This window comes from Pseudophryne corroboree, chromosome 6 (genome assembly GCF_028390025.1).
Source record: "Pseudophryne corroboree isolate aPseCor3 chromosome 6, aPseCor3.hap2, whole genome shotgun sequence".
Taxonomy (NCBI): domain Eukaryota; kingdom Metazoa; phylum Chordata; class Amphibia; order Anura; family Myobatrachidae; genus Pseudophryne; species Pseudophryne corroboree.
In genome coordinates, this window is record NC_086449.1 from 73,860,168 (window position 1) to 74,148,525 (window position 288,358).

The following is a 288,358-nucleotide window of genomic DNA, read 5'->3' on the forward strand; positions in this document are numbered from 1 at the left end:
TTGTTGATGCCGGAGGGGGCAGGCGGACTGGCAGCAGGACATAGGACGCTGCCGTAAAGGATTTTTCTCTAACGTCCTAGTGGATGCTGGGGACTCCGTCAGGACCATGGGGAATAGCGGCTCCGCAGGAGACAGGGCACAAAAGCAAGCTTTTAGGATCACATGGTGTGTACTGGCTCCTCCCCCTATGACCCTCCTCCAAGCCTCAGTTAGGTTTTTGTGCCCGGCCGAGAAGGGTGCAATCTAGGTGGCTCTCTTAAAGGGTTACTTAGAAAAAGTTTTTAGGTTCTTTATTTTCAGTGAGTCCTGCTGGCAACAGGCTCACTGCATCGAGGGACTTAGGGGAGAGATTTTCAACTCACCTGCGTGCAGGATGGATTGGATTCTTAGGCTACTGGACATAGCTCCAGAGGGAGTCGGAACACAGGGCTCGCCCTGGGGTTCGTCCCGGAGCCGCGCCGCCGACCCCCCTTGCAGACGCTGAAGATGAAGAGGTCCGGAACCAGGCGGCAGAAGACTCTCAGTCTTCATCAGGTAGCGCACAGCACTGCAGCTGTGCGCCATTGTTGTCAGCACACTTCACACAGCGGTCACGGAGGGTGCAGGGCGCTGGGGGGGGCGCCCTGGGCAGCAATGTATAATACCTGTATGGCGAAAAATACATCACATATAGCCCTTGAGGCTATATGGATGTATTTAACCCCTGCCAGATATCTAAAACTCCGGAGAAGAAGCCCGCCGAAAAGGGGGCGGGGCCTATTCTCCTCAGCACACAGCGCCATTTTCCCTCACAGAAAGGCTGGTGGGAAGGCTCCCATGCTCTCCCCTGCACTGCACTACAGAAACAGGGTTAAAACAGAGAGGGGGGGCACTGATTTGGCGATATGTGTATATATATTAAAATGCTATAAGGGAGGAACACTTATATAAAGGTTGTCCCTGGATAATTATAGCGTTTTGGTGTGTGCTGGCAAACTCTCCCTCTGTCTCCCCAAAGGGCTAGTGGGTCCTGTCCTCTATCAGAGCATTCCCTATGTGTGTGCTGTATGTCGGTACGTGTGTGTCGACATGTATGAGGAAAATATTGGGGAGGAGGCGGAGCAAATTGCCTGTAATGGTGATGTCACTCTCTAGGGAGTCGACACCGGAATGGATGGCTTATTTATGGAAATTACGTGACAATGTCAACACGCTGCAAGCCGGTTGACGACATGAGAGGGCCGGCGAACAAATTAGTATCTGTCCAGGCGTCTCAAACACCGTCAGGGGCTGTAAAATGCCCATTTACCTCAGTCGGTCGACACAGACCCAGACACGGACACTGATTTCAGTGTCGACGGTGAAGAAACAAACGTATTTTCTTTTAGGGCCACACGTTAAGGGCAATGAAGGAGGTGTTACATATTTCTGATACTCCAAGTACCACAAAAAAGGGTATTATGTGTGAGGTGAAAAAACTACCTGTAGTTTTTCCTGAATCAGATAAATTAAATGAAGTGTGTGATGATGCGTGGGTTTCCCCCGATAGAAAATTATTGGCGGTATACCCTTTCCCGCCAGAAGTTAAGGCGCGGTGGGAAACACCCCTCAGGGTGGATAAGGCGCTCACACGCTTATCAGAACAAGTGGCGGTACCATCTACGGATAGGGCCGTACTTAAGGAGCCAGCTGATAGGAGGCTGAAAAATATCCTAAAAAGTATACACACACATGCTGGTGTTATACTGCGACCAGCGATCGCCTCAGCCTGGATGTGCAGAGCTGAGGTGGCTTGGTCGGATTCCCTGACTAAAAATATTGATACCTTTGACAGGGACAGTATTTTATTGACTATAGAGCATTTAAAGGATGCATTTCTATATATGCGAGATGCGCAGAGGGATATTTGCACTCTGGCATCAAGAGTAAATGCGATGTCCATATCTGCAAGAAGATGTTTATGGACACGACAGTGGTCAGGTGATGCAGATTCCAAACGGCACAAAGATGTATTGCCGTATAAAGGGGAGGAGTTATTTGGGGTCGGTCCATGGGACCTGGTGGCCAGGGCAACTGCTGGAAAATCCACCGTTTTTTACCCTAAGTCACATCTCTGCAGAAAAAGACACCGTCTTTTCAGCCTCAGTCCTTTCGTCCCTATAAGAGTCATATCTGCCCAGGGATAGAGGAAAGGGAAGAAGACTGCAGCAGGCAGCCCATTCCCAGGAACAGAAGCCCTCCACCGCTTCTACCAAGTTCTCAGCATGACGCTGGGACCGTACAGGACCCCTGGATCCTACAAGTAGTATCCAAGGGGTACAGATTGGAATGTCGAGAGGTTTCCCCCCTCGCAGGTTCCTGTAGTCTGCTGTACCAATGTCTCCCTCCGACAGGGAGGCAGTATTGAAAACAATTCACAAGCTGTATTCCCAGCAGGTGATAATAAATGTACCCCTCCGACAACAAGGAAAGGGGTATTACTCCACACTATATGGTGGTACTGAAGGCTAGGTGAGACCTATTCTAAATCTGAAAAATTTGAACACTTACAAGGGTTCAAATCCAGATGGAGTCACTCAGAGCAGTGATAGCAAAGAACAAGGGGACTATATGGTGTCCCGGGACATCAGGGATGCTTACCTCCATGTCCCAAAATTTGCCTTTTCTCACCAAGGGTACCTCAGGTTCGTGGTACAGAACTGTCACTATCAGTTTCAAGACGATGCCGTTGGATTGTCCAAGGCACCCCGGGTCCTTACCAAGGTAATGACCGAAAGGAGGATTCGTCTTCAAAGAAAATGGACGACCTCCTGATAAGAACAAGATCCAGAGAACAGTTGGAGGTCGGAGTAGCACTATCTCAAGTAGTTCTACGACAGCACGGGTGGATTCTAAATATTCCAAAACCGCAGTTGTTCCGACGACACGTCTGCTGGTCCTAGGGATGATTCTGGACACAGTCCAGGAAAAGGTGTTTCTCCCAGAGGAGAAAGCCAGGGAGTTATCCGAGCTAATCGGGATCCTCCTAAAACCAGGAAAAGTGTCAGTGCATCATTGCACAAGAGTCCTGGTAAAAATGGTGGCTTATTACGAAGCGCTTCCATTTGGCAGATTTCACGCAAGAACTCTTCAGTGGGATCTGCTGGACAAATGGTCCGGATCGCATCTTCAGATGCATCAGCGGATAACCCTATATCCAAGGACAAGGGTGTCTCTCCTGTGGTGATTAGAGTGCTCATCTTCTAGAGGGCCGCAGATTCGGCATTCAGGATTGGATGCTCGTGACCACGGAGGCCAGCCTGAGAGGCTGGGGAGCAGTCACACAAGGAGTGTGATCAAGTCTGGAGAATTCTCTCCACATAAATATACTGGAGCTAAGAGCAAATTTATAATGCTCTAAGCTTAGCAAGACCTCTGCTTCAAGGTCAGCCGGTATTGATCCAGTGGGATAACATCACGGCAGTCGCCCACGTAAACAGAAAGGGCGGCACAAGAAGCAGGAGGGCAGTGGCAAAACTGCAAGGATTTTTCGCTAGGCGGAAAATCATGTGATAGCACTGTCGGCAGTGTTCATTCCGGGAGTGGACGACTGGGAAGCAGACTTCCTCAGCAGGCACGACCTCCACCCGGGAGAGTGGGAACTTCATCGGGAAGTTTTCCGCATGATTGTGAACCGTTGGGAAAGACCAAAGGTGGACATGATGGCGTCCCGCCCGAACAAAAAAATGGGACAGGTATTGCGCCAGGTCACGAGACCTTCAGGCGATAGCTGTGGACGTCGTGGTAACACCGTAGGTGTAACAGTCGGTGTATGTGTTCCCTTCTCTGCTTCTCATAACCAAGGTATTGAGAATTATAAGACATAGAGGAGTAAGAACTATACTCGTGGCTCCGGATTGGCCAAGAGGGACTTGGTAACCGGAACTTCAAGAGATGCTCACAGAGGACTAATGGCCTCGGGAGCTAAGAAGGGATTTGCTTTCAGCAAGTACCATGTCTGTTCCAAGAGGAACCGTGGCATCGGCCTTTAAGAAAGGACCTGCTCCAGCAGGGACCTTGTCTGTTCCAAGACTTACCGCGACTGCGTTTGACGGCATGGCGGTTTGAACGCCGGATCCTAAGGGAAAAGGCATTCCGGAAGAGGTCATACCTACCCTGGTCAAAGCCAGGAAGGAGGTGACCGCACAACGTTATCACCACATGTGGTAAAAATATGTTGCGTGGGTGAGGCCAGGAGGGCCCCACGAAAAAATTTCAACTAGGTCGATTTCTGCACTTCCTGCAAACAGGAGTGTCTATGAGCCTCAAATTGGGGTCCATTAAGGTTCAAGTTTCGGCCCTATAGATTTTCTTCCAGAAAGAATTGGCTTCAGTTCCTGAAGTCCAGACGTTTGTCAAGGGAGTATTGCATATACAGCCCTTGTGTGCCTCCAGTGGCACCGTGGGATCTCAACGTAGTGTTGGGATTCCTCAAATCATATTGGTTTGAACCACTCAAATCTGTGGATTTGAAATATCTCACATGGAAAGTGACCATGCTGTTGGCCCTGGCCTCGGCCAGGCGATTGTCAAAATTGGCGGCTTTGTCTTACAAAAGCCCATATTTGATTTTCCATTCGGACAGGGCAGAACTGCGGACTCGTCCCCAGTTTCTTCCTAAGGTGGTGTCAGCGTTTCACCTGAAACAACCTATTGTGGTGCCTGCGGCTACTAGGGACTTGGAGGACTCCAAGTTGCTAGACGTTGTCAGGGCCCTGAAAATATATATATATATATAATTCCAGGACGGCTGGAGTCAGAAAGTCTGACTTGCTGTTTATATTGTAGGCACCCAAAAAGCTGGGTGCTCCTGCTTCTAAGCAGACTATTGCTCGTTGGATTTGTAGTACAATTCAGCTTGCACATTCTGTGGCAGGCCTGCCACAGCCAAAATCTGTAAATGCCCATTCCACAAGGAAGGTGGGCTCATCTTGGGCGGCTGCCCGAGGGGTCTCGGCTTTACAACTTTGCCGAGCAGCTACTTGGTCAGGGGCAAACACGTTTGCTAAATTCTACAAATTTGATACCCTGGCTGAGGAGGACCTGGAGTTCTCTCATTCGGTGCTGCAGAGTCATCCGCACTCTCCCGCCCGTTTGGGAGCTTTGGTATAATCCCCATGGTCCTGACGGAGTCCCCAGCATCCACTAGGACGTTAGAGAAAATAAGATTTTACTTACCGATAAATCTATTTCTCATAGTCCGTAGTGGATGCTGGGCGCCCATCCCAAGTGCGGATTGTCTGCATTACTTGTACATAGTTATTGTTACAAAAAAATCGGGTTATTATTGTTGTGAGCCATCTTTTTTAGAGGCTACTTCATTGTTATCATACTGTTAACTGGGTTCAAATCACAAGTTGTACGGTGTGATTGGTGTGGCTGGTATGAGTCTTACCCAGGATTCAAGATCCTTCCTTATTGTGTACGCTCGTCCGGGCACAGTACCTAACTGAGGCTTGGAGGAGGGTCATAGGGGGAGGAGCCAGTACACACCATGTGATCCTAAAAGCTTGCTTTTGTGCCCTGTCTCCTGCGGAGCCGCTATTCCCCATGGTCCTGACGGAGTCCCCAGCATCCACTACGGACTATGAGAAATAGATTTATCGGTAAGTAAAATCTTATTTTTTTCCCCCTAACTACAGCGCAGAGACTTGCTGCAGATGCAGTGGCATACCCTCCAGCTGTACCTTTTTGGCAGGTACAGTACCTTTTTTTTATGGTGTCTACCGATTTTTGGCTCTCCAAACTTCCATTGAAAGTACTGTGAAAGGGGCGTGGCCACGCCACTGTACCCGTGGCCCCGCCCCTTTTTGAATTTGTAGCGATTTTTATGTGTAAAGTGTTGGAGGGTATGTTGCTGCAGATGCAGTGGGTCTATTTTGGGGTGTGGACCTGGAGCTGCAGCTCCATCAGCCCCATTGTTAATCCTGCTCTGGGAACACACAGCAGCCAAAGGGCAGAGCCTCCCATTGGATGTAACCTGTGTGGGAGGGGGTTTCTCGCCCAATCAGCTGTGGACTGGGTGTGATAGACCTGCTGCTAACCCAATGAGAGCTCCTAGCCACGCCCAGCATTATCCAGCGTTATCCACACAGTCAGTGTGACAGATCTGGGCTATTATATAGGAGATTACACAGGGCCGTGTGGTCATTATATGTGTATTATACAGAGCGGTGTGGTCATTATATGTGTATTATACAGAGCGGTGTGGTCATTATATGTGTATTATACAGAGCGGTGTGAACATTCTGTGTATTACGTTATCTGTGTATTATTCAGGGCGGAGTGACCATTATCTGCGTACTATACAGGGTGGGGTAACCATTTTCTCATACGTCCTAGAGGATGCTGGGGACTCAAAGGACCATGGGGTATAGACGGATCCGCGGGAGCCTGGGCACACTATAAAGACTTAAACTGGGTGTGAACTGGCTCCTCCCTCTATGCCCCTCCTCCAGGCCTCAGTTAGACTTTGTGCCCAGGAGTGATGGGTCACACACTAGGGGAGCTCTCCTGAGTTTCTCTAAAAGACTTTGTTAGGTTTGTTATTTTCAGGGAGACCTGCTGGCTACAGGCTCCCTGCAGCGTGGGAGTGAGGGGGGAGAAGCAGGACCTACGTCTTCTTAGTTCAAGGGCTCTGCTTCTCGGCCACTGGACACCATTAGCTCCAGAGGGTTCGATCACTTGGTGCGCCTAGCTGCTTGTTCCCGGAGCCATGCCGTCAACCCCCTCACAGAGGCCAGAAGACAGAAGCCGGGTGAGTATGAGAAGAACCGAAGACTTCAGTGACGGCAGAAGACTTCAGTAACGGAGGTACAGCGGTCGTGCTGCACTCCATGCTCCCACACAACGGCACTCACAGGGTGCAGGGCGCTGGGGGGGGAGCGCCCTGGGCGGCAGGTTACTGTTGTTTTCCTTAGACTGGCTTTGAAAGTGTGTTCGGTGCCGGGGCACCGTGTCTCATTCCCCCGCCAGCATGGTAGAGCGTACTATGCGCCATTGACCCCCCGCCGCCGGCGTCCACGGGTGCAGGGCGCTGGGGGGGGGGGGGGGAGCGCCCTGAGCAGCAAATTACAAAATTTTATTTTTGTGGGCAAAAGTGTTTTGTGAGGGCGCTGCCGGGGCTCTGTGTCCCGGACCCCCGCCAGCACGTGTTAGCGCACTGCGCGCCTTTTCTCCCCCGCTGCTGCCCTCCACGGGTGCAGGGCGCTGGGGGGGAAGCGCCCTGAGCAGCACATTACACTTTCTTTTGTTGCGAACAAATGTGTTGGGTTGGCGCTGCCGGGGCTCCGTGTCCCGGACCGCCGCCAGCGCCTTTTCTCACCCGCCGCTGGCTTCCGTGGGTGCAGGGGGGGGGCGCCCTGGGCAGCGTATATAATATGTTGACGTAAGCTCCCGGTGCCGCGCGTGATACCGCCAGTCATAACGCGGTCGCGCGCCGCGCCGGTGCTCCCACACACCAACGTTTTACTTGGGTGCAGGGCGCAGGGGGGGCGCCCTGAATGGCAGTTTTTTGATAGTATATAGTGTATCTACACTATATACGGGTCCAGATAGTATATTTATGAGAAGGGGCTGGAGCGTGCCGGGAAGGGGCGGAGCTTAGCCCTCACAGAGGAGTCAGCGCCATTTTCCTCAAGATCCCCGCCAGGACTTGCTGTATAGTAAGATGGAGGGGGGGCACAGTGGTTTTAATGCTATAAGGGTGTCCTATAGCATATGTCGGCAGGTGTGAGGGCTTTGTCATGAGCTGCTGTGGGGATAACTGTCGGCTTCGCTGGCGCTTGGCGATACTTGATTCGGAAAATTAAGTATTAGCAGATTAGTGTTTGTGTGCTTAAAACAGTAAACACGTTAGGGAAAACACAGTTGTTTGTGGATGCCCTGTCGGCATCAACTGTATTTCCTGGGTAAAAAAATTATCAGGCGGTTATTGCCTTGTACCTGTATATATATGTATATGTGGGGAGAGTGTTATCAAAATTGTATTTGTATGCGTCCCTCAGACCCCTCGGGGTTCCAAGATTGTTATTATTTTTTTGCCCGCTTATTATTCCTTGCTGTCGACATTTACTAAGTTTCTGTCGACCATAGCGTTCCTGGTAGATCCACATCGGGGGCGTGTCAGTACATGATCATACACATTCACAACACATTACTGTCACTAGGGACCTAACAGGTCGGGACAATCCACTTGCATATAGGTTATATCTATATGTTTATATATGTAGATATAGGTTTATAAATGCAGGGTTGGGATATATGTGTTTTATTGTGTATTACAGGATGTATATCAATGAATGCTGAAATAATGGTATTCTTATCATGTGCTGGTTGCTCTGTTGGTTAAGCTCTAGATTGGCCGTGACGAGTTGGTTTTCGACCCTCTCAAGGAGTCCGAATATTATTCTCCTCCTGACGCGGAGAGAACTTTATGACAATCAACTCCTGGTCGACACAGATCCCGGTTGAGAAGGATCATACACAGGCAGCTAAGTGAAACTTTATTTCTATACTTTGACCTTATTTGCACTGTATGCACATGAGGGAGGGTTGTATTCGGGTAGGCATCCGATAGAATTACCCTATCCACAGTGGGTAAGCTTGCCGATGTTGATTCTACCTTATAACATTACAGCAGGCTACCACGTGGCGGCAGGAGGTGTGACCGGAAAAATGCTGAGAATGTCTCCGAGTGATACTGGAGGGAGGTATACACCTGTTGGGTGTGCCCTCTGTTCAGTCGATCTCGGCGGATACCACTGGTAAGTCTAACTTCGTGAGTAAGCCTCCTTCGCAACGGTTGGTGACGCATTCTTTTGTGGGATGCAGTCGTTTTATCCGTTTCGATACCGTTCTGGTTTCCTTTTCTGTGCAGACAGGGGAAGGTGAAAAGGTAAGTGTTCTGCAGCCTTGTAAGGTTCGCAGAAGTGGATGTCGTTTCTGTTTCCACTTCATCCACCACTTGTCGCTGAGTCTATCTGGCTGGTCCCGACTCTGGTGACCACTTGTCTACTAATTTTCAGTTAGTCCAGGATTAGACTAGGACCTGTGACTTATTGATAGAATCCAAAGCGGGGACATTCTGAGTTACGGTTGTTTCCCCTTACTGTTTTTTGCCATTCCCCTCTGGAAAGGGAAGGTAGTACGCGACGCCATACAGAGGTGCGTCAGGTTCAGGACATTGTCTGGTTGTCCCTGTATAAAGGTGCAAATCGTTGTTTCTCTCTGACTGTTCTTCGACATAGGGATTGGCTGTTCCCAACGACGCAGAGGTCGAAAGTGGGTTTCAGAGTAGATACTGACCGGTTAAGGTTCGGCGTTTTTCCTGTGGAAAGAGGTCTGAGGATCTAGAGTTGGATCGGCTTTGCTGTGACACCTCATCAATATGTTCCGTTAGTAAAACAGATGGGTGCGGCCTAAGAGGCCTTTTTCGGTGAGCAGGTCTATTACCAGAGTGGTTTTCAAGGGACCAGTTGGAAATGGGGTCCGGGTCTCACCTGCGTATGCACCGGAATATAATCCTAACGGCCAGGACATCGCTCCTGTGATGTCTACTCGGTTCTCTCCTTCTAGAGGAATGGAGGTTCGGGATCCAGGTTTAGATTCTGGTGTCCGTGCATACAGATCTCCGAAGCTGGGGAGCAGTCCTTTGCAAGGGACGTATTTCCAGAGGATAAGGTCAAGTTGGGAAACTTGTCTGCTATAAGCTTTCTTGAATTAAGAGCTATTTTCGACGAACGTGTTCTTTGTGTTCTGCCCGTGTTAGTTCTGCCAGACGACTTGTCAGCAGGGGCGTAAGTGAGCCGCTAGGACGAAACAAGGAGCAAAGTGGCAATGGCAGAAGATGCACAGTTTGCAGTTCAGTGGGAAGTCTGGTAAACGCTATATTAGCAGTCTTCGTTCTGGAGGTAAACAATGGAGAAATAGATTTCCTCTGCTGACGCGATATCCAGCCGGGAAAAATTCAGTCATCATCGAGATGCTTTTCCAGACGTGACAAGTCTTTGAGGAGTGTCGTAATTGGACAGGTTGGCGTCTCGCCTCAACGAGAGGCCTCAGGGAGATTGTTCCAGGTCAAGGGACACTCAAGATATAGCAGTGGACATCCTCGTGACACCGTGGGTGTTTTTAGTCTGTCTATGTGGCCTCTCCGTTTACACTTTTCTGGCGGTGGTAAGCATAAGATGATCAAAGGTTCTGGTGATCCTCTTGAATCCGGTCTAGCCGGCGAGGGTTGGCTATCCAGTTTTTCATGGTTTACTCATAGAAGTTTACTAGCCTCTTCCTCTAAGTGAGGTAATGTTACAACAAGATCAGGGCGTGGGCGTGTATCATGACTTACCGAGGCTGCGTCTGACGGCGGAGCGGTAGATTGCCATATCCTAAGCTGAACGGGTGTTCCCAGTGAAGTCGTTTCCTCAATTCTGCAGGCTGGGAAAGGACTAACGGCAAAGCGTTCCACCGTAGTTGGAGTACTTATGTGTCTCGGTGTGTATCCAGGAAGGCTCCTATGGAAGATTTTCAGCTAGGTCGTGCTTATCCATACTTTACAAGCCGGTGTGGATGGAAGCCTAATAAGTTTCTTTACAAAATTTCTCTCTTGGAAAGTGGTCATGCTATTGGCTTTGACGTCCGCAAGGCGGGTGTCGGACGTGGTGGTTTTGTCTCACAAGAGCCTTGTTTGATCTTTCAGGTGGATAGAGAGGAATTGAGTACTAGGTTGGTGGTTCTACCAAGAGTGGTTTCTGGGTTTCGCAGAAATCGGCCTAGTTTGATACCGGTGGTTACTTAGGCATTAGCTGATTCAAATTCCCTCGATCTAGCCAGGGTTTTGAGTATGTAGGTTGCCAATTTGGGCTCAGTTTGGAGAAACAGAGGCTATGTTCGTCTGGTATGTTCCCAGCATGGTTTGGGAGACTGCGTTATGCAGTCTGTTACACGCTGAATCTGTGATACGGTTTGGCATGTTCGTTCTACGGCTGGATTGACGTCACCGAAGTCGGTGGAGATCCATTCTTTTGGGAAGATGGGCTTTTCTTGGGCGGATGCCCGAGGAGTCTCGGCGGCTCAACTGTGCCGAGCGGATTCTTGATCAGGATCAAACGCTTGGCTATGCTCTACAAGTTTGATACCTGATTTTTGGGGACCTTTTGTTTGCTCAGTCGGTGCTGCAGAGTCGTCTGCACTCTCCCGCCCGTTTTGGAGCTTTGGTATAAACCCCATGGTCCTTTTGGAGTCAAAGGGAAAAGGGCCCTAATTTGTACACCTTAATTAGGTAGTGAGGTGCTACTCTGCTTGAGACTTAGTAAAGTGTACAGAGGGAAAAGGTAGCAGGTGCACTATCTCATACTAGCTCAACCTGTAGTAACCAGAGGCACTTAGCATATTCCTGGCCAGGGCTATGAGCTTACCCACCGCATCAAGGTAGCCTCTCATTGGGTAAGTCCCTAACACTAACTATAGGGGTTCAGGTCCGGGGGGCAGGACACCCCAGAGCCACCCAGCCAGACAACCCCAGGGCATCGCAGGAGTGATAAAAATATAAGGTTAAAGAGGTAGGAGCAGCTGTTGCTGCATGTGTGAATAATGTGAGGAGTAAAAGAAAATTATGTGAAGGTGTTACATATATATATAAAACAAACGATAAGGGACATGGAGTGATGAAATAGTGTTAAATTGCGATGCCCCAGGGACACCCAGCCACGGCAGGCACAGGGAGCCCCGCACCCCAGAGAATTCCCCCCATTATGGACTGTCATATTAAACAAAATGTAGGAGTCTTACCTCAGTGTGCTCATTCCAAATGTAAAGGCTAGAGTGTTGGACTATTTAAAATCAGAGGGGTGGGTGGGGCAGGGTGGTAAATTAGGGTCACTCCTGCGATGCCCTGGGGTTGTCTGGCTGGGTGGCTCTGGGGTGTCCTGCCCCCCGGACCTGAACCCCTATAGTTAGTGTTAGGGACTTACCCAATGAGAGGCTACCTTGATGCGGTGGGTAAGCTCATAGCCCTGGCCAGGAATATGCTAAGTGCCTCTGGTTACTACAGGTTGAGCTAGTGTGAGATAGTGCACCTGCTACCTTTTCCCTCTGTACACTTTACTAAGTCTCAAGCAGAGTAGCACCTCACTACCTAATTAAGGTGTCCTTTTGGAGTCCCCAGCATCCTCTAGGACGTATGAGAAAATAGGATTTTGGTACCTACCGGTAAATCCTTTTCTTTTAGTCCGTAGAGGATGCTGGGCGCCCGTCCCTGTGCGTACTGTGTCTGCAGTATTACTTTGGTTACACCCTGGTGGTGTGTCTTCTCTGTCAGGCGGTTGATACCGTTGTTCATGCCATGGCATGCGGGGTCTTATTTTTGCTTATGTGGACACACGGTTTGTGTTACATATTCTCTCAGCATGTGGCTGTGTTTTGTTCATGCCGTTGGCTGGTATTCTACTGAATGCCACGTTCTACGGTGTGAGCTGGTATGACACTCACCGTGTTTATAACAATAAATTCTTTCCTCGAAATGTCCATCTCTCCTGGGCACAGTTTTCTAACTGAGGTCTGGAGGAGGGGCATAGAGGGAGGAGCCAGTTCACACCCAGTTTAAGTATAGTGTGCCCAGGCTCCTGCGGATCCGTCAATACCCCATGGTCCTTTTGGAGTCCCCAGCATCCTCTACGGACTAAGAGAAAAGGATTTACCAGTAGGTACCAAAATCCTATTATCTGTATGTTATACAGGGTGGTGTGACCATTACCTGTGTATTATACAGGGCGGGGTGACCATTAGCTGTGTATTATACAGGGCGGTGTGACCATTATCTGCATATTATACAGGGCGGTGTGACCATTATCTGCATATTATACAGGGCAGGGTGACCATTATCTGCATATTATACAGGGCGGTGTGACCATTATCTGTGTATTATACAGGGCGGTGTGACCATTACCTGTGTATTATACAGGGTGGTGTGATCATTATCTGTGTATTATACAGGGTGGCGTGACCATTACCTGTGTATTATACAGGGTGGCGTGACCATTATCTGTGTATTATATAGGGCGGGGTGACCATTACCTGTGTATTATACAGGGCGGGGTGACCATTACCTGTGTATTATACAGGGCGGGGTGACCATTAGCTGTGTATTATACAGGGCGGGGTGACCATTAGCTGTGTATTATACAGGGCGGGGTGACCATTAGCTGTGTATTATACAGGGCGGGGTGACCATTAGCTGTGTATTATACAGGGCAATTCGACCATTATCTGTGTATTATACAGGGCAATTCGACCATTATCTGCATATTATACAGGGCGGTGTGACCATTATCTGCATATTATACAGGGTGGTGTGATCATTATCTGTGTATTATACAGGACGGTGTGACCATTATCTGCATATTGGGGGTAATTCCAAGTTGATTGCAGCAGGAAATTTTTTAGCAGTTGAGCAAAACCATGTGCACTGCAGGGGAGGCAGATATAACATTTGCAGAGAGAGCTAGATTTGGGTGGGTTATTTTGTTTCTGTGCAGGGTAAATACTGGCTGCTTTATTTTTACACTGCAATTTAGATTGCAGATTGAACTCACCCCACCCAAATCTAACTCTCTCTGCACATGTTACATCTGCCCCCCCCTGCTCGCCACAGGTTCTATTCCCAATCTATAGGGGTCGTGGACACCGAGTGGAAATAGCGCAGCTATCACTATTCTCGGCATCGGTATTCTGACCTCCGGGATCACGCCGCCATGTATAATACACAGATGTCATGATACAATGATAATGAACACATCATCCCATATAATACACAGATAATGGTGACACCACCCTGTATAATACACAGATAACGTAATAGGATAATGGTCGGCCCGCCCTGTATAATACGCAGATAACATAATACACAGCTAATGGTCACATTGCCCTGTATAATACGCAGATAATGGTCACATTGCCCTGTATAATACGCAGATAATGGTCACATTGCCCTGTATAATACGCAGATAATGGTCACATTGCCCTGTATAATACGCAGATAATGGTCACATTGCCCTGTATAATACGCAGATAATGGTCACATTGCCCTGTATAATACGCAGATAATGGTCACATCGCCCTGTATAATACGCAGATAATGGTCACATCGCCCTGTATAATACGCAGATAATGGTCACATCGCCCTGTATAATACGCAGATAATGGTCACATCGCCCTGTATAATACACAGATGACTTGTATCAACAGCTTAGTGTGATAGGCAGGATACAGACTTTAATTGTATAAAGAGAAAGTAACATTATCCTATTCTCACATTATCACTGAGCCCCTGTTTGTAAACTTAACCACCAGAATTTCATATTGATTCACCCTGCTGGACGCATAATAAACACAGTTACTCCAATACTGTGAATAAGTATAACTGCAGATGACGTTTTATATCACAGCAGCGTAAAGATACATAGAGCACATAGCTTACTCGCTACAATTGTCACGAGGACCTGGCTTACTATTCCCTGACAGGGGATAGTTTGGTTCGTTACAATACACAGTCCTTTTGTAACAGTGTTGGAGGGAGACATAGTATCCTATTTCACTAGTCTAGGATTTTTCAATACAAGATTATCCATCCCTATTTTCTGAATCACTTCCAAATCTAAGGTTAACACAGACTCAATATATGAGGAGTGCTCCTCGCTGTTGCCCTTACTGGTGACAATTGCACAATATATACAGTGGGGACAATTTACACATCACGACACAATATTGCCATCGATATTTGGATCGCTTATTGAGTAATAAGTAGAGATGAGCGGGTTCGGTTTCTCTGAATCCGAACCCGCCAGAACTTCATGTTTTTTTTCACGGGTCCGAGCGACTCGGATCTTCCCGCCTTGCTCGGTTAACCCGAGCGCGCCCGAACGTCATCATGACGCTGTCGGATCCTCGCGAGGCTCGGATTCTATCGCGAGACTCGGATTCTATATAAGGAGCCGCGCGTCGCCGCCATTTTCACACGTGCATTGAGATTGATAGGGAGAGGACGTGGCTGGCGTCCTCTCCGTTTAGACACTTGATTTACTAATTTTGGGGAGCATTAGGAGTACTCAGTAGTGTACAGTGCAGAGTTTTGCTGATAGTGACCAGTGACCACCACTTTTATTTATAATCCGTTCTCTGCCTGAAAAAAGCGATACACAGCACACAGTGACTCAGTCACATACCATATCTGTGTGCACTGCTCAGGCTCAGGCCAGTGTGCTGCATCATCTATATATATTATATATCTGTCTGACTGCTCAGCTCACACAGCTTATAATTGTGGGGGAGACTGGGGAGCACTACTGCAGTGCCAGTTATAGGTTATAGCAGGAGCCAGGAGTACATAATATATTATATAGTGAGTGACCACCAGACACACAGTGCAGTTTATTTAATATATCCGTTCTCTGCCTGAAAAAAGCGATACACACAGTGACTCAGTCAGTCACATACCTTATCTGTGTGCACTGCTCAGGCTCAGGCCAGTGTGCTGCATCATCTATATATATTATATATCTGTCTGACTGCTCAGCTCACACAGCTTATAATTGTGGGGGAGACTGGGGAGCACTACTGCAGTGCCAGTTATAGGTTATAGCAGGAGCCAGGAGTACATAATATTATATTAAAATTAAACAGTGCACACTTTTGCTGCAGGAGTGCCACTGCCAGTGTGACTAGTGACCAGTGACCTGACCACCAGTATATAATATTAGTAGTATACTATCTCTTTATCAACCAGTCTATATTAGCAGCAGACACAGTACAGTGCGGTAGTTCACGGCTGTGGCTACCTCTGTGTCGGCACTCGGCAGCCCGTCCATAATTGTATATACCAGTGACCTAACCGTGGTTTTTTTTTCTTTCTTTATACATACATACTAGTTACGAGTATACTATCTCTTTATCAACCAGTCTATATATTAGCAGCAGACACAGTACAGTGCGGTAGTTCACGGCTGTGGCTACCTCTGTGTCGGCACTCGGCAGCCCGTCCATAATTGTATATACCACCTAACCGTGGTTTTTTTTTTCTTTCTTTATACATACATACTAGTTACGAGTATACTATCTCTTTATCAACCAGTCTATATATTAGCAGCAGACACAGTACAGTGCGGTAGTTCACGGCTGTGGCTACCTCTGTGTCGGCACTCGGCAGCCCGTCCATAATTGTATATACCAGTGACCTAACCGTGGTTTTTTTTTCTTTCTTTATACATACATACTAGTTACGAGTATACTATCTCTTTATCAACCAGTCTATATATTAGCAGCAGACACAGTACAGTGCGGTAGTTCACGGCTGTGGCTACCTCTGTGTCGGCACTCGGCAGCCCGTCCATAATTGTATATACCAGTGACCTAACCGTGGTTTTTTTTTCTTTCTTTATACATACATACTAGTTACGAGTATACTATCTCTTTATCAACCAGTCTATATATTAGCAGCAGACACAGTACAGTGCGGTAGTTCACGGCTGTGGCTACCTCTGTGTCGGCACTCGGCAGCCCGTCCATAATTGTATATACCACCTAACCGTGGTTTTTTTTTCTTTCTTTATACATACATACTAGTTACGAGTATACTATCTCTTTATCAACCAGTCTATATATTAGCAGCAGACACAGTACAGTGCGGTAGTTCACGGCTGTGGCTACCTCTGTGTCGGCACTCGGCAGCCCGTCCATAATTGTATACTAGTATCCAATCCATCCATCTCCATTGTTTACCTGAGGTGCCTTTTAGTTGTGCCTATTAAAATATGGAGAACAAAAATGTTGAGGTTCCAAAATTAGGGAAAGATCAAGATCCACTTCCACCTCGTGCTGAAGCTGCTGCCACTAGTCATGGCCGAGACGATGAAATGCCAGCAACGTCGTCTGCCAAGGCCGATGCCCAATGGCATAGTACAGAGCATGTCAAAACCAAAACACCAAATATCAGTAAAAAAAGGACTCCAAAACCTAAAATAAAATTGTCGGAGGAGAAGCGTAAACTTGCCAATATGCCATTTACCACACGGAGTGGCAAGGAACGGCTGAGGCCCTGGCCTATGTTCATGGCTAGTGGTTCAGCTTCACATGAGGATGGAAGCACTCAGCCTCTCGCTAGAAACCTGAAAAGACTCAAGCTGGCAAAAGCACCGCAAAGAACTGTGCGTTCTTTGAAATCCCAAATCCACAAGGAGAGTCCAATTGTGTCGGTTGCGATGCCTGACCTTCCCAACACTGGACGTGAAGAGCATGCGCCTTCCACCATTTGCACGCCCCCTGCAAGTGCTGGAAGGAGCACCCGCAGTCCAGTTCCTGATAGTCAGATTGAAGATGTCAGTGTTGAAGTACACCAGGATGAGCAGGATATGGGTGTTGCTGGCGCTGGGGAGGAAATTGACCAGGAGGATTCTGATGGTGAGGTGGTTTGTTTAAGTCAGGCACCCGGGGAGACACCTGTTGTCCGTGGGAGGAATATGGCCGTTGACATGCAAGGTGAAAATACCAAAAAAATCAGCTCTTCGGTGTGGAGGTATTTCACCAGAAATGCGGACAACAGGTGTCAAGCCGTGTGTTCCCTTTGTCAAGCTGTAATAAGTAGGGGTAAGGACGTTAACCACCTCGGAACATCCTCCCTTATACGTCACCTGCAGCGCATTCATAATAAGTCAGTGACAAGTTCAAAAACTTTGGGTGACAGCGGAAGCAGTCCACTGACCAGTAAATCCCTTCCTCTTGTAACCAAGCTCACGCAAACCACCCCACCAACTCCCTCAGTGTCAATTTCCTCCTTCCCCAGGAATGCCAATAGTCCTGCAGGCCATGTCACTGGCAAGTCTGACGAGTCCTCTCCTGCCTGGGATTCCTCCGATGCATCCTTGCGTGTAACGCCTACTGCTGCTGGCGCTGCTGTTGTTGCCGCTGGGAGTCGATGGTCATCCCAGAGGGGAAGTCGTAAGCCCACTTGTACTACTTCCAGTAAGCAATTGACTGTTCAACAGTCCTTTGCGAGGAAGATGAAATATCACAGCAGTCATCCTACTGCAAAGCGGATAACTGAGTCCTTGACAACTATGTTGGTGTTAGACGTGCGTCCGGTATCCGCCGTTAGTTCACAGGGAACTAGACAATTTATTGAGGCAGTGTGCCCCCGTTACCAAATACCATCTAGGTTCCACTTCTCTAGGCAGGCGATACCGAGAATGTACACGGACGTCAGAAAAAGACTCACCAGTCTCCTAAAAAATGCAGTTGTACCCAATGTCCACTTAACCACGGACATGTGGACAAGTGGAGCAGGGCAGGGTCAGGACTATATGACTGTGACAGCCCACTGGGTAGATGTATGGACTCCCGCCGCAAGAACAGCAGCGGCGGCACCAGTAGCAGCATCTCGCAAACGCCAACTCTTTCCTAGGCAGGCTACGCTTTGTATCACCGCTTTCCAGAATACGCACACAGCTGAAAACCTCTTACGGCAACTGAGGAAGATCATCGCGGAATGGCTTACCCCAATTGGACTCTCCTGTGGATTTGTGGCATCGGACAACGCCAGCAATATTGTGTGTGCATTAAATATGGGCAAATTCCAGCACGTCCCATGTTTTGCACATACCTTGAATTTGGTGGTGCAGAATTTTTTAAAAAACGACAGGGGCGTGCAAGAGATGCTGTCGGTGGCCAGAAAAATTGCGGGACACTTTCGGCGTACAGGCACCACGTACAGAAGACTGGAGCACCACCAAAAACTACTGAACCTGCCCTGCCATCATCTGAAGCAAGAAGTGGTAACGAGGTGGAATTCAACCCTCTATATGCTTCAGAGGTTGGAGGAGCAGCAAAAGGCCATTCAAGCCTATACAATTGAGCACGATATAGGAGATGGAATGCACCTGTCTCAAGTGCAGTGGAGAATGATTTCAACGTTGTGCAAGGTTCTGATGCCCTTTGAACTTGCCACACGTGAAGTCAGTTCAGACACTGCCAGCCTGAGTCAGGTCATTCCCCTCATCAGGCTTTTGCAGAAGAAGCTGGAGGCATTGAAGAAGGAGCTAAAAGGGAGCGATTCCGCTAGGCATGTGGGACTTGTGGGTGCAGCCCTTAATTCGCTTAACAAGGATTCACGGGTGGTCAATCTGTTGAAATCAGAGCACTACATTTTGGCCACCGTGCTCGATCCTAGATTTAAAGCCTACCTTGGATCTCTCTTTCCGGCAGACACAGGTCTGCTGGGGTTGAAAGACCTGCTGGTGACAAAATTGTCAAGTCAAGCGGAACGCGACCTGTCAACATCTCCTCCTTCACATTCTCCCGCAACTGGGGGTGCGAGGAAAAGGCTCAGAATTCCGAGCCCACCCGCTGGCGGTGATGCAGGGCAGTCTGGAGCGACTGCTGATGCTGACATCTGGTCCGGACTGAAGGACCTGACAACGATTACGGACATGTCGTCTACTGTCACTGCATATGATTCTCTCAACATTGATAGAATGGTGGAGGATTATATGAGTGACCGCATCCAAGTAGGCACGTCACACAGTCCGTACTTATACTGGCAGGAAAAAGAGGCAATTTGGAGGCCCTTGCACAAACTGGCTTTATTCTACCTAAGTTGCCCTCCCACAAGTGTGTACTCCGAAAGAGTGTTTAGTGCCGCCGCTCACCTTGTCAGCAATCGGCGTACGAGGTTACATCCAGAAAATGTGGAGAAGATGATGTTCATTAAAATGAATTATAATCAATTCCTCCGCGGAGACATTGACCAGCAGCAATTGCCTCCACAAAGTACACAGGGAGCTGAGATGGTGGATTCCAGTGGGGACGAATTGATAATCTGTGAGGAGGGGGATGTACACGGTGATATATCGGAGGGTGAAGATGAGGTGGACATCTTGCCTCTGTAGAGCCAGTTTGTGCAAGGAGAGATTAATAGCTTCTTTTTTGGGGGGGGTCCAAACCAACCCGTCATATCAGTCACAGTCGTGTGGCAGACCCTGTCACTGAAATGATGGGTTGGTTAAAGTGTGCATGTCCTGTTTTGTTTATACAACATAAGGGTGGGTGGGAGGGCCCAAGGACAATTCCATCTTGCACCTCTTTTTTCTTTTCTTTTTCTTTGCATCATGTGCTGATTGGGGAGGGTTTTTTGGAAGGGACATCCTGCGTGACACTGCAGTGCCACTCCTAGATGGGCCCGGTGTTTGTGTCGGCCACTAGGGTCGCTAATCTTACTCACACAGTCAGCTACCTCATTGCGCCTCTTTTTTTCTTTGCGTCATGTGCTGTTTGGGGAGGGTTTTTTGGAAGGGACATCCTGCGTGACACTGCAGTGCCACTCCTAGATGGGCCCGGTGTTTGTGTCGGCCACTAGGGTCGCTAATCTTACTCACACAGCTACCTCATTGCGCCTCTTTTTTTCTTTGCGTCATGTGCTGTTTGGGGAGGGTTTTTTGGAAGGGACATCCTGCGTGACACTGCAGTGCCACTCCTAGATGTGCCCGGTGTTTGTGTCGGCCACTAGGGTCGCTAATCTTACTCACACAGCTACCTCATTGCGCCTCTTTTTTTCTTTGCGTCATGTGCTGTTTGGGGAGGGTTTTTTGGAAGGGACATCCTGCGTGACACTGCAGTGCCACTCCTAGATGGGCCCGGTGTTTGTGTCGGCCACTAGGGTCGCTAATCTTACTCACACAGCTACCTCATTGCGCCTCTTTTTTTCTTTGCGTCATGTGCTGTTTGGGGAGGGTTTTTTGGAAGGGACATCCTGCGTGACACTGCAGTGCCACTCCTAGATGGGCCCGGTGTTTGTGTCGGCCACTAGGGTCGCTAATCTTACTCACACAGTCAGCTACCTCATTGCGCCTCTTTTTTTCTTTGCGTCATGTGCTGTTTGGGGAGGGTTTTTTGGAAGGGACATCCTGCGTGACACTGCAGTGCCACTCCTAGATGGGCCCGGTGTTTGTGTCGGCCACTAGGGTCGCTAATCTTACTCACACAGCTACCTCATTGCGCCTCTTTTTTTCTTTGCGTCATGTGCTGTTTGGGGAGGGTTTTTTGGAAGGGACATCCTGCGTGACACTGCAGTGCCACTCCTAGATGTGCCCGGTGTTTGTGTCGGCCACTAGGGTCGCTAATCTTACTCACACAGCTACCTCATTGCGCCTCTTTTTTTCTTTGCGTCATGTGCTGTTTGGGGAGGGTTTTTTGGAAGGGACATCCTGCGTGACACTGCAGTGCCACTCCTAGATGGGCCCGGTGTTTGTGTCGGCCACTAGGGTCGCTAATCTTACTCACACAGCTACCTCATTGCGCCTCTTTTTTTCTTTGCGTCATGTGCTGTTTGGGGAGGGTTTTTTGGAAGGGACATCCTGCGTGACACTGCAGTGCCACTCCTAGATGGGCCCGGTGTTTGTGTCGGCCACTAGGGTCGCTAATCTTACTCACACAGTCAGCTACCTCATTGCGCCTCTTTTTTTCTTTGCGTCATGTGCTGTTTGGGGAGGGTTTTTTGGAAGGGCCATCCTGCGTGACACTGCAGTGCCACTCCTAGATGGGCCCGGTGTTTGTGTCGGCCACTAGGGTCGCTAATCTTACTCACACAGCTACCTCATTGCGCCTCTTTTTTTCTTTGCGTCATGTGCTGTTTGGGGAGGGTTTTTTGGAAGGGACATCCTGCGTGACACTGCAGTGCCACTCCTAGATGGGCCCGGTGTTTGTGTCGGCCACTAGGGTCGCTTATCTTACTCACACAGCGACCTCGGTGCAAATTTTAGGACTAAAAATAATATTGTGAGGTGTGAGGTATTCAGAATAGACTGAAAATGAGTGTAAATTATGGTTTTTGAGGTTAATAATACTTTGGGATCAAAATGACCCCCAAATTCTATGATTTAAGCTGTTTTTTAGTGTTTTTGGAAAAAAACACCCGAATCCAAAACACACCCGAATCCGACAAAAATAATTCGGTGAGGTTTTGCCAAAACGCGTTCGAACCCAAAACACGGCCGCGGAACCCGAAAAATTTCAGGCGCTCATCTCTAGTAATAAGGGGAGTTATATTAGGTGCCTCAGCGCTAAATTTTAATATCTTATTTCCTACTATTTTCTTTATTTTTAAAATATTTCGCTTTTTAGATAGGTGGGGAGTTTATTTCAAATTACCTAATAAAAGTTACGTTTTAATTCATGACTTAATAATTTGTCATAATCAAGTGACCATGTGCACCATAATGCTACCTCTTTCTCTTTTTCTTTTTTGATATTAATATAGGTATCTTAGGTAGCAGGTAGCACATCCCCGATATATATATATACACGATTTATAGCTAATATGTTATATGGGGATTAGGTCTCATACCGGTGCGGAAACACTTGTTTTTGTTTGTATAACGTTGGGAAATACCCCCTAGGGTAGATAAAGCGCTGACACGCTTATTAAAAAAGGTGGCACTACCGTCTCCGGATACGGCCACCCTAAAGGAACCTGCTGATAGAAAGCAGGAAACTACCCTTAAAGCTATATACACACACACGGGCATTATATTGAGACCAGCTATTGCCTCGGCATGGAGGTGCAGTGCGGCAGCTGCGTGGTCAGATTCCCTGTAGGAACTATGGATAGGGACAATATTTTGCTGACAATAGAGCATATAAAAGACGCTGTCTTATACATGCGTGATGCACAGAGGGATATTTGCCGGCTGGCATCACAAATAAGCGCTATGTAAAAGCGATGCCGATTCAAAACGGCACATGGAAGTTTTGCCCTATAAGGGGGTGGAACTGTTTGGGGATGGTCTTTCAGACCTCGTTTCCACAGCTACTGCTGGGAAATCAAACTGGTTGCCACAAGCTACCCCACAGCAAAAGAAAGCACTGTATTATCAGGTACAGTCCTTTCGGCCCCAGAAAAGCAAGAGGGCTGGAGGCTCATCTTTTCTGCCAAGAGGAAAAGGTAGAGGGAAAAAGCTGCAGCACACAGCTAGTTCCCAAGAGCAGAAGTCCTCCCCTGCGTCCGGTAAGTCCACAGCATGACGCTGGGACTGCTCAGGCGGACCCGGGTACGGTGGGGGCCCCTCTCAGAAATGTCAGCGCACAGTGGGCTCTCTCACAGGCGGATCCCGGGGTTCTTCAAACAGTATCTCAGGGGTACAGGCTGGAATTCGAGACGTCTCCCCCCCCGCCGTTTCCTAAAATCTGCCTTACCGGCAACTCCCTCTGCCAGGGAGGCAGTGTGGTGGTTATCTAAAAACTGTATTCACTGCAAGTGATTGTCAAGGTACCCCTCCTTCAACAAGGAAAGGGATACTATTCCACAATGTTTGTGGTACCGAAACCGGACGGTTCGGTGAGACCCATATTAAATTTAAAATCCTTGAACACATATACCAAAAGATTCAAGTTCAAGATGGAATCGCTCAGGGCGGTTATTGCGATCCTGGACGAGGGGGATTACAGGGTCTCTCTGGACATCAAGGATGCTTACCTGCATGTCCCCATTTACTCTCCTCACCAGGAGTACCTCAGGTTTGTGGTACAGGACTGTCACTATCCGTTCCAGACGCTGCCGTTTGGGTTATCCACGGCACCGAGGGTCTTTACCAAGGTAATGGCCGACATGATGATACTCCTTCGCAAGAAGGGAGTTTTTAATTATCCCGTACTTGGACGATCTCCTGATAAAGGCGAGGTCCAAGGAACAGTTGGTAGTGGGGGTAGCACTTTCTCGGGAAGTGCTGCAACAGCACGGCTGGATTCTCAATATTCCAAAGTCACAGCTGGTCCCAACGACACGTCTTCTGTTCCTGGGAATGATTCTGGACACAGACCAGAAAAAAGTTTCTTCCAGTGGAAAAAGCCGAGGAGTTGTCATCTCTAGTCAGAGACCTCCTAAAACCGGGACAGGTGTCGGTACATCAATGCACACGAGTCCTGGGAAAAATGGTAGCTTTGTACGAAGCAATTCCATTCGGAAGGTTCCACGCAAGGACTTTCCAGTGGGACCTGTTGGAAAAATGGTCCGGGTCCCATCTCCAGATGCAACAGCGGATAACCCTGTCGGCAGGGACCAGGGTGTCGCTGCTGTGGTGGCTGCAGAGGGCTCATCTACTAGAGGGCCGCAGATTCGGAATACAGGACTGGGTCCTGGTGACCACGGATGCCAGCCTTCGGGGCTGGGGTGCAGTCACACAGGGAAGAAATTTCCAAGGACTGTGGTCAAATCAGGAGATTTCGCTTCACATAAATATTCTGGAGCTAAGGGCCATTTACAATGCCCTAAGCCAAGCAAGGCCCCTGCTTCAGAATCAGCCGGTACTGATCCAATCAGACAACATCACGGCGGTCGCCCATGTTAACAGACAGGGCGGCACAAGAAGCAGGAGGGCAATGGCAGAAGCCACAAGGATTCTCCGATGGGCGGAAAATCATGTGTTAGCACTGACAGCAGTGTTCATTCCGGGAGTGGACAACTGGGAGCAGACTTCCTCAGCAGGCACAACCTCCACCCGGGAGAATGGGGACTTCATCCAGAAGTCTTCCAAATTCTGGTAAACCGTTGGGAAAGACCACAGGTGGACATGATGGCGTCCCGCCTCAACAAAAAGCTAAAAAGATATTGCGCTAGGTCAAGGGACCCTCAGGCGATCGCTGTGGACGCTCTAGTAACACCGTGGGTGTACCAGTCGGTTTATGTGTTTCCTCCTCTGCCTCTCATTCCCAAGGTACTGAGAATATTACGAAGGCGAGGAGTGAAAACTATACTCGTGGTTCCGGATTGGCCAAGAAGAGCTTGGTACCCGGAACTTCAAGAGATGCTTTCAGAGGACCCTTGGCCTCTGCCGCTCAGACAAGACCTGCTGTAGCAGGGGCCCTGTCTGTTCCAAGACTTACCGCGGCTACGTTTGACGGCATGGCGGTTGAACACCGGATCCTGAAGGAAAAGGGCATTCCGGAGGAAGTCATCCCTACCCTGATCAAAGCCAGGAAGGATGTCACCGCAAAACATTATCACCGCATTTGGCGGAAATATGTTGCTTGGTGTGAGGCCAGGAAGGCCCCAACGGAGGAATTTCAACTGGGTCGATTCCTGCATTTCCTGCAAGCAGGGGTGACGTTGGGCCTCAAATTGGGGTCCATTAAGGTCCAGATTTCGGCCCTGTCGATTTTCTTCCAGAAAGAACTGGCTTCACTGCCTGAAGTTCAGACTTTTGTCAAAGGAGTTCTGCATATTCAGCCTCCTTTTGTGCCCCCAGTGGCACCTTGGGATCTCAATGTGGTTTTGGAGTTCCTGAAATCACATTGGTTTGAACCACTTAAGACTGTGGATTTGAAATATCTCACGTGGAAAGTGGTCATGCTGTTGGCCCTGGCTTCGGCCAGGCGTGTATCAGAATTGGCGGCTTTGTCCTATAAAAGCCCTTATCTGATTTTCCATATGGATAGGGCAGAGTTGAGGACTCGTCCTCAGTTTCTCCCGAAGGTGGTATCAGCGTTTCACTTGAACCAGCCTATTGTGGTGCCTGCGGCTACTAGGGACTTGGAGGATTCCAAGTTACTGGACATAGTCAGGGCCCTGAAAATTTATGTTTCCAGGACGGCTGGAGTCAGGAAAACTGACTCGCTGTTTATCCTGTATGCACCCAACAAACTGGGTGCTCCTGCTTCTAAGCAGACTATCGCGCGCTGGATTTGTAGCACTATTCAGCTTGCGCATTCTGCAATGGGACTACCGCAGCCTAAATCTGTAAAAGCCCATTCCACAAGGAAGGTGGGCTCATCTTGGGCGGCTGCCCGAGGGGTCTCGGCTTTACAACTTTGCCGAGCTGCTACTTGGTCAGGGGCAAACATGTTTGCAAAATTCTATAAATTTGATACCCTGGCTGAGGAGGACCTGGAGTTCTCTCATTCGGTGCTGCAGAGTCATCCGCACTCTCCCGCCCGTTTGGGAGCTTTGGTATAATCCCCATGGTCCTTACGGAGTTCCCAGCATCCACTAGGACGTCAGAGAAAATAAGAATTTACTCACCGGTAATTCTATTTCTCGTAGTCCGTAGTGGATGCTGGGCGCCCATCCCAAGTGCGGATTGTCTGCAATACTTGTAAATAGTTATTGTTACACAAATCGGGTTGTTATTGCGAGCCATCTGTTCAGAGGCTCCTTTTGTTATCATACTGTTAACCGGGGTTCCTATCACGAGTTATACGGTGTGATTGGTGTGGCTGGTATGAGTCTTACCCGGGATTCAAAATCCTTCCTTATTGTGTCAGCTCTTCCGGGCACAGTGTCCTAACTGAGGCTTGGAGGAGGGTCATAGGGGGAGGAGCCAGTGCACACCAGATAGTCCTAAATCTTTCTTTAGATGTGCCCAGTCTCCTGCGGAGCCGTCTATTCCCCATGGTCCTTACGGAGTTCCCAGCATCCACTACGGACTACGAGAAATAGAATTACCGGTGAGTAGATTCTTATTTTTACACGGAACTGAGCGATTATCAGCAGACTGCACATACGCTGCATTCGCATTGCACATGTGTCAAGGTGCCGCTGTGAACCCGCTCACAATGATTCCTTTGCAAAGTGATTGACAGGAAGTGACCACTTGGGGGTGTTACCATGGGGTTAGTGGGGAGTGGTTGTTTAAACACAGGCGTGTCATGGCTGTTTTCTGGGTGTATATGGCGTCAGCTGCGAGCCCTAACTTTAAAAAAAAAATGGTTCCTGTCTGACTGCGGCTGCGTCCAGTCTGCTTATCCATAGGACTACCCTTAAGTTCGATGCTCCCTGTTCGTGCGTATGTGTGCGCAGTTGCGAATGAGTTGCTGTAGCTTCTGGGCAGCAGCTGATATCTGCACTTGCGTTGCGTATAAGATCGCACTTGCAGCTGCATTAGCATACTTCTCTGAATAAGGCCCATAATGCAGTGTGGTTATTACTGGGGTATACATACTCTGCATCATTATATAGTGCGGTGTGATCATTACCAGGGTATACATACTCTGCATCATTATATAGTACAGTGTGATTACATCCTACACAGAGAGTGGCAGCGGCTGGATTACCATGAGCTCACGTCCTATAGCAGATGATCCTATGGTGCCTGATTTATCGCAGAAGGAGCTGATCCGCCATCACGCTCTCTCGCCCAGCTCTGCCCTCCGCCCTTTCCTGTTTTCATTTTTCTGCTTAATTAGCGTTAAACAAAGCCCCCAGGGGAGCCTGAGCGAGACGGGACGTTCTAGGAGCAGCAGAGGGGATGTCTGAGCCCCTTACATAACTTCCCAAAACATCTACACCTGATCCTTATTACAGCAACCAGCTCCTACACTACAACATTACTGTAATAGTGTTTTATTATTAATGGTTGTGTGCAGCCAGACGAGATTGCTCGCACATTACAGCAAAGTCTGTTTCCTACAACGTCTCATGAGGATTTGGCAGGTAGAGTCGCTGTACAAAAAATATGGGGTGGTCCACAAGCGCTGCAGATAATAAATGGATGGTTCTCAGTTTCTCAGAACCATATACGACTTCATGGAACACATGGATTCTTCCAATACGTATCACTTCGCAACTTCTCAAAGGTTCGCACCTTACGACTAACCTCCTCAATACGGGATATATACGTCAAAAGGTTTCTTTAGACAGTCTTCTCATCTATACTTATTTCTCCAAGGTAACAATGATTCCACAACCCGTCCCTTAGAGGGGGCACTCACCTTATTGATGTGCCCTATATTCCTTGAAAGGTATCTTTATTGGCAGCAGGCCTCAAAGTTTCCACTGGTAACCAACGATTTTGTAGCAGATATGTGGACAAATCACAAAAGGGTATCCAAAAAAATGCACAGATTTATTGCACCATATACAGATATACCCATAAAAACATTAGGACTGAATAAAAACCATGAAACAGACAAAAATAAAAATTTACAATCTCCTGGTTAATGGGAAACCGTTTTTTCCACCATATGCCCTATGGTACCCACCACTCCAAAAACATGCATAGAGACTATTAGCTCAAAAACTGAGTGGGGATCCTATTAGGCAGTAGTATCAGGTGAAAAATCCATACAACCTGAGATGTAAGCATGTAACTCCGACGCGTTTCGGATTCAAGATCCTTCCTCAAGGTGTCTTATGGGGTCAGGAAGTCGGTCCTTTATACTTCCTGAACCTCCCTTAAAATTCTCTGGCCAATCACCAGACTTCAATACAAAAAACCTTATTATTTATCTTATTTTACAAAACTTTCTCCACATATCATCCTCAGATACCTCCTAATATCTTCATAAAACCTATTTCACATAAATCCTGTCACGATCCGGGTATCTGGACGCCATTTCTTACCCATCAGATGCCTCCTAAGGCTGGCTCAGCGCTCCAGGACCGAATGTGTACATTCCTGTATCCTCTCCTGTCACTCTGGGACGCTGTCACAGTAAACGCCATATTACACCTGGCATGGCGTCTCCCGCGGCCGCCGTCCCTGAACTTCTGCATGCAGAGTGTCTGAGTGGCGATTACGTCAGCCGCGGCCTCTGCTGTGTCCGCGTGGTTGGATGTGCATCTGTCAGCCTGGCGCCTCCTGTCTCCGGTGGCCGGCGCCGCCATTACTGTTTTCATTACCACATGGATTACAAACCAAACTTCCCTCCAAGTGTCTGCATGGGCGCAGCCATCTTGGATTCTGTCAGCTGATCATTTCCACCAATCTGTTCTCAGTATTGATAATCTGCATAATTGCCTAGCCAATCCCTTCCTTGCTGCAGGTATAAATACACTGTGCCTGAGCAAGGAAGGCGTCAGTGCTTTGGTTGTCAAACCTAGTTCCTGTTTGTCTCTCTCCTGTGATTGTCTTCCAGGTTCCAGCTCCTGTCTCAAGACTTCCACCATAGAGACCCGCACCAGCATTCCACCTGCGGTGTAGCCTGACTCTCCAATCCATTGTGGATTCATCTGTTTCCAGCTACAACTTTACCTGCTTCCAGCTCAGCTTCCAGCAGAGTACAGCTTCCCTTAAAGGGCCGGTGTCCTTTCTACACTTTACCACTCTCCACCGGTATTATTATTTCTCCGCTCTCAAGTTCTACATTTCAGTTCATATTTCATCGCTCCCAAGTTCATTTATTATTTAACTGGTTCCAGCCAGTATCCACTCCGTGCTAACAACAGTCTGGTTCCAGCCAGTATCCACAGCAGCTGTTTTATCTTCAGCAACCCAGCTTTTCCTGGAACACCAGCTGGCACAATCCTGGGTTATCTCCATTGCTACAGTCGGGCCTGGTAAGGACTTTCCATCTAGAAGATCATAAGAACTATCTCACACTACCAGTGCCCTGTGGCTCCTGCCATCCTGTAGTACCCAGGAACTGTATTTATTCGTTGCTGACTTTTACGTTTTCTTTTACTGCTGCTGTGTTGCGGAGTTGTCATAATAAACATCATTGACTTTTATCCAAGTTGTCGTGGTCACGCCTTCGGGCAGTTATTATTCATGTTACTTACATGTCCAGGGGTCTGATACAACCTCCCAGGTTCCGGTACATCTCAGCCCCTACAACTGAGGCTGCCTCCCGTCAGCTCAGGCCCTCAGTTGTGACAAATCCCATCGACAAAAATAACATACAAAGTTAATTGGTGAAAACCAAACGCAGCACTGGATCACAAACACCCTCATAATTCATATAGTGTCCTTTAGCCAATTCCGGATTTGTCCTCCCGTTCTTGGTAGTTTCTGTCCTCCATTTAGATAACCCATAAGTCCTTTCGTGATATCAATAACTTTATTGGCTCTTCTTGCGGTCCACAAACAGACATCTCCTCCACGTGCGGATGTTCTACTTCCTGTCCGGGAGGCGCGACCACGTGACATCCGCTTTAACCGGAAGTGCGGGTCACCAGGTCCGTCGCGTGGAACGCAAACTCGAGAGGATCATTTCCTTCTTTGTGATCCAATTGCTTTCACTCCATAACGCCACAACCAATTCATAAAAAGATCAAAACAGAGAATGGGTTAGTAATCCAGTAAACATGGTTCGAAATTATATGTATGTGGATATATTATAGTTGTTTTTCTCACAAATCCACCCCTATAAAAACCACTTCATCTCGAAATCCACGTTCAGACCTTTTGGATCAAGAGTCTGCATTTCATAAATGGTACGCATTTCAAGCTTAGCCAATCTTATCTCCCCATCATTAGTTCTCCAACCCGGACTTACAGCCTAATAGGATCCCCACTCAGTTTTTGAGCTAATAGTCTCTATGCATGTTTTTGGAGTGGTGGGTACCATAGGGCATATGGTGGAAAAAACGGTTTCCCATTAACCAGGAGATTGTAAATTTTTAAATTTTTATTTTTGTCTGTTTCATGTTTTTATTCAGTCCTAATGTTTTTATGGGTATATCTGTATATGGTGCAATAAATCTGTGCATTTTTTTGGATACCCTTTTGTGATTTATCCACATATCTGCTACAAAATCGTTGGTTACCAGTGGAAACTTTGAGGCCTGCTGCCAATAAAGATACCTTTCAAGGAATATAGGGCACATCAATAAGGTGAGTGCCCCCTCTAAGGGACGGGTTGTGGAATCATTGTTACCTTGGAGAAATAAGTATAGATGAGAAGACTGTCTAAAGAAACCTTTTGACGTATATATCCCGTATTGAGGAGATTAGTCGTAAGGTGCGAACCTTTGAGAAGTTGCGAAGTGATACGCATTGGAAGAATCCATGTGTTCCATGAAGTCGTATATGGTTCTGAGAAACTGAGAACCATCCATTTATTATCTGCAGCGCTTGTGGACCACCCCATATTTTTTGTATAGATTGTCTCAAGGAGTTGTGCTCTTGGGGGTCGGTACTGAGCCGCAGCAGGGGCGCGAGCGACCATTTTCTGTTTGTTGTATAGGTAGAGTCGCTGGTCTAGTGTCACACATGGTGGAGGCAGCCATTTTGTTTACTGAACCAATGTTTGCAGACTCTTTGTTCACAAGGAGCTGGTGACCTCACTGAAGGTGGAGGTTGGGTATGAAAACGCTGACAAGCCTGTGACCATGGGGGAAGCATTTTTCTTGCACACCAAGTGTTCCTGTATATAAGCACTGACTAACACTACAGGCAGTAGAACAAGCCCTAAATGGAGAAATACATGGTAAATATGTGCAGGTTTCATAGCTACACAAGTCTCCCACCAATATAATAATAATTGTATACGGAGCTGTTTCTCCAATAAGACTCAAGATCGTACATTATGAACACGTTGGGAATGGGATGCCGGCAGACAGGGTTCCGGCAATCAGCATACCGGCGCCGGGATCCCGGTTGCTAGAATGCCAGCAGGGGGTGACCGCAACTAAGCCCCTTGCGGGCCTGGTGCGCTCACCACAGGTTCTGTTCCCACTCTGTGGGTGTCGTGGACACCCATGAGTGGGAATAGTCCCTGTCAGCTGGGATGCCGGCTGTCTGTATTGTCAGTGGTCGGGATTCCGGCATCTGTATCCTGACCACCAGTATCCCGACTGCTGGCAATGTAACTACATCCAATATAAACATAGGGCCTAATTCAGACCTGATCGCAGCAGCAAAATGTTTTACTAATGGGCAAAACCATGTGCACTGCAGGGGGAGGGCAGATATAACATGTGCAGAGAGAGTTAGATTTGGGTGAGGTGTATTCAAACTGAAATCTAAATTGCAGTGTAAAAATACAGCAGCCAGTATGTACCCGGCACAGAAACAATATAACCCACCCAAATCTAACTCTCTCTGCACATGTTACATCTGCTCCACCTGCAGTGCACATGGTTTTGCCCATTTGAGAAAGATTTTGCTTTTGCGATCAGGGCTGAATTAGGCCCTTAGCACAGAACAGAAACTGTCTAGATTTGCATGAAATACTGAGACCATGGAGATAATACAAAAGGAGTGGCAGCCATTTTGGGTCTTTTGTTGCAAAGATTATTCGTCCTACCCACGGAGGATCCAGGTGAGGCAGCCATTTTAGGCTCACTACAGGGAATTACACTGGGCAGGATACGCAATGCTTGCAACTGGTGACAGAACCATGCATTTTTCATTCTATGCAGAGCACCAGACGCGGCAGCCATATTGGGCGCTCTGCATTGGTTACTATGTGGAGATAAGACATACAAGGATTAAAGGAACCGTAAACTAACGGGATACCAAATGCATAAATAATTCAATGGGTTGCTCATCTTGCCCAGGTGAGGCAGCCTTCTTTCCATCTTCCCTTCCCACACAGATTGTTAGCTCTTTGGGTCAGCATCCTGTAACAGTTTGTTTTATGCATTTATCTTTTGTTACATGGTTGGTGGTGACACACACATGATTATTTGCAGTGATTATAATGCCCCAGCAGCAATGTAGTACATAGAACAGGTGTCACAAGCCCAGTTTATTTCCCCTTTCATCTACGTACCACCCAGTGTCGGACTGGGGAATGAAGGGCCCATGTTTAGGGGTGTGGCCAGCCGCCACAGAGGCTTGGGTAACCATTAGAGAGTACATCGTCTGGGACCCTTTATATATAATATATGTATATATATATTATATTAAATACTGCTAGTGCATCATGATAATGTACCAGATTAACATCAGCAATGCTCTGTAGAGAATACACCATAGTCCTGTGCAGCACAAGGTAACATATGTATAATGTATAATTCAAGTGCACAGTCTGGAACCTGATTCTTATAGAAGGTGGGACCCACCGGAGGTTTACCCTGTGGGCCAGTCCAACCCTGGTACTACCCATCTAATGTTTATTGTTCCCACTTAAAATAAATGGATTTTGTAATGAGTTTTGTGCCAGTAGTCCTCATTAACAACACACATGGGGTGTAAGGAGAGGTGACAGACCAGGACAATGGGTGGAAGCCATCCCTGCGCTCCTCAACCCAAAACAATTAATCTGTTTATCCGCAATACAATTAAACTGAATATTGATCCAGCTTATCCAGCAAAACAGGACCTTGTGCCCACACCACAGACAACCAGATCTGTACAATCTGGCCATCCACTTGTGGTAAAATAAAATACAGATTGCAGCATAAAGTATGTGATAATGTCAAATATTACCTTTAAACATAAGCTATTTACTATTACGGACTAAGTACGCTATTTGCGTACTGAGTACCGTAGGGGTACGCACTTAGCGTAACAGACGCTAAGCCGTGGGCGCGACGCACGAGCGATGCGTACGCTCACGGTTTCACGCTTCGTACCAAGCACGCTATAGGCGTACCGAGTACCGTACTGCTACGCTATTGGCGTAGCGGACGCTGCGCCGTGAGAGTGAGACATGAGCGGCGCAGACGCTCACAGAATGATACGCAGTAAACCTTATTAATAACACAGTAAGAATATGCTTATACTCTAAACCTTAGTAATCTAAAGGGGGGTACACACGGAGAGATCCGTACTTAAAATCTAAGCAATCTTGCTAGATTGCTTCGATTTTAAGCACGGATCTGCCGTGTGTATGCCCTCCAGCGATAGCGATGCGCGGCCCCGCGCATCGCTATCGCCGATGCTAGATTGAGCTGCATGCAGGCTCAATCTAGCGGGTCGCTCACTTCACCGTTGTGTGAAGTGAGCGGCCCCCCGTCGGCTTTCCCCCTCGCTCAGCACATCGCGCTGTGCTGAGCGGGGTGAGAGATGTGTGCTGAGCGGTCTGTGTTAAGATCGCTCAGCACACATCTCTCCCGTGAGTACCCCCCTTAATACTACAATGATGTAACGCTGAAAACCCTTAACAATGTGTATGCTGTTTGAGCGATTGTGACGCTAAGAAAACCCTTAGTAAGGAGTGAAAACACAAGACCTGGTTTTGATTTAAAAACCACAGCGGTTCTAACATCGCCGTGGATGGTTTAGAGAAAAGGGGAAAAACACAATACAAGTTACACACTACAAACTAACATCAAAATCTAACACAATAACAGATAATAATATGAACAATAACAAACAAGAGTGAACAAATTGAAACGAATGGCGAACAGAATGGATAACAAAATGGCTACAGAGAAAAATACATACGTGGGGATGATTCGCAAGCGCGTCCTGGATCCAGCCCTCAGCATTCAGAGAGAAAGCCTTCAGAGAGAGTGAGTGTCTGGCCAGGCAATGGTGGTCTTTATATACACAACATACATTCACAATACAATGGTCCCTATAATCTCATTGTTCATTGGACACAGGAATGTGTCTCCACATTATAGCAAAGGTCATAGGTGGATTTGAACAGGTGGGCTGTGTCTTTCTCCAACTGCTTTGGTGGGAGGTATCCTCAGGATTCCCGCCGCATGTGTAATTTACAGCAAATACAATATATGTTCATAAACTACTTTTGCACATAACTATACACAGGAGCGAGCGATCCTTTCCTAACCAACACCGAAATGTTACCCTTAAAATATCCTACAGCTGGATACTAGACACCACCTTTCAACCTTTATCTGACCCTTCCTATCATGCAAAGAGGAATCTCTCTGTCCAGGAACCGTTTAAACTAAACATACTCGCTGACATTGTCTAGGGGAATATTAGCTATAAAACACACTATATGGGTTAAATATGCTACGATCGAGTCGCACGCTAGACGCTCACAAACTCCGCCGTAAATACACATCTCATGCGCACGAGATGCTTTAGCGTCACCTACGCAACTTGCGGGTATGTGCACGTACGGGGGAGTGGGTGCACGAGCAGCGCGCATGTGCATGAGGGGTTAGTACAAGGCATATGCATCATGATATTTTTTGACTTTGACATATGTGACTACACTAAGTGTTTGGACAACCACCCCTGCGCAAGCAAAATGGTGTGCTGCTGCAGACACGTTCATGGAGATATAAAACGGGTAGAGGGGCACTGATTAGATTATCTGCTAACGAAATGGCTTGCCGGAAGGAGCTAACCGAGTTCAAAGAGGGGATCATTGTAGGCTGTGTGATGTCATGTTTCCAGGGCGACGCTGGACTGGTATACAGAAAATTTGGTAACCCGGATGGACAGGCCAGCTCAGAGTCCAGATCTTAACCCCATTGAGAACCTCTGGGACAAATTAGAGTAATGGGTGCGTTCTACAATGACTCGGCCTTCTTCAGTGTCGCAGTTGGTCACTGCAGTTAAGGTGGAATGGCAAAACATATCGCCGCCATTGTCCAGGAACTTGTGGACAGTTTGCCAAGAAGGGTCTCTGCAGTAATTACTGCACATGGTGGACCTACAAAGTACTGACATCAATAAAACCTTGATCTATTTGCTCTTAGTGTCCAATCACTTTTGTCTACGTAGAGTAGCTTCAGGCATTCTGCAGCTCGCTAGTTGTTGAACTACAAAAGCCAGCAAGCCCTGGACAGCCACTGACTAATCTAAAATGTAGTCTACCATTGGGGAGAAGTAGAAACACCAGATCTCTGGGTAACAAAGGGGACTGTAGAATGTGATTACACATCTCACACCAGCTGCTTCTCCCAGAGACACTTCTGTATCTGGCTGCAGGTGGCACAGACGCCTGGCACATCTGTACTGTGAAACAAAGATGGCTGCCGTCACTGTTCCTTCAAGGGGTTGGAAAGGACATTGAATTGAAGAAGTCCTAACGTATTACGCTGATGTCATTATTGGAGCTTTCCTTGCTTGTGAAAAATAAACTGGTTTATGTCTAGCTTTTTTTAACCACTCAGTGCTCACTAGTAAACCCAATGTCAGCCTAATGTTCTGGCTGAGGGTACCTGGTACCACTGAGAGTTTATGGTCACTCAGGCAAAAATGTGTACTTTATTTCATACATGTTAGAAAAACCAGAGGAGAGGACCCCTTTAAACCAGTTTCCAGTTCTCACGCTGATGTGGCTTCAGTAGTGTTGGGTTTAGATACTATATCCTGGCTAGATGGGGTTGTCTGCTGACCCAGAGACTGCTAGATGGACTCCCACTATGGTTCACTGCAGCAGGCCACTCTGGGGTGTTTGGCTTCAGGCAGGCTAAGAGTGTAGAACAAAGGGCAGTCAATCACAGAAGGAGCTCACATCCTGGACCCTGCCCCAAGTCACCTTTAGTAGTGGTGTCTGGGGAGAAGGTTCCATGAGGTGACTGGTGCCACTTCTCGGCGAGTCTCCTGCTGTCCAGGTGCGCTGGTGGTTCCATGTGATTGTAGCATCTAGCTGTGCCCAAGGATCTCACCTGGTGGCATTTCATAGCAGTGTAACACACCTACAATGTGAAAAGGTAAATGCAATGTGAAATGTATCAAGTTTGGTCCACAGCAGTGTGTATGTTCATCTACACCTGATGGGGGCATTGGCGTTTCTATAATGGGCGCAGTGGGTGCACGCGGGCGCCTGAGTCCTGGGGGGGGCGAGGGGGGCCACACCGCACCGCACCCATTTCTCCTATACTGACCTTTCCGGAGTCCATTGCTGACCGTGTGTGGGCCCTCTCCTCTCCCGTAGCCGTCGCGCCACTGCTAGTGCACTGACCACTAGAGACTCTGGCACAGTGCCAGAGTCTACAGCGCATGCATAGGACTCAGAAAAAATGGTGCGGAAGCCATTTTTCAGAGTCCTGCACATGCGCTGTAGACTCTGGCACTGTGCCAGAGTCTACAGCGCTCAGATCGCTAGCAGTGGCGTGACGGCTACGGGAGAGGAGGGGGCCCACACATGGAGTCTGCACATGGGTCCCCTCCTCTCTAGAGACGCCCCTGGATGGGGGAGAACCAGCTGGTCAGTATGGCAGATGGCGGGATACAATGAACACATCTGAGTGACAGCTAGCAGAACTTCTCTTTGTGACATTCCCAGGAATCGGTGGCGTAACTAGAAATTTTTCTCCCCCCAAGCCAAAAAACTATTCGGCCGGCAGCAGCGCAGATCATCGGACAGCAGGGATCGTCTGCCACTGTGACAAACAGGTAAACCCCCTGTCCAGCTAGCCCCTGGATCACTGCTTAAGCTGCCATATAGGTTTAGGGGTGGGGAGGGAGGGGAGTTAAAAACTGCAATATGGGTTTAGGGGAGGGGGGGGGAGGGAAAGGGGGGTAGGGACTGTCTGCCGTAATGTGTAAAAACGGGGGTGCTGTCTGCCGTAATGTGTAAAAACGGGGGCGCTGTCTGCCGTAATGTATAAAAACGGGGGCACTGTCTGCCGTAATGTGTAAAAAGGGGACGCTGTCTGCCGTAATGTGTAAAAAAGGGGACGCTGTCTGCCGTAATGTGTAAAAACGGGGGCGCTGTCTGCTGTAATGTGTAAAAAGGGGACGCTGTCTGTCGTTATGTGTAAAAAGGGGGACGCTGTTTGCCGTAATGTGTAAAAAGGGGACGCTGTCTGCCGTAATGTGTAAAAACGGGGGCGCTGTCTGCCGTAATGTGTAAAAACGGGGGCGCTGTCTGCCGTAATGTGTAAAAACGGGGGCGCTGTCTGCTGTAATGTGTAAAAAGGGGACGCTGTCTGTCGTAATGTGTAAAAAGGGAGACGCTGTCTGCTGTAATGTGTAAAAAGGGCACGCTGTCTGCCGTAATGTGTAAAAAGGGATCTCTTTTTGAGTATTTTGTGTGTGGCCCTCGAATATTCGCTGGAAGTGTTAAGCGGCCCCCCAGCTGAAATAATTGCCCACCCCTGCCATACACCGTAATGCCTGTGACACATACCGCAATGCCCGTTATACCCTATGCCACACACCGCAATGCCCGTTATACATTATGCCACACTGTAATGACCCTGAGACATTATACCACATACCACAATGCCCGTGATATAGTATGCCACACACCGTAATGCCTGTGACACATTATGACACACACCGCAATGTCCGTGATACATTATGCCACACACTGCAATGCCCATTTCACATTAAGTCCTACAGTAACGCTTCTAATTACTTTTAAATGACCTGCTCGTTGCCAGGGGTTTCACGCTCTTGGTTCCATGCACGGTGCCAGGGGTTTTCATGCTCAGGGTGTCATGCTCGTTGCCAGGGGTTTCATGCACTGGGCGTCATGCTCGTTGCTAGGGGGTAGTGCTTGTTGCTAGGGCTGTGCTCCCAGTGCCACATATGTCCCCAGTGCCAGATATTTCCCCACGGTGCCAGGTACTCACATGCCCCCAGTGCCAAATATAGCCCCCCCACCCCATGTGCCAGGTACACATATACCCCCCCAGTGCCACATATGCCCCCAGTGCCAGATATTCCCTCACAGTGCCAGGTACTCACATGCCCCCAGTGCCAAATATAGCCCCCCCATGTGCCAGGTATACATATACCCCTCCAGTGCCATATATGCCCCCAGTGCCAGGTACTCACGTACCCCCAGTGCCAAATATAGCCCCCCCCATGTGCCAGGTACACATACACCCCCCCCAGTGCCATATTTGCCCCCTCAGTGCCACATATGCTCCCCCATTGCCCCCCCCCCTGCTGTTTTGTGTTGGAGGGACATGGAGGGCACAGCGCGCGCCTCTCCTGTGTCCCTCCTGGGTCTCCGGCGGGTCTGTTAAAGGAAGTGCCGGTTCGTGAGCCAATCAGAGCTCACGAACGGCACTTCCTTTATTAGACCCACGAGGGACACAGGAGAGGCGCGCGCTGTGCCCTCCGCTCCGTGTCCCTCCTTACAGCGGCGACGGGTTAGTGAGGAGACCGCAGATTGACATGCGGACGCTCATCCACATGTCAATCTGCTCTAAATCAGTGGCGGTGCCCTCGCGGGGGCAGTAGTTACGCCACTGCCAGGAACAGTGGAGTCTGAGAGGGCCCGTCCTAGGATGGAGGCTGGGAGCAATGAAAAGTGAGAAGGCACACCGGATTATAAATTCATTTTGCTAATAATGTCATTTTGCTGAAGCTGAGCTGTGTATGCCGTCAGGTGTTTATTGAAGGGGGAGGGGGGACTGCTGTGTGGTGATTAATGAAGTGGGGGTTCTGTGAGGTGATTAATGAAGTGGGGGGGAGTGCTGTAAGAGCAGGGTCGGATTAAGGTCTGTGGGGGCCACTGGACAACAAACTTGTGGGGGCCCCTATCAATAAAAGTGGTATAAAGGTGGTGGTGTTATTAATATACAAAATATGAGCAAGGCAGTGTGCCCTAGTTGCTGCCAGTACAGTCACCAGCGATCTGCCTCTGACTCAACGCTGCTGCACGACAGGGGGTAGGGTAGGATGGTCTGGCCTGGGAACCCCATGAAGACAAAGCCACATACCACAATCAGATAGCCGATGCAGGTAAGGACATAGCTGAGGGTAAAATGGTGCCGCTTCACTCTCAGCTCCTGTACATAATCATATTCCTGGCGAATCCAGAACAAAATGACTGGGGGGGGGGGGCACCATGATGAGGGGGGCTCTTTTGCACATGCGCGCTCCTGGAAAAGTGGGTGTGGCCTCGCAACAAAGGGACATGCAAGTCCTGCAAGACTTCCAGGTTGCAATTACCTAGACATCTCGCTGTGTATTCCTGTACAGCAAGAAATATACACACATATAACAGAGAGCACACCTTCAATAAAATGTAATAACAAAAATCAATTTACACAGTTAATGTCGGTGTACTACACAAAAAGAGCTCCTCTATTGCCACAGACCAATCCATACATTCAATGGAAGTAAAGGTGCTTTTAAAGATAAGACTGGAGGCGGCAATTGGTTGTGCATGGGGACTGCACGCTGAGTCCGGAGAGTCACAGCCGGTAGTCTGCAATAGCTGTTAGCATAAGGCTAACTGTGTCTGTCAGTGCAAATGCGGTCTCAAATGAGAGAGCTGCGGCGTATACGGGGAATGACGGAGACACAGCTGAATGCCAATTTCAGTGTCGGCTGTGTCCGATTTTTTGGGGGAGAGTGTGTGGGGGCCTCTAAAGTGTAGGGGCCCCCGAGACGACAGCCCCTGTCACCCCTACTTCAATCTGGTCATGTGTGAGAGGTAGACATTAAAAAGGCCAGGGGGCTTGTGGGAAGGGGCGCACCGTATGACCCATTTTCAAGGACTCCACCCCATCTCAGCCATTTGGTCCTTGAGGTCCTTACAAGGGCAGCAAGGCTCTCTTGACCTTGTTGGATGTTGCACTATTGTTGCCGGTTGGAAGGGTTCCTCATAACAATTCAAGCTTCAGGGCCTCAACAATGTAGGTCCACCATTGCATACTTGTGCAGACATGGTATAATCAAACTGAATGAGGTACTAATTAAGTCACCTGTGCTTCAGGATGGACACCCTTAAACTCTGGTCTGTTGGGCCACCTTGAGGACCGAGTTTGGGAATGACTGCTATAGAGCGTCAGCATGTGAGCAGCGCCCGTCACCTCTTTGCTACTAGCTGGACGAGTGTGGATCATTAGATTGACAGTGTCTAGGTCGACCACTATAGGTCAACAGGGTTGGAAGATCGACAGGGTTTCTAGGTCGACATGTGCTAGGTCGACAGGTCAAAAGGTCGACATGAGGTTTTGGGGGATTTTATTTGCCGTTGTTTTCTTCGTACAGGGACCGGGAACCCCGAATAGTGCACCGTGTCCCTTCGCTCAGCACAGATTAACGTTCCAATCGTAGTCCACGTGGATCGTTAAATATGAAAAAGTTCATAAAAAGAAAAAAATGTGAAAAACTCATGTCGACCTTTTGATCTGTCGACCCAGCACGTCAACCTATAAACCCTGTCGACCTTCCAACCTAGTGAATGTCGACCTATAGTGGTTGACTTAAACATGGTCGACCTTCAGACCGGGTCCCAGCTGGACCTGCTTTACCACATTGCACTATAACCATGCGGACGCCATATAAATAAATGCTAATAAATATACCTTGGTGCAATTACCTGGAGTTACAGAGACAGGTTACTCACTGTACCCAACAGCTGACAATATTATTATTATTATTATTATTATTATTATTACTAGGAGAAATACTACAAACATAAGTTTTCAAAAGTCAGGAAGCCTTGTCCAAAGAGCTGACAATTATTTATGGGGTCATCATGTGGAGGGCATGCCTGATGCGGGTATTCCAGGCAGTTGTGTATTGGGGCTGCCGGTGAGTCACACTCAGTGTCATTCCCTATACACTGCGGGGGTTTCGGTGTGACTCTCCCCCTCCCCCATCACCTGGACAATCGGACGCGGGGTGAGAGCGGGGAAGGGTCTGGGGGGAGGGGGCTGCTGCATATGGGTAGAGGAGAGGAGAGCCGGGCAGACTTCCTCCGGAGATGCGGGACCTGGGACGGTGATAATATCCGCAGGTGTGAGTCAGGTAACTGCGGCGGGGGGACATTATATTATGGGGCAGATGGGGGGTCGCCCTATGATTTAGGATCACGTGATACTTGTTACTGGCTGTACATGTTGGGGGGGTATTTATTTCCCACACTCATTGCTCCGTAGTTATACGGGATGTTTTATTATTGTCTGTCGCAGGTGTTGTGCTCCTGATTGTGCATTGCCTCTGTTACTGCTCATCTATAGCTTAGTGTAGTTATTACACCAAATATAAGTCGCTCCTCTTTCCTGTCTGCCCCATTAGCCCCATCACTCATCCCCCTCTCTGTCTGCTGAGTTTTACCCACATCTCTGCTCCCCTTTCTGCTCAGTTTTACCCCGGTCTCTGCACCCCTTTCCGCGTCTGCTCAGTTTTACCCCGGTCTCTGCACCCCTTTCCGCGTCTGCTCAGTTTTACCCCGGTCTCTGCACCCCTTTCCGCGTCTGCTCAGTTTTACCCCGGTCTCTGCACCCCTTTCCGCGTCTGCTCGGTTTTACCCCCGTCTCTGCTCTCCTTTCCCCTTCTGCAGGTTTTACCACTGTCTCTACTCCCCTTACCCCATCTACCCAGTTTAGCCCCATGATCCCCTGCCCTGGGATAAGAAGATTCCTGCCGGCCCCCATGCTGTCTTCATGCTACTATGGATAATAACCAGTGGCCTTTGCTGTAATGTAATAGCTACTGGGTTCCTACAGTAAGTGCCCACTACCACATTACTTCTTATAGAACACTTTTTTTTTGCCCCAAGGACGGGAAATATATTACCCAGCTGCATAATAACCTGAAACTAAATGGTATAACGACCACCTCCTACATGTGACGTCAGCAGCGTGTAGCCCATGAAGTACGTCACATGACATGCTCTGGCTTGGTGGGTATATAAGGTGCGCGATAGGCCGTCTGCACACATCACTCGTTGCTGTCATGGGTAAAAGGGGCGATTTATCCAAGTTTCAAAAAGGGATGATGATCGGCTCTCGGGCCAAGGGTGGCAGTATTTGTGGAACAGCGCAGTGTGTGAACTGTTCGCGTGCTGCTGTGGTGAAGGTGTATCGTGACTGGACAGATGGCAGCATTGCGAATAACCGATGTGGAAACTGCGCCACACCACGTGCCATTGATGTGAGAGATGAACGTCGGCTACGAAGGTGCAGGAGGGCCGACCGACACGCTGCAGTGGAGCAGCTCATCGTCAAAATGTACCTGTGCCAACCTACCAGCACCTTACTGAGTCACTCCCAGCCCGTCTAGCTGCTGTCCGTGCTGCACACGGCGGTTACTCTGGCTGTTAGCTGGAGGTCATAATAATGTGACTCAGCCGTGTGTGTGTGTGTGTGTGTGTGTGTGTGTATATCTATATCTGTGAAGTGTCATGGGTGGTTCCGGTATGAATGGTCGACAATGTTAAGGTCGACACTCATTAGGTCGACACATGAAAGGTCGAAGTGAGTTTTTTTTTTTACTTTTTTTGGTGTCGTTTTCTTCGTAAAGTGACAGAGAACCCCAATTAGTGCACCTCTTCCCCTCGCATGGCTCGCTTCGCTCGCCATGCTTCGGGCAAGGTGCCTCGCTGCGCTCGGCAGAGGTTACCGTTCCCAGTCGTAGTCCACGTGGATCGTAAAGTATGAAGAAGTTCCACAAAAGAAAAAAAAAAGTGAAAAACTCATGTCGACCTTCCACGTGTTGACCATTAGTCAATCTCGACCTAATGAGTGTCGACCTTAACATTGTCGACCATCTGACCGGATACCGTCATGGGTGCGTAGTTAAAAGATCTTTGTAACAGATTAACAATATGTTAATCTGTGACAAAAAAAATCTGTATATGTTTTCCTCACAGCTCACCATCCTAAGCAACATACACATAGGGGACCGTGACAATGATTTGGGTTAAAGTTTTTTTTATTTGTGCCTAATAATTCCCCCCTCTGTCTTACTTTGATAGTTGTAGAATTGCATAAATAATGTGTCCGTCAGTAAATGTGAGTAGCGTTGTCAGTAGAAAGCTATGTGCTCCAGTCTGGGATGCCTCTGTGCTGTTATCTCTGGCCTGATAAACCCGTAAGACCCTGTTATCTTACAGGTGAAATTCCCCTGTCTGCACCTCTGTGACTTTATCCTATGTACATACCTTGCACTTCTTATAGGATTTCCTGCGCTTCCTATTGTTCTCAGGAACGTGTGCTCAGTAATGGTGTGTACACGTGAGGTAACGAGTCTGACTGCCTCTGTATACGCTGTGGGAACTGCTTAATTAACATCAAATATATCCGTCATTATTCATCTGTTCTCAGCGGAGACCTTTATGCCTCAATAATTTTCATCTCCCTCACTAATTGCACTGCACTCTATGGGGCAAGATGTTCAGTCATCATTAAACACGCAAATGTATTTATTTATGATTATTATTACGTTATGCCAGCTGTCAGCTTACCGGCGCCGGAATCCTGACTGCCGGCAGCAGGGTGAGCGCAAAAGAGCCCCTTGTGGGCTCTTGCGAGTATACCGGCTGTCAGGATCTCGGCGCCGGTGTGCAGAGCGCCGGGATCCCCGACAGCCGGCATATCAAATGCCTTCCGTTTTGAGTGCAGTGCAATTCACTCCAGTATACCAGACAGCGAGCAATGGTTTAACATTGTGTCCTAATACCCCGGTAATATATTACAGTAACCCAGCTCCTGAGTGTCCTATTACCCCTGTAACATCTTATCACAGTAACCCAGCTCCTTAGTGTCTTATTACCCCTGTCACACCTTATTACAGTAACCCAGCTCCTGAGTGTCTTATTACCCCTGTAACATCGTATTACAGTACTCAGCTCCTGAGTGTCTTATTACCCCTGTAACATCTTATTACAGTAACCCAGCTCCTGAGTGTCCTATTACCCCTGTAACATCTTATTACAGTAACCCAGCTCCTGTGTCTTATTACCCCTGTAACATATTATTACAGTAACCCAGCTCCTGAGTGTCTTATTACCCCTGTAACATCTTATTACAGTAACCCAGCTCCTGAGTGTCTTATTACCCCTGTAATATCTTATCACAGTAACCCAGCTCCTGAGTGTCTTATTACCCCTGTAACATTTTATTACAGTAACCCAGCTCCTGAGTGTCTTATTACCCCTGTAACATCTTATTACAGTAACCCAGCTCCTGAGTGTCTTATTACATCTGTAACATCTTATTACAGTAACCCAGCTCCTGAGTGTCTTATTACCCCTGTAACATCTTATTACAGTAACACAGCTCCTGAGTGTCTTATTACATCTGTAACATCTTATTACAATAACCCAGCTCCTGAGTGTCTTATTACCCCTGTAACATCTTATTACAGTAACCCAGCTCCTGAGTGTCTTATTACATCTGTAACATCTTATTACAGTAACCCAGCTCCTGAGTGTCTTATTATCCCTGTAACATCTTATTACAATAACCCAGCTCCTGAGTGTCTTATTACCCCTGTAACATCTTATTACAGTAACCCAGCTCCTGAGTGTCTTATTACCCCTGTAACACCTTATTACAGTAACCCAGCTCCTGAGTGTCTTATTACCCCTGTAACATCTTAATACAGTACCCCAGCTCCTGAGTGTCTTATTACCCCTGTAACATCTTATTACAGTAACCCAGCTCCTGAGTGTCTTATTACCCCTGTAACATCTTATTACAGTAACCCAGCTCCTGAGTGTCTTATTACCCCTGTAACATGTTATTACAATAACTCAGCTCCTGAGTGCCTTATTACCCCTGTAACATCTTATTACAGTAACCCAGCTCCTGAGTGTCTTATTACCCCTGTAACATCTTATTACAGTAACCCGGCTCCTGAGTGTCTTATTACCCCTGTAACATGTTATTACAATAACTCAGCTCCTGAGTGTCTTATTACCCCTGTAACATATTATTACAGTAACCCAGCTCCTGAGTGTCTTATTACCCCTGTAACATCTTATTACAGTAACCCAGCTCCTGAGTGTCTTATTACACCTGTAACATCTTATTACAGTAACACAGCTCCTCAGTCTTATTACCCCTGTAACATCTTATTACAGTAACCCAGCTCCTGAGTGTCTTATTACCCCTGTAACATCTTATTACAGTAACCCAGCTCCTGAGTGTCTTATTACCCTTGTAACATCTTATTACAGTACCCAGCTCCTGAGTGTCTAATTACCCCTGTAACATCTTATTACAGTATCCCAGCTCCTGAGTGTCTTATTACCCCTGTAACACCTTATTACAGTAACCCAGCTCCTGAGTGTCTTATTACCCCTGTAACATCTTAATACAGTACCCCAGCTCCTGAGTGTCTTATTACCCCTGTAACATCTTATTACAGTAACCCAGCTCCTGAGTGTCTTATTACCCCTGTAACATCTTATTACAGTAACCCAGCTCCTGAGTGTCTTATTACCCCTGTAACATGTTATTACAATAACTCAGCTCCTGAGTGCCTTATTACCCCTGTAACATCTTATTACAGTAACCCAGCTCCTGAGTGTCTTATTACCCCTGTAACATCTTATTACAGTAACCCGGCTCCTGAGTGTCTTATTACCCCTGTAACATGTTATTACAATAACTCAGCTCCTGAGTGTCTTATTACCCCTGTAACATATTATTACAGTAACCCAGCTCCTGAGTGTCTTATTACCCCTGTAACATCTTATTACAGTAACCCAGCTCCTGAGTGTCTTATTACACCTGTAACATCTTATTACAGTAACACAGCTCCTCAGTCTTATTACCCCTGTAACATCTTATTACAGTAACCCAGCTCCTGAGTGTCTTATTACCCCTGTAACATCTTATTACAGTAACCCAGCTCCTGAGTGTCTTATTACCCCTGTAACATCTTATTACAGTAACCCAGCTCCTGAGTGTCTTATTACCCTTGTAACATCTTATTACAGTACCCAGCTCCTGAGTGTCTAATTACCCCTGTAACATCTTATTACAGTATCCCAGCTCCTGAGTGTCTTATTACCCCTGTAACACCTTATTACAGTAACCCAGCTCCTGAGTGTCTTATTACCCCTGTAACATCTTAATACAGTACCCCAGCTCCTGAGTGTCTTATTACCCCTGTAACATCTTATTACAGTAACCCAGCTCCTGAGTGTCTTATTACCCCTGTAACATCTTATTACAGTAACCCAGCTCCTGAGTGTCTTATTACCCCTGTAACATCTTATTACAGTAACCCAGCTCCTGAGTGTCTTATTACCCCTGTAACATCTTATTACAGTAACCCAGCTCCTGAGTGTCTTATTACCCCTGTAACATCTTATTACAGTACCCATCTCCTGAGTGTCTTATTACTCCTGTAACATCTTATTACAGTAACCCAGCTCCTGAGTGTCTTATTACCCCTGTAACATCTTATTACAGTAACCCAGCTCCTGAGTGTCTTATTACCCCTGTAACATCTTATTACAGTAACCAGCTCCTCAGTGTCTTATTACCCCTGTAACATCGTATTACAGTAACCCAGCTCCTGAGTGTCTTATTACCCATGTAACATCTTATTACAGTAACCTAGCTCCTGAGCATCTTATTACCCCTGTAACATCTTATTACAGTAACCCAGCTCCTGAGTGTCTTATTACCCCTGTAACATCGTATTACAGTAACCCAGCTCCTGAGTGTCTTATTACCCCTGTAACATCTTATTACAGTAACCCAGCTCCTGAGTGTCTTATTACCCCTGTAACATCTTATTACAGTAACCCAGCTCCTGAGTGCCTTATTACCCCTGTAACATCTTATTACAGTAACCCAGCTCCTGAGTGCCTTATTACCCCTGTAACCTCTTATTACAGTAACCCAGCTCCTAAGTGTCTTAGTACCCCTGTAACATCTTATTACAGTAACACAGCTCCTGAGTGTCTTATTACCCCTGTAACATCGTGTTACAGTAACCCAGCTCCTGAGTGTCTTATTACCCCTGTAACATCTTATTACAGTAACCCAGCTCCTGAGTGTCTTATTACCCCTGTAACATCTTATTACAGTAACCCAGCTCCTGAGTGCCTTATTGCCCCTGTAACATCTTATTACAGTAACCCAGCTCCTGAGTGCCTTATTACCCCTGTAACATCTTATTACAGTAACCCAGCTCCTGAGTGTCTTATTACCCCTGTAACATCTTATTACAGTAACCCAGCTCCTGAGTGTCTTATTACCCCTGTAACATCTTATTACAGTAACCCAGCTCCTGAGTGTCTTATTACCCCTGTAACATCTTATTACAGTAACCCAGCTCCTGAGTGTCTTAGTACCCCTGTAACATCTTATTACAGTAACACAGCTCCTGAGTGTCTTATTACCCCTGTAACATCTTATTACAGTAACCCAGCTCCTGAGTGTCTTATTACCCCTGTAACATCTTATTACAGTAACCCAGCTCCTGAGTGCCTTATTACCCCTGTAACCTCTTATTACAGTAACCCAGCTCCTGAGTGTCTTATTACCCCTGTAACATCTTATTACAGTAACCCAGCTCCTGAGTGTCTTATTACCCCTGTAACACCTTATTACAGTAACCCAGCTCCTGAGTGTCTTATTACCCCTGTAACACCTTATTACAGTAACCCAGCTCCTGAGTGTCTTATTACCTCTGTAACACCTTATTACAGTAACCCAGCTCCTGAGTGTCTTATTACCCATGTAACATCTTATTACAGTAACCCAGCTCCTGAGTGTCTTATTACCCCTGTAACATCTTATTACAGTAACCAGCTCCTCAGTGTCTTATTACCCGTGTAACATCGTATTACAGTAACCCAGCTCCTGAGTGTCTTATTACACCTGTAACATCTTATTACAGTAACCTAGCTCCTGAGTGTCTTATTACCCCTGTATCATCTTATTACAGTAACCCAGCTCCTGAGTGTCTTATTACCCCTGTAACACCTTATTACAGTAACCCAGCTCCTAAGTATCTTATTACCCCTGTAACATCTTATTACAGTACCCCAGCTCCTGAGTCTCTTATTACCCCTGTAACATCTTATTACAGTAACCCAGCTCCTGAGTCTCTTATTACCCCTGTAACATCTTATTACAGTAACCCAGCTCCTGAGTGTCTTATTACCGCTGTAGTATCTTATTACTGTATCCGCGCTCCTGAGTGTCTTATTACCCCTGTAACATCTTATTACAGTAACCCAGCTCCTGAGTGTCTTATTACCCATGTAACATCTTATTACAGTAACCCAGCTCCTGAGTGTCTTATTACCCCTGTAACATCTTATTACAGTAACCCAGCTCCTGAGTGTCTTATTCCCCCTGTAACACCTTATTACAGTAACACAGCTCCTCAGTTTTATTACCCCTGTAACATATTATTATAGTAACCCAGCTCCTGAGTGTCTTATTACCCCTGTAACATCTTATTACAGTAACCAGCTCCTGAGTGTCTTATTACCCCTGTAACATTTTATTACAGTACCCCAGCTCCTGAGTGTCTTATTACTCCTGTAACATCTTATTACAGTAACCCAGCTCCTGAGTGTCTTATTACCCCTGTAACATCTTATTACAGTAACCAGCTCCTCAGTGTCTTATTACCCCTGTAACATCTTATTACAGTAACCCAGCTCCTGAGTGTCTTATTACCCCTGTAACACCTTATTACAGTAACCCAGCTCCTGAGTGTCTTATTACCCCTGTAACATCTTATTACAGTAACCCAGCTCCTGAGTGTCTTATTACCCCTGTAACATCTTATTACAGTAACCCAGCTCCTGAGTGTCTTATTACCCCTGTAACATCTTATTACAGTAACCCAGCTCCTGAGTGTCTTATTACCCCTGTAACATCTTATTACAGTAACCCAGCTCCTGAGTGCCTTATTACCCCTGTAACACCTTATTACAGTAACCCAGCTCCTAAGTATCTTATTACCCCTGTAACATCTTATTACAGTAACCCAGCTCCTGAGTGTCTTATTACCCCTGTAACATCTTATTACAGTAACCCAGCTCCTGAGTGTCTTATTACCCCTGTAACATCTTATTACAGTAACCAGCTCCTCAGTGTCTTATTACCCCTGTAACATCTTATTACAGTAACCCAGCTCCTGAGTGTCTTATTACCCCTGTAACACCTTATTACAGTAACCCAGCTCCTGAGTGTCTTATTACCCCTGTAACATCTTATTACAGTAACCCAGCTCCTGAGTGTCTTATTACCCCTGTAACACCTTATTACAGTAACCCAGCTCCTGAGTGTCTTATTACCCCTGTAACATCTTATTACAGTAACCCAGCTCCTGAGTGTCTTATTACCCCTGTAACATCTTATTACAGTAACCCAGCTCCTGAGTGTCTTATTACCCCTGTAACACCTTATTACAGTAACCCAGCTCCTAAGTATCTTATTACCCCTGTAACATCTTATTACAGTAACCCAGCTCCTGAGTGTCTTATTACCGCTGTAGTATCTTATTACTGTATCCGCGCTCCTGAGTGTCTTATTACCCCTGTAACATCTTATTACAGTAACCCAGCTCCTGAGTGTCTTATTACCCCTGTAACATCTTATTACAGTACCCCAGCTCCTGAGTCTCTTATTACCCCTGTAACACCTTATTACAGTAACCCAGTTCCTGAATGTCTTATTACCCCTGTAACATCTTATTACAGTAACCCAGCTCCACATCTTATTTATTTTGCAGGCTTCTGTGTCCCCTGTTGCGGTGCTTATTTGCCCAGTATGACTGTCACATACACGGCTCATGTGGCAAATGCCCGTTTTGGAGGGTTCTATAAGCTGCTGTTGCTTTGGAGAGGGAGCATCTACAAACTGTTGTACAAGGAGTTCCTGGTATTCTTCATCATGTACCTGGCCCTCAGTATTACATACAGGTAAAATATCTGAGGGATGAATTGGGTGTGTGGGCTCGTTATTGCAGGAGGGCAGTTGTTGACCTGCTTAGTATTGATAGAAGCAGGACAATGCTACATACTGCGTGCACAGGGGTAAGGTTAGATGACGATGTTTGAGCCGCTGAGAGTGACGCTGTTTTTTTTTTGTTTGTTTTTTGGGGACAGCAGGTGCAGGTTTCTCAGAAAGGCTAGCTATGGCGCATTGCAGCAATGCATGCTTTTATTGGCCGCTTGTTAACTCCATAAAACTGGCCCACTGTCGGCATTGTTTTAATCCAGACTCTTTTATCACTTAGGTTCTTTCTTACCGAGGATCAGAGAAGCTGCTTTGAGAAAGTGTCACTGTACTGTAACAACTACGCTAATCTCATTCCTGTGTCCTTCGTGCTTGGTGAGGAACAGTGCCCGCCTCCCACCCACTGCCGCCCTCCCTGACCCTACTCCCCACTGTCCCCTCTATCCACACTCACTGCTGCCTTCCATGACCCCACCATCACCACTGCTGTTGTCCCTGACCCCACCCATCAACCGCCTCCCCCTCTGACCCCACCCACTGCCGACCTTCCTGATCCTAGTCACTGCTGCCCCCTCTAACTCACCTCTCTGCTTCACAATGACTTCTTTTCATAAAGGTGGAATATAAATTCAAAATGCGTATTAGGTTAATGTTTGCTATTCATGACCGTGACAGCCAAATTGTTGAACGTTCAGCCTCTCCATTCACCAGAATTTCCCTGAGGCATGAGGCACGTGGTGTCACTAGTGGGTTAGTGAATCGGTAGGCTGCCCCCTGGTGTGTTGGTCTCTATTGTGTCTGGCCCATTGAATCATTTCTCCCCCTCATTAGTCCTGTATCCACCCTCTGACCCGCTGCCTTCTCCTACATCACAGGTTTCTACGTAACCCTGGTGGTGAACCGGTGGTGGAACCAGTACCTCTGCATGCCCTTTCCTGACAGGGTCATGTGTGCCATCAATGCCACTGTGCACGGATCGGATGAGCGGGGGAGGATGTACCGGCGGACACTCATGCGCTATTGCAGCCTCTCAGGGCTGCTCATCCTGAGGTCTGTCAGCACCGCAGCCTTCAAGAGGTTTCCAACTATAGATCACGTGGTGGAGGCTGGTGAGTGACCATCTTCTGTCGTCCCCCTTCCCCATCACCACCACAGGGTGACACAGACAGGAGGGAGCTATTTGACATGGGGTCTGTCCTTCCCACTACAGGGTAACACAGACAGGAGGGAGCTATGTGACGTGGAGTCTGTCCCTCCCACCACAGGGTGACAGACAGGAGGGAGCTATGTGACGTGGGGTCTGTCCCTCCCACCACAGGATGACACAGACAGGAGGGAGCTATGTGACATGGGGTCTGTCCCTCCCACCACAGGATGACACAGACAGGAGGGAGCTATGTGACATGGGGTCTGTCCCTCCCACCACAGGGTGACACAGACAGGAGGGAGCTATGTGACATGTCGTCTGTCCCTCCCACCACAGGGTGTCACAGACAGGAGGGAGCTATGTGACATGGGGTCTATCCCTCCCACCACAGGGTGATAACGACAGGAGGGAGCTATGTGACATATTAGGCAGATGTACTAAGCCTTGCAGAGTGATAATTGACTGGAGATAATACCAGCCAATCACCTTCAATCTGCCATGTTACATGTTGTGTTTGAAGAATGACAGGAGCTGGTTGGCTGGCACTTTATCTCTCTTCACATTATCACTTTTCAGGGCTTAGTACATCTGTCAGGGTATGATGAGGACAGGCTGGTGCCCGGGGTCCCAGTTACATATATGTGATATGTTTTTGCCGGCAGGGTTCATGACTCGCCATGAGAGGAAGAAGTTTGAGAATCTCCACTCCTCCTATAATAAGTACTGGGTTCCCTGTGTCTGGTTCTGCAGTCTGGCAGCTCAGGCCCGGAAAGAAGGGCGAGTGCATGATGACCCCGCATATAAAATGCTCATAGAGGTGAGTGGGTGTGACATGATCTAGTGGCACCTGGTCAGTCATTAATGAACAAAACGTCTTCTGCTTTGTGTTGGGAAAATTCCTTTTATTTCCTATGTAGCTTGGTGGCAGCAGGACCCTTGTTGTGTTCCTAGTGTAGTATACCCAGGGCTGCTAGGGCTTGATTCCTAATTTGGAAATCCTCTCATTCATCACTTCTGATCTGCCTGCAGAGAATGTGTGTGAGCGGGACGGCCAATCAGATGCCACAGTCTCCACGATTGAAGCTTCTGATTGGTCCTCCTGCTCAACCACATTGGGCTTCCCTAGTTTTCGCTCAGGGATCTGGTAAATAGCACTTTGGGTAGGGTGGATTGCTCTGTAATACATAATATAGGACATTCTGAGAACATGACCTGTTAGTGGTACTTGATGATTAGGGTTGAGAACCCCTGTATTAGAGCATTTCTCCTTTATGTTCAACAAGCCCCTCACTGCTCGTGAGAACCTGGCTATACCGGGTAACTTTGCACTAACATGTCGTGTAAGCAGCGCTTCACTATGGCGCCATCTTGTGGTTGATCAACCATAGCACAGTCTGATTAAAAATGTAAAACCGTTTATAAAAATGTAAATTTCAGCACAACTTCTATCTGTTCTCTGTTACAACAAACATGAATTTGAATGTTGGGACGTTCAATTGTCATTTTCTGTAAGTGGTAGGCAGGCAAGTGTTTGTTTTCCTGGATATTCTTGCTGAACAAAGCCATAAAATAATTATGCAGCTTTGCTGCTGTTCACTTGGTAATATACGATGTTTCATTATTATTTGTCCACAGGGGGGCACTGCTTCATTGCAGTCTACGAAAGATCATTTTTCTCCCTAGCAACGTATTTCTGACCCTTTATAGAGACCTAAAGAGAACTGTAATTCTAAGTGTGTTATATTTCCATTCCCCTCTCTCTGTCTAGGAACTGAATACGTTCCGGGGGAACTGCGGCATGCTCTTCCACTATGATTGGATCAGCATCCCACTGGTCTACACTCAGGTAAGGAAGACCACACCAATGTATAGCATGTGGCTGGCTACTGGCCCTTTTAAAGGGACAAGCTATTAATCTGCTTATTTAGAAATCTTATACCCAGATTATTGACTGACTGTGGACAATATTTTTTTTTACTGACGCCATCCAGATAATCTCCATTTATCCGGGAATGTTCGGATAGTGGGGGTAATTCCAAGTTGATCGCAGCAGGAATTCTGTTAGCAACTGGGCAAAACCATGTGCACTGCAGGGGGAGGCAGATCTAACATTTGCAGAGAGAGTTAGATTTGGGTGGGTTATTTTGTTTCTGTGCAGGGTAAATACTGGCTGCTTTTTTTTTACACTGCAAATTAGATTGCAGATTGAACTCACCCCACCCAAATCTAACTCTCTCTGCACATGTTATATCTGCCCCCCCTGCAGTGCACATGGTTTTGCCCAGTTGCTAACAGAATTCCTGCTGCGATCAACTTGGAATTACCCCCAGTGTTGGATGAGATGTGTTTGGAGGTGCTTCCTTAGGAGGTGGTTAGTGGCCAGAGATGTTCTGGTTAGACTTCTGTCCCCCTGTGTCTCAGGTGGTGTTCTGGTTGTACAGACAGTTTGTCAGATGTGTTCCCAGCATACAGTGCGCCTTCCCTGGGGATTCCGGTCATGTTTGTGTAAAGGTTCCTTTAGCTCAGGGATGGGCAATAAGTGGCCCTCCAGCTGTTGTGGAACTACACATCCAGGCCGGCCATACTAAAACGGTTGCAGGGCATGTTGGGATATATAGTTCCACAACAGGTGGCGAGCCTCAATTGCTCACCCCTCCTTTATTTCCATCTTATCTCACACTAAGGGGAACTGTCTCTTTATAAATCTCTTGTTTGTCTCTGTAATTAGTACTTTACTTAATCTCTCTGATACAATCATGGTCCTCTTAGGCAACAATAGCCTGGGCTTGAGGCCTAAAGACGAGGGAAGTGTGGTGTCATAGGGGAGGTGGCAGTGCCCAGAAACCTCTAAAGATAAAATGGGATACACAAACCTGGAGTAACCTGGCGTCAGGCAGTGAGGCTCCGTCATACAGAGAGTCACAGTCTCATTGTCCTCTCTTCTCTCCCCACCAGGTGGTGACCATCGCAGTCTACAGCTATTTTCTCACCTGTCTGATTGGACGGCAGTTCCTAGACCCATCCAAGGGGTATATAGGCCAGGACCTGGACCTCTACGTCCCCGTATTCACTCTGCTGCAGTTCTTCTTCTATGTCGGCTGGCTCAAGGTGTGTGCTAGGAAGTCCTTTAAACACCTTTATGGGCTGTGATTTAAATGTTCAGCCTAAAGCTCCAAAGTAATCCACAATCTATTCTCTGCTGTAGACGACTGTGCTGTGCGTACCGGATAAAGACATGTCTGGGACAACCAAAATGTTTGCCTTTATTATGTTTCCAAGTAAGAAATATGAAAGTAGTTACTACAATGTTATGTAGTACTTTATATAAGGAAAGCGAAGAGAGACAGGAGTATGGGGGGCATGGCCTCTTAGGGGGTGTGGCCTCGTAGGTTTTATTTTTACATTTATGTACATGGGAAGATTCATGTGCATTTTGGGAATGACTGAACGTAACTTGGGAGCAGGTGTAATTCCAGACTAGTACAGGAAACCTATTGGCCCTCATTTAATCGTCTGCAAGTTACAGGCACGTTTCCGGCAATTAAGCCCCTACTATTAAAGCGTAAATCATTTAAAAGGCAAAACCAACCTAGATTTGCATTTTAAATGATTGCCTCTTTAAAAATACTGGGTACATAATCAGGATCGCTCTCGTGACTGCAAAAGGCTATTGCATAAGGACTGCTGTGTGCATATGTGCACCATGTCTATATCCTATTAAAAGTTCTCCATTCTCCCCTTCCAGGTGGCAGAGCAGCTGATCAATCCCTTTGGCGAGGATGACGATGATTTTGAAACCAATTTCTTGATTGACCGGAATTTCCAGGTAACAAGAACTTTGCCCACTAACACTGCATAACTAGAAGGCACCACAGGAGGCCTCGCGGGTCTCTAGTGCTTACAGTGGTGGCAGAAATATTCATGTCTATGGAATTCTGTCATCCTAAGCCAACCCATCTCCTCATGTAGCTCGTCGTAATCAACCACCATCCTTTAATTTCATCCTACCCAAGTTTCTTTGCTCTATAGTCATTAATAGCGGGAGGATGAGCAATGCGAAATGCGCACACCTATCACCTGCACTCACTCCTGCTCCCATTATAATAGAAGAATGACTGATGGGATAAGTGCAGCAGAGGATACATCCCTGTACTATCCAATACCTGTATCCATGCTCCGTCACTGCGCTGCTAATATAATGACTTCAGGAGAAAACTTGGGTGATACCTAAGGTGCCAAAGCGTGGCAACTGGTGGAGGGACTGGAATATGGAGAGCAGGCTGGAGGCTTGTCGATCACCTCAGTAATTGGTGGTGACCAGACCTTGCCTTAGGCCGCAGTATAGCATAGATCACCAGCTACGGCAAGGACTGTGCTCCTTCTCTTATTTCTTAGTGATGACATTATATTTTTAGCACTATTATAGCCCAACGTATCGTGTACCAGAGAGCGATGTGGATATAGCAGTTATACTCATGAGCACCCGTAACGCCGGCTTCCCGCTTCTGCTAGGTGTCCATGATGGCTGTGGACGAGATGTATGGGGATGTCCCTCTCTTGGTCAAGGATCGATACTGGAATGATTCAGACCCCCGTCCTCCCTACACTGCCGCCACTTTATTCCAGAAACGTCAACCTTCCTTCCAGGGATCCACATTTGACATGGGGTGAGTACCACCGCTCCTTCTCTCCTAAATGCATCATTGCACCCTTTGTCATCCTTCCCTTTCTTGTCAAACCTATGACACAAAGACTAAGCTGAAGGGTGTGCGAAATGGGAGATGGATTTTGGCATTGGTGCAGACTCTTCCTAAAGCAGCACAGCCACCTGGGAAATTATTTTAACGTCCCCTCCAGGCAAAGCCCCAGGTGCTGTTCTGTGTAGACTTTTTTTGTGGTTCTCCTTACAGTTAGAGATGGAAATTATGAGTGGAGGGCCACGATTGGTTCTGCTCACCGTCCCTCACCATTTACACTTTAATTATATGTAATTTGCCGGTTATGAATAACGGGACTAGCAGAGCCCCAGGACTCCGCTTAGGGGATGACATACCTGTAGAAAACTATGGTGCAACTTTCAAAGAAAATGTCCAATCTCCATGCAACTTTACAGCACATACTAGAATATATGCAGTAATCAGACAACTGGGGAGATGTACTAATCCTTGGAGAGAGAGCGCAAGTGGACGGAGATAAAGTACCAGCCCTAACGGCCAAATTACAGGCTGTGTTTGAAAAATGACAGGAGCTGATTGGTTGACACTTTATCTCTCTTCAAGGCTTAGTACATCGGCACCCATGTGACATCCAGAACCTGAATTGTTTGCTATGGGCAACACCACAGTAAATCTACACACCTCCCCAATGTATATATTCCACAAATACCTTCCCTTCTATGTCTTCAGCTCACTCTGCCCCTACAAGCATTTTTAGATTGCTAGTTTCCCAAGGAGCAGTAGTGCCTATTGTACACGTCATTTGTATGTACATAGAACTCCTGCCTGCTATCTCCATTGACACCAAAAGCCACCACATGCATGAAATTACGGTGGACCCTTCAGCTTCATCATTTACTTATTGCTCAATCTGAATTTAAGGATTTTGTGAGCGTGTTCTTCTTTTACCTAATAACCTAAGTGGTCTCCTTTTGTTTCCAGGCTCGCTAAGGAAGACATGCAGTTCCAGCCCCTCTCCGACATTGAGGAGATGAATGAAGAATCGATCACCCATCCATTTCCTCTGCTGAGCCGCCTGCTTCCAGGCGTGGGGGCCTCTCCACACTCCTCATCCGCAGCTCTGGCCTCCCCATTTGCTGCCCCTGGGAGCTGTGTGATGCTGCTGAGACGATCTACCAGCTCTGCCTCAGAGACTTCTGACATTCTGGAGCGGGAGAGTTCTCAGGACCCGACGTGCACAGAGACTCTACCGCATCCAGAGACCAGACCAAATGACGTTCCAGTTCAAACTATATTCAACGTCGAGACGGACAGTCCCTTTAACTCCCCAACTGAGCCCACAACACCCGTGTTGGATACTACCCTTGCCTCTCAAGAAAATGAATCCAGTGCTTCATGTGAGACCTCTCCAAATATAACCTGAATGGACAAAGACTCGCCTTACGTGGTCGCTAGGGGCAGATCTCTGTAGGTACAGGAACGCACCGCAGCCGTTGTGTTACTCGTGTAAAACCTCTGTCGCACAAGACTTTTCTCTCTGCGCAATGTGACATTCGCCAACCCTCACACCGTGCCAAAGCCGCTTCTAGGCCTACATTACCTGGTTATAGTATTAGGTATTTTTGCACTGTTTATGCTCATTGAACATTTCAAGCTAGTCTTCAGTTCAGGCTAGAATTTTTTTATTTTTACATTTTCTTATAATTAAAGCTATTTTTCTACTGTTGTGTAAAACTGTGCTTTGCCTTGTTCAATCCAGAAGGGGGGTAAAACATGAAAGCAAGTCATTTTTTTGAATTTGTATGCAAATTGAGGGGAGGGGGGGGGGGGGGGGGGAGGGAGACACACAACCACAATGGTGGTGACGTACCAAGCGGAAAACGCCGCACATTGGGAGCACTGAAGTGCATTAAGGGCCACTCTGTGTGGTTAAGAGGTCCACTCGTATTTCAGAATCCGGATCTAGATCAGGCATTCCTAATCTCAGTCCTCAAGGCACACTATAGGTGGGTACACACGGATAGGTATATCTGCAGATCAATTGATGCTGTGCATACACACTGCCCGATCCATCGGGGACTGATGTCATAAACTGGGCGGGCGTGTACACACGCCCGCCCAGTTCAGCTGTCAATCACAGCCAGTCGCCGCAGCATGTGTACGGGCGGCCGGCTGGACACCCGTACACACACACAGCCGTTCAGACCCAGCTGTTGGCTGTGCTGCGGGGCCGACGCGATATGTCTGAACGACTGAGTTCACAGACGTATTGCCCATACACACCGGCCAACAGTCCCGCGATATATCGGCCAGTGTGTACCCACCTTAACAGTCCGAGGTTTTAGTGACATCCCTGCTTGAGCGCAGGTGACTTAATTAGTAACTCAGTTATTTTGATTTAACCATCTGTGCAGAGTCCTGGATATCACTAAAACCTGCACTGTTAAGGGGGGTACACATGTAGCGATTTTGCTTAATTTCTAAGCAATCTGACTAGATTGCTTAGAAATGAAGCACACATCGCTCCGTGTGTATACCCCATAGCGATGCACAGCCCTGAGCGTCGCTATCGCCGGCTCTAGAGTGGCCTGCATGCAGGCAAAGTCTAGTCACATTGCATAAAACGTGAAATCGCTCATCTGTACAGGAATGAGCGATAGCGATTGACGTCACCCACCACTTCCTTGCCTCTGTCTGATCCCTTTTTTTTGCTTAGCACAGATCGCTATGTGTATATGAGCGATCTAGACACCGGGATGTTCAAGGGACGTCGCCTATGCTAAATCGCTCAGCACACATCTGTTCAGACATCACTCGGTGTGTACCCCCCTTTAAGGACTAGATTGTTTTGAAATGAAGCACATATCTCTCCGTGTGTATGCCCCATAGCGATAGCGATGTGCGTCGATATCGTTAACTCTAGAATGGCCTGCATGCAGACCAAATCTAGTTAGATCGCTCACTTCACTGCTCGGTGAAGGCAGTCTCCCCCCCCCCCCCCCTCCCCATCAGCACACATCGCTCTGTGTGCTAAGCAGGGGGAACGATGTGTGCTGAGCGTTCTGTGCTAGATCGCTCCGCACACATCGACACGTCTGTACCCCCCATAAGTGTGCAGTGAGGTCCGAGGTTGGGAATGCCTGCTCTACAGTAATGGGAGATTTAAGATATCACTAGAATTATGGAGCAGTTGTATCAAACCTTGGAGAGAGAGATAAAGTTCCAGCCAACCAGCTCCTAGCTGTCATTTTCCAAACACAACCTGTAACACGGCAGTTAGGAGCTGATTTGCCGGAACTTTCTCTCTCTCCACTTTATCTCTCCCCAAGGTTTAGGCCCCATAGTCTGGTCAAAGATTTTTCTTCCCTGGAGAAGATTCAAGAGATTCCTTCCCCGACGTAGTCACCGACAGGTAAATGTATTATAACGGCATGGATCGTGCCGCTATAACAATTTCTCTGCATGCTACAGCTGCCTTCCTGCAGTGCCACATAGTTTTGCCCAGTTGCTTGCTTTTTTGGTTTACAAACGAACCTGAATAATCCGGTGTGTGCAGTATAAGATTATTAAACAACCAGATGCTTTCTCTCCTCCTCTGCAATTGAAACCCACGTTTTTCAGTTCACTACGTGTATATTTCTATCTGCCAATATAAACACCTTTCTTTCTTTCTCCTTCATCCACTAGGGGCCACTGGAGCGTAGTTACAATGGGGAAATAGTAGGCAGTAGTTGGGAGCTGGCACTTTAAAATTCTCACTCTGTGGCTAGCTCCTCCCCTACTATCTCCCCTCCAAGCCAGTCTTAGTTTAGTGCCCGATGTGAGCTGGTTCACTTGGGTTTAGCTGAAGAATTTTCTATTTTTTCTTTATTATTTTCTTTTTCTTTCACACACGCACAGACTGGCAGCTCTGCGACTGCCAGTCTGCACCGCGGGAGCTGCCGGCGGGGTCCCATCGCAGCTGCGTGCGGCTCGGGATGGGCCCCGGCTGAGGGAGACACTGAGCTCTCCTGAGTTGGCGGACACCGCTGCGTGCGGCGTGTGTCGGGACCACTCCATCCAGCAGAAGATTCCGGCAGCATGGCAGCGGTGAGTATCAGTGGCCGGACACCGCTGCGTGCGGCGCGTGTCAGGGTCACTCCGTCGGCAGAAGATTCCGACAGCACAGTATACGTGGCCGGACACCGCTGCGTGCGGCGCGTGTCGGGGCCACTACATCGGGACAGTGGTGAGTACAATTTATCCCCCTCCACTGTTGTATAATTTTACATTTACAGTGTGCCCACTGTTTATTTACTCAATTTAACTGTGCAGTGTGCTCTGAGTGATAGAGGGCATTTGTGGCGGCACTCACCCAGAGAGATCCCGGCTCCCCTCTAATAAAAGCCTTTGCTTAAAATTTAAAATGGGCGCCATTGAGGTGGGGGCGGAGCTTTAGCCCGCTCTGCACAGCGCCCGCTCTGTGCAGAGGGCTCAGCGCTTCCCGGCCGCGGCATACATTGCCGGCGGGGGATACAGGACGCTCACCGCTTCAGCTACACTGAAGCGGGTTAGTTTTAAATTTGGCGCCGAAACGGGGGGGGGGGGGGGGGGGCGGAGCTAACTCCCACTCTGTACAGCGGGCTCAGCGCTTCCGCTCCCCGGCCGCTGCAGCATGCCGCTCACTGCTTCAATCACGGCCGCTGAAAGCTCCTTCCCCTACACTGACATAGTATCATGCCTGGCTGTACTGTGCATGATACATAAGGAGGGGAAGGACCTTAATCCCGCTCTCCTCAGCGGGCTCCCCGGCCACGGCTCACAACGCTCTATAGCCCAGAGGGATCTCTCCCTGCAGGGGAGACCTTTACCGGGCATTTCATAGAGGAAGCCTGCTCTGTAACAGGAGCTGTGTCTCAGCTCAATAAGGTTCAGGGCTAGTTGCATAACACTAGTATAGCATATTAAGCAGAACCCAGGTTTTCTCTACCCTATTGGCTAGGAGTGTATATTTATTGGGTTCACTATTATATCACCCTGGAATATGTATTTCTCTACCCTATTGGCTAGGAGTGTATATTTATTGGGTTCACTATTATATCACCCTGGAATATGTATTTCTCTACCCTATTGGGTTCACTATGTGTATAGATATATATGTAATGTATTTATATCACCCGGGCATATGTATTTCTCTACCCTATTGAGTTCAATAGGGGTGTGTATAGGAGATACAGATATTTATATATATATATATATATATATATATATATATATATATATATATATATATATATACATACACTGTATATACCATATATAGTGGATACAACAAAACCCTTCCACAATGTTTATTAATAACACAGACCTGGGTTCACATTTCCACATAGCTCTTGCCACATAACAAAATTTTCCCCTGGCTTTTCTCGCAGGCGGGCCGCCATTTTGAGAAACCAGCGGAACCTCCGAGAAACAGGTGTTGCACCAGTTCTTCTTAATTTAGCGGTACAAATAATGCTATTTGTAATTTGGGGGACTGTGTGTGGCATCAGAAGAATAGCCACTGTGGCTCAGTACGCTGGTAGCAGGGACATTTATATTAAAAAAAAAAAAAAAAAACTTAAGAGGAGCTCTCATAGCCTAGTGGCTAAGACTCCTAACCCGCAGCACAGCGTTACCAGTTCAGGTCTCTGCTGCTCCAGACATAAGTTTATTTGAAACACATCTGTCACTGCCCGTTATAGTGCAGCCATTACATAGGGCTACGCTTCTTTTACCCACCTTTTCTCTTTTCGTTCGTATCACCTGGTACAGTCAGAGAAATCCCTGTTAGGTGTGGATTGTGCGGTGAAGCCATCTGTTCAGCCCTCAGCGCAGCTACAGCACGCTACTTTTTGAACACAGATTATGCAGGTAATGTCACTATTAACCAGAGACCCTGTACGTCATTTCTCCTCTCCAGGTTTCTAAAAGAACCTTGCTAACCTTCCATGTTACACTGCAGATGAGAGGCCTCTCTTTAAGGAGGCGATACATGTCCAGGATACTGATTATGTTTCGTGGAGTCTGAACCAGTATCTCAGGATATTGAGGCGTATTGAACAGCAGTTCGTCTGGTGCTGCAGGTAAAGGAGTCGGACTCTTCAGGTCCCCCGGGGTTTGACGCCAAGGAGGAAATGACAGCGACTTGTTCAGTTTCGGATGAGCTGGATATGCTCCGGTAGGCGGCCGGGAGACATCCGAATTCACAATTTCAGGTATCGAACAATGTTTGTTTGCCTAGCCTATCCTTTTCCCGCAGATAGCAGGAAACGATATCCGACCTCTCCAGGGTATACCCCTCAATGTCTCACCGGTCCAACAGGCTGCCGTTTTCCTGGGGCAACCTTGCTGAAGGATCCATCTGAGAGACATATGCCGCAGCAGAGGTTCGACCTTGTCCGGAGCAGGTAGGTTGTGGAACAATTGTACTCTAGGTTACATCAACTGATGCTTTGGGACAGATCAGAGTCACGATTCTGCTTTATATTCTTTTGAGGTCTCCACGTCTGTATACTCGGAACCTGCATTTTCGCTTCGGCTGTCTTAACCCGACGACCTCTGAGGCTGCGACAGTGGCAGGCGAACAGGGAATCCCAATGGGCAGATGGTTCACGGGAAGGAACTTCCTGCATGATTTCTCGAACCATTGGGGTAAGTCTACTTTTCTTTCTTTTACGGCTGCCCCAGCTCCAAGACGGACATTTACAGGTCCTTCCTTTAGATCTCTCCGTGCCCTTTCAGGGTTTCGACTCCATGTCAGGGGCGGTATCTCCGTCACCAAGGGATCTCATGGTAACGGGCTGAAGCAAAGGTTCAGCATCCTCGGTCCAGTCTGATTTTAGGTCCTCCAACACACCCACAGGTCAGACCTTCCTACCACCTGGGAGGTCCCAGGGTAGGCGCAGGTCTGTGGTCTTTCTGGGAGGACTGGGAAGGCTTGGGCGGTTACAGACTCGATTTTGGAGTCCAACCGTCTCAGGGGTCCCTCGGCAAGGGTCGGCCGGTTTACGATGACAAGAGAGTCATAGTGCAGGCGGCGCTCCATATGCTTCTAACCGCATAGGGTGTGGATCCCTGTTGTCACATATCATTTGAATCAGAACGGTTCTCAGACCTTTGTTTTCTTTTTACGTGCCGAAGCCAGATGGCTCGACCAGGCCTATTCTAGCCTTAGAATCCTTTCAGTCTGTGATTGCTAGTTTTGAACAAGAAAGTGGGTTTTACGCGTCCCTTGTCTTCAGGGATGCCGGTTTACTGAACTCCGTTGGGTTTCCTCATCGGGCTTTTCTCGTATTCGCATTACAGGATACTCATTTTCACGGTCAGTCCTTTCCATTCGATCTCTCTTCCGCTCCCACGGGTTCAGGAAGATCACAGAATAACTCTTTTTTTAAGGGCAGGAAGTGATGTTGGTTCCCTAATTGGACAATCTACTGCTAGTATCCCACTATGCAGATTAGGTGGCTTCTGAATATCCAAAAGATCCAGGAGTTTCGGGTTCGACACGGATCCAATTTATGCTCCTAGTAGACGTTTCTCAACCCGGTCCGTCAGAGGATTTTTTTCCTTCCTTGGCACCAGGTACTCTCTCTCTTCAGTCAAGTTGCGACGCAATGAGTGGTCGCCTACATTCCCCTCTGAGCGGAGGACAACAATCTTTTTTCCAGGTCAAGCCGCCAGGTCAGACTCCCGAGTGAGAATACATTCCCGGGAGTTTTGTCAGCTGGTCCGCTGTTAGCGGAGATTTCGGATCGACCTCAGGGCGTTCTAACTGACTCTTTAACCCTTTACTACTCTCGGACGTGAGCTCTGGCGGCAGTAGCCGAGGATGCCCTTAGGGCTCCTTGGAGTTTCTGGTTAGTCTATCCTGCCTCCTTGTCTATTTCTACCTCACTTTCGGTAACACAGGAGGGGAGAATGCGCGCTAATCCTCTCGGTGGCTCCGGTTGGGCCACGCATGACTTAAAGATCCAGCCTGCACCTGTTGTCAGTAGAAGAGCCTTGGCTCCTACCTCGACTGGACTGTCTACTTCAACAGGGTCCTTTTCTTTGTTCAATCTTACACTGAGGTCGTTTAACCACGTGACTGTTCATGAGACCTCAGAAGGGAGGAGTTCCCTAGTTCGGTTATGCCTACTGGGCCCCGATTTCAGAAGTCTGTTACCTCTTCTCGCTTTTGCCACTTTTGGAAAACTTTATAGGGCATAGTGAGGCTAATAGGGGTTTTTCCCCTTCTTTCAGTTAAGATGACGGCTGAATGGTGAGTTTCTCTGGGAGATTTTTGCTCGGCTGCGCTTCAAAATATATTAACCTGAATTTTAAGTCTCTGTCCTTTCGGTTTTCTTCCAAAAGAGAGGAGCCTGGCGGCTGTAAGTTCGGGCTCTCTTTCAGGGAGTGCTCTATTGGCAACTCCCCCGGCTGAGTTTCTGACTCAGCGGTCGTTTCTTCCAGAAGGGGATGTCCGTTTTTCATATAAATCTGACACTAGTGTTTTCGGCCCTTTTTGAATGTTGTCAGGGCTCACCGACTTTCTCGACAGAGAAATTAGGCTATTCGACGAAGTGTTTTCTTCTTTGTTCTGTACGATGCTCACGTACTAAATAGCCGGGGTTCCAGCATACGCTGGGCTGTTGGATACATCTGACCATCAGACAGTCCTCTTGGCGGTTGCTCGGGAGCCTCCGCTTCCTTTTTCATCGCACTCTACGAGTGTTGTGGGACCTTTGTGGGCGGCTGCCCATGGAGTCTCCATGAATACTTTGTCGAGCGGCTACTTGGTCGGACCGACATTCGTTTTGTCAAATTCTACAAGTTTGACACTTTTGCGGCCTCTGCATCACAGTTTGGCCGAGCGGTTTTACAGGACTCTCAGCGCTCTCCCACCCATTTTGGGAGCTCTGGGACGTCCCCATTGTAACTACGCTCCAGTGGCCCCTAGTGGATGAAGGAGAAATCAGGATTTTGGCACTTACCGATAAATCCCTTTCTCCGATTCCACAGGGGCCACTGGACGCCCGCCCAGCGCTGTTCCTCCTTGTTTTTTGCTTAACGGTTTGCAGATCACTATATGACTGCTTGTTGAGTTCAGGCTAGCCTGGTTTTTGTTAAATTCTGTTCCAGGTTTGGTTTGTGTTCTCCTGGTTTACAGGGCGTCATTAACCTCCTCTACCTTAGGGTTTGTTTATTACAGCTCTCCTCGGGCACAGTTTTACGTAGACTGGCTTGGAGGGGAGATAGTAGGGGAGGAGCTAGCCTCAGTGTTGAAATTTTAAAGTGCCAGCTCCCAACTACTGCCTACTATTTCCCCATTGTAACTACGCTCCAGTGGCCCCTGTGGAATCGTAGAAAGGGATTTATCGGTAAGTACCAAAATCCTGATTTTCTAAAAATGATCTCCAGAAAAAGCTTCTCCTGATATCCGCACAAGTCAGTAATTTACATTTCTGTTCCCCAGTAACACCATGCCCATATGGTAACAGGTGTAATCCGAGAAGGAATGCAGGTGCCAGGGTGTAGGGAATTGGACAGAAGTGGCGTCATTGTGTAACCTCCCATAGCCGCAGTAGAGAAGGGCATGTAACCAAAGAAGGAGTAACAGAGCGTATAAACCACAACTGTACAGGGAAAGCAGGAAACGGTTGGGTTACCATAGCGACCACTGCTGCTTCTGATTGGCCACGGACTAGGAACAGATGTATTTATGAGGGTAACCTAGTACTGGGTCCTGTCATATTCTCTATTGATAAAGCGACTGTGAGACCAGTCGCTTTATCAATAATCTATGACAGTACCTGAAAGACAAGTACGGATTTCAGAATCTTCTTGGTCTCTTTGCCCACCTACAAGCCTTGCACACGAGGGCACAGTGAGCCCAGACCACTACAGCTGACATGATGGGGCTAATTCTGTGATGAACGCTATGCTAATATTTATGCAAACATTCTGGCGGGGAGCCTGCACCTAGCACAGGGTGGTGCACATTTCCATGCTGCGACAAATGGTTGTATGTAAAGATGCACTAAGCGGTATTTGGGTCCTTGCACATTCAGATACACGGATGTACACCACAAAAGGGCCTGAAGAGTTGTAGCAGACACCCCCTGTGGCAAAGGACAATCACATGGGCACCGCTATAGACAACACCGCTCCAACTTCACGCTGATCCAGAACAGTGTCCATTAGATATTCAGATGACTCCTGGATGTGTTATTTTTGACGTAGGCCGCCCTGACAGCAAGCCTTCTATGAGCTGTTGTGACCACAGACTTGTTGACACAGTGTGAGGCTAAAATGTTTCTCCACAAAGTAGCAGGTGCTACAAAAATGGATTTAAGGATATTCTCCAATTTGAGATCTGTATTATCCTTAAAAAACATGGCATGAGGATATTGGAATAGCAATAGAGTAATGGGCCCTACACATCTCGCGATGTGCCGCCGAGGTACCAGACGGCCGACGGGCAACCCGGCGGCGGGGGGGGGGAGCGAAGTTTCGTCACTCCCCCCATCACCCGGCTCCATAGACGTGCAGGCAAATATGGACGATCTCGTCCATATTGGCCTGCATGCACAGTCGACATGTCACCAGCGATGAACGAGCGCAGGGCCGCGCATCGTTCATCGCTAGTGACTCCACACTGCACGATATGAACGTTATCTCGTTCATTAATGAACGAGATCGTTCATATCGTGCAGTGAAGTCAGCCAGTGTGTATGGCCCATTAGACAACTGCATTCTCTCTGGGGGAGATGTACTAAGGGATCTATTCATGAAGAAGTGGAAAAGTGAGCCAGTTTCGAAGTTGCAACATTTATAAAGTGCATTGTATAAAATTATACATAGCAGCTCATTGGTTGCCATGGACAACTTCTCCACTGGCTCACTGCACACATGTAATATGGGTCCTGCGTCGTGTTGGATGCGCTATAGTTACAGACTAAGGGGTAGAATCTGCTCTATATCTGCAGGGTCCACAGTCCTCCTAGTGGGGTGACAGAGAAACAGATGTAATGGCCTGACTTTATCCTCCATAAAAAATAAGGCTGCAGATCTGTATCCTCCTTCAAGTCATCTTTAAGAACGTTTAACTCTAGTTTAAAAACTAAAAACAAAAAAATTACATACACACATACTGTATGTGCAAACAAAAGATTTTGCAGCTCCAGGGACAATCCCTGAGATATTTGGGGAAGGAGCTGATCTGCATTTTTAACCACTGACATCACAAGACAGAGGAAGCAGCCTAACAATTTCCGTAAGTGTGAGACCCTACACAAGGGGCATGAAAGGATAACACAGGACAAACAGTCCATAACTGTGAGACCCTACACAAGGGGCATGAGAGGACATCACCGAGCAAACAGTCCATAACTGTGAGACCCCACACAAGGGGCATGAGAGGATAGCACCGGGCAAACAGTCCATAACTGTGAGACCCTACACAAGGGGCATGAGAGGATATCACAGGACAAACAGTCCATAACTGTGAGACCCCACACAAGGGGCATGAGAGGATAGCACCGGGCAAACAGTCCATAACTGTGAGACCCTACACAAGGGGCATGAGAGGATAGCACCGAGCAAACAGTCCATAACTGTGAGACCCTACACAAGAAGCATAAGAGGATAGCACCGGGCAAACAGTCCATAACTGTGAGACCCTACACAAGGGGCATGAGAGGATAGCACCGAGCAAACAGTCCATAACTGTGAGACCCTACACAAGGGGCATGAGAGGATAGCACCGGGCAAACAGTCCATAACTGTGAGACCCTACACAAGGGGCATGAGAGGATAGCACCGAGCAAACAGTCCATAACTGTGAGACCCTACACAAGGGGCATGAGAGGATAGCACCGGGCAAACAGTCCATAACTGTGAGACCCCACACAAGGGGCATGAGAGGATATCACCGAGCAAACAGTCCATAACTGTGAGACCCTACACAAGAAGCATAAGAGGATAACACAGGACAAACAGTCCATAACTGTGAGACCCTACACAGGGGCAATAAGAGGATATCACCGGGCAAACAGTCCATAACTGTGAGACCCTACACAGGGGCAATAAGAGGATATCACCGGGCAAACAGTCCATAACTGTGAGACCCTACACAGGGGCAATAAGAGGATATCACAGGACAAACAGTCCATAACTGAGACCCTACACAGGGGCAATAAGAGGATATCACAGGACAAACAGTCCATAACTGTGAGACCCTACACAAGGTGCATAAGAGGATATCACCGGGCAAACAGTCCATAACTGTGAGACCCTACACAAGGGGCATGAGAGGATAGCACCGGGCAAACAGTCCATAACTGTGAGACCCTACATAAGGGGCATGAGAGGATATCACCGAGCAAACAGTCCATAACTGTGAGACCCCACACAAGGGGCATGAGAGGATAGCACCGGGCAAACAGTCCATAACTGTGAGACCCTACACAAGAAGCATAAGAGGATAACACAGGGCAAACAGTCCATAACTGTGAGACCCTACACAAGAAGCATAAGAGGATATCACAGGACAAACAGTCCATAACTGTGAGACCCTACACAAGGGGCAATAAGAGGATATCACCGGGCAAACAGTCCATAACTGTGAGACCCTACACAAGGGGCAATAAGAGGATATCACAGGACAAACAGTCCATAACTGTGAGACCCTACACAAGAAGCATAAGAGGATAACACCGGGCAAAAAGTCCATAACTGTGAGACCCTACACAAGAAGCATAAGAGGATAACACCGGGCAAACAGTCCATAACCCCTACACAAGGGGCATAAGAGAATATCACAGGAGAAACAGTCCATAACTGTGAGACCCTATAAAATGCTCAGAGAATATCACAGGGCAAACAGTGAAGGTGGAAAATGTGAAAACCCTCCTCTTCCATTCCAATCAAGGAGGAACTGAGACTCATACACCAAAGACAGCAGGAAATGAGGTTGAGATGAAAAACAGATGGTTTAGCAGTGACTGGGCTAAATTGACAAGTCCGGCGGGGCAGCGGTTCATAGCTGAACCATCATGTTTAGATTATCCTAAGTGATGATTTGGACCTGGACAGGATGTGGTTGTCCCTTCCATACTTCCATGTCTCCAGAAACAGAATCAATCACCGCCGTAATAGAAATCGTGAATGAACTTTTGTTTTAATTTTTTTTTTTTATTATTGGCAACAAGAACTGGTGATGAATCATGGAAAGCTTATTTTTATCTTCAGGAAATGTAGAGACTGAATCATATTGTTATGCAAATTCCTGATGGGTTTCTCTCCTGCCATCTGCTGTAAATGCTACCCCTTCGGAAATGCCTAGGGCAATTTGTTACATGGTGATCAGGCTTCACCCACACTACATACTGTAAATCTTCGGAGCGTCAACTCCCAGGGCCATAGCTAGGGGTGGGCGAGTGGTGCAGTCGCACAGAGTGCAGGGACCAGGGGGCAAGGCCCCACTGCTGCTCTATGGCAAACGCATGTGGTTACTACTACAAATGCTCCAAGGCAGGCACCCTGCAACTTGCGGAGCTGCCCGGGCAGGCATGACATCACAGGTTTAGGTGGCATGACCGCATCATGGCACACTTCTAATACCTACTTAATGGGAAATGTTTTTTCTTTTTACCTGGTACGGCGCTGCACAGTTCTGTTGCGTCTTATCAATAAAAATTTATAGCAATAATATTTGTTACAAATAAAAAGTGACGATATTGGTTTGCGCTGGCCAGGAAACAGCAGCGTCTACTGCCCATCAGTAGTTTCCATATTGGCGTCAGCCATGATCAAAAAAGTAATTACATCAATTAAACCACATTTCCTAATTTTGGGTTGTCCAATTCCAAATAAAAAAACACATTAAAAAATTGGACGGCCAAGGCACAGCCTCGGCTGTCTGTAACACAGCCATCCAATCCAATCTGTCCTCCCCTGCAGTAGGTCTGTAGAGACTGTAGTTATAAACGTAATCTGCACTGGTTTAAGAATCCATTGACTGGTCTCTGCTGCAGAGTGGAGGATAGGCAGGGAGGACACACAATTATTTTATAGGTTGTTGTAAATCAGCGATTTTGGCTACATATTTGCAGACCTGAACCTTATTCTGGAGAACCTGTATAATCTAGGCCTGAGTGTGCAGACTTTAGGACCAGCGAACAGTGACTGGGTCATTTATAGTCCCTCTATTTGGCACATTATCCCTTTTTGTTGGTCATTTGGTACAAGAGTACGGTATCACTCTGATGTAGATCACTGGTAAGGCATACAGCCGCTATTCTGACACTTACGCACAAACAGTCTGATTACATGCGTCTAAACTGCAAATATATCCATAATACGGGATGTAGTTAAAAAAATACCGTCACCCGGAATCCCGAACGGCCACATAATGCCAGAGACAAAATCCCGACAGAGCTCGGGATCCTGGCGTCATCATACTGACGTCCGGAATCCCGAACCTTCGTCCAGGGGGGAAGTTAGGTTTAGGCATTAGAAAGGGGGTTAGGCTTAGGGTGCAGGGACGGGAAAGGTATGGTTAGGTATCGGGGAGGGGGGTTAGGCACTTGGAAGGGGAGGTTAGGGTTATGCATCAGGGAAGGGAGGGTTAGGCACCACCGGGGAGGGGAAGGTTAGGCACCCACAAGGGAGGGTTTGGGTAGGGGGCGTGTTGGGGGGGGGACGAGGACGAGGTAAGGTACTTTTGGAGTGGCTGTCATGATTGATGATGGCCTGGATGCCGCTGTCGGGATTCTGACCTCCAGCATCCCGCCCAACGGAATCTGATACTGGACCCCATAATACATGCTGAAAAGATTCAGGTTTTCTATAATATGGAGATAAAAAAGCCTGTACTGTAATAATCTGATAAACTGCGAGGAAACTCCTTATATACTTTATTATCCAGCTATGAAGCCAATTACGCTCTGAAGAAACCATTTCCACAATTTTACAATCAAGGGAATCATGGAGCAGTTACTTCCCTATTTATAACCCTATTGAAAGGGCCATCAGCATCACTGCTCTGAAAAAGGGAAGTTGTCGCGAAAAGCGTTGGTTTGTAGTTATTTATTCCAAATTATGGCGCCATGTCCACATAAGGTCACCACAGATTCTGACACATCATGCTGTTGAAGAATAGGCTTATTTGGGGTTTGCCAGAACATTCATATCAGTAGATGAGGTTCTCCAATGCACTGTATATATAAAGGGGAATGCTTTGAGGCACCACAAGTAAGTGGTGACATTTCTGTGTATCCACTCAGGCTGGGAAGTGAGTTTTTCACCCAAACACATCTGACCGGAGGCTTTTTAAATTAATTGATAACCCTGAAGATTTTCTTTATTCGCCTATATTTACATATCAATGAACGAAACACGGCAGCAGAAGTACTATATTATTCTACAGGAAATAGGCAATCTGCCTACGCTATACTGGCACCAACCTACTGTTTGTACCAATATGTGCTATAACTAAACTAATTATCATATGCAACATTACTATTAATCTGTTAGTGGTACCACCATGTGTTCTGTTTATCACACCTGTATCACCGGTTCAGTGCCGTAACTAAGCATTTTAGCGCTGTGTGCAAGAAACGGCATTGGCACCCCCCCATGCAAGATAGGGGCAGTGTGCGCCGCAGGTGCGTGAAAAAAAATAAGATTTTACTCACCGGTAAATCTATTTCTCGTAGTCCGTAGTGGATGCTGGGGACTCCGTAAGGACCATGGGGATTAGCGGCTCCGCAGGAGACTGGGCACAACTAAAGAAAGCTTTAGGACTACCTGGTGTGCACTGGCTCCTCCCACTAAGACCCTCCTCCAGACCTCAGTTAGGATACTGGGCACGGAAGAGCTGACACAATAAGGAAGGATTTTGAATCCCGGGTAAGACTTACCAGCCACACCGTATAACTCGTGATACTATACCCAGTTAACAGTATGATAACAACTGAGCCTCTCAACAGATGGCTCAACAATAACCCTTTAGTTAGGCAATAACTATATACAAGTATTGCAGACAATCCGCACTTGGGATGGGCGCCCAGCATCCACTACGGACTACGAGAAATAGATTTACCGGTGAGTAAAATCTTATTTTCTCTAACGTCCTAAGTGGATGCTGGGGACTCCGTAAGGACCATGGGGATTATACCAAAGCTCCCAAACGGGCGGGAGAGTGCGGATGACTCTGCAGCACCGAATGAGCAAACTCTAGGTCCTCCTCAGCCAGGGTATCAAACTTGTAGACTCTTGCAAGAGTGTTTGAACCCGACCAAGTAACAGCTCGGCAAATTTGTAAAGCCGAGACCCCTCGGGCAACCGCCCAAGAAGAGCCCACTTTCCTCGTGGAATGGGCTTTCACAGATTTAGGGTGCGGCAGTCCAGCCGCAGAATGTGCAAGTTGAATCGTGCTACAGATCCAGCGAGCAATAGTCTGCTTAGAAGCAGGAGCACCCAGCTTGTTGGGTGCATACAGGATAAATAGCGAGTCAGTTTTCCTGACTCCAGCCGTCCTGGAAACATATACTTTTCAGGGCCCTGACTACGTCCAGAAACTTGGAATCCTCCAAGTCCCAAGTAGCCGCAGGCACCACAATAGGTTGGTTCACATGAAAAACTGCTACCACCTTAGGAAGGAATTGGGAACGAGTCCTCAATTCCGCCTTATCCATATAAAATACAGATAAGGGCTTTTGACAAAGCTGCCAATTCTGTAACACGCCTGGCCGACGCCAAGGCCCACAGCATGACCACTTTCCACGTGAGGTAGTGTAGCTCCACGGATTTAAGTGGCTCAACTCAATGCGACTTCAGGAAATCCAACACTACGTTGAGATCCCACGGTGCCACTGGAGGCACAAACGGGGGCTGACTATGCAGCACTCCCTTAACAAAAGTCTGAACTTCAGGCAGTGAAGCCAGTTCTATTTTGGAAGAAAATCGATAGAGCCGAAATCTGGACCTTAATGGAACCCAATTTTAGGCCCATAGTCACCTCTGACTTGTAGGAAGTGCAGAAATCGACCTAGCTGAAATTCCTCCTTTGGGGCCTTCCTGGCCTCACAGCACGCAACATATTTCCGCCATATGCGGTGATAATGGTTTGCGTTCACTTCTTTCCTCGCTTTAAATAGCGTAGGGATAACTTCCTCCGGAATGCCCTTTTCCTTCAGGATCCGGCGTTCAACCGCCATGCCGTCAAACGCAGCCGCGGTACGTCTTGGAACAGACAAGCCCCATGCTGCAGCAGGTCCTGTCTGAGCGGCAGAGGCCATGGGTCCTCTAAGATCATTTCTTGGAGTTCTGGGTACCAAGCTCTTCTTGGCCACCCGGAACAATGAGTATAGTTCTTACTCCTCTCCTTCTTATTATTCTTATTACCCTGGGTATGAGAGGCAGAGAAGGGAACACATACACCGACTGGTACACCCACGGTGTTACCAGAGCGTCCACAGCTATCGCCTGAGGGTCCCTTGACCTGGCGCAATATCTTTGTAGCTTTTTGTTGAGGCGGGACGCCATCCTGTCCACCTGTGGCCTTTCCCCATGGTGTACAATCATTTGGAAGACTTCTGGATGAAGTCCCCACTCTCCCGGGTGGAGGTCGTGTCTGCTGAGAAAGTCTGCTTCTCAGTTGTCCACTCCGGGAATAAACACTGCTGACAGTGCTAACACATGATTTTCCGCTTATCGGAGAATCCTTGTGGCTTCTGCCATCGCCATCCTGCTTCTTGTGCCGCCCTGTCGGTTTACATGAGCGACCGCCGTGATGTTGTCTGACTGGATCAGCACCGGCCGGTGTTGAAGCAGGGGTCTAGCCTGACTTAGGGCATTGTAAATGGCCCATAGTTCCAGAACATTTATGTGTAGGGAAGTCTCCTGACTTTTCCATAGGCCTTGGAAGTTTCTTCCCTGTGTGACTGCCCCCCAGCCTTGAAGGCTGGCATCCGTGGTCACCAGGACCCAGTCCTGTATGCCGAATCTGCGGCCCCCTAGAAGATGAGCACTCTGCAGTCACCACTGCAGCGACACCCTGGCCCTTGGAGACAGGGTTATCCGCCGATGCATCTGAGGATGCGACCCGGACCACTTGTCCAACAGATCCCACTGGAAGATCTTTGCATGGGACTTGGCGAATGGAAATTCTTCGTAAGAAGCTACCATCTTTCCCAAGGCTCGCGTGCATTGATGCACCGATACCTGTATTTGTATTAGGAGGTCCCCGTCTAGAGACCAACTCCTTGGACTTCTCCTCCGGGAGAAACCCTTTTTATCCTGTTCTGTGTCCAGAACCATACCCAGGAACAGTAGACGCGTCGTAGGAACCAGCTGCGACTTTGGAATATTCAGAATCCAGCCGTGCTGTTGTAGCACTTCCCGAGATAGTGCTACTCCGACGAACAACTGCTCCCTGGACCTCGCCTTTATAAGGAGATCGTCCAAGTACGGGATAAGTACTTCGGCCATTACCTTGGTAAATACCCTCGGTGCCGGGGACAGACCAACGGCAACGTCTGGAATTGGTAAGGACAATCCTGTACCACAATTTTGAGGTACACCTGGTGAAGAGGGTAAATAGGGACATGCAGGTAAGTATCCTTGATGTCCAGTGATACCCTGAAATTTTCCAGGCTTGCAATAATCGCCCTGAGCGATTCCATCTTGAACTTGAACCTTCGTATATAAGTGTTCAAGGATTTAAATTTTTGAATGGGTCTCACCGAACCGTCTGGTTTCGGTACCACAACATTTTGGAATAGTAACCCCGGCCTTGTTGAAGGAGGGGTACCTTGATTTCACCTGCTGGAAGTACAGCTTGTGAATTGCCGCCAGTACTACCTTTCTCCGAGGGCAGCAGGCAAGGCTGATGTGAGGCAACGGCGAGGGGGAGTCGTCTAGAACTCCAGCCTGTATCCCTGTGATACTACTTGCAGAACCTAGGGATCCACCTGTGGGCAAGCCCACTGGTCCCTGCAGTTCCCGAGACGCGCCCCCACCGCACCTGTCTCCACCTGTGGAGCCCCAGCGTCATGCGGTGGACTCAGAGGAAGCGAGGGAAGATATTTGATCCTGGGAACTGGCTGACTGGTGCAGCTTTTTCCTTCTTCCCTTGTCTCTGTGCAGAAAGGAAGCGCCTTTTACCCGCTTGCTTTTCTGAAGCCGAAAGGACTGTACCTGAAAATACGGTGCTTTCTTAGGCTTTTGTGAGGAAACCTGAGGTAAAAAATTTTCTTCCCAGCTGTTGCTGTGGATACGAGGTCCCAGAGACCATCCCCAAACAATTCCTCACCCTTATAAGGCAGAATCCATGTGCCTTTTAAATGCAGCATCACCTGTCCACTGCCGGGTTTCTAATACCCTCCTGGCAGAATGGACATTGCATTAATTCTGGATGCCAGACGGCAAATATCCCTCTGTGCATCCTTTATATATAAGACAACGTCTTTAATATGCTCAATGTTAGCAAAATATTATCCCTGTCTTAGCGTATTAATATTATCTGACAGGGTATCAGACCACGCTGCAGCAGCACTATTTATGCTGAGGCAATTGCAGGTTTCAGTATATAACCTGAGTGTGTAAATACAGACTTCAGGATCGCCTCCTGCTTTTTATCAGCAGGTTCCTTCAAGGTGGCCGTATCCTAAGACGGCAGTGCCACCTTTTGACAAACGTGTGAGCGCCTTATCCACCCTAAGGAATATCTCTCAACGTGACCTATCCTCTGGCGGGAAAGGGTACGCCATCAGTAACTTTTTAGAAATTACCAGTTTCTTATAGGGGGATACCACGCTTCTTTACACACTTCATTCATTCATCTGATGGGGGAACAAAACACTGGCTGCTTTTTCTCCCCCAAAAATAAAACCCCTTTTATGTGGTACTTGGGTTCATGTCAAAAAATGCGTAACACATTTTTCATTGCCGAGATCATGTAACGGATGTTCCTAGTGGATTGTGTATCTGTCTCAACCTCGTCGACACTGGAGTCAGACTCCGTGTCGACATCTGTGTCTGCCATCTGAGGTAACGGCGTTGTTTGAGCCCCTGATGGCCTTTGAGACGCCTGGGCAGGCGCGGGCTGAGAAGCCGGCTGTCCCACAGCTGTTACGTCATCCAGCCTTTTATGTAAGGAGTTGACACTGTCGGTTAATACCTTCCACCTATCCATCCACTCTGGTGTCGGCCCCACAGGGGGCGACATCCCATTTATCGGCCTCTGCTCCGCCTCCACGTAACCTTCCTCATCCAACATGTCGACACAGCCGTACCGACACACCGCACACACACAGGGAATGCTCTGACTGAGGACAGGACCCCACAAAGTCCTTTGAGGAGACCGAGAGAGAGTATGCCAGCACACACCAGAGCGCTATATAATGCAGGGATTAACACTATAACTTAGTGATTTTTCCCCAAATAGCTGCTTGTATACATATATTGCGCCTAAATTTAGTGCCCCCCCTCTCTTTTTAACCCTTTGAGCCTGAAAACTACAGGGGAGAGCCTGGGGAGCTGTCTTCCAGCTGCACTGTGAAGAGAAAATGGCGCCAGTGTGCTGAGGGAGAAGCCCCGCCCCTTTTTCGGCAGACTTTCTCCCGCTTTTTCTGGAATACTGGCAGGGGTAATTTTACATCTATATAGCCTCTAGGACTATATATGATGTAGATTTGCCAGCCAAGGTGTCATATATTGCCCTCAGGGCGCCCCCCCCAGCGCCCTGCACCCATCAGTGACCGGAGTGTGAGGTGTACATGAGGAGCAATGGCGCACAGCTGCAGTGCTGTGCGCTACCTTGGTGAAGACCGAAGTCTTCTGCCGCCGATTTTCCGGACTCTTCATGCTTCTGGCTCTGTAAGGGGGACGGCGGCGCGGCTCCGGGAACGAACACCAAGGTCGGGTCCTGCGGTCGATCCCTCTGGAGCTAATGGTGTCCAGTAGCCTAAGAAGCCCAAACTACCACCTGTTAGGTAGGTTCGCTTCTTCTCCCCTTAGTCCCTCGCTGCAGGGAGTCTGTTGCCAGCAGATCTCGCTGTAAAATAAAAAACCTAAATATACTTTCTTTCTAGGAGCTCAGGAGAGCCCCTAGTGTGCATCCAGCTCAGCGGGGCACAAGAATCTAACTGAGGTCTGGAGGAGGGTCTTAGTGGGAGGAGCCAGTGCACACCAGGTAGTCCTAAAGCTTTCTTTAGTTGTGCCCAGTCTCCTGCGGAGCCGCTAATCCCCATGGTCCTTACGGAGTCCCCAGCATCCACTTAGGACGTTAGAGAAATATATAGGGGCGTGGCCACAAAATAATACCAATTCCTACTACGGTGCACAGTAGTCTCCATTATTCAAATTACGCTACACAGTAGCACCACTACACCAGGTAGAGTCCCTTTTTACACATTACGGCAGGCAGCGTCCCCCTTTTTACACATTACGGCAGGCAGCGTCCCCCTTTTTACACATTACGGCAGACAGCGTCCACTACTTACACATTACGGCAGGCAGCGTCCCCCTTTTTACACATTACGGCAGACAGCGTCCCCCTTATTATACTTTACGGCAGCCAGTCCCCCTTATTACACATTCTGGCAGACAGGAGAGAGAGAGAGATACTTACCATCTCCCCCCACTGGCAGTCAGGCTCCTCGTGCAGGCAGATCCATTCCTGGGCAGCAGGGAAGGAGGAGGAGGAAGGGGGACTGGAGCCGCAGCAGCGCTATGTCATTGGTAGTATCACTGCTGCAGCAGCCCCCTCTCCTTCCGGATTGGCTGCCCGCCGCTGTGAATGCTGGGATGAGGGAACCGCATCCCAGCATTCACAGCAGCTCCGGGCAGCCAATGCGGAAGGAGAGGGGGCTGCTGCAGCAGTGATACTACCAATGACATAGCGCTGCTGCGGCTCCAGTCCCCCTTCCCTGCTGCTCTCCTCCAGCGCGGCGCACGGCACAGAACAGGCGGCTTGTAATGAGTCAATTTGACTCATTACAAGCCGCTGGCCGTGCGCCCTCAGGGCAACAGCGCTGTGTGCCAGACACACCTGGCACACAGGTAGTTACGGCGCTGCACCGGTTACATCCTAGCTGGTACTGGCTCTGTTATTACAACTCAGATTATCTTCAAATTTTACCACAGCAGATGTCTTTGGTTGGGCGTGAAGATGGTTTCCTTTATCATTACCATTTCCTACATCGATTGCACCTTCAACCAAAACGCATAAAACATTTTAACATTCCATACTGTTCCCTGATGTTATTTTCCTGGCGGCTGTTGTTCTCGGTTACGGTGAGATTAGGGGGTATATTTACTTATGTTCCATTTTGGGCTTTTGCAATGTAGAGATTTACTCAAGGCAAAATTGAATGTAAAACTGAATATAAAACCAAATCCCATTCGAAAACGGATATCGGCAAAACATCTGTACTTAGACCAATATAGAATCCTGATTTACTAAGATTCGATTTCCAGTTCCCCAAAATAGTAGACTAATAGCAGGCAGGTGCTGTTAGCTTCTAGACAACATTCTATTCCCTAAACCATGGGTCTTCAACCTGTGGCCCTCCAGCTGCTGTGGAACTACACATCCCAGCATGCCCTGCCTCAGTTTTAGCAGTTATTAATAGCAAAACTGTGACAATGCATGCTGGGATGTGTAGTTCCACAGCAGCTGGAGGGCCACAGGTTGAAGACCCATGTCCTAAACTTTCTTTATGATGCCTATCATAGTACAGATGACAGACACTCTGCTGGTTTTTTGCAATTGAGCGGTAAACTGCACAGGCATGTGCTTCAGACTGCGCATGCGATAAAGTCTGATTGCGTAAATGTTAAGTGCTGCGAGCGGCATCACTGAGTGACTGACAGTCAGGCACTGTGTGTGAATGAGTGTGTGTGTGTGTGAGTGGATGGGGGGGTGGTGGCAAACATGCATGAGCTTCACGGCCGTTTTTGGGGCATGCTGCTGGGTGCCCCTGCAAATCCGTACTCAAGCCGCGCGCCTCTGTTCAAGCCGCCCTGCTGCATGGCCGGTGATTTAATCGAGTGGATGATTGTGGAAGGAAGTGCATGTGGCGGGAATGTTTACGCAGTTTGTCCTTTGCCATTGCTCTACTGGGCGTCTCTGTACGTTTCAGGGCTGCTGGGTTTTTTTGCATCATTTTGCACATCCTCATCGTAGCAGCAATCGCCATAGCGTCCGCCAATGAATCAGGACAGATAATACTGTACAGGCTTTGTGTGACGGGTCCAAATTACATGATTTTAGATGTTTTTATCAATTTTAAAAATATATCGAAAACTCTTGAGGATTTCCACACATCTCTTAATGAAAAAAGGGGCCCGAACGTGGGTTCACTGTGGCCGTAGGAATTATGACAGGCTAAGGCTTAGGGGGAACTGTGTGCGATAATGCAGGCCCCATACTGCACATGCACAGAACAGGTCGTGTGCATGCGCAGACGCCCCGCCAGCTGAGGTGTACGCAAACTAGAGCAGGCGCCCCGCCATCGGAGGTGTACGCAAACTAGAGCAGGCGCCCCGCCATCGGAGGTGTACGCAAACTAGAGCAGGCGCCCAGTCAACGGAGGTGTACGCAAACTAGAGCAGGCGCCCCGCCATCGGAGGTGTACGCAAACTAGAGCAGGCGCCCAGCCAACGGAGGTGTACGCAAACTAGAGCAGGCGCCCCGCCATCGGAGGTGTACGCAAACTAGAGCAGGCGCCCTGCCATCGGAGGTGTACGCAAACTAGCGCAGGTGCCCCACCATCGGAGGTGTACGCAAACCAGAATTGGAGGAATACCAGCAGATTCTTGCATGTGATATGTTTTACCCAATAGGAGTACATAAGGAAGTGTTTGTTCTATTTCTCCTTCATCCACTAGGGGCCACTGGAGTTTTTAGGTTTGATTTGTGAAACGGACATCTAAAACCGAACAAGAAACCACTAGTCAATATCGGACATACATTGAATTCAATTTTGAAATGAACGATTTGGACAGAGAAAAAGAATGATGATTTGATTTAAATCAACCATAAAAAGGATTACAAAATCGAACATTAGTAAATAGGAGCTTACCAGAATCATGCGGAACCTCTTCGATGGTGGGTTTAGCTAGCTACAACTTGGTAATAACCCATGTTTTCAATGTCCCCCCCCCCCCCTTCCCAATCCATCCATCCAGATAGGAGTACTTTATTGGCATTAAAATCTAAAATCAATTACTCAGACAATATAAACAGAATTTCTGGCTTCTCAAATGTAATTAAAATCATAGGCTGATTTATGTCCTATGTTCGTAAACAAACATTTATAAGAGGCATAGTTTACAAAGACACATATAAAAAAACAAAGAAGAAATGTAATTATTATTACTACCAGTTATTTATAAAGCGCCCACATATTCCGCAGCACTTTACAGAGAATATTAGGCCATTCACATCAGTCCCTGCCCCAGGGCAGTTTACAATCTATTCCCTACCACATGTACACACAGACACGCAAACATTCACGCTAGGGTTAATTTTTTTATTTTTTTGTTGGGAGCCAATTAACCTACCAGTATATTTTTGAACTGTGGGAGCAACCGGAGGAAACACACGTAAGTATGGGGAGAATATACAAACTCCACACAGTTAGGACCTAGGACCATGGTGGGAATCAAACCCATGACCTCACTACTGTGAGGTAATAATGCTAACCATCACACCATCCGTGCTGTAATCTATAAATGATTGGGTACTCCCGAGTCTGGAGCATGAGGCCAGCACAGGACATCCGAAGTAGCATTAATCAATTACCCCCCAACCCCTCATTTACATCTGCCCTGCCCCTGAGTAGGATAATGAGGTCACAGACTTAACAAGATAAAAAGAGCATTAAAACTTTATTTGTAGCGTATAAAAGTAGACAAATTGTTTAAAACATTAGGACTGGTGGAGAAGGATTAGCAGCTAAAGAAGGAGTCAGCAGTGTGGAAATCCCTCCGATGGACACTTACTTTCCAAGCTAATTCATAATGCACTAGTCAAGCAATACTGACGAAAACAAAGATAACACCTTATTATATGCTAGTGTCCGAACTCATGGACTGCAAAGCACACAGTGCCATCTAAAGGCCACATGAAGGTACTGCACCTCTTACAATTACCCAATCTAAAATCTGTTACGTTTGAAAAGGTGTCAAACAAATTGGTGAACAGTAAAGAACAATAAAAAAAAAGGTGATATTTCTCCTATGACACATTTTATAACAGTTACAGAGAGACTGCCACACCACTGCGTACCTAAAATGGAAAAAGTGGGTGTAAGACAATATACATATAAATAAGTAGATAGAAAATAAAATACATTGTGGGGAAGAAAAGAATTAAATTGTCGGCACGTCACAGTTTAAATTATATATAAATAGAGAGGAAAGTAAACAGCTGTGTTGAAAATAAAAAACAACAACTCTGTTATGACGAAACGCGTTAACTCACTTACACAAACTAAAATACAGCAAGCCGGCAGTTGTGAAAAGTTTGCTACTGAGAGCTGAGCTGGAAAAGAAAGTAGAAGCCGTCATGCTTGTGAAACAATTGTGTTATTATTTTAGGTCTAAGAGGCTCAAGATCAGACATGTCCCAACAAATAGCCCCAAATGTCAGCACCAAGCAAAGTTTCCTATCTCCAAAACTGCCACTAATGGGTAACCGTGACCTTAAGGATAATGAAAGAAAAAAAAAAATCACGTAGACAAAAACTATTTTGGGGTTTCTGGCTCTCGTCAGAGTATGACGTCCAAGGCCTGTGACCTGACTTCCTTCTGAGACCACATTACGACATTATTATAGAGTAAAGTTTAAAAAAATCCTGGAACCATCTGCAGGCTACAAACGAGGGTTTGTAAAGCAGAAGCAGATGGTCATTTGTCAGATGCTAAGTTTCCTGCTGTAATAGCTCCGTGCATTGCGTGGCTGACCTCAGACTGCAGTCAGAGAGGTGTACATTGCCCCATGTGTGGATCCTTAGGACAACAAACTGCTCTGCATCCATACAATCGTTCTAAAGACATTTACTACAGTGACCATGCAGTTGTCGCTTATAAAACAAGTAGGAGGATATGTGGTCTAAAGAGAGGTCTTTGGTTTGTGCTTCACTACAATATTATTAAAGTGCAGTAGTCTCACAGAGGAAAAAAAATGCAAAGTCATTAAAAAGTCCTCCAAACTCTGTGCAGTAACGCTCATCTGCCACAAGGTGGTGCCGCATCACTATGAAAGTACCATTCGCAATAAACTATGGCAAGTTTGGGGTCATTTAAGTGACTGATGTTTTTTCTCTGACGACAGACATTTATAAATAGACCGAACAATTCTGCTACACCGTCCATTGTGTCAATACAGAAATTACTTATCGGCGGATACTCGACTACGTGTCTACAGTTTTTCTTCGTGTTTTAAAAATATACATTTACCCTATGTTATCCCCCATCCCTACATAATAGCATTGTCTAACGGCTGGCCTAGCCTCATGGGATATGTAGTTCCTCACACGTGGAGTTTCAGTGTGGGCATTGGTAGCTCCTGAAGGCGGATTATAACAGAGAAAGCCATGTAGTGAGGAAATATTCCCTGTAGGATCGGGGGATGGCAGGATGTGTAGGGGACATGCTAAATTTCCACTGAGGGTAAAAATGAGGCAGAAATAGTTAAAAAGATGAATTCCCAACAGAACAGGGTTTGGACTTTTAAAAAACAAAGATCAGGCCCACTAGGCAGTAGTGTTACCCACTATCAGTGACAGGTTAGTCCCCGTCACCGGGTCACCTGTCTCCCCACGCAAAGACTGGCAGCTTGTAAGACACCTTGCACCAGATTCTAACCCCTGACTGTGTAGGGAGGGGGTCAAGACAGGCTCTGACGCTTCTCTGCGTTTGCATATCTGGGGAGGAGAGAGTGGGAGCGGGAGAGCTGGCCGCGGCGGGCGTTGGTGGCCAGTCTCTGCTGGGCCAGGAAGGACTGTGCGCCACTGGGGTTCTGTGTCCGCTCATCCGTGACCTTCTGATGCAGAGACATTCCCTGGGGAGAGAGAGGAGAAAAGGACCAGAGTCAGTACCAGCGCTCCCACCGGTCACACCTAGCAGCGGGAGAAAGACGATTACCCACCATGTTATACCAGGCACTTATAATAAGCTTCTCCTCTTGTTCCCGCTGAGATTTCGTCTTCTCAAAGTCGTTCTGGAAAAAGGTGGAAGGTTAACGATTACTGCACCAATTTATAGAGGAGAGCATATAGCAGAGAATGACAAGCTTTTATGTGTTACTTTCATTTCAACGTAAAAACTTTTTCCTTTGCTCAGAAAACATTTAGGCGTTGCTCACCGCTTACTGCCATATTCCAGTGCAAAACCAACCTGCAACCCAATTAAATGACTTCAACCATTTTGTAAATTGTATAGTTTGCAGCAATGTTTGACACAGCTGAAACGTCTGTCCCCTCCCCACCCCTCTTGTACTATAATAAAGATTATTTAAAAAAATATCAAGGGATTAAATGTGCAAAATAGACCAGAGAGGTTGAGCTTTCATTTTAAAATAGACCCCAACTATAAAGGCTACAGAAACTATGTAGTAGTGTGCGTATATAGTAGCATTTCCTAGTGCTGCCATCTACAGGAAACCACACATACAGCATCCTCTGCCTATCCTGCTGATGTCTCACTTTACATAGAGTAGACTGATACCGGATCATGGCTGGGTCATAACAGAGGTGGGCAACTATATACAGGTATATACAGTGAGCAGTGACAATAGCTGTTACGTTTGCAACATCAGACTATGGGGGACATTTACTAAGCAGTGATAAGAGCGGAGAAGTGAGCCAGTGGAGAAGTTGCCCATAGCAACCAATCAGCACTGAAGTAACATCTATAATTTGCATACTATAAAATGATACAGAGCTGCTGATTGGTTGATGGGGCCACTTCTCCACTGGCTCAATTCTCCGCTCTTATCACTGCTTAGTAAATGTCCCCCTGTGTTTAACATCTTAAAAAACAGAGTTCACGAATCAGAGATGCTCCTTTAAAAACAAGACAATAAGATCAGTGCATTCCCCATTACCACCCACTAGATGGCAGTCACCAGTCTTTATAACATTCACACAACTACAATCTCTCGCCTGGTCTCACAGACCTGGCAGTCAGGTGGGATGAGGAGACTCTGGGGCTGGTGTAGAGTTTTTGGCAAAAAGAGTGTAAATTGCTTTTATTAAAGCCCCAAGGTAAAAATGTGCATTTCTGCCCACAGACAAAGCTGTTCACTCCTCCAGATGCGCCCCTATCTGCATTGCCAGCTTGTGTGCCCAATAGAGGTGTGCGCGTGTATCTGCAGGCCTGCATCTGGTCACAATGACTGTACTCGCCCTTACGCCATATCGCTCCTATCCTCCCCCCGTCACGTCTCTCCAAGCGAAGTAGAGGTGTAAGTGCCAGAATAGCGCTATTCTACATGCTGGAAATGTGCAGAGTGACTGTGTAATACCTTCCACTGTGCATCAGCCCCTAGATGCCCGCTCTCTCGCTCACCTCCAAGTGCCGGATCCTCGTGTCCTTCTCCTGCAGTTGGTTCTTTAAGGCCTGGATTTCAGGGGGGATGTAATTCTGCTGTTTGGGGTCCAAGGTTTTAATAACCTGAGGACACAGAGTCAGGAAGAATTAAGACATGGTGCTCAGTGTATCTGGGTGGTTGGCTCAGTCAAGTACCCCCTGGCTAACCGCCCAATGACTGGCACGATTACCCCTCTTCATGCCCAGATCAAGCTCTTTTAGTAGCAGATTTTAATACATCACTTTTCATTTTTATTATACGAGATAAGATAGAAAATCTTTTTTGTGCACTTAATTTAAGATCAGAGACTGGCTAAGATTCCAATGACTAATTCTCTTTCTCTGACCATGATGTGAAACCCAGAAATGCCCCTGAAATTCCTCTAGTTGAGATTTTATTTCCTTATTGGAAATATGTTATATTGGGCACATGGAACAGCCTGGATACAATGCAGGAATCCCCCAGCATCCCATAGCCACACCAATATTTCCTATGCAGAGGGAGGCACTGGAGTGCTAAAGCATAACACAGAAAAATAGGATTTTAATTACCTACCGGTAAATCCTTTTCTCGTAGACCATAAAGGATATTGGGGAGACTTAGTACGATGGGGTATAGACGGGGTCCAAAGGAGCCAGTGCACTTTAAATTTTCTTCACTGGGTGTGCTGGCTCCTCCCCTCTATGCCCCCTCCCACAGGCAGTTATAGGTAAAACAGTGCCCGAAGGAGAAAGGACATATATGAGAGAACGAAATATGACTATAAAAAGAGTGGTGAGATTTATACACCAGCACACCACTAACATAAAAAAACCAGTAACAGCTGAACATATAACAACCAGCAATGGCTGGCAACAACAACAGCTGAACAGGTAACCACATAAACGAGAACCTGCAGAAATGGATTTACCTGTAGGTAATTAATAAGGAGATTTATGGTAGACTTACCATTGCTAAATCTCTTTCTGAGAGGTACACTGGGTTCCAAAGGGAATACATTGGGGTGTAGAGATGGATCTTGATCCAGGCACCAACAGGTTAGAGCTTTAGATGTCCCAAGATGCACTGGGGCCTCCTTTTTAACCCTGCCTCCAGGCACTGAGAGCTCAGTTTTGTTAACCAGTCCAAAGCAGGAGCAGGTAAAAGAGAAGGCAGATGTTAATCACATAGAACCACATTCTCACGACAGGAGAAGGACCAGTGACTAATGCCATACATACCCATAGAAGCTAGGTGCGTCAGGACGGGCGCCCTGTGGAACCCAGTGTACCTCGCAGAAAGAGATTTAACAATTGTAAGTCTACCATAAATCTTTTCTGCAGCGGGGTACACTGTGTTCCACAGGGAATACATTGGGGATGTCCCAAAGCAGTTCCTCAAGGGAGGGGATGCACCTTAGCGGGTATGAGAACCCGGCGTCCAAAGGAAGCATTCTGGGAGATGGAAGCATCAAAGGCATAGAACCTAATGAATGTGTTCACTTGAGGACCACGTAGCCACCTTGCACAAATGTTCTGCGGACGTGCCACGGTGGGCCGCCCAAGCGGGTCCAATAGACAGAGTAGAATGGGCTTTAATAGCAGCAAGAGCTGGAGGTCCAGCTTGTGCAATCACAATTCTAATCCATCTGGCCAAGGTTTACTTAGTCGCAGGCCTGGTATGTTTGTGAAAACCAAAAAGTACAAAAAGGGAATCGGACCTCCTGATAGAGACCGTCCTCTCCACGTATATACCACATCTAAAGACAGCTCTTTATAGGACAAACCAGAAGAGATGAAGGCCGTAACCACAATCTCTTGGTTAAGGTGAAAAGAGGACACCACCTTAGGCAAATAACCAGGGCGAGTTCTAAGAACTGCCCGGTCACGGTGAACTATCAGAAAGGGTGGACGACAGGACAAAGCGCCTAGGTCAGACACCCTCCTAGCAGAGGCAACAGTAGGAACAGGACCTTGACCGTGAGCCATATAAGGTTTACTGACTCAAGAGGTTCAAATGGAGACTCTTGCAGGGCATTTAGAACATACAGATCCCCTGGAGCCACAGGAGGGACATAGGGAAGCTGAATCCGTAAAACACCCTGAAAGTATGAACGTCAGGAATAGACGTAATTTTTCTCTGAAACCGTACCAACAAGGCAGGGATATGAACCTTGAGGGAGGCCAGATGAAGGCCTAAATCCAGGCCTTGTTGCAGAAAAGCCAGAAGTCTGGAAGTACTGAATTTGTAAGCCTCATAATTCTTAGCAGCACACCAGGTGAAGTAAGAATTCCAGACCCTATAATAAATCCGCGTAGATGCCGGTTTGCGGGCCTTCAGCATAGTTTGGATGAACGCCTTGGAGAATCCTTTGGCCCTCAGGAGTGAAGCTTCAAGAGCCACGCCGTCAAAAACAGTCTGGGTAGGTCTGGAGAGACACAAGGGCCCTGAACAAGCAGGTCTGGGCGTCGAGGAAGTAGAAGAGTACGTTCTATCGATAGACCCTGCAGGTCTGAGAACCAATGCCGTCTGGGCCATGCTGGGGCGACTAGAAGTAGTATTCCTCCTTCTTACCTGAACATCTATGGTACCCTGGGCAGAAGTGACACTGGAGGGAACTCGTAGGGCAGCCAAAAATTCAATGGAATTGCCAGTGCATCCACGAATGCTGCTTGAGGATCCCTGGTTCTTGATCCGAAGACCGGAACTTTGTGATTGTGTCGAGACGCCATCAGATCCACATCTGGTAGGCCCAACTTATTCACTAGGAGTTGAAAGACTTCCTGATGAAGATTCCACTCTCCGGCGTGCACGTCCTGACGACTGAGAAAATCACCTTCCCAGTTGAGGACTCCCGGAATGAACACTGCCGATATTGCCGGCAGAAGGCGTTCCGCCCAACAAAGGATTTTTGACACTTGCATCATGGCCATGCGGCTTCGAGTGCTGCCTTGATAGTTTATGTACGCCACTGTGGTGGTGTTGTCTGACCGTACTTGAACAGGCCTGTTCTGTATCAGAGGCAGGGCGAGAGACAAAGCATTGAACACTGCCCGCAATTGCAGAATGTTTATCGTGAGGAGTGATTCCTCGATGGTCCACCGACCCAGGAAAGAGCGTTACTCCAACACCGCGCCCCAATCCCTCAGACTGTTGTCCGTAGTCAGTAGGATCCAGTTGGGGATCCAGAAGGGACAGCCCCTGCTCAACTGCTAGTCCCATAGCCACCAGTTCAGCGACAGACGAACCTCCGGAGTCAAGGAGATTATGCGAGACCTGATCCGATGAGGCAGGCCATCCCACTTGGAAAGGATTAACCTCTGTAGAGGGCGGGAATGGAATGGAGCGTACGCTACCATGTCGAAAGCAGACACCATGAGGCCTAGTACTTGCATCGCCGAGCGTATCGACACTCTTGGGCGAGAAGTATCTGATTCTGTCCTGAAGTTTCAGGACCCTCTTTGGAGACAGAAACAGCAGTTGACTGTATGTGTCCGGTAGTGCCCCCAGGTGCACCATGCTCCGAGAAGGGACAAGCAAGGACTTCTTCCAGTTGATGAGTCACCCGTGGGCTTGTAGGAAGTTTACCGATAGTTGTAGATGACTGAGGAGGACATCGTGGGAGTTTGCCAGAATCAGCAAATCGTCCAGATACGGCAGGATCCTGACTCTCTGGCGACGGAGATAAGCCGTCATCACGGCCATAACCTTGGTGAAGATCCGAGGGACCGCGGCCTGTCCAAACAGCAGAGCCTGGAATTGATAGTGAAGGTTGCCAATAGCAAACGCAGATATTGCTGATGCGATATGGCAATAGGCATATGCAGGCAAGCATCTTGTATATCCAGGGATACCATATAGCCTCCGGGTTCCATGGCCAGAACAACTGAGCGCAGTGTTTCCATACGGAACTTGGGACACTCTCACAAACTTGTTCAGTGATTAGAGGTTGAGAATAAGCCGGAAAGACCCATCAGGTTTCTGGACTAGAAACAGGGTCGAGTAGTATCCTCTGCCACTCTGGGACAGAGGTACCAGCACTACCACTCCTGTATCCAGGAGGGAATACACAACCATCTATAGAGCTTGCGCCTTTAACAGATCCGAAGGGATAACCATTGCGCAGAACTGGCGAGGGGAACGTCTCTTGAAAGAGACCGTGTACCCGTGAGAGACAACTTCTCGCACCCATGTGTCTGAAGTGGTCATTAACCAGACCTGGATGAATCGTAGAAGTCGGCCCCCACCCTGGGATCCCTCAGGGGGAGGCCTGTCCTATCATGCAGCAGGCTTGTCATGAGAAGCAGGCTGGCGAGCAGCCCAGGATAGTTAGGCCTTGGGCTTAGTGGTTGTTGGGAGCACGAGACAATCTCGGGTATGCCTGACCTTCGCTTTCCCTTAAGGCGGAAAGCAGGGAAAAGCCGTACCTTATGCCTTCTGTGCAGAAGGAGTAGCATTTGGGAGAAAGGCAGTCATAGTAGCCGCCGATTCAGACCCAATTTTTAATTAATTAGGTCTTCCCCAAATAAGATGTACCCAGTAAATGGGATACCTCCAAGGACTTTTGGAGTCCAGATCCACCTTCCATGACCTCAACCACAGAATACGGCAAGCCAGGACAGACATATTTGACGCCTTGGCAGCCAACACACCCGCCTCAGGGACGCCAAAAAGGTGGCGGTGGTATTGTGAGACAGGGAATGTCTGGCATGGTCAGATATATCCTCGGGCAGCTCTTCCTCTAATGCCTGATCCAGTCATCAATCTATTTTGCAGCCCCAAGGGGACGCAATCGTGATCTAGGTACAATACCCGTAAGGGAGTAATAGACTTCAGGCATCCCTACACACGCTTATCTGTCAGTTCCTACACTGAGAGGACAGTGGTGAGAGGCAGAGTGGACGACACCCGATGGGTGACACATTAGTTCACTAGCAGTGAATTACCTACTTGTTATATAACTCTGCTGGGGGAGGATCTCGAGCTAATGCCCGTTGTAGAATGGGGAATGTCTTCCCTGGCTTAGACCAGGGGTCTTGACTGATGTACACTTAATGGTCAGATTGTGGTAACAGAGTTTTATTTACCCTCTGATGTGTGAATGTATCAGTTTGTTTAACCACAGTAGGGGATCCTCTTATCAGTGATTTGTAGGATTTGTTTCCCAGTAACCACAAGGGCAGAGGTATCATTTAGCAATGAAAAATCCTTGCCAGAAACACCTAATATAGGTGGGAGGGAGCAACCCGCTTAGATGACCCAGAGACACAAAAGTGACCTGGAATAGGGTTTTGCCTGACCAAGGAATTTAGTCATACGCTACAACCCGTGAGGTAAATTTTCCCGCCCAAAGCGGAGTAACCACTAATGTTACAGGTGGTCCCATAGAGGGTATAAAGCGTTCAACTAGAGTACCCAATAGGTTTGAGAACGCAGCCCAGGTTGGCTCCAGATTGATTACAGGAGCTGCGGACTGACTGGGAGATGTACGATACATAGTACACAGACCATCACACAAAATTCCCCCCTCAGGTAAATCCGTTGCACATGCTCTGCAGGAGCGTCCCCAGATTTACTGCCCTACATGCTAAACATTATACACAAATGCAACAGAGAACGGTTTAGTATGATGAAGCCAGACAGAGTACAATACCTGCGAATAAATCCGTTAGCATGTGACTGCATACCCAGTACACAACACCTGCGAATAAATCCGGTATTATTTGACCGAGTACACAGTAGAATACACATAATAAGTAAATACTATGACGCACTATATATTGACCCAGACGCACCTAGGGGGTCATTCCGAGTCGTTCGCTCGTAATTTTTTTCTCGCTACGGAGCGATTAGTCGCTAATGCGCATGCGCAATGTCCGCAGTGCGACTGCGCCAAGTAAATTTGCTATGCAGTTAGGTATTTTACTCACGGCATTACGAGTTTTTTTCTTCGTTCTGGTGATCGTAATGTGATTGATAGGAAGTGGGTGTTTCTGGGCGGAAACTGGCCGTTTTATGGGTGTGTGCGAAAAAACGCTACAGTTTCTGGGAAAACGCGGGAGTGGCTGGAGAAACGGAGGAGTGTCTGGGCGAACGCTGGTTGTGTTTGTGACATCAAACCAGGAACGAAACTGACTGAACTGATCGCAGATGCCGAGTAAGTCTGGAGCTACTCAGAAACTGCTAAGAAGTGTCTATTCGCAATTCTGCTAATCTTTCGTTCGCAATTTTGATAAGCTAAGATTCACTCCCAGTAGGCGGCGGCTTAGCGTGTGCAAAGCTGCTAAAAGCAGCTTGCGAGCGAACAACTCAAAATGAGGGCCCTAGTCCCCTATTGTACAGTATAGAGCGATAGATATACCTGGAATACACCGCAGTGAAATCACATAGCAGATACAGGCACACAATTATATATATACACGTACGTACTGTCAAAGTCGGAAAAATATCATGCTACACGTTGCCATATATTCACCTCATGCGCTTGCCCGCTGCACGTGCACATTCTCTCCCGTGCGTGCGGATACTCGCAGCTGCGTGATGGCGCCTCCTCGGCCATGCGCTCGAGCGCGTGGTATGTGCATTTACGGTAGAGTTTGTGTGCGTCTAGCGGGCGACTCAAACGTTAAATAATAAAACCAAATAGTATGTTTTATAGATAATGTTCCCCTTAATAATGACTGTAAGTTTGTTTAATGTAACTGGTCGCTGGACAGAGGAATTCCTCTTTGCATGGTACGAAGGGTCAGACAGGGTTTGAGCAGTGGTGTTTGGTACCTAACTAAAGAACATTTTATTAGAAACAATCCGGTGCTGGTTAGGTAAAGATTAATCGCTCCTGCGTATAGTTATGTCTATTAGTAGTTTCTGGACATTTACTATATTTGCGGTTCATTATCCATGCGGCGGGAATTCTCAGATTCCCTCCCACCTGAGCAGTTTGATATAGTCACAGCCCACCTGTTCAAACTAACCTATGACCTTTTGTTATGATGCGAGGAGACATTCCTGTGTCCAATGAACAATGAGATTGTAGGTCCCTTTGTAGTATACTGTACGCAGTGTATATAAGGACAGTCAGCCTGGCCAGCTCAGTCTTCTCTCCACAAACGGTTTTCATCTTGACTAACTCGGAGCTGGTACCAGGACTGCGCAGCGATCATTCCCCAGTGTGTGTAAGTTATTCTCTGTGACCATTCTAAATCTCTGACTGTATTTGCCATACTCTCTCTCTCTGTTATTGTTAAACTGTTGTATATTGTATATGTGTAGTTATTATGTTTAGATATTGATGTTAGCCTGTAGTGTATGAACTGTTAACTGTTTTCCCTTTTTTTACATAGCTAGATATTGTTAGTAAAGGTGTTGGAACCTTAGCAAGGTATTGTGTGTTTATTACATTACTGAGGGTATTGGGAGCGTCTCAATCGCTCAAACAGCTTTTGTATTAACAAGGTTAAGCAGCGTTATATCGCTACAGTATTTCAATACAAGGTTTACAGTATAAGCGTATCCTTTCTGTGTGTTGCATACAAGGTTTACTGAGTGTCATCCCGTGAGCGTCTGCGCCGCTCGTGTTCCCCTCGTGGTCACGAGCGTCCGCTACGCTGGTAGCGTAGCATTACGGTAGTCGGCCGCCTATAGCGTGCTTGACACCAAGCGTTAAGCTGTGAGCGAGCGTGCCGCATGTGAGTCTCCACCACGGCTAAGCGTCTGCTACGCTAAGTGTGTACCCTTACGGTACCCCATACGCCAATTGCGTACTGAGTCTCTTACCCACACATAGTGAATGTTATAAGATAAATAATTAGCTTTATCAGTACATACATACACACACACTAGATATATATATATATATATATATATATAAATATAAAATAAAATAAGATTTTAAACCTACCGGTAAATCTATTTCTCCTAGTCCGTAGAGGATGCTGGGGACTCCGTAAGGACCATGGGGTATAGATGGGCTCCGCAGGAGATAGGGCACCTAAAAAGAACTTTGACTATGGGTGTGCACTGGCTCCTACCTCTATGCCCCTCCTCCAGATGTCAGAGAACTGTGCCCAGAGGAGATGGACAATACAAGGCAGGATTTAGCAATCCAAGGGCAAGATTCATACCAGCCCACACCAATCATACCATGTAACCTGGAACATACATAACCAGTTAACAGTATGAACAAAAAACAACAGTAACGGTCCAAGACCGATGTCAACTGTAACATAACCCTTATGTAAGCAACAACTATATACAAGTCTTGCAGAGTTTCCGCACTGGGACGGGCGCCCAGCATCCTCTACGGACTAGGAGAAATAGATTTACCGGTAGGTTTAAAATCTTATTTTCTCTTACGTCCTAGAGGATGCTGGGGACTCCGTAAGGACCATGGGGTTTATACCAAAGCATCCAATCGGGCGGGAGAGTGCGGACGACTCTGCAGCACCGACTGAGCAAACGCTAGGTCCTCATCAGCCAGGGTATCAAACTTGTAGAATTTAGCAAAAGTGTTTGACCCCGACCACGTCGCCGCTCGGCAAAGTTGTAAAGCCGAGACGCCTCGGGCAGCCGCCCAAGAAGAGCCCACCTTCCTAGTGGAATGGGCCTTAACCGAATTTGGTACCGGCAATCCAGCCGTAGAGTGAGCCTGCTGAATCGTATTACAGATCCAGCGAGCAATAGTCTGCTTTGTAGCAGGAGCGCCAATCTTATTGGCCGCATACAGGACAAACAGAGCCTCTGTTTTCCTAATTCTAGCCGTCCTGGCAACATAAATTTTTAAGGCCCTGACTACGTCCAGGGATCTGGAATCCTCCAGGTCACTTGTAGCCACAGGCACCACTATAGGTTGATTCATATGGAACGACGAAACCACTTTAGGCAAAAATTGCGGACTCAATTCAGCTCGATCCACATGAAAAATCAAGTAGGGGCTCTTGTGTGATAGAGCCGCCAATTCTGACACTCGCCTTGCCGATGCTAAGGCCAACAACATTACCACCTTCCAGGTAAGAAATTTCAACTCAACCTTGTTAAGCGGTTCAAACCAGTGTGATTTTAGGAACTGCAACACCACGTTCAGGTCCCATGGTGCCACTGGAGGCACAAAAGGGGGCTGGATGTGCAGCACTCCCTTTACGAACGTCTGGACTTCTGGAAGAGAAGCCAATTCCTTCTGAAAGAAAATCGAGAAGGCCGAAATCTGTACCTTAACCGAGCCTAATTTCAGGCCCATATCCACTCCTGTCTGTAGGAAATGGAGAAGACGACCCAAATGAAAATCTTCCGTAGGTGCATTCTTGGTCTCACACCAAGACACATACTTTCGCCAGATACGGTGATAATGTTTTATCGTCACCTCCTTCCTAGCCTTTATTAAAATAGGGATGACCTCTTCCGGAATCCCCTTTTTTGCTAGGATTCAGCGTTCAACCGCCATGCCGTCAAACGTAACCGCGGTAAGTCTTGAAATACACAGGGCCCCTGCTGCAACAGGTCTTCCCTCAGAGGAAGAGGCCAGGGGTCTCCTGTGAGCATCTCTTGTAGTTCAGAGTACCAAGCCCTTCGAGGCCAGTCTGGGACAACGAGTATCGTCTGTACTCTTCTTCGTCTTATGATCCTCAATACTTTCGTGATGAGAGGAAGAGGAGGGAACACGTAGACCGATTCGAACACCCACGGTGTTACCAGTGCGTCTACTGCTACTGCTTGAGGGTCCCGAGACCTGGCGCAATACCTTCGAAGTTTTTTGTTGAGGCGTGACGCCATCATGTGTATTTGAGGAGTTCCCCAAAGACGTGTTACGTCTGCAAAGACTTCTTGATGAGGTCCCCACTCTCCTGGATGGAGATCGTGTCTGCTGAGGAAGTCTGCTTCCCAGTTGTCCACTCCCGGAATGAAGACAGCCGACAGAGCGCTTACATGATTTTCCGCCCAGCGAAGGATCCTTGTGGCTTCCGCCATCGCGACTCTGCTTCTTGTCCCGCCTTGGCGGTTCACATGAGCCACTGCTGTGACATTGTCTGATTGAATCAGAACCGGAAGGTTTCAAAGAAAACTCTCCGCTTGTCGAAGGCCGTTGTAAATGGCCCTGAGTTCCAACACATTGATGTGTAGACAGGACTCCTGGTCTGACCAAAGACCCTGAAAAGTCTTTCCCTGTGTGACCGCTCCCCATCCTCGGAGGCTCGCGTCCGTGGTAACCAGGATCCAGTCCTGAATCCCGAACCGGCGACCCTCCAACAGGTGAGCACTTTGCAACCACCACAGGAGGGACACTCTGGTTCCTGGGGAGAGTTATTTTCCGATGTAAATGCAGATGGGACCCGGACCACTTGTCCAGAAGGTCCCATTGAAAAGTCCTTGCATGGAACCTTCCGAAGGGAATGGCCTCGTAGGCCGCCACCATTTTACCCAGAACTCGAGTGCATTGGTGAATGGACACCCTTTTCGGTTTTAGCAGGTCTCTGACCATGTTCTGGATGTCTTGGGCTTTCTCTATTTGGAGGAAGGCCTTAATTTTTTTCCGTATCCAGTATCATACCTAGGAACGGTAGTCGAGTTGTCGGGATCAACTGTGACTTCGGTAAATTTAGAATCCAACCGTGTTGCTGGAGCACTCTCAGAGAGAGCGCCACACTGCTCAGCAATTTCTCTCTTGACCTCGCTTTTATCAGGAGATCGTCCAAGTATGGGATAATTGTGACTCCATGCTTGCGCGGGACCACCATCATTTCCGCCATTATCTTGGTGAAAATCCTCGGTGCCGTGGAAAGTCCAAACGACAACGTCTGAAATTGGTAATGACAATCCTGTACAGCGAATCTCAGGTATTCCTGATGGGGGGCATATATGGGGACATGAAGGTACGCATCCTTTATGTCCAGAGACACCATAAACTCCCGCTCCTCCAAGTTGGCTATTATTGCTCTGAGAGATTCCATTTTGAATTTGAATCTTTTTATGTACAGGTTTAGGGATTTCAGATTCAAAATCGGTCTGACCGTACTGTCCGGTTTCGGGACCACAAATAGGGTTGAATAGTAACCTCTTCCCTGCTGGCACAGGGGAACCTTTATTATCACTTGCTGTATACACAGCGTTTGAATTGCTGCTAACACTACATCCCTTTCCGATGTGGAAGCTGGTAGGGCCGATTTGAAAAATCGACGCGGGGGCACCTCCTCGAATTCCAATTTGTAACCCTGGGAAACTATTTCCAACACCCAGGGATTCAGGTCCGAACTGACCCAGGCCTGACTGAAAAGTCGAAGACGTGCCCCCACCGGTGCGGACTCCCTCATGGGAGTCCCAGCGTCATGCTGTGGGTTTTGGAGCAGCTGGGGAGGACTTTTGTTCCTGGGCACCTGACGAAGCAGGTGCTCTCTTGCCTCTACCCTTACCTCTGGCGAGGAAAGAGGATCCCCGATCTCTTTTGGACTTGTGCGACCGAAAGGACTGCATCTAATAGGGTGTTGCTTTCTTTTGCTGTTGGGGAATATATGGTAATAAATATGATTTACCTGCTGTAGCTGTGGAAACCAGGTCAGTCAGCCCATCCCCAAACAATACATCACCCTTATAGGGTAGTACTTCCATATGTTTTTTGGAATCCGCATCACCCGTCCATTGGCGAGTCCATAAGGATCTTCTCGCCGAGATAGACATGGCATTGGCCCTAGACGCTAGCAAACCAATGTCCCTTTGAGCATCCCTCATAAATAAGACTGCGTCTTTTATATGGGCTAGAGTTAGGAATATAGTATCCTTATCCATAGTATCAAATTGATCTGTCAGCTCATCTGTCCAAGCTGCAATTGCGCTACACACCCATGCCGACGCAATCGTCGGTCCTAACACAGCACCCGTATGAGAATAAATACCCGTTAAGGTAGTTTCTTGCCTGCGATCTGCAGGGTCCTTAAGGGCTGCTGTGTCAGGAGACGGTAGCGCCACTTTCTTGGACAAGCGCGTCAGGGCCTTGTCCACAGTGGGGGGTGATTCCCAAATCTCCCTGTCCTGCTTAGGGAAAGGGTATGCCATAAAAATTATTTTGGGGATCTGCTGTCTCTTATCCGGAGTCTCCCAAGCTTTTTCAAAGAACTCATTTAATTCATGAGATATGGGAAAATTAATAATCTGTTTCTTTTCCTTAAACATGTGTACCCTTGTGTCGGGGACCGAGGGTTCATCCACAATATGCAACACATCCCTTATTGCCACAATCATACACTGAATGGTTTTAGTCACCCTAGGGTGCAATTTTACTTCGTCATAGTCGACACTGGAATCAGAATCCGTGTCGGTAGTAGTGTCTTGTGTTAAGGGACGCTTTTGAGACCCCGACGGGCCCTGTGAGTCGGTCCAATCTGAGGATTGACCGCCTGATGTCCCCCCTAAACCAGCCTTATCAAGCCTTTTATGTAAAGATGCCACACTTGCATGCAACGTATGCCACATGTCCATCCAATCTGGAGTCGGCACAACCGACGGGGACACATCACTCATTTGCTCCACCTCCGCCTTGGAGAAGCCTTCCGCCTCAGACATGTCGACACACACGTACCGACACCCCACACACACAGGGAGTTACCTATAAGGGGACAAAACCCCAACCAGGCCCTTAGGAGAGACAGAGAGACAGAGAGAGAGAGAGAGAGAGAGAGAATGCCAGCACACACCCAGCGCTTAAAAACACTGGAATATATTACCAGATAGCGCTGTTATATGTATATAATTGTAATCTCCACTCACTGCGTCGCCAAAGTGCCCCCCTCCTCTTTTTTCCAGCCTGTGAAGCTCAGCAGGGGAGAGAACAGGGAGCCAGCGTTTCCTCATGCAGTCTCTGTGGAGAAAATGGAGCTGGTTAGTGCTGAGGATCAAGCCCCGCCCACCCGACGGCGGGCTTCGGTCCCATCAACTTTCTATAGAAAAATGGCGGGGGTTACCGGATTTACTGTGCCACAGCCTAATCCATGCTTATCAATGCCAAATATGAGGAATATTGCTGCCCAGGGCGCCCCCCCCTGCGCCCTGCACCCTTCAGTGCCTGCTTGTGTGTGTGTGACTGGGAGCAATGGCGCGCCCTTACCTCATGAAGATCTGATGTCTTCTGCCGCCTGATGTCTTCTTTGCCTTCTCATACTCACCCGGCTTCTATCTTCGGCATCTGTGAGGAGGACGGCGGCGCGGCTCCAGGACGAACCCCAGGTGAGACCTGTGTTCCGACTCCCTCTGGAGCTAATGGTGTCCAGTAGCCTTAGAAGCAGTGCCCAACTTAACAAGTCAGCTCTGCTTCTCTCTCCTCGGCCCCACGATGCAGGGAGCCTGTTGCCAACAGGACTCCCTGAAAATAAAAAACCTAACAAAATTCTTTTTCCACAGAAAACTCTGGAGAGCTCTCTGCAGTGCACCCATTCTCCTCTGGGCACAAGATCTAACGGAGGTCTGTAGGAGGGAGGAGCCAGTGCTCCAGTTCTTTTTAGGTGCCCTATCTCCTGCGGAGCCCGTCTATACCCCATGGTCCTTACGGAGTCCCCAGCATCCTCTAGGACGTAAGAGAAATATATCTATATACATACACATATATACACACACACACACACACACACACACACACACACAGTGAGCAGTCTGAGACCGGATGTATATATCAGAATACTCGTACAATATATTCTGGTAGAGGTACACTTGTTCTTAACGAACGATGTCTTAATATCGACATGTAGAATACTTAAGTGTTTGTAAAACCACGGCGCTGATGTACAGGCGGGTTTACAAATGGTTCCCAGCGTCTCAATCAGGGAGTGAGGGAGAGTGTGAGGCAGCTCCAGGGCGGGAACACCAGCAATAGATGGCGCCCTGGGCCAGGGGATGGGCTACAGGTCAAGCGCCGGCTCCCCTATGCTGGACTTCACCACCTGGTACTGTGGAGTCTTATTAAAAGTGGACATTAGTTTAGTATATCCGACCTGTACTCCTATGCCCTGGTGGATATAGTGGGGTCCCTGCTCGGTCACAGTGTCCATGCCAGCGTCGCAGTCCGTCGATTTAATGGTGGGTCCCGCCTGGGGGACCCTCTTACCTCCTCCCCGTAGCAGACACGCGGACCAAGAGAGCGTCTGCGACTGTGTACCTAAGCCGGAGAGTCTCCGCCGCAAGAACCTGAGCACTGAGCCAGCGGGAGTATGCAACGCCGCTTGGGAGGTGATGGAGCTGCAGTGCTGAAGTGTCACCCTGACATACAGCGCTGACAGCCCAGTTCTGTCAGAAAAAGCTTTTTCAGGGCTGCCCAGTGCAGCCCACCTGTTAAGTGACCTGCTTCTGCAGACACCAACTGAAATCGGAGCTCTCAGTGCCTGGAGTCGGGGTGATAGAGGAGGCCCCAATGCATCTTGGGACAGCTAAAGCTTTAACCTGTTGGTGCCTGGATCAAGATCCATCTCTACACCCCAATGTATTCCCTGTGGAACACAGTGTACCCGTTGCAGAAACCCTATTTTCTCTAGCATCCATAAGGGATATTGGGGAGACTTAGTACGATGGGGACATCCCAAAGCTTCCAGAACGGACGGGAACGTGCGGAGACTGCTGCAGCACCGCCTGCCCAAACTAGGTATCCTCTTTGGCCAGGGCATCAAACTCTTAAAACTTAACAAAAAAAAAAAGTGTTCTTCCCCGAGCAGGTAGCAGTTTGGCATAGTTGCAAGGCAGACTCTCCACGGGCAGCCGCCCAGGAAGAGCCCACTGATCGTGTAGAGTGGGCCGTGAGAGACTTAGGAACAGGTAAGGCTGCCGACACATAGGCCTGTTGGATAGTAAGCCTAAGCCAACAAGCTATGGACTGCTTTGAAGCAGGACAACCCTTTTTCTGCGCATCACGGAGCACGAACAAGGAATCCGTTTTTTTCTGATCCGCCCGCTTGACATATCTTCAAGGCTCGCACAGCATCCTGTGCCATCCAGAGGAGCAGAGGAGTCAGAACTTGATGGAACCACAATAGGTTGATTCAAATGGAACGCAGAGACAAACTTCGGCAGAAACTGCTGCCGAGTCCGGAGCTCTGCTCTGTCCTTGTAAAAGACCAAGTATGGACTTTTACACAATAAGGCCCCCAATTCTGAGACACGCCTAGCAGAAGCCAGGGCCAGTAACATCACAGTCTTCCATGTGTGGTACTTGTCTTCCACCGTCATCAAAGGTTCAAACCAAGAGGACTGTAGAAATTCGAACACTACATGCAAACCCCAGGGTGCCGTAGGTGGCACAAAAGGAGGTTGTATGTGGAGTACCCCTTGCAAGAAGGTCTGAACTTCTGGCAATAGTGCCAATTTCTTCTGGAAGAAAATGGAGTGCACTGAAATCTGGACCTTAATGGAACCCAGATGTAAACCCTTATCCACACCAGCTTGCAGGAAACATAAGAAACGAACCAAGTTGAACTCTGCAGGTGTATACGCGAGCTAGGATGTCCCGCTCAACTGCCATGCCGTCAAACGAAGCCCCCGTAAGTCCAGGTAGACGAACGTTCCTTGTTGAAGATCTCTTCACAGTGGTAGAGGCCAAGGATCTTTGACGGACATGTACAGAAGATTTGCGTATCACGCCGTCAGAGGCCAATCCAGGGAAATCAGAATTGCCTGGACTCCCAGATTTCTGATTCGCTTGAGCACCCTTGGGAGCAACGGAATCGGAGGAAATGGTAGACGAGCCGGTAAGCCATGGCGACGTCAGTGCAACCACTGCCGATGCCTGAGGGTCCCTGGTTCGTGAGCAATACCAGTGAAGCTTCTTGTTGAGTCGAGAAGCCATCATGTCCATTTCTGGGCAGCCCCACCGGTGGATCATTTGCTGGAACACCTCCTGGTGGAGACCCCACTCCCCCGAGTAGAGATAATGACGACTCAGGAAGTCCGCTTCCCAGTTGTCTACTCCCGGAATGAAGAATGCGGACATTGCTCTTGCATTTCTTTCTGCCCAGAGGGGTATCCTAGACACCTCTCGCATGCAGGCTCTGCTTTTTGTCCCTCCTTGCCAATTGATGTACGCCACTGCTGTGGTGTTGTCAGACTGTACTTGGATTGCGTGATCTTTGAGCAGAAGAGATGCCTGAAGCAGAGCATTGCAGATCGCCCGAAGATCCAGAATGTTGATCAGAAGGAGGCTTTCTTGGGCGACCACCCTGCCCTGGAACTGCACCTCTTGGATGACAGCTCCCCATCCTCTTAATCTTGCATCTGTTGTGAGGAGGGTCCAATCCTGAATCCCGAAACTCCTGCCTACTAGGAGATAGGAGGATTGCAGCCACCACAGGAGGGAAATCCTGGCCTGACCAAATCATCCAGTGCATCTGCAGATGTGATCCGGACCTTTTGCGCAGGAGAACCAACTGAAATGTTCTGGCACGGAACCTCCCATATTGGATCGCTTCGTATGAGGCGACCATCTTTCCCAACAATCTTATGCAAAGATGGATGGACACTCGAGTAGGTCGGAGCACCATGCGGACCATTTCCTGAAGTGTTCTCGCCTTGACCCCCAGAAGGAACACTTTCTGGGTCACACTATCCAGCAACATCCCCAGGAACAGGAGCCGCTGAGTTGGCTCCAGGTGGGACTTCTGTAAGTTGAGGATCCACCCATGGCGTGACAGAAGAAGTTGGATAGTGTAGTTGATCTGGAACAATAAAAGCTACTTGGATCTTGCCTTTATCAGAAGATCGTCCAGGTAAGGGAGCACATTCACCCCCTGGACCCGGAACATCATCTCCGCCATCACCTTCATGAATACCCTCGGAGCTGTGGGCAGGCCGAAGGGTAGTGCCTGGAACTGGTAGTGATCGCCCAGTAGGGCAAACCTCAGGTACGCTTGAGGTGGTGGCCATATCGGAATATGAAGGTAGGCATCCTTGTTATCCAAGTAAACCATAAATTCCTGTTCCTCCAGGCCCGCAATCACTACTCGCAAGGATTCCATTTTGAACTTGAAAACCTTTAGGTAGGGGTTCAAGGACTTAAGATTCAAAATGGGTCTTACCAAACCGCCCGGTTTCGGTACCACAAACAGGTCAGAGTAATAACCCTTGCCTTGTTGTGGTACAGGTACTGGAACAATGACGTGGGACTGGACCAACTTTAGGATAGCCTGTTGCAATGTAATCTACCAGACACGGCTTAAGTGACGCAGTCGTGGTCCCACTTTGAGATCTCCTCGGGGTGGGTGGGCACCGTCATGCTGAGGCCTTAGTGGAAGCAGAACTGGTGCTCTGTTACTGAGAGCCGGAGCTTGCAGGCCTTCTTGACTAATTCGCATTCGAAGCACCTCTGGCCTTAGATCGAAATCTGTTTGACCAAAAGGACTGTACAGACGGCCCTGGGTAGGAGCGTCTCGCCGGCGGGGCCCCAGAGGGGAGAACTGTGGATTTTCCAGCTGTGACTTTGGAAATCCACATATTCAACTCGACCCCAAAGAGCCAGACCCCGGAAAAGGGGAGGGATTCCACACTGCGCTTTGATTCTGCGTCCGCAATCCACTGACACAATCACAAAGCCCTGTGCGCCGACACTGCCATGGCAGAAGTCCTAGCATTAATATTTGCCATTTCCTTGAGTGAGTCACACAGGACGCGCGGAGTGTCCTGAATGTGACAAGGGGCATAGTCCCGGAGAGGCCTTCCTGAATTTGAGTAGCCCACAAGTGAATGGCATGGGTCATCCAGCAACCTGCTATGACCGGCCTTTGCAATACACCTGCTGCCATGCAAATAGATTTGAGTGTAGCTTCTATTTTTCTGTCCCCAGGATCCTTTATGGTAAAGGAGCTCAGGGAAAGCAGCACTGCCTTTTTAGACAGTCGAGAGACTGAAACATCAACCCCTGGGGGTTCCTCCCAAAACTTCCTACCTTCAGGATTAAATGGGTGCAAAAACTTTTTTGACACTTTACATTTTTTGTCTAGATTTTTCCAGGCTAACTTGAATAGGTTAAATATATATATCTCTGGTAAACTAGAAGCAAAGATAAGGAGCGCTGGTTTAAAATTCAATTAGTAGATTTAATATCAGTTTATACACACATATAACATAATAAAAACTCAATTGAGTATCTATATAAGCTGACACTTCAATACGCTTATAAAAGTGCACATAACTATTTAAAAGTTCAAGGGCAGATTCCAATTGTAATCTACAACAACAGATATCAGATGGTTATTGCCGGCCAAAGCTTAATTAGCAATCCAGGATTCCTCTTAACTGCCTTTAGGCTGTAATTATGTCCTCCAGGTGCGCTCGTAATTAGTAAACAGAGTGGTTTCATGATAATTCAGATTAGAGCTCTAACTTGAATAGGTCATCTAACTCTGCAGAATTAGGGAAAGTGACATTAGGCTTGTTCTGTGTAAAGAAAAACGACTGCTGTGAAGCAGCGTCCTCTAGAGGGAGCTTTAACACGTCACGTATAGCCAGAATGAGGGGTTCAATACCCTGAGCAGAATCGGAATCCCCACTAACTGGATCCAAGTCCTCCCCATCCTCCTGTATATCCCTCATCCGTATCAGAGAGTAGGGCAGGAAAACCACCCTTTTGTAGACCAGCATGATAGAAGGGGGGCTGTGTAACATCTGCCCTAGCAGCTAAGACTGCAACAGCCTGCTGTAGTGGCTGAGTTTTCTGTACATTAGCAGTGAGCTGGGATGACATATCAGACATCATAGTTTTTAAAGACCCTAGCCAGGAGGGCTCTGGACCCTCTCCCACAGCCCCTTCACTGATCTGAGAAGATAGGCTACATTGTTCACATGAAACAGAATCAGACAATAATGGAGAGAATCTGGTGTGACATACACTGCACAGCTTGTATTTATCCAGGTTTCACAGTAAGCACAATGACACACACATACACACAGACAGTTATACTTTGCAAGCCTGCCCTTACTGTATGTGAGAGGAGACACACAGAGAGAAGGACACCAGCACACCTCTAGCTGCGCAGCCCCAGTGAGGCTAACAGCTAATTATATCACAGTAACACTAATAATTTCTGTCCTGTAGAGGACACAGATAGTGTACAATAGCGGTTCTTCCCCTTTGCTACACCCTGGACCAGATTTCCAGCGTGTCTTGTGAGGCAGGAAGCGCTGTGAGCGCCGTATGTGGCTGCATTAAGCAAAGGAAGGCGCCAAAATGCCGCTGGTCCCGCTCTGAGGTAGCTCCGCCTCCTCTAATGGCACCGGAGCTACAGTGATAATTTACACTGGCAATGTTTCCTGTTTGCTTAAAGACATCACACAAGTGCTAGTTCAAGTGATTGTTAGCCAGTCTACACGGGGGGGGGGGGGGGGGGGCCCTCAGGAGGGTCCTGTATGCCGCGCCCACGTTTTGCCACACTTTGAACCGGTGGACCTCCCTAGCGGGGCCCCCGGTTTGTACTCACTACAGATGTCACCTTCAGGCAGTGTTAGGGGCGTACAGCGTGCTGCGGTACTGACAGTCAAGACGCAGTGCCCCGCTGAACAACAACCCCTCAGGACGGGGGTCCTGCAGCGGGGAAGCGGCTCTGCACCTCGCAAGGCCGGTGACCGCTCCCCCCCAACTCCCACGGTGCAGGTATGCTGTTGCCCAAACAGCATACTGAAAATAAACATTGAAAAGAAATTTTCAAGAAAACACTCTGGAGCTGCAGAGATGTGCATCCTCTCCTGAGGGCACTTTTTTTTCTAAAACTACCTGTGGGAGGGGGCATGGAGGGGAGGAGCCAGCACACCCAGTGAAGAAAATTTAAAGTGCACTGGTCCCTTTGGACCCCGTCTATACCCCATCGTACTAAGTCACCCCAATATCCCTTATGGATGCTAGAGAGAGAAAAAAGTGACCTCATTCATCTGGGTCCCTAACATTCCTAAGGTTCAGTTACAGAAATGCCTTAAAGCGGATGGGCTGTGCTGGCTCGGGGGTCCCGTGTTCTAAACCTGAACCTTAGGAATGTTAGGGACTCACCTGATGAGGTCACCTGGACGTGGTAGGTGGTGGGAGCATAATTTTTGGCCAAAAATTATGCTAAGAACCTCAATTTTAATCCATTTTTTTTATTTTCAAATAGAATATAAAGACTACATAACAGTTTAAATTCTTAACACCAATGCAATTATGTAATAACATTTTATTACGCCATAAACACACTAACTTTTTCTTGTTTAAAACAACCGATCAACTAATAATAGGATTTTACTTACCGGTAAATCTATTTCTCGTAGTCCGTAGAGGATGCTGGGGACTCCTTAAGGACCATGGGGAATAGACGGGCCTCGCAGGAGATAGGGCACTTTAAGAAAGCTTTGGATTCTGGGTGTGCACTGGCTCCTCCCTCTATGTCCCTCCTCCAGACCTCAGTTAGAGAAACTGTGCCCAGAGGATATGAACAGTACGAGGAAAGGATTTATGTAACCTAAGGGCGAGATTCATACCAGCCACACCAATCACATCGTATAACTTGTGATAAACTACCCAGTTAACAGTATGAACAAGTAACATAGCCTCGGTTCAAGACCGACCAACTATAACATAACCCTTATGTAAGCAATAACTATATACAAGTCTTGCAGAAGAAGTCCGCACTTGGGATGGGCGCCCAGCATCCTCTACAGACTACGAGAAATAGATTTACCGGTAAGTAAAATCCTATTTTCTCTAACGTCCTAGAGGATATGCTGGGGACTCCGTAAGGACCATGGGGATTATACCAAAGCTCCCAAACGGGCGGGAGAGTGCGGATGACTCTGCAGCACCGATTGAGCAAACAGGAGGTCCTCCTCAGCCAGGGTATCAAACTTCTAGAACTTTGCAAAGGTGTTTGACCCCGACCAAGTAGCAGCTCGGCACAGTTGTAGTGCCGAGACCCCTCGGGCAGCCGCCCAAGAAGAGCCCACCTTCCTAGTGGAATGGGCCTTAACCGATTTAGGCAATGGCAATCCTGCCGTAGAATTCGCCTGCTGAATCGTGTTACAGATCCAGCGAGCAATTGTCTGCTTTGAAGCAGGAGCGCCAACCTTGTTGGCCGCATACAGAACAAACAGTTTCAGTCTTCCTGATCCTAGCTGTTCTGGTCACATAAATCTTCAAAGCCCTGACCACATCCAGGGACTCGGAGTCCTCCAAGTCCCGTGTAGCCACAGGCACGACAATAGGTTGGTTCATATGAAAAGATGAGACCACCTTGGGCAGAAATTGAGGACGAGTCTTCAACTCTGCCCTATCCACGTGAAAAATCAGGTATGGGCTTTTATATGATAAAGCCGCTAATTCCGAAACACGCCTTGCAGAAGCTAAGGCCAACAACATGACCACTTTCCAAGTGAGGTATTTCAACTCCACTGTTTTGAGTGGTTCAAACCAAGGTGACTTGAGGAAACTTAATACCACGTTAAGATCCCAAGGCGCCACCGGAGGTACAAAGGGGGGCTGAATATGCAGCACTCCCTTCACAAAAGTCTGTACTTCAGGAAGAGAAGCCAATTCTTTTTGAAAGAAAATGGATAAGGCCGAAATTTGGACCTTTATGGACCCTAATTTTACGCCCAAATTCACTCCTGTTTGAAGGAAGTGAAGCAGACGGCCCAAATGGAACTCCTCCGTAGGAGCAGCTCTGGCCTCACACCAAGAAACATATTTCCGCCGTATACGGTGATAATGTTTCGATGTCACATCCTTCCTAGCCTTGATCAGGGTAGGAATGACCTCCTCCGGAATCCCTTTTTCAGCTAGGATCCAGGGTTCAACCGCCATGCCGTCAAACGCAGCCGCGGTAAGTCTTGGAACAGACAGGGCCCCTGCTGCAGCAGGTCCTGCCTTAGAGGAAGAGGCCACGGATCTTCTGTGAGCAACTCTTACAGATCCGGATACCAAGTCCTCCTTGGCCAATCTGGAACAATGAGAATTGTTCTGACCCTTCTTAGTCTTATTAATCTCAACACCTTGGGTATGAGAGGCAGAGGAGGAAACACATAGACCGATCTGAACACCCATGGTGTCACCAGAGAGTCTACCGCTACCGCCTGAGGGTGTCTTGACCTGGCGCAATACCTCTTTAGCTTTTTGTTGAGACGGGACGCCATCATGTCTATTTGAGGCAGTCCCCACCGATCCACGATCTGTGTGAAGACTTCTTGATGAAGTCCCCACTCTCCCGGATGCAGGTCGTGCCTGCTGAGGAAGTCCACCTCCCAGTTGTCCACCCCCGGGATGAACACTGCTGATAGTGCGCTTACATGGCCTTCCGCCCAGCGCAGAATCCTGGTCGCCTCTGCCATGGCTACTCTGCTCCTTGTGCCGCCTTGGCGGTTTACATGAGCCACTGCCGTGATATTGTCCGACTGAATCAGAACCGGTTTGTTCTGAAGCCACTCCTCCGCCTGGCGTAGGGCGTTGTAAATGGCCCTTAACTCCAGGACATTGATGTGGAGACAAGGAAATTTCTTCCCAGTGCGACAGCCCCCCAACCTCGGAGGTTCGCGGCCGTCGTCACCAGGATCCAGTCCTGAATGCCGAACCTGCGACCCTCTAGGAGGTGAGCACTGTGCAGCCACCACAGGAGAGATACCCTGGCCCTGGGAGACAGGGTGATCCGTTTCTGCATCTGTAGATGGGACCCGGTCCATTTGTCCAATAGGTCCCATTGGAAAGTCCTCGCATGGAACCTGCCGAAGGGGATGGCCTCGTATGATGCCACCATCTTCCCCAGAACCTTTGTGCAATGATGCACCGAAACCTTTTTTGGCTTTAAAAGGTTCCTGACCAGGGCTATGAGCTCCTGAGCCTTCTCCACCGGAAGAAAAACTATTTTTTTGGTCTGTGTCTAGAATCAGGCCCAAAAAGGTCAGACGCGTTGCAGGTACTAGCTGGGATTTCGGTAAATTGAGAATCCAGCCGTGCATCTGCAACGTCTTCATGGACAGAGACACACTGTCCAGCATTTTCTCCCGAGAACTCGCCTTTTAAGGAGATCGTCCAAGTACGGGATAATTGTGACTCCCTGCTTGCGCAGGAGTACCATCATTTCCGCCATTACCTTGGTGAAAATTCTCGGGGCCGTGGAAAGACCAAACGGCAACGTCTGAAATTGGTAGTGACAATCCTGTACTGCAAATCTCAAACGCCTGGTGAGGGGGGAAAATCGGAACATGAAGGTACGCTTCCTTTATGTCCAGGGACACCATCCAATCCCCTCCCTCCAGGCTGGCGATGATCATTCTGAGCGATTCCATTTTGAACTTGAACCTCTTCAAGTACAGGTTCAGGGATTTTAGATTTAGAATGGGTCTGACCGAACCGTCCGGTTTCGGTACCACAAACAGGGATGAATAATAACTCTCTCCTTGCTGGAGATGAGGAACCTTGATTATCACCTGTTGAATGTACAATTTGTGAATTGCCGCTAACACTAGCTCCCTCTCTGACGGGGAAGCCGGCAGAGCAGATTTGAAAAACCGGCGAGGGGGCATGTCTTCGAATTCCAGTCTGTATCCCTGGGAAACAATCTCTATTGTCCAGGGATCCACCTGTGATTGAACCCAGACGTGGCTGAAAAGACTAAGACGTGCCCCCACTTGATCTGACCCCCCCCCCCCCCCCCCCAGAAAGCCCCAGCGTCATGCTGTGGACTTTGCGGAAGTAGGGGAGGACTTCTGCTCCTGGGAACTAGCTGAGTGCAGCTTTTTTCTCTTGCCTTTACCTCTGGCAACGAAGGACGTTCCTCGTACCTTCTTGTTTTTATTGGAACGAAAAGGACTGCATTTGATAATGTGGTACCTTCTTAGAATGCTGCGGGGGAACATAAGGTAAAAAATTTGATTTACCGGCTGTAGCGACTAGGTCCGAGAGGCCTTCTCCAAACAACTCCTCCCCCTTGTAAGGCAATGACTCCATATGCTGCTTTGAGTCGGCATCTCCGTCCACTGTCGGGTCCACAAGAGCCGCCTAGCAGAAATAGACATAGCATTTATTCTAGAGCTTAGTAAACAAATGTCTCTCTGAGTATCTCTCATATACAAGGCAGCATTCTCTGATATGCTCCATGGTCATTAGAATGGTATCCCTATCTAAGGTATCCAACTCCGTAGATAAGGAGTCTGCCCATGCCACGACAGCACTACAAACCTATGCCGACGCCATGGTCGGCCTAACTATAGTTCCTGAATGTGTGTAAATGTGCTTCATGGTAATTTCCTGCTTGCGATCAGCAGGATCCTTGAGGGAAGCAGTATCCGGAGAAGGCAGTGCCACCTTCTTGGATAAGCGTGTCAGCGCCTTGTCTACTTTAGGCGCAGATTCCCATCGTATCCGATCCTTCTGTGGAAAAGAATACGCCATGAGAATCCTTTTGGGAACATGGAGTCTCCTATCCGGAGATTTCCAAGCCTTTTCGCATAATTCGCTTAGCTCAAATGAGGACAGAAACGTGACCTCAGGCTTTTTCCCTTTATACATGTGAACCCTCGTGTCAGGGACAGGGGGTTCCTCCGTGATATGCAAAACCTCTTTTATGGCAATAATCATGTACCCAATACCTTTTGCCACCTTCGGCTGTAATTTTGCATCCTCTTAGTCGACACTAGAGTCAGTATCTGTGTCGGTATCTGTGTCAGCGACCTGGGATATGGGGCGCTTTTGAGACCCTAAAGGTCCTGGCACCACAGGGACAGGCACGGACTGGCTACCTGACTGATCCCTAGCTTCAGCTTTGTCTAATCTTTTATGCAGGAGATTTACATTTGCATTCAAGACATTCAGCATATCCACCCAGTCCGGTGTCGGCGTTGCCGACGGCGACCTGACAGTCAAGCACTCCCCCTCCACATTAAGCGAGCCTTCCTCATCAAACATGTCGACACACACGTACCGACATACTGCACACACCCAGGGTAACTTTTTCTGAAGACAGTATCCCCTGAAAGGCCCTTTGGAGAGACAGAGAGAGAGTATGCCAGCACACACCCCAGCGCAACAACCTGGAGACCAACACAGAATGCTTTTCCCCAGCAGCGCTGTATTATACTTTATCCGCCAATTATGTGCCCCCCCCCTCTCTTTTTATACTCCCTTCACCGTGTGTAAGCAGGGGAGAGTCCGAGGAGCTTCCTCTCAGCGTTCTGTGGAGAGAGAAATGGCGCTGGTGAGAGCTGAGGGAGAAGCCCCGCCCCCTTGGCGGCGGGCTTCTGTCCCGCTCAAAATCGTGTACAATGGCGGGGGCTCAATTGTATACATGTACAGTGCCCAGCTGTACATGTATATACCTATTTGCCATCTAAGAGGTGTTATTATTGCTGCCCAGGGCGCCCCCCCCTGCGCCCTGCACCCATACAGTGACCGGAGTGTGTGAGGTGATGTGGAGCAATGACGCACAGCTGCAGTGCTGTGCGTTACCTCTGTGAAGCTGAAGGCTTCTGCCGCCTGAGACGTCTTCTTGCTTCTGTTCTTCTGGCTCTGTGAGGAGAACGGCGGCGTGGCTCCGGGGGTGGACGCCCAGGACGAACCTGTGTTCACCCCCTCTGAAGCTAATGGTGTCCAGTAGCCGAGGAAGCAAATCCTGTCAGTTAAGTAGGTCTGCCCCTCTCTCCTCAGTCCCTCGATGCAGGGAGCCTGTTGCCAGCAGTGCTCCCTGTGAAAAAAGTAAAAATCCAAACAAAAATGCTTTCTGTAGCAAAGAACTCAAGAGAGCTCCCTGCAGTGCGCCCTTCATCCTCTGGGCACAGTGTAAAACTGAGGTCTGGAGGAGGGACATAGAGGGAGGAGCCAGTGCACACCCAGAATCCAAAGCTTTCTTAATGTGCCCTATCTCCTGCGGAGCCCGTCTATTCCCCATGGTCCTTACGGAGTCCCCAGCATCCTCTAGGACGTTATAGAAAACCAAATGATTAATTTATAATCCTGACCTATGTAACTACTACACTGAATAACACAACAACCCCACCAATCTCTTATAACAGTGTTATTAGAACAACAAATAACTGTGTAGATGTTGCGGCTCACCGTCCTGGCTTTATCCACGTAGCGCTTGTACCTCTCCTCCATCGCTTGCATGTCCGCCTCCTTCTGCCGTAAGATCTGCTGCAACTCATCCACTTTCCGGGACACTAGGAAAACGGACACCTCTTAAACCAGAGATTATTTTACACACACACACAATGTCATGTGTGCACTGTCACACGGATGGGGTGTACATTGTGCTGTATAGTACTGTTATCTATGGCAGTGGTTCCCAAACTGTGTGCCAAGGCACCCTTGGTTGCCACAAGGCTCTTGCAGTGGTGCCTCGCGTTGGTGGTTCAAGAAAAACTTGTTCTTGGGGTTCCATGAAAAAAAGTGCCGATACTCTAGGGCAGGGGTGGGGAACCTTTTTTCTACCAAGGGCCATTTGGATATTTATAAAATCCTTCGAGTGCCATACAAAAATTATCAACTTAAAAATTAACCTGCCCCCGGTCAGTTGTTATGCCCCCAGTCAGTTGTTATGCCCCATTAGATATGTCCCCAGTCACTTGTTATGCCCCAGTACATATGCCCCCAGTCACTTGTTATGCCCCATTAGATATGCCCCCAGTCACTTGTTATGCCCCATTAGATATGCCCCCAGTCACTTGTTATGCCCCATTAGATATGCCTCCAGTCAGTTGGTACGCCCAAGTAGATATACCCCTAGTCAGTTGTTATGCCCCAGTAGATATTCCCCCAGTCAGTTTTTATGCCCCATTAGATATGCCCCCCAGTAGCACCGCTTATACACACACACACACACACACACACACACACACACACACACACACACACACACTAAAAGAAAAAAACAACAACACACTACTCACCAGCCAAGCTCCTGCTTCCGGACCTCTGCCCTCTACCTGGCCACCCGCTCCACGGAACTATGGGAGAGACGTCATGATGTCTCTCCCATAGCGCCGCACATGTACGCTGCCTGAGCCGGAGCTCAGGAGTGGTAACAAAATCTCAGCGGCCGCCCGGCATCTCCCTTGGTTAGGCGAGCCTGGCCGGGCCGGATCAAGTGGCTTTGCGGGCCTTATACGGCCCACGGGCCTGAGGTTCCCCATCCCTGCTCTAGGGCATCGTGATTCAAGAAAGTTTTGGAACCACTGGCCTATGGACAAGTACTGGTAACCTCTATGAGTTTAGGGCTATATTGTGCCGCCTACAGGCTGAGAGAAGTCATATCTACATATACATACATACAAACAAACAAACAAACAAACAAACAAACAAACCAACCAACCGAGAACTCTTTACTTGTACCGTTTCCCTGCCCTGTAAATAGTCCAATGTCTCCTGTAACACAAGTGGCACTTGTCATGTGTGTATATGAATGACCATTTAAGATTCTTACTATTCAGCTCCGCTTTGGGTTCCAGGGTCTCAATGTATTCCCTCTTTTTCTGTAGTTCGGAGTGAGCATCATGCAGCATGTCCCTGAGAAAGACAAATGTGTCACCACCCTTCTTTCACTGACCAATCTATATTAGAGCGTAAGCTCCGCAGGACAGGAATCCCTACTCCCAATGTTTCCTTCTCTCCTGCTAATGAGTGCTCTGTATATAAGAGTGTAAGTTCTGTAGGGCAGGAATACCTACTCCCAATGCTTCCTTTCAGCCTGCTAATGTATATTCTGTATATCAGAATGTAAGCTCTGCAGGACAGGAGCTACCCCTACTCCCGGGTATTTCTCCTCCTGCCGTGCATCCGGTGTGTGTAACGGTGATCCCTGTAGCAGGCAGAGCCCCTGAGCGTGTATCTTGCCTCCCAGCAGCCTCCTATTACTTACAGGTGTTCTTCCAGTTTCCTCTTCAGCTGCGAGGACTGGAATAGAGAGACGGCACATTAGAGTCAAGCGGGTGCTGATGCATTAACACACTGATAGAACACGCAGGTGAGACTCACATCTTCTGCCCGGCTGCCCTGTTCTCGAAGCTGCCTCTGCAGATCCTCAACTTGGGCCCGGAGCTCATGGATCTGCTGCTGGTTCACCCTGAAAGCAGAGATGGACGCGGGCTCAGGAGGGCGCACACAGCGGATCTGCACCAGAGTCACTTCATAACAGACACTTATCCTAAACGGCTGATTGCTTTACATGGTGCAGCTTGAATAACATCTGTGTATTGCAGAAACGCGTTAGAATCCAGATATTAGAGCGAAGGGCGAGTGTAATTAGGGAAGGGTTTTTCTCTACGCACGCCATACTTCCTGTCTGCAGGTATGCAGAAAGCGGGAGGATGGAGAAGATAATTAACTGGTAATAGAGAAAATAGGAATTTAATACCTACCGGTAATTCCTTTTCTCCTCGTCCGTAGTGGATACCAGGGAACTGTACTTTAGTACCATGGGGTATAGATCGGGTCCACTGGAGCCTGGCACTTTAAAACCTTTAGTGAGTATGTGTGTGCTGGCTCCTCCTCTCTATGCCCCTCCTACCAAACTCAGTCTAGGAAACTGTGCCCGAGGAGACGGACATACCATGAGAGAAGAAAACAGGTACAACAGCGGTGAGGCACTAAGCCAACACACAACCACAACCGAAAAGGAGGGCGCTAATCAGAACAGAGGATAGCAACACCAACCGAACAAGGAGAGCGAAGCTATCCCAGCAACATAAGGGGACCGCAACGGCGGGCCAACCAAACACTTACTCAGGTAAGCAGGAATCGAAGCACTGAGGCGGGCGCCAAGTATCCACTATGGACTAGGAGAAAAGGAATTACCAGTAGGTACTAAATTCCTATTTTCTCTTACGTCCTAGTGGATACTGGGGTCTTGTACTTTAGTACCATGGGGAAGTCCCAAAGATCCCAAACGGGGCGGGAGAGTGCAGAGACCCCTGTAAAACCGTTTATTCGACACCTTGGCCAAGGATGACTTTCAGTTTGGTCAGACAGAACTTAACAAAAGTGTTTGAACCAGACCAAGTAGCAGCTCGGCACAACTGTAAGACCGTGACACCCCGGACAGCCGCCCAGGAAGAGCCCACAGATCTTGTTGAGTGGGCTTGAAAAGACGTCGGCAAAGGCAGAGCCGCCGAAGTATAGGCTTGTTGAATGGTCAACCTGAGCCAACGAACAATTGATTGCTTCGAAGCCGGACGACCAATCATCGAGGCATCATAAAGGACAAACAGCGAATCAGATTTCCGATGACGACCAGTCCGTTTGTCAAACCTTCAGAGCCCTCACCACATCCAAGGACTCTGGACCAACAGAAGCGTCAGACAACACCGGAACCACAATGGGTTGATTGACATGAAGAGCGGACACCACTTTCGGCAAAAACGGAGGTCGTGTCTAGAGTTCCGCCCTGTCTTCATGAAAAATCAAATAAGGGCTCTTACAGGATAAGGCCCCCAATTCAGAGACACATGTTGCAGACGCCAATGCTAGTAACATCACAGTCTTGCAGGTAAGAAATTTCCATTCCACCCTATGTAAGGGTTCAAACCAGTCTGATTGAAGAAAGGACAAAACCACATTGAGATCTCACGGTACGAAGGGTGGTTGCATATGAAGGACTCCTTTTAGGAAAGTCTGTACTTCCGGCAACATTGCCAGTTGTTTCTGGAATAAAATAAATAGCGTCAAAATCCACACTTTGATGGAGCCAAAACGTAAGCCCATATCCACTCCCACTTGCAGGAAAAGTAGAAAGCGACCAATTCTAAATTCCACGGGAGAAACCTTTCTACTTTCACACTACGAAACATACTTTTTCCAGATACCATGATAACGTTTTGACGTAACCATCTTCCTGGCCTGGTGGAAATAACCCTGGAGGGGAGACCTTTTCTGGCTAGAATCTTCCTCTCAACTTCCAAGCCGTCAAACGTAACTGCGGTAAGTCTGGATAGACGAACGGACCGTGCTGAAGAAGATCCTTTTGAAGCGGCAGAGGCCAGGGATCCCTCAGAGCCATGGTTAGGAGGTCAGAGTACCACACGCGTTGAGGCCAATCTGGGGCAATTAGAATTGCTTGAACGCTTTCCCTTCTTAGTCTTTTTAGAACACTTGGGATTAGCGGTAGAGGAGGGAATGGGTACACAAACTGGTACGTCCATGGTGTCGTCAGCACGTACACTGCTACAGCCTGCGGATCCCTCGTTCTGGAACAGTAACGGCATAGCTTCTTGTTGAGACGAGAAGCCATCAGATCTATCTGCGGACAGCCCCACCGGTGAATTAACTGTTGAAACACCTGGGGATGTAGGCTCCATTCCCCAGGATGGAGGTCGTGTCTGCTGAGGAAGTCTGCTTCACAGTTGTCCACTCCTGGAATTAATATGGCTGAGATGGTCTTAGCGTTGGCCTCCGCCCAGAAGAGTATTTTTTGACACCTATCGCATTGCCGCTCTGCTTCTTGTTCCTCCTTGTCGATTTAAGTACGCCACTGCCGTGGCGTTGTCCGATTGAACCTGGATAGCCTGATCCTTCAGGAGATGGGAAGCTTGCAGAAGGGCATTGTAAATTGCCCTGAGTTTCATGATGTTATCGGCAGAGCATATTCCTGATTTGACCCCGTACCCTGGAACCGGGCCCCCTGGGTCACAGCCCCCCAACCCTGGAGGCTGGCATCCGTTGTCAGTAGAATCCACGAGTGGATATTGAAATTCCTGCCTTCTACCAGGTGAGGAACTTGTAGCCACTATAACAGAGAAATCCGGGGTTTCGGATATAAGGTCACTTCCTGATGCATGTGAAGGTGAGACCCTCACCATTTGTCCAGCAGATCCAGCTGAAATGATCGGGCATGAAACCTGCCGTATTGGATAGCCTCGTAAGCAGCTACCATCCTGCCCAGCAAGCTTATGCAAAGATGTATGGATACCCCGCGAGGACGGAGCACTGATCGGACCATAGCTTGGATAGCCAAGGCCTTGTCCATCGGAAGAAACACCTTGTGAGACACTGTATCCAGTATCATTCCCAGGAACTGAAGCCGGTTCCAGGTGAGATTTCTGAAAATTTATGATCCAATCATGATTCATAAGCAGGCGAGTTGTCAGATCGATGCTGTGCAGTAGATGCTCCCTGGACATAGCCTCTATCAGAAGATCGTCCAAGTAGGGGACAATGTTGACTCCCATCATGCGCAGTTGCAGCATCATCTACGCCATGACCTTGGTGAAGACCCTCGGAGCTGTGGATAGGCCAAAGGGCAAGGCCTGAAACTGTAAATGGTCGTCCAATATGGCGAACCTGAGGTAAGCCTGATGAGGGGCCACATGGGAATATGTAGGTAAGCACCCTTGACATCTAGAGATACCAGGAATTCCCCCTCCTCCAGACCAGACACCACTGCCCGCAGGGATTCCATCTTGAATTTGAACACCCGCAGATACGGGTTTAGAGACTTCAGGTTCAAGATGGGTCGCACCGAACTGTCTGGTTTCGGAACGACAAAAAGACTGGAGTAAAAACCCCTGTTGCGTAACGGAGGTGGTACTGGAACCACTACTCCTGTCTGCAAAAGTTTCTGAATAGCCTCTTGCCAGGTAACTTTTGCTGCGGGTAAAACTGGTAAGCCCGACTTGAAAAATCTGTGAGGAGGAAGCGCTTGAAATTCCAGCCGGTATCCCTGGGAAATGAGGTCCCTCACCCAAGGATCCCGGCAGGACGTCGCCCACACGTGGATGTAGCGTTGAAGGCGAGCACCTAACTGAAAGTCGCCCTGCTGTTCGAACCAACTGTCACGTGGGAAGGCTTAGTGGCAGGGGACCCGGTGGTTTGGTCCAGGGATGCAGCAGTTGCAGGTTTAAGGGACTTACCACTAGATCCTCTGGGAGTAGTGGAGACCCCTCGGCTCCTGCCTCTGAACCTTGCCACATGAAAGGACTGCAAGGAGGGTCCTGGGTAAGTCTGTCGAGCAGGTGGCGCAGCCGACGGCAGATAGGTAGACTTACCCGCCGTTGCCCGAGAGATCCATTTATTTAACTCGTCTACAAACAAGGAATCACCAGTAAATGGAAGATTTTCTACACCCTTTTGGAATCGGCGTCTGCTGACCACTGACGTAACCACAGAGCTCTACATGCCGAAACTGCCATAGCAGTAGTGCGGCCATTTATCTTACACAATTACTTTATCGCTTCGCTCAAAATTTGCAGCATCCTGTATGTGTTGCAGTAGAGTAATGACCTCATCCTGGCAGAGTGTCTAATCCATTTATAATATTATCAGACCACTTGACTACTGCCCTAGAAATCCAACCACAAACTATTGTGGGGCGCTGCGCTCTTGAGAGTGGTCACAATTTTACGGTCAGCAGGGTCTTTTAGGGATATACTGTAGCCCCTGGCGTCGGCAGTACCAATTTCTTAGAAAGTCTGGACACAGACGTATTGACTGACGGGAGGTTTTCCCATACCTTCCTGTCATCAGCTGGGAGGGGAAATGTAGTTAAAAATCTCTGAGGAGTTTTGAATTTCTTGTCAGGGTTCACCCATGCCTCCCTGGCCAGGGAGTTTAACTCCTTAGACACAGGAAACGTGGCTGAGGTCTTAGGTCTAACATTAAAGTACAACTCCTCATCTGGTTCTGCGTCCTGATCGGGTATGTGAAGAACCTCTCCTAAAGCATAAATAAGTGCCTCCACCCCGGGGGACTGAGAGCTGTCCTCATCTATTTCATCATAATCTAATCAGGCCGGTCAGAATCAGACTGGAGTACCTGTGGCAGCGAGCGTTTAAGTACAACCAACAGAGGGGGCTGAGAAGCCTTTCTGGTATCTGCTGCTTTAGTCATACAATCAATAGACTGTTTTAACACCTGTCTCTCCTTAGCTGCAGCTAGTTCTGAATTAACATTGTGAATCATGTTCTTAAAAGTATCTAGCCAGTCAGGTGCCTGTGAACTGTTTCCCTGTGGAGATAAGGAGCACTGTTCACACATGAGGGACCCCTTGCAGAAGAAGGGGTAGAGTTACAAGCGGTACACATAACCATGTCAACAGACATATTGTACACAATGATAATGCAACAGAAACCCACTGAAAACACCTCCACACAGACCCTAGAGAAACCCTGGAGTGACACAGAGAAACGGAGACCAGCACACAAAAATACAGCAGCGCAGTGTGTGCAAATATGTGTATAACCTTACTTATGTGCAGCGGCACTACCGCTGATGTGCTCCCCACTGCTATGACCCCCTGGTACCAGTACAGAGTCTGCAACAGTGTGGGTCCATGGAAGAGCAGCGTGCATGCAGTCTTAATGATTCGCAGCAGCAGGAAAAAGCGCCTTCCCGCCTCTGGTCCCGCTCTTCGGGAAGCCCCACCCCCGTAATGGCGCGCGGTCCCAATAGATGTTTATACTGGCTGAAAGTGATAATACACAGTCCCCACAATACCTAATTACAGTGTGGAGCACAAAGCCTTGTTGAGCCAGTGTAGTCCGCGGCGGGCACCGCAGCTCGTGGCCCGTGACCGCCACATGACATGCCGCCAAACCGCACCGGGAACCCGCTAACCGGGACCCCAGTGTTAACACTCACCGCACCTGCGACTCTTCGGCATCTGTTAGAGGGTGGCGGCTAGCTGTTGGCATGGGCACACGCCGTGTGGTATGTGAAACAGCACCTCAGGAGCTCAGTGTCCTTTCAGCTGGGATTACGAACCATTGACCCTCAGGAGGTTGGTTTGGGCCCCCCTCTAAGTCCCACCAAGCAGGTAGACTGGTTGCCAACCAGGGCTACCTGAAAATAAAGAACTAAAATAAAAAATAAAGGAAACTCTCTGGAGCTCCAGAGAAATGCACCCGGCTCCTTGGGCACATTTTTCTAAACTGGTAGGAGGGGCATAGAGGGGAGGAGCCAGCACAGACATACTAAAGGTTTTAAAGTGCCAGGCTCCAGTGGACCCGATCTATACCCCATGGAACTAAAGTACAGTTCCCCAGTATCACTAGGACGTAAGAGAAAGTACTCTGACCGATAGCAACAGCGTATACATTGTAGCCTCATGCTGGAGATTACATATGTCACGATATGAGTCTGACATACACAATAAAAGAAAGATTCACCAGCCACAGAAAAAGGCCTCATCCCAGCACTTCTGTGGCATTTCTGTTTCATAGATAACATTTTAATTCATTCGTCCCCATTGGGAGTGTAGGATCTCTTTACCATTCAGCTGTCCTGCCTAATGCTCTGCAACGTGCTATAGGCGAATTATAGGAGAGCTGCAAGGTAAAACACGTGGGGTTAATGGATTTTCCGGTCAGTAGGGGAGAACTGTAGCTGAAGAGCCCCTTTATGCTCTGCTATGCTCCTGAATTATATGATCTAATCCAGCTTCAGAGTGGGGCGGTCGTTAAATAAAAGTTGTTAGGAGGGAACTACTGCTGCAGCGGTGGCCAACCCGTGGCTCTGGTGCGGCTCCTGACAGTCTGCACACTTTGACCAGCCTCCCAGCTTGCAAGGCTGCCGGGAGCGCGACGCCGGCATTACATCACGGCCACGCTCCCTGAAATGTCTGACTCCTGCCATTGCCATGAAGAAGCGTTGCCTGTCTGGCCCCTCTATTCTCCGGCTCACTCTTATACAGGTGTGTGGGGGGGAATATCAGTGACCGGAGAGGGAAGAGACTGAAGGGGGGAGCAGGCAGAGAGGCACAGAGTAAAGGGGGAGCAGGCAGAGAGGCACAGAGTTAAGGGGGAGCAGGCAGAGAGGCACAGAGTTAAGGGTGAGCAGGCAGAGAGGCACAGAGTAAAGGGTGAGCAGGCAGAGAGGCACAGAGTAAAGGGGGAGCAGGCAGAGAGGCACAGAGTAAAGGGGGAGCAGGCAGAGAGGCACAGAGTAAAGGGGGAGCAGGCAGAGAGGCACAGAGTAAAGGGGGAGCAGGCACAGAGTAAAGGGGGAGCAGGCAGAGAGGCACAGAGTAAAGGGGGAGCAGGCAGAGAGGCACAGAGTAAAGGGGGAGCAGGCAGAGAGGCACAGAGTAAAGGGGGAGCAGGCAGAGAGGCACAGAGTGAAGGGGTGAGGCACAGAGTGAAGGGGTGAGGCACAGAGTGAAGGGGTGAGGCACAGAGTGAAGGGGTGAGGCACAGAGTGAAGGGGTGAGGGTTGGCTTGTTTCAGAGTATGTTATGTGGATCTGGATTGTTTCAGTGTTTCTCACCCCCAGTATGACAAAAAAAATAAAACAACAACGGGGGATGGGTGACAGGCGTCATACCGAAGGAAGATGCACAAAAAATAAGATTTTACTTACCGGTAAATCTATTTCTCGTAGTCCGTCGAGGATGCTGGGGCTCCGTAAGGACCATGGGGAATAGACAGGCTCCGCAGGAGATAGGGCACTTTAAGAAAGCTTTGGACTCTGGGTGTGCACTGGCTCTTCCCTCTATGCCCCTCCTCCAGACCTCAGTTAGGGAAACTGTGCCCAGAGGAGATGGACAGTAAGAGGAAGGATTTTTGTAAATCTAAGGGCGAGATCCATACCAGCCACACCGTATAACTTGTGATAAACTACCCAGTTAACAGTATGAACAACAACATAGCCACGGTTCAACCGATAAACTATAACATAACCCTTATGTAAGCAATAACTATATACAAGTCTTGCAGAAGAAGTCCGCACTTGGGACGGGCGCCCAGCATCCTCTACGGACTACGAGAAATAGATTTACCGGTAAGTAAAATCTTATTTTCTCTAACGTCCTTGAGGATGCTGGGACTCCGTAAGGACCATGGGGATTATACCAAAGCTCCCAAACGGGCGGGAGAGTGCAGATGACTCTGCAGCACCGATTGAGCAAACAGGAGGTCCTCCTCAGCCAGGGTATCAAACTTATAGAATTTTGCAAAGGTGTTAGACCCCGACCAAGTAGCTGCTCGGCACAACTGTAATGCCGAGACCCCTCGGGCAGCCGCCCAAGAAGAGCCCACTTTCCTAGTGGAATGGGCCTTAACCGATTTCGGTAACGGCAATCCTGCCATAGAATGCGCCTGCTGAATCGTGTTACAGATCCAGCGAGCAATAGTCTGCTTTGAAGCAGGAGCGCCAACCTTGTTGGCCGCATACAGAACAAACAGAGCTTCAGTCTTCCTGATTCTAGCCGTTCTGGTCACATAAATCTTCAAAGCCCTGACCACATCCAGGGACTCTGAATCCTCCAAGTCTCGTGTAGCCAAAGGCACGACAATAGGTTGGTTCATATGAAAAGATGAGACCACCTTTGGCAGAAATTGAGGACGAGTCCTCAACTCTGCCCTATCCACGTGAAAAACCAAGTATGGGCTTTTATGTGATAAAGCCGCCAATTCTGAAACACGTCTAGCCGAAGCTAATGCCAACAACATGACCACTTTCCACGTGAGGTATTTCAACTCCACAGTTTTGAGTGGTTCAAACCAAGGTGACTTGAGGAAACGTAACACCACGTTAAGATCCCAAGGCGCCACCGGAGGCACAAAGGGAGGCTGAATATGCAGCACCCCCTTCACAAAAGTCTGTACTTCAGGAAGAGAGGCTAATTCTCTTTGAAAGAAAATGGATAAGGCCGAAATTTGGACCTTTATGGACCCTAATTTTAGGCCCAAAGTCACTCCTGTTTGAAGGAAGTGAAGCAGACGGCCCAAATGGAACTCCTCCGTAGGAGCAGCTCTGGCCTCACACCAAGAAACATATTTCCGCCATATACAGTGATAAAGTTTTAACGTCACGTCTTTCCTAGCCTTGATCAGGGTAGGAATGACTTCCTCCGGAATTCCTTTTTCCGCTAGGATCTGGCGTTCAACCGCCATGCCGTCAAACGGAGCCGCGGTAAGTCTTGGAACAGACAGGGCCCCTGCCGCAGAGGTCCTGCCTTAGAGGAAGAGGCCACGGATCTTCTGTGAGCAACTCTTGCAGCTCCGGATACCAAGTCCTCCGTGGCCAATCTGGAACAATGAGGATTGTTCTGACCCTGCTCATTCTTATTATTCTCAACACTTTGGGTATGAGAGGAAGAGGAGGAAACACATAGACCGATCTGAACACCCAAGGAGTCACCAGAGCGTCTACCGCTACCGCCTGAGGGTCCCTTGACCTGGCGCAATACCGCTTTAGCTTTTTGTTGAGACGGGATGGCATCATGTCGATTTGAGGCAGTCCCCATCGATCCGTGATCTGTGCGAAGACTTCTTGATGAAGTCCCCACTCTCCCGGATGCAGGTTGTGCCTGCTGAGGAAGTCCGCCTCCCAGTTGTCCACCCCCGGGATGAACACTGCTGATAGTGCGCTTACATGGACTTCCGCCCAGCGTAGAATCCTGGTCGCTTCTGCCATGGCCACTCTGCTCCTTGTTCCGCCTTGCCGGTTTATATGAGCCACTGCCGTGACGTTGTCCGACTGAATCAGAACCGGTTTTCTCCGAAGCAATTCCTCCGCTTGACACAGGGCGTTGTATATGGCCCTCAACTCCAGGGCGTTGATGTGGAGACAAGTCTCTAGGTTTGACCAGAGACCTTGGAAATTTCTTCCCAGTGTTACTGCTCCCCAGCCTCGGAGGCTTGCGTCCGTGGTCACCAGGACCCAGTCCTGAATGCCGAACCTGCGACCCTCTAGCAGGTGAGCACTGTTCAGCCACCACAGGAGAGATACCCTGGGTCCTGGGAGACAGGGTGATCCTTTGATGCATTCGTAAATGGGACCCGGACCACTTGTCCAAGAGGTCCCATTGAAAGGTCCTCGCATGGAACCTGCCGAAAGGGATGGCCTCGTATGAAGCCACCATCTTCCCCAGGACCCGCGTGCAATGATGCACTGAAACCTTTTTTGGTTTTAATAGGTTCCTGACCATGGCTATGAGCTCCTGAACCTTTTCAATCGGAAGAAAAACCTTTTTCTGGTCTGTGTCTAGAATCAGGCCCAAAAAGGTCACACGCGTTGTAGGGACTAGCTGGGACTTCGGTATATTGAGAATCCAGCCGTGTATCTGCAACGTCTTCATGGACAGAGACACGCTGTCCAGCAACTTCTCCCGAGATCTCGCCTTTATGAGGAGATCATCCAAGTATGGGATAATTGTGACCCCCTGCCTGCGCAGGAGCACCATCATTTCCGCCATTACCTTGGTGAAAATCCTCAGGGCCGTTGAAAGCCCAAACGGCAACGTCTGAAATTGGTAGTGACAGTCCTGTACTGCAAATCTCAGGAACGCCTGATGAGGGGGGAATATCGGAACATGAAGGTATGCATCCTTTATGTCCAGGGACACCATCCATTCCCCCCCCTCCAGGCTGGCGATGACCGCCCTGAGTGATTCCATCTTGAACTTGAACCTCTTCAAGTACAGGTTCAGAGATTTTAAGTTTAAAATGGGTCTGACCGAACCGTCCGGTTTCGGAACCACAAACAGGGTCGAGTAATATCCCTCTCCTTGCTGGAGATTAGGAACTGTGACAATCACCTGTTGAATATACAATTTTTGGATTGCCGCCAACACTAGCTCCCTCTCTGACGGGGAAGCCGGCAGAGCCGTTTGAAAAACCGGCGAGGAGGCAAGTCTTCGAATTCCAGCCTGTATCCCTGAGAAACAATCTCTAATGCCCAGGGATCCACCTGCGAGTGAACCCAGACATGGCTGAAAAACCGAAGACGAGCCCCCACTAGATCTGCCTCCCCCCGGGAAGCCCCAGCGTCATGTGGTGGACTTTGCAGAGGCAGGGGAGGACTTTTGCTCTTGGGAACTAGCGGTGTGCAGCTTTTTTCCCCTGCCTTTTCCTCTGGCAACAAAGGACGATCCCCGTACCTTTTTGTTTTTATTGGAACGAAAGGACTGCATTTGATAATGAGGTGCCTTTTTTGTATGCTGCGGGGGGACATAAGGTAAGAAATTCGACTTACCAGCCGTAGCGACAAGGTCCGAGAGGCCGTCTCCAAACAACTCCTCCCATTTGTAAGGCAAGGACTCCATATGCCGCTTTGAATCGGCATCTCCCGTCCACTGTCGGGTCTACAAGAGCCGCCTAGCAGAAATAGACATAGCATTTATTCTGGAGCTTAATAAACAAATGTCTCTCTGAGCATCTCTCATATACAAGGCAGCATCTCTGATATGCTCTATGGTCATTTAAATAGCATACCTATCTAAGGTGTCAATCTCCGTAGATAAGGAATCTGCCCATGCCACAGCCGCACTACAAACCCAGGCCGACGCCATAGCCGGTCTAGCAATAGTACCTGAATGAGTGTAAATGTGCTTCAAGGTAATTTCCTGCCTGCGGTCAGCAGGTTCCTTGAGGGAAGCCGTATCCTGAGAATGCAGTGCCACCTTTTTGGACAAGCGTGTCAGCGCCTTGTCTACTTTAGGCGAAGATTCCCAGCGTATCCTATCAGTTTGTGGAAAAGGATACGCCATAAGAATCCTTTTTGGAACTTGTAGTCTCCTATCCGGAGATTCCCAAGCCTTTTCGCACAATTCACTTAGTTCAAATGAGGATGGAAAGGTGACTTCAGGCTTTTTCCCTTTATACATGGTACCCTCGTGTCAGGGACCGGGGGTTCTTCAGTAATATGCAAAACCTCTTTAATGGCAATAATCATGTACCGAATACCTTTTGCCACCTTCGGCTGTAATTTTGCATCTTCATAGTCGACACTAGAGTCAGTATCTGTGTCGGTATCTGTGTCATCGATCTGGGATATGGTGCGCTTCTGAGACCCCGAAGGGCCTGGCGCCACAGGGACAGGCATGGACTGGCTACCTGACTGATCCCTAGCTTCTGCCTTGTCTAACCTTTTATGCAATAGATTAACATTTGCATTCAAGACATTCAGCATATCCACCCATTCCGGTGTCGGCGTTGCCGACAGCGACATGACATTCAAGCACTCCCCCTCCACATTAAGCGAGCCTTCCTCGTCAAACATGTCGACACACGCGTACCGACACACTTCACACACACAGGGAACCCCTTTCAGAAGACAGTATCCCTGTCAAGGCCCTTTGGAGAGACAGAGAGAGAGAGTATGCCAGCACACACCCCAGCGCAATGATCCTGGAGACCAAAACAAAATGTTTTTCCCCAGCAGCGCTGTATAATAAGAATTTACTTACCGATAATTCTATTTCTCGTAGTCCGTAGTGGATGCTGGGGACTCCGTAAGGACCATGGGGGGTATAGCGGCTCCGCAAGAGACTGGGCACAAAAGTAAAGCTTTAGAACTACCTGGTGTGCACTGGCTCCTCCCCCTATGACCCTCCTCCAAGCCTCAGTTAGGATACTGTGCCCGGACGAGCGTACACAATAAGGAAGGATTTTGAATCCCGGGTAAGACTCATACCAGCCACACCAATCACACCATATAACTTGTGATCTAAACCCAGTTAACAGCATGATAACAGAGGAGCCTCTAGAAAAGATGGCTCACTACAGCAATAACCCGATTTTTTTTTTTTTTTTTTGGTAACAATAACTATGTACCAGTATTGCAGACAATCCGCACTTGGGATGGGCGCCCAGCATCCACTACGGACTACGAGAAATGGAATTATCGGTAAGTAAATTCTTATTTTCTCTGACGTCCTAGTGGATGCTGGGGACTCCGTAAGGACCATGGGGATTATACCAAAGCTCCCAAACGGGCGGGAGAGTGCGGATGACTCTGCAGCACCGAATGAGAGAACTCCAGGTCCTCCTCAGCCAGGGTATCAATTTTGTAGAATTTTACAAACGTATTTGCTCCTGACCAAGTAGCTGCTCGGCAAAGTTGTAAAGCCGAGACCCCTCGGGCAGCCGCCCAAGATGAGCCCACCTTCCTTGTGGAATGGGCTTTTACAGATTTTGTCTGTGGCAGGCCTGCCACAGAATGTGCAAGCTGAATTGTACTACAAATCCAACGAGCAATAGTCTGCTTAGAAGCAGGAGCACCCAGCTTGTTGGGTGCATACAGAATAAACAACGAGTCAGATTTTCTGACTCCAGCCGTCCTGGAAACCTATATTTCCAGGGCCCTGACAACGTCTAGCAACCTGGAGTCCTCCAAGTCCCTAGTAGCCGCAGGCACCACAATAGGTTGATTCAGGTGAAACGCTGAAAACCACCTTAGGGAGAAACTGAGGACAAGTCCTCAATTCCGCCCTGTCCGAATGGAAAATCAGATGAGGGCTTTTACAGGATAAAGCCGCCAATTCTGACACGCACCTGGCCCAGGCCAGGGCCAACAGCATGACCACTTTCCATGTGAGATATTTTAACTCCACATATTTAAGTGGTTCAAACAAATGTGACTTTTGGAACCCAAAAACTACATTTAGATCCCAAGGTGCCACTGGAGGCACAAAAGGAGGCTGTATATACAGTACCCCTTTCACAAACGTCTGAACTTCAGGGACTGAAGCTAGTTCTTTTTGGAAGAAAATTGACAGGGCCGAAATTTGAACCTTACTGGACCCCCATTTCAGGCCCATAGACACTCCTGTTTGCAGGAAATGTAGGAATCGACCTAGTTGAAAATTCCTCCGTCGGGGCCTTACTGGCCTCGCACCACGCAACATATTTTCGCCAAATGCGGTGATAATGTTTTGCGGTTATATCTTTCCTGGCTTTGATCAGGATAGGAATGACTTCATCCGGAATGCCTTTCTCCTTCAGGATCCGGCGTTCAACCGCCATGCCGTCAAACGCAGTCGCGGTAAGTCTTGGAACAGACAGGGTCCTTGCTGGAGCAGGTCCCTTCTTAGAGGTAGAGGCCACGGATCCTCCGTGAGCATCTCTTGAAGTTCCGGTTACCAAGTCCTTCTTGGCCAATCCGGAGCCCGAATATAGTGCTTACTCCTCTCCATCTTATAATTCTCAGTACCTTGGGTATGAGAGGCAGAGGAGGGAACGCATACACTGACTGGTACACCCACTGTGTTACCAGAGCGTCTACAGCTATTGCCGGAGGGTCCCTTGACCCGGCGCAATACTTGTCGAGTTTTATAAACATGTGGAAGACTTCTGGGTGAAGTCCCCACTTGCTGACAGTGCTATCACATGATTTTCCGCCCAGCGAAGAATCCTTGCAGCTTCTGCCATTGCCCTCCTGCTTCTTGTGTCACCCTGTCTGTTTACGTGGGTGACTGCCGTGATGTTGTCCGAATGGATCAACTCCGGGTGACCTTGAAGCAGAGGTCTTGCTGAGCTTAGAGCATTGTAAATGGCCCTTAGCTTCAGGATATTTATGTGAAGTGATGTCTCCAGGCTTGACCATAAGCTCTGGAAATTCCTTCCCTGTGTGACTGCTCCCCAGCCTCGCAGGCTGGCATCCGTGGTCACCAGGACCCAGTCCTGAATGTCGAATCTGCGACCCTCTAGAAGATGAGCACTCTGCAACCACCACAGGAGAGACACCCTTGTGCTTGGTGACAGGGTTATCCGCTGATGCATCTGAAGATGCGACCCGGACCATTTGTCCAGCAGGTCCCACTGGAAAGTTCTTGCGTGGAATCTGCCGAATGGGATTGCTTCGTAGGAAGCCACCATTTTTCCCAGAACCCTTTCATTGATGTACTGAGACTTGGCTCGGTTATAGGAGGTTCCCGACTAGCTCGGATAACTCCCTGACTTTCTCCTCCGGGAGAAACACCTTTTTCTGGACTGTGTCCAGGATCATCCCTAGGAACAGACGACGAGTCGTCGGAATCAGCTGCGATTTTGGAATATTGAGAATCCAATCGTGCTGCCGCAACACTACCTGAGATAGTGCTACACCGACCTCCAACTGTTCCCTGGATCTTACCCTTATCAGGGAATCGTCCAAGTAAGGGATAACTAAAAATCCCTTCCTTCGAAGGAGTATCATCATTTCGGCTATTACCTTGGTAAAGACCCGGGGTGCCGTGGACCATCCATACGGCAGCGTCTGAAACTGATAGTGACAGTTCTGTACCATAAACCTGAGGTACCCTTGGTGAGAAGGGTAAATTGGGACATGAAGGTAAGCATCCTTGATGTCCCGAGACATCATGTAGTCCCCTTCTTCCAGGTTCGCAATCACTGCTCTGAGTGACTCAATCTTGAATTTGAACCTCCGTATGCAAGTGTTCAAGATTTTAGATTTAGAATCGGTCTCACCGAGCCGTCCGGCTTCGGTACCACAACAGTGTGGAATAATACCCCGTTTCCTGTTGCAGGAGGGGTACCTTGATCATCACCTGCTGGGAATACAGCTTGTGAATGGCTTCCAAAACTGCCTCCCTGTCAGAAGGAGACATCGGTAAAGCCGACTTTAGGAAACGGCGAGGGGGAGACGTCTCAAATTCCAATTTGTACCCCTGAGATATCACCTGAAGGATCCAGGGGTCTACTTGCGAGTGAGCCCACTGCGCGCTGAAATTCATTGAGACGGGCCCCCACCGTGCCTGATTCTGCTTGTAAAGCCCCAGCGTCATACTGAGGGCTTGGCAGAGGCGGGAGAGGGCTTCTGTTCCTGGGAACTGGCTGATTTCTGCAGCCTTTTTCCTCTCCCTCTGTCACGGGGCAGAAATGAGGAACCTTTTGCCCGCTTGCCCACGAAAAGACTGCGCCTGATAATACGGCGTCTTCTTATGTTGAGAGGCGACCTGGGGTACAAACGTGGATTTCCCAGCTGTTGCCGTGGCCACCAGGTCTGAAAGACCGACCCCAAATAACTCCTCCCCTTAATAAGGCAATACTTCCAAATGCCGTTTGGAATCCGCATCACCTGACCACTGTCGTGTCCATAACCCTCTACTGGTAGAAATGAACAACGCACTTAGACTTGATGCCAGTCGGCAAATATTCCGCTGTGCATCACGCATATATAGAAATGCATCTTTTAAATGCTCTATAGGCAATAATATACTGTCCCTATCTAGGGTATCAATATTTTCAGTCAGGGAATCCGACCACGCCAACCCAGCACTGCACATCCAGGCTGAGGCGATTGCTGGTCGCAGTATAACACCAGTATGTGTGTAAATACATTTTAGGATACCCTCCTGCTTTCTATCAGCAGGATCCTTAAGGGCGGCCATCTCAGGAGAGGGTAGAGCCCTTGTTCTTACAAGCGTGTGAGCGCTTTATCCACCCTAGGGGGTGTTTCCCAACGCACCCTAACCTCTGGCGGGAAAGGATATAATGCCAATAACATTTGTTATCGGGGGAAATCCACGCATCATCACACACCTCATTTAATTTCTCAGATTCAGGAAAACTACAGGTAGTTTTTCCTCACCGAACATAATACCCCTTTTTGGTGGTACTTGTATTATCTGAAATGTGTAAAACATTTTTCATTGCCTCAATCATGTAACGTGTGGCCCTACTGGAAGTTTTTCCCCTTATAGCTGCTCTGGCTCTGTAAGGGGGCCGGCGGCGCGGCTCTGGGACCTATCCATGGCTGGGCCTGTGATCGGTCCCTCTGGAGCTAATGTCCAGTAGCCTAAGAAGCCCAATCCACTCTGCACGCAGGTGAGTTCGCTTCTTCTCCCCTTAGTCTCTTCACCGTCGACACTGGAGTCAGTATCTGTGTCGGCGTCTATATCTGCCATCTGAGGTAACGGGCGCTTTAGAGCCCCTGACGGCCTATGAGACGTCTCTCGATGCAGTGAGCCTGTTGCCAGCAGGTCTCACTGAACATAAAAAACCTAAAACTAAACTTTTCACTAAGCAGCTCAGGAGAGCCACCTAGTGTGCACCCTTCTCGTTCGGGCACAAAAATCTAACTGAGGCTTGGAGGAGGGTCATAGGGGGAGGAGCCAGTGCACACCAGGTAGTTCTAAAGCTTTACTTTTGTGCCCAGTCTCCTGCGGAGCCGCTATCCCCCCCATGGTCCTTACGGAGTCCCCAGCATCCACTAGGACGTGTCGAAGTCAGAAAAATGTCTTAATGCACACTGCCATATTTGCACCGCACACTGGTCCGTGCTGCGCATGCGTACGCTCTCCCGTGGAAGCGCATACCCGCAATAGCGTGCACTCGCACGCGCAGTATGCGCATTTACGGTAGAGTTTATGTGATCGTAGCGTGCGACTCATTCGTTACAAAAGTTCACAATTAATGTAGTTTATAGATCATGTTCCCCTCAATAGTTTCTGTAAGTTTGGTTTAGATAGAATGTCCCTGAGCGGAGGAATCCCTCTTTGTATTGCACGAAGGGTCTAACAGGAGTCATACAGCAGTGTTTGATACCCATCGGAAGAGTATTTAATTAGCAATATTCCGGTGTTGGTTTGGAGCGTATTAATCGCTCGTGCGAATAGTTATGGACATAAGAAGTTTATGTCCATTTCTATGATTTACACATACTCAGGTATGCGGCGGGAAACCCAGTTCCCCACCCACCTGAGCTGTTGGAAATCAGCACAGCCCACCTGTATGAATCAACCTATGACCTTTGGTTACAGTACAGGGCCGAATTCCTGTGTCCAATAAACTGTAGGATTGTAGGGACTAGGAGATTGCATTGTGTGTGGGGCATAAATAGGCAGACCGACCACATCCAGCTCTCACTCTCTCATCAACGGTTATCTGCTGATAATCGGGAGCTGGATATCGAGGCGCAGGCGATCATACCCTTTGTGCGTAAGTTCTCTCCGTAATCATTGTCTTTCTGTGAGCCAATTTCTCTCTCTCTCTCTCTCTGTGTCTATTTCTCTATTCTCTCTTTTCCTCTCATATCTCCCCTAGACTAAACTTTATAGTATTGTATTGTATTGTGTTAGACCAGGATAGCATTGTAGTTTATCCCTTAGTTAGGTGTTTGGTTAGGAAGTCTTTGTTATATTGTAGTGTATCATTTGTACTGTGTTACTCTTTTACAAGTATATTAGATATAATACAGTTAATAGGCCTTGGAACCTAAACCAGTATCTGTGTATTTTCTATAGTGTTAAGTGTTCACTTGAGCGTCGGTGACGCTCAAACAGCTTTGTAGATAGTCAGGTTACACAAGGTTGCATTTACACCCTGTACTCACATTAAGGTATTCTGTGTGTTTCATCGGTATAAGGTTTAATATCAAGGTATAGTGTTGTGAGCGTCTGCACCGCTGGTGACCTCCTCGTGGTCTCTAGCGTATGCTACGTTACAGCGAATCTTTCCCCTAGACATAACCAATAACGTGTCCTGTGATCACTAGGCCGTGAGCGAACGTGACGCTTGAGCGTCTCGCTTACCGCTGAGCGATCGTTACGCAAATAGCGTATCATTACGGTATTTCCTAAGCAAACAGCGTACAGTGTTCTTAGCTTCATAAAGGGTTGATTATACGACAAAGGAATTTAGCATTGTCAATTGCGGGCTCGTCCGGTCCTTTTCACATCTGCACTAGGTAGATCAGCAGACATTATCCCCCAGCAAAAGGGTGGGAGGTTGTCTCGCAGTTGCTGACGGGATAAGCGTCTGCTTCGCTTAGGTAAAGAGTGCTGAAGGAATCCGGTAACCGGAAGTAAGAACAAAACGCTTGTGTCTTTTAAAACTGTTTATTTTTCTTTTGTCTTGCGTACGCACGCATATATCTGCATTTCTATTTCATTTTTTCGTATATCACTATTCCTGTTTGCCAAATTTTATAGTTGATAGAAAGGGCTAAAAGGAGATTTGCTGTTATTTAATAGTAGAGGTAATAGTTAAAGTATAGAACAACACACGAGTTGTCTGGAAAACAAGGCAGTCAGTGTGGATTGCGGTAGATGATCAGGGATCATCTACATTGATAAATAAATATATTGTGTTACGGTGGATCCTTTGCATTGCGTACACGTGTCGCTAACAAAGACTAGCGTACGCAATCCAAAAGGCAGACGCACGCAGCGTACACTACGCAACGTAGCGTCTGGTTACGCCCACGTAGCCCAAGTCACGAAAAGTTGAATTAGCGCAAAGCGATAATTAGCGCAAAAGCGATAAGTAACGCACAGCGGTAGATAACGCGACGCGGTAAATAACGCAAATCTATTTTTGGAAAATCTGAAATTTAGTTTAACAGATCCTGCTCCTAATTGGTAACACTCTTGGCCTGAAGACAATTTCTGCGCAGAAATAGATATAGAAACAAAAGTGTACATGTGTTGAGTGAGTGTGTTTTGTATACAAAAGTTTATATAACTTTAAGGTGGAACCAAAAGGAAAGTCGGGTACTCGTTAAGGAACATACGTGTAAGTGACATATACGGTGGCCAGGGAGGCATCTCTGGTTAAATAATATTTGAGCATTAGAGTATAGCGGACCATAAGGTAACAAGACCAGGAGGTCATAAGGAACAAGACCAGGAGGTCGTAAGGTAAAAGGTCCGCTATAAAAGTCCAGTGGCACAACGCCTGGGGTGTTGGTGCAGAACCCATATAGGCCATACAAGCTCTGGTTGAAGGAATCGCAGCCGAAAACATCGATTCCATTGATCTTTCAGTACATGACAAGTAGTGCTCGTATACTGAACGATTGGACCGCACGTTATTGTAAGCAGTAGTTAGTAATCTGACCTAATACCATTAGAGTAAAGTGGTCACAAACGCTATCTGTACATTCTGACGTGATTTGTGTAATTTTTTATTTTTGGAAGGGAAGTTCGCTGGTCACTCAGGAACTATCTAACAACCCCAACTCTACTGGAAAGAGTAAGTGTCCTGCGGGTAACCCTCATATGTTCCAGTAAACTAAAGGTTCACAGGGGCCCTGGGTTGGGTACCACAGCTCTGGTTTACAGTGATTGCGGCATAGGCCAACGTGGGCGAGAAGTAAGTGGGGTACTTGATAAACCACCACCGCCGGCCTGCCCAAGGACATCTTGGTTTGTTTGTAAGGGTGCGCTGAAAGCCTTGATATTCAAGGAGGAATAAGCAACGCCTGCAGATTATGGGGGCCATTTGTTCCGGTAGGGGGCGATCAACCCAGGTTCAGGTTGATTCAGAGAACCGATCCATCGGGTCGGCACGATATGTGATGTGTAAGAAATATGGAAATCACGCTGAAGTTTTTCGTGATGAATGGGAGAGAATGACTGTACAAGACAGGGACAAGTTCCCAAGAATAGGTAGCTTCAGTCCAGAGGTGTTACAAAATTTAAGGAGGAGGATAAGTCTCGTTGAACCAACGAAGAGACAAAATAAACATTATGAATATTTACAGTTATGGCAACAGGAAAGTGAATTACAAAGAGAGTCTATTGACTTTTCTGACTCTTATCTTGAGAGGAGAGACATGGCATCGGGAGAGGAGTTGATTGCGGAGAGAAAAGCACAAGGGTGGAACAATAAAAACGCTCTTAGCAACTGTAATATAGATTATAAGAATAAGTGTAATAAATGTAACAATGATTATTGTAATACTGTTGAATGTACAACTATTAACCTGTGCCAGTTGCACCCCATGTCAAACCTCCCTCAGGAATACAAACAAGACAGTGAGCCCAGAACGATGTCAGCACCTCTTCCAACAACCATCACAGAAGCCATCCAGGTGGACACGACCAAATGGGTAAAGGCAATAATCGAACCCCCTAACGGAGGGTCAGGTGAGGTCGTGTCCACAGGTACGTACAATGTTTCATATCACGCACAAACAGATGTACCCCATATTGTAAGGCCAACACAAGATGATGGAACTGAGCTCAATCTGGCCAGGGTGATCTCAGTCCCCAATGGGAAGACTGACGATCAGGGAATCATTCCCGTCAAGGACAGTGCAATGCGCTGTCTCTTGTCCCAGACCGAATTGAGATCAATTGTGTCTGAATTTCCTGATCCTAGGAAAAATCTAGCCAAATGTCAAAGGTTTATAAAAGAACTAGGAAACGCCACAGAACCCACCAACAAAGAGTGGCGGACAGTGCTGAGGGCATGTTTGCCCTCCAGGGTTGACCCTGAAAAGTTCATTGCTGATTGTAAATTAAACACAGAGGTACCTTGTACGGAGGAACACAATCAGGAATGTATTAGGCAGATTAACCGACAGTTAGGAATATATTTCCCAGCTGCTGTCAAGTGGAATGAAATTTTCTCCATAAGACAAAACGAAAGGGAAAATGTTTCTAATTATTTCAATCGAGCACTGCAAATAATGGCTGGAAACACTGGGATCACGGACATCAAGACAAATGCACAACATAGAAGAATAGCGGTTAAGGTATTAATGAATGGTTTAAGAGATGAATTAAAAACAAGGGTACAGACCACCAACCCAAACTGGAGAGATATCTCGGTGACTGCACTAAGAGAGGCCGTCATCAATCAGGATCAGAATATCACCAGATACAGAGAGTCACAAAGAGATAAGTTAATGGCAGCAAAAATACAGGCCCAAACCACAAGACCACCCCAACAAAAGCCCCACACCCCTGCGAGAAATCCAGATATGGTAGTCTGTTACCATTGTCATAGAAAGGGACACATTGCAAGAGATTGTAGATCACGAGAAAGACAACACCATAATCATAAAAACCAAGGAACCAGGGAAGCACAGGGGAAACGATTGATGATGATGAGCATCCGAGCGTTTGAGGAGGCATCAAATCAGCCAAGACCCCATTTCACTGACACTTGGAGGAAGCCCAGGATTTGTTACCATTGTAGGAGAGAAGGGCATTATGCCCACAACTGCAACAGCCCACATAAAGTTAGACCCCCTAGACCAAGAAATGAGCAAAATTACAACACACACCATTATAATCAAGAATCACATAGGCAGGAAAGGTGATTGTTAGGAATGGAGGCAAGCCTGAGGTAACGGTTAATGAAGTGGGAGGTCATTCACTGAAGACACGGGAATGACCAGGTTAAACGTTGTAAATGTATTTGTGAAAAATGTTTTTCCCTTTTCTCACTCTCTATCCCCATCTCTGATGATTATTGGTAAGAATTCAAACATTGCATATTCGCCTGGTCCTTGCAGAAGTCTACCAAACCCCAGCATGACCTATCCACCACAATGTATTCTGGCCAGATACAGACAGTGGAATAATGCAAGTGCTGGTGGGGAGGGACTGCTCAAGGAGACCATTAGACACGTAGATACGACAGCCTAATAAGTCTGACAATGTTTTTCTAATACTAACAATGTTTTCTTACAATGTTTAAAAATGCTTTGTTTCTCTTTTCTTATTGATGGTTATTGTCGAGTTATGTAATGTATATATGCACATGAATTGTTCTCTATCTCTTTTGTTTTTTTTTATTTTCTCTCTCTTCTCACTCATGTTTCCATGGTTTAAAGATGGTATGTCACCCCTCAGTTGGACCAATGGTAATGCCAGATTTTTTTTCTCCTTACAGAAAGATCGCCGGTTAGGAAGGAATATTGCATCACCAGAATGTTCGTTTGGAAGACTGAGAGACAGCACCTTTTGAGAGGACAGCAGGACAAGAAGAACAACAAAACGAGAGAACTTATTATCGTAACGAGTTCTCTCCCCCTCAAACTGATTTTCTTATACCCCCTTTACAAATTTCTTCTTTTCTCCTCCTGTAAGATGGACTTGCCCCAAGAGACTGTGATATGGATTTTCCTGTTGACCATGATGTTGACCAGAGCAGTCTGTTTCGGTGAGAGTACCAGTGAGGTCGAGAAAGGATCCAGAAAGGTCCTGATGACTGAGACGGAGGTGTAAATTTCCAATAGCAACCCAATCACCAAGCAAAGGCGAGTACCGGGCACGATCTAACAACCATGTTATTTGTAAACAACTGTGAAGGAATGTTAGTTCAAAAAGAAAATTGTATCTGTAGGCTCTGTGATAATCTGGTTGAAGATGGATGCATAAAGAAATGCCAATCTAGTTTTAATATCCATATGGACCGGCATCCATTGAGTGACTATCACTCTCTAGTGGGTAACGTGTTGAACCAAACAGATTGTTGGGTATGCTCTCAAGTACCTCAGGGTCACAGCAAATCAGGGCTAGTACCATTTCCTTTAACGTTAGGGGAGGTTCTTGAGCTAAGTGGTGGGAGACCGGTGGACCGGAGGTTTAACATCTCCAGCCCTCCTAGTTTGAAGCTCCACCAATACCATGTGGATAGGTCCCTCTTATGTTTTAATATCTCCAATCCCCGTAAGCCGGGAAATTGGGAAGTGTCATGGAGCAACCTTACCATGACCTTTTCACACAGAGCAGATAGAATGCCTACAGATACAGAGCTCGTACGCCACATAGCCAGTAGAGGAAAATCTTTCCGGTATCGATATACCTTAGGAAATAGGATTACTAAAGTTGGAGAGGTATCACCAGGATACTGTGCACATATCGTACAAACTGATACGTGCATTAGGCAGATGGAAGAATTAGGGTCAGGAGATTTCACCTGGAAGGTTTGTAACATGGTCATGTCCTTCTCCGTCCCTTATGTTCTCCCCGATGATGCATATTTCATATGCGGGAGAAAGGCGTACAAGTGGCTTGCCCCAAACTCTGAAGGATTGTGTTATATTGGAAAAGTATTGCCTGAAGTGATGACTGTAACACATGACAAAATGAAGGACATACACCGTGGTGCCCAAACTCCTTATACTCACACTCACTACGAGCACCTTGTTAAAAGACAACTGTCAGAAAGGTTAGAGCATCCGGCCTCTGATCTTATCCATGAATCCACCGGGATTCAGGTTCTGGTAGCGTTAGATTTCACTCGCACCGCTCGAGGTGTGATGAATTATAGATACATTTCCGCACTCGCCAATTTGTTAGATAATATCACTGAAATGTATGATGACACGTTTAGATACACTGGAAGAGAACTTCAAGCTTACAAAACAGAACTAGTTCAGCATAGGATGATTCTTAATTATCTTACAGCAGTAACAGGCGGATATTGTGTTACATTGGCAACACAGTACGGCATAAAGTGTTGCACGTATATCACAAATAGCACCGAGGATCCGGTAGAGGTCATAGACCAAAAGATGGACGATATTCTGCAATTAAAGCGGGAATTTCGTCGAAAACACAATCTCACCCTTGCTGCTGTAGGTAATGAGCTGACTAGTTGGGTGTCATGGTTGAACCCGCGAAATTGGTTCTCCGGTTTAGGAGACTGGGCTCAAGGAGTCATAATGGATGTTGGAAAGTTTCTCCTATGTATTTTGGGTGTCGTTATATCTATTGGATTGATATTTAGATGCGGGCAGGCTTTGATGAGGTGCAAGCAAAGTACGAAAGTGATGAGCTTAAGGAGTGAGGAAACTGTAATTAACCTGGATTTGATTTATGACCCAATGCTAGAAACCATGACGTAATGATGTAATGAGTATACGGTCCGTCTTTCACCCATTTCTATGTTTTCCTCCGAGGTACAAAGACCCACGTAAACGAAGGATTTGATGAGCCAAGGGGCCGACAACGGAAAGATGGAAAGAAGAAGGGCAGACGACCTGATATACAAGATTTTGATGGACAATGCCATGGGTACCCCAGTTTCCCTAGGAACTTTAAAATCACGCTAGCCCAACATTTTTTGTAAAATCCATGGACGTTGTTTGCTTTACTCACGATTTATGAGCAAAAGCACAAAGAAGAAGACTCCAATCAACCGACACCAATCAAGACCCCAATCGACGAACGTACATTAACCTGACATAGAATATCATTGCATTTTTCGTAAGTGTTCTTTATCTTCATCTCTGTAACCCTCAGGTAATAACACACATAGTCGATAGGGAATACAGGCACAGATAGCAGCAACCACATACCCCCCCCAATTCATGTATCATCAACTAAAATGTGCATCCCCATTGTGTTACAACCACAGCCGAAATGAGCTCGGTAGAGTTTGACAGCCCATCCACAGACCTGTACCACAGGATAAGAAGGAATTCAAATGTATACTTCGCAATACCTCGAAGCTTGATTTACCACACGTACGGCACGATGATACATGACCCTCCAAACATGGACTCATACACACATGCTCCTACTCTCTCACTAGGTCATACCCTTTTCACACCTACTCCTCTCTTCTTCCTTACCCCACCATGGAAATCAATTAACCCCTGACTTACATTTTTCTCCTTAAATATTTTGTGGCAGTTATTATTGACTGCCAAAGGGTGGACTGTCGAAGTCAGAAAAATGTCTTAATGCACACTGCCATATTTGCACCGCACACTGGTCCGTGCTGCGCATGCGTACGCTCTCCCGTGGAAGCGCATACCCGCAATAGCGTGCACTCGCACGCGCAGTATGCGCATTTACGGTAGAGTTTATGTGATCGTAGCGTGCGACTCATTCGTTACAAAAGTTCACAATTAATGTAGTTTATAGATCATGTTCCCCTCAATAGTTTCTGTAAGTTTGGTTTAGATAGAATGTCCCTGAGCGGAGGAATCCCTCTTTGTATTGCACGAAGGGTCTAACAGGAGTCATACAGCAGTGTTTGATACCCATCGGAAGAGTATTTAATTAGCAATATTCCGGTGTTGGTTTGGAGCGTATTAATCGCTCGTGCGAATAGTTATGGACATAAGAAGTTTATGTCCATTTCTATGATTTACACATACTCAGGTATGCGGCGGGAAACCCAGTTCCCCACCCACCTGAGCTGTTGGAAATCAGCACAGCCCACCTGTATGAATCAACCTATGACCTTTGGTTACAGTACAGGGCCGAATTCCTGTGTCCAATAAACTGTAGGATTGTAGGGACTAGGAGATTGCATTGTGTGTGGGGCATAAATAGGCAGACCGACCACATCCAGCTCTCACTCTCTCATCAACGGTTATCTGCTGATAATCGGGAGCTGGATATCGAGGCGCAGGCGATCATACCCTTTGTGCGTAAGTTCTCTCCGTAATCATTGTCTTTCTGTGAGCCAATTTCTCTCTCTCTCTCTCTATTCTCTCTTTTCCTCTCATATCTCCCCTAGACTAAACTTTATAGTATTGTATTGTATTGTGTTAGACCAGGATAGCATTGTAGTTTATCCCTTAGTTAGGTGTTTGGTTAGGAAGTCTTTGTTATATTGTAGTGTATCATTTGTACTGTGTTACTCTTTTACAAGTATATTAGATATAATACAGTTAATAGGCCTTGGAACCTAAACCAGTATCTGTGTATTTTCTATAGTGTTAAGTGTTCACTTGAGCGTCGGTGACGCTCAAACAGCTTTGTAGATAGTCAGGTTACACAAGGTTGCATTTACACCCTGTACTCACATTAAGGTATTCTGTGTGTTTCATCGGTATAAGGTTTAATATCAAGGTATAGTGTTGTGAGCGTCTGCACCGCTGGTGACCTCCTCGTGGTCTCTAGCGTATGCTACGTTACAGCGAATCTTTCCCCTAGACATAACCAATAACGTGTCCTGTGATCACTAGGCCGTGAGCGAACGTGACGCTTGAGCGTCTCGCTTACCGCTGAGCGATCGTTACGCAAATAGCGTATCATTACGGTATTTCCTAAGCAAACAGCGTACAGTGTTCTTAGCTTCATAAAGGGTTGATTATACGACAAAGGAATTTAGCATTGTCAGACGTCAGAGAAAATATGTTATCCGCCAATTATATGCCCCCCCCCCTCCCTTTTAAACACCTTTTCACCGTGTGTAAGCAGGGGAGAGTCCGGGGAGCTTCCTCTCAGCGGTGCTGTGGAGAGAAAATGGCGCTGGTGAGTGCTGAGGGAGAAGCCCCGCCCCCTCGGCGGTGGGCTTCTGTCCCGCTCAAACTTACAAAAATATGGCGGGGGCTCTTTTATATACATGTACAGTGCCCACCTGTACATGTATATTGTCTTTTGCCATAAGAGGTGTTTATATTGCTGCCCAGGGCGGCGCCCCCCCCCTGCGCCCTGCACCCTTACAGTGACCGGAGTGTGTGAGGTGTATGGGAGCAATGACGCACAGCTGCAGTGCTGTGCGTTACCTCCGTGAAGCTGAAGGCTTCTGCCGCCTGACGAATTCTGTCTTCTGTTCTTCTAGCTCTGTGAGGAGAACGGCGGCGCGGCTTCGGGGGTGGACGCCCAGTAAGAACCTGCGTTCACCCCCTCTGGGGCTAATGGTGTCCAGTAGCCGAGGAAGCAGAGCCTATCTTAGACAAGAAGGTCTGCTCCTCTCTCCTCAGTCCCTCGATGCAGGGAGCCTGTTGCCAGCAGTGCTCCCTGTGAAAAAGTAGAAAAAGTAGAGAAAAAATCCAAACAAAAATGCTTTTAGGCAGAGAACTCAGGAGAGCTCTCTGCAGTGCACCCATCCTGCTCTGGGCACAGTGTAAAACTGAGGTCTGGAGGAGGAGCATAGAGGGAGGAGCCAGTGCACACCCAGAGTCCAAAGCTTTCTTAAAGTGCCCTATCTCCTGCGGAGCCCGTCTATTCCCCATGGTCCTTACGAAGTCCCAGCATCCTCAAGGACGTTAGAGAAATGGGGCGTGGCCTTGTGAGTTGGGTCAGCCCCATTTTTGTGCACCTACAGCGCGCACATGACTACAGATCTTTTTGGCCTCTTTGCCTCCGACTGGTTGGCCACCCCTGCACTGCTGTATTACTTCCACACCTCTGTGTAAGAGTCCGTGGGGGTAATTCTGAGTTGATAGCAGCAGCAAGTTTGTTAGCAATTGAGCAGTGCAGGGGGGGGGGGGCGGGGGCAGATGTAACATGTGCAGAGAGAGTTAGATTTGGGTGGGCTATTTCATTTCTGTGCAGGGTAAATACTGGCAGCTTTATTTTTACACTGCAATTTAGATTTCAGTTTGAATACATCCCACCCAAATCTAACTCTCTCTGCACATGTTATATCTGCCCCCCTGCAGTGCACATAGGGGGTAATTCCAAGTTGATCGCAGCAGGAAATTTTTTAGCAGTTGGGCAAAACCATGTGCACTGCAGGGGGGGCAGATATAACATGTGCAGAGAGAGATAGATTTGGGTGTGGTGAGTTCAATCTGCAATCTAAATTGCAGTGTAAAAATAAAGCAACCAGTATTTACCCTGCACAGAAACAAAATAACCCACCCAAATCTAACTCTCTCTGCACATGTTATATCTGCCTCCCCTGCAGTGCACATGGTTTTGCCCAACTGCTAAAAAATTTCCTGCTGCGATCAACTTGGAATTACCCCCCCATCAGCACTGCAGGGGGGCAGATATAACATGTGCAGAGAGAGTTAGATTTGGGTGGGATGTATTCAAACTGAAATCTAAATTGCAGTGTAAAAATAAAGCTGCCAGTATTTACCCTGCACAGAAACAAAATAACCCACCCAAATCTAACTCTCTCTGCACATGTTATATCTGCCGCCCCCCCCCCCCTCTGCAGTGCACATGGTTTTGTTGCTGCGATCAACTTGGAATTACCCCCATGGTTTTGCCCAATTGCTAACAAATTTGCTGCTGCGATCAACTCAGAATTAAGCCCCTTGTCCAGCAATTATTTAAAAAAGCCCAGCACACAGATGGGTAAACAATGACTGCAACACTGAAAGTTGGTTAGAAGAGCTTACAATCTAAGTGAGTGCAGAAATGTTTGCACGTAAGCACACCCCAAAGCAGACGATTTGGCTGCCATGCAATGTCAGGAAAGTTACCCATCAGCTCACAGACAGGACTAGGTGGCACAGCTACTTTAAGTGGGCATTTAGCTAGTACTTTGGTGTATCATGGTATATAACGGGAGAGGTCAGCGGGGTAAGAGAATGAGAGCAGAGAGACTGGAGAAGGGGGATGGGAGCTAGCACTCTGGTGTATCATGGTATATAGCGGGAGGGGTCAACAGGGTAAGATAATGAGAGCAGAGAGACTGGAGAAGGGAGCTAGCACTCTGGTGTATCATGGTATATAGCAGGAGGGGTCAGCAGGGTAAGAGAATGAGAGCATAGACACTGGAGAAGGGGGATGGGAGCTAGCACTCTGGTGTATCATGGTATACAGCGGGAGAGGTCAGCAGGGTAAGAGAATGAGAGTATAGAGACTGGAGAAGGGGGATGGGAGCTAGCACTCTGGTGTATCATGGTATATAGCGGGACAGGTCAGCAGGGTAAGAGAATGAGAGCATAGAGACTGGAGAAGGGGGATGGGAGCTAGCACTCTGGTGTATCATGGTATATAGCGGGAGGGGTCAGCAGGGTAAGAGAATGAGAGCATAGAGACTGGAGAAGGGAGCTAGCACTCTGGTGTATCATGGTATATAGCAGGAGGGGTCAGCAGGGTAAGAGAATGAGAGCAGACACTGGAGAAGGGGGATGGGAGCTAGCACTCTGGTGTATCATGGTATACAGCGGGAGAGGTCAGCAGGGTAAGAGAAAGAGCATAGAGACTGGAGAAGGGGGATGGAAGCTAGCACTCTGGTGTATCATGGTATAAGCGGGAGAGGTCAGCAGGGTAAGAGAATGAGAGCAGAGAGACTGGAGAAGGGAGCTAGCACTCTGGTGTATCATGGTATATAGCGGGACAGGTCAGCAGGGTAAGAGAATGAGAGCATAGACACTGGAGAAGGGGGATGGGAGCTAGCACTCTGGTGTATCATGGTATATAACAGGAGAGGTCAGCGGGGTAAGAGAATGAGAGCAGGGAGAGAGGAGAAAGGGAATGGGAGCTAGCACTCTGGTGTATCATGGTATATAGCGGGAGAGGTCAGTGGGGTAAGAGAATGTGAGCATAGAGACTGGAGAAGGGGGATGGGAGCTAGCACCGGTCACAACAACCCCGTGAGACAGAGAGAAGCTATGGTCCCCACTCACCGGCTCTCGCTCTCCAGCCTGTTGCGGCCCCGGCTCGACTCCTCCAGCAGATTCTGCAGCTCACACAGACGTTCCTGGTACGAGGCCTCCTGGACACACAGCATCTTATTCTCCTGCTGGAGCCGAATCACCGTCTCCCTACGAGGGTTACAGTAGTCAGCAAAGTGCACAACATACATGAGGTCATGGTGTATAACATTCAATCAGTTCTGCCGCAGTGTAATTCACAATGTTCCGGGCAGGCTCTTACTTCATCTCCGCAGGCAGGATTTCCGCTGCTAAATTCTCCGGCGACGGCCCAGAGATAACGTCTGTGCGGAGATATGATAATACAACACATCAGAGGTGTGTGAGAGACATTACCTTTACCTACACTACCGTGACCGTTTTAAGGCAGATTGATCCAAGCCGGAGCGATAACACTTTCACACTTATTTATACATTGGGTTTAAAATAAAACAGCTGCTCAGCTTCATTCCCTCACTCCTCTATCAAACTTACACTGTCTACATCATACTCCCCCCCCCCAGACACACACATACACAACCATTATAGACCAAGGGGGTCATTCCGAGTTGATCGCTCGCTAGCAGTTTTTAGCAGCCGTGCAAACGCTATGCCGCCGCCCACTGGGGAGTGTATTTTAGCTTAGCAGAAGTGCGAACGCATGTGCAGCCGAGCTCTGCAAAAACCGTTTGTGCAGTTTCAGAGTAGCTCTGAACCTACTCAGCCCTTGCGATCACTCCAGCCTATTCGTGTCCGGATTTGACGTCATACACCCGCCCAGCGAACGCCCAGCCACGCCTGTATTTTTGCAAACACTCCCTGAAAACGTTCAGCTGACACCCAGAAACGCCCCCTTCCTGTCAATCTTATTGCGGCCGTCAGTGCGACTGAAATCTTCGCTAGAACCTGTGCACAATCACAAAGGGCTTTGTACCCGTACGTCGCACGTGCGCATTGCGGGGCATATGCATAAATGCAGATTTTCTTTGCCTGATCGCTGCGCTGCAAACAACGGCAGCTAGAGATCAACTCGGAATGACCCCCCAAATGCAAAGTTAGGTGAATATTTGACAGCATAGTTGTGGAGCTTCTGCTCGTCTCTCCGTCATACCGTGTAAGAGCCAGCACTGCGCAATGTCATTTGAGGGAAGAGCCCTCCTCCACCAGGTCTCTCACCTGCTTGGACCAGACACGTCTGCTGGAGGTGGGAGCAGCGCAGCTCGTCATTTGTCTCCCTCAGAGAGTCTCGCTCCATCACCAGCCGCTGGGTCAAACAAACAAGAAAGCGGTGAGTAGTTCCTGTATACGACGCGGGTCACTCCTGCTACTGCTGTAACCTTGTGCACAAGCCTCTAACGTAGGCCCGGCAAATACAGATAACATGACGTACATTTATACCAGTTTGCTAACTGCCCTACGCACTGGGCGATTTTAGCATTTTTAAACGACCAACGATGTTATCGTTGATCGATTATTTTTCACCAACAATTTTTGCCTACACACTGGACGACATCGATGGCAGATTTGGACAATACGAGAGTACATGCATCTATATCATCCAAATTGACTTGCATGTATAAACGAGGATAGATCAACAATGAACGACGGCAGGGCCGCGCATCGTTCATTCATACACACTGACCGATATGAAAGATTTTTCGCTAATTTCTAAACGATATCGTTCATATCGGTCATCGTTATCGCCCAGTGTGGGGGGCCCTTTAGAACAGCGAGGCGCCGGCCTCTTACCTCTACACAGCTAAAATGGACAGCTTCAAAGAGGGCGTCGATAAACAACAACTCCGGAGAGGACGTCAAGAACCCTGTGGCCTGTTCCTGGCAAGATGATTACCGCACATGGCAGTCAATGCTATATGCGGAAGAGGAAATCCCATGACATCACTGCAGTGACATCACAAGGGCTTCCCCAGCAGAAGAGGATCCCAGGAGTCTCTCCTGCTGACTAGCACGATTACAGCTGTGTAACGTGGATCAGGGGTCCGCTGGTGGAATCCACACCCTCCATACCAGCAGTCTGACATGCCATGTCGTTACATGTTAGAGGAGCTGTATCTAATAGGTCATCGGTAATTTGGGTGTTCTCATGATCATTGGTTCCACTCACACTTTACCACCTGCACTGTGTGTAGTCAGCCTCTCACCTCTTTCTCCTTCTGTAGAGCCTCGAACTTCTCCTTTAACGTCTGGAACTCAAACTGCCATTTCTCTGCCCGCAGGGACTCTGCCGAGTGCTTCTTGTGCAATTCCTGGATCTGCCATGTGCACAGAACAGCACAGAAAGGTGGTTTCCTGTTAGTCACGGACATTACTTCTGCAGCTTTGTGCACAGCTGATCATTAAGCTGCACTTTTCTCTTACAAACTACGTGCAGCATTGGAGAAGTCTGCCTCCTGCAGGAGATGCTGGGTGTAGCAGGAATTCTTTCACTCACCTGGCGGCTCAGGCTCTCCACCTGTCCACGGGACGCATGGGCTTTGTGAAGCTCATCCTCCAGCTGACAGGTGCGCTGCATGTAGACAGTGTTCCTCTCCTCCAGGAGCTTGACCTGACGTCGCAGGTCCCCAAGATCTTCTAGCTTCTTCTTGTATGACTCTACCAAGGACTCTAACTTCCCTACACGATCTGAGGAGTGCCTGAGGAAAGGATGGGAGGAGAGAAAAAGAAAGAAAGAAAGAAAGAAAGAAAGAAAGAAAGAAAGAAAGAAAGAAAGAAAGAAAGAAAGAAAGAAAGAAAGAAAGAAAGAAAGAAAGAAAGAAAGAAAGAAAGAAAGAAAGAAAGAAGTTCGTTAACAAGAAGTCAGCCAGCCAGAGACACGGCCACTATGTTCCTACATCTCTGGGGGCACTGCGTGGTATAGACATGCAATGGCTGGAAGCCAGACACTGAACAGCTGTGGCCGGTGCTGAAACAAATGCCATAGGAACACAGGCAGCAACTGCTTGGAGGCAATAAATAGATACAGACATTCCAAAAATAGTTTGGGGACCCTGCTGCTACATGTACAAATACCAAGGTGCCCATAGTCTATCCTGTCTCCACAGCATGGAGTAACCTTACTTTAGTTAAAAGCTTCCACAATTGAAGCATTTCTCTTCCCCAACGGTTTTGGGAGACGCACTGCTCATTAATCCTATGTATGCGGGGACCAGGGACCTGCACACAATAACAAACTATAAAAGAATGTGACTTATAATCTCACTAGGCGTTTAATACATCACTGGGAATGATTCAGCCATGTGCTGTACAGCCTTAAATACCTGCATACATTTATATACAGCAAAACAGTCCTATCTTCCTACAAATCCCATCCGAACAAACTTGGATGTATGAACTTTTTTTATCATACAGAGTGTGCTAGAAGCACCTGAGCAGAGAGTGACAACCCAGACAGGAAAGAGGAACTGCACAGGTTGCAACAGGTGCAGGGTGCTAGAACGAACAATCACATACCTCCCAACATGACCCTCTCCAGGAGGGACAGAATGCTCTGCTCCTGGACTTCCCTCTTAATTTAGGATTGCCATCATCTGTGCTGGAACACCTTTCTTCTCCATTACCCTGTTCAACACAGGTGCCGGCAATCATACTTTAAGAGAAAAGTCCAGAAGCAGAGCATTCTGTCCCTCCTGGAGAGGGTCATGGTGGAAGGTATGCAATAATATTCCTACTTTTTGCTGTTGGGAGATTCTGCTCCTTCTACTGCATAACTCATTCTTACTATATAACCCATTCTGTGCTTTCCTGCTGCCTTTGTATCCCATCTCATATCACTGCCCCTTCTACTATATAACTATCAGCCTGTGGCTTCCTGCTGCATCTAATCCTGAACTCTGTGTGTTGGAGACCCTGCTCCTTCTACTACATAACTCCCAGGCTGTGTATTTGATGAATCAATTTCACTCTTATGAATACAACACAAGAATAGACAGTTCACTGACTTCAACAAGCTTGCTTAACTCCTGAAATACTCTGCGTCGCTGTGCATATTCTGATGATCCATCTGGGCACGAGGTATATCCACTCAATTCATTAAAAGTTGTGGCCACATCTCGTGCAAGAGATAAATAATTCACACAACAGGTGATCTCTCTGCAAATCCACCTCAACACACGGTCATAAAAGTCCCATTCCCGGGATAATAGCTCACCTGAGGACGTCCATCTCATCCCGTAGTGACTGCGCCTCATGTGCCAGCCCAGTTAGATCTTGGTTGCGCATCTGCAGATCCTGAACCTCCCGATCCAGCTCTTGACATCGCTGTCTGTAGTCATCTCTCGCACTCTCCAGCCTGGAGAAACGTCATAACAAGACGTCACCTTCTATGCATCCACCCAGAGAGATAATCCACAGCCATTTACGCGGGGGTCATTTATAAAGCACCCTAACTTTGCACACGATGGACATCCACAAGTTTCCATGTGACATCACATAATCGGTGCATTCATGCTGGACATTTAATATAAACATGCAAATAAGGGATGCGGTCAAGATCCCGCCGGACGGAATCCCGGCGGTCGGAATACCGACACCGGAATCCCGACCTGCACAATCCCGACATATTCTCCCTCTGTGGGTGTCCACGACACCCATAGAGGGAGAATAAATTAGCGTGCCGAGCGTAGCGAGGTACCGTGCCCGCAGCGAGCCCGCAAGGGGCTGCGTTGCGCTCACCCCCGTCGAGATTGTGCCGGTCGGAATTCCGGTGTCGGTATTCCGTCCGGCGGGATCTCGTACTGATCCCGCAACTAATATAATGTTTCAACTATTATAATGCACAGTAGTGAGCGCATGATCCCATAATCAATAAAACTTGGCATAAAGTACAGTAAGCACACGTTAGCAGATCCTCTGCAGCCATTTATAAAGAAAGCGCTGGCCCTCCTGACTGTTACACCCCCCCCCCCCCCCCCCACCCTTCTCCCATTACCGGTAGTTTTCCTCCTGCAGTTGCTCGATCTGACTTTGCAGCAGAAGCAGCTTCTTGCTAAACATCTGGGGTGTCCCCATGCCCCCGTCTGACTGCTCCTGCTGCTCCTTCAGGTTTCTGTTTTCGGTCATCAGACTTCGCTTCTCTTCTACGAGCACCGATACCTAATGGAGGAAAGGCAGGGGGGGGGGGGGTGCAACACAGGAGGGAGAGGAGCAAGTCCACATAGTGTAAGAAGGGTTAATAAAGAGCACAGGAAGAAAAGGGTTAAGAGTAAAGTGGTAGCAACAAAATATGGGGTTCCCTGGCTGATCCCCTAACGACAGATCTCCTCTAAGCCCATTAACATAGTAACTGTTATCTCTGTGGGACACTTCGGACGCTGGTGAAAACGGGTGATATAATGGAAGGTCTCTGTGGCAGGATACAATTCTCAGCACCGCCAAAACAGATGGACCCTACATATTACCCGAGAGTGCCAGATCAACCCTTGTTTTCTTACAAACGTAACACTCTTTGGCCATGTGACAGGGTGGAGGACCCACGACGCAGTGGGGTCTGCAGGCAGTCCATGCACAGAGGTGGGAAGGAAGGACGGGGAACGTATACATGCAGCAATCTGCAGCCTCTTCACTCTTCCCCCAGGAGTTTCAGCAGATTTGGATCCCTCCCATACTTAGAGTTCCTTTACTAAAAAAAAAAAAAAAAAAAGGCTGGGCCTATAGGATAGAACCATATATAAAATTCAGTGACTTGTGTGTCTGGTATGAATGATCAATGAGTCTTTTAATTTTCCTGTGAGCTCCTAACATTATCATTTAGTAAACTGCAAAACATGCGTCATGTCCACCCCCCCGATACAGCGCTGCAGGGGGTGATGCGCAGGGTTAGGCGGCTGCCAGCTGTTGCAGACATGCAGCAGGTTAGGGTTAGCGGTTGCAGGTACAAGGCAGGTATTAAACTCACCCACATCTCCGGATGCCAAACCAACTCAGCTTAAAACCTTTTATAGAGGGTGAAATCACTCAATGAAGTGGGAGACTTAGAAGCCCGATCAGCAGAATCTGCAGGACAGACTCCACACTAGGCGATTTCTGTACAATATACGGGTATTTACAATACCAATAGTCACCATTTCCGGCAGGACTTACTTAGGAAAATGTAAAAACTTTTTTTCCCCTCCTATTTATTTTGGTTCTGGGAATGACTATGTATGTACATGGAAATCACAGTATGATTGTAACAGAATATCACGCCTGTAACATGCAGTTAAAGTCCCAGTATTGCTATGTTGCAGGTGATGGCAGCTATCAGACTGCAGACCTATACTGGGAGACATTTATGAACACCAGTAAAAAAGAAAAAAAAAAAAAAAAAGGAAGGAGGGCGAACCAACCAGATTTGCATTTTCTAAATTAAAAAAAGGATTATTTTTTTTTACAATTCTATATCTCTCATATATATATATATATATTATATATATATATATATATATATATATATATATATATATATATATATATATATATATATATATATATATATATACACATATATATATATATATATATATATACATATATATATATATATATATATATATATATATATATATATATAAAAAATATCTACATTCTCTAAGAATGACAGGAGACTGTAGAATTTCTATGGGAGCCCTGTCCTCTTCCTTTGTATATAAATGCCCCCCCGATATAAGGTCACAGCACGAAAGCTCCAGCACATAGGTGGTACAGTGCATGCACTCACCATTGTATAGCTGTGTCAGTGTATTACAGTACATTGTACTATACATGGTGGCAGTATCTGGGGTCCTGAAGGGGGGAGATCAATGGTTTGCCGCCTAGGGGAGTCACAACCCAGCAAATGCAAAACACGCCACCACCACAAACACGTGTGCAGTTCTGAGTAGTAAACAAGCCACCCACCACCACCACCACCACGGTTACACCACATGCCTAGTATTACTCGCAGTACAGACATACCTGCTGCTCCAAGTCGTGATAACGCTGCATGAAGTCACTTTTCTCATCTGTGTCCTCACTAAGGAAGTAATATTTACGTGACTGGAAGAGAGAAGATGACATGGTAGAGCATGAATGAAAGGAAGGCCAGGGGATGATGTGCGCAGGGAGGAGGACAGCAACAAACCGAGGAGTGCACGAGGAAGAGAACTGTTTATGGAAGAGTGCACAAGGAGGAGGAGGACAACAGAAAGAGATGGTGGAGGGAGTGAGGAAGAGGAGCGCAACAGAGAAGAATAGAGTGAGGAAGAGCACAACAGATAGAGGACATAGACCGCAAGAGATAGAAGAGGAGCGCAACAGATAAAGGAGGAAGAGTGCATGAAGAGGAGGAGCACAGCAGAGAGGAGCAGGCGGCGGCGGCGGAGCACAACAGCCAAAAAAAGGAGCAGTACGTGAGGAGGAGCACAACAGATAGAGGAGGTGGAGACTATGAGGAGGACAACAGAAAGAGATGGTGGAGGGAGTGAGGAAGAGGAGCGCAACAGAGAAGAATAGAGTGAGGAAGAGCACAACAGATAGAGGACATAGACCGCAAGAGATAGAAGAGGAGCGCAATAGATACAGGAGGAAGAGTGCATGAAGAGGAAGAGTGCATGAAGAGGAAGAGTGCATGAAGAGGAGGAGCACAGCAGAGAGGAGGAGGCGGCGGCGGAGCACAACAGCCAAAAAAAGGAGCAGTACGTGAGGAGGAGCACAACAGATAGAGGAGGTGGAGACTATGAGGAGGAGGAGCACAACAGATAGAGGAGGTGAAGACTATGAGGAGGAGGAGGAGCGCAACAGATAGAGGAGGTGGAGACTATGAGGAGGAGCGCAACAGACAGAGGGAGCACGCATGGTGTTTCCAAGCACACACAGACAACAGTAAGGTATTTCTAACATTTCATGCAGGTTAAACAATGAACCCCGCCTCCGATAGACAACATCCTCTTCTGCACTGTTCCACTAGAGGACACGGAGAACAATTTGCGACAACTCACAAAACCATTTAGCAGCTCACACAATGCAGAAAGGCAGAGGACAGCAATCTCTGATCTGGAGAAGTACAGGCGATCACTTCACAATGAGCAGGAAAGTGTGGCGTATAAGACGGTTCTCTCACCTGACTGTCATAGTTCACGTAGCTGTCAGCGGCCACCATGTCAGTGGGGTCCTTGCTCAGGAGCTGCAGGGGTTAACACACACCATTAACATGGTATATGGCGGCATTTCACTATCATCTCTTTACTGATACTTAAAAATATCAAGACGAGGAATAAAACTAAAGTAGTAAGGTGGTACAAGATTAATTGCCAAGCCAATGGATCTAGTCATTACAGCACCACCACAGGGGTCCGGCTACTCTTCCCCACAGATGTATTACTGGAAGGACTAAAGTAGACACCTACCTCCTGTATGGATTCCATGACAGCCTGCTGGACCGACTCCCCCAGGGTCATTATCTGCTGGATGTGCTCTGGGAGGGGAGGAACACAAAACAAAGTATCATGAGACAGATATTACTGAGCTAAGGCCGAACACCAAGGTCATCTCTCTGCATTAAGTAGCGGGAGCCACGGTGGGCCGCAGTCAGTGGTGGATGCGCTATGTGGGACTTAGTGGAACAATTGTTTGCTATTGTGTGTATAAGGATGCACCGATTGGTCGCTGACAACGGGCATCTCAGTCTTTGCACATTCGGATGCACGGATGTACACCAGGGAATGTCTATGTAGCGGCATTTACTACTTCTGCCTCCGTCTCTGATATAAGGCCCTCTACGTGCTGGCAGCCTATGTGCCTCATGCCTCTGGTTCCCAGTGGTTCAGCACACAAGGCTACCAATACTTTGTGTCTTGTGCTATAAACTGCATGCAAGGGTAGGGGGGTTGGGGTGGCGGTTCTCATACAGATCTGTATACAGGCAAATCCTCATTTTAGGTCATTCAAGGGATCCATAAAAGTTCTGAGCATGATCTATAAACACATCCTTATATTATGTGTGAGCAGTTGAACATAAGGTCAGAAATGGTGCTTTTAAAGAAGAAAGCAACCCCACTACTGGGCATTAAATCCAGCATGAAAGCCAAATTAAAGAACATACTGAAATGGTTGTGCTGCCCAACCTGCCATCCGTCTAACTCCTTTACCAAAAGCTGCCTAATTATCATGGTGCCGCTCCTCTGTTCTGCATCACTCTGGGGCACTACTAAAGCCCAAGCTCCAATTACATGCTTGCAGTCTCCTAGCTAACCAACTACACACAGGCTGGCACATATAAGGCATCATCTTGGAGCTGGATGAGTGCTTGTTGTACATGGGCGAGGGGATCCTGTCACACACAACACAATAGAAAACAGTAAACCTTTCATTTGTATACCAGGGGAATATTTGAATTTGCCAGACATCTGCCCTGAAACATCTCTGTAGTTACACGGTTCGGTCCCCGAACCAAAGCTCTCTGCCCACCTTCCTTCTTGTCACAGCTGATGGCACAGCCCAGCACCAGCTGAACCATCTTCCTCAGCTCAGCCGTGTTCGAGAACTCCCCGATCAGCGCAATATCTGGAATGTGATCTTCAGACACCGGGTGTCCTAGCATCTGGAGAGAGAGGGAGACAGAGACAGAGACAGAGAGAGAGTGTAAATGTTTGGCCTGTGTAACCTGTAAGCTCTCTAGTTGTGGTGGAACCACAATCCTGGAGCAACTTGCTAATTGAAGGCAGGAGGTACCAGACTTCTGCTGAAGGGTGGAGGTTTCAACACAGCGGTGCAATTCATGCTTTAGACATCATAGTATAAAATATATACTTGCAATACATAGTAACCCCCTACCACCCCAACATTTTTGAGGCCTTCTAAATGCACTGCTGGAAGAAGTGATATATGCCTCTTTCTGACCCAGGAGAGGAATCTTAAGCAGCTGATTTTTATTACTGATCGCCTATAAATTATTATCTCCTATTCAAAATCTCTCTGGGTGTTACAAAATACGTCTGCTAGTTACATGCACAGACTCACCGCTCTCAGCATGACATGCGACAGTAGAGGGGAATCAACAGTACATAGAGCTCTGAGTTATTCCAAAGCCTCTCTGCTCACTATATATTGTGCCTGTGGTTGCCGTGGTAGTCTATCGCATTGTGCAGAATTATTAATCATCATCAGACAGAAGAAACAAAAGAAGGAATAACATTAATTACTGGACTTCTTATTTCAGCCTGCCAGTGTTAAAATAAACACTTCATTTATTTTTATGGAATTTCATCCTTTAGTTTTGGGTAGAATAAGAAACTACAGAAAATGACAGCGGGGTCTATCTAGGCCTATAAACCTTAGGCCCTATTACAGAGGTTCCTAAACGTGGCTCTCAAGGCACCCTAACGTACCAGGTTTTAAAGATATCCGTGGCTCAGCACAGATGGTTAAATCAAACTGACTCAGGTACTTATTAAGTCACATGTGGCCAAGCATGGATATACTTAAACCTGGGCCATTAGGGTGCCTTGAGGACTACATTTTGGATCCTCTGCCCTATTAGATCCTCGTTTTTTTTCCACAATTAGAATAGACTTAAGTTTATCATCTTTAAATCCCATACCGCATAAGCAAAGTGATTCTTCCTCAAATGTCGCCCTAAACCGGATAAGCTGCATTTTTAAAGGAATTAGCCTTTGATGTCTCGAGCAGCGAGATGAGATAATGGGGCTTACACAGGCCCGGACATTTCTAAAGCTTCACTATTAAAGTTATAAATGTAACAGTGTTAAGAAGAGAGGTGGGAAAGGTGGTGGGGGGGATAACACGAATCAGAATAAACATGGAGTCATTTAAGATCCAGGATATTAACATGAAGAACAGAGCACTACAAGAAAGAGATGGTTTCTTTTAAGTCAAATGATATATTTATCCAAGGTCTGGAGTGAGAAAAAAAAAGAGGAACTTTAGCTGAACATCACACTCAGACAATGACGCAGACCTGGAGCTGTTTCACTGTCCGTATAACGCAGGCACTTTTTCTGAACACCAGATGGCGCACTTTAATGTTGCTAAAAAAAGCACAGTACTAGTCATCTTCCTAATGGTCACACAGATTGGAACCATCCATCTCCCCGCCAGCTAATCCCTACAGTATAGTATGGCAGACAGCCACCACAACTTATTCCGCTTTTATCTGTGTTAGAACAGAGTTCCAGCTCTCTGCACCATCATTACAATGCAATGCTGCAGTGCGGCCCTCGCTTGCCGTATGGACACTGGAACGTGGCCAAGAAAACATAGTCCCACGGGATCGCGACAGTTAGACTTGGATAACGGTTACAATGGGGAAACCCACAAATCCACAGTATCCTTGAACACATTACAGGATCTCCCTTACAAGGCTAGCCAGCAATCCCTGCCAGGTACGGATGTTGCACCAAATGGGAGCGAGCTCTGAGCTTAAAGACCGAAAAAGAACCCTAGGAGCTTCCTACTGACGCAATAATAATTATATACAATTACACTACAATAGAGCATACGGCATAGCCCACTCCATTGTTTTACACTGTATCACCATATAAGCCTATAATGGGAGGAGATGAAGCCATTTACCGAGGACACTCCGGGAGCGACAGACACATTTCATTGTTCAAGGATGTAAAAGGAGGTATATACGGGATGAAGTCGATATGCCGGCAGTTGGCATCCTGCCGGTCAGGAAACCGACGCCGGAATTCCGACCGGTGACAATGCCGACTAACAGGGGCTATTCCCGCAAGGGGTTCCGTTGCGCTCACCACCAACCCCCCCAAACCCGTATATACATGTTGGGTAAAATAAGAATTTACTTACCGATAATTCTATTTCTCGTAGTCCGTAGTGGATGCTGGGGACTCCGTAAGGACCATGGGGAATAGCGGCTCCGCAGGAGACTGGGCACAAAAGTAAAGCTTTAGAACAACCTGGTGTGCACTGGCTCCTCCCCCTATGACCCTCCTCCAAGCCTCAGTTAGGATACTGTGCCCGGACGAGCGTACACAATAAGGAAGGATTTTGAATCCCGGGTAAGACTCATACCAGCCACACCAATCACACCGTATAACTTGTGATCTAAACCCAGTTAACAGCATGATAACAGAGGAGCCTCTAGAAAAGATGGCTCACTACAGCAATAACCCGATTTTTTGGTAACAATAACTATGTACCAGTATTGCAGACAATCCGCACTTGGGATGGGCGCCCAGCATCCACTACGGACTACGAGAAATAGAATTATCGGTAAGTAAATTCTTATTTTCTCTAACGTCCTAAGTGGATGCTGGGGACTCCGTAAGGACCATGGGGATTATACCAAAGCTCCCAAACGGGCGGGAGAGTGCGGATGACTGCAGCACCAAATGAGAGAACTCCAGGTCCTCCTCAGCCAGGGTATCAAATTTGTAGAATTTTACAAACGTATTTGCTCCTGACCAAGTAGCTGCTCGGCAAAGTTGTAAAGCCGAGACCCCTCGGGCAGCCGCCCAAGATGAGCCCACCTTCCTTGTGGAACGGGCTTTTACAGATTTTGGCTGTGGCAGGCCTGCCACAGAATGTGCAAGCTGAATTGTACTACAAATCCAACGAGCAATAGTCTGCTTAGAAGCAGGAGCACCCAGCTTGTTGGGTGCATACAGAATAAACAACAGATTTTCTGACTCCAGCCGTCCTGGAAACCTATATTTCCAGGGCTCTGACAACGTCTAGCAACTTGGAGTCCTCCAAGTCCCTAGTAGCCGCAGGCACCACAATAGGTTGATTCAGGTGAAACGCTGAAAACCACCTTAGGGAGAAACTGAGGACAAGTCCTCAATTCCGCCCTGTCCGAATGGAAAATCAGATGAGGGCTTTTACAGGATAAAGCCGCCAATTCTGACACGCACCTGGCCCAGGCCAGGGCCAACAGCATGACCACTTTCCATGTGAGATATTTTAACTCCACATATTTAAGTGGTTCAAACCAATGTGACTTTTGGAACCCAAAAACTACATTTAGATCCCAAGGTGCCACTGGAGGCACAAAAGGAGGCTGTATATACAGTACCCCTTTCACAAACGTCTGAACTTCAGGGACTGAAGCTAGTTCTTTTTGGAAGAAAATTGACAGGGCCGAAATTTGAACCTTAATGGACCCCCATTTCAGGCCCATAGACACTCCTGTTTGCAGGAAATGTAGGAATCGACCTAGTTGAAAATTCCTCCGTCGGGGCCTTACTGGCCTCGCACCACGCAACATATTTTCGCCAAATGCGGTGATAATGTTTTGCGGTTATATCTTTCCTGGCTTTGATCAGGATAGGGATGACTTCATCCGGAATGCCTTTTTCCTTCAGGATCCGGCGTTCAACCGCCCTGCCGTTAAACGCAGCCGCGGTAAGTCTTGGAACAGACAGGGTCCTTGCTGGAGCAGGTCCCTTCTTAGAGGTAGAGGCCACGGATCCTCCGTGAGCATCTCTTGAAGTTCCGGTTACCAAGTCCTTCTTGGCCAATCCGGAGCCACGAATATAGTGCTTACTCCTCTCCATCTTTTAATTCTCAGTACCTTGGTTATGAGAGGCAGAGGAGGGAACACATACACTGACTGGTACACCCACTGTGTTACCAGAGCGTCTACAGCTATTGCCTGAGGGTCCCTTGACCTGGCGCAATACTTGTCGAGTTTTATAAACATGTGGAAGACTTCTGGGTGAAGTCCCCACTCTCCCGGGTGGAGGTCGTGTCTGCTGAGGAAGTCTGCTTCCCAGTTGTCCACTCCCGGAATGAATACTGCTGACAGTGCTATCACATGATTTTCCGCCCAGCGAAGAATCCTTGCAGCTTCTGCCATTGCCCTTCTGCTTCTTGTGTCACCCTGTCTGTTTACGTGGGTGACTGCCGTGATGTTGTCCGAATGGATCAACTCCGGGTGACCTTGAAGCAGAGGTCTTGCTGAGCTTAGAGCATTGTAAATGGCCCTTAGCTTCAGGATATTTATGTGAAGTGTTGTCTCCAGGCTTGACCATAAGCTCTGGAAATTCCTTCTGACTGCTCCCCAGCCTCGCAGGCTGGCATCCGTGGTCACCAGGACCCAGTCCTGAATGTGCGGCCCTCTAGAAGATGAGCACTCTGCAACCACCACAGGAGAGACACCCTTGTGCTTGGTGACAGGGTTATCCGCTGATGCATCTGAAGATGCGACCCAGACCATTTGTCCAGCAGGTCCCACTGGAAAGTTCTTGCGTGGAATCTGCCGCATGGGATTGCTTCATAGGAAGCCACCATTTTTTCCAGAACCATCTCATTGATGTACTGAGACTTGGCTCGGTTATAGGAGGTTCCCGACTAGCTCGGATAACTCCCTGACTTTCTCCTCCGGGAGAAACACCTTTTTCTGAACTGTGTCCAGGATCATCCCTAAGAACAGAAGACGAGTCGTCGGAATCAGCTGCGATTTTGGAATATTGAGAATCCAATCGTGCTGCCGCAACACTACCTGAGATAGTGCTACACCGACCTCCAACTGTTCCCTGGATCTTACCCTTATCAGGGAATCGTCCAAGTAAGGGATAACTAAAATTGCCTTCCTTTGAAGGAGTATCATCATTTCGGCCATTACCTTGGTAAAGACCCGGGGTGCCGTGGACCATCCATACGGCAGCGTCTGAAACTGATAGTGACAGTTCTGTACCATAAACCTGAGGTACCCTTGGTGAGAAGGGTAAATTGGGACATGAAGGTAAGCATCCTTGATGTACCGAGACATCATGTAGTCCTCTTCTTCCAGGTTCGCAATCACTGCTCTGAGTGACTCAATCTTGAATTTGAACCTCTGTATGTAAGTGTTCAAAGATTTTAGATTTAGAATCGGTCTCACCGAGCCGTCCGGCTTCGGTACCACAACAGTGTGGAATAATACCCCGTTCCCTGTTGCAGGAGGGGTACCTTGATTATCACCTGCTGGGAATACAGCTTGTGAATGGCTTCCAAAACTGTCTCCCTGTCAGAAGGAGACATTGGTAAAGCCGACTTTAGGAAACGGCGAGGGGGAGACGTCTCGAATTCCAATTTGTACCCCTGAGATATCACCTGAAGGATTCAGGGGTCTACTTGCGAGTGAGCCCACTGCGCGCTGAAATTCATTGAGACGGGCCCCCACCGTGCCTGATTCTGCTTGTAAAGCCCCAGCGTCATACTGAGGGCTTGGCAGAGGCGGGAGAGGGTTTCTGTTCCTGGGAACTGGCTGATTTCTGCAGCCTTTTTCCTCTCCCTCTGTCACGGGGCAGAAATGAGGAACCTTTTGCCCGCTTGCCCACTGTGACAGGACGATACCGTACGGAAGCACTCGCAGCTTCCGCGTCCCGTTGACTGCACACAGAATGGAAGGTCAAGCCGCACGAGGCCTGACCACATAGGGGATTCCCGCTTACCGTCAGTAACCGCCTGTTACTGACTCCACCCACTGCGCTGTGGGCGGGTTCTCGCTGCCACCACCAAACTCCTAACCTGCCGTGGCGTTTGGAACCACGGTTCTGCTCTGTATGTGCCGACGCACTGCTTTACCACACCTGTGTGGTGTCGACGAATCCCCACTAGCCACTTGCTAGGCCTCTACCGGTAGCTGGCGGAAGGCGGAGCTTGGAGACGTCAGGTGCTTCCCTGGACAGCCGGAGGACGGGGCTAGGTTTGGCCTAACCCTGTTGGTCACAAGATGAAGCAGTCTTCTTGAGGCAAAGGTGTTTATTGCTCAAATAACCTTTAAAAAGGCTCCTCCCTATTGCTAGGGGCAACAGCATACAATTAAGATGTTTCAGCAGAAGAAGATGTTACAATACACACTCCTATGGGCCAACTGCCCTTCTTTTATCCCTCTCCAAGACCCCTTACCACAGGGGGTAAGCCCGCCCTGTGGTGCACAACCAATCAATGTTTACCCATGAGCTGTGCATGCTCTGGTCTCATGCACACCTTTACATTGTTCCCTATGGACAGTGGGGAGTGGTCGGTCTCCTTTGACCCTCCTATCTGGGAGAGTCAGGGCACTCCCCGGTGCCGTTCAGTCTGGCTGGGGGGAAGTTTTTCCCTCCTAAACTGACTTCCAGAAACCTGCCCGGGACCCCTCTCACTGCCTGCAGCCTGGATTTGGGCTCCAGAGCTGGGCAGCCTGGCTCCCCGGTCCAGGTTTCCTGGCCACTACGGCTGATCTCCATGGAGCTCCAAGAAACCACTCAGCTTGTTTTATAGCTAAGCTGCTTCTCTTTCTCCCTGTGCCCATTGGAACTGTGAGGCTGGATGGGAAAGCATTCCGTTTTTAGGGAAAAGGTCTGGGAGAATCCATCAGCCTGCACAGCCATGGATTCCCCCCTCCTGGGACACACAATCAAGTAAGTGCAATTTCTCTTTAAATACATTACATTTTAAATCACACTGTACATTTCCCTGTAACTATACACTGAGCCTGTGCCCTGCACAGACTCTACATACTCAGGCACTGCAGTGCCTTACAACACACTGTATGTCCTTATTTTACACAATGTTTTATTTAACTGCTGTGCTTCCCTAGCCCTGCAGCCTGGCTGCTAGGGCTCTCCCTCTCAGTGCTGGAGGTATGGGGCTGGCTTCCCCCATCCTCCAGCCTGCTTTTCTGCCTCTGGGGTTCCAGGGAGCTGGCTCTCCCTGTCCCCCCAGGGTGGCACTAATCAGTGGCCTCGCCGCACCCCCCTGTACCTAAGCCCGGCGGCCCGGGACACTTGTCCCGGCCGCCGTGACTCTGGCTTTGTTTCAGCGCTGAGGCGCCGGGAGCGTAGCTCCCGGACCCCAGCGCTCACCATCCTGCTGGGCAGCCTACTTTCACCCACGCCGCTAGGGAGCCGGCTAGCCCGGTCCCCCATGAGCGGCGCCTGTCTGGTAGCCTCGCTGCAGCGTCCGGCGGGGAGCCGAGCTGCAGCGCACCCCCCTCGCCGGCTAGCAGCCCGGGACGTCCGTCCCGGCTGCTGCGGCTGGCCACCCGTGCTGGGCTGAGGCGCTGGGAGCAGAGCTCCCGGCCCCCAGCGGCGGCTCTCACAGAGAGCACTGCAGCGGGAGCCGAGCTCCCAGCCGCAGCGCTCACCCTTCTCCCCGGCGCGCACACTCCAGTGCGCCCGGGGCTACACTGACCGCTGCCGGGAGCGGAGCTCCCGGACTCCGGTGGTCAGCGGCTGCCTCCTCTCCCCCGGCGCGCACACACTGCTGAGCGCGCCGGGGGGCTGTCCTCCCTGCCGTGGTCTCCGGAGAGGTCCGGGACCACGGCACAGTTTAAAATTACAATTTAAACATATTTTTACAAACACGGCGCCTAGCGCCCAACACAATTCAAATTTGGCGCCAAGCGCCCCTTTGTCTTTAAAAATGGCGCCGGGCACTAGGGGTTAACCCCTTCAGTGCCGCAGGCGGCCATTTGCCTCGTGGCTGGGGCTCTCCGGCCACACTCCTCCCCCCCCATTCAAGCGGGTCAACCAGGGACCCATGTCCCAACGATTTGGGTCCTGGTCCCGCAGTCCGTTGGGGTGAAGGGGACGCTACCTGGGGGGTGTAGGCTCTGGCCTAGACAGTTCATCCATAGTGTAGTGGGCCTCTCTTCGTGGGTGCACAATGTTCAAATAGTCCACCTGAAGTCCAAGTTCAAGGCTCCACCACAAAAGTCTGTCCAATTCCCCCAAGGTCGGTTGCAGCCACCTAACAGGTAGGTGGTAAGTCACCACGGTGGGGGGCCGGTTACAAACAAGTGTCACCCACGGTGTCCCAACTGTGGCATACCCCACCTCCCACAATAGCAGTTTTCTGCTCAAACAGGCCACAGGGTGCTCCTGCCCATATGGCTCTTTCTGGCTCGGTACTGCTCCCAGTCCGTGCAGTGGCGCAATAGTTCGTAACACACAGTCCTGGTCAAGAATGTGCGCCATCAGCACTGGAGCGGGTACCCGAGCCTCCTTCAATGACTGGAATGCCAACTCGCAAGCGGGTGCAAAGTCCACTGACTTGGGAATGCCCTTCCTAGCCATCTCTGTCAAGGGGTTCACTACAGGACTAAAGTCAATGACAACATGTCCGTAGGGCCTTACAGGTTCTAAGGTCAGTACCGGTCTGGGTGATGTGGGTCGGGGACAGCCTCTGGTTGCCTCCACCCCCTCTGGGTTGGGCCTACCCCTGTCTCCTCCCACATGGTGCCCCAGGCACTGCACCTCCGTCATACCTATCTGGCAACTGTCTGCCCTAACTGTCAGACCTGCCCTCCAATCCTCTTCTGTCGACCTATGACTCGGGAAACCTACCCTGTCACCTAGGCCTACTCTTCCCTCCTCGTCCGCTACCTGTGCCACAGTGATGGCGGCCAGACCACCAGCCTCTGGATCCTGTGTGGCATCCACTACAGGGAGGCTGCGTGTCTTCCCCGATCTACTGTGCACAGGCAAGGGACCTGCTATGTCCACAGCAACTTGCTGCAAGGGTTCTCCTATGGGCAGAGGCCCAGAGACAACACAACCGCTGGAGTGCCCCGGCTGCCAACGCATGGCACCAGCCTTACATGTGGTCTGGGCGTCATCCGACATTCCAGACCAGGGTAAGCTCTGTATCAGGCACTTCAGGGTACGGTCTGTTTCCGGGTTGCTGTCCAAAGGGGTTTCGCTGGCAACCGACACCGGTTGCGCAGGAACGTTCCCTGAGGGGACCAGTTGGACACATTCCCTATCTGGTCTATCCCCTCCCACTTTCCTGTCTACCCTGTACCTTAACCCTTCCCGCCCGGTCAAACTTCCTGCCCCAACCCTGTCAAGGCCGCTGCCAGAGTGGCGCCTCATGCCTTTCAGGGATGGGTCAGAGAGTTGAGCCTCCCTAAACTCCTGCCTGCGGCCCTCAATCTCTCCTAAATTGGGACACACTACAGGGGGATCTAGGTGGGGACTACTAGGGTCAGTCTGGTAGGGGTCAGTCATGGAAAAGTCAGTGTGGTTTCTCATACTCACCGCCGGAGTTGGCAAACCACTTGGGTCAGGAACATCATTGGGCACCCCCACAGGATCAAACGAGCTGGAACCGACATCCTCTGCGTTGCTAGTGGACGTGGGCATACCAGAGGCAAAAGGCATGCGGGGTCGATGTACTGATCTAGCCGCTGTAATCTTTTCCTCTGGGCTGGTTGATGCTGTGGTTGGCTGTGCTGGCAGTTGTCTAGCAGCTGTAGTCTTTTCCTCTGGGCTGGGCTGTGCTGGAGTAGCTGATGTCAACGGTGGGTTTGGAACTTGACTCCGGGGAATGGCGCCAACAAACATAGTGACGATCCCACCACCCAGATCATTTCCTAGGACCACATCAGTTGGGAGACCATCCATGACGGCAACTTCTCGCAACTCTGGTCCAGCTCCCCAGTCCAGGTAGACTCTTGCCATGGGAACCGCTTTTTCTGTTCCTTCTGCCAGGGTGACCGTGGCAGTGCGACCCTGCAATACTGCAGCAGGATCTATGAGGTGGGGGCTCACCACAGTGATTGAGGCCCCAGAGTCTCTTAGGCCTTCTCCCTGCAGGGGTCCCACGTGGACTGGCTGCAGGTGCCTCCACATGTTGTGTAGGGGCTGTTTGGCCATGCAGGTGACTCTCTCCGCAGAGTGCACCTGTCTCTCGCCACACTCCATCGGACTGACTGGAGGGGGAACAGTCTCTGTAGGCTCATCTCCTCTCGTCAAACAAGCGATCCGGGCTCCAGCACTCGGATTTGGGGCACGAGTCTGGGGTGCTTGGGATGCAGGACAGTTCATCCTCAGATGTCCGATTTTCCCACAGCCGTAGCACTTCTTCTCCAGTCGTGGCACCGATGATCTCTGATCAGTTGCAGGGACGCTGCGGTGCGGTTGCTGGCCAAGAGCACCCGGGTTGGAAGATGCTTGTCTTTGGGGGTGATGAGCTGAAGAGGGGGGTCCCCTTGGTGGTACAGTCTGTTGGAGCTGGCTGCTGGCGGGGCGCTTCTGCCCCCGTGGCCGAATTGCCACATACTTGTCGGCTAATTGGGCAGCCATCTTTAAGCTGGGTGGCTCCCGATCTAGCACCCACTCCTTCACTTCTTGGGCGCACCTGCGGTAGAACTGCTCCCTGCAGATCAGGTCGATCAGTGCGTCCCATGTAGTGGCTTCCGAATCCTTCACCCACTTCACCACGTACTGCCGCAGCTGGGTGGCGAACTGCTCATGGGTGCTGCTAGGATTCTTAGGCAAGTCTCTGAATTTCTTCCTGTAAGACTCGGGAGTGATGAAGAATCGCTGGAGGAGGGCCTTCTCGACTTCGTCATAGTTCCCACAGTCCTCCGTCGCCACTCCTCGATAGGCCTCCAAGGCCTCTCCATGCAGAGTGGGCACAAGGTGTCTCACCCACTCTGACTTGGGTAGATCATGTAGTTTACAAGTCCGTTCAAAAACTTGCAAATGTCCATCAATGTCCCCATCACTGTCTGCAAACTTGGCAAACTGAACTCGTCCTGATCTGTGTACAACAGCTGACAACGGCTCCCGGGGTACCACGGCCTGTGGTGCCCGCTCATCACGCCACATCTGGATGATGATCAAGCGTTCTTGCTCTGTTGCCCTTTCCCCCAATTCCGCTAGCCGATCTGCTAGGGTATCCGGGCCGCCCCCCCTGGGACGTTGGGATCCTGGCCCTGCTAGGGATTGTTGGGAGACATGGCTGTTGTGAGAGAGGGAGGGGCTTGTGGTTCTCACCGGTTCCTCATGAAGGTCCACTGCTGGGCCGTCCTCTGCGTTGCTGACGCCGTCAGTGCTTTCCACCTCCGCCCGATGAGACTCCTCCACGCTTCTGAGCGCCGCCTGCATGACGCTCCTGGACGCGTTGAAAGGGATTTCCACACCCTTCCCCTGGCATACGATCTCCAGATCCTCCTTGGACATTCCGCTGAATTCCGCCATCTTGTGCGTTCTCCTGCGCTGCAGTTACTCCTCTCCTGAGTAACTCGGCTTCTCCAATCGGGTGATGAAAAGCCGCCTGGGATTATCCCACCGCTGCCACCAATTTCTGTGACAGGACGATACCGTACGGAAGCACTCGCAGCTTCCGCGTCCCGTTGACTGCACACAGAATGGAAGGTCAAGCCGCACGAGGCCTGACCACATAGGGGATTCCCGCTTACCGTCAGTAACCGCCTGTTACTGACTCCACCCACTGCGCTGTGGGCGGGTTCTCGCTGCCACCACCAAACTCCTAACCTGCCGTGGCGTTTGGAACCACGGTTCTGCTCTGTATGTGCCGACGCACTGCTTTACCACACCTGTGTGGTGTCGACGAATCCCCACTAGCCACTTGCTAGGCCTCTACCGGTAGCTGGCGGAAGGCGGAGCTTGGAGACGTCAGGTGCTTCCCTGGACAGCCGGAGGACGGGGCTAGGTTTGGCCTAACCCTGTTGGTCACAAGATGAAGCAGTCTTCTTGAGGCAAAGGTGTTTATTGCTCAAATAACCTTTAAAAAGGCTCCTCCCTATTGCTAGGGGCAACAGCATACAATTAAGATGTTTCAGCAGAAGAAGATGTTACAATACACACTCCTATGGGCCAACTGCCCTTCTTTTATCCCTCTCCAAGACCCCTTACCACAGGGGGTAAGCCCGCCCTGTGGTGCACAACCAATCAATGTTTACCCATGAGCTGTGCATGCTCTGGTCTCATGCACACCTTTACATTGTTCCCTATGGACAGTGGGGAGTGGTCGGTCTCCTTTGACCCTCCTATCTGGGAGAGTCAGGGCACTCCCCGGTGCCGTTCAGTCTGGCTGGGGGGAAGTTTTTCCCTCCTAAACTGACTTCCAGAAACCTGCCCGGGACCCCTCTCACTGCCTGCAGCCTGGATTTGGGCTCCAGAGCTGGGCAGCCTGGCTCCCCGGTCCAGGTTTCCTGGCCACTACGGCTGATCTCCATGGAGCTCCAAGAAACCACTCAGCTTGTTTTATAGCTAAGCTGCTTCTCTTTCTCCCTGTGCCCATTGGAACTGTGAGGCTGGATGGGAAAGCATTCCGTTTTTAGGGAAAAGGTCTGGGAGAATCCATCAGCCTGCACAGCCATGGATTCCCCCCTCCTGGGACACACAATCAAGTAAGTGCAATTTCTCTTTAAATACATTACATTTTAAATCACACTGTACATTTCCCTGTAACTATACACTGAGCCTGTGCCCTGCACAGACTCTACATACTCAGGCACTGCAGTGCCTTACAACACACTGTATGTCCTTATTTTACACAATGTTTTATTTAACTGCTGTGCTTCCCTAGCCCTGCAGCCTGGCTGCTAGGGCTCTCCCTCTCAGTGCTGGAGGTATGGGGCTGGCTTCCCCCATCCTCCAGCCTGCTTTTCTGCCTCTGGGGTTCCAGGGAGCTGGCTCTCCCTGTCCCCCCAGGGTGGCACTAATCAGTGGCCTCGCCGCACGCAGCGGCGCACCCCCCTGTACCTAAGCCCGGCGGCCCGGGACACTTGTCCCGGCCGCCGTGACTCTGGCTTTGTTTCAGCGCTGAGGCGCCGGGAGCGTAGCTCCCGGACCCCAGCGCTCACCATCCTGCTGGGCAGCCTACTTTCACCCACGCCGCTAGGGAGCCGGCTAGCCCGGTCCCCCATGAGCGGCGCCTGTCTGGTAGCCTCGCTGCAGCGTCCGGCGGGGAGCCGAGCTGCAGCGCACCCCCCTCGCCGGCTAGCAGCCCGGGACGTCCGTCCCGGCTGCTGCGGCTGGCCACCCGTGCTGGGCTGAGGTGCTGGGAGCAGAGCTCCCGGCCCCCAGCGGCGGCTCTCACAGAGAGCACTGCAGCGGGAGCCGAGCTCCCAGCCGCAGCGCTCACCCTTCTCCCCGGCGCGCACACTCCAGTGCGCCCGGGGCTACACTGACCGCTGCCGGGAGCGGAGCTCCCGGACTCCGGTGGTCAGCGGCTGCCTCCTCTCCCCCGGCGCGCACACACTGCTGAGCGCGCCGGGGGGCTGTCCTCCCTGCCGTGGTCTCCGGAGAGGTCCGGGACCACGGCACAGTTTAAAATTACAATTTAAACATATTTTTACAAACACGGCGCCTAGCGCCCAACACAATTCAAATTTGGCGCCAAGCGCCCCTTTGTCTTTAAAAATGGCGCCGGGCACTAGGGGTTAACCCCTTCAGTGCCGCAGGCGGCCATTTGCCTCGTGGCTGGGGCTCTCCGGCCACACTCCTCCCCCCCCATTCAAGCGGGTCAACCAGGGACCCATGTCCCAACGATTTGGGTCCTGGTCCCGCAGTCCGTTGGGGTGAAGGGGACGCTACCTGGGGGGTGTAGGCTCTGGCCTAGACAGTTCATCCATAGTGTAGTGGGCCTCTCTTCGTGGGTGCACAATGTTCAAATAGTCCACCTGAAGTCCAAGTTCAAGGCTCCACCACAAAAGTCTGTCCAATTCCCCCAAGGTCGGTTGCAGCCACCTAACAGGTAGGTGGTAAGTCACCACGGTGGGGGGCCGGTTACAAACAAGTGCCACCCACGGTGTCCCAACTGTGGCATACCCCACCTCCCACAATAGCAGTTTTCTGCTCAAACAGGCCACAGGGTGCTCCTGCCCATATGGCTCTTTCTGGCTCGGTACTGCTCCCAGTCCGTGCAGTGGCGCAATAGTTCGTAACACACAGTCCTGGTCAAGAATGTGCGCCATCAGCACTGGAGCGGGTACCCGAGCCTCCTTCAATGACTGGAATGCCAACTCGCAAGCGGGTGCAAAGTCCACTGACTTGGGAATGCCCTTCCTAGCCATCTCTGTCAAGGGGTTCACTACAGGACTAAAGTCAATGACAACATGTCCGTAGGGCCTTACAGGTTCTAAGGTCAGTACCGGTCTGGGTGATGTGGGTCGGGGACAGCCTCTGGTTGCCTCCACCCCCTCTGGGTTGGGCCTACCCCTGTCTCCTCCCACATGGTGCCCCAGGCACTGCACCTCCGTCATACCTATCTGGCAACTGTCTGCCCTAACTGTCAGACCTGCCCTCCAATCCTCTTCTGTCGACCTATGACTCGGGAAACCTACCCTGTCACCTAGGCCTACTCTTCCCTCCTCGTCCGCTACCTGTGCCACAGTGATGGCGGCCAGACCACCAGCCTCTGGATCCTGTGTGGCATCCACTACAGGGAGGCTGCGTGTCTTCCCCGATCTACTGTGCACAGGCAAGGGACCTGCTATGTCCACAGCAACTTGCTGCAAGGGTTCTCCTATGGGCAGAGGCCCAGAGACAACACAACCGCTGGAGTGCCCCGGCTGCCAACGCATGGCACCAGCCTTACATGTGGTCTGGGCGTCATCCGACATTCCAGACCAGGGTAAGCTCTGTATCAGGCACTTCAGGGTACGGTCTGTTTCCGGGTTGCTGTCCAAAGGGGTTTCGCTGGCAACCGACACCGGTTGCGCAGGAACGTTCCCTGAGGGGACCAGTTGGACACATTCCCTATCTGGTCTATCCCCTCCCACTTTCCTGTCTACCCTGTACCTTAACCCTTCCCGCCCGGTCAAACTTCCTGCCCCAACCCTGTCAAGGCCGCTGCCAGAGTGGCGCCTCATGCCTTTCAGGGATGGGTCAGAGAGTTGAGCCTCCCTAAACTCCTGCCTGCGGCCCTCAATCTCTCCTAAATTGGGACACACTACAGGGGGATCTAGGTGGGGACTACTAGGGTCAGTCTGGTAGGGGTCAGTCATGGAAAAGTCAGTGTGGTTTCTCATACTCACCGCCGGAGTTGGCAAACCACTTGGGTCAGGAACATCATTGGGCACCCCCACAGGATCAAACGAGCTGGAACCGACATCCTCTGCGTTGCTAGTGGACGTGGGCATACCAGAGGCAAAAGGCATGCGGGGTCGATGTACTGATCTAGCCGCTGTAATCTTTTCCTCTGGGCTGGTTGATGCTGTGGTTGGCTGTGCTGGCAGTTGTCTAGCAGCTGTAGTCTTTTCCTCTGGGCTGGGCTGTGCTGGAGTAGCTGATGTCAACGGTGGGTTTGGAACTTGACTCCGGGGAATGGCGCCAACAAACATAGTGACGATCCCACCACCCAGATCATTTCCTAGGACCACATCAGTTGGGAGACCATCCATGACGGCAACTTCTCGCAACTCTGGTCCAGCTCCCCAGTCCAGGTAGACTCTTGCCATGGGAACCGCTTTTTCTGTTCCTTCTGCCAGGGTGACCGTGGCAGTGCGACCCTGCAATACTGCAGCAGGATCTATGAGGTGGGGGCTCACCACAGTGATTGAGGCCCCAGAGTCTCTTAGGCCTTCTCCCTGCAGGGGTCCCACGTGGACTGGCTGCAGGTGCCTCCACATGTTGTGTAGGGGCTGTTTGGCCATGCAGGTAACTCTCTCCGCAGAGTGCACCTGTCTCTCGCCACACTCCATCGGACTGACTGGAGGGGGAACAGTCTCTGTAGGCTCATCTCCTCTCGTCAAACAAGCGATCCGGGCTCCAGCACTCGGATTTGGGGCACGAGTCTGGGGTGCTTGGGATGCAGGACAGTTCATCCTCAGATGTCCGATTTTCCCACAGCCGTAGCACTTCTTCTCCAGTCGTGGCACCGATGATCTCTGATCAGTTGCAGGGACGCTGCGGTGCGGTTGCTGGCCAAGAGCACCCGGGTTGGAAGATGCTTGTCTTTGGGGGTGATGAGCTGAAGAGGGGGGTCCCCTTGGTGGTACAGTCTGTTGGAGCTGGCTGCTGGCGGGGCGCTTCTGCCCCCGTGGCCGAATTGCCACATACTTGTCGGCTAATTGGGCAGCCATCTTTAAGCTGGGTGGCTCCCGATCTAGCACCCACTCCTTCACTTCTTGGGCGCACCTGCGGTAGAACTGCTCCCTGCAGATCAGGTCGATCAGTGCGTCCCATGTAGTGGCTTCCGAATCCTTCACCCACTTCACCACGTACTGCCGCAGCTGGGTGGCGAACTGCTCATGGGTGCTGCTAGGATTCTTAGGCAAGTCTCTGAATTTCTTCCTGTAAGACTCGGGAGTGATGAAGAATCGCTGGAGGAGGGCCTTCTCGACTTCGTCATAGTTCCCACAGTCCTCCGTCGCCACTCCTCGATAGGCCTCCAAGGCCTCTCCATGCAGAGTGGGCACAAGGTGTCTCACCCACTCTGACTTGGGTAGATCATGTAGTTTACAAGTCCGTTCAAAAACTTGCAAATGTCCATCAATGTCCCCATCACTGTCTGCAAACTTGGCAAACTGAACTCGTCCTGATCTGTGTACAACAGCTGACAACGGCTCCCGGGGTACCACGGCCTGTGGTGCCCGCTCATCACGCCACATCTGGATGATGATCAAGCGTTCTTGCTCTGTTGCCCTTTCCCCCAATTCCGCTAGCCGATCTGCTAGGGTATCCGGGCCGCCCCCCCTGGGACGTTGGGATCCTGGCCCTGCTAGGGATTGTTGGGAGACATGGCTGTTGTGAGAGAGGGAGGGGCTTGTGGTTCTCACCGGTTCCTCATGAAGGTCCACTGCTGGGCCGTCCTCTGCGTTGCTGACGCCGTCAGTGCTTTCCACCTCCGCCCGATGAGACTCCTCCACGCTTCTGAGCGCCGCCTGCATGACGCTCCTGGACGCGTTGAAAGGGATTTCCACACCCTTCCCCTGGCATACGATCTCCAGATCCTCCTTGGACATTCCGCTGAATTCCGCCATCTTGTGCGTTCTCCTGCGCTGCAGTTACTCCTCTCCTGAGTAACTCGGCTTCTCCAATCGGGTGATGAAAAGCCGCCTGGGATTATCCCACCGCTGCCACCAATTTCTGTGACAGGACGATACCGTACGGAAGCACTCGCAGCTTCCGCGTCCCGTTGACTGCACACAGAATGGAAGGTCAAGCCGCACGAGGCCTGACCACATAGGGGATTCCCGCTTACCGTCAGTAACCGCCTGTTACTGACTCCACCCACTGCGCTGTGGGCGGGTTCTCGCTGCCACCACCAAACTCCTAACCTGCCGTGGCGTTTGGAACCACGGTTCTGCTCTGTATGTGCCGACGCACTGCTTTACCACACCTGTGTGGTGTCGACGAATCCCCACTAGCCACTTGCTAGGCCTCTACCGGTAGCTGGCGGAAGGCGGAGCTTGGAGACGTCAGGTGCTTCCCTGGACAGCCGGAGGACGGGGCTAGGTTTGGCCTAACCCTGTTGGTCACAAGATGAAGCAGTCTTCTTGAGGCAAAGGTGTTTATTGCTCAAATAACCTTTAAAAAGGCTCCTCCCTATTGCTAGGGGCAACAGCATACAATTAAGATGTTTCAGCAGAAGAAGATGTTACAATACACACTCCTATGGGCCAACTGCCCTTCTTTTATCCCTCTCCAAGACCCCTTACCACAGGGGGTAAGCCCGCCCTGTGGTGCACAACCAATCAATGTTTACCCATGAGCTGTGCATGCTCTGGTCTCATGCACACCTTTACATTGTTCCCTATGGACAGTGGGGAGTGGTCGGTCTCCTTTGACCCTCCTATCTGGGAGAGTCAGGGCACTCCCCGGTGCCGTTCAGTCTGGCTGGGGGGAAGTTTTTCCCTCCTAAACTGACTTCCAGAAACCTGCCCGGGACCCCTCTCACTGCCTGCAGCCTGGATTTGGGCTCCAGAGCTGGGCAGCCTGGCTCCCCGGTCCAGGTTTCCTGGCCACTACGGCTGATCTCCATGGAGCTCCAAGAAACCACTCAGCTTGTTTTATAGCTAAGCTGCTTCTCTTTCTCCCTGTGCCCATTGGAACTGTGAGGCTGGATGGGAAAGCATTCCGTTTTTAGGGAAAAGGTCTGGGAGAATCCATCAGCCTGCACAGCCATGGATTCCCCCCTCCTGGGACACACAATCAAGTAAGTGCAATTTCTCTTTAAATACATTACATTTTAAATCACACTGTACATTTCCCTGTAACTATACACTGAGCCTGTGCCCTGCACAGACTCTACATACTCAGGCACTGCAGTGCCTTACAACACACTGTATGTCCTTATTTTACACAATGTTTTATTTAACTGCTGTGCTTCCCTAGCCCTGCAGCCTGGCTGCTAGGGCTCTCCCTCTCAGTGCTGGAGGTATGGGGCTGGCTTCCCCCATCCTCCAGCCTGCTTTTCTGCCTCTGGGGTTCCAGGGAGCTGGCTCTCCCTGTCCCCCCAGGGTGGCACTAATCAGTGGCCTCGCCGCACCCCCCTGTACCTAAGCCCGGCGGCCCGGGACACTTGTCCCGGCCGCCGTGACTCTGGCTTTGTTTCAGCGCTGAGGCGCCGGGAGCGTAGCTCCCGGACCCCAGCGCTCACCATCCTGCTGGGCAGCCTACTTTCACCCACGCCGCTAGGGAGCCGGCTAGCCTGGTCCCCCATGAGCGGCGCCTGTCTGGTAGCCTCGCTGCAGCGTCCGGCGGGGAGCCGAGCTGCAGCGCACCCCCCTCGCCGGCTAGCAGCCCGGGACGTCCGTCCCGGCTGCTGCGGCTGGCCACCCGTGCTGGGCTGAGGCGCTGGGAGCAGAGCTCCCGGCCCCCAGCGGCGGCTCTCACAGAGAGCACTGCAGCGGGAGCCGAGCTCCCAGCCGCAGCGCTCACCCTTCTCCCCGGCGCGCACACTCCAGTGCGCCCGGGGCTACACTGACCGCTGCCGGGAGCGGAGCTCCCGGACTCCGGTGGTCAGCGGCTGCCTCCTCTCCCCCGGCACGCACACACTGCTGAGCGCGCCGGGGGGCTGTCCTCCCTGCCGTGGTCTCCGGAGAGGTCCGGGACCACGGCACAGTTTAAAATTACAATTTAAACATATTTTTACAAACACGGCGCCTAGCGCCCAACACAATTCAAATTTGGCGCCAAGCGCCCCTTTGTCTTTAAAAATGGCGCCGGGCACTAGGGGTTAACCCCTTCAGTGCCGCAGGCGGCCATTTGCCTCGTGGCTGGGGCTCTCCGGCCACACCCACGAAAAGACTGCGCCTGATAATACGGCGTCTTCTCATGTTGAGAGGCGACCTGGGGTACAAACGTGGATTTCCCAGCTGTTGCCGTGGCCACCAGGTCTGAAAGACCGACCCCAAATAACTCCTCCCCTTAATAAGGCAATACTTCCAAATGCCATTTGGAATCCGCATCACCTGACCACGGTCGTGTCCATAACCCTCTACTGGTAGAAATGGACAACGCACTTAGACTTGATGCCAGTCGGCAAATATTCCGCTGTGCATCACGCATATATAGAAATGCATCTTTTAAATGCTCTATAGGCAATAATATACTGTCCCTATCTAGGGTATCAATATTTTCAGTCAGGGAATCCGACCACGCCAACCCAGCACTGCACATCCAGGCTGAGGCGATTGCTGGTCGCAGTATAACACCAGTATGTGTGTAAATACCTTTTAGGATGCCCTCCTGCTTTCTATCAGCAGGATCCTTAAGGGCGGCCATCTCAGGAGAGGGTAGAGCCCTTGTTCTTACAAGCGTGTGAGCGCTTTATCCACCCTAGGGGGTGTTTCCCAACGCACCCTAACCTCTGGCGGGAAAGGATATAATGCCAATAACATTTTAGAAATTATCAGTTGTTATCGGGGGAAAACCACGCATCATCACACACCTCATTTAATTTCTCAGATTCAGGAAAACTACAGGTAGTTTTTCCTCACCGAACATAATACCCCTTTTTGGTGGTACTCGTATTATCAGAAATGTGTAAAACATTTTTCATTGCCTCAATCATGTAACGTGTGGCCCTACTGGAAGTCACATTTGTCTCTTCACCGTCGACACTGGAGTCAGTATCCGTGTCGGCGTCTATATCTGCCATCTGAGGTAACGGGCGCTTTAGAGCCCCTGACGGCCTATGAGACGTCTGGACAGGCACAAGCTGAGTAGCCGGCTGTCTCATGTCAACCACTGTCTTTTATACAGAGCTGACACTGTTACGTAATTTCTTCCAACAGTTCATCCACTCAGGTGTCGACCCCCTAGGGGGTGACATCACTATTACAGGCAATCTGCTCCGTCTCCACATCATTTTTCTCCTCATACATGTCGACACAAACGTACCGACATACAGCACACACACAGGGAATGCTCTGATATAGGACAGGACCCCACTAGCCCTTTGGGGAGACAGAGGGAGAGTTTGCCAGCACACACCAGAGCGCTATTATATATATATATATATATATATATATATATATATATATATATATATATATATATATGGATAACCTTATATAAGTGTTTTTCCCCTTATAGCTGCTGTATCTTTAATACTGCGCGTAATTAGTGCCCCCCTTCTCTTTTTTAACCCTTTCTGTAGTGTAGTGACTGCAGGGGAGAGCCAGGGAGCTTCCCTCCAACGGAGCTGTGAGGGAAAATGGCGCCAGTGTGCTGAGGAGATAAGGCCGCCGATAAGGGGGCGGAGCCTATCTCCCGTTTTTCTATGTATTCTGGCAGGGGTTAAATTCATCCATATAGCCCAGGAGCTATATGTGATGCATTTTTTGCCATCCAAGGTGTTTTTATTGCGTCTCAGGGCGCCCCCCCCCCAGCGCCCTGCACCCTCAGTGACCGGAGTGTGAAGTGTGCTGAGAGCAATGGCGCACAGCTGCAGTGCTGTGCGCTACCTTGTTGAAGACAGGACGTCTTCTGCCGCCGATTTTCCGGACCTCTTCTGTCTTCTGGCTCTGTAAGGGGGCCGGCGGCGCGGCTCTGGGACCCATCCATGGCTGGGCCTGTGATCGTCCCTCTGGAGCTAATGTCCAGTAGCCTAAGAAGCCCAATCCACTCTGCACGCAGGTGAGTTCGCTTCTTCTCCCCTTAGTCCCTCGATGCAGTGAGCCTGTTGCCAGCAGGTCTCACTGAAAATAAAAAACCTAAAACTAAACTTTTCACTAAGCAGCTCAGGAGAGCCACCTAGTGTGCACCTTTCTCGTTCGGGCACAAAAATCTAACGGAGGCTTGGAGGAGGGTCATAGGGGGAGGAGCCAGTGCACACCAGGTAGTTCTAAAGCTTTACTTTTGTGCCCAGTCTCCTGCGGAGCCGCTATTCCCCATGGTCCTTACGGAGTCCCCAGCATCCACTTAGGACGTTAGAGAAAGTGGCATTACCGTATTACACTCAGAGATACTACGGTGCATTAACGGTAATGATTACCTGAGGGAAATACAATAGTTTGTTTCAGAGATATATAACTGAAGCGCCCAAAGGGTATGGGACTTAGGGTCAACAGTGGCTAGGTCGACGCAGCCATTAGGTCGACGTGAAAAAAAGGTTGACATGAGATTTTCATGTTTTTATGCCGTTGTTTTCTACGTAAAGTGACCGGGAACGCCAATTAGTGCCCCGTGTCCCCTCGCACGGCTCGCCAGGTTACCGTTCCCAATTGTAGTCCACGTGGATTGTAAAGTATGAAAAAGTAAAAAAAAAAAAAAAAAACAGGATTTTGATACCTACCGGTAAATCCTTTTCTCCTAGTCCGTAGAGGATGCTGGGGTCCACTTCATGACCATGGGGTATAGACTGTTCCGCAGGAGCCATGGGCACTCAAGACTTTTCAATGGGTGTGAACTGGCTCCTCCCTCTATGCCCCTCCTCCAGACCTCAGTTATAGGAACTGTGCCGAGGGAGACGGACAGTTTCAGGAAAGGATTTACTTTAAATTAGTGGTGAGATACATACTAGCTCACACCTCAACCATGCCGCAAAACATGGCATTCAACAGAACACACGCCAACAGGCATGAATCAATTACAGCAACATGCTGAAACTAATATAACACAACTTGTGTATCTAATAACAAAAAACTGCAGGTAAAGTAGGACGTGCGCCCAGCATCCTCTATGGACTAGGAGAAAAGGATTTACCGGTAGGTATCAAAATCCTGTTTTCTCATACGTCCTAGAGGATGCTGGAGTCTACTTCATGACCATGGGGTTTATACCAAAGCTCCAGTATGGGCGGGAGAGTGCGGATGACCCTGCAGCACCGATTGACCGAACTTGAGGTCTTCATCGGCCAAGGTGTCAAACTTGTAGAATTTTTCAAATGTGTTTGACCCCAACCAAGTAGCTACTCGGCAAAGTTACAATACCAAGACCCTCCGGCAGCCGCCCAGGATGAGACCACCTTCTTAGTGGAATGGGCCTTCACAGATGCCGGTAACTGCAATCCAGCCATAGAATGAGCTTGCTGAATCGTACCTCTGATCCAACGAGCAATAGTCTGCTTGGAAGCAGGACACCCAATCTTGTTGGGAGCATACAGGACAAACAAAGACTCTGTTTTCCGTATTCGAGCTGTTCTAGCGACGTAAATCTTCAAAGCCCTAACCACATCTAGAGACTTTGACTCAGTGAACGTGTCAGTAACTACTGGCATCACAATAGGTTGGTTTATGTGGAAAGATGAAACCACCTTTGGAAGAAAATGTTGACGAGTTCTCAACTCTGCCCTATCTTCATGGAAGATCAGGTAAGGGCTCTTGTGAGACAAGGCCCCCAACTCAGACACCCGCCTTGCGAATGCCAAAAGCATCACCATTTTCCAAGTGAGAAACTTCAACTCTATCTCTTGTAGAGGCTCAAACCAATCTGATTGAAGGAACTGCAACACCACATTAAGGTCCCATGGTGCCACTGGAGGCACAAATGGAGGCTGATGTGCAGAACCCCTTTCACGAAGGTCTGAACCTCTGGAAGAGAGGCCAATTGTTTTTGGAAGAACACTGACAAGGCCGAAATCTGGACCTTGATTGACCCCAATCTGAGGCCCGCCTCCACACCAGCCTGCAGAAAACGTCCCAACTGAAACTCTTCCATGGGAGCCTTCTTGGATCCACACCAAGACACATATTTTCTCCAAATACGGTGGTAATGTTTCGACATTACTCCTTTCCTGGCCTGAATAAGGGTGACTTCCTTGGGAATACCCTTACGGGCTAGGATCCGGCGCTCAACAGCCATGCGGTCAAACGTGGCCGCGGTAAGCCTTGACACACACACGGCCCCTGCTGCAGCAGGTCCTCGCGAAGAGGAAGAGGCCGAGGATCTTCTATGAGCAACTCCTGAAGATCTGGGTACCAAGCCCTCCTTGGCCCGTATGGGGCAATGAAGATTGCTCGAACTCTTGTTCTCCTTATGTTCCTGAGCACTTTTGGGATCAGCGGAAGTGGAGGGAAGACATACACCGACCGGAACACCCACTGGGCCACTAGCACATCCACTGCTATTGCTTGAGGGTCTCTCGACCTGGAACAATATTTCTGAAGCTTCTGGTTGAGACGAGATGCCATCATGTCTACTTCAGGAACTCTCCAAAGACTTGTCACCTCTGTGAAGACTTCTTGGTGGAGGCCCCACTCTCCTAGCTGGAGATCGTGTCTGCTGAGGAAGTCTGCTTCCCAGTTGTCTACTCCCGGAATGAAAATTGCCCACAGAGCCTTCACATGTTTTTCTGCCCAGAGGAGGATCTTCGTCACCTCTGCCATTGCCGCTCAGCTTTTCGTTCCGCCCTGCCTGTTTATGTACGCGACTGCTGTTACATTGTCCGACTGGATCTGCACGGAATGATCTTGAAGAAGACGTACCGCTTGTTGAAGGGCGTTGTAAATGGCTCTCAATTCCAGCACATTTATGTGAAGGCAGGCTTCCTGACTTGACCATTTTCCATGGAAGCTTTCTCTCTGAGTGACAGCTCCCCAGCCTCGGAGACTTGCATCCGTGGTTACCAGGACCCAGTCCTGAATCCCGAACCTGCGTCCCTCTAGTAGGTGAGAACTGTGTAGCCACCACAGGAGCGAAATCCTGGCTTTTGACGACAGGATTATCTTCCGATGCATGTGTAGGTGGGATCCTGACCACTTGTCCAACAGGTCCCACTTGAATACCCTGGCATGCAACCTGCCAAACTGTATGGCCTCGTAGGCCGCCACCATCTTCCCCAACAACCGAATGCACTGATGGATCGACACACTTGATGGTTTCAATATCTCTTTTATCATTTTCTGGATTTCCAGAGCCTTTTCCACCGGAAGAAATACTCTCTGAACTTCTGTGTCCAGAATCATCCCGAGAAAAGACAATCTTGTCGTCGGTTCCAACTGTGACTTTGGGTAATTTATGATTCAACCGTGTTGTTGGAGTATTGACAGGGAGAGTGTGATGTTTTGTAACAACTGCTCCCTGGATCTCCCCTTTATCAGGAGATCGTCTAGATAAGGAATTATATTGACTCCTTTTTGACGCAGGAGAACCATCATCTCCGCCATCACCTTGGTGAATACCCTCGGCGCCGTGGAGAGACCGAAAGGTAACGTCTGGAATTGGTAATGGCAATCCAGAACCGTGAATCTCAGATAAGCCTGGTGAGGAGGATAAATGGGAACATGCAGGTAAGCATCTTTTATGTCTACAGACACCATGTAGTCCCCCTCCTCCAGACTGGAAATCACTGCCCTCAGTGATTCCATTTTGAACTTGAATCGTTTCAAGTAGAGATTCAGATCTTTCATCGCTTCTAGCATGTATGCGGCAGCGTCTTTGATATTCCCTAATTTAAGGAGTATCTCATCTTTATCAATCGTGTAAATTTCTGACCATTTTTCAATAGCGCGACTCACCCACGTGCAAGCAATTGTGGGCCTGAGCAGCGTACCATTGGCAACATAAATGGATTTCAATGTAGTTTCCATCTTTCGGTCTGCCGGCTCTTTTAGTGAAGCCGTGCCAGGTGCAGGGAGAATTACCTTCTTTGTCAACCTGGACAGTGCACTGTCTAACACAGGGGGTGACTCCCATTTTTTCCTGTCCTCCACCGGGAAAAGATAAGCTATCTGAATTCTCTTGGGAATACGAAATTTCTTTTCGGGATTCACCCACATCCCTTCAAAGAGTGTATTAAGCTCGTGGGAAGGAGGGAAAGTGACCTTAGATTTCTTTTCTTTATAGAAATAAGCCTTCTCCTGAGGTACAGGAGTGGCTTCCGTGACTTCCAGAACTTCCCTTATAGCCACAATCATATATTGTATATTTTTTGCCAATGTATGATCTATTTCTCTGGAGTCACTATCGTCGACAGAAGAATCAATGTCCGTGTCGGTATCAGTATTCACAAATGGTCTCTTATGTGACCCAGAGGGGTCGCCTGCGGATGGAAAAACAGAGCCCTGAAAAATCACATCCTCCACAGATTTTCTCCAGCAGTCAGCATGAGATTCAGACTTTTCTAATCTCCTATTGATATGATGCATACCATCACGTATTTCTTTCACCCATGCAGGCTCTTGTTGTGCCGGCAGCACCACCACATTACACTTCTGTGTCCCTAAAATGGTTTCCTCCAGGGAGGAACTCCCTGCCTATGACATGTCTTACACACGTGTACAACACACTCACAGACACACTGGGACTTATAGGGGACAGACCCACAGTAAAATCTGTCAGAGGGACACAGTTTAGGAGCAGCCAGTTCACAACCCCAGCGCCAGTATCTAATGCCTGTGAACACAGAATGCCCACTGACATGCAGCGCTTTTTACACAGTAAAACACACTTGTAAAGCACCAAATTCACTTGTGGCCCCCTCTGTTTTGCACCCTGATACTTGTAGTCAGAAGTGAAGGAGGACCAGCGATGTCTCTGCAGCCTGAGAAGAGAGAAAATGGCACTGAGCAGTGTGCTGGCTGCCTGAGGAAGAAGCTCCGCCCTTTTTACCTCAAACTTTTCATAATATTTATACTGGCGGGGGTAGGGCTGTGCCTGGGCATCTTTTGCCCCCTTTTTGCCAGTTTATAGAGGTGTTTTTGCTGCCCAGGGCGCCCCCCCTGCAGTGCCTGTGTGTGTGGGCAGCAATGGCGCGCTGCGCTCCCGCCAGCCGCGCTGTACCTCAGCCGTCACTTTTCTTGATTGAAGATATGTCTTCTTCTACTCACCTGTCTACTGGCTCTGTGAGTGGGGTGACGGCGTGCTGTGGGAGTGAGCATCTAGACACGGCTAGCGTTCAGTTCCCTTCAGGAGCTAATGGTGTCCTGTCAGCCAGAAGCAGAGCCATGAAACTCTTTAGGAAGTAGGTTCCTACTTCTGCCCCCTCAGTCCCACGAAGCAGGGAGACTGTTGCCAGCAGTCCTCCCTGAAAATAAAAACCTAACATAAGTCTTTTCAGAGAAGCTCAGTAGAGCTCCCCTAGAGTGCATCCAGTCTGCCTGGGCACATTTCTAAAACTGAGGTCTGGAGAAGGGGCATAGAGGGAGGAGCCAGTTCACACCCATTGAAAAGTCTTAAAGTGCCCATGGCTCCTGCGGAACAGTCTATACCCCATGGTCATGAAGTGGACCCCAGCATCCTCTAGGACGTATGAGAAAAAATGTGAAACACTCATGTTGACCTTTTATTTTTTGCATGTCGACCTAATGGTCGTGTTGACCTATTTCTAGTGTCAACCTAATGGGTGTCGAACCAGATTCCGGATACCGCGCCCAAACCATTGAAACAGAGAACAAGGGTAGGAGAAATACAAAGCACCTAGAGACGTATCATTCACTGATGAGGGGCCCCGGAAAGAGATGGGAATGTAACGCTTGCAGACAGGCTGAACTGGAAGCTCTACACGGGAGATGGTAGGACACTAAAGGATTGTGGGGGGAACTCAATTGCAGGCAAGTTGGTTGCAAATAACATTCGCAATGCAATCACAGAACTACTCACTGGTATTCCACCCCGATCTATAGGACTGTTCAAATAGCCATCATCAGTAGCAGCAGGCAACTGCACCAGTCCTATACCCTGGTGCAGGGACTGCACCAGACGCAATCCCTGTACTGTCACACGGCAAGCAAAGTATGAAAAGAAAGCGCGTTAGAGATGGCAGTGGGCAAGAGCAGAGGTTTCGGCATCAGTTTTATTACCCAACCCGAGTTATCTGATCACAGTGGTTGTCTTTATGTTACAGAGGTTTATTCTTATAGTTTTAAGGACTCTTAAAACTCTTTGTGCAAAAAAAAAAAAAACTGTGTCTCAGAGGACCAGTAAAGCATAAGGCACAAGCGGAAAGGACCACGTAGCAGCTTTTTGGCCAAGTGAGGAGAATAAAACATTCCGCTGTGTCCAGTGCCCCGGCCTAGTGGTAACTGGGGATTTTTCCTGGGACTGTACAGCAGGTAAGGAGGAAGTGCGGGTGAGGTAAAGGAGTGAGACTGCATAGCCAGGCACGGAGCAGAGAGATAACCATCCAGATAGGGAAATCAGTAACACACACAAAGGCAGCACTGTTTGCCTCAGCTGTGCTTAGTAGGCGGCTATTAGAAGGGATATCTATGAAGGACAAGATCGATCAATCCCACAAGAACCAGCAATGTCACAGAGGCATAGGGTGCACCAAGAGGTCATGGTAAACTGCTAACAGGCCATAAGAAGAATCTCTGCAAACACCATTTTAGCTTTGCGGATTTGCTCAGACAGTTATTAAGGATTTCAAATTATGCAGTGTCACGTGACTACCATGGCAACCACAGTCACATGGGGTATGATGTAGTGAGCAGAGAGGCTTTGGAACATCCATTTGAGCTCTGTCCTATATACTGTAAATTCCTCCCACACCCTAGATTCCCGTTATCACATGACGTACTGAGAGTCTACCTCTAAGTGGAAGCCATATGTTGTGCCCCCCAGAGATATATTGAAAAGTAGATACAAACATTAAGGAGGACATCCAAGAAAATTCAGATATATACTTAAAAGTGCTTCACTTGTTATTTAAAAATAAGATTTTACTCACCGGTAAATCTATTTCTCGTAGTCCGTAGTGGATGCTGGGACTCCGTAAGGACCATGGGGATTAGCGGCTCCGCAGGAGACTGGGCACAACTAAAGAAAGCTTTAGGACTACCTGGTGTGCACTGGCTCCTCCCACCAAGACCCTCCTCCAGACCTCAGTTAGGATACTGTGCCCGGAAGAGCTGACACAATAAGGAAGGATTTTGAATCCCGAGTAAGACTCATACCAGCCACACCGTATAACTCGTGATACTATACCCAGTTAACAGTATGAAATATAACTGAGCCTCTCAACAGATGGCTCAACAATAACCCTTTAGTTAGGCAATAACTATAAACAAGTATTGCAGACAATCCGCACTTGGGATGGGCGCCCAGCATCCACTACGGACTACGAGAAATAGATTTACCGGTGAGTAAAATCTTATTTTCTCTGACGTCCTAAGTGGATGCTGGGACTCCGTAAGGACCATGGGGATTATACCAAAGCTCCCAAACAGGCGGGAGAGTGCGGATGACTCTGCAGCACCGAATGAGCAAACTCTAGGTCCTCCTCAGACAGGGTATCAAACTTGTAGACTCTAACAAAAATGTTTTAACCCGACCAAGTAACAGCTCGGCAAAGTTGTAAAGCCGAGACCCTCCGGGCAGCCGCCCAAGAAGAGCCCACTTTTCTCGTGGAATGGGCTTTTACAGAATTAGGGTGCGGCAGTCCAGCCGCATAATGTGCAAGTTGAATCGTGCTACAGATCCAGCGAGCAATCGTCTGCTTAGAAGCAGGAGCACCCAGCTTATTGGGTGCATACAGGAGAAATAGCGAGTCAGTTTTCCTGACTCCAGCTGTCCTGGAAACATACTTTTCAGGGCCCTGACTACATCCAGTAACTTGGAATCCTCCAAGTCCCAAGTAGCCGCAGGCACCACAATAGGTTGGTTCGCATTAAAAAATTATACCACCTTAGGAAGGAATTGGGAACGAGTCCTCAATTCCGCCTTATCCATATAAAATACAGATAAGGGCTTTTGTATGACAAAGCCGCCAATTCTGATACACGCCTGGCCGACGCCAAGGCCCACAGAATGACCACTTTCCACGTGAGGTATTATAGCTCCACGGATTTAAGTGGCTCAACCCAATGCGACTTCAGGAAATCCAACACCACGTTGAGATCCCACGGTGCCACTGGAGGCACAAACGGGGGCTGACTATGCAGCACTCCCTTAACAAAAGTCTGAACTTCAGGCAGTGAAGCCAGTTCAATTTTGGAAGAAAATCGATAGAGCCGAAATCTGGACCTTAATGGAATCCAATTTTAGGCCCATAGTCACCTCTGACTGTAGGAAGTGCAGAAATCGACCTAGCTGAAATTTCTCCTTTGGGGCCTACCTGGCCTCACAGTACGCAACATATTTCCGCCATATGCGGTGATAATGATTTGCGTTCACTTCTTTCCTAGCTTCAAATAGCGTAGGGATAACTTCCTCCGGAATTCCCTTTTCCTTCAGGATCCGGCGTTCAACCGCCATGCCGTCAACGCAGCCGCGGTACGTCTTGGAACAGACAGGCCCCCTGCTGCAGCAGGTCCTGTCTGAGCGGCAGAGGCCATGGGTCCTCTGAGATCATTTCTTGGAGTTCTGGTTACCAAGCTCTTCTTGGCCAACCCGGAACAATGAGTATAGTTCTTACTCCTCTCCTTCTTATTATTCTCATTACCCTGGGTAAGAGAGGCAGAGAAGGGAACACATACACCGACTGGTACACCCACGGTGTTACCAGAGCGTCCACAGCTATCGCCTGAGGGTCCTTGACCTGGCGCAATATCTTTGTAACTTTTAGTTGAGGCGGGACGCCATCATGTCCACCTGTGGCCTTTCCCAACGGTGTACAATCATTTGGAAGACTTCTGGATGAAGTCCCCACTCTCCCGGGTGGAGGTTTCTTAGTTGTCCACTCCGGGAATGAACACTGCTGACAGTGCTAACACATGATTTTCCGCCCATCGGAGAATCCTTGTGGCTTCTGCCATCGCCATCCTGCTTCTTGTGCCGCCCTGTCGGTTTACATGAGCGACCGCCGTGATGTTGTCTGACTGGATCAGCACCGGCCGGTGTTGAAGCAGGGGTCTAGCCTGACTTAGGGCATTGTAAATGGCCCTCAGTTCCAGAATATTTATGTGTAGGGAAGTCTCCTGACTTTTCCATAGCCTTGGAAGTTCCTTCCCTGTGTGACTGCCCCCCAGCCTCGAAGGCTGGCATCCGTGGTCACCAGAACCCAGTCCTGTATGCCGAATCTGCGGCCCCCTAGAAGATGAGCACTCTGCAGCCACCACAACAGCGACACCCTGACCCTTGGAGACAGGGTTATCCGCCGATGCATCTGAAGATGCGACCTGGACCACTTGTCCAACAGATCCCACTGGAAAATCCTTGCATGGGACCTGGCGAATGGAATTTCTTCGTAAGAAGCTACCATCTTTCCCAGGGCTCGCGTGCATTGATGCACCGACACCTGTATACGTATTAGAAGGTCTCTGTCTAGAGACAACAACTCCTTGGACTTCTCCTCCAGGAGAAACCCTTTTTATCCTGTTCTGTGTCCAGAACCATACCCAGGAACAGTAGACGCGTCGTAGGAACCAGCTGCGACTTTGGAATATTCAGAATCCAGCCGTGCTGTTGTAGCACTTCCCGAGATAGTGCTACTCTGCCGAACAACTGCTCCCTGGACCTCGCCTTTATAAGGAGATCGTCCAAGTACGGGATAATTATTTCGGCCATTACCTTGGTAAATACCTCGGTGCCGGGGACAGACCAACGGCAACGTCTGGAATTGGTAACGACAATCCTGTACCACAATATTGAGGTACTCCTGGTGAAGAGGGTAAATAGGGACATGCAGGTAATCATCCTTGATGTCCAGTGATACCATGAAATTCTCCAGGCTTGCAATAATCGCCCTGAGCGATTCCATTTTGAACTTGAACCTTTGTATATAAGTGTTCAAGGCTTTCAATTTTAGAATGGGTCTCACCGAACCATCTGGTTTCGGTACCACAACATTTTGGAATAGTAACCCCGGCCTTGTTGAAGGAGGGGTACCTTGCTTTCACCTGCTGGAAGTACAGCTTGTGAATTGCCGCCAGTACTACCTTTCTCCGAGGGCAGCCGGCAAGGCTGATGTGAGGTAACGGCAAGGGGGAGTCGCCTAGAACTCCAGCCTGTATCCGTGATACTATTTGCAGAACCTAGAGATCCACCTGTGGGCAAGCCCACTGGTCCCTGAAGTTCCTGAGACGTGCCCCTACCGCACCTGTCTCCACCTGTGGAGCCCCAGTGTCATGCGGTGGACTCAGAGGAAGCGGGGGAAGATTTTTGATCCTGGGAACTGGCTGCTGGTGCAGCTTTTTTCCTTCTTCCCTTGTCTCTGTGCAGAAAGGAAGCGCCTTTGACCCGCTTGCTTTTCTGAAGCCGATAGGACTGTACCTGAAAATACGGTGCTTTCTTAGGCTGTGAGGAAACCGGAGGTAAAAAAAATTCTTCCCAGCTGTTGCTGTGGATACGAGGTCCCAGAGACCATCCCCAAACAATTCCTCACCCTTATAAGGCAGAATCTCCATGTGCCTTTTACAGGCAGCATCACCTGTCCACTGCCGGGTTTCTAATACCCTCCTGGCAGAATGGACATTGCATTAATTCTGGATGCCAGCCGGCAAATATCCCTCTGTGCATCCTTTATATATAAGACAACGTCTTAAATATGCTCAATGTTAGCAAAATATTATCCCTGTCTTAGCGTATTAATATTATCTGACAGGGTATCAGACCACGCTGCAGCAGCCCTATTTATGCTGAGGCAATTGCAGGTCTCAGTATATAACCTGAGTGTGTAAATACAGACTTCAGGATCGCCTCCTGCTTTTTATCAGCAGGTTCCTTCAAGGTGGCCATATCCTAAGACGGCAGTGCCACCTTTTGACAAACGTGTGAGCGCCTCATTCATCTGATGGGGGAACAAAACACTGGCTGCTTTTTCTCCCCAAAAATAAAACCCCGTTTATGTGGTACTTGGGTTCATGTCAGAAAATGTGTAACACATTTTTCATTGCCGAGATCATGTAACGGATGTTCCTAGTGGATTGTGTATATGTCTCAACCTCGTCGCCACTGGAGTCAGACTCCGTGTCGACATCTGTGTCTGCCATCTGAGGTAACGGGCGTTTTTTGAGCCCCTGATGGCCTTTGAGACGCCTGGGCAGGCGCGGGCTGAGAAGCCGGCTGTCCCACAGCTGTTACGTCATCCAGCCTTTTATGTAAGGAGTTGACACTGTCGGTTAATACCTTCCACCTATCCATCCACTCTGGTGTCGGCCCCACAGGGGGCGACATCCCATTTATCGGCCTCTGCTCCGCCTCCACGTAACCTTCCTCATCCAACATGTCGACACAGCCGTACCGACACACCGCGCACACACAGGGAATGCTCTGACTGAGGACAGGACCCCACAAAGTCCTTTGGGGAGACAGAGAGAGAGTATGCCAGCACACACCAGAGCGCTATATAATGCAGGGATTAACACTATAACTGAGTGATTTTTCCCCAAATAGCTGCTTGTATACATATATTGCGCCTAAATTTAGTGCCCCCCCTCTCTTTTTAACCCTTTGAGCCTGAAAACTACAGGGGAGAGCCTGGGGAGCTGTCTTCCAGCTGCACTGTGAAGAGAAAATGGCGCCAGTGTGCTGAGGGAGAAGCCCCGCCCCTTTTTCAACTGACTTTCTCCCGCTTTTTCTGGAATACTGGCAGGGGTAATTTTACATCTATATAGCCTCTAGGACTATATATGATGTAGATTTGCCAGCCAAGGTGTCATATATTGCCCTCAGGGCGCCCCCCCCAGCGCCCTGCACCCATCAGTGACCGGAGTGTGAGGTGTACATGAGGAGCAATGGCGCACAGCTGCAGTGCTGTGCGCTACCTTGGTGAAGACCGAAGTCTTCTGCCGCCGATTTTCCGGATTCTTCATGCTTCTGGCTCTGTAAGGGGGACGGCGGCGCGGCTCCGGGAACGAACACCAAGGTCGGGTCCTGCGGTCGATCCCTCTGGAGCCAATGGTGTCCAGTAGCCTAAGAAGCCCAAACTACCACCTGTTAGGTAGGTTCGCTTCTTCTCCCCTTAGTCCCTCGCTGCAGTGAGTCTGTTGCCAGCAGATCTCACTGTAAAATAAAAAACCTAAATATACTTTCTTTCTAGGAGCTCAGGACAGCCCCTAGTGTGCATCCAGCTCAGCCGGGCACAAGAATCTAACTGAGGTCTGGAGGAGGGTCTTGGTGGGAGGAGCCAGTGCACACCAGGTAGTCCTAAAGCTTTCTCTAGTTGTGCCCAGTCTCCTGCGGAGCCGCTAATCCCCATGGTCCTTACGGAGTCCCAGCATCCACTTAGGACGTCAGAGAAAGAAAAATCAAATACATGTGACTACTACTTTACAGCGAGTTCAGAATACAGTGTAGATTACACATGGGAGGCAGTAGAACATGGGACTGTATGACTTCCTATGTGCAGCGAGTTCTGCGATAGCTCTATGGATGAGCTGCACTCAGTGGGCCTAATTCAGACCTGATCGCTCGCTAGCTAGTTTTTGCAGCCCTGCGATCAGATAGTCGCCGCCTACAGGGGAGTGTATGTTAGCTGTGCAAGTGTGCGATCGCATGTGCAGCCGACTGGTACAAAAATAGTTTGTGCAGTTCCTGAGTAGCTCAGAACTTACTCAGCCGCTGCGATCACTTCAGCCTATCCAGTCCCGGAATTGACGTCAGACACCCGCCCTGCAAACGCTTGGACATGCCTGCGTTTTTCCAAACGCTCCCAGAAAACGGTCAGTTGCCACCCACAAACGCCTTCTTCCTGTCAATCTCCTTGCGATTGGCTGTGCGAATGGATTCTTCGTAAAACCCATCGCACAGCAACGATCCGCTTTGTACCCGTGCGACGCGCCTGCGCATTGCGGTGCATACGCATGCGCAGTTCTGACCTGATCGCAGCGCAGCGAAAAAACCTAGTGTGCAATCAGGTCTGAATCACCCCCAGTGACTGTAGCTGAAAGATACTCACATCTTGGTAATACTCCAGAACACTTTGCAGGATCCGTTTCAGGTTGCTGACCTGATAAAAGACAGGAGAACCAATCAGCTTGTGGCTAGAAATTTCAGTCCGTTAACAGGCCACTTACATTACAGACAACCTATTACCAGGTGCACTAAATGTATTTATTGCTTTTGCAGATAAACATTAAAACAGCAAAAATGGCCATTTGTTATCTCCTGGGCAATAAGTGAAAACTATTATCCCCTAAATATTCCGCACTGGCTCACCTTCAGCCTCCAATTGTCATTACAGTCCAGCTTTATCCGCATCAGCCAAGCCTCGTTAAACCAGGTGGGGTCTCTGCACAGGGTAAAGGAGCAGTAGAACCAACTTGTAAAAAGGGCCAATGACATAAAACGTACACCTATATGTAGAAGGGTAGCAGTTGATTTAGACGGACACAATACCGACGGTCAGAATCCCACAGCCAAAATACAGACATGGTCAGAATACAGACATTTGAAATGCTGACATGTCAAAATGCCGGCATGCGTTTTCAAGGAATTTTTGCCCCCAAACAGACTTGTTCATACTTTACCTTCCGGGACGCGGTGCACTTAGACGGTGTCTATGTCGACTTGACATGTCAGCATTTCACATGTCGGTATTCTGACTATGTCGGTATTCTGACTATGTCGGCATAAGGAATGTTGGTATTTTGACCGTCAGTATTGTGTCCGTTGGTAAATCATACTGAACCCATGGAGAAGCAGCCATTTTGTGCCTAGAACCAATATTAATCTGTAAGAGTGCTAGAAATTGGTGACATCACCGTGTCGGCCATTTTGTAAGACACAGGAATATTAAAAAGACTGCAGCAAAAAAATTAAACACCTTGCACCTCAGTGATGTCACCATTTCCTAACGATCTGATAGGCTGCATTCGGCACACAAAACGGCTGCTTCCATTTTGTGTATGGAAGACAGATGCAATTTAATTGGCGTAATGGGTTATGTAAGTTTACACTCACATTCGTTTCAAGACCTGGGCAATAGCTACCCCTCCTGTTAGGTCCTCGTAAGACGCGCAGGGGCCTGACACTTGAAATGTCCGCATCTGGGTGGAAAAAAGAAAAATAGGGATAATTAAGTTTAGACTGTCACAAAGGAACTAAATGGATGACATAGAACTCAGTGATATTACTTAGCAGCACAATGGATTAAGAGAACATTGGGTGAGCAGGGCTGCAGACTCATCACTTTACTTTCTGAAACATGTAAATGACACAGGTTCCGGGGATAATTTCAGCCAGGGTACAGACTGAATACAGTCAGCGAACCTGTGTAACTTATACCCATTAGTAATTAAAGGGATGATATAGTGATACTGCTGGTGAAGAGTTTCACGAGGAAGGACACCCAGATGAAATGCAGCAAGCATTACAAAGTGCATTCACTTTTCCTACTCTACAGCACTAGCATGGAAGCATAAATGTGTAAGAGGTGGTCTGGTACTATAAATGGGTACGATTTCATTTTCTAGTAGTATACAGTGTGATAGGAGGATCTGGTTTGATACTCTGGAAGTAAAAAGGAATAATAAGGCACCTAGCTTGGTACCAGAATAATATGAATGAGTAAGAAAGGGATCTGGGGGGTAATTCTGAGTTGATCGCAGCAGCAAGTTAGTTAGCAATTGGGCAAAACCATGTGCACTGCGGGGGGGGGGGGGGGCAGATATAACATGTGCAGAGAAAGTTAGATTTGGGTGGGTTATATTGTTTCTGTGCAGGGTAAATACTGGCTGCTTTATTTTTACACTCCAATTTAGATTTCAGTTTGATCACACCCCACCCAAATCTAACTCTCTCTGCACATGTTAAATCTGCCTCCCCTGCAGTGCACATGGTTTTGCCCAACTGCTAACAAAATTCCTGCTGCGATCAACTTGGAATTACCCCCCTTGTTTGGTGCTCTGGGAAATTAATGCGTAAAAGGATTATAGAATACGGTAGTAGTAAATGAGTAACAGGTAGTAATTGGTACTCTGGCAGTAATAATGAGTGAGCGGGTCTCTGGACTGTGACAAAGAGGAGTAAAAGGTAGTAATTGGTACTCTGGTAGTAGTAATGAGCAAAATGGTCTGTGGATTTGTAGCATAGAGGAGTAACAGGCAGTAATTGGTACTCTGGTGGTGGTAGTAGTAATAATAATGAGTAAGAGGGTCTGTGGACTGGGAGCAAACAGGAGTACTCTGATGGTAGTAACAATGAGTAAGAGGGTCTGTGGATTGGGAGCACTGAGAAGTAACAGGCAATAATTGGTACTCTGGTGGTAGTGATAATGAATAAGAGGGTCTGTGGACTAGTAGCACAGAGGAGTATCAGGCAATAACTGTTACTCTGGTAGCAGTAATAATGAGTAAGAGGGTCTGTGGACTGGGAGGTACTCTGGTGGCAGTAATAATGAATAAGAGGGTCTTTGGACTGGGAGCACAGAGGAGTAACGGGCAATAATTGGTACTCTGGCGGTAGTAATAATGCGTAAGAGGGTGTGTGGACTAGTAGCACAGAGGAGTATCAGGCAGTAACTGGTACTCTGGTAGCAGTAATATTGAGTAAGAGGGTCTTTGGACTGGGAGCACACAGGAGTACTCTGGTGGCAGTAATAATGAGTAAGAGGGTCTTTGGACTCGGAGCACAGGGGAGTAACAGGGAGTAATTAGAACTATGGTGGCAGTAACACAATGAGTAAGAGGGTCTGTGGACTAGGAGCAGTAATAATGAGTAAAAGGGTCTGTGGAGTGAGCAGAGAGGAGTAGCAGGCAGTAATTGGTACTCTGGTGGTAGTAATTGTAACAGGCAGTAAATGGTACTCTGGTGGCAGTAATAATGAGTAAGAGGGTCTGTGGACTGGGAGCACAGAGGAGTACCAGGCATTATCTGGTAGTACTGTGGTATGATATGGGGGAGTACTAGTCAGAGCAGCTGTTACCCTGGCAGTGTGGAGGAGGGGTCGGGGACTATGGCAAGTAACCCCCAGAGCAGTTAGATGTGACCGTTGCCTCCCCGCCCCCCGTGGTAATAAGCATCGCAGTATACCCATGTGAGCAGGGGGTCACTCGGCTCCCCTTTCCTCTGGCCGCTCATCTCCGCTGTGTCGCCGCCGGCTCTTTCCGCACCGAGGAAAGGTAAAAGAATTTAGGCCCCGCCAGGCGAAGGAGAAGGTAACTATTTATGTCCAACTTCGGCCACCGTACTAGACACGGCTGATTTACACTTCCCGTAACCGATCACATGCGCCCACTCTCGCACATCGTCCAATCACCACACAGCGTGTACTGGTTACCATGGCGAAAAGGCCCTCTCCACGTGCAACTTCTGCCAGCAGTGAGGCGTCCCCGGCACCGCCTGATTCCAAAAAGTTTTACATTGCTTTTAGCTAGCATTAATGATACGTGACGTGTCAGAGTGGTCAGATACATGCAGCCTCTGCCACATAGGATATTAGGATTATATTACACATGGAGTCCATGCTTCACACACCTGTGCGTCTGAGGAGTTCTCCCTGTACATGACTAGTGCTGTCCCTGAGCTACAAGTCCCTAATTTTAGTTACCCAGTGCTGCTTCTCTTGTCAGCTAAGCAGTCTTTATAGCTGTCTGTATTGCTCCTGAACTATAACACTTGCCCATGTTGAGTACAGCTCCTCTCATTCTGTGTGTTGGGTGCAGTCCCCTTGCCTAGTCTTGTTATCTTGGCTCTATTATTATTATTATTATTATTATTATCATTATTATTATCATGGCTTTATTATAAAATTGTTCTCTGTAAAAAATTAGGATATTGCGTTTGCGTGATAACCCGATTGTGGATACTTGTGTCTGGACGTCATGCCTAAAGGGTGTGGTATTGAAAGTCGACAATGTCTAGGTCGACCACTATTGGTTGACAGTAACTAGGTCGACAGGGTCTTTAGGTCGACATGTTCTAGGTCGACAGGTCAAAAGGTCGACATTAGTTTTTCATGTTATTTTGGTGTCGTTTTCTTCGTAGAGTGACCGGGAACCCCAATTAGTGCACCGCGTCCCCTCGCATGGCTCGCTTCGCTCGCCATGCTTCGGGCATGGTGCCTTCGCTCCGCTACCGCTTTGCTCGGCACAGATTACCGTTCCAATCGTAGTCCACGTGGATCGTTAAGTATGAAAAGGTTCAAAAAAAGAAAAAAATTGTGAAAAACTCATGTCGACCTTTTGACCTGTCGACCTAGAACATGTCGACCTAAAGACCCTGTCGACCTAGACACAATGTCGACCTAGTTACTGTCGACCAATAGTGGTCGACCTAGACATTGTCGACCTGGTTACTGTCGACTTTCCGTCCGGATCCCATGCCTAACATGCATCATGTAAGTGATGTGTGCGCCACAGCCGCCATGATGGGACAGAAGGGAAATGGGGGTAGCTATAGGGCGATGGGACGGGGCGGTTGGGGTGACAGATATAACATGTGCAGGGGTGTGGTATAGCTCATAGACAGTTAAAAGATAGACAGTCATTAGTCAGACACTATATGGTCGACAGTAAAAAGTCAGACACAAAAAAAATATATTTTTTTATGTGATTTTAAACATTTTTAACCCAAATTTGGTGAAATTCGTACCCTCGCGGCCTCGCTGCACTCCCCACGCTTCGGGCTCAGTGTCTCGCTTTGATCGCCACAACTTTACTAAATGTAATAGTTTGTGACATGGATAGTACATGAGGCAAAAGTTTAAAAAAAGTTGGTACATTCGTCCCCTCATGGGCTCGCTACGTTCGCGATGCTTCGGGCTCGGTGTCTCGCTCCGCTTCGCTCACCACAACTATACTAAAAGGTAATAGTTTGTGACATGGATAGTAAATGAGGCAAAAGTTGTAGAAAACACAGGAAAAAAAAACAAATTTTTTTTTTGTGTCTGACTTTTGACCCTGTCTGACTTTTGATTGTCGACCATATGGTGTCTATCTAATAGGGGCAAAGGACGCCAAAATGGCGCCCGGAGCCGGCTAAGGGGGAGGGCCGCGGGGGGGCGCGTGGCTGGCGGCGGGAAAGGCAGGGGGGCGGGCAGGGGAGCCCGTCCCCGTTTTGGCACCTACGGTAGCCAGCGGACCAGTGGGGCAGCGTGGTCGCGGGCAGGGGGGCAGTGCCGGCGGAGCGTTCTTAAGGAGCAAGCAGGAGGGAGAGGAGTCACTTCTTACCGGAAAGGTTGCCCACCCACCCAGCCCAGTGGGAGGCTATACCAAGCCTTTCTTGTGCAAAAAACCATATTGCGGTGTGAGCAGGTGAAGGGTAATTCATTGTAATGTGTGTTTTAAAATATTGTTGTTATGGTCACGTTCTTAAAAAAAAACAAAAAAACATTAAAATGGGAGGTATACGCAAGAACTGTTATTTGGGAACGCGTTAATAACTGGAATGTTATGTGGTTACGATCAGTGTGGGGATCAAAAATTGTCACAGTCTCTGGGAGCGGCGGGGGGAAAGTGGTGAGCAAGGCATGGTATGGAATGTTACGTAAGGGGATGGCAGACGGCCAGTCATATTCACCAGGCCGCACGCCTGGCTCCGACTTGGGACGGTTGGGTCGCACGGGCTGCGTGCCAGTTCAAGGTGGTATGCACATGGGGTCGGGGTCCCCAGGTGGGGCGGATGTTGCGTGCCTACTGGGTTGGGCCGAACGCACCCACATACGCTGGTAGGCGGGATGCGGCGTGCCCACAAGGTTGGGCTGAGCACGCCTCCACCCATAGGTATACGGGGGGGGGGGGGGGGCGGGATGTGGCGCGCCCACGCGGTTGGGCCGGGCACGCCTCCACCCATTTTTTACGATCATGGTTATAAGAGCCTTGCTCACTCATTCTTTCCTTGCCCTGCGATTTATTCTGTATTGGTGTGTTTTCAATAAAGCTGTGACCAAGTTTGCCCAAGATCGTTGTGGTCTCAAGTTATTGGGGGATCTCGCCGGGGTCAGGGGTCACCAGATAGTCGGCTTCTCACCCTTATTACTGTCTATCTTTTAACTGTCTATAGACAGGAACCCCATGTGCAGAGAGAGTTAAGGGCCCTATACATTGGCCGATCCGCCGCCGAGCTGCCCGACGGCGAATACAGCCGATGGGCGACCTGGAGGCAGGGGGGCAGTGACGGGGGGAGTGAAGAAACTTCCCCCCCCCGTCACACGGCTCCATACAGCTGACGGGGCACCAGCGATGAACGAGCGCGGGGACGAGCATCGTTCATCGCTGGTGCCTCCACACTCAAAGATATGAACGGTATATCGTTCATTAATGAACGAGATCGTTCATATCTTTGAGTGATGTCGGCCAGTGTGTAGGGCCTATTAGATTTGGACGGGGAGTGTTCAAACTGAAATCTAAATTGCAGTGTAAAAATAAAGCAGCCAGTAATTATCATGCACAGAAACAATATAACCCACCCAAATCTAACTATCTGCACGTTATATATATCTGCCCCACCTGCAGTGCACATGGGGCCTAATTCAGAGTTGATCGCAGCAGCAAATTTGTCAGCAGTTGGGCAAAACCGTGGGGGTAATTCTGAGTTGATCGCAGCAGGAATTTTGTTAGCAGTTGGGCAACACCATGTGCACTGCAGGGGAGGCAGATATAACATGTGCAGAGAGAGTTAGATTTGGGTGGGTTATTTTGTTTCTGTGCAGGGTAAATACTGGCTGCTTTATTTTACACTGCAAATTAGATTGCAGATTGAACACACCACACCCAAATGTAACTCTCTCTACACATGTTAAATCTGCCTCCCCTGCAGTGCACATGGTTTTGCCCAACTGCTAACAAAATTCCTGCTGCGATCAACTTGGAATTACCCCCCCATATGCACTGCAGGTGTGCAGATATAACATGTACAGAGAGAGTTAGATTTAGGTGGGGTGTGTTCAAACTGAAATCTAAATTGCAGTGTAAAAATAAAGCAGCCACTATTTACCCTGCACAGAAACAAAATAACCCACCCAAATCTAACTCTCTCTGCAAATGTTATATCTGCCCCCTCTGCAGTGCACATGGTTTTGCCCATTAGCTAACAAATTTGCTGCTGCGATCGGATCTGAATTAGGACCTCAAATCCAGACCACATGTGCCAGTCAGACATTTAACTGGGAAGATGGTGTCTCCAGAAAGATGGCACCAGCTCAGACTATAGTAAACAGTCTACAACTGTGTCAGAGGGGTCTATTCACGAAGCAGTGAAAAGAGTGGAGAAGTGAGCCTGTGGAGAAGTTGCCCATGGCAACCAATCAGCTGCTCTGTACATTTGTATAGTATGCAAATTATAAATGTTACTTCAAAGCTGATTGGTTGCCATGGGCAAATTCTCCACAGGATCACTTCTCCACAATTTTAACTGCTTCATGACATACTTGCCTACCCTCCCGGAATGGCTGGAAGGCTCCCGAAAATCGGATGGCGCACCCGGCCCCCCCGGAAAGGTGAAAGTCGGCAAGTGTCCTGCATCCGCAGCCAGCTCCCGCCTCCCCCCTTGGCTGCCCACAACGGAGCACCAGTGGGCGGTCAGAGGGGGACTTGATGACGCGATTCACGTTTAATTGCATTATTGTAGGTTTCCCCCCCCGCTCTCCAGTGCCCGCTTCCTCAGCACTGAATAGCGTGGGGCAGAGCACAATGCCGTTTCCATGCAGCCACGCCCCAGCCATGCCACCTCACTACTGGACACCCCCCCTGCTCGCCGACCAGGCTGACCCCTCCCGGAAGAGGGGGCGGCAATATTGGCAAGTACGCTTCATGAATAGACCCCAGAGTATTTGGTATCTTCTGCGCAAGCGCCATACTCAAAAAGACAGTGGGCGGGATGTACTAAAGCAAAAATGCGGTAAAACCCCTGAAAACGGGGGTTTTACCGCATTTTCAAATGTACTAACACCGTACCGCAGTGTTTTCGCCATCCAGGGTATCGCCATCTCTGGATAGCGATACCCTATAGAAGCCTATGGGCTTCTTATCGCCGACCGCCGCAACCTGCCGACACCGCCGACCCCACCGCAGACGCCTCCCCCCTCCCCCCTCCCCCCCGGCTTACCTTCCTCCAGGCTGCCCTGGACCCGGAAGGTAATCTCCTCCTCCCCCTAGCAACGCAGCCGGACGTCCTTCTGGCTGCAGGGGGGAGGAGGAGGCGCCGGGGGCAGCCTGCTGCTGCTTCCCGGCGTCTAGCCAGTGCGGGGACCCATGGGAGGTGACAGAGACCCCCCGCTGACCACCTAACAGGTATCACAGGTACCCCTGGGAGGTGACGGAGACCCCCCTCTGACCACCTAACAGGTATCACAGGTATATTGATCGCATATGTTAGTACATATGCGATCAACATCGCTGCGGTAACCGGCGAGGGGCGGCGATGTATCTTAATACATCCCGCCCAGTGACAGAAAGATGGCATGGCCAGCAGCCAGATAACATGCGTGATGGGGGGAGGAGGGGGGGGTGTTTACGCAGAGATCCACAGAAACAATTATGTTAATTTTGCAATTAATTCTGCATGTGATAGTCCTGTGAATGGATATTGTTTATATGTATGGGAAACATTGCTTAAAAATATGGAATAATATGCTACCGAGTCTGAATGCTGAAAAATGATTGATATAATTTATAGGAGACACCTGCATCTTATTTTTGAAGAGCAATATTTTGTGTAGCCATTCACAGAATTGGTTTTCTTGTTCCATAATCCTACCACTTCATTGACTGTAATTGACCTGCAAGTGTGAATCGAAGGGAAGGCTCATTCCCAGGAGGCCTTCCCTCAGGGGGAAGGCCCAGACTGATGGATACATGGGTTGTCTATCACTAGACACTTGTTCTCCACAGCAATACATGCCCCACTTGGAGACAAGACGTGTACGCTCTCACATAGATCACCACAAACTACATGAAGCATTCGGGTCGCCATAGCAACTGCACTCGTCTTGTAAAGGCGCCGCCCGCACACACTGTTTTTGGCTCTGTTGAGAATCTTCAAGTTCTAACTGCTCACCAGCGGCTATTTACCTTTAATTTGACTTCCACCCAATGGTGAGATGGCACAGACAGAGCCCAAGTATCACATTTTCCGCGTCATCTGCTGTATGCATCTCTCACACCAGTTTAACATTTTTCCTGCATACTGCATATTTTCCTTGCTTCATTAACCCTATTATGTCTGGTCAGACACTGCTTATGAGGAAGGAGTATTTGCTTGATAACATGTTTACATATGTTTTGGATTTTGGCATACTTCCCAGCTCGGGTCGTGATCTCATGGGATTTCTCCGTCATGCTGAAGGTTCCCCAGGCTGACCCCAGTTTTCCTTCGTAATGGATACGGGATGCGGTCAGGATGTTGGCAGTTGGAACCTCGCCTCGCAGCCAAAATGTCGGCGCCGGTACTCCGACATCAGCCGAAATGCTGACGCCGGAATTCAGACATCCGGCATTCCGATCGCAGCCCACCGCTGCGGTGGGAGGGAGGGTTTAGTATGCCGTGGGGGGGAGGGGGGGGGGAGGAATTTAGGTTTAGGTATCACCGGGGAGGGTTAGGTTCAGGCTGCGGGAAAGAAGGTCTAGGGGGGTATTGGGGTATTGTAAGTATACTTACATTCCCCCGTTGGGATTGTCTCCATTGGAATGCCGCGATCGGTCTTCTGACCGCCAGCATCCCAAACGCTGATAAATTGTTGTATTTTATGGGGGGCATGGTCACGGCATAGTGGTAGCATTAACTCGACATAGTAGGGGCATGGTTACACCTCCCTGTAATCCCGGGTCCCTACAGAGACCTGGGCTCGAGTACTCATTACCCGTTCCATTCCCCCGCCCCCTCTCGGCACACTTTTTTTACAAAATTGTGCCAGGCTGTCCATATGTTTAATGAGCAAATGTTTCTAAAAGAACGTTTTTCCATTACACATATGGGCAGAAAAGTGTGTTGGCCAGCCAAGTTCTTCTACACCAAGCTTGGCAAAGCATTTTTTGATGGACCTCGCTTTGTGCATGGGCAGGGCCAGCTTAAGGGCCACATAGGTCTTTGGCTAAAAATTATTGATGGCTTATTGTGTCCATACGATACCCCTACATACATAGAGCCATAACTACACAACCTGCCACTTCCCCCTTATCTCCTGCTGATGAGACATCTCAAGGTGTAAAGTCAGCTTACTTTAACCTAAATGCATGACAATATTCTTAGATGATAGCTAGATATATACAGTGCCGTAACTAGACATTTTAGCACTGTGTGCAAGAAACGGCATTGGTGCCCCCCCCCCCCCCCATTTACAAAACAGGGCCATTACGCTGTGTAGGCATGTGCCAAACATGTAGGGGAGTGGCTTCATGGGGAAGGGGTGTGGCTTCATGGGGAAGGGGCATGGCCACAAAAATAATACCAATTCACATTACGTTGTACAGAAGTCTCCATTATTCAAATTACGCCACACAGCAGCGCCACTTACACACATTACATCAGGTAGAGCCACTTTTACACATTACGCCTGGTAGATCTCCTGTCACACATTACGCCAGGTAGAGTCCCTTTTTACACAGTACAACAGGCAGAGTCCCATTTTACAGGACAGCAGGCAGCATCCCCTTGTACACAGTACGGCAGGCAGAGTCCCCCTTTTTACACATTACGGCGGCAGAGTCCCCTTTTTTACACATTACAGCAGCAAAGTCCCCCTTTTTACACATTAGGCAGAGACACCTTTTTACACATTATGGCAGCAGAGTCCCCCTTTTCTCATACGTCCTAGAGGATGCTGGGGATGACATCAAGACCATGGGGTATAGACGGGATCCGCAGGAGACATGGGCACTCAAAGACTTTTCATTGGGTGTGAACTGGCTCCTCCCTCTATGCCCCTCCTCCAGACCTCAGTTTTAGAAATGTGCCCAGGTCGACTGGATGCACTCTGAGGAGCTCTACTGAGTTTCTCTGAAAAGACTTATGTTAGTTTTTTTATTTTCAGGGAGAACTGCTGGCAACAGACTCCCTGCTTCGTGGGACTGAGGGGGCAGAAGTAGGAACCAACTTCCTAAAGAGTTCATGGCTCTGCTTCTGGCTGACAGGACACCATTAGCTCCTAAAGGGAACTGAACGCTAGCCGTGCCTAAAGGCTCACTCCCACAGCATGCTGTCACCCCCCTCACAGAGCCAGAAGTCAGAAGACAGGTGAGTGTTAGAAGACAGATCTTCAATCAAGAAAGTGACGGCTAAAGGTACCGCGCGGCTGGCGGGAGCGCAGCGTGCCATGTTGCCCACACATACACAGGCACTGCAGGGTGCAGGGCGCGGGGGGGGGGGGGGGCGCCCTGGGCAGCATGAAACCTATGGAAACTGACATAAATAAGGGGCATAAGTTGCTGAGGCACAGTCCTACCCCCACCAGTATAAAAAATTACCTCATAAAAGCTGAGGAGAAACACACCATTGAAGAGTGGAGCTTCCTCAGTCAGACAGCACACTGCTCAGCGCCATTTTCTCTCTCTCCTCAGGCTGCAGAGACAACACTGGTCCTCCTCCACTACTGAACAAGTATCAGGGTGCAAAACAGGGGGGGCCACAGTGAATTTGGTGCTATATAATTGTGTGATTAACATTATAAAAGCGCTGAATGTCAGTGAGCATTTTGTGTTCACAGACATTGTGTTACTGGCGCTGGGTTGTGAACTGGCAAAATCCTATCTGTGTCCCTCTGACAGATTTTACTGTGGGTCTGTCCCCTATAAATCCCGGAGTGTCTGTGGTGTGGTTCTGCACGTGTGTGACATGTCTGTGGCAGGGAACTCTGTGGAGACATGTTAGGGACACAGAGGTGTAATATGACACCAAGAGTCTGACTGGGTGAAAGGTTACATGATAGTGTGAATCATAGCAGTAAGAGGTTGGACTGAATCTCATACAGAAAATGAAAATCTGTTGAAGATGTGATTTTTAATAGTTCTGCCTTTTATCCACAGGGACCTTTCTGGGTCACATACAAATCTGCACAAGTAGTACAAACTGATACCGACACGGACTCTGATTCCTGTGTCGACACCAGTGATTCCAGGGGAATAGGTCCTAAGTTAGCAAAAAAGCATTCAAAACATGTTTTAGCTATAAAGAAGGTGTTAGAAGTTACGAAGCCCCCTCTTCTACCACAAGAAGAGGGTTTACTTTAGTAAAGAAGTAATGTAATTTTCCCTCCACCGCAGGTCTGATTTAACCTGAAAAGAAATTTCTGATTCCCAAAAGGATATCAGGCAGCTTACCTTTTTCCAAAAAAGGTGGGAGTCACCCCGCACTTTAGACAGGGCCCTGTCATAAAAGAGAAAAGGTGTTTCTCCCTGCGCCTGGAATGGCTTCACTTAAGGAGCCGACAGACCGCAAGTGAGTGAGGTGATTTATTGATGTGGCCAATGGGACACTACTCAGGCCTACCATTGTCTGTGAGTGGGTGAGTAGTGCTATTGAAAAGTGGTCAGAAAACTTGTCATTAGACATTGACACAATAGATGGAGACGAGATACTCCTAATGTTAGGTCATATCAATGACGCTGCTGCGTACGTACCAGAATCCATTAAATATATTAGTTTCTTGGGATCAAGAACCGCTACCATGGCAGTATCGGCTCAGAGGGCGTTGTGGATTCGCCAGTGGAATGCTGTTGCAGATTCCAAAAGAAATATGGAGGCTCTCCCGTATAAAGGTGAGGGCTTGTTTGGTGATGGGCTGGATGCGTTAGCCTCGGCGGCTACCGCAGGTAAGTCGACATTCTTGCCTTATGCTCCTACACTGGCGAAAAAGACACATCACTCTCACATACAGTCCTTTCAGCCCAACAAATACAAAAAGGCCAAAGGTCTCCCCTTTTTTTGCAGGTAGGGGAAGGAGAAAAGGAAAGAAATCCGCAGCGTCTCCCGGATCGCAGGAGCAGAAGTCCACCCCTGCTTCTGCCAAATCTGCAGCATAACGTTGGGGCTCCCTTGCGGGAGTGCGCTCGGGTGGGAGCACGTCTGAAACTTTTCAGCCAAATCTGGATTCAATCTGGCCTGGACCAATGGGTCTTACAAATAGTGTCCCATGAGTACAAACTAGAGTTTCAAGACGTCCCCCCATGCCGATTTTTCAAATCGACCTTGCCAGCTTCTCTTCCGGGAAGAGAGGCAGAAACAATGGCAATTCAAAAATTATGTCAGGATCAGGTCATTGTCCTGGTACCCTTGGCACAGTAAGGAGAAGGTTTTTTATTCAAGCCTCTTCGTAGTTCCGAAGCCGGACGGCTCGGTCAGACCGATTTTAAACCTGAAAAATCTGAATCTCTACCAGAAAAGGTTCAAGTTCAAGATGGAATCCCTGAGGGCAGTGATTTCCAGTCTGGAGGACGGGGACTTCATGGTGTCAGTAGACATAAAAGATGCTTACTTGCATGTTCCCATTTATCCTCCTCACCAAGCTTATCTGAGATTCACAGTACAAGATTGCCATTACCAGTTTCAGACGTTGCCGTTCGGACTCTCCACGGCACCGAGGGTATTCACCAAGGTGATGCCGGAGATGATGGTCCTCCTTTGTTAAAAAGGAGTCAATATAATTCCTTATCTGGACAATCTCCTGATAAAAGCGAGATCCAGGGAACAGTTGGTGCAGAACATCGCACTCTCCCTGTCAATACTTCAACAACACGGTTGGATCATGAATTTTCCAAAGTCGCAGTTGGAACCGACGACAAGATTGTCCTTTTTAGGGATGATTCTGGACACAGAAGTACGGAGAGTATTTCTTCCAGTGGAAAAGGCTCTGGAAATCCAGAAAATGGTCAAACAAATATTGAAACCAACAAGCGTGTCGATCCATCAATGCATTCGGTTGTTGGGGAAAATGGTAGCGGCCTACGAGGCCATACAGTTTGGCCGATTTCATGCCAGAGTATTCCAGTGGGACCTGTTGGACAAGTGGTCCGGATCCCATCTACACATACACCCGAAAATAATCCTGTCCCCCAAAGCCAGGATTTCGCTCCTGTAGTGGCTACACAGTTCTCACCTACTAGAGGGACGCAGGTTTGGGATTCACGACTGGGTCCTAATAACCACGGATGCAAGTCTCCGAGGCTGGAGAGCTGTCACACAGGGGGAAAGCTTCCAAGGAAAATGGTCAAGTCAGGAAGCCTGCCTTCACATAAACGTTCTGGAATTGAGAGCCATTTACAACGGCCTTCTACAAGCGGTACATCTTCTTCAAGATCCCGTGCAGATCCAGTCGGACAATGTAACAGCATTACATAAACAGGCAAGGCGGAACGAAAAGCAGAGCGGCAATGGCAGAGGTGGCAAGGATTCTCCTCTGGGCAGAAAGACATGTTAGAGCTCTGTCAGCAATTTTCATTTCGGGTGTGGACAACTGGGAAGAAGACTTCCTCAGCAGACACGATCTCCATCGAGGAGAGTGGGGCCTCCACCAAGAAGTCTTCGCAGAGGTGACAAGTCTTTGGGGAGTTCCTCAAGTAGACATGATGGCATCTCGTCTAAACAAGAAGCTTCAGAGATATTGTTCCAGGTCGAGAGACCCTCAAGCAATCGCAGTGGATGCACTGGTGACCCAGTGGGTGTTTCGGTCGGTATATGTTTTCCCTCCACTTCCACTGATTCCAAAAGTTCTCAAAATAATAAGAAGAACAAGAGTTTGAGCAATCTACATTGCCCCAGACTGGCCAAGGAGGGCTTGGTATCCAGATCTTCAGGAGTTGCTCATAGAAGATCCTCGGCCTCTTCCTCCTCGAGAGGACCTACTACAGCAGGGGTCGTGTGTGTATCAAGACTTCCCGTGGCTACATTTAACGGCATGGCTGTTGAGCGTCGGATCCAAGGCCGAAAGGGTATTCCCAAGAAAGTCATCCCCACTCTCCCTGGGCACAGTTCCTAGAACTGAGGTCTGGAGGAGGGGCATAGAGGGAGGAGCCAGTTCACACCCAATGAAAAGTCTTTAGAATGCCCATGTCTCCTGCGGATCCCGTCTATACCCCATGGTCTTGATGTCGTCCCCAGCATCCTCTACGGACTAGGAGAAAAAGATTTACCGGTAGGTTATCAAAATCCTATTTTTACACATTAGGCAGGCAAAGTTTGCCTTTTACACATTACAGCTGCAGAGTCCCCCTTTTACACATTATAGTAGGTAGAGTCCACCTTTTTTACATATTAGGCAGGCAGAATCCCCCTTTTTTATACATTACAGCAGCAGAGTCCCCCTTTTTACACATTAGGCAGGCAAAGTCCCCTTTTTACACATTATGGCAGCACAGTCCCTCTTTTTACACATTACGGCAGCAGAGTTCCCCTTTTTACACATTAGGCGTCCCCCTTTTTACACATTAGGCAGGCAGAGTCCCCCTTTTTACACATTAGGTAGGCAGAGTCCTCCTTTTTACACATTAGGCAGGTAGAGTCCTCCTTTTTACACATTAGGCAGGCAGAGTCCTCCTTTTTACACATTAGGCATGCAGAGAGAGAGAGCGTAAGTATTATACTTACCTGTGACCAGCCGGCATGCCTCTCCTCCTTCCCACCCTATGCTGCGGATCTTCTCAGCACAGGGCATTGTGGGTGGGCTGGGGTCGGGTTGGGAGAGACGTCATCTCTCCCAGCACACAAGGGCGATCGAAGGGGGAGCTGCAGCGCTGGCAAGCTACCTATGTGAGAAGAGGTATCCAGTCAATGTAGCTGAGCGGTGACGGCGGGTGGGACATAGACCCAACAGTGTGGCGGCAGCAGAGCAGCCAGGTGGGTGTTGCCGGTGGTCCTGCGCCCACAATGGAGCTGAGCTATGTGCCAGGCACCACTGGCACACGCCTAGATACGGCCCCGGATAGATAGATAGATAGATAGATAGATAGATAAGGGAGGGTACACACAGAGAGATCCGTGCTTAAATTCTGAGCAATCTGACTAGATTGCTTAGAAATTAAGCACAGATTTCTCCATGTGTATGCCCATAGCGATACGCATTGCGCTGTGTGCTGAGTGGGGGGGAGAGAAACCTAAACCTAACCGTCTCCTTTTTTCCCTCCCGCAGCCTAATCCTAATCCCTTGGTGGTGCCTAATCCTAAACCTCCACACACACACACACACACACACACACACACACACACACACACACACACACACACACACACACACACACTAAACCCAGCATTCCCCACACCCTGGGCCCGATTCAGACCTGATCGCTATTGTGCACAGCGTCCGATTATCGAATGACTGCGTATGCACCGCAATGCGCAGGCGCGACGCCAAACAGCGACAGGATGGTGTGAAAATTTTTATCACAAGGTGATTGACAGGAAGAGGACATTTGCGGGTGGTAACTGATCGTTTTCTGGGAGTGTAGGAAAAACGCCGGCATTCCCAAGCATTTTCTGAGACGGTGTGTGACGTCAGCTCCGGACCCGAACAGCCCGTTTGTATCGCACTGTAGGAGTAAGTCTTGGGCTACGCATAGAAAAAATTTGCAGATGTCCGCTGCCTGGCGAAGTTCGCACACACTTACACGGGGCGGGTTTTCACTTTCCCTGGGCGGCGACTATCTGATCGCAGACCTCTGCAAATTTGCAGCACAGTGATCAGGTCTGAATTAGGCCCCCTAACCCTAGGTCCCCGAGTATTGCTTTAACCTAACCCCCCACATCCCCGGCATAGTACTTACCCGGTACGCTGTTTGTACGTTCAGGATCATGGCGTTCTGGGTTACGGTGTCATTGTCCTGTCCCCTATCGGGATTCCGATGTCGGGCTCCCATTGTATGTCCGGATTCCGGCACAGGTATCTTGTGCGCCGGTATCCTGTCCGTCATATTTACCATATCCCATTCGGTCTTGTATGGTGGAATGCAGAGTTTCTATATTGGGACCCCATGTTTTATAAAAGTGAGCTACGCCTTTCTCAGCAAGTAGAGTGTTTGTATGTAAGCTGATCTGAGCCTAAATGTTCTATGAAAATAGTCATACTGTGTGTGTATATATATATATATATATATATATATATATATATATATATATTTCTCTAACGTCCTAGAGGATGCTGGGGACTCCGTAAGGACCATGGGTATAGACGGGCTCCGCAGGAGACATGGACACTTTAAGAAAGAATTTAGTTCCTGGTGTGCACTGGCTCCTCCCTCTATGCCCCTCCTCCAGACCTCAGTTTGATTTGATACTGTGCCCAGAGGAGCTGGGTGCTTTTCAGTGAGCTCTCCTGAGTTTACTGATAGAAAGTATTTTGTTAGGTTTTTTATTTTCAGGGAGCTCTGCTGGCAACAGACTCCCTGCATCGAGGGACTGAGGGGAGAGAAGCAGCCCTACTCTCTGAAGCTAGGTCCTGCTTCTTAGGGTACTGGACACCATTAGCTCCAGAGGGATTGGTATGCAGGATCTCACCCTCGCCGTCCGTCCCAGAGCCGCGCCGCCGTCCCCCTCGCAGAGCTGGAAGATAGAAGCCGGGTGAGTATGAGAAGAAAAGAAGACTTCACAGGCGGCAGAAGACTTCATGATCTTCACTAGAGGTAACGCACAGCACTGCAGCTGTGCGCCATTGCTCCACACACCTCACATACTCCGGTCACTGTAAGGGTGCAGGGCGCAGGGGGGGGCGCCCTAGGCAGCATTTGGGACCTCATGTTGGCAAAAGTACACATACATACAGCTGGGCACTGTATATATGTATGAGCCCCAACCAAAATTACTGTATAAGCGGGACAGAAGCCCGCCGTCGAGGGGGCGGGGCTTCTCCCTCAGCACTCACCAGCGCCATTTCTTCTCCACAGCACCGCTGAGAGGAAGCTCCCCGGACTCTCCCCTGCTGATACACGGTAGAAGAGGGTTGAAAAGAGAGGGGGGGGCACATAATTAATTAGGCGCAAAAACTATACATACAGCAGCTACTGGGTTAACATTAAGTTACTGTGTTATTCCTGGGATATTATAGCCAGGGCCGGATTAACAATGGGGCGGATGGAGCTGCAGCTCCAGGCCCCCCATTGAAAATAGGCCCACAGGATCCAATGCAGTGCAGCCAGTGCTGACAGGAAAAAAAATTCCTCTCACCACCAGCAGCTCACTGTACTCATCTCCCAGCTGCAAAACGTAGCTCCAGCCGACGTACACATGCCGAACACCCCGCTGCCGTTCTGACACGCTAGTCTGCTCTCTGCTGCCCAGGCCAGGACCCGCCCGAACTCAGCCTCTGGACATGCCGAAGCTCCGCCCCCTGACCAGTCAGAAGCTTCAGCTACAAGATTCTACATACAAGCCGAAGCTCCGCCCTCGGACCCGCCGAAGCTCCGCCCCCAGTCCAGTCAGAAGTTTCGTCCACATACCCACTGAACTGAAGCCTCGCCCCTGTTGAAGCTCCACCCTCAGTCCAGTAAGAATCTTCATTCACATACCAGCTGAAGTCCCGCCCCTGCTGAAGCTCCACCCCCAGGCCAGTCTGAAGCTTCGTCCACATACCAATTGAAGCTCCGCCCCGGACCAGTTGAAGCTCCGCCCCCAGACTCACTTTAGCTTTAGGTGGACGTGGGGTGACGGAGGCAGCTGACTGGACTAAGACCCGACAGTGAAAACCATCTGCATACATGGTCTAAGGAACCCGGGCTATCCAACAGACTTTTATGCCGTCGAGATTGTTCTGTGCGAATAACCTTGCATCCAGCCGGTAATTGTTCATTTTTGCAGCCTCCAGAGGATTCCCCACTATTGCTGTTATCATGCTATTGCACTTGCACTTTCTTTGATTGATACTGGAAATTATGTTTTTAATTTATTAAACTGTACTTCACCACATGGTATATATTTTTCTCAATTTCCTTACATGCACATGAGGAATAGATCCACCTACGTTAACGTGGAGGAGGAAAAAATTATTGGTGAATGTATCCAGTTTTACATTTATTACACTATTTTTAGCGCATTGTGATCCACTTTCTGTCACTCTTGTTGTTTTAGTCACTTTAGCTCCGCCCCCATACCAGCCAAAGATCCGCTGCTAGGCCAGTCCGAACACTTTCTTCATCCTCCTTATACCAATTGAAGCTCCGCTGGCCTGTCTGCAATTGCTGCTCACTATTTCCTCTACTTCCCGCAACTATCAGTAATCACTAATGAAAAAGGGGAAGGACCTACCCTAGGGGAATAGAGGAGAGCTGGGTCATGGATGTCGTGAATTTCACAGCGGAGCGGACGTGCCAGTAAGTTTATTTGTTGCTTGTGTGTGTCAGTAAATAGTGTGTGTCAGTAAGTAGTGTCTGTGTGTGTCAGCAAGTAATATTTGTCAGTAAGTGGTCTGTGTCAGTAAGTTTATCTGTTGTGCATGTCAGTAAATAGTATCTGTCAGTAAATGGGATCTGTCAGTAAGTGTGTCTGTGTCAATGTTTTTGTCAGTAAGGGGTGTCCATAGCGGTAAGGGGTGTCCGTTAGTAAAGGGAGTCTGTGTCAGTAAATGGTATATGTGTCAGTAAGTAGTGTTTATCAGTAAGTATGTATGTATGTATGCATATGCACTGTGGGCGCAGGACCATCGGCAACACATGCAGGGCCGTGACAACCGCCACTATCTGCAGCGCTACAAGGCTCATACTCTCACCATTGCTTACATTGCAGACCTAGCCACGCAGCGATGCAGCTGAAAGCCCCCCTTCCGACTCCCCCTCCCCAGTGGCAGCTACTCCCGTCACCTTCAGTAGCTGTCCTCCACAGTGGCGTATCTATAATGGGTGCAGTGTGTGCGGCACACACGGGCCCCTGGGTCCAGAGGGTGCCCACCCCACACACACTGCACCCATTTCTTCTATACTTACCTTTCTGGCATTGATCGGTGACTGTGTGTGGGCCCACTCCTCTCCTGTAGCTGTCACCGCTGCTGTTAGCGGACTGAGCACTAGAGACTCTGGCACAGTGCCAGAGTCTACAGCGCATGCGCAGGACTCCGGAAAAATGTCGCGGAGGCCATTTTTTCTGAGTCCAGCGCATGCGCTGTAGATTCTGGCACTGTGCCAGAGTTTTAGTGCTGAGAGCGCTAACAGCGGCAGTGACAGCTACAGGAGAGGAGGGGGCCCACACACGGAGTCTGCTCAAGGTTCCCCTACTCTCTAGAAACGCCTCTGGTCCTCTAGCAGGGGACTCTGCTGCCGTAATGTGTAAAAAAGGGCGACTCTGCTGCCATAATGTGCAAGAAGGGGGGCACTGCCTGCCCTAATGTGTAAAAAAGGGGACTCTGCTGCCATAATGTGTAAAAAAGGGCAACTCTGCTGCCATAATGTGCAAGAAGGGGGACACTACCTGCCGTAATGTGTAAAAAAGGGCAACTCTGCTGCCGTAATGTGCAAGAAGGGGGACACTACCTGCCGTAATGTGTAAAAAGAGGACAATGCTGCCGTAATGTGTAAAAGGGGGACTCTGCTGCCGTAATGTGTAAAAGGGGACTCTACCTGGTGTCATGAATGTAAGTGGCACTTCCTCATGTAGCCATGCCCCTATATTTTTTACATGCACCTATGTCGTGCACTGGCCCTGTTTTATATATGGGGAGGGCGATGCTGTTTCTAGCACACAGCACTAAAATGTCTAGTTACGACACTGGTAATGGATATTTGTCAGTGAGTGATGTGTGTGTGTTAGTAAGTGTGTCAGTAAGATGTATCAGTTAGTGGAATCTGTGTAAGTAATGATCTGTCAATATGTATTTGTGTTAGTGGAATATGTGTCAATAAGTGGTATCTGTCAGTAAAGGGTGTACATGTCAGAAATACCGGGCACACATTGGCCGTTATATATTGGCCATTCAGTTGAACTGCTGATATATCGTTTACTGCAATATGTCGTACTATCGTACCAGCAATATGTCTGTGAACGATGTTGTTCACAGATATATCACATCTGACCAATATATCTGCAGATATAATGGTTCACTGTGCTGTGTGTATGGTAGACATACCAATCACACAATAGGTCGGCTGTTCAGTGCATCACCAGGATGGGCCGGGTTATGCTAATGATGTCCTGGAGTCCTGCAAGATGGGTTGGTATCGTTATACCGGCGCCTGTCATCCATCTGTGGTTACAGGGTGGTCTGGATGCGTGCAGATAGTGTGAGCATTGAGGATTGCTGGGTGGGAGGGGTGCATGCGGATGCTTTGACCACCACTACTGTTGCGGATACTGTGACCATCGGCCTTTGCATGTGGAAGGGTATTTTGCAAATGCTTTGACCATTAGTTAAAAAGGAAGGGTGGAGATATGCGTGTGCTGTGACCATTTGGGTGTGTTACTGCTATGACCATCGCTACCGGTGTATACTCTCTCTATGGGGGTCGTTCCGACTCATTCGCACACAGTGACGCCAGGTCCGATGAAAACGATCGCAGGTGCGATCGCAAGAAGAGTGACAGCGGGAAGGAGGATATGGCGTCTACTCACCGTTTCCCGGGCATGGTAAGGTGAATGCAGGCGTGTCCAGGCGTTGGTGAACGCAGGTGTGTCCAGGCGTTTGGAGGGCAGATGTCTGACGTCACAGCCAGGACCTTCATCGCTGGATCCATCGCACAGGGTAAGTAGCTGCAGGGCTAGTCTTGTTTTACTTGAAACTTTTTTTGCATAGCATGGCTGTACAAGCGTTTGCAGCTCTGCTATGCTAAAATACACTCCCCCATAGGCGTAGATTAGTTGATCGCACCAGCAGCAAAAATATGCTACGTGCGATCAACTCGGAATGACCACCTATATCTGCAAGGTTTTGTTATACAAAAAAATTATACAGCTTCTAATTGTTAATTATTTAATGAATCAAAAACACAGGTTAAAATGTATATAAAAATTGTATTTAAAAACTTTTCCACATACTTTCATAAAAACACACAAATTCACTATTAAGCAATTGTATATGCCTAAATATAATACATGGGTGGAATTCAATTGTTGTGCATGGCATCTGTCAGTGTCGGGAGCCTGACGGAGCAATTCAATTGTTGCTCTGTATGGGCATAAACAGCTGCCGGCACCCGCATTTCAGCTGACATTTGAGACATGTCTGCTGTTTGGGTACCCAAACAGCTCTTAAGCCGTGTACACACGGCGCGATGCGGCTTTAGCCCGACGTTGACTATTCAACGGTGATATAGGCAATGTTGGTCTGCCTGCACAGTCTATTTTTGCTTGCAATGCCGATCCCACGGGACCGCACATCGGCATCGCAAGCTGTGTACAGTAACTTCCTTACGATTTTGACTAGTCAAAATCGTAAGGAAAGTTAAGTGCATATCGCACCGTGTGTACACAGCTTTACCATCGCGCCCAATCGGCCAAATAAATTGAATAGCAACAATGGGCGCCCATTTATTATTGCGCCTGAAAAAATTATTGAATTCTGCCCATAGAGTTGGATCTATTATATGAGAACTCCACAAGCTGTTTGGATAACCAGTTTGTCCTTTGTTAAAACTTATACAGAGAATTAAAGCTCTCTACATTAATTTCCCAGCAATAGGTAATCCTTAATAAGGGTGAGCATAATACTTATTTAGTAGAGGTCTCAGTTCCTTTATGTCCATTAAACGCAGGTTGGTAAGTTTGTTATATAGATTTGCAGTAATATTCTTTTAGTAAGAGAGCTGGTGATAGCAGCTGCTGCCTACCTAATGTTGGGTGCACACTGGCTGATATATTGGGCATTCGTGGATGTGTCGGTGGATGTGTACCAGCGATATGTTTGTGAATGACATCGTTCACAGACATATCACGTCAGTATACCAATAAGTGGTATCTGTTCTGTCAGTAAGTATTTGTGTCAGTAAGATATGTCAGTAAGTGTAATCTGTGTCAGTACTGTGTGTCCCAGGAGCCCTCAGTTCCCTCTTCTCTGCTCTGTTTTGACAACCCATCTCTGCTCCCCTTTGTTTCCTCATGTGATCTGTATCGCCCCCATCTTTTCTGATCCACATCTGCCTTGTTTGCCCAATTGTTGCTCCCATTTCCACCTTCTTTGTATGTTGATACAGTCACCTCAATGTACAAATGAGACACACGTGTTACAGCCTAATACATTTATTTTCTGCATCCGGATACCCTTACCTCTACACCCTGCTCCTGCATCCAAGCACCCTCACCCTTACACCCTGCCCATGCATCCAGGTACCATCATCCCTTTTATGCTGACCTTTCATCCAAAAGCCCTCAACCCTATAGAGCAGAGGTTCTCAAACTCGTCCTTGGGAGCCCACACAGTGCATGTTTTGCAGGTAACCCAGCAGGTGCACAGGTGTATTAATTACTCACTGACACATTTTAAGAGGTCCACAGGTGGAGCTAATTATTTCACTTGCGATTCTGTGAGGAGACCTGCAAAACATGCACTGCGTGGGCCCCCGAGGACCGAGTTTGAGAACCTCTGCTATAGAGTGTCCCGTCGTCCAGAGACCCACTCACACCTATAGTAGCAATCTCCTAGACTGCCTGTGCCTCAGTCTTACCCCAAACTGACCTGTGTCACACCCCCTGGCTGTGATGTCTTCTGTATTTTATGGTGGTTGTGGGATTTCTATATATCATATGGCATTCATTGCAATGGAGGTCACTGTAATGATTGGTGTATTATGTGGCAGTCACTGCAATGCTCTCTGTATTATAATTTGGTCACTGTAACTATTTTCTTTATGTGGCAGCCACTTTGATGATCTCTGTATTATATGACATTCACTACAATGCTCTCTGAATCACATGGCAGTCACTGTGATGTGCTTTGTATTATACGGTGGTCACTGCGATGCTCTTTGTATCTTATGACGGTCACTGATTCTCTGTATCACAAACATGGTGGTCACAAACATCTTTTTATAGCTGCACTTTTAAGTGGTTGAAGGCAGGCACTAGCTATGTTTGTCATAGAGATAGCCACACCCTTTTTGTAGACCACACCCTTACCACATTGGTCACACCCCCACATCACTAGTTATACCGCCACAGCGCTTGTCACACACCCTGCCAAGGCACAAAATAGGCCTTTCATAAGTTTCAGCTCCAGGCCCATGTGGACCTTAATCTGGCACTGATTATAGCGCTGGGGTGTGTGCTGGCATACTCTCTCTCTGTCTCTCCAAAGGGCCTTGTGGGGGAACTGTCTTCAGAAAGGACATTCCCTGTGTGTGTGTGGTGTGTCGGTACGCTTGTGTCGACATGTCTGATGAGGAAGGCTATGTGGGAGAGGAGCGGGAGCAAATGAATGTGGTGTCTCCGCCGACACCTGATTGGATGGATATGTGGAAGGTTTTAAATGATAATGTTAATTCCTTGCATAAAACATTTGACAAGGCTGATGCATTGGGACAGTCAGGGTCTCAACCCGTGCCTGACCCTCTGTCGCAGGGACCGTCGGAGTCTCATAAGCGCCCACTATCCCAAATTGTTGACACAGATACTGACATGGATTCTGACTCCAGTGTCGATTACGATGATGCAAAGTTACAGCCAAAACTGGCTAAATCCCTTCGATATATGATTATAGCAATAAAGGATGTTTTGCACATCACAGAGGAAACCCCTGTCCCTGACACAAGGGTGTATATGTATAAGGGAAAGAAGCCTGAGGTAACTTTTCCCCCCTCACACGAACTGAATGAGTTATGTGAAAAAGCTTGGGAATCTCCAGATAAAAAACTGCAGATTTCCAAACGGATTCTTATGGCATATCCTTTCCCGTCAACGGATAGGCTACGATGGGAATCCTCCCCTAGGGTGGACAAAGCTTTAACACGCTTATCCAAAAAGGCAGCCCTGCCGTCCCAGTATACGGCTACCCTCAAAGATGCTGCTGACCGCAAACAGGAGGTTACCCTGAAGTCCATTTATACACATTCAGGTACCTTACTTAGACCGGCAATTGCGTCGGCCTGGGTGTGTAGTGCTGTAGCGGCATGGATACCCTAGATAAGGATACTGTATTATTGACCCTGGGGCATATAAAAGACGCTGTCCTATATATGAGAGATGCCAGAGACCCTCAGGCAGTAGCGGTAGACGCCCTAGTGACACCGTGGGTGTTCCGCTCAGTCTATGTATTTCCTCCTCTTCCTCTCATACCAAAGGTGTTGAGGATAATAAGAAGAAAAGGAGTGAGAACAATCCTCATTGTTCCAGATTGGCCAAGACGGACCTGGTATCCAGATCTGCAGGAACTGCTCACAGAAGATCCGTGGCCTCTTCCTCTAAGACAGGATCTGTTGCAACAGGGACCCTGTCTGTTCCAAGACTTACCGCGGCTGCGTTTGACGGCATGGCGGTTGAACGCCGGATCCTAGCAGAAAAAGGCATTCCGGTTGAGGTTATCCCTACGCTGATAGCTAGGAAGGAAGTAACAGCAAATCATTATCACCGTATATGGCGAAAATATGTTTCTTGGTGTGAGACCAAGAATGCTCCTACGGAAGAATTCCATCTGGGCCGTTTCCTTCACTTCCTACAAACTGGAGTGAATTTGGGCCTTAAATTAGGTTCCATTAAAGTCCAGATTTCGGCCCTATCCATTTTCTTTCAAAAAGAATTGGCTTCTCTCCCAGAAGTTCAGACTTTTGTAAAGGGAGTGCTGCATATTCAACCTCCTTTTGTGCCTCCGGTGGCACCTTGGGATCTTAACGTGGTGTTAAGTTTCCTAAAGTCACACTGGTTTGAACCACTTAAAACGGTGGAGTTGAAATATCTCACGTGGAAGGTGGTCATGTAATTAGCCTTGGCTTCGACTAGGCGAGTGTCTGAATTAGCGGCTTTGTCACATAAAAGCCCCTATTTGGTTTTCCATTTGGATAGAGCAGAATTGCGGACCCGTTCGCAATTTCTGCCAAAAGTGGTTTCATCTTTTCATATGAACCAACCTATTGTGGTGCCTGTGGCTACACGTGACTTGGAGGATTCCGAGTTACTTGATGTGGTCAGGGCTTTGAAAATTTACGTAGACAGAACGGCTACAGTCAGGAAAACTGAAGCGCTGTTTGTCCTGTATGCATCCAACAAGATTGGTGCCCCTGCTTCAAAGCAAACGATTGCTCGCTGGATTTGTAACACGATTCAGCAAGCGCATTCTACGGCTGGTTTGCCGTTACCAAAATCGGTCAAGGCCCATTCCACTAGGAAGGTGAGCTCTTCTTGGGCGGCTGCCCGCGGGGTCTCGGCAATACAGCTGTGTCGAGCTGCTACTTGGTCGGGTTCAAACACTTTTGCAAAATTCTGCAAGTTTGATACCCTGGCTGAGGAGGACATCATGTTTGCTCAATCGGTGCTGCAGAGTCATCCGCACTCTCCCGCCCGTTTGGGAGCTTTGGTATAATCCCCATGGTCCTTACGGAGTCCCCAGCATCCTCTAGAACGTTAGAGAAAATAAGATTTTACTTACCGGTAAATCTATTTCTCGTAGTGCGTAGAGGATGCTGGGCGCCCGTCCCAAGTGCGGACTTCTTCTGCAATACTTGTATATAGTTATTGCTTCAATAAGGGTTAAGTTATAGTTGCATCGGTCTTGAACTGATGATATGTTGTTTTCATACTGTTAACTGGGTAGTTATCACAAGTTATACGGTGTGTGTGGTGTGGGCTGGTATGAATCTTGCCCTTGGATTAACAAAATCCTTTCCTCGTACTGTCCATCTCCTCTGGGCACAGTTTCTCTAACTGAGGTCTGGAGGAGGGGCATAGAGGGAGGAGCCAGTGCACACCAGGAACTAAATTCTTTCTTAAAGTGCCCATGTCTCCTGCGGAGCCCGTCTATCCCCATGGTCCTTACGGAGTCCCCAGCATCCTCTACGGACTACGAGAAATAGATTTACCGGTAAGTAAAATCTTATTATATATATATATATATATATAGATAGATAGATAGATAGATAGATAGATAACATAATGAATGAAAGATAGACATAGATAGATAGTGAAAATGCAAGCAACCAGAGATTTATCACCGCAGCAGGCTGATCATGTGACTGGCTGACATCATAAGCAGCCTTTGTGATGTCACTGTTTGGTATAGAACTGTCAGTGTCAGCTGTACCTGCTGGTGTGATATCTCACAGTGGAAGCTAAGCCTATTTTAGCCTAAATATATAAAAAATAGTGTTATATGTTTTGAGATAGATGGATGGGGTGAATTAAATTCTTTTGGCACCCGACAGAGCAATTCAAGTGTTCTAGATGCCTAATAGTTATTGCGCTTGTCATGCCAAATTGATGGGGTTTAGCTGATATACATACACGTACAGTATATCAGCTAAACTCATCTGAAGTCCTGGTTTGGGTTCTTAAATGGCCAAAGAATTGAACTACCCCGATAGATAGACAGACGTGTCGTGGTGCTATGCAGGTAGATTGAAATTCATCTCCATAGTAGGCTGATCATCATAAACAGCCTTTATGATGTCACTGCTTGGTATAGAACATACTAGCCACCTTTTCATTTATCCTCTCCAGGAAAAGCCCGGACCGGAGATGCTGCCATTCCGTTTGGGGGTTGGGACCGGGTGCTTGCATCATTAGACCCCACCTCTTTAGCGGTAAAATGCTGTGATTCGCGGCTCTGTGTAGAGGGATTATGCATTATATAGGCCCTCCCCCTCCAGATGGAGCCGCGAATCCCTGTATTATCTCCGCATCCGGCCCTTTTCACTAGGAAGCGGGTGGGATGCAGGATATCCGCCTGATCTTCTGGGATGTTCGGGGGACGACCTGAGAAATTGTGAGTCCCCCACAGCTTCTGGGAGGATAGGCAAGTATGGTATAGAACTGTCAGTTGTATCTGCTGATATAATAACTGTCTAGATTGAAGCATACCTTAGCCATACCTCCCAACTGTCCCAATTTTGGTAGACCGTCCCATTTTTCTAGGACTGTCCTGCTGTCCCATCTGCGGGTCGCAGTGTAACGCATTGGGGGGCATTGTGAGACCTTTCTCACCCACTGCCAGGGGCGGATTGGCCATAGGGCTCACCAGGAAGAGTCCTGGTAGGCTGACGTGTCTTTGGGGGTCTGTTTTGTGTGTTGTCATGTGGCCCCACCCCCCACATGACAGGCAGCCCACCGCACTCAGTACACTGCATTGTCCCCATTTATTCTGTTATTTCATCCCTGCAGTACAACAACTGTGCCATCCAGTGATGCTGCCATGGCTACACGGTATGTTGTAACTCTTGTGCTGCCCATATCGGGCCACGTCTGCAAAGTTTTACAGGGCCACTTTTACTTCCCAATCTGCCCCTGGTCTCAGACACAACGCAGCAAAAGACGCAAGGAAGGCCGCAATTGCATACAATAAGGCCCTATGAGGTGAGATCCCTCCCCCTTCAACAGTCCCCACCCCTTCGTCAGACCGCACCCCCATTAGGGCTACTTCCATAAATGTCCCAGACTGGTTTTCCATCCCAATCCGCCCCTGCCCACTGCTCTGATTAACAGGGCAGTTGTGGCTGGTCTGCTGTCCCAGAACAGCGGTGAATAGACGCTGGGGGCACCTCACTAAGCACTGGTCATGCCCCCACATTGGCGAAAATGATGCCCTGAGGCCATGTTCCTCAATTTTGGGCGCCTCTAGTGCGTGTCTGTGCCCCGCCTCCCAACTTTAGAAAGTTTGGAGGTTTGCTTTAGCCTAAATAATAAGAATTTACTCACCGGTAATTCTATTTCTCGTAGTCCGTAGTGGATGCTGGGAACTCCGTAAGGACCATGGGGAATAGCGGGCTCCGAAGGAGGCTGGGCACTCTAGAAAGATCTTAGACTACCTGGTGTGCACTGGCTCCTCCCACTATGACCCTCCTCCAAGCCTCAGTTAGGTACTGTGCCCGGACGAGCGTACACAATAAGGAAGGATTTTGAATCCCGGGTAAGACTCATACCAGCCACACCAATCACACCGTACAACTCGTGATATGAAACACAGTTAACAGTATGAAACAATAGAGCCTCTCAACAGATGGCTCAACAATAACCCGATTTAGTTAACCATAACTATGTACAAGTATTGCAGATAAACCGCACTTGGGATGGGCGCCCAGCATCCACTACGGACTACGAGAAATAGAATTACCGGTGAGTAAATTCTTATTTTCTCTAACGTCCTAGTGGATGCTGGGAACTCCGTAAGGACCATGGGGATTATACCAAAGCTCCCAAACGGGCGGGAGAGTGCGGATGACTCTGCAGCACTGAATGAGAGAACTCCAGGTCCTCCTCAGCCAGGGTATCAAATTTGTAGAATTTTTGCAAACGTGTTTGCCCCTGACCAAGTAGCTGCTCGGCAAAATTGTAAAGCCGAGACCTCTCGGGCAGCCGCCCAAGATGAGCCCACCTTCCTTGTGGAATGGGCATTGACAGATTTTGGCTGTGGCAGGCCTGCCACAGTATGTGCAAGCTGAATTGTACTACAAATCCAACGAGCAATAGTCTGCTTAGAAGCAGGAGCACCCAGCTTGTTAGGTGCATATAGGATAAACAGCGAGTCAGATTTTCTGACTCTAGCCGTTCTGGAAACATATATTTTCAGTGCCCTGACAACGTCTAGCAACTTGGAGCCCTCCAAGTCCCTAGTAGCCTAGGCACCACAATAGGCTGGTTCAGGTGAAACGCTGACACCACCTTTGGGAGAAACTGGGGACGAGTCCTCAATTCTGCCCTATCCATATGGAAAATCAAATAAGGGCTTTTACAAGACAAAGCCGCCAACTTTGATACTCGCCTGGCAGAAGCCAAGGCCAATAACATAACCACCTTCCACGTGAGATATTTCAGATCCACGGTTTTTAGTGGTTCAAACCAATGTGATTTTAAGAAACTCAACACCACGTTGAGATCCCAAGGTGCCACAAGAGGCACAAACGGGGGCTGACTCTGCAGCACTCCTTTTATAAATGTCTGAACTTCAGGTACTGAAGCTAGTTCTTTTTGAAAGAAAATCGACAGAGCCGAGATCTGTACCTTAATGGAACCCAATTTAAGGCCCATAGTCACTCCTGCTTGCAGGAAATGCAGAAATCGACCTAGTTGAAATTCCTCTGTTGGGGCCCTTTCGGCCTCACACCATGCAACATATTTTCGCCATATGCGGTGATAATGAGTTGCTGTAACCTCTTTCCTGGCTTTAGTAAGCGTAGGAATGACTTCCTCCGGAATGCCCTTTTCCTTCAGGATCCGGCGTTCAACCGCCATGCCGACAAACGCAGCCGCGGTAAGTCTTGGAACAGACAGGGCCCCTGCTGCCGCAGGTCCTGTCTGAGTGGCAGAGGCCATGGGTCCTCTGATATAAATTCTTGAAGTTCTGGGTACCAAGCTCTTCTTGGCCATCCACGAGTATCGTTCTTACTCCTCGCCTTCTTATTATTCTCAGTACCTTTGGTATGAGAGGCAGAGGGGAGAACACATAAACCGACTGGTACACCCACGGTGTTACCAGAGCGTCCATAGCTATCGCCTGAGGGTCCCTTGACCCGGTGCAATATCTTTTATAGCTTTTTGTTGAGGCGGGACGCCATCATGTCCACCTGTGGCCTTTCCCAATGGTGTACAATCCTATTGGAAGACTTCTGGAGGAAGTCCCCATTCTCCCGGGTGGAGGTCGTGTCTGTTGAGAAGATCTGCTTCCCAGTTGTCCACTCCAGGAATGAACACTGCTGACAGTGCTAACACATGATTTTCCGCCTATCGGAGAATCCTTGTGGCTTCTGCCATCGCCATCCTGCTTCTTGTGCCGCCCTGTTGGTTTACATGGGCGACTGCCGTGATGTTGTCTGATTGGATCAGTACCGGCTGGTTTTGAAGCAGAGGCCTTGCCGGCCTCAGGGCATTGTAAATGGCCCTCAGGTCCAGAATATTTATGTGTAGGGAAATAACCTGACTTGACCAAAGTCCCTGGAAATTTCTTCCCTGTGTGACTGCCTCCCAGCCTCAAAGGCTGGAATCCATTGTCACTAGGGCCTAGTCCTGTATGCCGAACCTGCGGCCCTCTTGAAGATGGGCACTCTGCAGCCACCACAGTAGAGATACCCTGGTCCTTGGAGACAGGGTTATCAGCCTATGCATCGGAAGATGCGATCCGGACCACTTGTCCAACAGGTCCCTCTGAAAAGTTCTTGTATGGAACCTGCCTAATGGGATTGCTTCGTAGGAAGCTACCATTTTTCCCAGGACTCGCGTGCAATGATGCACCGCTACCTATTTTGGCTTCAGGAGGTCTCTGACTAGAGATGACAACTCCTTGGCTTTCTCCTCCGGGAGAAACACTATTTCTGGTTTATGTCCAGAACCATCCCCAGGAACAGTAGACGTGTCATAGGAACCAGCTGTGACTTTGGACTGTTTAGAATCCAACCATGCTGTTGTAGCACTTTCCAAAATAGTGCTACCCCGACTACCAACTGCTCCTTGGACCTCGCCCTTATAACGAGATTGTCCAAGTACGGGATAATTACAACTCCCTTTTTTTTAAAGGAGTATCAACATTTCGGCCATTACCTTGATAAAACACCCTCGGTGCCATGTACAGTCCAAACGGCAGTGTCTGGACTTGGTAATGGTAATCCTGTACCACAAATCTGAGGTACTCCTGGCGAGGATGGTAAATGGGGACATGCAGGTAAGCATCCTTGATGTCCCAGGATACCATGTAATCCCCCTCGTCCAGGCTTGGAATAACCGCCCTGAGCGATTCCATCTTGAACTTGAATTTTTGTGTTCAAGGATTTTAAATATAAAATGGGTCACACCGAACCATGCGGTTTCGGTACCCCAACCCGTGTGGAATAGTAACCCCGTCCTTGTTGAAGTAGGGGCACCTTGAGTATTACCTGCTGGGAATACCGCTTATTAATTGCCTCTAGCACAGCCTCCCTGCCTGAGGGAGTTGTCAGCAAGGCATATTTTAGGAAACGGCTGGGGGGAGACATCTCGAATTCCAGCTTGTACCCCTGAAATACTACTTGAAAGAAACAGGGATCCACCTGTGAGCGAGCCCACTAATTGCTGAAATTTTTGAGACGGCCCCCCACCGTACCTGGCTACACCTGTGGAGCACCCGCGTCATGGTGTGGCCTCACAGGAGGCGGGGGAAGAATCTTGATTCTGGGAACAGGCTGACTGGTGCAGCTTTTTTCCCTCTACCCTTGTCTCTGTACAGAAAGGAAGCGCCATTTGACCCGCTTGCTTTTCTGAAGCCGAAAGGACTGTACCTTTGTCTGTGAGGAAACCTGAGGTAAAATTATTTCTTCCCAGCAGTTGCTGTGGATACGAGGTCCCAGAGACCATCCCCAAATAATTCCTCACCCTTATAAGGCTCTCTATGCGCTTTTTAAGTCAGCATCACCTGTCCAGTGACAGGTCTCTAATACCCTCCTGACAGAATGGACATTACATTTATTTTGGATGCCAGCCGGCAAAATATCCCTCTGTGCATCCCCCATATATAAGACGACGTCTTTAATATGTTTTTATGTTTTCCAACTAGTATCCCTGTTTGACAGGGTCACCGACCACGCTGCAGCAGCACTATCTGCAGGTCTCAGTCTAGTACCTGAGTGTGTAAATACAGACTTCAGGATAGCCTCCTGTTTTTTATCAACAGGTACCTATTAAAGTGGCCGTATCCTAAGACGGCAGTGCCACCTTTTTTGACAAACGTGTGAGCGCCTTATCCACCCTAGGAGATATCTCCCAGCGTAACTTATCCACCTGGCGGGAAAGGGTACGCCATCAGTAACTTTTTATAAATTACCAGTTTCTTAACGGGGGAACCCACGTTTATTCATCTGATGGGGGAACAAAACACTGCCTGTTTTTTCTCCCCAAACCTAAAACCCATTTTTAGAGGTGCTTGGGTTAAAGTCAGAAATGTATAACACATTTTTTATTGCCGGGATCACGTCACGGATGTTCCTAGTGGATTGTGTATATGTCTCCACCTTGTCGACACTGGAGTCAGACTCCGTGTCGACATCTGTGTCTGCCATCTGAGAGAGCGGGCGTTTTTGAGCCCCTGATGGCCTTTGAGACGCCTGGGCAAGCGCGGGCTGCGAAGCCGGCTGTCCCACAGCTGTTACGTCATCCACCCTTTTATGTAAGGAGTTGACACTGTCGGTTAATACCTTTCACCTATCCATCCACTCTGGTGTCGGCCCCACAGGGGGCGACATCACATATATCGGCCTCTGTTCTGTCACCATATAAGCCTCCTCATTCAACATGTCGACACAGCCGTACCGACACACCGCAGACACACAGGGAATGCTCTAAACGAGGACAGGACCCACAAAAGCCCTTTGGGGGGACAGAGTAAGAGTATGCCAGCACACACCAGAGCGCTATATATATACAGGGACTAACTGAGTTATGTCCCTAATAGCTTTTATATAATATACTGTATACAGTGCCAATTTTAATGCCCCCCCTCTCTTTTCCCTCTTACTGTACTGTAGAATTGCAGGGAAGAGCCAGGGAGCTTCCCTCCAGCCAAGCTGTGAGGGAAAAATGGCGCCAGTGTGCTGAGGAGATAGGCTCCGCCCCTTTTTCGTGGCCTATTCTCCCGTTTTTTATGGAATTCTGGCAGGGGTATTTACCTCATATATAGCCCCTGGGGCCATATATTGAGGTATTTTAGCCAGCCAAGGTGTTTTTATTGCTGCCTCAGGGCGCCCCCCCCAGCGCCCTGCACCCTCAGTGACCGGAGTGTGAAGTGTGTGAGAGGAGCAATGGCGCACAGCTGCAGTGCTGTGCGCTACCTTGGTGAAGACAGAGTCTTCATGCCGCCGATTTTCCGGACCATCTTCTTGCTTCTGGCTCTGTAAGGGGGACGGCGGCGCGGCTCCGGGACCGAACATCAAGGCTGGGCCTGCGGTCGATCCCTCTGGAGCTAATGGTGTCCAGTAGCCTAAGAAGCCCAATCCGGCTGCAAGCAGGCGAGTTCGCTTCTTCTCCCCTTAGTCCCTCGCTGCAGTGAGCCTGTTGCCAGCAGGTCTCACTGAAAATAACAAATTCTAAGACTATAACTTTCTAAGAGCTCAGGAGAGCCCCTAGTGTGCATCCAACCTCGGCCGGGCACGAAATCTAACTGAGGCTTGGAGGAGGGTCATAGTGGGAGGAGCCAGTGCACACCAGGTAGTCTAAGATCTTTCTAGAGTGCCCAGCCTCCTTCGGAGCCCGCTATTCCCCATGGTCCTTACGGAGTTCCCAGCATCCACTAGGACGTTAGAGAAATACCATGAAATGGTTAGATGGCAAGAGATAAATAGATAGATAGATAGATAGATAGCAGTGGTGAAATGCAGGTAGCTTCAGATTTATCACCTCAGTAGGCTGATCATGTGACTATCATCATAAACAGCCTTTATGATGGCACTGCCTGGTATAGAACTTGCCACCTTTTCATTTGTCCTCTCCGGGAGGACCAGCTTGGCAAAACATTTTTTTGATAGACCTCGCTTTGTGCATGGGCAGGGCCAGCTTAAGGGCCACATAGGCCTCTGGCTAAAAATGATTAATGTCCTATTGTGTCCATAACATACCCCTACATACGCAGAACCATAATTAGGCAACTCTGCCCCCCTCCCCCTTATCTCCTGCTTGATATGACATCTCACGGTGTAATGTCAGCTTATTTTAAGGTAAAAGTATGACAATATTCATAGATAGCAGTGGTGAAATGCAGGCAGCATGAGATTTATCACCTCAGTAGGTTGATTAGGTGACTGGTTATCATAAATAGCCTTTGTGATGTCACTGCTTGGTATAAAACTGTCAGTGTCAGTTGTAACTGCTGGTGTGATATCTCACTGTGTAAGGTAAGCTAAGTTTAGCCTAAATTTTATATGACAGTAGTATTAGATGTAGATAGATAGATAGATAGATAGATAGATAGATAGATAGATAGATAGATAGATAGATAGAAATGGTGAACTGCAATTAGTTTGAGATTTATCACCTCACTAGGCTGATCATGTGACTGGCTATTATTATAAGCAGCCTTTGTGATGTCACTGCTTGGTATAGAACTGTCAGTGTCAGCTGTGCTTGCTGCTATGATATCTCACAGTGTAAGGTAAGCTTATTTTAGCCTAAGATAGACAGAAGTTGTGCTATTCGGGCAGTTTGGGATTTTCACCTCAGTAGGCTGGTCATGTGACTGGCTGATATAAGCAGCCTTTGTGATGTCACTGTTTGGTTTAGAACTATAGAACTGTCAGTGTCAGCTGTATCTGCTGATATGATATCAAACTGTGTAAGGCATGGGTCTTCAACCTGTGGCCCTCCAGCTGCTGCGGAACTACACATCCCACCATGCCCTGCCACAGTTTTGCTATTAAGGCATGGTAAAACTGAGGCAGGGCATGCTGGGATGTGTAGTTCCGCAGCAGCTGGAGGGCCACAGGTTGAAGACCTATGGTGTAAGGTAAGCTTTTTTTAATATATTCTTTTTAAAAGATATAAAGTACAAGCATTCATAGATAACACAGTGCAAGGAAGGAATGCCAATACAAATATCTTCTCAGCTTAGAATGAACACATGCCCTTTGGGAGGGGTATCAATAAGGGGTTGGTATCGGGTGACCATACCGACCATGTCAGATGGCTGGCGGGGAAGGGGGGGGACGACGACAAGCGCATCGAAGCCCCTTGCGGGCTTGCTGCCCTTGCCACACAGCGGGCTTGGGGGCTCGCTACGCTCGCCATAGACTCTATTCCCACTCTATGGGTGTCATGGACACCCATGAGTGGGAATAGTCCCTGTTGGTCGGCATGCCGACCGGCGGACTAGTGTTAAAGCTGATTAACTTTCATGAAGAAAAAGCAATACCTTTAAATGTATAACTGTTCCGGCCGCTGCGACCGCTAAGCGTGTGTGTGTAAAACCCCTAACAGACGCGTACACGTTGCGTAAGCAAGCCGTCACGCTGTAAGCACAGAGTAGCTACACATGAGGCGGAATACACTCTATAACCCCTAGCAGGAAAGGCACACGACACAAATTGTATTTAAAATGTTGGGATCCAACCCACCAACAACTGTTTACTCAAAAGGGGGTTACAACAATAATACAATTACATAAGAGAAGAGGCTACAATCAATGGATACATATGTTTGTTCACCAACGCCACCTGGTTCCGGTCCTCAGTCAATCTGAAAAGATGACCTTCAGAGAATGTGTCTGACTGACCTTCAGAGAATGTGTTTGACTGGCCAGGCAGCGTGGCTTTTATACAATATTCCAAAGCATGAAACAATAGAAACTGTATGCTCTTCTTCCATTGGTCCAGGGGTGGGACATATCCTGTGCATTGGGGATCATTGGTCAGCTCAAGCGGTGGCCGATGGCTAAGTCCTGAGATGGGATTACTGTTGTTTACATCTGAGTTCCCGCCCCAAGACTAGTTAACCCACCACATTATCATACATAAATCCGGTATTACTAATAACTTATTGCTGCAATATGAGACAATATCCTCATACCCACCGGATTACTGCTTATGTGACCCTGAACAATATGATAACATACATGATATGTTTATCCATTTCCATCCTCAAGATATATATATATATATATATATGTGTATATATATATATATATATATATATATATATATATATACACACACATTCCTGCTATTACAATTAGTTATGAAATATACATATATTACCATGGGTTGGATGAGTTTAGACTATGTGTATGAGGATATACTTGTTATACAGTATATCATACATTAAATGTCTGGTCTGTAATTTGTCAGCTATTTCAGTCGTTTTGCAAGTTATTATACAAGGTTCTGGCTTGTGTTTTGTGTAGGATGTATATTGTCTTCTTGTTTGTTCTGGCTTCTAGTAAAACATTGACAGTCCAGTATCTGTTGTCTCAATATACACTCTAAAACAATGGGGGCAACCAAAGGTATTTACCTTCCTCATTGATCAGGGTCCATGTTCCATGATTACAAAGCTTTGCGTAAACAAGACGGTCTGATACATTCAAGACACTGTTTGTGATTAAGTTTGTAGAAGAATCGCCTTAGAATGCGTATGGGTGGTTTGATTAATTTGTGTGTGCACAGTAACTTGCCATTGAAGAATGTAAAGACTATGTGTAAATTCTGCACTATATGGATAAAATATTGAACATGGCTTTGGGGCCTTTCTATGCGAATGCGTATGTTACCGTATTTACTCATACCCCGTGCTAATACGCAGGGCTTCTCGAGCCAATGTACGCAGCATCCGGGTTTGCGCACGCACGGCTGGTACGTAACCGCACAGAGGTCACTCTGAATGGTGTTTGTATGTGATGCGTGTGTGTCACAACTGAGGGCCTGAGCTGACGGGAGGCAGCCTCAGTTGTAGGGGCTGAGATGTACCGGAACCTGGGAGGTTGTATCAGACCCCTGGACATGTAAGTAACATGAATAATAACTGCCCGAAGGCGTGACCACGACAACTTGGATAAAAGTCAATGATGTTTATTATGACAACTCCGCAACACAGCAGCAGTAAAAGAAAACGTAAAAGTCAGCAAATAATAAATACAGTTCCTGGGTACTACAGGATGGCAGGAGCCACAGGGCACTGGTAGTGTGAGATAGTTCTTATGATCTTCTAGATGGAAAGTCCTTACCAGGCCCGACTGTAGCAATGGAGATAACCCAGGATTGTGCCAGCTGGTGTTCCAGGAAAAGCTGGGTTGCTGAAGGTAAAACAGCTGCTGTGGATACTGGCTGGAACCAGACTGTTGTTAGCACGGAGTGGATACTGGCTGGAACCAGTTAAATAATAAATGAACTTGGGAGCGATGAAATATGAACTGAAATGTAGAACTTGAGAGCGGAGAAATAATAATACCGGTGGAGAGTGGTAAAGTGTAGAAAGGACACCGGCCCTTTAAGGAAAGCTGTACTCTGCTGGAAGCTGAGCTGGAAGCAGGTAATGTTGTAGCTGGAAACAGATGAATCCACAATGGATTGGAGAGTCAGGCTACACCGCAGGTGGAATGCTGGTGCGGGTCTCTATGGTGGAAGTCTTGAGACAGGAGCTGGAACCTGGAAGACAATCACAGGAGAGAGACAAACAGGAACTAGGTTTGACAACCAAAGCACTGACGCCTTCCTTGCTCAGGCACAGTGTATTTATACCTGCAGCAAGGAAGGGATTGGCTAGGCAATTATGCAGATTATCAATACTGAGAACAGATTGGTGGAAATGATCAGCTGACAGAATCCAAGATGGCTGCGCCCATGCAGACACTTGGAGGGAAGTTTGGTTTGTAATCCATGTGGTAATGAAAACAGTAATGGCGGCGCCGGCCACCGGAGACAGGAGGCGCCAGGCTGACAGATGCACATCCAACCACGCGGACACAGCGGAGGCCGCGGCTGACGTAATCGCCACTCAGACACTCTGCATGCAGAAGTTCAGGGACGGCGGCGGAGGCCGCGGGAGACGCCATGCCAGGTGTAATATGGCGTTTACTGTGACAGCGTCCCAGAGTGACAGGAGAGGATACAGGAATGTACACATCAGGATAACAGATGGGATCCGGTCCTGGAGCGCTGAGCCAGCCTTAGGAGGCATCTGATGGGTAAGAAATGGCGTCCAGATACCCGGATCGTGACAGTGTGGCTATAATATTTTCGACTTCGACAGTCCACCCTTTGGCAGTCAACAGTAACTGCCACACATTACTAATAAAACTGAAAATATTACCTATACATTATATACAAAGTTCGGATGACCGGGGGAGAGTTGTAGGTGGGAAATGTATAGCCTAGTGGGATAGAAAAAGCATGTATGTATGAATTAATGTCTGAGGGGAATGTATCATCGTGCCGTATATGTTCTAAGTAAGCTTCGAGGTATTGCAAAGTATACGTTAAATCCTTCTTATCCCGTATTAAGGGTCTGTACATGGGCAAACAAACACTACCGAGCTCTTTTCAGGCAAGGGCTTTCAACCCTCACCTTTTCGGCTTCTTATGCCAACAAACGGGGAGCACATTTATCTGATGATACATGGAGGGGAAACATATGTGTGTGCTACTATATGTGGATAACGTTTATCGACTATGTGTGCCATTAACTGAAGGTTGCAGAGATGAGGGTTAGACACATGTAAAAAAATACATTCACATAAATTTGGGTATGGTTGACGTCTTTTCCGGTTGGATGTTTCTGAGTAGAGGGGCAAAACAGAAAGAAATGGTGAAAGAAACAGGCCATGAAATTCATTTGCAATCCTTATCATAACACTGTTTCTACAGATGGGTCATAAATCAAATCTGCTGCTGTAACAACGCCCTCGCTCCTTAGACTCATCAAATTTGTGCTGTGCTTGCGCCGCGTCAGAATTCGAACACACCTGAATATCAGACCAATAATTATGATGACTCCCAGGATACAAAGGAGAAACTTTCCCACACTTGCAATTACATTTTGCGCCCACTCTCCTAACCCAGAGAACCATTTGAGTGGGTTCAACCATGAGGCCCAGCCGGTTAGTTCATTACCCACAGCCGTCAAGGTTAGGTTGTGTTTTCTTCTGAACTCCCACTTTAACTGCAAGATCTCGTCCATATTTTGATCGATGATCTCCGTGGGGTCGTCAGTGCGATTCGTAATATACGTACAGCACTTCACACCATATTGAGTTGCCAGAGTAACACAGTATCTACCTGTCACAGCCGTAACATAATTAAGGACCATCCTGTGCTGGACCAGCTCCTTCTTGAAGTCTTGTAACTCCCTGCCCGTATACCTGAAGGTGTCATCATACATCTCAGTGATATTATCTATCAAGTTCGCTAGCGCATGGATATACCTATAATTTATAGTTCCTCTGGCAGTATGGGTGATGTCTAATGCGAGAAGAAATTGAATCCCGGTGGATTCATGGATCAAATCAGAGGCTGCGTGCTCTGCCCTATCTATGAGGTGTCTCTTGATGATGTGTTCATAGTGGGTATGAGTATAAGGAGTCTGAGCATTGCGGTGAATGTCTTTCATTTTGTCGTGTGCTATGGTCATAACCTCTGGTAGTACTCTGCCAATATAACACAACCCTTCAGAGCTCGGAGTAAGCCACTTGTGCGCTTTCCTTCCACATATGAAGTAGGCATCGTCTGGGAGAACATAGGGGACAAAATGCAACAACACCATATCACATATCTTCCTTATAAAGAAACCGATCCCCAGTTCTCTCATTTGCTCAGTACAAGTATCGGGCTGGATGATGTGGGCACAATAACCCTGCGATACTTTTCCAGCCCACATGGTTTTCATCCCACGTGTATACCTGTACCGAAAGTACCTCCCACTTGTGGCTATCTTACGTACAAGTTCGGAGTTGATAGGTACATTATCAGCTTTATGTGAAAAGGTCATTGTCTGGTTATTCCATGTCACTTTCCAATTTCCTGGTTTCCGGAAATTGGACACATTAAAACATAATAGTGACCTATCTATGTGGTACTGGTGGAGCTTCAAGCTAGGGTAGCCTAGATATATTGAATTTCTTGTCCACCGGTCTCCCACCCCGTAATTCGAGTACCTCATCTATCGTTAAAGGATATGGCACTAATCCCGACTTACTCTGTCCTTGAGGTACTTGTGAGCACACCCAGCATTCCGTTTGGTTTAAGACCGTACCCACTAATGAGTGGTAATCACTGAAAGGATGTCGGCCAATGTCAATATTACTGTTTGACTGACATCTCTGGATGCACCCATCTTCGACTATGTTTTCGCAATTTCTGCATTTACAATATTCATCAGACAATAACCCTCCACAGTGCCTCCGAGCTCCGTGACTACCAGATCTCTTACTGATACCAGCCTTTACTAGAGTGATATGCTGCTCCTGTGGTCCTATGAATCCGTACTCTCCATCAGAACCCATTCCAGATCCTTGCTCAACGTCTCTGGGGCCCTCACAAAAACAGATTGTCCTGATCAAAAACAGAGTCACAAGAAAAAGCCGGAAACACAGTCTCTTGATGTGGATCCATTTAGTTACGGAACAAAAATAGGAAGAGAGAAAAAGAAAATAATGCAGTGGGGGAGGGGGGGGGGGGGGGGAGGAAAGAAAAAGGGTACGACAACCGTCCTTGATTTTGTTGTTCTCCTTGCTCAGGTGCGGTTCAACAGTCCTGCCTCTCAGCTTTCCCGGAACAGACTCTCTAGTGATTCGAGGATCTCTTCACCTTTCTCTTTGTCACGAGTTTTCTCCGGGTCAGCGACCTTCTTGCAGTGGTACGAGTGGTCCCAAGTCTCTCTCTCTGCGACCTTTAGTGCTGTCGTGCTGGTCAACAAAACTTGATACGGTCCTTCCCACCTGTCTATGAGGCAACCTGAGCATAAAATTTTTCGAATCATCACATAATCCTCAGGTTCAATGTCATGACAATTACTATTCGGTAGGTCAGGAATCACCAGCTTTAGATTCCTTTGCTGGTTTCTCAGTTGCTGGCTCATCCTAACCAAATATTTCACAGTTATTTCGTTATTGCACTTCAAATCATCCTGGGGGTCTATCATTACATGAGGTTGTCACCCAAAAAGAACTTTGAAGGGTGATAAGTTAAGCAGTGACCTGGGAGTGGTTCTGATGCTGTACAAAACTAGTGGCAAAGCTTCTGGCCACAACAACCCAGTTTCAGCCATCATTTTGCTCAGCTTCTTCTTAATAGTGCTGTTCATTCTCTCCAACTTCGCACTTGCCTGTGGCCGGTATGGAGTATGCAGCTTGCTATTAATACCTGTCCATACTGTAAAATGGGTACCCCTATCACTTTCAATCATTCTAGGGATACCATATTTGCACACAAATTCCTGCACGAATTTCTTTGCAGTGAACACGCCAGTATTTGTGGCAGCATTTGTGGCAGCGGGGAATGCTTCTACCGAGTTGGAAAAGACATCTGTACATACTAACACATACTTTAAATTTCTACTGGGTGGTAACTGTATGAAGTCGATTTGTATTACCTGAAAAGGTCCGTCTGTAGGAGGGATATGGGATGGTTCTGTTGGTATTGTCTTACCAATATTCTTCCTCAAGCAAGTAAGACATGTCATTGCTTTCTTACCTGCATGAGAAGAGAACCCTGGTGCACTCCAGTAGGCTCTTACCAACTTGCACATACCTTCCTTGCCCAGATGAGTCAGACCGTGTGCCGCCTCAGCTAGGCTTGGGAGATATGCCCTGGGGGCCACTGGCTTACCGTGTCCATCTCTCCAAAGTCCTGAGGACTCCTGACCATATCCATTCGCCTTCCAGACTGCCCTCTCCTGTAGGGAACACAAATTTTGCATTTCAATTAACTGTTGCATATTTTGAATGTTGTGTATTTGTTTTGTGGACAGGGGCGTAAGTTCAAACCAGACACTCGGAGGCAAATTAGACAATGGTGTGACCCCCCCACCTCATTTGAAGCCACATATGCGCACACACACACACACAGCCACATATACACAGCCACATACAAAAATAGCCACATATGCAGACAGCCACATCTACAGTCACATACAGTGGGGATTGAAAGTTTGGGCACCTCAGGCAAAAATTCATTTTAATGTGCAAAAAGAAGCCAAGGAAAGATGGAAAAATCTCCAAAAGGCATCAAATTACAGATTAGACATTCTTATAACATGTCAAAAAAAGTTTGATTTATTTCCATCATTTACACTTTCAAAAGAACAGAAAAAAAAAATGCAAGTTTGGGCACCCTGCAGAGTTAATACCTTGTACTGCCCCCTTTGGCAAGTATCACAGCTTGTAAACACTTTTTGTAGCCAGCCAAGAGTCTTTCAATTCTTGTTTGAGGTATCTTCGCCAATTCTTCCTTACACAAGTCTTCCAGTTCTTTGAGATTCCTGGGCTGTCTGTGACGCACTGCTCTTTTAAGGTCTATCCATAGATTTTCAATTATGTTGAGGTCAGGAGATTGTGAAGGCCATGGCAGAACTTTCAGTTTACGCCTCTTGATGTAATCCACCGTGGATTTTGAGGTGTGTTTAGGATCATAATCCATTTGTAGAAGCCAGCCTCTCTTTAACTTCAGCTTTTTCACAGATGGCATCAAGTTAGCGTCCAAAATTTGCTGGAATCTTATTGAATCCATTTTTCCTTCTACTCGTGAAATGTTCCCTGTGCCACTGGCTGCAATACAACCCCAAAGCATGATTGATCCACCCCCATGCTTAACAGTTGGACAGAGGTTCTTTTCATTAAATTCTGTGCCCTTCCTTCTCCAAACGTACCTTTGCTCATTCCGGCCAAAAAGTTCTATTTTAACCTCATCGGTCCACAGAACTTTATTCCAAAATGCATCAGGCTTGTCTATATATTCATTTGCAAACTTCAAACGCTGATTTTTGTGGTGAGGACGTAGAAGAGGTTTTCTTCTGATGACTCTTCCATGAAGACCATATTTGTACAAGTATCTCTTTATAGTGTAATAGTGTACCACAACTCCAGTGTCTGCCAGATCTTCCTGGAGGGATCGTGCAGTCATACGTGGATTTTGACTTGCTTTTCTCACAATCCTGCGAGCTGTTCTGTCTGATATTTTTCTTGGTCTTCCAGATCTTGCTTTAACTTCCACTGTTCCTGATGACTGCCATTTCTTAATTACATTCCTGTCAAAGTCGAAAAATATTGCAGTACACACATCATGTACAAACTACACACAGATGGCCTCCATGCACGTACTTGCTCTGCTGTGCGTGCGCATATTCGCAATTTGCGTATGGTCGCTCCCGTGGTCCTGCACATTAGCGCGTAGTATGAGTATTTACGGTAGAGTTTGTGAACGCATGGAAGGCTATCAAAATACATTACATATTTAATCCAAATAGTGCACAATGTACACATAGTCTCCTTGCACCACATCAGAAATTAACATCAGTTTAAATGGTAACAGAACAAAGGGATTCACCTTTACAGGATAGGAGGGGACAGAACAAGGTTACAAGGTGGTGTTTGGTATCCAGCTGTAGGGTATTTTAAGGGAAACATTCCGGTGTTGGTTTGAGGAAGATTGCATGTTCCTGCGGATAGTTATGTGCAGGAGCAGAATATAGATATAAACTGTATTTACTGTACATTATGTATGCGGCGGGAATCCAGAGGAGACCACCCACAAGAGCAGTGAAAATAGACATCGCCCACCTATTCAAACAGACCTATGACCTCTCCTGTACTGTAAATGACCATCCCTGTGTCCAATGGACAAAGAGATTACAGTATCCATTGTGTTATGTTTTGGATGAAGTGAATAAAGAGAGCCTGCAGCAGGCCTGGTCAGACACAAGACTCACCAAGTTATCTATCAGATGACCGAGGACCGGCCGGGTTGCGCAAGCTTGTCCACTCATGTATGTACCATTGAATGTAGCCATTTACTCTGTTATATTGTATTGTATTATTTGTATTGTAACCCCCTTTCAGCAATAATACCCTGTGGTGTAGGTACCCAGCGGCTTAATTACAATCTGGTGTCGTGTTTTCATTGCCCTGCTAAGGTTTAAAGTGTATTATTATTGCATTGCATTGCTGTAGAAGGTTTAAAATGTATCTCTGGGTGTGTACGCGCTGTGAGTACTTTGTACCGTCAGCACGGCGTTTGTACGCTAAGTCCGTACACAGCACGGGACTTTGTACGCTAATAGCGTACAAAGTACGTAGAGTGTGTATTAAGTACAGCGGCCGCAGCGGCTCCATGGTAAAATGTATTAAGGTGTGTTTAAGGTATAGCTTTCATTCCTGCATATAAAACGGCATTGTCAATTGGTGGCTCCTCCGGTTTTCCACATACTTACTACCTAGCAGGTCACAGCAGACTTAATCTATCAGCAAAGGGTGGACAGAAAGTTATCCTACGTATCCTTTTCTTGGTCGATGGATGCACTGAAAACCCTACTTGATTGCTGATTAGATGGAGTCTGCTCTGTATGGTTTGTAGAGATGCTGGTAGAACTCGTAAGGTAAACAGGAAAAAAGCTATTTAAAATCTGTGAATTTTTTTGGGCGCCAAAAGTGTACACGGCACCCATACTTTGCATACTCTCTCACATTGTTGCAAAACAAGGTTCAAATAAGTCATATTGTGTTTGATTCAGATTGGATTGCTTATCTGTTAAGTAGGGTTAAAAGTACATTTAAAAGTTGCTGCATAGCTTTGATATAGATTTTATTTTTAACTCAGGCCTAAAATAACTTCAGGTGCTTGTATGATGTGTGATTTCTTTGTGACAAAGGAAGCCGCATGGTCTGTCCTCCATTTTGGTCTAACCACATGGCCTGTCCACCATTTTGTGTAACCCTCATGGATGTGGAAGGGGGAGGAGCAGCGGCCATTTTGGGAAGGTCATTTTTCTAAATGGCTGATTTTTTAGTCTGCTCAGAATAATCAGCTTTCCTTGGTCACATGAAACATGATTTATGCGTTACCAATGCATTTATTTAACCCATGCCATAGTCAAGTACAAATAGTTTCAGCTGGGCATAGTGAAAGTTAATAGTAAGATGAATACTTGATGTAAGAATTACACACAGATATAAACAAAGGTTTGTTTGTTTTTTACCTCTAGGATTTAGTTAGAATCTGCTTGCTATAAGATAGCCATTGAAATGCAAATTAACCTGTGTAACTGCTTTTTCTTAGCAATGAAAAACCACTTTTACAGGCAGGCAAAAGCACATAGCTTTCATATGCAAATTAGAAGCACTGAATGGGTAAAGGAGTCTCAGGAGACCAGTGAATGGTACATAAATATCATTATTATAATTATGTGTATATTTATATCAGTGTATGTTCTGCAAGATAGCTATCCAATCTGAATCATATCATTTAAATTATTGATTATTGCTAGTCATTATAGATCTGTGTGAAATAGGATACATTTGTTGCTATATAGGTAAATATATAGGTAAATTTGAAATAACAGTATTTTAAGGAAGTAAGCGTAAAGACACAAACGCAGTTCTGCATAAAAGTTTATACAGAAAAAGTTGTGTCTAGTGGGCAATAGTTAGTATTGCTCACATTTATAGAGCTGTGTGATTTATTGCGGACGCAGGGTTTAGTACACGTGTCTCGGACAAAGTAAGGGACATGGACGGTCGCGTGTTTGCGCAAAGTGCGTAAGAATGCGGGAGCTGAGTACAAATTATACAATAGTGTCGTTTAGTTCAAAGGTGGGATAGTAGACATTTAATACAATAGCACATAACTATCAGATTTCAAAAGCAGGTTACTCTAAATTTAGTTTAAAAAAACTGTATTGCCTCTGGGGTAAGGCTGCCTATCTGAATGAATTTAAATTTTCTGTACAGAAAAATAAAGTGTATTTGAGTGAGCGAATGCAGGAGTGAGTGGATACTGAACCCAAGAACTGAAGTGGTCTAGGTGGTCTAGCTAGGTGGTCTAGGTGGACACACTGGGTTAGTAGAGGCCCGGTGGCGTAGGGTTCGCAACCCTGCGTTATTAACTAGGTGGTCTTAGTGGACTGAGTGGTATCCCATACAACTCTTAGTGGTCTGAAGTGGTCTAGGCTAGGTGGTCTACAGCAATCGTAGGGCATATAGATAACTAGTATCTATAGGCTGTGCTATTGCATCACATGTCCGTTTGTTCTGCACAGCGCAACGTGATATTATTGTGTCATATGCGCTGTGGAAGAGCATACGCAGACGTGATTGTATAGACAAAGGGATTTTTCTTTGATAACTTCGGGAAATCTCCCTGGTGGGCTTCACTGGAAAGGGTGAAAGATAGTTATCTAATTTCTCTGTTTTTCACCCTACAAACAATTCCAGTTGAAAGATACCGAAAAGGAAATTTTCACTGCCTCTCTCAGGAAAATATTCCAAACAGAACTTTCACCGAAAGAAATTACGGTGTAAGGTCTGATAGGAGCCCTAAGTTGGGTACATTGCGATCCGCTACCAACAGTGTATCGTTGTACTGGCCAGCGTGGGCGAGAGCGAGTGGAAGACGCTCGGGTATACTTCCACCATCTACTTATATTGAGTATTTTGGTGTTTGTGGGAATTTTTTAAAGTTATTAGTAAAGATCCACAAATATGGGAGCCAGTTGCTCAAGTAAGAGATGTTTAGACAGGGTTCAGGCAGAATTGTGGCCAAAAGGCTCAGCAAGGTTTATCATGTGTGAAAAATATGGTTCACACACAGAAGTTTTATGCAATGAGTGGGTATGTATGACTAACAATGATAGGGAACCATTCCCTAAGGTGAGCAGCTTTGAACCAGAGGTATTACAGAACTTAAGGTTAAAGATATGTCTGATTAAATCCAGAAAACAAAGGATTAGACATAATGATTGTTAAAAATTATGGCAGCAAGAGGGGGATATGCAAAGGGAATTAGCTCGTGCAGCAGGTTCCAAACCTAGCGGGAAAACAATGGCGACCGCACCACCACTACCGTATATTGCGGGGGAGAAGATGGCTACAGTCAATGGTATATCCGTAAAATATAGTAGTATGTAAGAACAATGTATTAACCCTAATTATTTTTTGCAAGATGTATCCTGTTTTTGAAGTCTTTTCAAGGTTATAGGTCACAAGAGGATGATGGACTTGCTGGCAGATCAGTTCCTGTATTTATTTATTTATTTACAGAGAGAGAGAGAGAGAGAGAGAGAGAGAGACATAAGATGCATTGGAGGGAATGGTAATTGTATCGCTGGCCTGTAACTGTAATTGTATGTAACTGTATGTTTTAACTGCTTACTGTATGAGTTGTAACTATAGGAATACTGTACTTTGTAATATATATATTGAATCTATATCTTTTTTTTTTATAACAAATATATCCAGCCAAATCGCAGCTCTCCTCCAAGCAGTCACCTCGCTGCAGGAAACTCAGGTGGGGCCTGTCCAACCAGGTAGAGCAGTAACAATATTCCCCAATGAAAGAACTGGTGAGGTCACAGCTACCGGTAAGTGTGAGACAGTTCATTGCACAGAGACAACAACACCTCACAGTAAACAGATTAGGAACGGAACGGTAGGATTACACCCTGTCTTGGAAATAGTAACCCCCAATGGGGGAACCGATAGTCAGGGAATAATCCTCACCAGAAATAATGCAATGTATTGCCCGTGGCCCAGAGATGAGCTGCGATCAATCATTTCAGAATTCCCCGACCCTCGGAAGCATTTAGCCAGATGTCAGAAATTTTTCAGAGATCTGGGTAATGCGTATGAACCAGAGGCGGAACTACCGGCAGTGCAAGCAGTGCACTGCACTGGGGCCCGCCTCTGTCCAGGGGCCCAAGCATGTAATGAGTCAAACTGACTCATTACATGCCGCTGTGCGCTGCGGGCAACCGCCGCCCGCAGCGCACAGCCGCCCGGAGATGAGAAGAGCTGAGCAGCGGTACAGACGGGGGAAGGAGGAGGGAGGCGGAGAAGGGAGCCGCAGCAGCGGTTTGTTACTGGTGGAGGCGCTGCTGCCCCTCTGCTTCCCTATAGGCTGTCTTCCGAGAACAGCCTATAGGGAAGCAGAGGGGCAGCAGCAGCAGCGCCTCCACCAGTAACAAAGCGCTGCTGCGGCTCCCTCCTCCACCTCCGTCCACCACCTCCTCTACTGCCCGGGAATCGTCTCTGACGCTGCACCGAGGAGCCTGACCCGGCGGAGAGGGTAAGTATAATTCTTTCTTTCTTTCTTTCTTTTTCTCTTTTTCTTTCCTTCTTTCTTTCTTGTGCCTGCCTGCCGCAATGTGTAAAAAGGGGGGACTGCCTGCCGCAATGTGTAAAAATGGGGGACTGCCTGCCGCAATGTGTAAAAAGGGGGGACTGCCTGCCGCAATGTGTAAAAAGGGGGGACAGCCTGCCGCAATGTGTAAAAAGGGGGGACTGCCTGCCGCAATGTGTAAAAAGGGGGGACTGCCTGCCGCAATGTGTAAAAAGGGGGGACTGCCTGCCGCAATGTGTAAAAAGGGGGGACTGCCTGCCACTATGTGTAAAAAGGGGGAATCAGCCTGCCGCAATGTGTAAAAATGGGGGACTGCCTGCCGCTATGTGTAAAAATGGGGAATCTGCCTGCCGTAATGTGTAAAAAAGGGGGACTGCCTGACGCTATGTGTAAAAATGGGGACGCTGTCTGCCGTAATGTGTAAAAAGGGCACGCTGTCTGCCGTAACGTGTAACAAGGGCACGCTGTCTGCCGTAATGTGCAAAAAGGGCACGCTGTCTGCCGTAATGTGTAACAAGGGCACGCGGTCTGCCGTTATGTGTAAAAAGAGCACGCTGTCTGCCGTTATGTGTAAAAAGGGCACGCTGTCTGCTGTAATGTGTAAAAAGAGGAATCTGTTCGCTGTAAGGTGTAAAAGGGTCTCTACCTGGTGTAGTGGTGCTACTGTGCGGCGTAATTTGAATAATGGAGACTACTGTGTTGGTATTATTTTGTGGCCACACCCCTTCCCCACGAAGCCACGCCACTATGTATTTTTGCGCGCGCCTACGGCGCGCACTGCCCCTGGGGTGGACTTGGATGGGGGGGGGCCCAAAGCATTTTGTCGCACCTGGGCCCACCGCTTGTTTGTTCCGCCACTGGTGTGAACCGACAAACAAACACTGGCGGATATTTTTGAAAGCGTGCCTACCTCCTAATATTGACTCCCAAAAATGTATCACTGATTGTAGATTAGAGTCGGATAGTTTTATGACTGACAAAACACAATCAGGAGAACTTAGAGCAAATTAACATGCAACTAGAGTTGTATTTCCCCACAACTGTTAAGTGGAGAAAAATTTTCTCCATAAAACAGAGGGAAAATGAAATTACATCTGAATACTTCCATCAAGACCTGCAAATAATAGATAGATACATGGGGGTATCAGATACAGGGAACGATGCGAATTACAGGGAGGTAGCTGTTTCTGTATTAATGGACGGACTCAATCAGACAGTAAGGGACAGGGTACAAACATTTTTTGCCTGATTGGATAGCTTGTCGTAGAGAGTGCGCGATTGAACACCATAAGAATATTGCTAGGCGTAGAGAACTGCAGGAGGAGAGGCTGGGGATTGAAAGTATACAGGCTCTTACACCAGAGTCTCATCAGCCTAAACCCCAAAAACCCTGGTGGTAAGAAAAGACCGAGAAATTGTTACATTTGTAAAAAAAACAAAGGACATTTTGCTAGAGATTGCAAGAGTAGTAGAGCACATAGCCAATATAGACCCCTAGACAGAGAAAACAAGCCACGTTATTAAACACATAGACGGGATCAAGGGACATATAGTAAGGAGTCACGAGCCATATAGAAAACACAGATTCGGTTAATGGGAAGAATGGAATAAATGCAACTTTACCCTTTTGACAGAACTTACTGGGGTTACGAGGAGGTCCCTAAACTTCTGCTTCTTTCTCTAGCAGAAGTGACCTCTAATTAATTTAACAGAAGTTTTGTTAGAGATGGTATACATATAGCGTGCTCCCGCCCAGGGAGTACGAATTATGTTGGATACCCACGAAGACTAAGGTTGCATTTCACTGTCCTAGATACATGTCCATCACAGGTAGAGGAAATTATCTCAAAGATACCGGGTTCCCTATGAATTTAGAATGGACAGGACACTGGATTGATGGCTGGGATAGTCCCAGTAGAGATATAACACACATAGATTTGTTTTTTTTTGGGGGGGGGGGGGGGGAGCAGACCGAGTAGAAAATCATTCCCCTTAGTGCCCAATCCAGATGTCAAACTTTGTAAAATCTTCTTTGCCTCTACCAACTTATCTGTTACTAAACTCTATGTGATTTGTCTTCAAAGCTTCCTCTTCATCTCTTACGTCCACCGACAGGGTTACAGTTCAGACGCCACAGGCCTACTCAGTCTTTCAGAGTTCTGCCCAAATCCAGTATATCTCACCAGCATAGGGACACCAGTATTAACGCAGTGTGCCTGGTCATGCACAAAGGGTGGAGAATGAGAATACTGGTGAAGGAAGACTGTGCATATACACCGATATGCATGATGGCGTGACAGCCTGATGGTGACTGCAAATCTGAAAAATTTTCTTTTTATTATTTCCTTTCTCTTTTCACTCTCCACAGATGGTTTACGTCACACAACTGATAATACACAACAGTTAAACACATTGAAATACAAGATTTATGTTCCCTACAGAAAGGCCGCTGACCCGGAGAGAACTCGTGACAAAGAGCAGAGTGTAGAGAACCTCGTATCACTGGAGTGTCTGTTCCGGGAAGGTTGAGAGGCAGGACTGTTGAAGGGCATCCGAGCACAGATCTAGAACGGTTGTAGTATCATTCTTTTTTTTTCACCTCCCCCTGCATTTTCCTGTCTTTTCCCCTTCTTATTTTCCTCCTTTCCCTAAACGAAATGGATCGATCACAAGAGACTGCGTTTCGGGTTCTATTAGCAACTCTGGTTTTGATAAGGACAGTTTGTTTTTGTGAGGGTCCCAGAGAGGTCGAGCAGGGATCTGGAATGGGTTCTGATGGCAAGTATGAATTTGTAGGATCTCTGGATCAGCACATCACTTTAGTAAAGGCTGGCATCAGTAAGCGCTCTGGTAGTCAGGGAGCTCGGAGGCACTGTGAGGGATTATTGTCTGATGAATATTGTATTTGTAGGAATTATGAGAATATAGTTGAGGATGGGTGCATCCAGAGATGTCAGTCCAACCTTAATATCGACATGGACCGTCATCCGTTGAGTGATTACCACTCACTAGTGAGTAAGGTCTTAAACCAGACAGAATGCTGGGTGTGCTCACAGGTACCTCAAGGTCAGAGCAAGTCAGGATTAGTACCGTACCCTTTAGCAATAGATGAGGTACTCGAATTGCGGGGTGGGAGACCGGTGGACAAGAAATTCAATATCTCTAGGCCCCCTAGTTTGAAGCTCCACCAGTATCATGTAGACAGGTCCTTATTGTGTTTTAATATTTCCAATTACCGAAAACCGGGAAATTGGGAAGTGACGTGGAATAACCAGACAATGACCTTTTCACACAGAGCTGATAGGATACCCATAGACTCTGAACTTGTACGCCAAATAGCCAACAGTGGAAGGTATTTCCGGTATAGGTATACTCGTGGAAGCAAGACCATGTGGGTTGGAAAAGTATCGCCAGGGTATTGTGCTCATATCATCCAGCCCGATACTTGTACTGAGCAGATGAGAGAACTAGGGATAGGTTGGAAACTAGGGATTTACTTGGAAATTTTTTAATATGGTTAGGTTTTGTCCCCTATGTTCTCCCAGATGATGCCTATTTCATATGTGGGAGGAAGGCGTACAAGTGGCTTGCCCCGAGCTCAGGGGGATTGTGTTATATTGGGAGAGTACTGCCAGAGGTCATGACCATAACCCATGGTAAAATGAAAGACGTTCACCGCAGTGCTCAGGCTCCTTATACTCATACTCACTATGAACACATCATCAAGAGACACCTCATAGATAGGACAGAGCACGCAGCCTCTGATTTGATCCACGAATCCACCGGGATTCAGTTCCTTCTCGCATTAGACATTACCCGTACTGCCAGAGGAACTATAAATTATAGGTATATCCATGCGCTAGCGAACTTGATAGATAATATCACTGAGATGTATGACGACACCTTCAGGTATACGGGAAGGGAGTTACAAGCTTACAAGAAGGAACTGATTTAGCACAGGATGGTCCTTAATTATATCACAGCCGTGACAGGTTGGTACTGTGTTACGCTGGCAACTCAATATGGGGTGAAGTGCTGTACGTATATTACGAACAGTACTGACGACCCAACGGAGATCATTGATCAGAAGATGGACGATATCTTGCAGTTGAAGTGGCAGTTCAGGAGGAAACACAGCTTTACCTTGGCGACTGTGAGTAATGAACTGACCGGCTGGTTCTCATGATTGAACCCACAAAATTGGTTCTCAGGTTTAGGAGAGTGGGCTCAAAATGTTATTATGAGTGTAGGGAAGTTTCTCCTTTGTATCCTGGGAGTCGTCATAATTATTGGTTTGATATTTAGGTGTGTTCGAATTCTGACGCGGCGCAAGCACGGCACAAAGTTGATGAGTCTAAGGAGCAAGGGTACTGTTATAGCAGCAGATTTAATTCATGACCCTTCCATAGAGACAGTGATATGATAAGGATTGCAAATGAATTTCATAGCCTGTTTCGTTCACCTGTTTTCTTTTGTCTCCCCCTCTGCCCAGATACATCCATCCGGAAAAATACATCAGCCCTACCCAAAATGTTTATGTGAATGTATTTTATTTATATGTCTTATCTTCATCTCTGCAACCTTCAGTTAATAGCACACATAGTCGACAGGTGATATCCACATATACTAGCACTCACATATGTTTCCCCCTCCATGTATCATCAACTAAATGTGCACCCCATTTGTTGGAACAAGAAGCCGACAAGAGCTCGGTAGTGTTTGTTGGCCCATTTACAGACCCTTAATACGGGATGAGAAGGATTTAATGTATACTTCGCAATACCTCGAAGCTTATGTAGAACATATACGGCACGATGATACATTCCCCTCAGACATGGATTCATACATACATACTTTTACTATCCCACTAGGTCATACATTTCCCACCTACAACTCTCCTCTGACAACTCCAAGCTTCTGTAGATATTGTGTAGATATTTTTCTGTTTTTATTGATTAGATAGTGGCAGTTATTGGTGACTGCCAAAGGGTGGACTGTCAAAGTCGAAAAATATTGCAGTACACACACCATGTACAAACTACACACAGATGGCCTCCATGCGCGTACTTGCTCTGCTGTGCGTGCGCATATTCGCAATTTGCGTATGGTTGCTCCCACGGTCCTGCGCATTAGCGCGTGGTATGAGTATTTACGGTAGAGTTTGTGAACGCATGGAAGGCTATCAAAATACATTACATATTTAATCCAAATAGTGCACAATGTACACATAGTCTCCTTGCACCACATCAGAAATTAACATCAGTTTAAATGGTAACAGAACAAAGGGATTCACCTTTACAGGATAGGAGGGAACAGAACAAGGTTACAAGGTGGTGTTTGGTATCCAGCTGTAGGGTATTTTAAGGGAAACATTTCGGTGTTGGTTTGAGGAAGATCGCATGTTCCTGCGGATAGTTGTGTGCAAGAGCAGAATATAGATATAAACTGTATTTACTGTACATTGTGTATGCGGCGGGAATCCAGAGGAGATCACCCAAAAGAGCAGTGAAAATAGACATCGCCCACCTATTCAAACAGACCTATGACCTCTCCTGTACTGTAAATGACCATCCCTGTGTCCAATAGACAAAGAGATTACAGTATCCATTGTGTTATGTTTTGGATTAAGTGAATAAAGAGAGCCTGCAGCAGGCCTGGTCAGACACAAGACTCACCAAGTTATCTATCAGATGACCGAGGAACGTCCGTGTTGCGCAAGCTTGTTCACTCACGTTTGTACCATTGAATGTAGCCATTTACTCTGTTATATTGTATTGTATTATTTGTATTGTAACCCCCTTTCAGCAATAATACCCTGTGGTGTCGGAACCCAGCGGTTTAATTACAATCTGGTGTCGTGTTTTCATTGCCCTGCTAAGGTTTAAAGTGTATTATTATTGCATTGCATTGCTGTAGAAGGTTTAAAGTGTATCTCTGGGTGTGTACGCGCTGTGAGTACTTTGTACCGTCAGCGCGGCGTTTGTATGCTAAGTCCGTACACAGCACGGGACTTTGTACGCTAATAGCGTACAAAGGTGGTCATTCCGAGTTGTTTGCTCGGTAATTTTCTTCGCATCGCAGCGATTTTCCGCTTAATGCGCATGCGCAATGTTCGCACTGCGACTGCGCCAAGTAAATTTGCTATGCAGTTAGGAATATTACTCACGGTTTTTTCAACGTTCTGGTGATCGTAATGTGATTGACAGGAAGTGGGTGTTTCTGGGCGGAAACAGGCCGTTTTAGGGGCGTGCGGGAAAAAACGCTACCGTTTCTGGGAAAAACGCGGGAGTGGCTGGAGAAACGGAGGAGTGTCTGGGCGAACGCTGGGTGTGTTTGTGACGTCAAACCAGGAATGACAAGCACTGAACTGATCGCACTGGCAGAGTAAGTCTCGAGCTACTCAGAAACTGCACAGAGATGTCTTATAGCAATATTGCGAATCTTTCGTTCGCAATTTTAAGATGCTAAGATTCACTCCCAGTAGACGGCGGCTTAGCGTGTGCAATGCTGCTAAAAGCAGCTTGCGAGCGAACAACTCGGAATGAGGGCCAAAGTACGTAGAGTGTGTATTAAGTACAGCGGCCGCAGCGGCTCCATGGTAAAATGTATTAAGGTGTGTTTAAGGTATAGCTTTCATTCCTGCATATAAAACAGCATTGTCTTTCCGAACAGAGGATATGGGCATCTGATAACGCTTTGCTATCTTCTTATAGCCTTCTCCTGCTTTGTGAGCGTCAACTATTCTCAGTTTCAGTGTTCTACACAACTGCTTAGAGGAACCCATGGTGCTGATTGTTGGAGCAAGGTCAGATGAGTCTGGGCTTTTAAAACCTTTGAGATTGGCATCACCTGGTCTTTCCAGATGATGATTGAGAACAATCCATGACACTGCCAGGTCTCAGCTGTCCAAAGGGGGCAGTACAAGGTATTAACTCTGCAGGGTGCCCAAACTTTTGCAGACGCCATTTTTTGTTTTCTGTTCTTTTGATAGTGTGAATGATGGAAATAAAATCAAACTTTTTTTGACATGTTATAAGAATGTCTAATCTGTAATTTGATGCCTTTTGGAGATTTTTCCATCTTTCCTTGGCTTCTTTTTGCACATTAAAATGAATTTTTGCCTGGGGTGCCCAAACTTTCAATCCCCACTGTATACACGAATAGCCACATACTGTATACACACACACCAACTTATACACAGACACGCAAACAGCTACATATACAGACAGCCTCCTCACCTACAGTATAGCAGATATAAATGCAAGGCATCGTCCAGGAGAACCTTCCTAAGCAGCATGTGCTGGTGCGAGGGGGGTGGCAGCAGAAGAAAGCTGGTGGGCTGTGGGAAACGAGCAGCAAGGCTGTCGGGAGGTGGGCGTATTGCCTGATACTACCAGCAAACCTCACCTCCTCCCAGCCACTGAGATTCTATAATGATGCTGCTGTGCACTGCCACTGAGATTCTATAATGATGCTGCTGCACACAGCCACATATGCACACAGCCTCATATACAGAACACACACACACACACACACACACACACACACACACACACACACACACACACACACACACACACACCCATATACATATACACACACACACACACACACACACACACACACACACACACACAGCCCCATATACATACATACTGTACACACATACATACTGTACACACACACAGCCCCATATACATACATACTGTACACATACACACACAGCCCCATATGCATACATACTGTACACATACACACAAAGCCCCATATACATACATACTGTACACATACACACACACAGCCCCATATACATACTGTACATACGCACACAGCCCCATATACATACATACTGTACACATACGCACACAGCCCCATATACATACATACTGTACACATACGCACACAGCCCCATATACATACATACTGTACATATACACACACAGCCCCATATACATACATACTGTACACATACACACACAGCCCCATATACATACATACTGTACACATACACACACACAGCCCCGTATACATACATACTGTACATGTACACATACATACTGTACACACAGCCCCATATACATACATACATACTGTACATACACACACAGCCCCATATACATACATACTGTACACATACACACACAGCCCCATATACATACATACTGTACACATACACACACAGCCCCATATACAGACATACTGTACACATACACACACAGCCCCATATACACACATACTGTACACAAACACACACAGCCCCATATACATACATACTGTACATACGCACGCAGCCCCATATACATACATACTGTACACATACACACACACACAGCCCCATATACACACACATACTGTACACATACACACACAGCCCCATATACATACATACTGTGCACATACACACACAGCCCCATATACATACTGTACACACACACACACACACACACACATAGCCCCATATACATACAGTATACATACACACACATAGCCCCATATACATACATACATACTGTACACATACACAGCCCCATACTATATATATATATAGTTTTGTTGTATAATTTTTATACACACACTTAGATCCCCAAACATTGCAGCCTCCGCTGCCACTCCTCACCTGAAATCGGCCATCCAGCAGACTCCAGGACAGCAGGGAGCAGGTAAAGAGTGCGGGCTGCAGATTACTAGTACTTCCCACCCGGCATGAGCCACTCTGGGGAGGAGAGAGCTGCCGGGAGATGGACTGCAAGACTGTCAGGAGGCGGGGCGCATTGCCTGACACCGACGGCAAACCCTGCCTCCTGCCCGCTGAGATTCTGGAGTGAAGCTGCTGCTCTGCAGCCGTAGCGCTGCTCCTCGGAAACCAAGATGTGGTTAGCACATTCCGAGTAGCTGGCGCACAGAGGCTGCACTCGAGTCGGAAGTAACAGGAGGCAATGGAGACGGTCAGGCAGAGTGCCCCCTTCAGAGCTGAAGCCCGGCGGCGACTGACTCCATTGACTCCGGAACTTCCGCCCCTGTGTGTGGAGTAAAAACATCTCTAGAAGAGAGAAAAGGGGGGGAATAAAAAAGAAAAATGTCAGGTTTGCATTCACCAACAGGCTGTCATACCATCATGCATATCAGTGTCCGTACACAATCTCCCTTCACCAGTATTCCCATTCTCCACCCTTTGTGCATGACAAGGCACACTGAAGTAATACTGGTGCCATTGTGCTGGTGAGATATACTGGATTCAGGCAGCACTCTGAATCTCCGATAAGGCATGTGGTGTATGACTTATAATTGGGTCCATGTATTGTACCCTCCTGTAGGTGAACGCAAGCGATGAAAAAGATACTTTGAAGAAAAACCAAATATGAGTTGGGAATAGATAAGTTTTCAGAGGTAAAGAGAATTTTATAAAAATTGACAACTGGATTGGGCACTACGAGGAATGACTCTCTACTTGCTCTACTCCCCTTTAAAAATCTGTGTTTGTTGTATCACTACTGGGACTATCCCAGCCATCAATCCAGTGCACTGTCCATCCTAAGTTCATAGGGAACCCGGTATTTGTGCGAGATAATTTCCTCTACCTGTGATGGACATGAATTTAGAACAGTGAAATGCAACGTTAGTCTTTGTAGGTGTCTAACACACTTTGTACCTTCTGAGCGGGAGCACACTATATGTATATCATATTTAACAAAGTTTCTGTTACGTTAGTCAGGGGCCACTTCTGATAGGAAAAGAAGTAAAGGTTTAGCATCATAGAGGCCCCATCTTAACCTCAGCAAGTTTTGTCAAAGGGTAATGTTGCACTTATCTTGTTCTTCCCATTAGCCGAATTAGTGTGTTCTATTATGGCTTTTAAAAATGTTTTTACTATATGTCCCTTGGTCCCGTCTATGTGTTTAATAACGTGGCTCGTGTTCTGGTCTAGGGGGTCTATATTGACTATGTGTCCTACTATTCCTACAATCCCTGACAAAGTGCCCTTCCTTCCTGCAATAGAAACATATTATTGACCGTTTCTTACCATCCGGGGTCCGTGGTTTAGGCTGATGGGACTTCCATGTAAGAGCCTGCATACTTACCATCGTTGAGATATTCCTTACCTGCTTACCAGCAGACTCCCTGAGAGTATCTATTGTGACCCCTCTCCAATAATGCAAAGAATTCTGTATCCTGGCTTTCAATGCCTTATTGAGCCCATTGTTCGCATTGTTCCGTATATCCGATACCCCTGTATATCTAGCCATTTCCTGCAGTGCTCTATGGAAATATTTGGATGTCAGTTCAATTTCTCTCCTTTTTATGGAGAAAATTTTATTCCACTGGATGACAATAGGGAAATACAATCCTAGTTGTATGTTAATTTGTTCCACGTTCTCCTGATTGTGTTTATCGGTCAGAGGATCATCTGACTCCATTTTACAAACCGTGATAAATTTTTTGGTGTCAAAATTAGGGGTTAGGCACGCTTTCAAAAGTCTCCGCCAATCTTTGTTTGTAGGTTCGTGGGCATTACCCAGATCCTTAATATACTTCTGACATCTGGCTAAATGCTTTCGGGGATCGGGGAATTCTGAAATGATTAACCGCAGTTCTGATCTGGTCCACGGGCAATACATTGCATTATTCCTGGTGAACAGGGGTGGATTGGGAACAAAAAGGGGCCCTGGAAAAATTTGTACTAGTGGCCCCACATGGGCAGCACCAGCGGTGTAAGGTCTAGCCATGGGCATGGCAGCAGCACCCTCCCCCACAAGACTTTCCAGATAGTGGGCATGTCCAGCATCAAGGGGGAAGTTAAAAATAAATAAAATTAAATATTATGAGCACATTATATGATACACCTTCAGAATTTAGGAAACTATATCATTCTTTAGAAAGATATATTTTCTTGCTTATTACACCAACCGTATCCCAATCACTATTCACTCAATCTTATATGTCAGCCAAGCAGGCACTAGATCATCTGCAATCACAGGCTAAGTGGCAAAGTAATTTTCATAGATGCAAATTGTTTTGCATCTTATTCATTATGTCTATAAAAAGGACCACAGGTCCTCAAACAAAACAGACCCCCACGGGTGTGCCGGCCCACCGGGACTCTTCCCTGTAGACCCTATGGCCAATCCGCCTCTGCTGGTGAGGGTTATTTCCTGGCTACCGGTTCTCCCACTGGGAGTTGCCATTACCAAGACAGGATGTAACCCAACCATTCCTGTCTCTGTGTAATGAACAGTCTCACACTTACCGGTGGCTGTGATCTCACCAGTCCTTTCAGTGGGAGACACCGTCACTGCTCTTGTTGGCTGGGCCGGGCCGGGCCCACCTGAGTTTCCTGCAAGGTGACCGCCTGGATGAGGGCTGAGAGTAGGGTGGATCCCTAATTTTCCTCCGACCTATGACCTTGGAGAGAACTTTGGACAGGGTACAATATACATGGGCTAGGGTTAATACATTTTACATGACTGTCCCCATCATTTGCCAATGCACGATTGATTGTAGCCATTTTCTCCCCTTCGACATGTGTCGGTAATGGTGTGCTCGTACTCACATTCCTGTCAGGTTTGGAACTGGCTGTGCGAGTCAGTTCCCTTTGCACCTCCCCCTCTTGTTTCCATATGTTTAAACAGTTGTTATGTCTGATCCTCTGTTTTCTAGATTCGATCAGACATATTCTAATACCTACATTCTGCAGTACCTCTGGTTCAAAGCTACCCACCCTAGGGAATAATGCCCTATCTTCAGCAGTCATACGCACCAATTCATTGCAAAAAGCCTCTGCGTGTGGACCATACTTCTCACACAGTATAAACCTTGCGGACCCTTTGGGCCGCAAGTCTCCAGCCTGACCCCTGGCTGCCGAACGCCCCTCACTTGTGCAATTGGATCCCATCGCGGACTTTTTGCCTTCGGACGCAATCCCCAAATGCACAATTGAGGTGACGGTGAAAGGCCTCCGAGCGCTTTCCACCCGCTCCTTCTCCGCTGATGTACCACGACTCACTCCAATAGTGAACACCGCGTACCCAGTGAGGACCCTACCTGGTTTCATATTCACTGGAAGTTTTAGGACCAATCACCTTTTCCAGTGAATATCTACCGTTGAAGATTTTCCTGAGAGAGAACCAGCGAAAACGTCCCTTTTTGCCATACACAAATCACGCTTGCATATGTTCTACACGGCGCTAATGATACCGTAGTTTACGCAAAAGCACGCAAAATGGTATCACGTTGCGCCACTTATCGCACACACAAACGTGCGGCCAATTGCACAGCATATAGAAACTTGATATCTATCCCCCCTATGACCACTGGAGTTGAATCCACAAGCTGCGCTTCTCAGCTGGAGCGTGACACAAAACCTTAACTTCAATTCACAATTCTAAACTTCACAATGCACAATTCTATATCACGCTCCTCAGCAAATCTCCTCACGACTTGCGTATTTCTCTATTTATGTATTAATGTAAGTCAGCCGACCTTACGCCACCAAGCCTCTGCTTACTCAGTGTCTCCACGAGATCTCGATTTCTGGGTTCAACAACCGTTCACTCCTACTTTCAGCTCACTAAAATACACAGTGTTTTTCTGTACAGAAAAATATCACTCCCTTTGATTGGCTACTTTACCCCAGAGGTAGTACAGTTTAAACAAAATATTACGGTAATCTGCTTTTGAAATCGGATAGTTATGTGCTACAGTACTAAATGTATACTATTCCGCCTTAAATTGAACAGCTATCGTGTGGTTATACCTTGTGCCCGCAACTCTACGCAACTTTGCGGAAACACGCGACCGTGCGTGCCTCTATGCCATGTGTGCGACCCTGCACCACTTGCACGCTTCTGTACGCTGTCCTCACGTACCATACCATGTGTACAACCGTGCGTTCGCAATTCAATAAACCACACAATCTCAATAAATGTGAGCAATAAAACTACTATTACTCACTAACACACACACTTGTTCCGTACGCTCGCCGGAAGTCACCAACATGGGGCAATCTCCTTTTGAGTGTAAACCTAAACGTTTTAGGCCGGTACTGCATTTTGTGTTTTACAATTTCTGCCCTTAACAAACTATCATATATATAGCAAACAAATGTATCCGATTTCACACAGATCTATAATGACTGTTAACATATGGCAACAATGGCCCTCATTCCGAGTTGTTCGCTCGCTAGCCGCTTTTCGCAGCAGTGCACATGATAAGCCGCCGCCCTCTGGGAGTGAATCTTAGCTTAGCAGAATTGCAAACGAAGTATTCGCAATATAGCGACAAGATTATTCTTTGCAGTTTCTGAGTAGCTCGAGACTTACTCTTCCAGTGCGATCACTTCAGTGCTTGTCGTTCCTGGTTTGACGTCACAAACACACCCAGCGTTCGCCCAGCCACTCCCCCGTTTCTCCAGCCACTCCCGCGTTTTTCCCAGAAACGGCAGCGTTTTTTCACACACTCCCATAAAACGGCCAGTTTCCGCCCAGAAACACCCACTTCCTGTCAATCACACTATGATCAGCAGAACGAAGAAAAAACCTCGTAATGCCGTGAGTAAAATACCAAACTTCTTAGCAAATTTACTTGGCGCAGCCGCAGTGCGAACATTGCGCATGCGCAGTTAGCGGAAAATCGCACCGATGCGAAGGAAAATAACGAGCGAACAACTCGGAATGAGGGCTCATATGTTGAGAAAGCATGCATAGTATCGGTATGCTTTGTGTACGCTTTTCTCGCCAAAAAATGTACACACAGATTTCAAATGGCTTTTTTCCTGTTCGTCCCCTAGGTTAGAGCAGCATCTCTAAGACTGCAGAAATAGACGTGATCTAACAGCACAAACTGGTTTTAACACAATGCAAGGTTATTTAACATGTGTCTCCACCCTTTGCTGGTAGATTTAAGCAGTGCCAGATTAAGGTCCACATGGGCCTGGAGCTGAAATTTATGAAGGGCCTATTTTGTGCCTTGGCAGAAGGTGTGACAAGCGCTGTGGTGGGGGTGGTCTAAATAGGGGGTGTGGCCCGTGCCATGGGTGTGGCTATCTCCATGGAGGTCATAACTAGTGCCTACCTTCAACCACTTAATAGAGGAACAGAGCAACCGACACATACACACATACATACAGTGGTCATTAAAGTGTGAAGTGCGTGTATGGGAAATTAAACACGAGTACTGTTGCATGCGCCAAAAAAGGGGGCATGGCCACTGAAAAGCAGTGTGTCCTTAAAGGTATATGCATTAGTATGCCCCCTCCTGGTCTGTATGAGCATCATTGTGTCCTCTCCTCTCCTTGCCTGTATATACACTAGTGTGGGTAGAGTCAACATCCCCATCGCCTTAAGGACCCGGATGTGACATCAGGTGAGGGCAGAAGTTGTATTATGCCATTAAAGCATTTTTATTTTTTCTCCAATCTAGATTTGTTATAAGTTATTTTCTGTTCTTGTTTGGCTTAATTGTACCCTCGCGGCCTTGCTTTGCTTGCCATACAACAGGCCTGAAGTCTCACTTTGCTCGCCACAGGTTACTATTCCCAATAGATGGTGACATTGACCCAGTGCATTATAGGAAAGCCCCTCTCGGCAAAGGGGATCTAGGCGCTACCCATTAGTGTGTGCCCCCCTCCCCTCCTAGTCTGTATGTGTGTCAGTGTGCCTCCCTCCCCTCCTAGTCTGTATGTTTGTCAGTGTGCCCCTCTCCCCTCCTAGTCTCTATGTGTATTAGTGTGCCACTCTCCCCTCTTAGCGTGTATGTGTGTCAGTGTGCCCCTCTTAGCCTGTATGTGTGTCAGTGTGCCCCTCTCCCCTCCTAGTCTCTATGTGTATTAGTGTGCCCCTCTCCCCTCTTAGTCTGTATGTGTGTCAGTGTGCCCCTCTCCCCTCTTAGCCTGTATGTGTGTCAGTGTGCCCCTCTCCCCTCTTAGCCTGTATGTGTGTCAGTGTGCCCCTCTCCCCTCTTAGCCTGTATGTGTGTCAGTGTGCCCCTCTCCCCTCTTAGCCTTTATGTGTGTCAGTTGCCCCTCTCCCCTCTTAGCGTGTATGTGTGTCAGTTGCCCCTCTCCCGTCTTAGGTCTGTATGTGTGTCAGTTGCCCCTCTCCCCTCTTAGCCTTTATGTGTGTCAGTTGCCCCTCTCCCCTCTTAGCCTTTATGTGTATCAGTTGCCCCTCTTAGCCTGTATGTGTGTCAGTTGCCCCTCTCCCCTCTTAGGTCTGTATGTGTGTCAGTTGCCCCTCTCCCCTCTTAGGTCTGTATATGTGTCAGTTGTCCCTCTCCCCTCTTAGGTCTGTATGTGTGTCAGTTGCCCCTCTCCCCTCTTAGGTCTGTATGTGTGTCAGTTGCCCCTCTCCCCTCTTAGCCTGTATGTGTGTCAGTGTGCCCCTCTCCCCTCTTAGCCTGTATGTGTGTCAGTGTGCCCCTCTCCCCTCTTAGCCTGTATGTGTGTCAGTGTGCCCCTCTCCCCTCTTAGCCTGTATGTGTGTCAGTGTGCCCCTCTCCCCTCTTAGGTCTGTATGTGTGTCAGTGTGCCCCTCTCCCCTCTTAGCCTGTATGTGTGTCAGTTGCCCCTCTCCCCTCTTAGCGTGTATGTGTGTCAGTTGCCCCTCTCCCGTCTTAGGTCTGTATGTGTGTCAGTTGCCCCTCTCCCCTCTTAGCCTTTATGTGTGTCAGTTGCCCCTCTCCCCTCTTAGGTCTGTATGTGTGTCAGTTGCCCCTCTCCCCTCTTAGCCTTTATGTGTATCAGTTGCCCCTCTTAGCCTTTATGTGTATCAGTTGCCCCTCTTAGCCTGTATGTGTGTCAGTTGCCCCTCTCCCCTCTTAGGTCTGTATGTGTGTCAGTTGCCCCTCTCCCCTCTTAGGTCTGTATATGTGTCAGTTGCCCCTCTCCCCTCTTAGGTCTGTATATGCGTCAGTGTGCCCTCCTCCTCACCTACTACTGTGTATATGTATTAGTGTGCCCCCACCTAGTCTGTATTTTGTATTAGTGTGCCCCTCTCCCCTCTTAGTCTGTATGTGTGTCAGTGTGCCCCTCTCCCCTCTTAGCCTGTATGTGTGTCAGTGTGCCCCTCTCCCCTCTTAGCCTGTATGTGTGTCAGTGTGCCCCTCTCCCCTCTTAGCCTGTATGTGTGTCAGTGTGCCCCTCTCCCCTCTTAGCCTTTATGTGTGTCAGTTGCCCCTCTCCCCTCTTAGCGTGTATGTGTGTCAGTTGCCCCTCTCCCCTCTTAGGTCTGTATGTGTGTCAGTTGCCCCTCTCCCCTCTTAGCCTTTATGTGTATCAGTTGCCCCTCTTAGCCTTTATGTGTATCAGTTGCCCCTCTTAGCCTGTATGTGTGTCAGTTGCCCCTCTCCCCTCTTAGGTCTGTATGTGTGTCAGTTGCCCCTCTCCCCTCTTAGGTCTGTATATGTGTCAGTTGCCCCTCTCCCCTCTTAGGTCTGTATATGCGTCAGTGTGCCCTCCTCCTCACCTACTACTGTGTATATGTATTAGTGTGCCCCCACCTAGTCTGTATTTTGTATTAGTGTGCCCCTCTCCCCTCTTAGTCTGTATGTGTGTCAGTGTGCCCCTCTCCCCTCTTAGCCTGTATGTGTGTCAGTGTGCCCCTCTCCCCTCTTAGCCTGTATGTGTGTCAGTGTGCCCCTCTCCCCTCTTAGCCTGTATGTGTGTCAGTGTGCCCCTCTCCCCTCTTAGCCTTTATGTGTGTCAGTTGCCCCTCTCCCCTCTTAGCGTGTATGTGTGTCAGTTGCCCCTCTCCCGTCTTAGGTCTGTATGTGTGTCAGTTGCCCCTCTCCCCTCTTAGCCTTTATGTGTGTCAGTTGCCCCTCTCCCCTCTTAGCCTTTATGTGTATCAGTTGCCCCTCTTAGCCTGTATGTGTGTCAGTTGCCCCTCTCCCCTCTTAGCCTTTATGTGTGTCAGTTGCCCCTCTCCCCTCTTAGCCTTTATGTGTATCAGTTGCCCCTCTTAGCCTGTATGTGTGTCAGTTGCCCCTCTCCCCTCTTAGGTCTGTATGTGTGTCAGTTGCCCCTCTCCCCTCTTAGGTCTGTATATGTGTCAGTTGTCCCTCTCCCCTCTTAGGTCTGTATGTGTGTCAGTTGCCCCTCTCCCCTCTTAGGTCTGTATGTGTGTCAGTTGCCCCTCTCCCCTCTTAGCCTGTATGTGTGTCAGTGTGCCCCTCTCCCCTCTTAGCCTGTATGTGTGTCAGTGTGCCCCTCTCCCCTCTTAGCCTGTATGTGTGTCAGTGTGCCCCTCTCCCCTCTTAGGTCTGTATGTGTGTCAGTGTGCCCCTCTCCCCTCTTAGCCTGTATGTGTGTCAGTTGCCCCTCTCCCCTCTTAGCGTGTATGTGTGTCAGTTGCCCCTCTCCCGTCTTAGGTCTGTATGTGTGTCAGTTGCCCCTCTCCCCTCTTAGCCTGTATGTGTGTCAGTGTGCCCCTCTCCCCTCTTAGCCTGTATGTGTGTCAGTGTGCCCCTCTCCCCTCTTAGGTCTGTATGTGTGTCAGTGTGCCCCTCTCCCCTCTTAGCCTGTATGTGTGTCAGTTGCCCCTCTCCCCTCTTAGCCTTTATGTGTATCAGTTGCCCCTCTTAGCCTGTATGTGTGTCAGTTGCCCCTCTCCCCTCTTAGGTCTGTATGTGTGTCAGTTGCCCCTCTCCCCTCTTAGGTCTGTATGTGTGTCAGTTGCCCCTCTCCCCTCTTAGGTCTGTATGTGTGTCAGTTGCCCCTCTCCCCTCTTAGGTCTGTATGTGTGTCAGTTGCCCCTCTCCCCTCTTAGGTCTGTATGTGTGTCAGTTGCCCCTCTCCCCTCTTAGGTCTGTATATGCGTCAGTGTGCCCCTCTCCCCTCTTAGCCTGTATGTGTGTCAGTGTGCCCCTCTCCCCTCTTAGCCTGTATGTGTGTCAGTGTGCCCCTCTCCCCTCTTAGGTCTGTATGTGTGTCAGTGTGCCCCTCTCCCCTCTTAGCCTGTATGTGTGTCAGTTGCCCCTCTCCCCTCTTAGCGTGTATGTGTGTCAGTTGCCCCTCTCCCGTCTTAGGTCTGTATGTGTGTCAGTTGCCCCTCTCCCCTCTTAGCCTGTATGTGTGTCAGTGTGCCCCTCTCCCCTCTTAGCCTGTATGTGTGTCAGTGTGCCCCTCTCCCCTCTTAGGTCTGTATGTGTGTCAGTGTGCCCCTCTCCCCTCTTAGCCTGTATGTGTGTCAGTGTGCCCCTCTCCCCTCTTAGCCTGTATGTGTGTCAGTTGCCCCTCTCCCCTCTTAGGTCTGTATGTGTGTCAGTTGCCCCTCTCCCCTCTTAGCCTGTATGTGTGTCAGTGTGCCCCTCTCCCCTCTTAGCCTGTATGTGTGTCAGTGTGCCCCTCTCCCCTCTTAGCCTGTATGTGTGTCAGTTGCCCCTCTCCCCTCTTAGCCTGTATGTGTGTCAGTGTGCCCCTCTCCCCTCTTAGCCTGTATGTGTGTCAGTGTGCCCCTCTCCCCTCTTAGGTCTGTATGTGTGTCAGTGTGCCCCTCTCCCCTCTTAGACTGTATGTGTGTCAGTTGCCCCTCTCCCCTCTTAGCCTGTATGTGTGTCAGTGTGCCCCTCTCCCCTCTTAGCCTGTATGTGTGTCAGTGTGCCCCTCTCCCCTCTTAGCCTGTATGTGTGTCAGTGTGCCCCTCTCCCCTCTTAGCCTGTATGTGTGTCAGTTGCCCCTCTCCCCTCTTAGGTCTGTATGTGTGTCAGTTGCCCCTCTCCCCTCTTAGCCTGTATGTGTGTCAGTGTGCCCCTCTCCCCTCTTAGCCTGTATGTGTGTCAGTGTGCCCCTCTCCCCTCTTAGCCTGTATGTGTGTCAGTTGCCCCTCTCCCCTCTTAGCCTGTATGTGTGTCAGTGTGCCCCTCTCCCCTCTTAGCCTGTATGTGTGTCAGTGTGCCCCTCTCCCCTCTTAGGTCTGTATGTGTGTCAGTGTGCCCCTCTCCCCTCTTAGCCTGTATGTGTGTCAGTTGCCCCTCTCCCCTCTTAGCCTGTATGTGTGTCAGTGTGCCCCTCTCCCCTCTTAGCCTGTATGTGTGTCAGTGTGCCCCTCTCCCCTCTTAGCCTGTATGTGTGTCAGTTGCCCCTCTCCCCTCTTAGCCTGTATGTGTGTCAGTGTGCCCCTCTCCCCTCTTAGGTCTGTATGTGTGTCAGTGTGCCCCTCTCCCCTCTTAGCCTGTATGTGTGTCAGTTGCCCCTCTCCCCTCTTAGCCTGTATGTGTGTCAGTGTGCCCCTCTCCCCTCTTAGCCTGTATGTGTGTCAGTTGCCCCTCTCCCCTCTTAGCCTGTATGTGTGTCAGTGTGCCCCTCTCCCCTCTTAGCCTGTATGTGTGTCAGTTGCCCCTCTCCCCTCTTAGGTCTGTATGTGTGTCAGTTGCCCCTCTCCCCTCTTAGCCTGTATGTGTGTCAGTGTGCCCCTCTCCCCTCTTAGCCTGTATGTGTGTCAGTGTGCCCCTCTCCCCTCTTAGCCTGTATGTGTGTCAGTTGCCCCTCTCCCCTCTTAGCCTGTATGTGTGTCAGTGTGCCCCTCTCCCCTCTTAGCCTGTATGTGTGTCAGTGTGCCCCTCTCCCCTCTTAGGTCTGTATGTGTGTCAGTGTGCCCCTCTCCCCTCTTAGCCTGTATGTGTGTCAGTTGCCCCTCTCCCCTCTTAGCCTGTATGTGTGTCAGTGTGCCCCTCTCCCCTCTTAGCCTGTATGTGTGTCAGTGTGCCCCTCTCCCCTCTTAGCCTGTATGTGTGTCAGTTGCCCCTCTCCCCTCTTAGCCTGTATGTGTGTCAGTGTGCCCCTCTCCCCTCTTAGGTCTGTATGTGTGTCAGTGTGCCCCTCTCCCCTCTTAGCCTGTATGTGTGTCAGTTGCCCCTCTCCCCTCTTAGCCTGTATGTGTGTCAGTGTGCCCCTCTCCCCTCTTAGCCTGTATGTGTGTCAGTTGCCCCTCTCCCCTCTTAGCCTGTATGTGTGTCAGTTGCCCCTCTCCCCTCTTAGCGTGTATGTGTGTCAGTTGCCCCTCTCCCGTCTTAGGTCTGTATGTGTGTCAGTTGCCCCTCTCCCCTCTTAGCCTGTATGTGTGTCAGTGTGCCCCTCTCCCCTCTTAGCCTGTATGTGTGTCAGTTGCCCCTCTCCCCTCTTAGGTCTGTATGTGTGTCAGTTGCCCCTCTCCCCTCTTAGCCTGTATGTGTGTCAGTGTGCCCCTCTCCCCTCTTAGCCTGTATGTGTGTCAGTGTGCCCCTCTCCCCTCTTAGCCTGTATGTGTGTCAGTGTGCCCCTCTCCCCTCTTAGCCTTTATGTGTGTCAGTTGCCCCTCTCCCCTCTTAGCGTGTATGTGTGTCAGTTGCCCCTCTCCCGTCTTAGGTCTGTATGTGTGTCAGTTGCCCCTCTCCCCTCTTAGCCTGTATGTGTGTCAGTGTGCCCCTCTCCCCTCTTAGGTCTGTATGTGTGTCAGTTGCCCCTCTCCCCTCTTAGGTCTGTATGTGTGTCAGTTGCCCCTCTCCCCTCTTAGCCTGTATGTGTGTCAGTGTGCCCCTCTCCCCTCTTAGCCTGTATGTGTGTCAGTGTGCCCCTCTCCCCTCTTAGCCTGTATGTGTGTCAGTGTGCCCCTCTCCCCTCTTAGCCTGTATGTGTGTCAGTGTGCCCCTCTCCCCTCTTAGGTCTGTATGTGTGTCAGTGTGCCCCTCTCCCCTCTTAGCCTGTATGTGTGTCAGTTGCCCCTCTCCCCTCTTAGCGTGTATGTGTGTCAGTTGCCCCTCTCCCGTCTTAGGTCTGTATGTGTGTCAGTTGCCCCTCTCCCCTCTTAGCCTTTATGTGTGTCAGTTGCCCCTCTCCCCTCTTAGGTCTGTATGTGTGTCAGTTGCCCCTCTCCCCTCTTAGCCTTTATGTGTATCAGTTGCCCCTCTTAGCCTTTATGTGTATCAGTTGCCCCTCTTAGCCTGTATGTGTGTCAGTTGCCCCTCTCCCCTCTTAGGTCTGTATGTGTGTCAGTTGCCCCTCTCCCCTCTTAGGTCTGTATATGTGTCAGTTGCCCCTCTCCCCTCTTAGGTCTGTATATGCGTCAGTGTGCCCTCCTCCTCACCTACTACTGTGTATATGTATTAGTGTGCCCCCACCTAGTCTGTATTTTGTATTAGTGTGCCCCTCTCCCCTCTTAGTCTGTATGTGTGTCAGTGTGCCCCTCTCCCCTCTTAGCCTGTATGTGTGTCAGTGTGCCCCTCTCCCCTCTTAGCCTGTATGTGTGTCAGTGTGCCCCTCTCCCCTCTTAGCCTGTATGTGTGTCAGTGTGCCCCTCTCCCCTCTTAGCCTTTATGTGTGTCAGTTGCCCCTCTCCCCTCTTAGCGTGTATGTGTGTCAGTTGCCCCTCTCCCGTCTTAGGTCTGTATGTGTGTCAGTTGCCCCTCTCCCCTCTTAGCCTTTATGTGTGTCAGTTGCCCCTCTCCCCTCTTAGCCTTTATGTGTATCAGTTGCCCCTCTTAGCCTGTATGTGTGTCAGTTGCCCCTCTCCCCTCTTAGCCTTTATGTGTGTCAGTTGCCCCTCTCCCCTCTTAGCCTTTATGTGTATCAGTTGCCCCTCTTAGCCTGTATGTGTGTCAGTTGCCCCTCTCCCCTCTTAGGTCTGTATGTGTGTCAGTTGCCCCTCTCCCCTCTTAGGTCTGTATATGTGTCAGTTGTCCCTCTCCCCTCTTAGGTCTGTATGTGTGTCAGTTGCCCCTCTCCCCTCTTAGGTCTGTATGTGTGTCAGTTGCCCCTCTCCCCTCTTAGCCTGTATGTGTGTCAGTGTGCCCCTCTCCCCTCTTAGCCTGTATGTGTGTCAGTGTGCCCCTCTCCCCTCTTAGCCTGTATGTGTGTCAGTGTGCCCCTCTCCCCTCTTAGGTCTGTATGTGTGTCAGTGTGCCCCTCTCCCCTCTTAGCCTGTATGTGTGTCAGTTGCCCCTCTCCCCTCTTAGCGTGTATGTGTGTCAGTTGCCCCTCTCCCGTCTTAGGTCTGTATGTGTGTCAGTTGCCCCTCTCCCCTCTTAGCCTGTATGTGTGTCAGTGTGCCCCTCTCCCCTCTTAGCCTGTATGTGTGTCAGTGTGCCCCTCTCCCCTCTTAGGTCTGTATGTGTGTCAGTGTGCCCCTCTCCCCTCTTAGCCTGTATGTGTGTCAGTTGCCCCTCTCCCCTCTTAGCCTTTATGTGTATCAGTTGCCCCTCTTAGCCTGTATGTGTGTCAGTTGCCCCTCTCCCCTCTTAGGTCTGTATGTGTGTCAGTTGCCCCTCTCCCCTCTTAGGTCTGTATGTGTGTCAGTTGCCCCTCTCCCCTCTTAGGTCTGTATGTGTGTCAGTTGCCCCTCTCCCCTCTTAGGTCTGTATGTGTGTCAGTTGCCCCTCTCCCCTCTTAGGTCTGTATGTGTGTCAGTTGCCCCTCTCCCCTCTTAGGTCTGTATATGCGTCAGTGTGCCCCTCTCCCCTCTTAGCCTGTATGTGTGTCAGTGTGCCCCTCTCCCCTCTTAGCCTGTATGTGTGTCAGTGTGCCCCTCTCCCCTCTTAGGTCTGTATGTGTGTCAGTGTGCCCCTCTCCCCTCTTAGCCTGTATGTGTGTCAGTTGCCCCTCTCCCCTCTTAGCGTGTATGTGTGTCAGTTGCCCCTCTCCCGTCTTAGGTCTGTATGTGTGTCAGTTGCCCCTCTCCCCTCTTAGCCTGTATGTGTGTCAGTGTGCCCCTCTCCCCTCTTAGCCTGTATGTGTGTCAGTGTGCCCCTCTCCCCTCTTAGGTCTGTATGTGTGTCAGTGTGCCCCTCTCCCCTCTTAGCCTGTATGTGTGTCAGTGTGCCCCTCTCCCCTCTTAGCCTGTATGTGTGTCAGTTGCCCCTCTCCCCTCTTAGGTCTGTATGTGTGTCAGTTGCCCCTCTCCCCTCTTAGCCTGTATGTGTGTCAGTGTGCCCCTCTCCCCTCTTAGCCTGTATGTGTGTCAGTGTGCCCCTCTCCCCTCTTAGCCTGTATGTGTGTCAGTTGCCCCTCTCCCCTCTTAGCCTGTATGTGTGTCAGTGTGCCCCTCTCCCCTCTTAGCCTGTATGTGTGTCAGTGTGCCCCTCTCCCCTCTTAGGTCTGTATGTGTGTCAGTGTGCCCCTCTCCCCTCTTAGACTGTATGTGTGTCAGTTGCCCCTCTCCCCTCTTAGCCTGTATGTGTGTCAGTGTGCCCCTCTCCCCTCTTAGCCTGTATGTGTGTCAGTGTGCCCCTCTCCCCTCTTAGCCTGTATGTGTGTCAGTGTGCCCCTCTCCCCTCTTAGCCTGTATGTGTGTCAGTTGCCCCTCTCCCCTCTTAGGTCTGTATGTGTGTCAGTTGCCCCTCTCCCCTCTTAGCCTGTATGTGTGTCAGTGTGCCCCTCTCCCCTCTTAGCCTGTATGTGTGTGTGTCAGTGTGCCCCTCTCCCCTCTTAGCCTGTATGTGTGTCAGTTGCCCCTCTCCCCTCTTAGCCTGTATGTGTGTCAGTGTGCCCCTCTCCCCTCTTAGCCTGTATGTGTGTCAGTGTGCCCCTCTCCCCTCTTAGGTCTGTATGTGTGTCAGTGTGCCCCTCTCCCCTCTTAGCCTGTATGTGTGTCAGTTGCCCCTCTCCCCTCTTAGCCTGTATGTGTGTCAGTGTGCCCCTCTCCCCTCTTAGCCTGTATGTGTGTCAGTGTGCCCCTCTCCCCTCTTAGCCTGTATGTGTGTCAGTTGCCCCTCTCCCCTCTTAGCCTGTATGTGTGTCAGTGTGCCCCTCTCCCCTCTTAGGTCTGTATGTGTGTCAGTGTGCCCCTCTCCCCTCTTAGCCTGTATGTGTGTCAGTTGCCCCTCTCCCCTCTTAGCCTGTATGTGTGTCAGTGTGCCCCTCTCCCCTCTTAGCCTGTATGTGTGTCAGTTGCCCCTCTCCCCTCTTAGCCTGTATGTGTGTCAGTGTGCCCCTCTCCCCTCTTAGCCTGTATGTGTGTCAGTTGCCCCTCTCCCCTCTTAGGTCTGTATGTGTGTCAGTTGCCCCTCTCCCCTCTTAGCCTGTATGTGTGTCAGTGTGCCCCTCTCCCCTCTTAGCCTGTATGTGTGTCAGTGTGCCCCTCTCCCCTCTTAGCCTGTATGTGTGTCAGTTGCCCCTCTCCCCTCTTAGCCTGTATGTGTGTCAGTGTGCCCCTCTCCCCTCTTAGCCTGTATGTGTGTCAGTGTGCCCCTCTCCCCTCTTAGGTCTGTATGTGTGTCAGTGTGCCCCTCTCCCCTCTTAGCCTGTATGTGTGTCAGTTGCCCCTCTCCCCTCTTAGCCTGTATGTGTGTCAGTGTGCCCCTCTCCCCTCTTAGCCTGTATGTGTGTCAGTGTGCCCCTCTCCCCTCTTAGCCTGTATGTGTGTCAGTTGCCCCTCTCCCCTCTTAGCCTGTATGTGTGTCAGTGTGCCCCTCTCCCCTCTTAGGTCTGTATGTGTGTCAGTGTGCCCCTCTCCCCTCTTAGCCTGTATGTGTGTCAGTTGCCCCTCTCCCCTCTTAGCCTGTATGTGTGTCAGTGTGCCCCTCTCCCCTCTTAGCCTGTATGTGTGTCAGTTGCCCCTCTCCCCTCTTAGCCTGTATGTGTGTCAGTTGCCCCTCTCCCCTCTTAGCCTGTATGTGTGTCAGTGTGCCCCTCTCCCCTCTTAGCCTGTATGTGTGTCAGTTGCCCCTCTCCCCTCTTAGCCTGTATGTGTGTCAGTGTGCCCCTCTCCCCTCTTAGCCTGTATGTGTATCAGTTGCCCCTCTCCCCTCTTAGGTCTGTATATGCGTCAGTGTGCCCTCCTCCTCACCTACTACTGTGTATATGTATTAGTGTGCCCCCACCTAGTCTGTATTTTGTATTAGTGTGTCCCCTCCGTCCCCTACTTGTCTGTATATACGTCAGTGTGCCCCCTCCCTCCCCTCCTAGTCTGTTTATGGGGAGGCAGTCAATTGACTGCCAGTTGGGATCCCAGCATTCAAGATACCGACGCTCAAATACCGGCGGCCAGAGTTCCGACCTTCGAGTGGATTCTCCACTTGGGTGGTGGTCCATTCCACCACCCGAGAAGGGAATAGAATCCTGTGGCGACCAAAGGTTGCCACCAGGCTCAAAGCGTGGCTAGCGCAGCGAGCCCGAGAGGGGACACACTGTGCTCGCCACCGGGATCCCGGCTGTTGGGATCCTGGCATCGGTCTCCTGTCCGCTGGGATCTCATAGTGATCCCTGTATATGCTGTAGTGTTCTCCACTCTCCTCCTAGTCTGTACTGTATGTGCATTATTGTAGCTCCTCATTTTGTACATTAAGTGTCTTGACTTTCCCTAAAATTTGTAGTCTGGTCCTTAGGTGTTAACCTGCTCTCATCGCTTGGACCTTTCAGCAGCTCAGCTCAGGGGCGGATTGGGATGGAAAAGCAGCCCTGATAGGGGTGGGGTCTTTTGAGATGGTGGGGTCTGTCGAGGGGAGGGAGGGGGGCAGGATACTCACTCCTCATGGGCCTTATTCTGAGTTGGACACTGTTGCAGCCTTCCTTGCCACTTTTGCATCTGTGACTTAGGGGTCTATTCATGAAGCAGTGAAAAGTGTGGAGAAGTGAGCCAGTGGAGAAGTTGCCCATGGCAACCAATCAGTGTTAAGGTAACATTTAGAAAATGCATTCTATAAAATTATACGTAGCAGCTGATTGGTTGCCATGGGCAGCTTCTCCACTGGCTCACTTCTCCACACTTTTCACTGCTTCATGAATAGACCCCTTAATGCTAATGCAGTTACACAGCCCTTCTCTGGTGTACATCTGTGCACGTGACTATGAAAGGGCTGACACGCCCACTGTCAGTGTCTACAGACGCCGCAATCATGCTTAGTGCATCGTTAGTCACCAATGCCACTTTCACCAGCCATATGCGATGTGCAGATCATCCGTCTCAGTATTGGCTCCAATGTGAGCAATTTGGTGTCTCTGTACGCAGTCACTTTCACCAACACAACCATGTTACTGCAATAACACGCCCATATTGCATCTTGAGGCTGGGGACACAGAATGGTGCTGAGTGACACAGGAAAGGATGAGGCTGAAGTGATATAGGTGAGTGAAGGATGACAGTGACGCAGTGAGCCAATAGCCGGCCGACCTCTAACTACTGGGGAGGGATGGCAGCCCCACAAACACGTGTACTGGGCCCAAAGATTTCTGTTGCCGGCCCCTGAGGATATTACTAAAAATAATCTTTTAATACCAATGTATAACCATGAGTTAATTTGTTGATGGCTCCAAATGAAGCTGAATTGTTCATGCAGAAAGATACAGTCATTTGTTGCATGTTTAACATACCTTGTCACAGAGTGTTTTATGTGTCCTGCCAGGCAGGGAAGGAGGGGTGGGGGGGACGGAAGGGACTTCACTTATCTCTTACATTGAAAAAGAGAAGCCCGTATCTACACTGCCACTGTGCTGTCTGTACAGACAGTGCAGAAGTCACTCACCCCGCACTTATGGCATACTTGCCTACTTTTGAAAAGTAGTTTCAAGGAGATTACATATTGCACTCTAATGCGCTGTGTGGAACACCGCTGAGGGTGTGTCATATTCCACCCAAGGGACATGTTTATATCCACCTAATGGGCGTGTCTATTGTCACACAGGGGTGTGTCCTGCAGTGGCAGGTGAAAACTAAAAGTACAAAGCGCAGTACTGGCTACACTCCGACATCACACCTACGTTATACAGCATGTCTATATACTGACAACACATGTACATTACACATCAGGGCTACACACCGACATCACACCTACGTTACACAGCAGGGCACCACACTGACATCACACCTACGTTACACAGCAGGGCACCACACTGACATCACACCTACGTTACACAGCAGGGCACCACGCCGACATCACACCTACGTTACACAGCAGGGCACCACACTGACATCACACCTACGTTACACAGCAGGGCACCACGGCGACATCACACCTACGTTACACAGCAGGGCACCACGCCGATATCACACCTACGTTACACAGCAGGGCACCACGGCGACATCACACCTACGTTACACAGCAGGGCACCACGCCGACATCACACCTACATTACACAGCAGGGCACCACACTGACATCACACCTACGTTACACAGCAGGGCACCACGGCGACATCACACCTACGTTACACAGCAGGGCACCACGCCGACATCACACCTACGTTACACAGCAGGGCACCACACTGACATCACACCTACGTTACACAGCAGGGCACCACGGCGACATCACACCTACGTTACACAGCAGGGCACCACGCCGACATCACACCTACGTTACACAGCAGGGCACCACGGCGACATCACACCTACGTTACACAGCAGGGCACCACGCCGACATCACACCTACGTTACACAGCAGGGCACCACGCCGACATCACACCTACGTTACACAGCAGGGCACCACGCCAACATCACACCTACGTTACACAGCAGGGCTACACGCCGACATCACACCTACATAATTATACACATACAGTATATGTTGCATACATACACGTGTGACAAACATTAATCCAGCTTTGGTGGTAACTACTACTTTAAAGTTTAATGCTTTCACATTGTATTGAGATGGATGGTGAAGGGGGGGGGGGTTGGAGCTGTGAGGGGAGAGTGTGAGCTGGAGAGGGGAATCTGTGTGGGATACTGGGGGTGCTGCAGATGGGGGGGTTGGAGCTGCGAGGGGACAAAGAGTAGGCTTAAGGAAAAAAGCTACTCACTGAAATGGGAGCAGCTTGTAATAGGGGCAGTAATACAGATTCTCTCATGGGTACCCCAGTGGCAAATACAGTATTTTTATTCGAGGAAGGAGGGGGGGGGGGTGTCTATATATATATATATATATATATATATAGTTCATGCATGCACACATACATATAAAACACCCACCTCCCCACTCACCAAGCACGGGTGATCAGCTGTGTCCAGGACAAGGCACCATTCTATTAGGCTCCGCCCCCAAAATGCCGCGATTCGCGGGTCTTACAACTGGTTGGATGATTGGACCGCAGTGGTTCCGGTTCTTGTCAATGACTGTGGTCCTGGGCTAGCAGCTGAGTGGATGCAGGGGACTGGTGACTGGAGGAGATCGCACAGAAACTCCTCCAAACTGCAGTGCAGGAATCTGACAGGTGCCGGAGGGCTGTCTAAAAGCATGCTGTAATTCTGGTAAGGAAGGAGGGGGGGCTGGAGGGCACGTGCAGTGGGAATCCGGGAGAAACACTTCAGTTTGCTGGGTAGCGGGGGACAAAATACGGGAGCCTCCAGGCAAGTCTGATTGGGCTTCCTATTGGTCAGAAGTCCGCTTTGTTGCTATGCTGTACTGTCGTGTGGGATACCAGATACAGCTGGTTAGCCTGCCCTCCACCAACCCGCGCCGAAGCCACGCGGTGCACTGTGCTGCCTGCTACCTCCTCCTCCAGCCGGGAAGTCCTCATCATTAGCACTGGGGGGGGAGGAGCTGAGAGAGGGGAGAATTGCTCCTCCCCCCGCATGTCACTCAGCACATCACACCACTAGTAGTCCGGGGGGAGGAGGTGCCTGAGAGAAGAGTGGAGAGCGGACCCTCCTCCTCCGGCAGCCGGGACTTGAATGCACGGACTGGCCTGGGGCAGGGGCACTGTGTCTCCGTGGTTGTAGTGCTGGTGACGGTATACAATGAGTCAGTGTGACTCATTGTAATGCCAGCGTTTATCGGCCCCTTCACTGTGGCAGGCTGTGGGCCTATTTTCAATGGAGGGCCTGGAGCTGCAGCTCCATCCGCCCCATTGTTAATCCGGCCCTGGATTTAAGTCTGTTATGGCCTGCAAGTCTGTGAGTGTATGATGAACCGGAGGAGCCCCCAATTGTTAAAGCTGATTAACTTTCAGGAAGAAAAAGCAATACCTTTAAATGTATAACTGTACCGGCTGCTGCGACCGCTAAGCGCGTGTGTGTAAAACCCCTAACAGATGCGTACACGTTGCGTAAGCAAGCCGTCACGCTGTAAGCACAGAGTAGCTACACGTGAGGCAGAATACACTCTATAACCCCTAGCAGGAAGGGAACACGACACCAATTGTATTTAAAATGTTGGGATACAACCCACCAACAACTATTTACTCAAAAGGGGGTTACAACAATAATACAATTACATAAGAGAAGAGGCTACAATCAATGGATACATACGTTTGTTCGCCAGCGCCACCCGGTTCCGGTCCTCATTCAATCTGGAAAGATGACCTTCAGAGAATGTGTTTGACCGGCCAGGCAGTGTGGCTTTTATACAATATTCCAAAGCATGAAACAATAGAAACTGTATGCTCTTCTTCCATTGGTCCTGGGGTGGGACATATCCTGTGCACTGGGGATCATTGGTCAGCTCAAGCGGTGGGCGATGGCTAAGTCCTGATATGTGATTACTGTTGTTTACATCTGAGTTCCCGCCCCAAGACCAGTTAACCCACCACATTATCATACATAAATCTGGTATTACTAATAACTTATTGCTGCAATAGGAGACAATATCTTCATACCCACCGGATTACTGCTTATCTGACCCTGAACAATATGATCCCATACATGATATGTTTATCCATTTCCATCCTCAAGATATATATACATATATATAAATGGGTGGTCTTCAGTATGCCGAATGTCGGGACACCCGGCGCACAGTATACCGGCACCGGGATCCCGACACCCGGCATGCCGACAGCTATTCTCCCTCGTGGGGGTCTACGACCCCTCCTAAAGGGAGAATAAATAGTGTGGCGCGCGTAGTGCGCCAGCGTGGCGATCGCAGCGAGCCCGCAAGGGGCTCCTTTGCGCTCGCCACACTGTCGGTATGCCGGCGGTCGGGCTCCCAGCGCCGGTATGCTGGTCACTGGGAGCCCGGCCACCAGCATACCATACTACACCCATATAAATATATATATATATTCCTGCTATTACAATTAGTTATGAAATATACATATATTACCATGGGTTGGATGAGTTTAGACTATGTGTATAATGATATACTTGTTATACAGTATATCATACATTAAATGTCTGGTCTGTAATTTGTCAGCTATTTTAGTGGTTTTGCAAGTTATTGTACAAGCGGGGTTCTGGCTTGTGTTTTGCGTAGGATGTATATTGTCTTCTTGTTTGTCCTGGCTTCTAGTAAAACAATGACAGTCCAGTATCTGTTGTCTCAATATACACTCTAAAACAATGGGGGCAACCAAAGGTATTTACCTTCCTCATAGATCAGGGTCCATGTTCCATGATTACAAAGCTTTGCGTAAACAAGACAGTCTGATACATTCAAGACACTGTGATTGAGTTTCTAGAAGAATCGCCTTTGAATACGTATGGGTGGTTTGATTAATTTGTGTGTGCACAGTAACTTGCCATTGAAGAATGTACAGACTATGTGTAAATTCTGCACTATATGGATAAAATATTGAACATGGCTTTGGGGCCTTTCTATGCGAATGCGTATGTTACCGTATTTACTCATACCCCATGCTAATACGCAGGGCTTCACGAGCCAATGTACGTAGCATCCGGGTTTGCGCACATACGGCTGGTACGCAACCGCACAGAGGCCACTCTGAATGGTGTTTGTATGTGATGCGTGTGGCTATAATATTTTCGACACTAGTGAGTGAGCGCCGGTCACATAACCGCATCTGAATAAGGGAGAAGGGCCATAAGGGCATACAATTGGTAGGATTGGTATAAATTGACCCACGATTAAAGCAGGGTTTTACACGGGTATGACCCGGGTTGAAGTGCAGTGTGAACGGGTTGCCGGGTTGATGCAACCCGCTACCCGTTCACTGTATGGAAACAGGCGGCGCTTGGAAATCATATGATCTCGAAGCGCAGCCTCCGCATGTGATGCGGTGACGTCGTTATCATTGGCAATATGCCGTGTCTGGGCCGCAAGTCTGAAAGGGGTCTCAAGCGACTCGCCCCCCGGGAAAGACTTGTGTACAAATCCCGGATGCTACCCGCTATTGGCGATGTGAAAGTGATATTAGATACATAAAAAAGGGTAACACGACAACAACAAATAAAAGGGGAACATATGGGGAGAGAACATCCTATCAATAAGGCATAGATCCAAGGCCACTGCCTGTATGAATGCAAGTATCAGCCTGAACATCCTACCACGCCTCATGAGGGAGCAGATGACTGGCGTGGCGATATCAATTTGTAGGCTGAAATCGTCCCAACATTTGGTCTTGTATGGAGGAATCCAGAGTTTCTATATAGGGACCTCATGTTTTATAAAAGTGCTCCACACTCAACATCAGGTAAAGTGTAACAAGTACAGTGTGTGTGTATGTAGCTGATTTTCAACCTAAGGGGTCTATTTATTAACATTATTTTTACTAAAATAAAGACTGCAAGCTCTGTCCCTGCACGCGATAATTGATACATCCCTGCGATGTAATCAGTTATCGCAGTGCGAGTTTGGGCAATTTTATCACCTGTCATCCGCATCCTGGATGCAGATGGTGATAAATAGGCCACTAAATGTTCTATGAAAAAATTGTCATACTGCATATAGATAGATAGATAGATAGATAGATAGATAGATAGATAGATAATACAATGAATGAAATATATATATATATATATATATATAGATGGTGTACTGCAAGTAACCAGAGATTTATTACCTCAGTAGGCTGATCATGTGACTTGCTGACATCGTAAGCAGCCTTTGTGATGTCATTGCTTGGTATAGAACTGTCAGTGTCAGCTGTACCTGCTGGTGTGATATCTCACGGTGGAAGGTAAGCCTGTTTTAGCCTAAATATATCAAAAATAGTGTTAGATGTTTGGAGAAAGATAGTTAGCTGCATGGGGAGAATTAAATTCTTTTAGGCGCTGCTTCAATTAACCACTTGACTGACACATTTTTTTCTCCAAAAAACGCTCAGAAATTGTCTTTTTTTTTTTTTTTTTTATGAGCTAGGTGAAGAACATGTATTTAATCTTATACAGAATGATTTTATTTAAAAATAAAAAATATAAATTGTTTTGTTTTTTTAAACATTGGGACATCGGATGTCTCAATCGGAACATTGAGAACATCAAAACCATCGCAACTTTCATTTCTGATGCCGGGACAGCCACCAGGTACACAGGGGAGGCGTGTGTGTGTGTGTGTGTGTGTGTTGTGTTAATTTACACTTCCCCACTGCGCACAGCAAACACCTGGATCAGTAGTGGGTTTCATTGGTTTGCAAACCCCTTAAATACCAATCTTTAGTAAATGTAGCTCATACCCTCTCCAATTGTCACTTATCCAATATTGGTGTGAAGAACGTCTTTTTATTATGGAATATGACAGAACTGTAAATGAAAAGCTTCCCAATCTCTGTTCCTCCGTCTGCTGGGTAATCCTGGATTTCAGGGAGGTCGGCCTGCATTCCCTCCCATACTCTGGGCTAATAGGGGATTAACTTCCATTAAACCTTTTGTGAATTCTATCACTCTGATGTCTTATAAGATATTTTACAGGTGTTACCGATCACCTTTACAGTCTTGTTTCATTGGAATAACAGATACTCCTAAATGAGATGTATTACTTCCCCGGCTGCGCTGTGTCACTGTCTTTGGGACTGTTGCCCAATGATGGGTACGGACCAACAATATGCTGTGATCACCTGCAGCGTGGGCTGCGTTGGGCGTCCTCACAACCAATACTAGCATAATGCCCGGTTATGTAATGTTTCCTGCTATTATCTCTGCCGTAGCGAAAGTGCGTCCTGCAATACCGGGCCGGATACAGAGGTGGACGCAGTTTAGCTTCAGTCACACATGACCCATGTTTCAGGGTTTGCAACCTGATTTGCTTCCACCTCTGGATAAGGCCCACTGTCTTTTCGGCTGCGCCACCTCCTTTACCTTTGTTCCATGAAAATCTCTTTTATAGGTCAGAATTGGCTGGCTTGAGGCGTCTGGGTATCAGGAAATACAAGTCAGGAAGGCATTTGCCTTCAGAGTGCTTTATTGATACTCTCTCTGCAACAGAGTAAATTTGATTCCAAACCACAGTTTGGTATGAAACACATATGGGTCAATTCAGTTACGGGCGAGGCGGGTGAGTTCCCGTTGCAACGGCATAGAAAGCAATTGGTTGTTATGGCCAACTTCTCCACTTTATCTCTCTCAGAGGTTTGACCACTGGGTTCAGACTTACCCGGCCACATGTCTCCTGTCATGTAAGATGTTATTTCCTCTATGGCAGCTACTTTTAGCTTTTGAGCGCCTGATATGAGGAGGAAAATAATTCCTGGCTAAACATTTAGCAGCTGCCAGAACACGTGAGACTAGGGTTTTTTCCTAGTGCCTGCAGCCATAGTTTCACCAACATCTGGCATCAGTATTTGGAGCACAACCTACTGTGTCTGTCTGGGTTCTAATACCATCTGTAGTAGACTTTGGATGAAGTTTCGTTGCTGTCTCTTCACGTCGGGCCTCCCTGTGAGGATACTGGGGTAATGTTTATCTCTTTTCGCTTTGTAAGCCAACTGACTTGCCGGTAGGTCAGCCTTATTCTTTTTCCCAGGCCTTCCCGGTACCTTGTGGGTTAATAAAATCATCTAAGCATCTACTGAGTGAAAGAGGAACTTTTATTTATTAAAATGCAAACACATTGCAGGGAGTGTCACCGCACTTCAAGCTGCACTGCCTTCTACCTTACCAGTCTCAGCCACTTCAGTGCACAGTCCCGCCTGCTGAGCCACACTCTTCCCCACGTGGCAATGACCGAGTTCAACTTCTTCCTTCTATTGCCGGTCCATAAAAATAGTATGGTCCAGTGCCGTAACTAGGCATTTTAGCGCTGTGTGCAAGAAACGGCATTGGCGCCCCCGCCCCCCCCCCCCCACACCTCATGTAAAATATGGGCAGTGTGCGCAAAAAAATTAGGGGCGTGGCTTCATGGGAAAGGGCATGGCCACAAAATAATACCAATTCATACTACGGTGCACAATAGTCTCCATTATTCAAATTACACCACACAGTAGCGCCAGTACACCAGGTAGAGATCCTTTTATACATTACGGCAGCCAGTCCCCCTTTTTACACATTGCGGCAGACAGTCCCCCTTTTTACACATTACGGCAGACAGTCCCCCTTTTTACACATTACGGCAGACAGTCCCCCTTTTTACACATTACGGCAGACAGTCCCCATTTTTACACATTACGGCAGACAGCGTCCCCCTTTTTACACATTACGGCAGACAGTCCCCCTTTTTACACATTACGACAGACAGCGTCCCCCTTTTTACACATTACGACAGACAGCGTCCCCTTTTTACACATTACAACAGACAGCGTCCCCCTTTTTACACATTACGGCAGACAGTCCCCCTTTTTACAAATTGCGGCAGACCGTCCCCCTTTTTACACATTACGACAGACAGTCCCCCTTTTTACACATTACGACAGACAGCGTCCCCCTTTTTACACATTACGGCAGACAGCGTCCCCTTTTTACACATTACGGCAGACAGCAGTCCCCTTTTTTACACATTACGGCAGACAGCGTCCCCTTTTTCTCTGACGTCCTAGTGGATGCTGGGAACTCCGTAAGGACCATGGGGAATAGCGGCTCCGCAGGAGACTGGGCACAAAAGTAAAAGCTTTAGGACTACCTGGTGTGCACTGGCTCCTCTCCCTATGACCCTCCTCCAAGCCTCAGTTAGATTTTTGTGCCCGGCCTAGAAGGGTGCACACTAGGGGCTCTCCTGAGCTTCTTAGTGAAAGTTTAGTTTTAGGTTTTTTATTTTCAGTGAGACCTGCTGGCAACAGGCTCACTGCATCGAGGGACTAAGGGGAGAAGAAGCGAACTCACCTGCGTGCAGAGTGGATTGGGCTTCTTAGGCTACTGGACACCATTAGCTCCAGAGGGACCGAACACAGGCCCAGCCTCGGAGCTCGGTCCCAGAGCCGCGCCGCCGGCCCCCTTACAGAGCCAGAAGCAAGAAGAGGTCCGGAAAAATCGGCGGCAGAAGACATCCTGTCTTCACCAAGGTAGCGCACAGCACTGCAGCTGTGCGCCATTGCTCCTCAGCACACTTCACACTTCGGTCACTGAGGGTGCAGGGCGCTAGGGGGGGGCGCCCTGAGCAGCAATAAAAACACCTTGGCTGGCGAAAATACATAACATATAGCCCCCAGGGCTATATGGATGAATTTTAACCCTTGCCAGATTCCACAGAAAAACGGGAGAAAAGGCCGCCGAGAAGGGGGCGGAGCCTATCTCCTCAGCACACTGGCGCCATTTTCTCTCACAGCTCCGTTGGAGGGAAGCTCCCTGGCTCTCCCCTGCAGTTACTACACTACAGAAAGGGGTTAAAAAAAGAGAGGGGGGCACTAATTAGGCGCAGTATAACAATACAGCAGCTATAAGGGGAAAAACACTTATATAAGGTTATCCCTGTATATATATATAGCGCTCTGGTGTGTGCTGGCATACTCTCCCTCTGTCTCCCCAAAGGGCTAGTGGGGTCCTGTCCTCTATCAGAGCATTCCCTGTGTGTGTGCTGTGTGTCGGTACGTTGTGTCGACATGTATGAGGAGGAAAATGAGGTGGAGGCGGAGCAATTGCCTGTAACAGAGATGTCACCCCCTAGGGAGTCGACACCTGAGTGGATGAGCTTATGGAAGGAATTATGTGACAGTGTCAGCTCTTTACAAAAGATTGTTGACATGAGACAGCCGGCGACTCAGCCTGTGCCTGTCCAGGTGTCTCAAAAGCCATCTGGGGCCCTAAAACGCCCGTTACCGCAGATGGCAGATACAGACGCCGACACGGATACTGACTCCAGTGTCGACGATTAAGAGACGAATGTGACTTCCAGTAGGGCCACACGTTACATGATTGAGGCTATGGAAAATGTTTTTACACATTTCTGATAATACCAGTACCACTAAAAAGGGTATTATGTTGGGTGAGAAAAAACTGCCTGTAGTTTTTCCTGCATCTGAGGAATTAAATGAAGTGTGTGATGATGCGTGGGTTTCCCCCGATAAAAACTGTTAATTCCTAAAAAGTTATTAGCATCATACCCCTTCCCGCCAGAGGATAGGGCACGTTGGGAAACACCCCTAAGGGTGAATAAAGCGCTCACACGCTTGTCTAAACAGGTGGCACTACCGTCCCCGGATACGGCCGCCCTTAAGGAACCTGCTGACAGAAAGCAGTAAAATATCCTAAAATGTATATACACTCACACGGGTGTGATACTGCGACCAGCAATCGCCTCAGCCTGGATGTGCAGTGCTGGGGTGGCTTGGTCGGATTCCCTGACTGACAATATTGATACCCTAAATAGGGACAGTATATTACTAACTATAGAGCATTTAAAAGATGCATTTCTATATATGCGTGATGCACAGAGGGATATTTGCCGACTGGCATCAAGAGTAAGTGCGCTGTCCATTTCTGCCAGAAGAGGGTTATGGACAGGACAGTGGTCAGGTGATGCTGATTCCAAAAGGCATATGGAAGTATCGCCTTATAAAAGGGAGGAGTTATTTGGGGTAGGTCTAACAGACCTGGTGGCCACGGCAACGGCTGGAAAATCCACATTTTTACCCCAGGTAGCTTCTCAACCTAAGAAGACGCCGTATTATCAGGCGCAGTCCTTTCGGCCCCATAAGGGCAAGCGGGCAAAAGGAGCCTCATTTCTGCCCCGTGGCAGAGGGAGAGGAAAAAGGCTGCAGCAGGTGGGGGCCCATCTCAAGAAATTCGAGACGTCTCCCCCTCGCCGTCTCATAAAGTCTGCTTTACCGACGTCTCCCTCAGACAGGGAGACAGTATTGCAAGCCATTCACAGGCTGTATTCCCAGCAGGTGATAATCAAGGTACCCCTCCTGCAACAGGGAAAGGGGTACTATTCCACACTATATGTGGTACCGAAGCCGGACGGCTCGGTGAGACCAATTTTAAATCTAAAATCCTTGAACACTTACATACAAAGGTTCAAATTCAAGATGGAGTCACTCAGAGCAGTGATTGCAAACCTGGAAGAAGGGGACTATATGGTCTCTCTGGACATCAAAAATGCTTACCTACATGTCCCAATTTACCCTTCTCCAAGGGTACCTCAGGTTTGTGGTACAGAACTGTCACTATCAGTTTCAGACGCTGCCGTTTGGATTGTCCACGGCACCCCGGGTCTTTACCAAGGTAATGGCCGAAATGATGATACTCCTTCGAAAGAAGGGAGTTTTAGTTATCCCTTACTTGGACGATCTCCTGATAAGGGCAAGATCCAGGGAACAGTTGGAAGTCGGGGTAGCACTATCTCAGATAGTGCTGCGGCAGCACGGTTGGATTCTCAATATTCCAAAATCGCAGCTGATCCCGTCGACACGCCTTCTATTCCTAGGGATGATACTGGACACAGTCCAGAAAAAGGTGTTTTCTCCCGGAGGAGAAAGCCAGGGAGTTATCCGAACTAGTCAGAAACCTCCTAAAACCAGGCCAAGTGTCAGTGCATCAGTGTACAAGGGTCCTGGGAAAAATGGTGGCTTCCTACGAAGCAATTCCATTCGGCAGATTCCACACAAGAACTTTCCATTGGGACCTGCTGGACAAATGGTCCGGATCGCATCTTCAGATGCATCAGCGGATAACCCTGTCACCAAAGACAAGGGTGTCTCTCCTGTGGTGGTTGCAGAGTGCTCATCTTCTAGAGGGCCGCAGATTCGGCATTCAGGACTGGGTCCTGGTGACCACGGATGCCAGCCTGCGAGGCTGGGGAGCAGTCACACAGGGAAGAAATTTCCAGGACTTGTGGTCAAGCCTGGAGACATCACTTCACATAAATATTTGGAGATAAGGGCCATTTACAATGCCCTAAGCCAAGCAAGACCTCTGCTTCAAGGTCAGCCGGTGCTAATCCAGTCGGACAACATCACGGCAGTCGCCCACGTAAACAGACAGGGCGGCACAAGAAGCAGGAGGGCAATGGCAGAAGCTGCAAGGATTTTTCGCTGGGCGGAAAATCATGTGATAGCACTGTCAGCAGTGTTCATTCCGGGAGTGGACAACTGGGAAGCAGACTTCCTCAGCAGGCACGACCTCCACCCGGGAGAGTGGGGACTTCACCCAGAAGTCTTCCACATGATTGTAAACCATTGGGAAAAACCAAAGGTGGACATGATGGCGTCCCGCCTAAACAAAAAATTGGACAGGTATTGCGCCAGGTCAAGGGACCCTCAGGCAATAGCTGTGGACGCTCTGGTAACACCGTGGGTGTACCAGTCAGTGTATGTGTTCCCTCCTCTTCCTCTCATACCAAAAGTACTGAGAATTATAAGACGGAGGGGAGTAAGAATTATACTCGTGGCTCCGGATTGACCAAGAAGGACTTGGTACCCGGAATTTCAAGAGATGCTCACGGAGGACCCGTGGCCTCTACCTCTAAAAAGGGACCTGCTCCAGCAAGGACCCTGTCTATTCCAAGACTTACCGCGGCTGCGTTTGACGGCAGGGCGGTTGAACGCCGGATCCTGAAGGAAAAAGGCATTCCGGATGAAGTCATCCCTACCCTGGTCAAGCCAGGAAGGATGTAACCGCAAAGCATTATCACCGCATTTGGCGAAAATATGTTGCGTGGTGCGAGGCCAGTAAGGCCCCGATGGAGGAATGTCAACTAGGTCGATTCCTGCATTTCCTGTAAACAGGAGTGTCTATGGGCCTAAAATTGGGGTCCATTAAGGTTCAAATTTCGGCCCTGTCAATTTTCTTCCAGAAAGAACTAGCTTCACTACCTGAAGTTCAGACGTCTGTAAAAGGGGTACTGCATATACAGCCTCCTTTTGTGCCTCCAGTGGCACCTTGGGATCTCAATGTAGTTTTGGGGTTCCTAAAGTCACATTGGTTTGAACCACTTGAATCTGTGGAGTTAAGATATCTCACATGGAAAGTGGTCATGTTGTTGGCCCTGGCCTCGGCCAGGCACGTGTCAAAATTGGAGGGCTTTATCCTGTAAAAGCCCTTATCTGATCTTCCATTCAGACAGGGCGGAATTGAGGACTCGTCCTCAATTTCTCCCTAAGGTGGTTTCAGCGTTTCATTTGAACCAGCCTATTGTGGTACCTGTGGCTACTAGGGACTTGGAGGACTCCAAGTCGCTGGATGTAGTCAGGGCCCTGAAAATATATGTTTCCAGGACGGCTGGAGTCAGGAAATCTGACTCGCTGTTTATCCTGTATGCACCCAACAAGCTGGGTGCTCCTGCTTCTAAGCAGACTATTGCTCGTTGGATTTGTAGTACAATTCAGCTTGCACATTCTGTGGCAGGCCTGCCACAGCCAAAATCTGTAAAAGCCCATTCCACAAGGAAGGGGGCTCATCTTGGGCGGCTGCCCGAGGGGTCTCGGCTTTACAACTTTGCCGAGCAGCTACTTGGTCAGGGGCAAACACGTTTGCTAAATTCTAAAAATTTGATACCCTGGCTGAGGAGGACCTTGAGTTCTCTCATTCGGTGCTGCAGAGTCATCCGCACTCTCCCGCCCGTTTGGGAGCTTTGGTATAATCCCCATGGTCCTTACGGAGTTCCCAGCATCCACTAGGACGTCAGAGAAAATAAGAATTTACTTACCGATAATTCTATTTCTCGTAGTCCGTAGTGGATGCTGGGCGCCCATCCCAAGTGCGGATTGTCTGCAATACTTGTACATAGTTATTGTTACAAAAATCGGGTTATTATTGTTGTGAGCCATCTTTTCAGAGGCTCCTCTGTTATCATGCTGTTAACTGGGTTCAGATCACAGGTTGTACGGTGTGATTGGTGTGGCTGGTATGAGTCTTACCCGGGATTCAAAATCCTTCCTTATTGTGTACGCTCGTCCGGGCACAGTATCCTAACTGAGGCTTGGAGGAGGGTCATAGGGGGAGGAGCCAGTGCACACCAGGTAGTCCTAAAGCTTTTACTTTTGTGCCCAGTCTCCTGCGGAGCCGCTATTCCCCATGGTCCTTACGGAGTTCCCAGCATCCACTACGGACTACGAGAAATAGAATTATCGGTAAGTAAATTCTTATTTTACACATTACGGCAGACAGCGTCCCCTTTTTTACACATTACGGCAGACAGCGTCACCCTTTTTACACCTTATGGCAGCCAGTCCCCCTTTTTACACATTACAGCAGCCAGTCCCCCTTTTTACACATTACAGCAGACAGCGTCGATAGTGAGAGAGAGAGACAGACAGGCAGACAGACAGACACTTACCATCTCTCCCCGCTGTCCTTTGTGACACTGGCTGGTGCTGAGGTGCTGTGCTGGGGCGGGCTGTGGCTGGGCAATGGAGCTGAGCGGCGCCTGCGGCTGGAGCATGCTTGCGGGTCCTCCTCACTCTGTACAGTGGAGCTGAGACGGCCTGTAGCGGGGAAATGCTGGCGCCTGGCGGGTCCTCCCCGCTCCGATGCTCCGTACAGTGGAGCTGAAGCGGCTTGCTGCTGGGGCATGTTGGCGGGTCCTCCCCGCTCTGAAGCTCCGTACAGTGGAGCTGAGGCGGCTTGCAGCTGGGGCATGTTGGTGGGTCCTCCCCGCTCCCATGCTCCGTAGTACCAGCCTCCCCTATATGACAGTTATGAGCTGATTGGCTGGAGCACCATTTATCATATGCAAAAGAGTTTTATCACCCACAACGAGTTTTATCACTCGTTGATAAATGAGCCCCTTAGATTAGTGTTTCACAGTAGTGATAATTTTTCCTTAAGCTCAATGATAGATAGTATGGGCTGAGAGTCAATGTTTTATCTTGCAATCAAATATCAATACTATACCTTACTAATGTATACGTGCGTAGAAGTGTTGTCTTTGGTATTATGTATTTACAGATCCTAAACACAGAGGGGTAAATTTACTAAAGGTTCTAAAAATGAAAAGTGGTGATGCTGCCCATAGCAACCAATCACATTCTTTCTATCATTTCTTTATTGCCTTCAAAAAAATGATAGACAGAATCTGATTGGTTGCTATGGGTAACTTCATCACTTTTCATTTTTAGAACCTATTCGTAAATGTACCCCATTAAAACACACTGAACTAGCTAAAAGACTGAGGGGGTCATTCCGACTCGTTCGCACGCAGCGGTTCTTCGCTGCGGTGCGAATGGGTCGAGACTGCAACTGCGCGGCGCCCGCAATGAGCACACTCATTGTCACCAGGCAGTGACACTGCCAGCGCAGAAAGTGATCGCAGCGGCGATCGCATGAAGACTGACAGGCGGGAGGCATTCCGGGGCGGCAACTGACTGTTTTCAAGACGTGGTGAGGCAAACGCAGGTGTGTCCAGGCGTTTGGAGGGCGGATGTCTGACGTCAATCCCCGGACCTTCGTCGCTGGATCCGTCGCACAGGGTAAGTAAGTCTAACCCTGGTCTTGTTTTGCAGGAAACTTTTTTAGCGCACAAGCGATCGCAGCCCTGCTATGCTAAAATACACTCTCCCATAGGCGGCGTCAAGTTGATCGCACGAGCAGCAAAAAGTTGCTACGTGCGATCAACTCGTAATGAGGGCCTGAATCCAAGACAGGCTAGTTGCTTTTCTCATAATTCTATTTCATTGTCACATGCAGACCAGAAAGTAAGCCTATAAAAGCCAACGCTCTGTCCTGTAGTTTTCTCCATGAACACAAACATTCACCTGAAATATTTCCATTCTCCTTGTTGATGAAATTAGTGCTGCTTTCAGCTCATTTCTGTTCCTTCAGATTCAGCAAGCCCAGACAGAGGTTCCTTCTCGTAACCCTCCTAAATTATTCTGTGTCCCAGCCAATTCTGTCTAGCCACCCTATAAGAATGATATGAGTCAAAGCTGTCTGGTTTTCATAAAACTCTACAATCGCTCCCTAGAATTGACGGTGGCCGGGCCTACTGTTATACAGGAATATCAAAGTAGTACTCACAGTTACCTATGACACTTTCCCTGACGTGTTATGACAACACCTGCAGAGGTGATAAGATCACTAGAACATAAGATTCTACCTTTCCCGTAAAGCAGGTCAAACTGATGCTCCCAGGTCCTCTACTGTAACTGGTAGAGGCTTATCTTATGTGGCTGTTCTTGCCAAGACCATCCATCAATATTGCTGTTGGCCTTCATAGGCAAACGTACGGGGGGAGTGGGAGCAGGGTTCCGGATGCCCCATTTATTGGCCAGAGGCTCAAATGATAACAATAGCATATAATACGATTATTAGAGCTGCCACCACATCATGCAGTTGAACAGACAAAGCAGAGCTGGTGCACATGCCCACTGTTAGCAGCTTCTTCTGCCCGGATTGCCGTGTATCTGTGTATCTGACCCCTCAATCGTTGCACTGGACCAGAGAGCAGCTACTAGGAAGAAGAGACAGGAGCATTACCTTGAGGTGGGAGAATGTGTGCTTAGAAAGTGCAGTACTGTTTCTATGTTTGTGTATTTCACTTACGTCCTAGGGGATACTGGGAATCCATGTAGTACCATGGTGTATAGATGGGTCCACTAGGAGCCATGTCCAGTGCTGTTCTCGCTGCCCAGTGTCAGTTCTAGTATCCTGAACAGTGCTCAATATCTGTGCTCAGTGTCAGTGCTGCATTGTGGTGACCAGTATATAGTAGTACAGTACAGTACAGTATCCCATTTCTGTATCTTGCTACTCCGTGTCACTTCTAGTATCCTGAACAGTGCTCAGTATCACTGGTCAGTGTCAGTGTTGCATTGTGGTGACCAGTATATAGTAGTACAGTACAGTAGTCCAGTGCTGTTCTCACTGCCCAGTGTCAGTTCTAGTATCCTCATCAGTGCTCAGTATCACTGGTCAGTGTCAGTGCTGCATTGTGGTGACCAGTATATAGTAGTACAGTACAGTAGCCCATTGCTGTATCTTCATTGACATGCCTGGTCAAAATACAAAAAAAAATCACCTCTTCGGTGTGGAATTATTTTAACAGAAATGCGGACAACAGGTGTCAAGCCGTGTGTTGCCTTTGCCAAGCTGTAATAAGTTGGGGTAAGGACGTTAACCACATAGGAACATCCTCCCTTATATGTCACCTGGAGCACATTCATCAGAAGTCATTGACAAGTTCAAAAACTTTGGGTGACAGCGGAAGCAGTCCACTGACAACTAAATCCCTTCTTCCTCTTGTACCCAAGTTCCTGCAAACCACACCACCAACTCCCTCAGTGTCAATTTCCTCCTTAGACAGGAACGCCAATAGTCCTGCAGGCCATGTCACTGGCAAGACTGATGAGTCCTCTCCTAACTGGGATTCCTGCGATGGATCCTTGAGTGGAACACCTACTGCTGCTAGCGCTGCTGTTGTTGCTGCTGGGAGTCGATCGTCATCCCAGAGGGGAAGTCGGAAGACCACTTGTACTACTTCCAGTAAGCAATTGACTGTCCAACAGTCCTTTGCGAGGAAGATGAAATATCATAGCAGTCATCCTGTTGCAAAGTGGATAACTCAGGCCTTGACAGCCTGGGCGGTGTTAGACGTGCATCCGGTATCCGCCGTTAGTTCACAGGGACTTAGAGAATTTCTTGAGGTACCAAATACCATCTAGGTTCCACTTCTCTAGGCAGGCGATACCGAGAATGTACACAGACGTCAGAAAAAGAGTCACCAGTGTCCTAAAAAATGCAGTTGTACCCAGTGACCACTTATCCACGGACATGTGGACAAGTGGAACAGGGCAGACTAAGGACTATATGACTCTGACAGCCCACTGGGTAGAAATATTGCCTCCCGCAGCAACAACAGCAGCAGCGGCACCAGTAGCAGCATCTCGCAAACACCAACTCGTTCCTAGGCAGGCTACGCTTTGTATCACCGCTTTCCATAAGAGGCACACAGCTGACAACCTCTTACGGAAACTGAGGAACATCATCGCAGATTGGCTTACCCCAATTGGACTCTCCTGGGGATTTGTGACATCGAACAATGCCACCAATATTGTGCGTGCGCTACATGTGGGGAAATTCCAGCACGTCCCATGTTTTGCACATACAATGAATTTGGTGGTGCAGAATTTTTTAAAAACCGACAGGGGCATGCAGGAGATGCTGTCAGTGGCCCGAAGAATTGCGGGCCACTTTCGGCATTCAGCCACCGCATGCCGAAGACTGGAGCACCAGCAAACACTCCTGAACATGCCCTGCCATCAGCTGAAGCAAGAGGTGGTAATGAGGTGGAATTCAACCCTCTATATGCTTGAGAGGATGGAGTAGCAGCAAAAGGCCATTCAAGCCTATACATCTGCCTACGATATAGGCAAAGGAGGGGGAATGCACCTGACTCAAGCGCAGTGGAGAATGATTTCAACGTTGTGCAAGGTTCTCCAACCATTTGAACTTGCCACACGTGAAGTCAGTTCAGACACTGCCAGCCTAAGTCAGGTCATTCCCCTCATCAGGCTTTTGCAGAAGCAGCTGGAGAGATTGAAGGAGGAGCTAAAATGGAGCGATTCCACTAGGCATGTGGGACTTGTGGATGGAGCCCTTAATTCGCTTAACCAGGATTCACGGGTGGTCAATCTGTTGACATCAGAGCACTACATTTTGGCATCCGTGCTCGATCCTAGGTTTAAAGGGGTGTAGTATGTCTGACTGGCGGTCAGGAGACCGCCGGTCAGCATACCGACGCCGGGATCCCGGCGGGGAGGGGCGAGTGTAGCAAGCCCGTTGCGGGCTCGGTGGTGACCTGCAGTCTCCACGGGTTCTATTCCCACTCTATGGGTGTCGTGGACACCCACGAGTGGAAATAGTCCCTGTTGGTCGGTATGCCGACCATCGGGATAGTGAGGGGGCGGGATGTCGGTGGAGGTCATGTGACCGTCGTTCACATGAATACCACCCATTTAAAGCCTACGTTGTAGCTCTCTTTCCGGCAGAAACAAGTCTGCAGATGTTCAAAGACCTGCTGGTGAGACACTTGTCAAGTCAAGCGGAACGTGACCCGCCAACAGCTCCTCCTTCATTTTCTCCCGCCACTGGAGCTGCCAGGAAAAGGATCAAATTTCCAAAACCACCCGCTGGCGGTGATGCAGGGTAGTCAGGAGCAAGTGCTGACATCTGGTCCGGACAGAAGGACCTGCCAACGATTACTGACATGTCTACTGTCACTGCATATGATTCTGTCACCATTGAAAGAATGGTGGAGGATTATATGAGTGACAGCATCCAAGTAGGCATGTCAGACAGTCCGTACGTATACTGGCAAGAAAAAGAGGCAATTTGGAGGCCCTTGCACAAACTGGCTTTATTCTACCTAAGTTGCCCTCCCTCCAGTGTGTACTCCGAAAGAGTGTTTAGTGCAGCCGCTCACCTTGTCAGCAATCGGCGTAGGAGGTTACATCCAGAAAATGTGGAGAAGATGATGTTCATTAAAATGAATTATAATACATTCCTCCGTGGAGACATTCACCAGCAATTGCCTCCAGAAAGTACACAGGGACCTGTGATGGTGGATTCCAATTTCCAGTGGGGACGAATTAATACTCTGTGAGGAGGGGGATGTACACAGTGAAAGGGGTGAGGAATTGGAGGATGAGGAGGAGGTGGACATCTTGCCTCTGTAGAGCCAGTTTGTGCAAGGAGAGATTGATTGCTTCTTTTTTGGTGAGGGCCCAAACCAATCATTTCAGCCAGTCGTGTGGCAGACCCTGTCGCTGAAATGATGGGTTTGTGAAAGTGTGCATGTCCTGTTTATAAAACATAAGGGTGGGTGGGAGGGCCCAAGGACAATTCCATCTTGCACCTCTTTTTTTATTTATTATTTGCATCATGTGCTGTTTGGGGACTATTTTTTTAAGTGCCATCCTGTCTGACACTGCAGTGCCACTCCTAGATGGGTCAGGTGTTTGTGCCGCCCACTTGGGTCGCTTAGCTTAGTCATCCAGCGACCTCTGTGCAAATTTTAGGACTAAAAATAATATTGTGAGGTGTGAGGTGTTCAGAATAGACTGGAAATGAGTGGAAATTATGGTTATTGAGGTTAATAATACTATGGGATCAAAATGACCCCCAAATTCTATGATTTAAGCTGTTTTTTAGGGTTTTAAAAAAAACAACAACACCTGAATCCAAAACGCACCCGAATCATACCAAAATTCTTAAGGGAGGTTTTGCCAAAATGCGTCCGAATCCAAAACACGACCGCGGAACCGAATCCAAAACCAAGACACAAAACCCGAAAAATGTCCGGTGCACATCTCTAGTAATGAGAGAGATGCAATACTTAAGGCAGTCTATGGATGAGTTTATGAAAAAGGACTCAGTGGGCCTAATTCAGACCTGATTGCTCGCTAGCGTTTTTTGCACCACTGCGATCAAGTCAGAACTGCGCATGCATATGCACCGCAATGCGCAGGCGCGTCGCACGGGCACAAAGCGGTTAATTGCTCTGCGATGGGTTTGTATGAAGAATCCATTCACAAGGACGATCGCAAGGTGATTGACAGGAAGGAGGCGTTTGTGGGCGGCAACTAACAGTTTTCTTGGAGTGTTTGGGAAAACGCAGGCGTGTCCAAGCGTTTGCAGGGCGGGTGTCTGACATTAATTCCAGTCCGGAAAGACTGAAGTGATCGCAGCGGCTGAGTAAGTCCTGGGCTACTCAGAAACTGTACAAGATCTTGTTGTACTGCTCGGCTGCACATGCGATCGCACACTTGCACAGCTAAAATACACTCCCCAGTGGGCGGCGACTATGCAAACGCAGGACTGCAAAAAACAGCTAGCGAGCGATCAGGTCTGAATTACCCCCAGTACCCAGACCAGCATCTCAGTCCTCTACCATTTGTCCGCAAAAACGTACTTTGGCCCATATCCTGCATTCTGACTCTGATAATGAAGGGTCAGAAATGGAGGAAGGTGAGGTGGACACAGAGGTAGGGGAGGGTACTCTGTCACAGCGTGTAGAAGCTCTCATAGAGGCTATCGGATAAATTCTAAATATCCCTGATAAGGTGACAGAGGAGGGTGAGGAATCTTACTTTAATTTTAAGAAAAAATCCTCAGCAACTTTTCCTGTGTCAAAGGAACTAAGGCCCTCATTCCGAGTTGTTCGCTCGCTAACCACTTTTCGCAGCAGTACACACGCTAAGCCGCCGCCCTCTGGGAGTGTATCTTAGCTTAGCAGAATTGCGAACGAAGTATTCGCAATATTGCGAAAAGATTTTCCTGTGCAGTTTCTGAGTAGCTCGAGACTTACTCTTCCAGTGTGATCAGTTCAGTGCTTGTCGTTCCTGGTTTGACGTCGCAAACACACCCAGCGTTCGCCCAGACACTCCCCCGTTTCTTCAGCCACTCCCGTGTTTTTCCCAGAAACGGCAGCGTTTTTTCACACACTCCCATAAAACGTCCAGTTTCCGCCCAGAAACACCCACTTCCTGTCAATCACACTCCGATCACCAGAACGAAGAAAAAACCTCGTAATGCCGTGAGTAAAATACCAAACTTCTTAGCAAATTTACTTCGCGCAGTCGCAGTGCGAACATTGCGCATGCGCATTTAGCGGAAAATCGCTGCGGTGCGAAGAAAATTACCGAGCGAACAACTCGGAATGAGGGCCTAAATACCCTGTTTGAAGAACCGTGGGTTAATCCAGATAAGACATTTCAAATTCCTAGGCGGTTGTTGTCATCTTTTCCTCTGAGGATAGGAAAAAATGGGAAAATCCACCGATAGTGGATGCGTCAGTCTCCAGGCTCTCACGTAAAATTGTGCTACCTATGCCTGGTGCAGCCTCCCTAAAAGATGCGGCTGATCGCAAGATTGAGACTACACTCAAATCTTTGTATATTGGCCCTCATTCCGAGTTGTTCGCTCGGTATTTTTCATCGCATCGCAGTGAAAATCCGCTTAGTACGCATGCGCAATGTTCGCACTGCGACTGCGCCAAGTAACTTTACTATGAAGAAAGTATTTTTACTCACGGCTTTTTCTTCGCTCCGGCGATCGTAATGTGATTGACAGGAAATGGGTGTTACTGGGCGGATACACGGCGTTTCAGGGGCGTGTGGCTGAAAACGCTACCGTTTCCGGAAAAAACGCAGGAGTGGCCGGGGAAACGGTGGGAGTGCCTGGGCGAACGCTGGGTGTGTTTGTGACGTCAACCAGGAACGACAAGCACTGAAATGATCGCACAGGCAGAGTAAGTCTGGAGCTACTCTGAAACTGCTAACTCGTTTGTAATCGCAATATTGCGCGTACGTCGGTCGCAATTTTGATAAGCTAAGATTCACTCCCAGTAGGCGGCGGCTTAGCGTGTGTAACTCTGCTACATTCGCCTTGCGAGCGAACAACTCGGAATGAGGGCCTACGTTGCCAGGGTGGCCCAGAGACCCACTACTATAGCATGTGGGTGGATTACAAGAGCCACTGCTAAATGGTCAGGTAATTTAATTGAGGGGTTAGACACCTTACCTCAAGAGGAAATAATTTTGCTCCTGCAATATATACAAGACTCTGCGAACTTTATGGTGGAAGCCATAAAAGAAATAGGTTTGCTTAATGCACGCACTACAGCTATGGCAGTGTCGGCACGCAGGGGATTATGGCTACGTCAGTGGACTGCTGACGTGGACTCCAGGAAAGGCATGGAAGGCCTACCTTTCACAGGAGAAGCCTTATTTGGAGATGAACTCGACAAATGGATCTTCCGAGCTACTGCGGGTAAGGGGTGTAGTGTGGTTTGCTGGCGGTCGGGGTCCCGGCGACCAGCATACCGGCGCCGGCATGCCGACAGCTGGGCGAGCGCAAATGAGCCCCTTGCGGGCTCGCTGCTCTCACCACGCTGCGGGCACGGTGGCGCGCTTCTCGCTCCAGGGGGGTCGTGGACCCCCAAGAGGGAGAAAAGATGTCGGTATGCCAGCGGTCGGGATTCCGGCGCGAGTATGCTGGTCGCCGGGATCCCGACTGCCGGCAACCTGAAGACCACCCGCGGGTAAGTCCACATACCTACCTTCTGCAGCTCCGCCAGTTAGGAAGGCCTACTCAGGACCTAATGTACAGTCCTTTCGGACTGCCAAGTTTAGGGGCAAGGCCAGAGGTTCTTCTACCGCCGCCAGAGAGGCTAGAGGCACTGCTGGTTCACAGGAACAGGGCTCAAGCTCTGCTTCCTCAAAACCTTCTGCATGATGGTGGACCGCGATGCCTGGAAGACATGAGGGTGGGAGCCCAGCTAAAATTCTTCAGTCACATCTGGACAGGATCGTGCCAGGATCCCTGGGTCATAGACCTTATATTCCAGGGCTACAGACTGGAGTTCCAGGAGCTCCTACCTCACAGATTCTTCAAATCAGGCTTACCAGTTTCACAAGAGGCGAGAGTAAACTTACACAACGCCATTCAAAAACTGTTACAGACCCGGGTCATTATTCCAGTTCCACTTCATCTACACAACAAGGGTTACTATTCCAGCTTGTTTGTAGTACCGAAACCGGACGGTTCAGTAAGACCGATTCTGAACCTCAAGTCATTGAACCCATACTTACAAGTGTTCAAATTCAAGATGGAGTCGTTGAGAGCGGTAATCTCAGGTCTAGAGTAGGGAGAATTCCTAGCGTCTCTGGATGTCAAGGATGCGTACCTTCACATTCCGATCTGGCCGCCTCATCAGGCTTATCTACGGTTTGCACTGCAGGACTGACACTACCTGTTTCAGGCACTGCCCTTTGGTCTCTCCACTGCACCGAGGGTGTTTACCAAAGTAATGGCAGAGATGATGATGTTGCTTTGCAGACAGGGAGTGAACATAGTTTCCTTACCTGGACGATCTTCTGATAAAGGCACCGTCCAGGGAACAGCTGTTGGTAGAACATTGCCCTCTCAACCAGACTTCTGGATCATGGGTGGATTCTGAACCTGCCAAAATCTAACCTAGAACCAATGCAGAGGCTTCAGTTCCTGGGAATGATACTGGACACAGAGTCTCAGAAAGTACTCCTTCCCTTGGAAAAGGCAACGGTATTCCAGTCAATGGTTCGGGCCGTCTCGAAGCCGACCCGAATCTCAGTTCATCTTTGCATACGCCTTCTGGGGAAAATGGTAGCTTCTTATGAAGCAATTAAGTACGGAAGGTTTCATGCGAGGCCCTTCCAGCTGGATCTGTTGGACAAATGGTCCGGATCGCATCTTCACATGAACCAGAGGATTCGTCTGTCACCAAAAGCCTCTCCCTCCTGTGGTGGCTACAGACTTCTCACCTAGTCGAGGGTCGACGGTTCGGGATTCAGAATTGTATTCTGCTAACCGCAAACGCAAACCTCAGAGGTTGGGGAGCAGTCACCCAGGGGGTGCAGTTTCAGGGAAGATGGTCAAGTCAGGAAGTAGTCCTTCCATTAAACATCCTGGAACTCAGGGCTATCTACAATGCCCTTCTGCAGGCCTCATCTCTTCTTCAGAATCAGGCCATTCAGGTCCAGTCAGACAATGTGACGTACATGAACTGACAGGGCAGAACGAAGGTGTCAAGAATTCTCCTCTGGGTGGAAAAACACGCTGTGGCATTGTCAGTGATTTTCATTCCGGGAGTAGACAACTGGGAAGTGGACTTCCTCAGCAGACACGATCTGCACCTGGAGGAATGTGGCCTCCACCCAGAGGTGTTCCGGTGGTTAACACGTCGGTGGGGGTATCCACAAATTGACATGAGGGCCTCTCGACTCAACGAGAAGTTCAAGCGGTATTGTTCCAGGTCGAGGGACCCACAGACGCCCTGACAACTCCGTGGGTCTACCAGCTGGTGTACTTCTGTCCTCCCATTCCTCTGATCCCAAGAATTCTAAGAGTAAAAAGGGAAAAGGTTCAAGCAATCCTCATTGCTCCGGACTGGCTGAGAAGGGCCTGGTATGCGGATCTGCTAGAGATGCTGATTAAAGCTCTGTGACCTCTGCCTCTTCGAGAGGATCTACTGCAACAGGGTCCGTTCGTCTATCAAGACTTGCCACAGCTACGTTTAATGGCATTGAAGTTGAACGGCTGATTCTAGCCAGGAGAGGGATTCCTGACAAGGTCATCCCGACTATAATCCAAGCCAGAAAGGAGTTAACGTCTAAACATTACCATCGTATCTGGAAGAAATATGTCTCTTAGGGGGGTCATTCCGAGTTGATCGTAGCTGTGCTAAATTTAGCACAGCTATGATCATCTTCCCTGACATGCAGGGGGACGCCCAGCACAGGTTAGTCCGCCCCACATGTCAGTTCCCCCCCCCCGCACAAATACAAAAGCATCGCACAGCGGAGATGCTTTTGTATTTCTGGAGTAACTCCCACCCAGCGCAGCTTCTGCATCTGGCCGGGAGTTGTTCGTCGCTGCGGCTGGCCGCAGCTGCTGTGTGAGACATCACGCAGCCGCCGCGGCCCGCGCCCCCAACGGTCCGGCCACGCCTGCATTGGCTGGACCGCTCCCCCTAAACGGCATTTTAATGCCGCCGTCCAGCCCCCTCCCGCCCAGCGACCACCTCTGTCTTAGAGACGATCGCTAGGCAACGATGATTGCCATGCGCCGGCGTACTGCGGCGCCGGCGCGTGTGCAGTTTCCGACCCGATCACTGCGCTGCGACCCAGTTGTCTACTCCCGGAATGAAGATCGCAGACAACGCCACGGCATTTTTTTCCGCCCAGAGGAGAATTCTTGACACCTCTGACATTGCGGCTCGGCTTTTCGTTCCACCCTGTCGGTTTATGTATGTTACCACTGTCGCATTATCCGACTGGACCTGAATGGCCAATGTTTTCCAATAATTGCTCCCTGGACGGTGCCTTTATCAGAAGATCGTCCAGGTAAGGAATTATGTTGACTCCTTGTTTGCGGAGTAGTATCATCATCTTTGCCATCACCTTTGTGAAGACCCTCAGTGCCGTGGAGAACTGGAACTGGTAGTGACAGTCCTGCAGTGAAAACCATAGATAAGCCTGATGAGGTGGCCAGATCAGAATGTGTAGGTACGCATCCTTGACTTCCAGAGACACTAGGAATTCCCCCTCTTCCAGACCTGAAATCACCGCTCTCAGAGACTCCATCTTGAATTTGAACACTCGTAAGTACGGGTTCAATTACTTCAGGTTCAGAATAGGTCTTACTGAACCGTCCGGTTTCAGTACTACAAACAAGCTGGAATAGTAACCCTTGTTTTGTAGATGAGGTGGGACTGGAACAATGACCTGGGTCTGTAACAGTTTCTGAATGACATCAGTGTAAGGTTATGCTTGCCTCTTGTGAAACTGGTAAGCCTGATTTGAAGAATTTGTGAGGTGGGAGCTCCTGGAACTCCAGTCTGTAGCCCTGGGATCAGGGGCGGAACTACTGGCGGGGCAGGCACTCAAGGGCCCACAGCCGCCGGCCGGCATTACATGAATGAGTCACAATGACTCATTGTATGTCATGCCGCAGCCGCACACCAGCGCTCCCGTGACCCGTCCGTCATAAGGAACGATTCTGGCCACCCACACACGAAGGAGGGAGGAGGGTCCGTCCCTCCCTCCCTCATATACAAACAGGTCACAGTCTCTCAGTGAAGGAGAGAGCCGCAGCAGCGCTTTGTTACTGGTGGAGGCGCTGCTGCTGCTGCTCCTCTGCTTCACTATAGGCTGTCTCTGAGAACAGCCTATAGGGAAGCAGAGGGGCAGCAGCAGCAGCGCCTCCACCAGTAACACAGCGCTGCTGCGGCTCCCTCCTTCACCTCCCTCCTCCTTCTTCTCTACTGCCCGGGAAGCTGCACCGAGGAGCCTGAGCCAACAGAGAGGGTAAGTATAATTCTTCTTTCTTTCTTTCTTTCTTTCTTTCTTTCTTTCTTTCTTTCTTTCTTTCTTTCTTTCTTTCTTTCTTTCTTTCTTTCTTTCTTTCTGTCTCTTTCTTTTTTTATTTGTTGGGACTGCCTGCCGCAATGTGTAAAAAGGGGGGACTGCCTGCCGCTATGTATAAAAATGGGGAATCTGCCTGCCGCAATGTAAAAATGGGGAATCTGCCTGCCGCAATGTGAAAATGGGGAATCTGCCTGCCGCAATGTGTAAAAATGGGGAATCTGCCTGCCGCAATGTGTAAAAATGGGGAATCTGCCTGCCGCAATGTAAAAATGGGGAATCTGCCTGCCGCAATGTGTAAAAATGGGGAATCTGCCTGCCGCTATGTATAAAAATGGGGAATCTGCCTGCCGCAATGTAAAAATGGGGAATCTGCCTGCCGCAATGTAAAAATGGGGAATCTGCCTGCCGCAATGTGTAAAAATGGGGAATCTGCCTGCCGCAATGTAAAAATGGGGAATCTGCCTGCCGCAATGTGTAAAAATGGGGAATCTGCCTGCCGCTATGTATAAAAATGGGGAATCTGCCTGCCGCAATGTGTAAAAATGGGGAATCTGCCTGCCGCTATGTGTAAAAAGGTAGAATCTGCCTGCCGCTATGTATAAAAATGGGGAATCTGCCTGCCGCTATGTGTAAAAAGGTAGAATCTGCCTGCCGTAATGTGTAAAAAGGGCACGCTATCTGCCGT

General features: G+C 48.5%; 2 protein-coding genes across 5 annotated transcripts; one reads left to right on the plus strand and one right to left on the minus strand.

Moving 5' to 3' along the window:
• The first annotated feature begins 40,977 nt into the window (after positions 1 to 40,977).
• BEST2 (bestrophin 2) lies at positions 40,978 to 57,778 on the plus strand. 3 transcript variants are annotated; one of them, XM_063930176.1, is made up of 10 exons: positions 40,978 to 41,306; positions 49,995 to 50,184; positions 50,502 to 50,596; positions 51,097 to 51,330; positions 52,031 to 52,185; positions 53,137 to 53,214; positions 54,324 to 54,476; positions 55,114 to 55,194; positions 55,881 to 56,035; positions 57,026 to 57,778. In XM_063930176.1, the coding sequence occupies exons 1-10, from the start codon at positions 41,222 to 41,224 to the stop codon at positions 57,465 to 57,467; spliced, it is 1,668 nt and encodes a 555-aa protein (XP_063786246.1). In that variant the 5' UTR covers positions 40,978 to 41,221; the 3' UTR covers positions 57,468 to 57,778. The 3 variants fall into 3 exon arrangements, with proteins under 3 accessions (XP_063786246.1, XP_063786247.1, XP_063786248.1); XM_063930177.1 differs by having other exon boundaries at positions 41,217 to 41,295; XM_063930178.1 differs by lacking the exon at positions 40,978 to 41,306 and adding an exon at positions 41,813 to 42,006.
• Positions 57,779 to 80,927: 23,149 nt separating this feature from the next.
• HOOK2 (hook microtubule tethering protein 2) lies at positions 80,928 to 189,401 on the minus strand. 2 transcript variants are annotated; one of them, XM_063931186.1, is made up of 22 exons: positions 189,186 to 189,401; positions 187,116 to 187,201; positions 186,372 to 186,444; positions 186,112 to 186,162; positions 151,702 to 151,834; positions 150,642 to 150,709; positions 150,356 to 150,418; positions 149,212 to 149,292; positions 147,209 to 147,372; positions 146,429 to 146,569; positions 144,713 to 144,914; positions 144,423 to 144,533; positions 143,437 to 143,524; positions 142,505 to 142,565; positions 142,255 to 142,392; positions 112,570 to 112,657; positions 112,454 to 112,488; positions 112,019 to 112,101; positions 110,653 to 110,756; positions 84,629 to 84,733; positions 83,208 to 83,279; positions 80,928 to 83,120 (listed from the first exon to the last, which is right to left on the minus strand). In XM_063931186.1, exons 1-22 carry the CDS (start codon positions 189,231 to 189,233, stop codon positions 82,947 to 82,949), a joined length of 2,169 nt encoding a protein of 722 aa, XP_063787256.1. In that variant the 5' UTR covers positions 189,234 to 189,401; the 3' UTR covers positions 80,928 to 82,946. The 2 variants fall into 2 exon arrangements, with proteins under 2 accessions (XP_063787256.1, XP_063787257.1); XM_063931187.1 differs by lacking the exon at positions 189,186 to 189,401 and adding an exon at positions 189,079 to 189,168.
• Between the last annotated feature and the right edge of the window lie 98,957 nt (positions 189,402 to 288,358).

What these genes read in the sequence shown, in the direction of transcription:
- HOOK2 (XM_063931186.1), bottom strand. Translation starts at nt 189,233, where the DNA reads ATGAGCGGCCAGAGGAAAGGGGAGCCGAGTGACCCCCTGCTCACATGG. An exon ending in CAGCTGTGACAAGAAGGAAG is followed by an intron (nt 150,710 to 151,701) that starts GTGGGCAGAGAG and finishes CTCCCCTCCCAG; the next exon opens with AGCACATCCAGCAGATAATG. An exon ending in ATCCTGCCTGCGGAGATGAA is followed by an intron (nt 142,393 to 142,504) that starts GTAAGAGCCTGC and finishes TAACCCTCGTAG; the next exon opens with GGAGACGGTGATTCGGCTCC.
- BEST2 (XM_063930176.1), top strand. Translation starts at nt 41,222, where the DNA reads ATGGGTAGAGGAGAGGAGAGCCGGGCAGACTTCCTCCGGAGATGCGGG. An exon ending in GCCCTCAGTATTACATACAG is followed by an intron (nt 50,185 to 50,501) that starts GTAAAATATCTG and finishes TTTATCACTTAG; the next exon opens with GTTCTTTCTTACCGAGGATC. An exon ending in TCCTGTGTCCTTCGTGCTTG is followed by an intron (nt 50,597 to 51,096) that starts GTGAGGAACAGT and finishes CCTACATCACAG; the next exon opens with GTTTCTACGTAACCCTGGTG.